At 42.5% G+C, this 222,241-nt stretch overlaps 5 protein-coding genes across 17 annotated transcripts in view; 2 read left to right on the top strand and 3 right to left on the bottom strand.

The window, feature by feature from the left end:
* CAPSL (calcyphosine like) overlaps positions 1-6,894 on the bottom strand; it is a 17,395-nt gene extending 10,501 nt beyond the window's left edge. The window contains exons 1-3 of one of the 4 annotated variants that reach the window (XM_042860204.2): positions 6,761-6,838; positions 2,487-2,623; positions 1,000-1,177 (exon numbers count right to left, since the gene is read on the bottom strand). In XM_042860204.2, coding sequence (XP_042716138.1) covers positions 1,000-1,177; positions 2,487-2,623 — 315 coding nt within the window. In that variant the 5' untranslated portion in view covers positions 6,761-6,838. Of the gene's footprint in view, positions 1-999; positions 1,178-2,486; positions 2,624-6,760 lie in introns of all 4 variants that reach the window. The other 3 variants (XM_042860203.2, XM_005306917.5, XM_005306919.5) reach the window with 3 other exon arrangements.
* A 9,525-nt stretch (positions 6,895-16,419) lies between these two features.
* LOC101936761 (UDP-glucuronosyltransferase 3A1-like) lies at positions 16,420-35,109 on the top strand. Its single transcript, XM_065598866.1, is given in 8 exon segments — positions 16,420-16,613; positions 23,666-23,767; positions 25,339-25,456; positions 27,847-28,381; positions 28,771-28,999; positions 32,926-32,966; positions 32,968-33,146; positions 34,648-35,109. Coding segments are annotated over 8 exon segments (1,605 nt in total). The 5' UTR covers positions 16,420-16,516; the 3' UTR covers positions 34,952-35,109.
* A 23,748-nt stretch (positions 35,110-58,857) lies between these two features.
* On the bottom strand, positions 58,858-108,633 carry LMBRD2 (LMBR1 domain containing 2). Of its 2 annotated transcripts, XM_065598868.1 has the most exons (19): positions 108,359-108,633; positions 98,989-99,007; positions 98,778-98,875; positions 98,117-98,214; positions 93,973-94,068; positions 92,797-92,964; positions 91,783-91,993; positions 89,846-89,920; positions 88,554-88,667; positions 82,178-82,361; positions 80,329-80,510; positions 79,176-79,309; positions 78,811-78,916; positions 74,251-74,348; positions 73,031-73,134; positions 71,912-71,958; positions 70,391-70,496; positions 68,050-68,185; positions 58,858-62,073 (listed from the first exon to the last, which is right to left on the bottom strand). In XM_065598868.1, exons 5-19 carry the CDS (start codon positions 94,020-94,022, stop codon positions 62,013-62,015), a joined length of 1,776 nt encoding a protein of 591 aa, XP_065454940.1. In that variant the 5' UTR covers positions 94,023-94,068; positions 98,117-98,214; positions 98,778-98,875; positions 98,989-99,007; positions 108,359-108,633; the 3' UTR covers positions 58,858-62,012. The 2 variants fall into 2 exon arrangements, with proteins under 2 accessions (XP_065454940.1, XP_005306971.2); XM_005306914.3 differs by having other exon boundaries at positions 98,778-99,007.
* Positions 108,634-108,738: 105 nt separating this feature from the next.
* On the top strand, positions 108,739-132,233 carry SKP2 (S-phase kinase associated protein 2). Its single transcript, XM_005306912.5, has 10 exons — positions 108,739-108,916; positions 110,640-110,899; positions 113,300-113,411; positions 114,302-114,445; positions 115,019-115,153; positions 116,710-116,808; positions 119,639-119,766; positions 121,455-121,506; positions 124,331-124,438; positions 130,247-132,233. Exons 1-10 carry the CDS (start codon positions 108,888-108,890, stop codon positions 130,458-130,460), a joined length of 1,281 nt encoding a protein of 426 aa, XP_005306969.1. The 5' UTR covers positions 108,739-108,887; the 3' UTR covers positions 130,461-132,233.
* A 6,052-nt stretch (positions 132,234-138,285) lies between these two features.
* NADK2 (NAD kinase 2, mitochondrial) lies at positions 138,286-211,171 on the bottom strand. Of its 9 annotated transcripts, none has more exons than XR_010602147.1 (14): positions 211,124-211,171; positions 189,171-189,259; positions 187,215-187,303; positions 185,271-185,352; positions 172,742-172,825; positions 169,231-169,367; positions 163,966-164,044; positions 155,224-155,367; positions 153,152-153,207; positions 153,008-153,061; positions 152,401-152,524; positions 146,338-147,168; positions 139,907-140,464; positions 138,286-138,835 (listed from the first exon to the last, which is right to left on the bottom strand). XR_010602147.1 is itself a non-coding variant. In XM_005306910.4 (12 exons), the coding sequence occupies exons 1-12, from the start codon at positions 210,728-210,730 to the stop codon at positions 147,030-147,032; spliced, it is 1,551 nt and encodes a 516-aa protein (XP_005306967.1). In that variant the 5' UTR covers positions 210,731-210,903; the 3' UTR covers positions 143,916-147,029. The 9 variants fall into 9 exon arrangements, 2 of the variants coding, with proteins under 2 accessions (XP_005306967.1, XP_005306968.1); XR_010602142.1 differs by lacking the exon at positions 211,124-211,171 and adding an exon at positions 210,257-210,873 and having other exon boundaries at positions 155,224-155,319; XR_010602141.1 differs by lacking the exon at positions 211,124-211,171 and adding an exon at positions 210,257-210,873.
* Positions 211,172-222,241: the final 11,070 nt, after the last annotated feature.

Genomic DNA, 222,241 nt, shown 5'->3' on the forward strand with positions numbered 1-222,241 from the left:
AGAGTGTGACTGTCATCCTGTTAGACAAGTGCTTGAGACAGGAAGTGCAATTCACCATTGACTAAATCAGGGGTAGGCTACCTATGGCACGCGTGCCAAAGGCAGCACACGAACTGATTTTCAGTGGCACACTGCCCGGGTCCTGGCCACCGGTCCAGAGGGCGCTGCATTTTAATTTAATTTTAAATGAAGCTTCTTAAACATTTTAAAAACCTTATTTACTTTATAATATATAACTAAACTATTGTTGTATGTAGACTTATAGAAAGAGACCTTCTAAAAACGTTAAAATGTATTACTGGCATGCGAAACCTTAAATCAGAGTGAATAAATGAAGACTCGGCACACCACTTCTGAAAGGTTGCCAACCCCTGGACTAAATAGTGAAACTGACTGTTTTCTGGCAATGGTAGAGGAACAAAGGTAGATCTATCAAAAGGTAGAGAAACAAACTGAAAAACCAGGTTAAAATGTTTTTTAGAAAATCTTTCTGTTCTCTCCATATTAGATGTCACTTGTAACAACAATAGGTATAAGAGAGATCTGTTTTTACATTTGTATTTTAGCAGTATTTACAGGCCCAAACCAAGATAAGGCCCCTGTTGTGTTAGGCACTGTATAAACACATGCAACGAGAAGACTTGCTGCCTTAATGAGTTTACAGCGTAAGCAGACAATCAAGAATTATCATCCCCATTTTACATAGGGAAGTGAGACCTAGAGAGAGTAAGTGATTTTCCCAAGGAAGTCTGTAGTAAAGCCCTGGAACTGAACCCCAGCTCCCAGTCCAGAGACTGACCCACAAGACCACCTTTCCTTTCTCATTTTTAGATGGAAATGAAATTCTTCAAACTGATGTTGTCCCTTCGATATTTCTGTAGATATTGGGATTACTGATAAAACAGAACTGCGTTGACCTATTACTTGACTGTTCGGCTAGTCATGGAACAGGATTTTTCTCATTTAGATAACAAAAAAGCACATTGTTTGGAAACTTACTCTTAAGGTTACAAGAAATTCATCAAAGTCTATTGTTCCGTTGCCATCTTTATCAAAGATATTGAAAAGCTCATGAGCTTCTTCCTTGTCTATCATCACGGCATAATCATTTAATCCTTTCAAGAATTCTTTGAAATCAAGGGTTCTGTTTTGGTTGTCATCCATAATCCGAAATACTCTGTGGAAAAACGTGTGTTTAAAATAAATAAAATGAAGAATGAGAATAGCACAAGAGGCAGAACTTACATAGAAGAATGACAGTTTATTAGGACTAGAAAGGGACACCACCACCTTATTGGGATAACATTTCCTCTTCCTAAAGTCTCTTCAGAGAAAAGGAGGGCTGCAGGTATTGAGGTGGTAATGAGCAATGCCTGTCAATCAGCATTGCTTACCCCACCTAGCCAGTTTGGCAAGGCCTATTTTCCATTCCCTCTCTCTGAACATGAAATGTGACCTTCACAAAACACAAACTACTAAATTCCACATGGAAGATGTTTTACTTTAAACAGGACTGCAGTAAAGGAAGTATACAAGTATTTTTAAAAATCCAACCCCAATATAATAATAATTATTATTGTATTGAAATTGAGCCATCTGGTAAATCATAGCTGTTGGGAATGGTTGAAAGAATTGTCAAACTCAGCTCAGAAGGAGAAAAAACTAGACCAGTGATGAAACAGAAAACTACATTAAAATTGGTGTCACATAGATGCAGTTGTGATACAACATGACTCATATATGATGTAATTACTAAAAAACATTTTCAGATTAAATGACTTGCCCAGGGTCACACAGGAAGTCTGGCCATGCACACAAGTCATTTTAATTTCTCTGTGCCTCACTTCCCCATCTGTAAAATGGGGATAATAATATTTCTTTTGTCTTTCTAATCCACTTACATTGAGAGGTCATTAACTAATATACACATGTAACTAACTAGTGCACACTGATCCTATGGCCGTGCACTTTGGTCTAATGGCCCTACCTCACAGCCAAGCCCTGTCCTGTATCAAAATTTTAAATAGGAAAACCGAGGCTAAATGTGCAAAGCAGGAAGCTTGTGGTCCAGACCATCAGCAGGTACAAATCAGTGTCATTTCACTGAAGAATAATGATTTGGATCTGGCCCTTGTACCTTTACATCCCTTTGTTTTGATGTTGGTGATGCAGATGCTTGCATTAATTTCAACTCCTGGCTCTTTCCGTTGCTTTCTTTTGTTTAATTGGTTAGCTGTGTATTTTTATTGAAAAATCATTGAAGAAAAAAAATAGTACTGGAGTTGCAGTTGCACTTCCCAAATCCAAACACCCCTGAACTCTGGAGCATTTGAAATCCTGGCTCCATGAAAGTCCGTTGGAGTTTTGCCACTGACGTCAATCAATAGCTGATATTTTGCAGCTTAAGCCCATTTTAGCCGCATTGATATAGCATCTTACTACTCAAATTCTTTGGTTTAATAATGTATTTGGGCTTCTTGATTTACCTGCCAAGTCCTTTGATGCCTGCAGACCCCCTTGCTAGACACTGCAGCCGAAGCCTCTCAATTGGGTCTGTGGTTTTGGCCAGGTTTCTTTTGGCCTGGACTGCCATGTCTCGGTCATGCCTCGCTGTACCAGGCATCTAGAACAAGAATTTCCTCCTTTAGCACAGATTCACAGAGCTGAAAAAGGCTTTATCTGATGGGCACTGATTACCAGGTATGGTCTTTAAAACATGGTCTTGAATACTGAAACCCATCTTACTTCCTCAGACTGCACAAATACTTCACTTGTAAGAGCTTTGTGCTCGTTAATGAATTACTAGAAAGACTTTTGTGGCCATTTGATATTATCAGTCAAAAATATCATTGCACAAAACTGGAAATCCAAGCTGCCCTTGGGAGGAAATGAACAGCTAGCAAGAGTCTGATCTATGCTAACCATGTGTAAATGCTAGCTCTCTCTGTGAGACAAACGACAACATAATGTAGCTGTGTGGCATGCTGCAAAAACCTACACAAATGCAGGCCATCCAGATGACCTTAATACTTCCACATGTGAGCAAATGTTTAGCAATAATATTTAGCAACTGTATAGGATTGTATAGGTCTCAGGTTCTAGGACCCTGTGTAAAAATGCAAAATTATTTCTACTAACTCTACCAGGCAGCCAAACCAAATGGACCCTGTTAGTGTTACAAACCATTTCTTGTTCAAGGGATCCATTTCCAACATACCATAACACATACAACATTCATTACAAATGTCACACAATTCATAGATTTCAAGGCCAGAAGGGGCCTTTATAAGCATCTAATCTGACATCCTACATTATACCTCACTCAATAATTTCTGCATCATGTCCAGAATTTCTGTTTTAGCTATAGCATATCTTGGATTAAAGTCTTCAAGTGATGGAGAATCTACCATGTCCCCAGGGAAATTGTTCCAATGGTTAATTACCCTCATAGTAAAAAATGTACACACCCTTATTTCCAGTCTGAATTTGCTTAGCTTCATCTTCCAATCATTGGATCTCATTATGCTTTTTCTGCTAGATTAAAGAGCTGTCTACTATCAGAAATCTCTTTTAAAGATTTTAGACCATGATTAAGTTACTTGTTAACCTTGTCTTGGGTAGGGTAACTAAATAGATTGACATTATTAAGTCTCTCACTAGAAGGCATGTTTTCCAGACCTCAAAACAATCTGTAGCTCTTTTTGGAACCCTTTCCAAGTTTTCAACAATCTTTCTGAAGTGTGGACAGAACTGGACACAGTATTACAGTAATGTTCACCCTAATGCCGTATACGGAGGTAAATCCACCTCCCAGCTCTTAACATTTATAGTTTAAAATGCAAGTAATAGTAATATTTAGCACTTGTAAGGCCTGCATACACTTACATAAACTCAACACCGCAATTATCAACACATTTCATAAGGCTGAATAAATCAATTGTTTGAATTCTATTCACAAAGATATTCTTCTGCATAACTAACACATTACACTGAGAAAACACTTACATCTTGGATATGACTTACGTGTAATATAGGACATTAGAACTATAGTCCTTTCAAAATCTTTACTGCACATTTAATAAACATATATCAAACCATCCTGCAGCATGCATCTAGTAGAGAAGATGATGGTAAAAATGCCTGAACACTGTCTACACTACTGCTTATGCCATTGCTAGGACCAGTGCAGCTTCGTCATGCTGGTATATGGTGTGTAGACAAAGCCCTGAAGTGCAGTAGGAAGTGCACTTTTGTTGCCCTATTGAGGACTGTTGCTCTGCCTTTGGGAACCCATGGACATGTCTTTAAGAAGCCTGATTCAGAATCACTACTAAGACATTAGCATGAGAGGAATTAAACAACTCCTTATCTCCAACAATCAAAATATTGCTTTCAACGTGCACTGCTACCTTCTAAAGCTCCCTTTCCACAGACTCCCAATATGTAGCAAATAAAGCAACCAATCCTGTATTTGTTCAACTTAATGGCAACATTCTGCTTGACCTCAGTGGGAGCAGGATCTAGCACCAGATCTTTGAATGGACAAAGGTTATAGAGCCAAGTCACAGTAAAACAAAAAACCATCATCTTCTGAAAGACATGATTGCAGCAAAGCCAATAGCTGCTGGTTGTTAATGCTGGATTTTCCACTAACTGATACTAAAAAAATATCTTATGTTTGAATGGGTGATGGGTGAAAATCCCCAAAAATAAAATAAGGAATTTCCTCTTGTGACCCATCAAGGGGCATAGCAACAGTCTGATGAGGGGTGAGAGACACCTGAAAGATTTAGGACCACATCATACCATTTTGCAATAAATTATGGTGCTTCCAAAATTAGACTCTCCATGGGGAAAGGAAATTCCAGTCTCTCCCAGAGGCACCCCTCTGCAGACTGCTTGGCCTTGTCCCCCGTGTCAGCATGGCTTCTTCATGAGGCCACTCATATTGTGCTTATGCCACATTCTCCAGGTATACACTGGAGTGAGCATAGAGCAAGAGCTGATTTCGCTCAGGGAATTTCCAAGTGGGATGCATGCAGTGGAGTTGCTGCTTCTGCCCTTCACATTCCCTTCCCCTATTCTGTACCAATTTTCTCCTCTCTGACGGGGTAAGGATAGGGCACCATTAGTCTGCTCCCCAGACCTCTGCGGCACCTTGGGGAGTGCAAAAGCAGGTTTCCACAGACAAGCCAATCCAGTCTGGTGGTTACTGGAAAACCCTTTGCAATCAGTGCCTTTAGACATAACCATCAGTAGAATTACACCAGGGATAAATCTGGCCCTTTTACATTCACAGCAGAAACTGGATTAAAGTAACGTCACAGTAAAAACTGATCAAACGAATAATAAACATGACAATTTAGGCCATGAACCTGCAGTTGGAGACACTGATGTGGACCCTATGTCCATGTGATTCCCACTAAGGTCTATGCAGATGCAGAGTCCATGCTAGTGAATCTGATTGCAGGATCAGGATCTTACACTGTACATCTTGTTTCACTTGTTTTGTTCCATAATAGCATAGAGAAGGATAGAAAAGCCCTTCTCAGTCATAGAGTCCAGACCCTTTCTGAGTCAGAGTTATTCCCTATGGTAGATCTTCCAGTCCCACTCAGTGGTATGACCTCTTTCTGCAGAGGTGATGAATTCACAGCCTTCTAGATATTTCAAAAATCACATGACTGCTGCAATACTGCCTTCCTGATGTAGCACATAGAACAAAAAGGAGTAACAGAGTGGGCAAGGATTTATGGGTGACACATAACTTTATTATCCCAGAGTTCCGAAGGTTAAAAATATGCATGATTACTAAAAGATTTAGTGACTATATACACTTTAGACATGCAGAAAAACAGCTCTACATGTGCCTTATAAACATGCATTAATAGCCATTGATAAAGCAAGGAAAGGTCATTATACTCATCTCATATGTCTTTGCTTCCTATCCCAACTGTACAACATCATCAGCTGTCTCCCATAAGAGAAGGGTGACCTGGTCATTGATTTTTTTAATTCCTTACCATTAAACAGAGTTTTGTATTGAATAATTGTTGAAGTTTTTAGCAATTACAGTTGCCTGAGTTAACTTTTTACTGGCTATGGTGCTTCACATAGGATGGTCAGAGTAAAAATAAATTAAGATTTATTTTTATTGTAAAAATAAAAATGAAATTTCAGGCTGGGTTTTTCAAAGAAACTTTAAGGAGTTAGACACCCAAATCCCATTGAAATATAATGAAAATTGGATGCTTAGCCCCCTTCAAGTCATAGAGTTTAAGACCAAAAGGAACAATTAGATCATTTAGTCTGAAATCCTGCATATCACAGACCATTACTTTTCACCCAGTTACCCCTATATTGAGCCCAACAGAACCTTTTAAGACCCCCTGCCTTATTTCTCTGAAAAACTCTAAAGTGCATGGTATGAAAGGTGAAAACACACATCATTCTTTGGATTATAATAGTGCCCACAAGGTGCTAATTTCTGTCAAAACACAATTACACACCGTCCCTGCCCCAAAGAGTCCCAATCCATGGAGACTTAACAGCTCAAACTCTTGACAATCTCTTTTGTTTTTTGTTTTTTTCCAATAGCACTCCTACAAATAATCTGAACATCAAAACCTCGTAATTGTTTGCCAAGTTTCTTACTCGTCATTTTAAAAGCATGACTTTCTGAAACCACAGACTTTCATATAACTGCAATGTTTGAATTCCCCAGTCCCCTACCTTTAAATTCCTAAATTAAATTCTTTACCTTTAACGTTAATCTGTAACCTGTTACTTCTACCTGAAACTATGGACGCTTTCTTGTTCAGCTTGGAAAACTGGTCCTGTCTCTCTCCCCACCACCTCCTCCTTCTCTCCTCCAGGTCACGCCCCTGTTGCTTTGATTGGATAGCTCATGGTAACTGAAGCAGGGCCATAGAAAGCTCCCAAATTGACTGGAGGGATTCCTTGTCCATCTATCTCATTTTACTTGTTTACATATCCCAGCCCCCACTTTTTCAGGAGCTTGGAGTTTACCGTCCTGTGTTTCCAGGGAGACGTTGGTCGCTGTGACAGGCCAAACCTTCCCTTACTGACTGAGCCACTAGCTAGGAGTAGTTGTGCTGCGCCTGTGTTGTGTGATTAGCAGATTTGTTTGTTTTGTTTTTTCTTTCTGTCTTCTAAATTGCCTCACCCTTCTCCTTTCTGCCCATCTGGCTGTATGCAGATCTTCCTGCAACATATGGATTAACAATGGAGGGTTTGACTCCATTTTCTTTGCCCATCCAAATTCCCTATTTAATAGAAGGGTTATGTAAAGATTACAAGATAGTGCTCTATCTAAACATGCATTTGTAAAAAATTACATCTATTCAAGACTTGATATGATTCCAAAAAACTCACTGCTGTAATTCCTGTGTCCAAATAAGATGAGAGAAAGTAGGGAAGAATTAGTCATTTTGATTCCACAAAAATCAAAGTGCTGACGTACTCTCTGCAGTTGATTATTTCACTATTTCCAAGAATCATTCAAGAAGAATTGGTATAAGGAAATCCTGGGATTTCATTAATCCACTGAAAAAAGAAAATTGAAAAGACAAAATTTGATATGATACAAAATCATCATGCTCTGTTCCGTTTAGACACAATTATTCTATTTACAGAAAGTTACAGTAGAGACCTATTGTTTGTAAAATAAATCAACTCAGTGAACCAGATCAAGCAACGTTATATTCGGGGGCTGATAGACCCCTCTAGTAGCTTCCTGAACACCGCAAAACTTCCACTAAAGGCAATGCAAGCCATTTAAAGTCAATGCAAGTGTGGGATGTGTAAGGAGTGGAGGATCAGACTTTAAGAATGAATTACCAGAGCAGAAAATGATTTAGGCTGCTTGGATAAACACTAGTGTGATGACTTTTGCATCCTGACAGATAGTTTGTCCTTCATCAACATGTACCTCCTGGTACCAAGCTACACGATGTCTAAGACTTAAATATATGCCTTTTTTTTCCACCTGGCAATTGATTTTAAGTTGTTGTGTAGCCAGGAAGCAATGCACATTTAATCATTCACTGCTTAGAAAAGTATTGATTTTAAGTCAATGTAAAACCCTTTTTTAATTTTTAGCCTCCATGAGAGCTCTGGATTTATTTTTATATTTATCTCTGGGAATATGACAGAAGAGAAAACCTCTAAAGGAAGATTCATTTAGCTGTCACAGCACTAGGAATGCCCCCAAATGGCTTCAAGCATGTGCTGCATGTGAATGAAGTATCAAAGCAAAAGTATGAGTTAAAAAATAAATAAAGAGCGAGACTAAGATTTAAGTCCAGATTTTCTGCTGGTAACTATGTATACCGGCAGAGAAAGTGGCCCATAAAATGCAGAGCCTCCGCCTTGGAAAAGCAATTCTTTTGTATGCAAAATTCCCATTCACTTCAATAAGAGTTGCAAGTGTGTTAGGACAGAGGGAACAGACCTTTAAATAGGATGAGGGCAATAAGAGGTGCTAGTTAAATAACAGCTCATACCCCCTCAGTGCACACATACTGCACACATCCACAGCCCCGCTGTTCAATCTACCTTCAGCACATAGTTTGCACATTCCAGGTTTCAAAGCAAAATCCTGATTAATGATTTATGAATTTGGACAGTTACTAAAGTGCTTACATGGAGCTGGCTGTGATATAAAGTACCTCATCATACCTGCCTTGCCATTGTAGGCTCTGTCCATAACAGAGCCAGCTGGAAAATTCCAACTTTTCATCAAAAAAGGGAGAGTTCACCAAAATGTTGGAGATTTTCCTCCTCATTTGCTAACAACCTCTAAACACATATTTACCATTGCACATAAGCGCGAGCAGGCAGAGAACATGAGTGAGCTGCCCTACTTGTCCTCTCTGTGTAACTCCCATTGAGTCAATGGGAGTTCTACATTCAGCAGCCAACAGGATCTGGCTCTCTCAGTTATTAGCCATATATTTTATGTGTGAGACAAGGTGGGGGAGATACTATACTTTATTGGACCAACTTTTTTTGGTGAGAGAGAGAACTGTGTAGGCGTGGAAGCTTGTCTCTCTCTCTCACCAACAGAAGTTGGTTCTCATCCACCTTGTCTCTCTAATATCCTGTGACCAACATGGCTATGACTCTGCACACATATATCTCATGTCATTTTTACTCACAATGAGCAAGTCTCACTACTTTAGGCAGCAACAACCACTCTCCTTAACTTCTACCCTGAAGACTTCAAAGAGCAATCCATGACTGCAGCTAGAATAGAATAGAATTAATGGAGATATCCTATCTCCTAGAACTGGAAGGGACCTTGAAAGATCAGAGTCCAGCCCCCTGCCTTCACTAGCAGGACCAAGTACTGATTTTTGCCCCAGATCCCTAAGTGGCCCCCTCAAGGATTGAACTCACAACCCTGGGTTTAAGCTGTGTTAGTGAGACAGAAAAAACTACAGGATCCCAGTCTTAACCCTTTGTTTAGGCTACTAGGCTTACAGACAACGGCTGCCTGACCAAAGGAGAATATAGTCCCACACAAAATCTTTGTTTAAATTATTTTACAGTGATCAAGAGGCACAGTGTGTTCATAGATGGATTTAAATCTTTCCAAAGTTCACATATGAAATGAGTCTGAAAATCTCATTCTATACCCTGATTGAAATTTGCTTATGTAACAAAGTCACTGCACAGCCGGGAGTCTGTGTTCAGAAGAGGCTCAAGATTCAGAAAGGGATGTGCTGTGATGCACTGACATGTCTATTGGGAAGCTTGCCTACGGCCTGCCCTCTCTATGCCTGGCTGTAAACAGGACTATCCAAAGTACACTATAATGAGCACAAATTCAACCAGATTCCAATGCCTTACTTCATGGGCAAGCTCTATTGCTTTCTACAGAGGTCTACATGAGCATGTTTAATATATTAGGACAGGAGAAAAATTCTCCTTCAATATTTCCCTCAGGAGCTATTATGTGCTCAGATACTAATATGGTGATGGATGCTATTATAAAAAAACTAAGACAGAAAGAACGTTTGTAAACTACAATTACAAGTCTTGATATAAAATCATAGAAGAAAAATACCCCCAGCCTCACAATTTCAGTCATTATTATTATTTATTAGCAGTGGTAATCCATGAAACATTCATACTTGTGCAGCAGTAAGGTTTATAGCCCCTGAAGGCTACAGCAAATAGGAACAATGTCATTGCACATACTTAGAAATGTCAGGGCTGTAGCTTTGTGGTAATATGTAGCCAACAGATAGAGAGATGATCACTCATGTACAAGTCTGCCAGCCAATTACAGTGCTGGTGGTGGCACAGTTCTCTCGGTAACAGGCTTGCCACCTGTGGAATTAATTCCCTGTAGAAATAGGACTCAGCAAGAATTTGTCTAATTTTAGAAAAAGCTCTTTGTCCGGGCCTTCCCAAATGAGTAATCCTGCTCTTCTAGATGCCTGTAAAGCTGCACTCAGTCAGGGAGCATGGCATTTGTTTGATCCCTGTTAGTCAGATGTTGAATGTCTCAGTTTAGCCCAGCAAACAGCCCTGATACCACAATAATGGGACCAAAAAGAAACTTGTAATGAGATAAAATCAATGATAACTACTAGTAAGAATAATCTAGCAGAAGACACATGGGCAGGTAAATGTAACATAATACATAGATGAAATGTCTGAACATTACTGGAAGTGTATATGGTACTTTACAACTGGCATGTGTTAGCAGAGAAAGGTATAACAATCTAATGGGTGGAAGTTGAAGCTAAACAAATTCAGACTGGAAATAAGCTGTACATTTTGAATGGTGAGAGTAATTAATCACTTGAACAATTTACCAAGGATTCTCCGTAACTGACAATTTTAAAATTAAGATTGGATGTTTTTCTAGAAGATCTGCACTAGGAATTATTTTGAGGCGGTTCTATGGCCTGTGTCATGCACAAAATCAGACTAGATGATCACAATGTTCCCTTCTGGCCTTAGAATCTAAGGATCTATGAAAAAGAAGAATAGTATAAAGAATTATTTATGGAGTCTGAGGAGGCCAGTAACTTACCAGTATCTATTGTGTATCATGTACACAGAGAAAATCACTGTTTTAGCCCACTAGCGTGGTTCAAAGTTTTGGTTTCTTGACAAGTTTCAGATGAGGGATGTGAGGAGTTTAAAGCATTTCTGAGAAAAGGGAGAGTCAAGAAATTCCTTCAGAACAACAACAACCCAGGAGCCAGCAACGAGATACAACCCAGGCAAAGCCCTTGTGAGGAGGGCCAACTGCAGGCAGAACTGTGTATCTCTTTCTGGAATGCTGAAATCTGAGACAGGAGGGGGTGGAAAGTTCTAATCACTGTACAGAGAGGAACAGAAAGCAAAAGAACCAGCTTCCATTGTTGTTACAAACTAGTTACATAGGGTAGTGCTGTAAATGTACACAGTGCTTTGCGAATACAGCTACAGAGAAACTCCTAAGTCCACAAAGAGAGAAAAGCTTAATTAATGAAAAGGGTCCGATTCTGTGAGGTTCTGACCACCTTCATCTCTCATTGATAGAGCTCATCTCACCACAGGATCAGGCCCTGGATGTATGTAAAGCATCAAGTAAAATACCAGAGGAAAAACATACCCTAATGGAGGCCCATACGCAGGAGGAAAGTAGCCTTGAGAAGCAATCTCAACATCTCTGACTCAAAGCCTTCCAGGGCAGCCCATCACCTTGGCCTCTGCAAAACAAGACACACTGACCAAACTGTCTGAAGGTAGAGACTTTTTTTTTAAACGCTGTGTAAAACACACTGCATCTAAATGAAAACATATGCAACCCCACTTGGGCCAACTGCAGAGCTTGACTCAGGGACCCCTCAGTTTTAATGTTCATGTGGTGCTATGGCTTGAGCTAAAGGATTCATTTCAATAGCTGTATGCAGCCACAAGTAGTAGACTCAAAAACCTTTTATATGGGCCAGCCCTCAGAGGGGGACTCTTCGTATGAGTGTGGCTCGAGCCAAAGGACGAGCCAGCTTATCAGCCAGTGAACCGGTTGGTAGCTAGCAGCAGCTAGTTGTCCTTTCCATAGCTCCATGGGATGGGGGAGATGGACACATGAACAACAGAGTTCCACAGTCAAAGCCTGTAATGACACAGCACTCAGTTCAACTGTAACCACATCATGGCCCAAGATGGCTTCTCTGCTCCCTCTATTTGTAATACACAAGCAGGGCAGTGAAAGGTAGAGAGGGAGCTGACCAAATGGAATGAGAGCTCCATGGTCCGTGCCACCCACAGTTGGATTCAGACTGTGCTCTGTGGCCAGTCAGTGTCCCATGGAGCCCTTCCTGGTAATTCACAGATTATAGATCCAATTACGGCTGTTCCATTGCAAGAGTCATAACTAAACATTTTGGAAACCAAGCCCAGGAGGAGCAGGTGTTTACAGAAGGTGGTCCATACATAATCATAATGCCCAGCATGATGGAGCTCTTTCCTATAATTAGCTCTGGACAATGATAATGTTGGAGCATCTTTGTTACAATGACTATAAAAACCATTGGTCCAGGGCATTTCCTGGGGATTCATGATTACAATTACTTCAAATAAAAATATAGTTTCCTTTAGGATGTCAAAATTTTAACCCCCCCACACAGGGCCCACAGGTCACAGCAACTGTGACCAGCTGACCCCTTCAGGCTAGGGTGCTACGGCGCCCAGGCAGTGTGGCCACAGCCTGCTCTGTGGGGCCGAGTGGCAGGGCTGCAGCCTGCCAGCCCCGGAGCTGCAGCTGCTTTGGAGGCTGGGGGGAGAGCAGCGTAGCCAGAAGTGGAGAAACTCTGGCCCTGCCTCTTCCCTTCTGTCTCTGCTGGCTGTGCTGCCTCTCCTTGCCCCCTCTGTTGGGGGGAGGGGCTGCGTCCCACCTCTCCCTCTCTATACCCGTTCATAAGCCGACCCCCTTCTCCGGTGCTTCCCTTTTTTACTAAAAAAATTCAGTTTATGAACGAGTATATGCAGTAATCAGGTCAAAAAATAATCTGACAAGCAACTAGCCAAAGACACAAAAACTAACAGCAAAATGTTTTTAAGCACATCAGTGGCACAAAGCCTGCCAAACAATCAGTGGGGCTCCTAGATGATCGATGTTTTAAAGGAGCACTCTGGGAAGACTAGGCCATTGCAGACAAGCTAAATGAATTATTTCCATTGGTCCTCACTGCAAAGGATGTGAGGGAGATTCCCACACCTGAGCCTTTTTTTTAGGTGACAAATCTGAGGAACTGTCCCAGATTGAGGTGTCAATAGAGGAGGTTGTGGAACAAATAGTTCAATTAACCAGTATATGTCACCAGGACCAGATGGTATTCACCCAAGAAAAAAAGAAAATACAATATGAAATTGCAGAACTAATACCTATGCTATATAACCTATTGCTGAAATCAGCCTCTGTACCAGATGACTGGCAGATAGCTAATGTAAATTTTTTAGAAAGGCTCCAGAGGAGATCCTGGCAATTACCGGCCGATAAGCCTAACTTTAGTGCCAGGCACACTGATTGAAACTATAGTAAAGAACGGAATTATCAGATACAAAGATGAAAACTTGTTGGGGGAAGAGTCAACACGACTTCTTTAAAGGAGACTCGTGCATGACCAATCTATTAGATTTCTTTGAAGATGAACAAGGGTGATCCAGTCAATGTGGTGTACTTTGACGTTCAGAAAGCCTTTAACAAAGTCCCACACCAAAGGCACTTAAGCAAAACAACCAGTCATGGGACATGGGGAAAGGTGGTCTCATAAATCATGAACTGATTAAAAGATAGGAAACAAAAAGCCGGAATAAAGGGTCATTTTTCACAATGAAGAGAGGTAAACAGCAGGACCCTCCAAGGATCTGTACTGGGACCAGTACTGTTCAACATATTCATAAATGATCTGGAAAAGGAGTTGAACAGTGAGGTGGAAAAGTTTGCAGATAATCAAAATTACTTAAGATAATTAAGTCCCAAGCTCACCGTGAAGAGTTACAAAGGGTTCTCACTAAACTGAGTGACTGGGCAACAAAATTTCAGATGAAATTCAGTGTTGATAAGTGCAAAGTAATGCTCATGGGATTATGTTTTCCAAACTATAGATACAAAAGGATGGGGTCTACATTAGTTGTTTACCACTCAAGAAAGATCTTGGAGACATTGTGGCTAGTTCTCTGAACACTTCTGCTCTATGTGCAGCAGCAGTCAAAAAAAAAAAAAAAAAAAAAGCTAACAGAATATTAGGAACTATTTGGAAAGGGATAGATAACACAGAAAATATCAAAATGCCACTATATAAATCCATGGTACCCACACTTTGATTAGTATGTGCAGTTCTAGTTGTCCCATCTCAAAAAAGATGTATTAGAATTGGAAAATGTAATAAAAAATGCATCAAAAATGATTAGGGGTATGGAACAGCTTCCATATGAGGAGAGATTAAAAAGACTAGGACTGTTAAGATTCAAAAAGGAATGACTAAGGGGAGCTATAAAATCATGCATGGTGTGGTGAAAGTAAGTGTTATTTACCCCTTCACATAACACAAGAATTAGGGATGATCCAATAAAATTAATACACAGCAGGTTTAAAACTAACCTAAAGAAGTACTTTTTCACACAACACTGTTGTACTTAAAGTACTGCACAGGATCTTTTCAGGGGGAACAAGGCAAAGCGCCACATTTATTGGTAATACATGTATTAATCAACACTGTATCATATGCATATGATATATATTACACTCATGCACTCACATACACACACACAAGCATACTCCGTCTTGTTGTTGTTACAAATTAGTTGCTCCCCTTAACTTTACTGGCCAGGTGAGTTAGCTAGGGGAGGGGTGGAGCCGGGCTTCTGCCGATCCGGATCGATGCTCCCATGTTGACAAGACGAGACCCAGGGTCCTCTGCAAGACACGTCACATTTATAACAGCTTCCCTCTCATGCAAATCTATACCAGATTCAAAATCTGTATCTGTCTGTTGGTCCTTTGTGCTGCTTCTTTCTGGGTGTTGTCCCAATGCTGTTCAAAGAGGGTGTTTTCAAAAGAAGGTGCTTGCTTCTAACCCCCAAGGCCGTCAATATGTCTGCTCTTCTTTAGTGAGCCCACTTGAGAAGTTTTATTGTTCTTGGGTCTGGCTTCCATCCCCTCTCCAACTGTTGCAGCTGTCTGGAGGTGCTTGCCTTCCACGCCTTACTCATTCACACCTCGTTCATTCAATAGGGCAATTGATTAAAAGTATGTGTGGGAGGGGGAGATCCTATTCTACTCCTAGCAAAAAGACATTTTTTTAACATTATACCAAGGCTCAATACAAAGTTTTCTATATAAGGATCTGATACAAAGTTGTATGAAAATAGAGGCATAATACAAAGTCATATGAAAGTTATGTGAAGATGCTTAATGCAGAGATTTATCTGCAACACACAGTTAACCTGTGGAACTCGTTGCCAGGAGATGTTCTGATAGCCAAAAGTATAACTGGGTTCAAAAAAGAATTAGGATAAGTTCATGGAGGATAAAAGTCCATCAATGGCTCTTAGCCAAGATGGTCAGGGATGCAATCCCATGCTTTGGATGCCCCTAAACATGACTGCCAGAAGTTGGGAGGGATGACAGGGGACGGATCACTTGATAAAGGAATTTATACATCCATTCTAAAACAAACTGCAACATGTGCCTTCTGTTCTACATCGTATCACACAATCTATCATTGGTTCGTTTGATTCCCAGAAACTATCTCTATACAAGTATCCGAGGGGTAGCCGTGTTAGTCTGGATCTGTAAAAAGTGACAAAGAGTCCTGTGGCACCTTATAGACTAACAGATGTATTGGAGCATAAGCTTTCGTGGGTGAATACCCACTTCGTCAGATGCATGTGGCATCAGACGAAGTGAGTATTCACCCATGAAAGTTTATGCTCCAATACGTCTGTTAGTCTATAAGGTGCCACAGGACTCTTTGTCAATCTTTATACAGATCACGAGCTGTTCACGCATTGCACATACACTGTCTGTTCCCTACCATCTTTTTTCTAGTCACTACATATTTTACACATTTATAAGGCTACTGTGAATTCATGTTTTGGTGATTGTTTCATGTCCTTGTTCAGAATAAACATACAGAACATTGCTTGCTCTATTTGTTATATTAGTTCTAAGCTTGACTTAAACTGATCTTATTTACAAAGCGTAGTGCGTTGGAACTTTTCTTAGATTTCAGAGCAGGAGCAATTGCTGGGATTTATGCAGACTCCATGTAAAACTAACTCCATGCTGCTTACTGCCCTCCATGTTTTGCAAACCACAAGTGAGATATTGAATGGGTTATGGGCAAGATTGCCTTCTCTCTCTCTCTCTCTCTCTCACACACACACGGCATAATTTACTTCCCTGACTCCAGCATGGCAGTGCAGCATTACGAGTGGTCCAGGGAAGTTTGCCTGTTTGTGTTCTGGAGGTGTGGCTTGCTTCAGGATGATGGCTGGAGGGAGAGGGCCGCTTCTTGCTTTGCTTTTTCTGCGGCATTTCCTACTCACTGAAGCCTTCAAGATCCTGATTCTCTCCTTCATCGGTGAGTGCTCAGGTAGCCAAGGGATAGCACAGCACAAGAGTCTTGCATAATCTTCCAAGCTTTTTAAAGCACATGCATGTTTTCCTCTGACAAGACAAAAGGTACTTTTTTTCTCTTGCACGGGACAGTTTGCAGTGCATGCATTTAAAGGCGTGGTCAAGCTGGGAGACTGTTTTGCTCCGAGACAGAGGAAAGGAAGGCTGAGTAGATAGGAATGGGAAAGAGCAGAAGTGATACTTCAAATGAGCCTCACACTAGCTGGCCAAAAGACACTTATCCAAGGGGAGCCTTATGCGTGGTACATGCCGTGACTCCCGTGAGCTCTGTTTACAGGACATGTATTGCAATGTTCAATGTGCTTTTTTAAATCCATATGACTGCACAGCATTCAGATCTACTCTTGTTCTGGAATGTGAGTGAATGTGTATTTCTTTGTTAACGTTGCCTTTTTTCATTATTTCCTTTGGAATGTCACGGTTGTTTTGTTAGCTGGGAATTTAACCAAGTGAACTCTCTCTGGATTACTTTCCTTGTCATTAGACTTGTTGCCGGGGTAGGAATGTTATTTCTGTAATACAGTAAGGAGGATTGTAAAACTGAGGTTACAGCAAACATTTGTTATGAACAGCAATTTTGGCATCAGCTACTCAGATCCCATGGACCTTCAGCGAATGTCCCTATAACCAGCTGGTTAGACTTGTGAGGAAATATCCCCCGACTATGCCTCACTTCAGCCTCAGGAACAGCAAGCACTCTCTCTGTTACTTCATGTACTAACTAGTGAAAAAGAATGGAGATGATAAAACCAAATTAACCCCTTCACAATCTTCTTTTCCCCCACCCAGACCAACTACAAACACACCAGATCCAGTTGTGAAGTTCTTCGGTGGGAGTTTTGTTTGAGTAAAGACTCAGGGCCTTCCATTCTGCAGCTTGTAGGGGAGTAAAGGAATGGGAATCAGAGGTCTGTCAATGCAGCATGCACCCTCTTCTCTAAACCTGTGTCAAAGCTCAGTGGGTTTTTCAGAGGCCCCGTGAGGGATAGAGCTGAGATGAATCCACACTACAAAACATGAGCCCCTCAGAAACCTATGTTTCTGAGCAGAGTGAAGGATGCTGCTAGGAGTCTCTTCTGCAAATCCACTGAGTTGGAGGAGGAAAGCGTGGATCAGTGTTATCTTCACAGCATATAGGGTGACCAGATAGCAAGGGTGAAAAATTGGAATGGGGGTTGGAGGGTAATAGGCACCTATAGAAGAAAAAGTCCCAAATATCATGACTGTCCCTATAAAATTGGGACATCTGGTCACCCTAACAGTATACAAACAGAAATTAGATTTAAAAAAAACAGGAAATACTCTGTCTGGAAGGCTGCACTACTTTTATTCTTAGAACACAGAACAAGAACACACAGTGAACAAAAACAGACACACACAAAGCAGGCTGCTTTGTACAGCAGAGAGGCACAACTCACCCCACCTTGCTTGAAGCTGTTTTTTTCCAGACTGACTGCTGCTTCCATCCCAGATTGCGTGCTCTACTACAGAGTTCCCTAACCTGCAAGCAAGACCATCCTCCACACACCCCAACTCTCAAAGTGATAAATTGCAATTCCAACACCATCCTCAATATGCCATACTCAGCTCGTAAGTGGGCATGGGACTGGCAGACCAATGCAAAAAAGTAACAGGGGTGGCAGAACCAGGGGGCGGGGAGAGCAGCAGCATGCTAGTGCCCCTGTTTCTATCACCCTTGATATTTTCCATCTCCACTCAGCACTCTTGCAAAAGCAAGAGAAGGACCCCGCTGTGGTTCCCCCCCATACACATGAGATACGAGTGGGACCCAGAGGAAGGGCTGGAGTGGCCACTGCAGCAGAGGAGATGAGGGGCAAGTAAGACTGCCCAGCCTGGGCCCTTTTTCCAGCCACAGTGGGTCCTGGCCAGTGCCGTAACGAGGGCGAAGCTAGTGAGGCACTTGCCTCGGGCACTCAGAGCCGAGGGGCGCAAGTGTCCTTGCCAGACCGCTGCATGCTTCTCAGATGCAGCCCTCCCCGCCCCCGGCACCCACCTGGAGGAGACGCTGAGGGGGCTTCCGGTGGGCAACAGGATCATCGGCAGTGGACCTCACTCACCTGAGCAGCTGCTGGGGCTTTGGTGAGTGTTTGACACTGTGATTCGCACCACCCCAGCCACCACTCCTGCAAACTGGGCAAGGGACAGCCCCATCCCCCACCCCCAGTGAGGGGCAGCAGAGGAGGAAGGCAGCCATATGTGATGGCAGTCCCCTCCCCCCCAGCACCCACCACCCACTCCCAGAGCCCACACCCCCTCTCCCGCCCCCAAACTCTGTCCCAGAGCCTGCACCCAGCCCTCTGCACTCCCTCCCAGAGCCTGCACTCCTCCACCCATCCTGCACCCCACCCCATGCCCCAGCCCGGAGCCTGCATCCAGCACCCAAATTCTGTCCCAGAGCCTGCACCCCAGACTCCATCCCAGAGCCCAACCTCTCAACCGTCCTACACCCCAATCCCCTGTCCCAACCCAAGGCCTACACCCCAGACCTCCTCCCCCCACCCAAACTCCCTCGCAGAGCCTTAGGCAGGTTTGGGGCAGAGTTTCGGGGGGGAGGGAGCTCTGAGTGTTCTGGGCACCACCAACATTTCTACAAACCTGCTGCCCCCATACTTGGAGCGGGGGTGAGGAGGCAAGTCGGTGGATGGAGGAGGGCATCCATTTTCAGTATTTTAATTTTTGGTACTGCATTGATTGACTGGTGTGTGCATTAATATAGTGACCCCCTGGATCTTTGAATGAGGCTTTATACTTGGGGTAGGGAGGGCGAGCAGTGAGTCGGGGGTGAGCGGGTGGGCAAAGAGATGAGCAGTGAACCATCAGGGATTCTAGGCGCGGGCATGGGGATTTAGGGCAGGGGAGGGAGAAGGTGAAAGGAGGTGAGTGGTGAGTGGGGGACTGACTAGGAGGGACTCAGCAAGCCAGCGGGGGGCTAGGGGGTGAAGAGGGGTGTGATGGTGGGGCCGAGCGGGGAGGGGGCAGGTACTATTTTACTGCTGTGATCTGGTCACCCTATGCATGCTGTTTCTTCCCCCACCCACCACCTTCCTTTTTGGCTGTGACGTTATTGACATAATCTGGGACCATATAGAACATAGGTGCAACCAAAGTCCTGTAGTGGCACCAAATCTTGTATAAAGGGGGTCAAATGAGGTGTCTAAGACAAGGTTATGGTTTGATGGTTATGATTATGCTCTTTATGTGTGTATCATTTTTGTAGTTGAAGTTATGAAGGTTGGCTTTATACTGTCTTATTTCAAACTTATGCTATGCTTCTGGGTGACATCTCAGACACGTTGGTGTTAGCTCTGCCTAGCCTGCTTGATGGCCTATTAAGCACCATCAGATATACAATTGATCCATTGAGAGAAGGCAGATACGCCTTGTAACTCAGCAAAGTATGCAGGGACTTGCCCATATGACTCCAGACTCCATTTTGCTGTAATTTTCCACAGTAAGAACAAAGAGGTGTTCTTATACCTGGAAAAGACTATAAAAGGCTGATGCCTCATCTCCATCTTGTCTTCAGTCCTGCTTCTTACCTCTGGAGGGACTTTGCTACAAACTGAAGCTCTGAACAAAGGACTGAATGACCCATCCCAGCTATGGATGTACTCCAGAGACTTGATTTAAACCTGCAGTTTATTCTATCACTGCTACAAGCCTGAACCAAGAACTTTGCCATTACTGTATGGAATTGATTCCATTTAACCAATTCTTGCTCTCATCTATATTTTTTTCCTTTTATGAATAAACCTTTAGATTTTAGATTCTAAAGGATTGGCAATGGAGTGATTTGTGGGTAAGATCTGGTTTGTATATTGGCCTGGGTCTGGGGCTTGGTCCTTTGGGATTGGGAAAACCCTTTTTCTTTTACTGGGGTATTGATTTTCATAACCATTTGTCCCCATAACGAGTGGCACTGGTGGTGATACTGGGAAACTGGAGTTTCTAAGGGAATTGCTTGTGTGACTTGTGGTTAGGCAGTGGGCTGAGACCAAAGTCCTCTTTGTCTGGCTGGTTTGGTTTGTCTTAGAGGTGGGAAACCCCCCGCCTTGGGCTGTAACTGCCCTGTTTTAAGCAATTTGTCCTGAATTGATACTCTCAGTTGGGTCCCACCAGAACCAGCATCGTTACAGTGGCGTAGTCGTGCTAGGATCCACAGAACTGGGTCAATTAAGCTTTGGGTCAGAACCCCACGCTATCCAAATTTGAATTTTGGGATTGAGAGTTTGGTTGGTTAAAGAGCAGTTGCAATGGGTAAGCAAAGAGAATATGAGGGCCTTGACAAAAAAGCCCTGAAAGATTTGTGTTCAGAAAAGAGGATAAGGTTTAGAAAGAAAGCTACAAATCAATAACTGAGAAATCTGTTAAAGGCCAGTAATCAGAAGGCAGGAGCACAGCCCTTACCTGATGCTACAGAAGCTGCAGAAGCAATTGGAATGCAAAAGGCAGCAAGTAAACTGCAACTTGAGCATGAACAAAGACTGGCAGAAATTCAATTGCAGGAACTAGAAGCTAAGGCAAAAGTGGAAAGACTTCAGCACCAAATCAAAAAAAGCAAGGGAAGAACAGCAGAAATTGTATCCTCTTGAAAGTCCAGTTTATAACAATGTTGGTATGTTGTATAATTCTGAGCAGTCAGGGCCGGCTCCAGGCGGCGGGGGGGGCGCGGCGCGGCATTCCGCGGGGAGGGGGGGGCGCTCCGGCGGCCCGGCGCTGGGGGGGCGGGCTCCGGTTGTGTGGGGCTCGGCGAGGGGACGGTGCGGGGCTCGGGGCTCGGCGCGAGTTCTGGCGCGCGCCGCTCGGTGGGGGTGCGGTGCAGGCGCGGCGCTGGCGGGGGGTTCCGGCGGCGCTTTGCAGGGGGCGGGGGCGGGCTCCGGCGGCGCAGCGCTTGGCGTGGGGGGCGGCGTGGGGCTCGGCGCTCGGGGGGGGGTTCCGGCGGCGCTCGGCACGGGGGGGGGTGGGCTCCGGTGCTCGGCGGGGGGGGGTGGCGCTCTGGGGGGGTTCCAGCAGCGCTCGGCTGGGGGGGGGGCGGCGCGGCGCTCGGTGGGGAGGCTGGGGGGCAGCACTTTTTTTTGCTGCTTTGGGCAGCAAAAAAGCTAGAGCCGGCCCTGTGAGCAGTTGTCTGGGTGTAACCAAATGTACCCCAAACACTGCCACCTTTTATGTAAATGCTGTTACTATGTGTTCAGTAGAGGGTGGCTCCATAACTTATGCCAATGCTATGTATGGGAGTGGTCATTAAAAATTCATAGAGTGTGTAAAAGTCAATGGTAAAAGGTGTTTAGGGCAAATTATGGCTTCTAACATCACTCTTATTAAAGCAGATCTTGTCAAAAAGGAAGATTACTTACCAAATCAGAGTGTGAATGTTGTAGTCCTCCATGAGTTTACTGTAAGTGTGCCTGTAGCCAGAATCCACCTTCAATGGAATGGTACTCAGCATGAAGTTATAGCTGGTGTAAGGAAGTTATTGCCTAAGGATCTTTTGATTGGGGAAAATTTTAAAGCTTTGTTCAGTCCAGGTAGCCAGTCACAGGACAGGAATGATCTTAAACCTCTGTCTATTGTGGGCAATGATTTGCCTGGGGCAGGTTTCTCCAAAGGTTTGTCTGAGGAGAAGAGCCATGTCTGTCTAATGTCTCAGAAGTGAATCTGGAGTTAGATCAAGAGCAGAAATATCTCATTGGTCAGGAAAATGTTTCTCAGGAGCAGATTAAAGCGGATGGTCAGGTGAAAGCCCTAACTGAGGAAGAAAAGGGTAGATTTTGGATGGGTGATGGATTGTTGGCTAGTACATCTTGTAAAAGTGAATCTGAAAAGGGTAACTGTGATTTGCTGGAAGTAGCTCAGTGTAGTGAGAAGAGCAGCAGTTTATCTGTTGGGAGTGGCAATGTGCCTGGTAAGGAAAGTCTGAATGCGCCTAGGCAGCCTTGTGAGCTGATGGCTTTATCTAGTCAGCAGTTTGGAAAGGCAAGGATAGTGGAAGATGGGTTTGTTTCCACAGGGTGGGCGGCGCTAGGTGTGTGTGTGTGTGAATGTGTTTTGTGGGGCGGGGGAGGGGGCGCAATTTTATATTCTTGCCTCGGGTGCAAAAAATAGCTAGTTACGTCTCTGGTCCTGGCAGAGACACTGGGACAGGAGCAGGAGCACATGCACCAGCCATCAGGGTGGGGGATGGGACAGAGGGTGTCGGTGAAGAGGGCACCAGCTGCTGAGAAAGGCTGGGGGGAAAACAAGGCACCAGCCGCCCAAGAATGGTAGTAGGACTGCTGGGATGCCCTTTCCCAGCCTGGAGCTGGCTGCCCTACACTTCCCTATCACAAGTCTCAGTAGCTCCTTTTATTCCCCCTCCAATCCCTTTGCACCCCCATCCACAGGTAGCTTCTGCCCCTCTGAGGAACGACAGACCCCCCTTGAGTTCAGTAGTACAGGATCAAGCCCCATGAGCTTAGGGCCTGACACTGTGAAGTGCTGCAGAGCACTCTTAGCTCCCACTTACATTAAGCAGTGCCCGGACATAGTTCCAGGGACACCAGCTAAGGCTCTGGCTTCATATCTTGTCATGTGCCTGTACTGCCCTAGCACAATGGGACCCTGATGCTGATTGGGGTCTTTGGGCACTACTGCAATACAAATAACTCAATGGGCTCTATAGAAAATAGTCAGCTAGATGTTAACAGTATGAGGTCTATAAAATTAGCATTTTACAGTTTGTAAAAGTAAAATTTAAAAAAGCGTAGGGACACATTTGTCTTAAAAACACTGGACACTATTGGACCAATTGTTTTAAATGGAGTTATCACAGGAAAAAAAAATTTAGCCCAATTTAGCTTGTTTACATAGTGAAACTATAAATAAATATCACTGCAAATGTCTCCATTTACTGCGGCTGCTTTTGAAGCCAAACTTTGTCAGCATTATCAACATATTAAAATGGAAATTGCATAATCTGTCATCTTTTTTAATCCATAGGAGGAAGCCATTATTTTATGATGGATGAAATTTCACAAGTCCTTCATAATAGAGGTCATGAAGTCAGAATGTTACTACAGACAGGCGTTCTGATGATCCCAGGTAAAGGCACCTTTCCCAGAAGAGCTTATTACCAAAGTAATATAAATATTATATATAACTAGTAAAAGCGTATGCATAGCAGGTACAAGCTAGGTTCTTTGATCATTCTTACAGTTAGTTCTTGTCATATTTAAGGTCCTTAAGCTTTCACATTATAAATCCATTTTCAATTTCTCATAACTTTTCAAAACATTCAGCTCCTGGGATGAAAGTTTTCTGCCTTCTCAGGTGACTATTTTTGGCAAATGTGAGCAAAAAATGCCTCAGCCATTTAATAAATAAACAAATAAATAAAATCCTGCAAGAACATTTTTTTAAATGACAGCTCTAGCTGTGAAAGTGCTGACTGTAGGGAACAGAATTAGGCAGGGCAGTAGCCCTCGGTGAAGAGAAACATCTAGGAGGGTTCTGGACTACTTTGGGTTTATTAGGGTTTTTAAAACATAGCACACACAAAGTACTTTGGGGACAAGAGTTAGTTGCTTACAGCAATGTTCCGATGAAGAGAGACTGGACATGTATGTCGCTAACTCACTCACACTCATGGTGAATGTTCATGTCTCCAGTGGAACCATGGTGCCAGGTAGCCAGAAGGAGGTGAGGAGTCCTGTAGCTTGAGGAAAAGCACAGGGTCTTTGCATACATATCTCTGGACCTTGGCACTGCATTTCTTGCCCAGGTTGCCTCCCAAGGCGGGCTTCTGCATTCACCTGGCCTCTAGTCTGCAATGTCCGGGCATTCCACCATGCCAGTCCAGTCATAAGATAATCAGTCCCAGACAGTCTGCCCTTTTCAGGGTTGGCAATGAACACAAAAAGAAATGAACATAATAACTGCTCCACTGGTAAGATAAAGCTCTCTTCCATCAGAGGGCTTCTGGTAGGGTGTGGCCCCAGCTGGGCTCACAGGCTAATATACAAGAATTGCCCCACCAATTCTTTCCTTTCCGTTAGGGAGGGTGCAGGGCATCAGGCAACAGTTGCTCAAAGAGCTTTTGCCTTCAGCCAGCCTTTCTCCAGGAGCTGAGGACTCAAGTCTGCACTCCACTCTAGTGTGCCACCAGCTGTGCTGTGCTCTCCCCTTTTAAGCTCCTGCCTCCACCTCGGACATCTCTCACAAGTGTGGCAGGAAAAGGCCGACTGAGCCCACAATCCCTCATTACTCTCAGGTTGCCAAGTGTGGAGCTTGTATAACCCATCATGTCACTTAGCTAATCCTGAGATTCAGATGAATCTTGGAAGATCGGTGGGTTATGTAGGCCAAATCAGTGCCTGTTCCACTGTGGAGGGAACAATTATCAAATGGAACAATTTGGGTAAACTCTATAAGGGTGAGTTCCCAGAGAATTTTCTTCTCCTCCTGCAGGACTTCCTCTGAGACTGGATGATTCCCATCCTTATAAACCTGTGTGGTTAAAAAATAAACTACTTATTAATTTCTCAGTCAGTTTCAATTTTTTAAAAATTGTTAATCTTATTTTCCAAAAAGGCTGTACAAAAAAAAATTAAGGTTGTATTAAATATAGGTGTGCTTAAGGAAAATGTCTATTTTTTAATTATGCGTATTTTTAGGGCGAAAATATGAGCAGCCCAATACCTACCAAATTACAGCTTGGTCTGCTAGCCAGGACTACCTCAAGGAATACGAGAAGTGGTTTGCTGACTACACGGAGGATTTTCTGAAGGGCAGGTATTACTTTATCATCATTGTTATGCACAATTTCTTAAGGAGTTTAAACTGTCTGGAAAAAGCTCTGCCATTCTTGATAGCTAAAAATATCAGATTCCTGTTTATTACAGTTGGGATAATGAAGAGGGCTTTTAAAAATAGTTTTTGAGTGACTGGACTCCATCTCTCTCTCTCAGACCCACACAGTTCAATACAATGTTTATGCCTGGATATACCTGCTGCAAGATAAAATTGCACTGAATTAGGTTATTCATTAAAACCAAGTTCTTGATTTCAAAATCAGACCTACCCTCATGCAGTCTTTACTTTGGGGGAGGGGGACCAAAAAACCCCAGAACTTTTCACGGTGTGGTGCTCAGGCTGGTCATTGTAGTTCTCGATTTATGGCCAAGGTTCAAATATGGGGCTAAGACACAAATGAGGACCAAAACAAAGAAACAGAGGAAGCATGAAATGATATGGAATTAACTACTTCAGTCTGTGTGAAATTTTCTATCCTCTGCTTCAAGGTTCAGAATTTCTGGTTGTTGTGTCCCTGCTTCCCAGAATTCATCCCTGCACAGAGGGCTAGCTCAAGGCCTATGAACCACTTATGTCCCCTGTATTAATGGTCAACACAGCACTGACTAACCTGGGAGAATTCATATCTGTCAGACAACTCGCCTCCTTTGTGATGGCTCCAAATCAGCCAAAACACTCCCACTCACATATGTAGGGCAGGAGCCTCCCTGAAAGGTAAAAAGTCAGCACCAGGATCCCCAAGTCATGGACAAAGGCCCAGAGCTAATCAAATAACTGATTGCAAATAATATTCATGGCAGATTGTGACTTTTTTATTAAATAATTCATAAACAATTTCTTCCATCGTTCAATTAGCTCTACATTTACTGCACTTTAAATAAATTGATAAAGCAGAAGGTTAATCCCAGCTCTCTTTCATAGATGTGAAGTTACTCTGCATTTTTACTAGCCTAATTTAAGAAGCGCAGTGTCAATTTTTCTGCGTGTGATTTCATTGACTGCAGTGGAGTTTCATCCATTGACAATAGCAGAAAATTTGATCCTTGAATGTAACTGACAAACATGGCAACACACTGTCTAACCATTAAGAGCTTGATCCTGCATTGGGGTGGAGGAAAGGAAACTGTGGCCACTGGGACAGTTCAGCAGTGTGAAAATTTGGCTCATTTTGAATCCTGACACATCTGCCCCACCCAGTTCCAGCAGATCTGCGTTGGGTTGCACGATGGATGAACATGATGCAGGAATCTCTGGACTGTGCCAGCACCCAAATGCAGATACAGGTTTTTAACTGAGAGCCTCCACTGAACCCTTGAGCACGCCAGCCAAGAACTGATGCCTCGCCCTCTGCAGGATCAAGCCCCAAAACTGCAGAGTTTGGTGTGATAGTAATAGTAATTTGCTGCAACTTCATCCAGTTTAAGCAGTAGCATAAATCAACCAAAATGAGAAGAGACTCCAATTCTGTGTTTGCACAGTGCTGAGCACAAGGGTACCCAAATTCAGCCACCAGAATACAAATGCCATTAGAATATAAACAACAACAGTTGTTGCATGGGACACAGTTGAGAAAGGATGCTTGAGCTAAAAGTTTATCTGGAACAATGGCTGTAGGTTACTGACCTATTAAATTCCACAACTCTATTCAGAATTATCGTATTAGGAGCTGTCTCCACTTAATGTGCCTGTAACTCCCTTTAGCTTTAAGAAGAGTTCTGTGTATGCATCAGCTGGAAGATATATGGGTGGGATATTCAAAAGAGCTAAGGCCTAGATCCAGATGTTAAGACACCTAACTCCCCTTGAAATCAATGGAAGTTAGGCACCTAAATACATTGGAGGACCTGTGCCCAAGTCTCATTGATTTTTTTGTTTTGTTACTCTTTACATTTCTTTCCCCTGGTGTCAGAGTTTAAGGTCAGAAGGCACCAACAGATCATCTAGTTTGACCTCCCGTATATCACAGGCCACCAAATACTGCCCAGCACCTGCACACTGAACCCAATAATGATGCGTTGTGTTTTGTAGATAGAACACTGGACTGGAGATCTAGGTTCTATTATTGGCTCTGCCACTGGCCTGCTGGCTGATGTTGGGCAAGTCACTTTTTCTCCCTGGGCCTAAGTTTCACCATTTGTAACATGGGGCTAATGATACTGATTTCCTTTGTAAAGGAGATCTACTGATAAAAAGTGATATATAAGAGCTAGATATTATTATATATTTAAATTTGCATGGCAGAGATTTATCAATGACAATAACGTGTGCAGGGATTTACACTCTTAGCCACCAGGTGAATATAGCCCTGTGTAGAAATTAAGGTAGGCTTAAACTAGAATACTTAACTAAATGGTCTTATCTTTCCCCAGAGAGGACCTCAGCCGTTACTTGGATTTTATGAACCACTTGGCCTACCAGTGCCACGTCATACTAAATAAATCAGAGATCCTGAATTCCTTGAAGGATGAAAAGTTTGACATAACAGTAATGGATGGTTGTAATCCCTGCTCCTTCTTGGTTGCAGAGAAACTAGGCCTGCCTTTTGTTGTGGTGTTTCCTGGAACTTTTGCTAATGGACCACAGGTTGGGTTTCCTAGCCCCCTGTCCTATGTCCCAGTATTTTATTCCAACCTAGCTGACCACATGGACTTCTGGGGCCGCGTGAAGAACTGTCTAATGTCTCTTGTTTCAGCCATAGTACAATATCAAGTCCAAACCAAATTTGAAAATATCATCAAGGAGCATTTCCCAGCTGGGTCCAGACCTGTTTTATCTGAGCTCTACTTAAAAGCAGAACTATGGATTTATAACACTGACTTCTCCTTTGAATTTGCACATCCGCTTCTTCCAAATACTGTGTATATTGGAGGTTTACTGGCCAAGCCTGCCAAACCACTTTCTCAAGTGAGTAAACTTGTATTGAAAGATGAAGTCAATGGGCGCTGTGGATACACAGCTCCTTATTAAATCAGGTCCTAGGTTGATCTAAGTAGGATATATAGAATTTAAGGCACCCAAATTAGAGGCCACAGTTGAAAATTTGGACATTAACCTCTTTGTTTTAGATTATTGTTATACCCATTTTTACAGATAGTTACCCTACCTTGGAGGAGCATTTAAATGTGTAATAAAAGTTTGACAAGTGCTTTGAGATTTTTTTGGATGGAAAATGCTATAAAATGATAAATATGATGATCGTAAAATTAGTGAGCGCCATTTAAAGATAGCAGCTACAGTATTTGAATGTAACCGAAGTCATTTTAGAATCTGAAGGTTGTGTCTTGTTTTTGCAGGAGCTTGAAGACTTTATAGCAAACTCAGAAGATGGTTTTATCATTGTGACATTGGGCTCAATGTTATCCTCAATCCCACTCTTGGAAGTACTACAGGAGATGAATACCGCTTTTGCCCACCTGTCCCAAGGAGTGATCTGGAGGTGTCAGCATTCCAAATGGCCCAAAGAGCTGAAATTGGCATCTAATGTGAAAATTGCAGATTGGATCCCTCAGAATGATCTATTAGGTAAGGAACACAGTAGCTGAAATCTAGGAGAAATCCTGACATCAGGTATTGAAATGTGCTTGTGCATTCAGGCAAATTGAAATCCCTGTAAAGGTTTCCAGTGGAATATCCATTGATACAGATAGCCTAATCCTGCTCTATGAAGGCTAAAGGCAAAAGTCCTCTTCAATGAGAGCAGGACCAGACTCATAACTTGTAAGGCTCAGAAGGGCTAAACAGGGAATGAGCAGATCTATGTGTAACCCACACACCTCCTGGGTGTGGTGTTCTCTCCCATCCAGTGGCACCAAGACTTCTTAAAAAGAGAGAGAAAATGACTTTGCTTTACAGCCTTAGCTAACAGCCTGCTGGCTTTTAGCTCATGCAGTAGAGGCTCATGCACTGAGCTCCAAAGGTCCCAGGTTTGATCCCGCCTGCTGACAACTGGGGTCTGTCGAAGTTACATATGCATCATAGAATACGCTGTGATAATCCATCTGAGTGCAGGTTTGGTTGTGCATATACAATTTAAACTGTCTGTTCTCCGCTTGGAACTGTGATTAGGATCTCACCCCCCCTGGGGATAGCAGACAGAAAAGATCTCTGTTGCTCAGTGCTGACAGTTTGGATGATGTAACAAAGGCTAGAAGCCATTGCCTGCTTTACCTACTATCTTCTCAGGATTTGCCTCTCCCTGCAACCTCCCACCACCACCACACACACACACACATTCAGTAGTCGCATTTACACTTTCTATTTGCATAGTTCCCTCATAGAGGTGGTCACTGTGACGGGTTGGATCACAGAAACCCCCTTGGGAGCTGCCACCTGATGTGCCAAGACTACTTCTATCCCTGTTTTCCCTGTCAGCTCAGGACTCCAGCACCGTCTTGCTGAGCCAGACACTCCCGTCTGCTCCAACACAGACTCAGGGTCTGAATTACTTGCCCCAAAGCTGCAGTTTTACCTGAAAACAGCTCAAAGAAGTATGTTTGTCTTTAGCACTCAGATGCCCAACTCCCAATGGGGTCTAAACCCAAATAAATTTGTTTTACCCTGTATAAAGCTTATGCAGGGTAAACTCATATATTGTTCGCCCTCTATAACACTGATAGAGAGATATCCACAGTTGTTTGCTCCCCCAGGAGCATACTCTGAGTTAATTAATAAGTAAACAGTGATTTTATTAAATACAGAAAGTAGGATTTAAATGGTTCCAAGTGGTAACAGACAGAACAAAGTAAGTCACCAAGCAAAATAAAATAAAATGTGCAAATCTATGTCTAATCAAACACTGAATACAGAAGATCCTCACCAGTTCGAGAATGCTCCGTTTTACAGACTAATCTCCTTTTAGCCTGGGTCCAGCAATAACTCACACCCCTTTGTTCCAGTTTCTTCCCAAGTATCCTGGGGGGTGGGGAGGCTCTCTTTAGCCAGCTGAAGACCAAAAGGGAGGGGTCTGCCACGGGTTTAAATAGACTTTCTCTTGTGGGTGGAGACCCCCCTCCTCACTCCTATGCAAAATCCAGCTCCAAGATGGAGTTCTGGAGTCACCTGGGCAAGTCACATGTCCATGTATGACTCATAGTCTTTACAGGCAGAAGCCATTGTCCACATGGTATCTTGTATGTCTCCAGGAAGACTTCTTTTGTGGATTGGAGCATTCCAAGATGCATTGTTCCCCAAATGCTTCCTGATCGGGTACTTAACCTTGCTAATTCCTTCTTAAAGAAGCTGACCAAATGCCTTACAAAGCTTACTTAGAAATCAAACAAGTATACATAACTTTGAACACACAAATGGTGCCTGCATACAACTAGGATGAACATAACCAGTAGATCATAACTTTTACATAGATATGTTACATGGCATATGTAGCAAAACTCTATTCCAGTTATATCATACATACATTTATAAGCACCCCCTCCCCATAAAGCCTTATAGGGTACACTGTCACTCTTGCAGCATATCAGCTCATGTGAAAGTATCTAAGATCTGCTGCAATATCTTTCCCTCTAACTTAGTGCATGTAACAGGATAAAACATCCAGTACAAAGAGCAGCTGTTCTGTTAGATGATCTTCATTATATAAAGCAACCCCCCGAGACTGGTGCTGAAGCACTCAAGTCTCTCCAGTAGCTGAAATCCACCTTCCCCAGAGCTGCACCCACATGGACATTCCAGCTTACAATTTACCCCATTTGGGGACATGTGAGAAGTCAAGCAAGGAACTCAGAGGCTTTGAAAAGTAAGCTCTTAAACATACTCTCACATTTTACTCATGCAAATGCATAGAGACTTACAGATCTATGCAGAAACACAACAAAACCTGCACACAAAAAACATGCCTTCAGTGTCCTCACCTGTCCAAGACCCTTTTGAGTTTTGATCAGTCCTTTTAGGGTCCCAAGACCCTTTTCTCCTCTTTCCTTCCTCCTCCTGAGTCTTGTTTTCTTGTTCTGGTCAGTGAGAGTGTGCACTACTACGGACTTGTCGACACTGGCAATTAACAGCGCTGCAACTTCCTCGCTCAGGAGGGTGAGCGCAGGGGGATGAGCATCTATCACCCCCCTGAGTGCAGCAAGTTGCAGCGCTGTAAAGTGCCAGTGTAAACAGTGCCCCAGCACTGGTAGTTGTGCTCCCAGTGCTGGGAGCCATGCCCCTCATTGAGGTGGCTGCACCACAACCACACAAGGCACATTAAAGCGCTGCCACGGCAGCGCTTTAGCTTTGCCAGTGTAGACTAGCCCTAAGAGTAGTCCTTGTCCTCCTATAACTTTCCTGTCCCTTCTGTCAGGTGACCCTCCTGGTCAGCCTTAAAATCCCATAATGTTACCAAGGTGAACCATCAGGTGATCCATTTTTTGGTTACTTCTCAACTCAAGTCCAGACTGGAAAAATTACTTTATTGCCTTTCAGCTACTCCCTATAGCCAACTCACTGTATGGCCAAGGTAGACCTATTCAAATATTAATGAGCCTGGATGTTCCTGTAACAGCTCTTTATCTGTGGGCGACCCCCAGATTCAATATTCACTGAGGCATAACGATACAAAGTTCATAAAATCTAACTAGAGTTCACAAGTTTTACAGAGACAGATTTCCCAAATGGCCACAGGTATCTATTATAGTTCCTCTATCTGTCCCCTGCCACCATTTGACTGTCTTGTCTATTTAGATAATTAATTCTTCAAGGTAGGGGATTGTCACATACTGTGTTTTTACAGTACCCAGTGTAACCCACACACCTCCTGGGTGTGGTGCTCTGTCCCATCAAGTGGCACGAAGACCACTTAGAGATTAATGAGTCTGCTCTACAGCCTTAGCTAAGGGCCATATGGCTTTTAGCTCAAGCGGGAGGGGCTCATGCACTAAGCTCCAGAAGTCCCAGATTCAATGCCACCCACCGACGACCGGGGTGTATCAGTGTTACACTAGCACAGGGGTCGGCAACCTTTCAGAAGTGGTGTGCCAAGTCTTCATTTATTCACTCTGATTTAAGGTTCCACGTGCCAGTAATACATTCTAACGTTTTAGAAGGTCTCTTTCTATAAGTCTATAATATATAACTAAACTATTATTGTATGTAAAGTAAATAAGGTTTTTAAAATGTTTAAGAAGCTTCATTTAAAGTTAAATTAAAATGCAGAGCCCCCCGGACCGGTGGCCAGGTCCCGGGCAGTGTGAGTGCCACTGAAAATCAGCTTGCATGACACCTTCGGCACATGTGCCATAGATTGCCTACCCCTGCACTAGCACAATAAGGCCCTGATCTTGACTGGGGCCTCTAGCCATTATTATACTGCAAGTAATAGATAATAGTTATAAAGCTACACATTCTATACATTTATGAATAGAAATCAAAAGAATTATTACTTTTAAAACCTGTGCAAACACGGTGAAATTTCATCCGCTGACATAACATGTTTTGTTGGTTTGGGCCAGGACATCCTATGGCTCGTCTGCTTGTTACCCACGGGGGAGCTGAACAGTTTGATGGAATCTATCTATCATGGGGTCCCTGTTGTGGGAATACCCCTTTTTGGAGACCAGCATGACAACATGGTCCAAGTGGAGGCCAAAAATATGGGCATTACTCTCCGAATAGACCAGCTTAAATCTGACAAATTCACTCGCACAATGAAGCAAGTTATAGAAGACAAAAGGTATGTTCCTGTCAGTAGTTCTGTTCTGTTCGCTGTGAAATCAGTGGTATGAGATCTACATTGGCATAGTTTGGATCCACATTTCTCCACTATTGTTAACAAAAGCAGCAGTGTAGTGTCACCATACGGTCTACTCCTACAGGCAGATGTTAAAGTAGATCGAAACAGGATGGGGGAGATCTCACCTCTCCATCCAAGGAGTTGTGGGGAAATACTGCTTCCTCAAATGGAGAAGAAAAGGCAGGAAAACTCCGCTCTCCCAACTCCCCTGTACTTTAATCCTTGCTTCCACCAATGGAGTTGCAGCAAGAGAAAGTTATGGCTCTGAATTTTCCTATTGTATTTAAGGCCTGAAACTGGGAACAGGATGAAGGCTGATTTATGGTCCATTCCCGCTGGCACTGAAGTCAATGCCAAAAGTCAGATATATGTATGGATTTAAGTTTGAGGTTCCGAGCAGCCACAACTCCAGTTGACTTCAATGGGAAGTTGTTGGGAGTCAGTACCTCACAGGATTGGGCCCACAATACACATCTGTAGCTACTGAAGTTATTACGTGTCACATATTTGTTTCTGGAACAATTTAGATGTTCAAAAGCTGTGCCCCAGTTTCAGGGCTTTTAGTTTTGTTTTCATTGCACATATTGGTTATTATTTTCATTGCGCATTATTGGTTATCTATGCCCCTTCAAAACTGGATCATTCAAGGATAGAGTTAAAGACAGCCTCAAAAATTACATGTTTTGAAAGCAAACGTTGTGGGACATGAGGCTAGTGGGTTATTAGATGATGATCCTTTACATCAGATTTTCTATACATGTTTTTAACATTAAAGTTAAAAAGAATAAATATATATATTTTCACAATGATTAAAGTGCCTTGTGCAGGTCTAGATTAAGGCACAGACATTACAAACCTTTGCCTGGGGCCCCACTCCTGGAGTTCCATGATGAGATCAGAATTGCAGCTTTAATTTGTTCATTAAATTATGTTTCTAATGCCGAGGTTACGTCTTCACTAAAAGTGCTGCAGCTCTGCTGCTGTAGCACTTCAGTGTAGACACTCACTACAGCGATGGGAGTGGTTCTTCCAGGAAGACAGAAGAATTCTTCTGTCAACCTAGTGCTGTCTACCCCAAGGATTAGGTTGGCTTAACTAGTCAATCAGGAGCATGAGTTTTTCAGATCTACCTAGCTTTTTAGCATAGACCTGGCCTTATAGATGCAAAGCGAACCTACAAAAAATAACTGCAAACTCAGGCAGGCATGACCCCTTGGTCCAAGAGCTGTGAATTGCCCCATTCATCTGAACTCTGATAGCTGCCACCCCAAGGAGAGCCAGAGCGAGGTCATGAAGGGCCCCGTAAAGGGTATGGCTAGGGCCCCAGGTTACTTTAATTTAACCCTACCCAGGAGCAATAGCTTAGAACTTCATTTGGCCATGCTTTCAACTATGATCATTTAATAACCACAAGTCTCTGCATTTTAATCTCTTCACACAGGTATAAATCTGCAGTAATGTCTCTGAGCACAATTCATCACTCCCACCCGCTCCCGCCAGATCAACGCCTGGGACGATGGCTAGAGCATGTCCTCCAGGCAAGGGGAGGAGCTCACCTCCAGCCTTATGCCTTTCAGCAGTCCTGGTTTCAGCAGTACTTACTGGATGTTTTGTTGTTCTTGTCAGGGTCTGTCCTGGGGGTCATCTACCTTTGTGTTAATCTCGTAAGAACTGCGGTCTTTAGGATCCGCAGTGCAGGGAAACAGAAATTAAAACATAATTTAAAACATTGCATATTTGGTTAACACCATCATTTTAAAAATGAAAAGCAGCTGTTAGTAGACATGACTCACTTGCTTGAAGGAAACTGTGAGGGAAATGATACATTTCCTGGATAATCCAAGCACTCTGTATGACCTAACTTTATGGAATAATGTAATAAACATTTGATGAAAAAACAAAACTAGCTGCATGTTTGTTTGGTTTTAAATTCACTCTCTTATAATTTATGTTCCTTCTTTTAAGGCATCACTTGGGGCTTGATCCTGCAAGGTGCTGAGCACTCTGGCTTTGATCAAAAGAACTTAAAGACTTGCTTAACTTTAATCATGTTGGTATTCTCATTGACTTCAATGGGCCTACTCATCTGGCTTAAAGTGAAGAATGTAAGTAAGTGCTTTGCTGACTGGACCCAGAGTGGACCTTGCAGGATTGAGCCCTTAGGCCTGGTCTACACTAGGAGGTTATGTCTAATTTAGCAGTGTTAAATCGAATTAACCCTGCACCCGTCTACACAACGAAGCTATTTAGTTCGACATAGAGGTCTCTTTAAATCGATTTCTGTACTCCTCCCCGACAAGGGGAGTAGCGCTAAATTCAACATGGCCATGTCGAATTAGGGTAGGTGTGGATGGAATTCGATGCTAATAGCTCTGGGAGCTATCCCACAGTGCACCACTCTGTTGACACTCTGGACAGCAGTCCGAGCTCTGATGCTTTGACCAGCCACACAGGAAAGCCCCGGGAAAATTTGAATTCCTTTTCCTGTCTGGCCAGTTTGAATCTCATTTCCTGTTTGGACATCATGGCAAGCTCAGCAGCACTGGCAACGATGCAGAGCTCTCCAGCAGAGGTGACCATGCCATCACAGAATAGAAAGAGGGCCCCAGCATGGACTGATCGGGAAGTCTTGGATCTGATTGCTGTGTGGGGCGATGAGTCCGTGCTTTCGGAGCTGCGATTGAAAAAACGGAATGCGAAGATCTACGAGAAGATCTCCAAAGCCATGACGGAGAGAGGATAGAGCCGGGATGCAATGCAGTGCTGCATGAAAATCAAGGACCTGAGACAAGGCTACCAGAAGACCAAAGCGGCAAACGGACGCTCCGGATCCCAGCCCCAGACATGCCGTTTCTATGAGGCACCGCATTCCATTCTAGATGCGGCCGCCACCATTACCCCGCCAGTGACCATGGACTCTGACGATGGGGTATTGTCGACGGCCGCTTCCTCGGACATGTTCGCGGACGGGGAAGATGAGGAAGGAGATGAGGAGGACAAGGCAGTCGACAGCGCATACAATGCTGATTTCCCCGACAGCCAGGATCTCTTCATCACCCTCACGGAGATCCCTTACCAACCCTCCCAAGGTGTTAACCCTGACCCTGAATCAGGGGAAGGATCAGTCGGTAAGTGTTTTAAACATGTAAACATTTATTTTGATCAGAACAGGAATGGAATATTAACAATGGGTTTTTCATGATTACTTTGCCCTAGGCGCTTTACTTTTTAGTTCTTGCCAGTGCAGCTACTGGAAAATTGTGTCAATATGTCCGGGGATAGAGCAGAAATCCTCCTGGGACATTCTCCACGAAGCTCTCCTGGAGGTAATTTGAAAGCCTTTGCATTAGGTTCCTGGGGACAGCGGCCTTATTGCGTCCTCCATGGTAGGAAACTTTTCCGCGCCAGGCTATCAGCAAGTACTCCGGGATCAGTGTCTCACACAGCATGGCCGCATATGGCCCCGGTTTTTGCTGGCATTCACGCAGCATGCGGTCTTTCTCTGTGTCAGAGATCCTCATCAGAGTGATATCACTCATGGTGACCTGCTTTAAATTAGGGGAATGTTAGTATTGGGACTGATTGCCTGTTCCTTTCCATAACTGTAACCGGCGGTTTACAGCCACGCGGTGGAGGCGGGACAGGGGCAGCATACAGGGAACTTTCCCGGGGACAGCCGTGAGGGGGGTGGGACAGGGGCAGATTTCATGGTGGCCGGATTGCCGGCAGCAGGAACTGGCCAACACTAGAGGCACTGCTTTGAACGTGAAAGGAAGGAACTGCTATAAATTAAGCTTTCAGTGTTATACCAATAGAATAAAAACCAGCAGGATCTTATTAAGAGGGATAAGGCAAAGATGCCACATTTATTGTAAATATACTGATAAAGCAAAAGATAAAAGTAAACAACGTTGTTTGACTACTTATTTCTTATACATACATACATACATACATACATACATACAGAGAGAGAGAGAGAGAGATTCATTCACACAATCATTCATTCAAGTTCTGTATAGGTGTTATAGTTACCAGCCTAGAAGTTGCTCATGCCAAGTTACTGGCCAGGTATCTTGGTCATGAGGATGGAGCCGAGTCCGTGTCAGGTGCACCTGATGCTCCTGGAGGCTGGCAGCAGAACCAGAGACTCAAAGTCATCAGTCTTTAGAGTCCCTTCTTATAGAAATTAATTCCTATGTTAGTCTATGGGAGCTGTTTCATCCTGCTGTTGCTGACTCAATCAGCAGATGGCACACATTCCTGTCCAAAGTGGCACATTCCTGGTGGCTCCACACTGTCCAAAGTTTGTGTTTCTCATCCTTCCAGGTGATGGGGTGGGTCCCAGTTTACCCTCCGGGGGTTTCTGGTCATCCACTTGACACATTCTTCGGCCGATGGATACTCCTTTTCTAGGCTGGCACCTCCCTAACCATCCATGTATATCAAGCATTCATCAGCATACATTCCATCCCTTAACCATATTTTAATTTACTGTCTCCACCACTTTCAGAGTGTGTGCTAATTCATTTGAGACTCCCGGCCCTTTAATCACAGAGGGTGGGGGTCTGTCCTAGGAGCAGTTGTGAAAGACACTTAACAGCTTATAGTGTTTGTTTACATTGTATAACAAAGTCAGTTAACTTGTTTGTAAGTTTTACATAGTAGTCACAGGATAGATATAATCAATGGTTTCTACAGACAGTAGCTTACAAGTTTTAACAGAAGACCCAAGAGATTTTTGTACTTGGTGAAACTGTTGGATTTTAAAGTGTGGGGGCCAAATTATGAGGGGGTCACTTGTCTCTTGGGGGAATCACTGTTAGTACCTTCTTTAATATCCCTACATAATCCCCCTTTTGACACTACGATATTTATATAATCGTTAGTGTCACTTTCTTTTTAACCTGTTTGAGAGAAGGTACTGTGAGGCAACATGTGTTTGTGATTCCAATTTAGCATACATTCTGTTTATCTGAAAACACATGCCATACATACCAATTATACAAATACAATTTAATATCAAGACTACTATCAAGGGGTGTAGCATTACTGATAGGATGCCAGTGGTAGTCGGGGACCATCCAGAGAATCATTTACCTTCATCTACTGGGGAGGTTGCTAACACTCCCATCCTCCCAAAATACTTCCTCCCATGATTGTCCACTGTACAATACTTTGGTGTCATTATCCAATTCATCCCACATACATGATTCCAATGAAACATCTTTACTACAAGGCTCTGGGGCAACCGGTAAGGTGAGGCATACCCACTTTTGAGGAGTCCATTCGGTACAACCTCTAGTGTCCAATAGTTTTCCTCCCTCCCCAGCCCACTGGCTCGAGGTCCGAGGCAGCCAGAATGATCCCATGTGTAATATGGGGAGTGGGCTAACCTTCCATACCTTTGCCTCCAGAGACTGCTGATGTGCTATTTTTACAATTATTTCCCCAATTAACAAGTCTGGTTTCACAGTGCTGGAAACATACTGCATCCAGTCATATTGGTAAGTATCAAACAGAGATCATTTCCTTTGTTTTAACAAATGCATTAAAACCTTAATATTACCCAAAGTTACCCAAAACATTTTGTGTTCCAAAGTAGATAGGGCAAGTATCTGCATTTCAGTGCATCCCATAGCTATAGCCGTTTGCATACAGATCAGTGCTGCTCCTACAACACTCCGCCCCTTGATCTATGATCATTACAGTACAGTAGTTGTCATTGTAGGGCACAGGTGATCTGTTGTAAACAAACCAAACAATTATAAGCAGGTGAGTATAACTAAAATCATTACAATTGACCAAACACCAGATATAATATAAACAGAAATGCAAACAATTAATTATAATAATTGGGAATACAATAAAACCTAAAACCATTACAATAATTAAGTACATTGACAAATAAAATGAGGTCCAAGTTTGATGCTGCATTAGTCATCAAACAATAAAAGTTACTGAGGTTAGGACCTTTTTAATGCAGAATCCCCTATTTCTAACAGTTGTTCTCAGAGGTTTTTGGGGACCTGAAAGATGGGGCCATACAATTATGGGCCAAGGTCTTACAGGTTATGGGGGCCCAAGAACTACCCTTCAGGGCGTGGGGAACTAGAATACAGAGTGCATAGAGGAAAGTGTGGAATTAATAATAATACAAGCAAATGTAGCTAACAATACAAATGTATTAATAACAAAAATTAACAACAAAATGACTATTAGAGAACCTAACAAAAAATAAACCTGATGCATTGGGGAACCAAAGTTTTTTTTGGACACAAGTGGTGATTGATAAGTTGGATGGAGATGGGGGAAGTAGAGAGAGGAAAAGACATTTACCCTGTCTAATGTAGTATTCCCTCTTTTTCTAGACCCAGTGCTAGCACAGGACACCACTAGAGACAGACACAGAACATGCAACACACAACACTGAACACAGACTTTGTCATGACACTATAACCATGGTCTTTTATAACTCTTCAGCTGGTACCAGCTCTCCTGATGTTCTGGTTCAGAGCCTGAAAGATAGAAGCTTGGAAACAAATTAGCACAGTGCTTTCACCCTGGCAGAACCTGCTTGGTCTCTGCCACAGTGTGTTTGGTATTTGGGGCTGCACAAATGCTAATTAAGTGGTGCATTTCTTGTGAGTGTAAATCCTCCCTTTCTCTCAGTAAAAGGGCATTAACACTCCATCTAGAAAAAAAAATTTCTGTTTTAAAATCTCCAGCCATTTTGCCATGGCCTGGAAATACTTGTCCTGAAGACTGCGGTCTGTATGGGACATGGAGTTTGTGTGAAACCCCTAATGCTTTAAGCAGTAGAGTAAATATGTCTTCCACAAAGGATCCTCCCTTGTCTGAGTCGATAATCTCGGGAGTCCCATATCTGCAAACCACTTCAGAGAATAGTTTCTTAGCGGCTGTGCAGGCGCTATTGTTCCTAGTAGGGAAAGCTTCCACCCAACCTGAAAAGGAATCTGTGATTACAAGTAGATATCGAAATCCTTCTTTACTCCTTGGCAATTTATCAATGAAGTCAATTTGGATTCTATGCCAGGGTCCCAGCCTTCTTTGATGTAGCATCTGAGGCTGGTGTGGAGGACAAGCTTTATCTTTGGCACACTGTATACAATTCCTGACCCATGTATCCGCATCATCTCTCATCCCCTTCCATTCTGCCACTTGCTTTAACCTTCCCAGCATCCCTTCCACTCCTTCATGCATGAACTGATGAGCTATGACCAGTTCCTGCCTTTCAATCCTTCCTGGGACGCGGACTGCTTCTAATACTTTCTTTTCCTGCCTTCGGGTCACCGCTGCTATCCCTTCATAATCTCTGGCTATGGCATCAGCACAGTTATTTCATACTGTTTCAGCTGCAGAGCCTTTTCCATGTGCCTTGACATGTTTGATTTTAAGCTGGTTGGGATGAGAGGTAACCCAGGCATAAATCCATCTCCATTCTCTATATATGCTATTTTTTTCCCATCTGTGGCTTTCCAATTGTTCCTCTGCCAATCAAACATCCAATATTGCACCCCATTTACACAGTAATTGCTGTCAGCATAGATGTATACAGTTTTGGGACAGTTCTCTGTTTCATATTGTTTTAGGACTTTGGATCATGGCTCAGCACAACATGCTGAACTCCATGCCATATACCAATACCCCTTTAGTACCTCTTCTTCTAAATTAATGGCTGCATATCTGATTCTCTTTTTACCATGCACCACCATGGAACTACCATCAGTGTACCAAATATGTCTCTCCTGACCCATGGTATCCAATTCTTCCAGGGGGGGGAGGGGTGCTTGGGCTTGTGCTATCCTCTGTTCTAGTGTGACTGCTGGACATACATTTTATTTCTCTGCTTTTGCAGCAGAGGCTTGTAAATCTTGGTGCAGTTTTTTATTTTTGCATGTAGCCAATTGAAGGAATACCTTGTTACAGGTCTTCCATAGAAGCCAAACTGCAGCTGCTTCCTTTTGTTTTTACAGAGTTTTCATGTACCCTCGTCAAAGTGACAGTCTGATTACACAGAGCCATCTTAAGGCTCAGTGTTTCTAGCAGTGCTTCTTTTTGTTTTGTGCACCTCACCCCTGCTGTTGCTTCAGAGGGGCACTGTTAATTTCTTATTCTTTTACTACAGCTCTCATTTGCTATTTTGTTACACACACAAAAACAACTAAACAAACAAACAAGAAGAATCCAGAATCTTTTCCTATTCTCCTGATTTTGACTGCCCTGCTGCAGTCACAACTTTGGTTTTTATTAAAAACATTTTAAATTTTGTAAAGCACCGAGTTACACCTTAAGGGTTAAATGCCAAATCCCAAAAGCCAGCCAACACTGATTAGCTGTGTCTGGCAAAAAGGTCTGTCAGTTTTGCAACTTTGAATCAAATAGTTAAATGGATTTTTAGTGGCATTATTTAAAACAAAACAAAAGTAATTTATCTTAAACTTACAAAACAGGAGTTTTACAAACCAGATGTGTTGCTTTAGGTTCTTAGAACTTTACATATTTCCACAGACAAATAGATACATACACATTTTCTTTCCCTTAACATCTTTTCTACATTGCTGTTTTTACATAGCTGTACATAGATTATATTCCCTTCATACATTTGGGTCAGTTAAGTTTCAATAGAATCCCGTCATGTTTTTAACAAATTTGACTAAATTGTTCATAGTCAAATTATTTATTTCAAATACCTGGATTATTTACAGACATTCCTTTGGAAAAGGGCCCATTTTTCCTTCAGGATGGCTGTAAAGAAACCAAGAATTCCTTTTCTCTTTAACATGCTACTTTTTAGCATTTTCACAAAGTTTAACTGCTTAATTCTGTTCAGCCTCTGTAGAGTTAACTTTTCAGGGTCTTTCCTTAAATTACTGTTTATCTCCCAAAATGACACCTTTATCAATTAGATTTTACCATTTTAAGTATTGTTCCAGGGATTCATGCCTGCACTTATTGCTTTCTTACTCCTGCCACTATGCCCTTAAGGCTTCCAACCAATTTCTTGCCTGCTTGTCTGGGCCTGATCCTGCTTTTTCCAAAGAACCTTTCCTTTCCATGGGCACAAGCTTTGTTCCACTACCAATTTAGCAAGGAGGGTGGGCTTCTCAACCAGCCCCCACCCTTCCTGGTCCCTTTCCTTAAACATTTCTTTCAATATTGTGAAATGACCACAATATCACTCACAAGAAAAACAAAACAAAGCAAAACAAACAAACAAACATAAACCACACTACACTGCCCAAACTCCTATATTCTTCAGAGTTTGATTTAACAGAACAAGATTTGTATCTTATGATTTTAACCCACTTTGGGCCAGAGGGAGAGACGCTAAACTTCCCTCTGTATTGCTCGGGCTTTTACCACCGAGGGTTCATCCACCAAATATAAAAATCCTTCCCAGGATCAGTGCGAGAAACAGTAAGTTTTCCTCTGTACAGGCTGTTAGGCGGAGGTAGCTGTCATTACAAGCCTCCCACAGCAGCCAGATCCCTGCAGCGTCTCTTTTTGCTGCATTTGGGGGTTTACATATGAGGATATAGTGGGCCAATCTATCCTCCAGGTCTGAAATAGAGCAAGCATCTGCAAGGGCTTGTTCAGTCCAAGGACTGTGCCCATATCTCTGAAGGATTTGTTTAAAGGGTGTTATTTCTTTTACAAAAGGTGAGGTTGGAGCTCCTTCAAACTCCATTCCTGTCTCTGAGACTGTTCTCCCTTGTCTTTTCTTAAACATTTTTAACACGTGTATAGTTTCCTTTGTCACCCCTGAACCCTTGCAGCGAGTGACACAGCCTAAATTATCTTATCCTGCTACCCCTGATCTCGTTCAGCGAGCAGCTTTACCTTGCCCTATAGGCTCTTGTTACCCCTGATTTCTCAGTGAACACTTTGGATAAGATTAATTGTAGCTTAAAGTTTCTATGAGCTCTTTTATGAAGCCTCTACCCACCGGAGGTCAGTAGGCTTTGGTTAACCAAAAATAGAACCGCTCTCTATAGAGCCGGCTGTGTGCACACCAATGTTCACAATAACTGAAGCATTTTACCAATATTCCCCCTTTCGCAATTCTCCACCAAAATGTTATACCAATAGAATAAAAACCAGCAGGATCTTATTAAGAGGGATAAGGCAAAGATGCCACATTTATTGTAAATATACTGATAAAGCAAAAGATAAAAGTAAACAACGTTGTTTGACTACTTATTTCTTATACATACACACATTATATATATATATATATATTATATATATATATATATATATATATATATATATATAGAGAGAGAGAGAGAGAGAGAGAGATATTCATTCACACAATCATTCATTCAAGTTCTGTATAGGTGTTATAGTTACCAGCCTAGAAGTTGCTCATGCCAAGTTACTGGCCAGGTATCTTGGTCATGAGGATGGAGCCGAGTCCGTGTCAGGTGCACCTGATGCTCCTGGAGGCTGGCAGCAGAACCAGAGACTCAAAGTCATCAGTCTTTAGAGTCCCTTCTTATAGAAATTAATTCCTATGTTAGTCTATGGGAGCTGTTTCATCCTGCTGTTGCTGACTCAATCAGCAGATGGCACGCATTCCTGTCCAAAGTGGCACATTCCTGGTGGCTCCACACTGTCCAAAGTTTGTGTTTCTCATCCTTCCAGGTGATGGGGTGGGTCCCAGTTTACCCTCCGGGGGTTTCTGGTCATCCACTTGACACATTCTTCGGCCGATGGATACTCCTTTTCTAGGCTGGCACCTCCCTAACCATCCATGTTTTACATAGTAGTCACAGGATAGATATAATCAATGGTTTCTACAGACAGTAGCTTACAAGTTTTAACAGAAGACCCAAGAGATTTTTGTACTTGGTGAAACTGTTGGATTTTAAAGTGTGGGGGCCAAATTATGAGGGGGTCACTTGTCTCTTGGGGGAATCACTGTTAGTACCTTCTTTAATATCCCTACATCAGCAGCCAAAAGTCTACTGCTTACCATGTCCACCTGCTAGCCGAATTCCGCTGTCCTGCCCTGCTTGTGTGATCTGTACTCCAAGACCCCAGGCACTGAATGCGAAGGCCGAAAGTTCAACCTTGTCCTGAGTGCGCATGTGATAGGTGCTGTGCATGGTCTTGTTCACAGAGAAAGACTATGTTCATTGTTCACAAAAATGTATCTTTGTGAGGAATTCACTCCCTTTTTCCCATCCCACAGCTGCGAGTGTCTCCCGTCCTACCCCGGCATCCCCCTCCCAGAGGCTGGCGCAGATTAGGCACCGAAAGAGAAGGACATGGGACGAGATGTTCTCCAAACTTATGGGCTGCTCCCGAGCCGAGGCGGCACAGCAGACCCAGTGGAGGGAGAACACGTCGCAATACCAGCGATCACACAGCGAACGGGAAGACAGGTGGCATCAGGAAGACCAGCAGGCGACTCAAACGCTCCTTGGACTAATGAGGGAGCAAAAGGACACGCTCCGGCGCCTTGTAGATGTTCTGCAGGACCGGAGGCAGGAGGACAGAGCCCCGCTGCAGTCTCTCTCTAACCGCCCTCCCCCGCCACAAAGTCCCATCCCCCCCTCACCCAAAGTCCCAAAAAGGAGGAGCGGCAGGGGCCGTGAAAACAGTCACTCCACCCCTGCAGACTGCTCAAGTACCAGACGGCTCTCATTCCCAAAGTTTTGATAAGTCCTTTCCTTCACTCCAAAAGCACCTCACCCAAGCCCCCGTCCCAGTGTCATCCCGTAACTGTGTAGTTGTTAATAAAAAATACGTTTCTGTTCATTACTGTTTCCATCATGTTCTTTTAGAGGAGAATGTGTTTGAAGGGGGGGGGGGAAGGGGGTTGGTAATTGGAGAGGACAGTCACCTTTACCAGGGTTCAGACATGGGGGCAGGTTCAGCAGCAGGTCACACACACATTGCAGTCACTAGGCACCCTGGTCAGTCTGGGAGGTGGTTTTCATGTTCTGTGTGGGAGGGGCTATGTGAGTTTGTGGTGGGGGAGGGCGGTTACAGATCTTATGCAGCGGTCCTTAGCCTGGATGACAGAGCAGGGGATCTGTAACCGTCCTCCCCCGCCACAAAGTCACATAGCCCCCATACACAGAGTTCCGAAAAGGAGGGGTGGCAGGTTCCGTTGAAACAAGCAGTCCACCACTGCGGACCGCTCTAGGAGCAGGAGCCTGTCATTCCTCGAGTTTAGAAGCGTCCTTTCCATCACTACACCCACTCCCCACCACAGTCTGCGTCCCAGTTTCAACCCTTTACCACGAAACCCTTAATAAAGAAAACGGTGTTAATGAACAAAGTTCCATTTATTTTATTTTTAAAGGTGTGTTGGAAGGGGGCAATTGGGTGAAGGGGGTATGTAACTGGAGAGGATAGTCAACATTAAGTGGGTAAAGAAACGGGGGCAGGTTCAGCTTCTCTTTAAACAAACATAATAGTCACAGGTTACCCTGCTCACTGTGGAACCTAGCTTTCAAAGCCTCCCGGATGCACAGCGCATCCCGCTGGGCTCTTCTAATCGCCCGGCTGTCTGGCTGGGCGTAATCAGCAGCCAGGCGACATGCCTCAACCTTCCACCCCGCCATAAATGTCTCCCCCTTGCTCTCTCAGAGACTGTGGAGCACACAGCAAGCTGCAATAACAATGGGGATATTGGTTTCGCTGAGATCACAGCGAGTCAGTAAGCTTCTCTAGCTCCCCTTGAGATGTCCAAAAGCACATTCCACCACCATTCTGCACTTGCTCAGCCAGTAGTTGAAGAGTTCTTTTTCAGTGTCCAGGGCGCCAGTATAGGGCTTCATGAGCCAGGGCATTAGCGGGTAGGCTGGGTCCCCGAGGATCACTATAGGCATCTCCACATCCCCAACAGTTATTTTGTGGTCCGGGAAGTAAATACCTTCCTGCAGCCGTCTAAACAGACCAGAGTTCCTGAAAACACAAGCGTCATGAACCTTGCCGGGCCATCCGATGTTGATAAAACGTCCCCTATGATCCACCAGTGCTTGCAGCACCATTGACAAGTAGTCCTTTCTGTTAATGTACTGGCTGGCCTGGTGCTCCGGTCCCAGGATAGGGATGTGAGTTCCATCTATAGCCCCACCGCAGTTTGGGAATCCCATCGCGGCGAAGCCATCTATGATGACCTGCACGTTTCCCAGGGTCACTACCTTTGAGAGCAGTAGCTCAACGACTGCGTTGGCTACTTGCATCACAGCAACCTCCATGGTAGATTTGCCCACGCCAAAGTGGTTCGCGACTGACTGGTAGCTGTCTGGCGTTGCAAGCTTCCAGAGGGCTATGGCCACTCGCTTCTGGACAGTCAGGGCTGCTCGCATCTGGGTGTCCTTGCGCTTCAGGGCAGGGGACAGAAACTCACAAAGTTCCAGGAAAGTTCCCTTACGCATAGAATCATAGAATATCAGAGTTGGAAGGGACCTCAGGAGGTCATCTAGTCCAACCCCCTGCTCAAAGCAGGACCAATTCCCAGCTAAATCATCCCAGCCAGGGCTTTGTCAAGCCGGGCCTTAAAAACCTCCAAGGAAGGAGACTCCACCACCTCCCTAGGTAACGCATTCCAGTGTTTCACCACCCTCCTAGTGAAATAAGAAAGTTTCGCAGCCACTGTGATTCATCCCAGACCTGCAGCACTATGTGGTCTCACCAGTCCGTGCTTGTTTCCCAAGCCCAGAATCGCCATTCCACAGCATCAACATGACCCATTGCCACCATGATGTCCATGGTGCGGGGTCCCATGCTTTGCGAGAGGTCTGTGCCACTCTCAGACTTAATGTCCTGACCGCGCTGCTGTAGCCTCCTCACCCGATTTCTCAGCATCTGCCTCTGAAAAAGGAGGATGATAAGGTGCGAGGTGTTGACAATGGCCATAATTGCAGCGATGGTCGCAGCGGGCTCCATGCTCACAGTGCTGTGGCGTCCGGGCTGTCACTCACCAGAAAAGTGCGCGAACTGATTGCCCGCCAGCGCTTTCAGGGAAGGAGGGCGGGAGTGACGGTTGAATGACGACAGTTAAACAAAACCACCCTCGACACATTTTTTTCCCCAGCAGGCATTGGGGGCTCGACCCAGAATTCCAATGGGCAGCGGGGACTGTGGGATCGCTGCCCACAGTGCACCGCTTCCAATGTCGACACTTGCCCTGTTAGTGTGGACTCACAAAGTCGAATTACTGTTCTTAGTGTGGATACACACGTTCGACTTTGTAATATCGGTTCCACTAATTCGATTTAAGTAAAATCGAACTACTCTCGTAGTGTAGATGTACCCTTCGTGAGGGATGATATTCTCTGGAGCAGCTATTTCTTTGCTAAATGGGATTCTGAAAGTGCATGAGTGATGCTGCATGTCTGGAACCAGAATCCTTCCTATCCCAGATAACTTCTGAGAAGTTAAAAGGGGACATATACATACAGTTGAATGGAGGGTAGCTTCTGAGCCTGCAACTTAAAAATGAGCCAAAATGATTTCAAAACTAATACAGAAAACTGTTCTGAAGTCTCAGTGATTAACAGGCAAGACAGGCAGACTCAACAATGACACACAGTATGAAATAAAGTATTTACCTTGTTTTACTTGCCATGACCTGTGTCCCGATTTTGAGCTTTCCCTGCAGGAGGGGAGTATATCACAATGTTGTAGCACCCTGGTGTTTGTGAACTGATCTCTAAAGTTTGACGCTGGCTATGATGATGAACCTGTCCCTTAGGGCTCAATTGTGAGCTTGGCTGTGCACTACCCACAGCAAACACTGCACAGGAGGAGGGAAAGCAACTGCTTATCATACTCCTATGAAGAAAAGTGGTGCAAAGGAAGAAACAAGCTACACCACAAAAAAGGCTGGCAAAATTGGGGGAGCAGATTGTAATTCCCAGAATCACAATGGGGTCCTTGTCCCATTCCTGAGGCAATGCAGCCAGAAAAGTTGAGTTGCTGGCTCAGTGATTTCTCATCTGAAGATTAACTGCTGCCTGTTGAGATTTCTTTAGGACAGGGACCTTATCTTTGTATGTTTCTATAGCACCGAGTAAAATGGGACCATGATCATGTTTGGGACCTTAGGTTGTGACTACAACATAAACAGTACATAACTCCAGCAGTCTCATTCAGGCAAATCTCCCAAGCCTATGGGAGTTTTGGGTGCACAGGGAATACAGAAGCAGGTCCCAGGGTTGGTGCTGTTTACTTAGGATTATGCTCTTTTTCTAATTTGAGTCAATTATTTGACTTTCAAACTTTGATTAAGTGCAGGGATTGTATTGTATTTAAGCATCTACATTTGAAAGATGGAACAGATGACTGTCCCATGACTTTTACTGTGATAATTTGGCAGAGGATGACCAGGAATTAAATATACAATTGCACAATCAAATGCACAACTAATACAAGGGGAATGACTAATACATGGGGATGGTAGTACTGCCAAAAAGGATCTGAGGAATATAGTGGCTCACCAACTGATTAAGTCATCGTCAATATGATGCAGCTGCAAAAAAGCTAATACAGTTCTGGGGTGTATTAAGAGGAGTCTTGTCTGTAAGACAAGAGGTATTTGTCCTGCTCTACTCATCACTGGCAAGGCCTCAGCTAGAGTACAGTGTCCACTTCTGGACACCACAATTTAGGAAAGATATGGACAAATTGGAGAGAATCCAGAGGACAGCAACAAAAATGATAAAATGTTTAGAAAACCTGATTTATGGAGAAAGGTTAAAGAACTAGGCATGATTACACTTGAGAAGAGATGACTATGGGGGAACCTGGCAACAATCTTCAAATATGTTAAGGGCTGTTATAAAGAGGACGTGATCAATTGTTCTCCATGTTCAGTAAGGCAGGAAAAGTAGTAATGGGCTTAATCTGCAACAAGGGAAATTTAGGTTAGAGATTAGGAAAAACTCCCTAACTCTAAGGCCTGGTCTACACTAGGCGTTTATGTCGAAGTTAGTGCCGTTACATCGAATTAACCCTGCACCCGTCCACACTGCGATGCTATTTAGTTCGACATAGAGGTCTCTTTAATTCGACTTCTGTACTCCTCCCCAACGAGGGGAGTAGCGCTAAATTCGACATGGCCATGTCGAATTAGGCTAGGTGTGGATGGAAATCGACGCTAATAGCTCCGGGAGCTATCCCACAGTGCACCACTCTGTTGACGGTCTGGACAGCAGTGCGAGCTCGGATGCTCTGACCAGCCACACAGGAAAAGCCCCGGGAAAATTTGAATTTGAATTCCTTTTCCTGTCTGGCCAGTTTGAATCTCATTTCCTGTCTGGACATCGTGGCGAGCACAGCAGCACTGGCAACGATGCAGAGCTCTCCAGCAGTGATGGCCGTGCAGTCTGTGAATAGAAAGAGAGCCCCAGCATGGACTGATCGTGAAGTCTTGGATCTCATCGCTGTGTGGGGCGATGAGTCCGTGCTTTCCGAGCTGCGATCCAAAAGAAGGAATGCAAAGATCTACGAGAAGATCTCTAAAGACATGGTAGAGCGAGGATACAGCCGGGATGCAACGCAGTGCCGCGTGAAAATCAAGGAGCTGAGACAAGGCTACCAGAAGACCAAAGAGGCAAACGGACGCTCCGGATCCCATCCCCAGACATCCCGTTTCTACGAGGCACTGCATTCCATCCTCGGTGCGGCCGCCACCACTACCCAACCAGTGACCGTGGACTCTGAGGATGGGATACTGTCCACGGCCGGTTCCTCGGACATGTTAGGGGACGGGGAAGATGAGGAAGGAGATGAGGAGGGCGAGGCAGTCGGCAGCTCTCATAACGCTGATTTCCCCGACAGCCAGGATCTCTTCATCACCCTTACAGAGATCCCCTACGAAGCGTCCCCAGCCGTTACCCCGGACACAGAATCTGGTGAAGGATCAGCCAGTAAGTGTTGTAAACATCTAAACATTTATTTTTAACAAAACAGGAATATTAACAATTAAAAGAATGGGTTGTTCATGATTAGTGTGCCCTAGGCGCTTAACGGTTTAGTAAGGGGCAGTGCAAGTTTTGAAAAGAAATCTAGCAATGTCCGGTTTTCAGTGATTGTCCTGCACAAGCCGCTCTACTGTTTATTCCCTGCTACTGCAGCTACAGTAAAATGCGGTCTATATGTCCGGGGATAGAGCAGTAATCCTCCTGGGACATCTCGATGAAGCTCTCCTGGAGGTAACTTGAAAGCCGTTGCATGAGGTTCTTGGGGAGAGCGGCCTTATTGGGTCCTCCGAAGTACGACACGTTGCCGCGCCACGAGATTATCAAGTACTCGGGGATCATTGCTCTGCACAGCAGGGCGGCATACGGCCCTGGTCTTTGGAGGCTTTCCCGGAGCATTCTCTCTTTGTCGCTCTCGGAGATCCTCATCAGGGTGATGTCGGCCATGGTGACCTGCTTTTAATTAGGTAGGGGAATGTTAGTGTTGGGACTGCTTTCCCGTTCCTTTACAGAACTGTAACCGCTGGTTTGCAGCCACGCGATGGAGGCGGGAGAGGGGCAGCCGAAAGGGATCGTTCCCGGGGACAGCCGCGAGGGGGTGGGACAGGGGCAGAGTTCCCGCTTGCCGGATTGCTGGCAGCAGGGACTGACATTGCTTTAAATGTGAAATGAGGCCAGTGGTAATATAAAAGTTTTAAACTGCCACAAGTGTACGGCTTACCATGTCTGCCTGCAACAGAAATTCCGTTGTGCTGCCTCGCTTCTCAAATTTGCTGTTCAAGACCCCAGGCACTGAATGCGAAGGCCGAGAATTCGATCTTGTGCTGAGTGCGCATGTGAAAGGTGCTGTGCATGGTCTTGTTCACAGAGAAAGACTATGTTCTTTGTTCACAACTACATTTATCTTTCTTAGGAATTCACTCCCTTTTTCCCCATTTCCACAGCCCCGTCTGCGACTGTCTCACAACCTAGCCTGGAATCACACTCCCAGAGGCTAGCGCGGATTAGGCGTAGGAAGAAGAGGACACGGGAGGACATGTTCTCTGAGCTTATGGCCTGTTCCCAAGCCCAGGCAGCACAGCAGACCCAGTGGCGGGAGAACTTGACCCGAATGCACCAAGCCAACATGGATCGGGAGGAGAGGTGGCGGCAGGAAGACCAGCAGGCGACTCAAACGCTGCTTGGACTACTGAGGGAGCAAACGGACACGCTCCGGCGCCTTGTGGATGTTCTGCAGGAACGGAGGCAGGAAGACAGAGCCCCGCTGCAGTCCATCTCTAACCGCCCTCCCCCGCCACCAAGTCCCATACCCACCTCACCCAAAGTGCAAAGAAGGAGAGGCAGCAGAGTCCCTGCTAAGTCTCACTCCACCCCTGCAGAGCGCTCTAGTAGCAGAAGGCTCTCATTTCCCAAAATTTGAAAAGTTCTTTCCTTCCCACCTGACACAAGCCCACGTCCAAGTTTCACCTCCCAATGCCATGTGTAGTTGATAATAAAAAATTTGTTTCTGTTAACTACTGTTTCAATCATTTTCTTTTGGAGGAGGAGGGGAAAGGGGGTTGGTAATTGGACAGGACAGTCTCCTTTGGCAGGGTACATAGTCGGGGGCAGGCACAGCAGCAGGGCACATACACAGTGCAGTGATGCAGTGACTAGTTACCCCGGTTAGTCTGGGAGGTTGTTTTGATGTAATGTTGGGGGGGGGTGGGTTGCTCTGTGACTTTGTGGCGGGGGAGGGCAGTTACAGATCTTAAGCGCCGGTCCTTAGGCAGGATCACAGAGCCACACAGCATGGGATCTGTAACCGTCCTCCCCCTGCCACAAAGTCAAATAGACCCCCCATACACACAGTCCCGATCAGGAGGGGTGACAGGCTCCGTTGAAACAAGCATCCCACCGCAGTGGAGCCTGTCAATCCTTGAGTTTAGAAGCTGCATTCGCGTCACAACACTACACCCACTCCGCACCACAGTCTGCGTCCCAGTTTTAAAAAATTCCCGCGAAAACAGTATTAAAGAAAACGGTGTGCTTTAACAAAGTAGAACTATTTTTATTTTGACACGTGTGTTGGAGGGGGGGGTGAAGGGGGTATGTAACTGGATAGGATAGTCAACATTACCTGGGTAAAGAAACGGGGGCAGGTTTAGCTTCTCAGTACACAAACTTTAAAGTCACAGGTTACCCTGCTCACTCAGGAACTTTGCTTTCAAAGCCTCCCGGATGCACAGCGCTTCCCGCTGGTCTCTTCTAATCGCCCGGCTGTCTGGCTGTGAGTAATCACCAGCCAGGCTATTTTCCTCAACCTCCCACCCCGCCATAAAGGTCTCCCCCTTGCTCTCACAGAGATTGTGGAGCACACAGCAAGCTGCTATAACAATGGGGATATTGGTTTCGCTGAGATCACAGCGAGTCAGTAAGCTTCTCCATCTCCCCTTGAGACGGCCAAAAGCACACTCCACCACCATTCTGCACTTGCTCAGCCGGTAGTTGAAGAGTTCTTTTTCAGTGTCCAGGGTGCCAGTATAGGGCTTCATGAGCCAGGGCATTAGCGGGTAGGCTGGGTCCCCGAGGATGACTATAGGCATCTCCACATCCCCAACAGTTATTTTGTGGTCCGGGAAGTAAATACCTTGTTGCAGCCGTCTAAACAGACCAGAGTTCCTGAAAACACGAGCGTCATGAACCTTGCCCGGCCATCCCACGTAGATGTTGGTAAAACGTCCCCTGTGGTCCACCAGTGCTTGCAGCACCATGGAAAAGTAGCCCTTTCGGTTAATGTACTGGGTGGCCTGGTGGTCCGGTCCCAGGATAGGGATGTGAGTTCCATCTATGGCCCCACCGCAGTTTGGGAATCCCATCGCTGCGAAGCCATCTATGATCGCCTCCACGTTTCCCAGGGTCACTACCTTTGGCAGCAGTACATCAACGATTGCCTTCGCTACTTGCATCACAACAACCCCCACGGTAGATTTGCCCACCCCAAACTGGTTCGCGACTGACCGGTAGCTGTCTGGCGTTGCAAGCTTCCAGAGGGCTATGGCCACTCGCTTCTGTACACTCAGTGCAGCTCGCAACCGGGTGTCACTGCGCTTCAGGGCAGGGGACAGCAACTCACAAAGTTCCAGGAAAGTTCCCTTCCGCATGCGAAAGTTTCGCAGCCACTGGGATTCATCCCAGACCTGCAGCACTATGCGGTCCCACCACTCAGTGCTTGTTTCCCGTGCCCAGAATCGCCGTTCCACGGCATCAACATGACCCATTGCCACTGTGATGTCCTCGGCGCTGGGTCGCCTGCTTTCTGACAGGTCTGTGCTACTCTCAGACTTCAGGACATCACCGCGGTGCCGTAGCCTCCTCGCCTGACTTTTCTGCATCTGCCTCAGGGAAACCTTTATGATAAGCTGCGAGGCGTTGAGAGCGGCCACAACTGCAGCGATGGTCGCAGCGGGCTCCATGCTCGGAGTACAGTGGCGTCCGCGCTGTCAATGACTGGAAAAGCGCACGAACTGATTTCCCGCCGGCGCTTTCAGGGAGGGAGGGCGGGAGTGATGGACGGATGACGACAGTTTCCCAAAAGCACCCTCGACTCATTTTGTTACCCAGAAGGCATTGCCGGCTACACCCAGAATTCCAATGGGCAGAGGGGACTGCGGGAACTGTGGGATAGCTGACCACAGTGCACCGCTTCGAATGTCGACGCTTTCACCGTTAGTGTGGACACACAAAGTCGAATTACTGTCCTTAGTGTGGACACACACGTTCGACTTTGCAATATCGATTACAAAAATTCGATGCAAGTAAAATCGAACTACTCTCGTAGTGTAGACAAGGCCTAAGGGTAGTTAAGTATTGGAATAGGCTTCCAAGGAGGTTTTTAAGAACGGGATGGACAAACACCGGTCAGGAATGGTCTAGATTTACTTAGTAATGCCTTAGTGTAAGAGGCTGGACTTGATTTCTCAAGGTCTCTTCCAGTCCTACATTTCTGTGATCCAATGTGCTCCCCCCCCCAACCCAATAGGTTGACCTCTGTCATGAGTACCTGAGGGTTTGGCGGGTGCATGTTGTAGAAGACACTGCAGCTGTTGAAAAGCAGGTAGTGACCAGGAATACTCTCAGTGGCCAAGGAAGCCTCAAAATCCCTCCTAAAGTTAACCTCCATCTTTCTGTCAGATGTATCTTTAGGAAAGAAATTCTCTTGTGATGGGATCATCATATCCTTTACCACCACCACAGCATCAACATTCAATATTTCTGTGATGGCGTTTTTTGGCTCTTGCATCTTATAGTATCTAAGTGTGCGACTGCTTACACCCTTTCCTTCATCAGGGTATTCCCATTCATCCCTGATTACATCTATAAGGGAAGAGTACAGCACAACTGCCACCTCTAGCTAGCATTAGACTGGCAGGTCTAGGCTTCTCATCCAATATCTCATCTGGTTAGATATATATGGTAGATACCATTTTCCTACACATAGAATCAAATTTGTTGAGGGAGGGGGAGGAAACCTTCATATTTAACTCCTTGACCTGCTCAGAGTCTGAATCAGGAAATTCTCCCTCCTCAATAGAGGAGAGCGTGTACAAATATTTCTTAGATTTTTTATATCTTCTTTCCATTTTTGTGCTTCCAGAGTGTTTTGGCTCTTTTTGCCTGTTTTACAGGGAACCCTGCAATGCTATGGGCATGGCACAGTCTATCGTGATCCTTTTTATTGAGAGCCTTGAGCCTTCTACTTCCTCTGTATACTAACTTTCTGGGTCCCATTTCCACTGCTTGTGAGACAATCGCTTTTTAATAAATTCTGCCAAACATCTAAGGAAGAGATGTTAGGAGTCCTGCTTCTTTCCCCAGGGAGCCGAGGACCCCCATCAGTTCTGGGAGGGACATTGGATCGCTTAAAGGTTTTTTCCCCTTACAGCCCAGGACTTTTGTAGGACTTACTCTCCTAACTGGGATAATAGCATCCTCATCCTTATACTTTCCTCCTGAAAGTCTGGGAAGCTCCTGATTGGGCTTTTCTGCATTGGAGTTGTGGCTCCTCAGGGCAGGTGGGGTATCCAATACACCAGTCTGCTTGAGACCCATGCAGGTGCAATGCAAGTGTTGGCTTGTTGTGAACAGGGAGGGCATAATTTTACTCCTGTAGAACCTGTAAATACTGTTTCACATAGGGAGATCCTGGCACAGTCTATGCAGCTTCCTGCTCGTATGCTCTGCCATTATTTGAGAAGTCCAAGAGAGGAGGTTGCTACAGTGGTGGATCTGGGTGGCTGAAACCATCAGTCTACCAATTAGCTGATCCAGGGAAGAGGAGAAATAAGAGGAACAAGCATTATAAAGTTGTATGTTATTCCTTGAAAAATTAATTGAAAAAGTTGACAAAGGAAATGGTGAGGAGCAAAGCAAACAACCACTCTGCTGCCATGGAGGTAGAAATTCTGGTGAAAAACCAGAAAAAGGGGGCATGGCCAGCAGAGACTACATCACAATGCCTCTGGAACTACAGAGAGGAAGGAAGCAGCCTACTATACATCAGAATCATGGGAGATGCTGCGTTGCAAAAAGCAGAGGTTCAGATCACAAGCTTTAATACCCTGTTTCCCCGAAAATAAGACATCCTCCGAAAATAAGGCCTACTTACAGTTTTGCCTCTCGTTGTAATATAAGGCATCCCCCCGATAATAAGACCTCCCCGATAATAAGGCATCCACCGATAATAAGGCATTTTTCATTTCTGAAAAATAAGACATCCCCTGAAAATAAGACCTAGCGCATCTTTGGGAGCAAAAATTAATATAAGACACTGTCTTATTTTCGGGGAAACAGGGTAGTGCACTTTGGATGAGTTACAAGGGAAGCTTCATGCTTCAGCAGCTTAAAGATCATAGTGTGGAAGATAAAGCTTCCCAATGAAGATGGGAAGTAACACCGTTTATTCCTATGTTTAACCAGTTGGACTGCAGGAAAAAACAAAACAAACCGAATGTATCACTGTTCTTTTTCAGAATACCTCTAAACTATTCCAAGAAGTATCCTTCCCCTCTTAAAATGTGTGATGAGTACATACAAATCCTGTAAGTTTAATATTAGTCTGCTATTTGAAGGAAGTTAAAATCAAAGTAAGGTTAGGAATACTTGTGGCACCTTAGTAAGGTTATACTCTCAATGAAATCAATTCACAATTAATTGGAGAAAAAGTAGAATTATCTGAAAAAGATTAGTAACAAAAGCATTTCTAGAGCAAGTCTGAATGTATAAAGCACATACAAGTAGTATTGAGAAATGCATTTTATTTCATGCAAACAATTTTATTTCACTAGATATTCAAACGGACAATTAAAAAATATATCCAGTACATCAATAATTTAGAACACTACACAAAAACAACTGCAATTCAGTGAGGGTCAAAACAACACAGCATGAAATTATGCACACTTATACTTGTATCATAAAAAGCTAGTCTGTCCATAAGCAGCACTCCTACAGCCTATTCCTGATACACATTTGAAAATGGAATAAGGTCTGCAATTACTCAAGTGGTAGCAACAGAAATAAATTAATTCCCTGCCCTTCCACTTATGTCTATACCAGGGGTTCTCAAACTTCATTGCACCGTGACCCACTTCTGACAACAAAAGTTACTATACGATCCCAGGAGAGGGTGACCGAAGCCTAAGCACACCTGAGCCCCACCGCCCCGGGCAGGAGGGTAAAGCCTGAGCCCCACCGCCCCAAGTGATGGGGCCAAAGCTGAGGCCCAAGAGCTTCAGCCCCTGCCCGGGGGGGCCTATAACTTGAGCTCCGCCGCCCAGGGCTGAAGCCAAAGCCTGAGCCCCGCCACCAGGGCTGAAGCCCTCGGGTTTCAGCCCCAGGTGGTGGGCTCGGGCTTCGGCCCTCAGCCCTGGGGCCCAGCAAGTCTACCGACCCCATTAAAAAGGGGTCACAACCCACTTTGGGGTCCTGACTCACAGTTTGAGAACAGCTGGTCTATAGGAATGAAAGTATTCAAATAAGAGTTTTGAGAGAGAAAAATTCTGAGACACCATTCTCCAGTTACTACATTTCATACGAGTATGTCATCTAATAAGACATAGTCATGAAGTAATAACCAAAAGTTGAAAATTGGCATCGCTTACATGTTACAATCTAGTTAGACACATTAACATGGTGAGGAGCACACCCTATTACATTAGAAGTTTCAAAGAATAATCGCTAATCTTGCTTTATAACAAACAAAAGTTACTGGATGTAATACAGCATAATTCATACCAACAGTTCATTAATACAGTAGAGTGAGGGTTTGGTTCAAGGTGTAACTGTTTTGTTGGTAATGGTTGGTCCATATTAAGGGAATGAAGAAATGTAGGAGTGTCTCAACTTCAGATTAGACTAATCTGCTAGGAGCACAAGTAGTATTGGCATAGTACTGCTGTGAGGCAGTAGATATCCCTCCACAGCACATTAGAGAAAGGGGATTTAAAAATCTCAATCAAAATGTTACAAGCTATTATTTACAAAAAGATATTCTGTAAAAATTGCAATGACTTTCTTGCATTTTAGAGAAATTAAATGCTAGGACACTGAATATACAGAGCATCAAAACTAGTGTTTTTTTGTTAACAGTTAAGATTGATTCATTCATTATAATCAAATGATATATCAATGAAAACTACTTTCATAAGCTTCAGAAAAATCATTACTTCATAAAATGATCTCTAATATTTTAAGTGCACATTAGGTCTCAAGTAATTAACAGTGATAGTGAAAGAAAAGAACAGGAAACCTTCACTTGTTCTCATGGAACAGCTACAATATTCCAGGTTTAATTTAATAAAAGTACAGGTTATAATAATTACACTGAATTGGAGTAGAAAAACACCATTATTACACCTTCAATTGTATAAATAATTGTTAGGGCTGTGTTTTGCAATAGTAAGAACATAAATAGTGAAAAAATAGCAGCTTTTCTCCAGTCCTCTTATTACTGTAATCATAGTTACTTAAATTTACATGTCTATTTGATTAAACAAATGCAGGAGACATTAAGCATTCTCCAGTAGTGTGAATTACAGCAGTATAAGGTTTGTTCCAAAAGGACTTTTTCCTTAGCACTTTAAAATCGTACCTCAGGGATAACATGTTATATCTTCCGAGCCCCAACATTAGATATTGGTATTAATATACAGTAAAAACAAAGTTCTATAGTTCCTCCCCAAATTGTTAAATGATATCCTACATTTAAATGCTACAAGCCAGACCAAATATAAGTAAAGTGCACACAATTCACTTCAGAATGTAGCTATTTCTACACACATTTTTAAACGTCTGATAATACAGATTTGCAAGTCTAGCAAAGACATTAAGTTTAATTAGGTGTAACAGTTTCTCTACCCATACTTTAAAAAAACAAAACAAAACAACACTTCTGGATTATTAGTGTAGTTATGTTGCGCATTCTGATTTTTAAAAAAATTATTCAAAATTTGCATGGGTTTTCTAGTATATCACTGACATGACAGCATCCAAACATAGTTTCTATTTAACTTGCTACTTTTTTGGCATATTTCACAATTATAAATCAAGCAGTGTGAAAAACATGATGCAAGATAGGAAGTGTATATTACTTGTAATTTAATATAATGATATTTTAGTTTATAAGAAAATATGATTTACATACTCTTTAGTTGCATATAAGTATGTTTATGTAGTGGCAGCATAAATACATGTTATTGTTCAATCTCCCAATCATAGTACAGTTTACAATGCCATTATTTTTGGACTTTCTAATTTTGAGTGAGTGGTGCAGGAACATAATATGTACATATTTTTGAGATTTATCAAGTAAAATAAATTACTATATCAGTAAACAGTATGTACTTACATAATTGTGTCCGCTCACAAAATGGTAACACTGATAAATCTTCCAAGTTTACATTCACAGGAAACCATACAGGATTCTTTTTCAAACAGAGTGTAAATTAATTAGTACAAGAATGTTTATTAAAAATCCAACTGTTGGTTTTAAAAGTCAATTCGAGTTTTGCCATTATCTTCAGTGGTATCAGGATCTCACCCCATTCATCTAGCTAACAATCAAAACCTAGGGAAACTCTGAAAGCAACATTTTAATACCAAACATCCTATCAGTGATGCAACTACTCCTGTGCTTTACGGACAATCCCTAGACAATCAGTTAATTGCACCACAAAACTTAAGAAATTCCCACCACAGTTAGGGGGTTAAGAAGTAGACCACAAAACTTAAGAAATTCCCACCACAGTTAGGGGGTTAAAATTCCATGTTGGGATCTGTGTTTTAGTCACTGGAGTCCCATTCACATTAGAATCACCTGGCTAAATGCTTATGCTCCACTTTGAAAATTATCAGTGGGAATCCAGACATGGGGTCTAGTTAATGTTCTTATTATATGGGTCTGACCATGTTCTCACTGAAGTCAAAGAAAACTTCCATTGACTTAAATGATAGCAAGAGCAGCTCTCAGTAGGGCTAGGTTCTACTTGCACAATGCCAACTGGATCAGGCTCTTCATGAGTATCCAGTATTCCTTCTATGAAGTTTATTCTCTCTCTCTCCTTAACAGCAGTGGAACGAAGAACAGATCCCCTTCAATGTGACTTGTAATGCATTAATGAAGAGCTTGTGCTTTTTGGGGATGTTGGGAGGGCTTCTTTATGAAGTTTAAAAACAAGCTTTCAGGTCTTTAGGTATCATTGTTTTTAAAATAAAAAATATAAGAATGCCAAATCTAGTCTCATATGGTTTTGCTGGAAGACTTAAAGGAGGAGGAGAATGTGCCAAAGAGCCTGTGTATTTTCAGTAACCATACTTTGATTGAAGACGAGGGATAGAGAGAATTTAATAAAGATCCTTTCTCCAAAATGTTTGTTATTGGAGTTAAACAGGTGTTAACATAAAGACCGACAAACTTTTAAACAGTCTGAATAAAAATTTCTTTCCTCTCAATTGTTCAGCTTTTAGTCTTTGGTGCTGTCATTAGTTCTCCAATGATCAGTCTTCCAGGGCACACAAGACCTGGATTTCTAAAGTTAAAAAACACACACAAGAGCAGGAACTCCCCAAACTCCAGAACACTTTTTGAAAAAAATTCTCCCAGGCCCACTTTTAAGAGATAATTCATGTGCTTGGATGCAAATGAGGTTCCCACTGATTTCAGTAGGAACGGTACATGTATCTAAAGAAAGGATTCAGAGTTTATCTGCTATTATATGTCTATTTATGTATGTAATGGGTTCTATAGAAGTGGACTAGAATTTCACTATCCTTCAAAATAGTTACTCAAACCATTGTAAATAAGCAGAGAATACACTACAAGTAGCAGTTTCTGAACTTCTGAATTATTATTCATTAAAGCAGGTTAGAATCACAACAACATAGATTTTAGAAAACAGACTATTACTAAATGGAATACCTCATCCATGAAAACCTATTTTTCAGTGTAACCCCATTTCTAGATGCTTTAGGAGTTGCCCATCTTTCAATTATGAAAAAGAAAAATAGTTATGAGATCTAATGCTTCAGCTTTCACCATCATTTTGCAATGAGAAAACTCCTAAATGATTAAAAAATGTCAACTTAAAACCTAACTTTGGCTGAAAATTGCAAACAAAGCAAAATTTAAGTTGAGCATATTTCCCCCCAAAAATCATTTGCATGACAGAATTTTTTCCACTGTTTTTCATTGGCATTTTTGATAGTGTTTATTTGCATGAATAAGCATTTCTTTTTTTTGCAATGAAGAGCCTAATTATTGCAAAATATAGGCACTTTAAAAAACACAGATACCTTACGCAAGGCAGTGCAGTTCGGATGTCAAAAGCATTTTCCAATAATGATTCATGCTACATAGTTCACTTCTTCAAATGGAAAGCTCCAGGAGTTTTACACTGTGCTAGAAGTTTGTGAAAAACTGTAACATTTAAAATTTAAAACTGATAAATTTCACATTAAAATTTCTTACACCAAGATTTTCAACTGCTACTACTGTAAAAAGTCTTCTTAAACAGCCACCAGATGCATTCCTGTCATTGCACACATGCTTGAATGACAGTGATAGCAAAAATAGTTATGTTTATATTTAATCTTAATTACACATGCTACCATTTATCTGCATATAATATTGAAAGAGAAAAAATTCCAAAATTCTATGACTGATGTGTAAGCCTTCCACATTTTATGCCAGCGCATGTATGCAGAATTGCCATTCGATCCATTCTACTCATAAAGGGCCTGATCCAAAGGCCACTGAAGTCAATGGAAGACTTTTCACCTCAGTGGACTCTGATTCAGGCGAAAAATTCAAATCGCAAGATGTTTAATAACAGTATGTAATACAGTAATTCATTTAACTTCACTTCAGGATGACTAAAAACTACATTATATTTCTCAGAGCATCTTTTAAAAAACCATTCCTTCCAAAACTAAAAACAAAACAAAAACCAACAAAAAACCATCCCAAAACCTTAAGTTACAGTTCAATTTGAGCCCTATTTGCATGTACAAAAATTTAGTCTATATTCACCTTTAGCTAACTAAACAAGGGTTTTTTAAATCATTTTATCGCCTCCCCAAGAACAACAAAACAAAACACCCCACCCTGTGTAATACAAGTATACTCTAGCCCATGATAAGTGAGTTATTATACAAGGTGCATTTCTAACTATTATTGTTCCTTTATTTTCCACAATTTTATTATTAAAGAAAAAGGTATTTTTTGGTTCAGAAATGTTACAAACAGTGTTTTCCAAATAATGTGTAGCAGACTTTGATTTCTATTAAGTTTTCATAAGCTATGAAGGGATCAGACATCATCAAATATTCGGCTTCGTGACATTGATAAATACCTTCCACCAGACTGATACCTGTAGGACATACATAAAGAAAATCATAAGAACACAGAGAAGAGGAAAAAAAGAAAACATCAGTAACATATAGAAGCAACATCACATCTAGTGTGTATTAAAAGGAAATCTATTCTGCCCATTTTGCCACATGGAATATCTAAACTGCAGAATAACTTACATTTAGAGTGATTTTCATCCTGAATGATCCCAATGCGCTTTATTCACTTATATATAATAAAATAAATATATTAAAAATCTGTACAATAAAATTACACTAAAATTGAAATTCTAGTAATCTAACAAACACCTGCATAAGAATTTTATACATGGTAGTTATCTATCTGAAATTAAATCTTTTAAATATCATGTGACTAAGAACATTTAAACATATTTGAGGAGGTCTTGTTTCTAAACTACCTTTCTCATTAGCCATGAAGAAACCAAAGACTATTATATTTTTGTTAAATTGGAAGGAAAAACACATTTTTATTGGTATCTGAAAGTTTTCAGGTTGGATGAGCAGCAAAAAAGAGTCTACATAATATCCAGTGAAATAGCACCACCCAAGACCATTAAAATAGGGTTACCATATTGCAGTCCTGGAAAAAAGAGGACACTCCAAGGGCCCCCGGCCCCGCCCCAACTCCGCCCCTTCCCCAGAGTCCCCACCCCAACTCCGCCCCCTCCCCTGAACGCTCCACCCCCTGCTCCTCCCCCTCCCCTGCTTCCCGCGAATCAAATGTTCAGAGAATGGAGTGGTCTCGAGCAGTCAAAGACCCTTCTTCCCCGTCCCCTCCAGTCTATGTCTATCCTATTGCTGTCTAACCCGCCTCAGCTCCTCATCTGATTTCAACTGCCCCCCACTACTGCTCTGGATTCCTTGTCCCAGTTTCCTAGTCCTGTCTCACTCTCCTCTCTCCCGCCCCCATCCCTCAGATGGGATGTTTGTTCCAGATTGGCAAAATTATAAGGCTTCCCAACATTTCAACACTTCCCATTCTAAATTTTCGGTTGCTTAACTATAGGCTAGTTCTGCCTACAACAAAGCATATTCAGAACTTCTGATTAAAGGGATTATAAGTGTAGCAACCTCCATCATAGCTAGTCACCAAAGATTGAACCCGAGCCATCCAGACTTAAAAGCACGAGCTTCTACTACTTGAGTTCAAGATATAACTCCCTTAGCTGGTAGCTATACAGTTATCCTCTAAAAATCACCAGAGGACAAAACGCATGTCGGACAATGAATTACAAAAGTGCCAAATATTATTATTAGATCTGCAATACTTTTCACAGTGAACATTGGGGGGGATAAACTGGGAGTTTAAGAATATTTGGAAAACAATTTTAGAACAACATTCAGTGCTGTGGTTTAAAAGAAAAAAAACCTGTTAAAACTCATTACTTAGCAGCATTCAGTGTTTGGAAAAAAAACAACTTCTAGGAGGGATACAAGTTAAGAATGTTGAAACAGGAAAATGTTATGCTTAGTTACCACTTGGGCAAGGCGACATGCTATGTAATACTTGCAAGATGTCACTGTAATGTTTTACAATATATAGCAGCGCAATGCTGATTCCATTGATATTGTTAAGCAATTCATGCTGATTTTATTTCAGCCCACATCTTAAAAGTTTTGAATACAAGATCACAATTTTCAGCTCAGTTGGTCTGAACATGCAGAGCTTTAAAATTGCTATGCTCTAAACTGTATATTAACTACAATTTTATAAACCTGCATGTCAGAGAACTGTGTGCCACTACTACTAGACAGTGGCACAAGGCAATTCAATGTGAATCACAGAAATGTAGAACTGGAAGGGACATCAACAGGTCATCTAGTCAAAACCCTGCACTGAGGCAGGACTGAGTAATAACAACTAGACCATCCTTGACAGGTGTTTGCCTAACCTTTTAAAAAACTCCAATGACTGCTATTCCATAACTTTTCTAGGTAATTTGTCCAGTGCTTAACTACCTTTACAGTTAGGAAGTTTTTCCTAATGTCTAACCTGAATCTCCCTTGCTACAATTTAAGCCCATTGCTTCTTTTTCATGCATGTCCTGAGTGGGACGGGGGTGGGTCCAGGCAGTGGGATTGGGGGGAGTGAGGTCGAGGGAGTCGGTGGGTGTGTGGGGATGGACCGGGGGAAGCAGGGTGGAGGAACTGAGGGGGACAGGACTCGGACTGTGGGGGGGGGGGGGGGGGACTTAGGGGGATGGGACAGGACTGGGATGGGGGGGGGGGGGAGTAGGGTAGGGGCTGAGGGGAGCATGAATGGGACAGGGTAGAGAGCTGTGTGGGGCAGGGCAGGGGAGACAATGGGGCTGGGCTGGGGAGGGTCGGGGGGTTGGGGAGAGGGACAGGGTCTGGAGGGGATGAGAGAGGGGAGCAGGACTGGAATGGGGGAAGTTGAGGGGATGGGACAGCAGGGGGAGTGATGAGGGTGGGATGACAGGGGAGGCTGAAGAAGAGATTTGGGGTAGGGCAAGGCTGAGGGCAGTGGGTTGGGGGGAGCAGGGGGACTGTGGGGGAGGCTGTTGGAACGGGAGCAGGGACTGAGGGCAGTGGGTTTGGGGTGGGAGGTACAGGGGGAACTGCGGGGGAGGCTGAGGGAACAGGGTCAGGGTGGGGGCTGAGGGCAGTGGGTCGGGTCTACACTGGCACCTCTCAGCATTGCTGTGCCGGGTGGCAGACCTGCACCAGCGCTACCCTGGTGATGGAAGAGTCCTCAGTGGAAATGCAGACTTCATGACACAGACCCTCCTCGTCACTTCAAACCTGGCGCTGCTCTGGTCAGTCGCTAGGCTCTTGTCACTTTCAAACCCATGCAGGGTCTCTCTTTTTCAGTGCTCAGGTTAAGAAAAGCCTCTGCATTTTGTGAGGGCTTTAGTATTCACTTTCCTTCTTTTGGGGGGGAGGGAGGGGAGGTACTGTGGGGGAGGCAGAGGGAACAGGGTCAGGGGGGCTGAGGGCAGTGGATTGAGGGTGGGGGCACAGGGGGGACACTGCGGGGGAGGCTGAGGGAACAGGGTCAGGGTGGGGGCTGAGGGCAGTGGGTCGGGTGAGATGATCAGGGGGAGGGGAGGGACACTGCGAGGAAGGCTGAGGGAATAGGGTCAGGGTGGGGGCTGAGGGCAGTGGGGCTGAGGGGAGCCCCTCCAGAGGGACATGCCAGTGGGCCCAGCAGTACTTACCTGGAGCGGCTCACAGGAAGCACCCAGCAGGCAGGTCCCTCCCAGTCCCTCTGGCTCCTTCCTACGGTTGGGTTGGGTCGAGGGGAGGGGGACAGGGGCAGGGGGTCTCTCTGCCCGAGTCTACAGGCCCTGCCCCGCTGCAGCATGCAGGGGAGTAAGACCTCCTCGCTGCCTCTCTGTGTGCCGGGGCAGGGCTGCGCTCTGCAGGCTCCTGCCGGCCGGGCGGCGGGCCCCCTGGGCTGACACTGCCGGGCCAGGAGCTCTCAGATGCGTGCTGCCCCAGGGAGGAAAGGTGAGTGGCGCCGGCTTGCCGCGGCTCCCCCAGCGCGATTGCCCTGTCAGCACTTTTGGGTCTTTAAATAGCCGTCCGGGGGGAAATCCCGGACATTTTTAGCTTTTTACAAATTCCCCTCGGACGGCTATTTAAAGACCCAAAACCCGGACATATGGTAACCCTAATTAAAAGGTGAATAGCAGCTTTTGAGGGAAAAAGAATATGTTTCCCCAAATTGGTAGCCAAATATATGAAGACTTAAAAACACAAATATATTCAAAAGATCATCACAACTGTGTTTTTCTCTCTGTAATAATCCTGAATAGACCCAAAGCAGGGACCTGCACTGTTCTATATGTTTTAAGATAATTTAAACGGTTGCCATGGAAAAGACATAGGGCTTGATTCTACCCGGACATTGGTTTTAACTAGTGTGGTTTCAATGGAATTACTCCTGATTTTCACTGGTGTGAGAAAAAATTCTTACTGCTTAGACAGAATTGGTTAAGTTTTAAAACAAGTGTGTTAGAGTCTAGTTCATTCTGGCTGCTAGACCCATTGAAAATTACTGAATTTTACAGGTTTGGCAAGTAGGTGAAAACACACATTAAAGAAGCAGAAATAATGCATTATATAATGTCCTGTGTTCATTTGACCAGTGCAGGAATTATGTATGTGTAAATCATATGATGCATGGGTTAGAACAGGGGTTCTCAACTTTTTTCTCTCTGAGGCCCACCCTGACATGCTATAAAAACTCCAGGGCCCAGCGGGGGAGGGGAGCCCTTGAGGCAGGGACCTTGGGCATAGACATAGTTTGACTTCTATTTTGTGGGGGCGGGGGCCAGCGGGGCTCGAGACACCTCCACATGACGGGGTCCAGGGAGGGAGTACCACCTCCATCCCCTGACTCACCTCAGCAGGCCATCCAGCCTGTCTGGGGTGGAAGGGAGGGGCGCACGCAAACAAAAATTATAACTAAAAGGTGGGGGGCTCAGCTCAAAAAGTCTGAGAACAGCTTAGGGTGCAGGGAGGGGTCGTGTGCAGACGGGGGATAGCTCAAGATGCAGGGAGGGGGTACCTTGGGCTGTGCATACAGGGGGTGGCTATGGGTGCAGGGAGAGAGGTACTAGGTGGTGTGTGCGGGCAGGGGTGTAGCTCAGGGTACAGGGAGAGGGGTGCTAGGGGCTGTATGCTGGGAGGACTCCCCTGGGATCCCTGTTCCCAGAGGGGTCTGCCAGCCACGGAGTCGGGTCTCCCCACCCGGGGGGCTCTTACCGGCTGCCTCTGCGGGAGCAAAGGGGGCTTGGAGCTGAGGAGCAGCATTAACCTGGGGAACCAACAGGAGAGGAGGGAACGCTGCCGCTGCCTGCTCCATGGCACCAGCCAGAGCCACAGCTGCCCCGCACTGCCTGGCTCCGGCTTCCCACCTCCGACTTGGTGGGGGTGGGAGGGCAGGGGCGGGGAGAAGGTGTGGAGCTGCCCCCTGGCACTGCTGTGCTCTTGCGTGGCAGTTGGGGGGGGGGGGGGGGGGGAGAGGGGCAATGCCCTCCATGTCCCCAACTCTGCCCATGGGCTCAGGGCTTCTGCTGCACAGGGAGCACCAGGGCTCGCAACTCCTGGATTCAGCCTGGCGCCTCCCGGCTTCAGCCCTGCTGGGGGCACCGGGAACTGGGGCTTCAGCTGGGGGGCCCTGCAGCCGTCTTGAAAGGGCTTGCAGACCCCCAGGGGGCCGTGTTGAGAACCGCTGGGTTAGAGAGTACAAGTTAATGAGTTACTACTCAATAGCATACTTACACGTTATGAGATTTTTGAAAATTTGGCCCTGTGTCTTCTAGCAAGGTGTGGACACAGTTTTGAAAATTTTGGTCACAGGGTTGTAAACAAATTTAGTAACTTACAAGACTATAATTAGGTACCCATTGTGGATGAAATCCTGACCCTGAAAAAATGGGAGTTTTGCCATTGACTTCAATAGTGCCAGAATTTCTCCTCATGTGAACTTATGCAAAGTTGATGCATGTGAACTTAGTAACTATGACTGAACAGCAAAAATGCATGGCTACTTGTTGATTTTCTCCAACACAATCAGTTATCCTTTTTTGCTTCACCATCTGTGAATTACAGATCACCAGCAATGTGGGAAACAATCAGCTGAGCCACAGTCCGCCCATGCAATGTCCTTAATTCTTTACAGGATTTCACAGACACCGACTCCTTCACTTTTGCCTCTATGAAATATATTTTTCACATGTATCCAATATATTTATTTTACGTATAAATCAAAAATATTGACTGAAATAAATAACTTTTACCCATTAGGCATTTGGGAGATGGAGAGGGAATCACCAGCACTTTCAAGTGGTTTCAAATACTGCCCTAGTCATCTTAAGACACAAACACTAGGGAAGATTCTGAATTCGGTTTATCAATGATATGCCTGTGAACTGGATATAGGTGCCATGGATCAAAGAAATAATAAGTCCGAACACTTCATTTAGATAAAACTGAAAATTCCTCACCTTCCTGAGTCAAGAGGATGATCAAGAGGATCATCACTAACTGAATCCGCATTAAAATCCAAAGGTTCTGCATCTTGGAGGAGTTCTATTCTATCCCTTTCAGTCCTGCCATTTGACCTGGTATACTTAGACACGGCTGAATTAAAAAAAAAAAAAAGTATAGAATAAGCAATTATCATTAAACATCTTAACATTTTATGTCTTATAAATGCTCTCTCTCTAAGAAACAAACATAATATGCACATTACTTGTAAGTCATTCAAAAAGTAAGCCTGACTATAGCTAGATTCAATAATTGGCTAATTCTAGTTGGATGCTCACAGTTCCAACCAGTACCCCTGCGAAAAATGCACTCACTCTGATGTACCGCTTGCAGTTTTTCAAAAGGGCCAACCCCTTTGCCAAATATATACCCAGTTTCACCAGAAAACTCCAAGGTACTTTTCAATTAGACCTATTTTGACACAGAGTTTAAAATTATGAGCTTTTGTAATTGGAAAAATATATTCCTCCTACACCATGATTCAAAAGTGGTTAGACAATATTGGTTGAAACTACAAATGCCAAATCAAATCCAAACCAAACATTTGGGTAAAGACCATGCCAGGAAAAAAATAATCAACCCAAAAAGCCAAAGTTTCAAAAAGTTATGAATGACTGGGAACAAGTGTTAAAAGGCAATCTGTTATGCACTCTTCACAATACCAGTTTGTGCGCCTCCTGTTATAATATTGGAACGCTGCATATTATTTGGGTGTCATTAAAATAATTTCAGTTAATCACTATGGGGGAGGGCGGGGGGTGAGAAATGATAACCCACCACATTTCTTGCTCAAAATTTGTAGCTATAATGGTTACATGTAAGATTAGTATAACTGAAAGTAGTTACATAGGGAAATTATTTCTCTCTACTCAATATATTTACTTTATTGATTTAATAGCACTTTGTGCATACTCAGTTTCACTGTATTGATGGGTCAGCTGTATTTCCTGTTTCATGAATTAGCATACCATTATTTGTGTTCAGCTCTGAGAAGCTCATGGGCAAACAGTAAAACATGCAAAAATTCAGAAATATGTAAAAGTGAAAAAAAAAAAAAAAAAGATGGGTAAAACTCTCCAGTAAGCATAAAAACTAATTACCTGGACATTGAAAATTTGACCAATATTTTACTATTTTCCCTCAAGAAATACATAACTTCAAATGATTTAACATATGGTAGTTTCACACATTATAAAAAAATGTAAACTACGAGTTTGTATAATAGGTTATATATTCAGTACATTGAATTAATATTCTGTAAGTCTAATTACTGTGACACCATACATTTGAAAGTTTATCTGGGCAACTAGAAGGGTTACAGATTTTAAAATCTTAGAGTCTGTAAAAAATTGCAAGCATCCCTACCTCTCGGAACACAGTAAAACAATCCACTTTGGGCTGGTCAATACTAAAGCTGTAAGTCAACCTAAGTTACACTATTCCAGTTATGTAACTGAAGCCGACTGAAGTTGACTTAGGTCAACTTAAAGCAGTGTCTATACCAGGGATCGGCAACCTTTCAGAAGTGGTGTGCCGAGTCTTCATTTATTTACTCTAATTTAATGTTTGCGTGCTAGTAATACATTTTAACGTTTTTAGAAGGTCTCTTTCTAGAAGTCTATAATATATAATTAAACTATTGTTGTATGTAAAATAAATAAGGTTTTTAAAATGTTTAAGAAGCTTCATTTAAAATTAAATTAAAATACAGAGGCCCCCGGACCAGTGGTCAGGACCCAGGCAGTGTGAGTGCCACTGAAAATCAGCTCATGTGCCGCTTTCGGCACACATGCCATAGGTTGCCTACCCCTGGTCTATACCATGCTGTGTCGACGGGAGATGCTCTCCCGCCAACTTATCTTACGCTTCTCAGGGAGCTGGCGTACAGATGTCGATGGCAAAGTGCTCTCCCATCGACTTAGCGGGTCAAATCAAAACTATTGCATCTATTGCAGCAGTGCTGATTTAGCCATATGTGTAGCACTTTGTTGTCAATCCCACAGCTGAGAAGAGCTGCTCAAATCATAAGGACTACAGGTCAAATCAGAGTCCAATAACTGACCTAGGAATCTGTGACTACTCTCAGAACCTCCCCCATGGAGTGGAAAGAGGAAATGTCAAAGATTGCCAGCCCCGTGGAGACCTACTGTCCCTCCTGGAGCGAACAGCATGGCTTCATGACACAAGAAGGGGTAAACTCAGCATGCGGAGATGATAAGCAGAAAAGAAATTATTGCTACTTTTATAATTATGGTAGTGAAGGTTTTAAGAAAGTATAGAAAAAAGTGTATTACTTACGTCTGCTTGTGTTGGTCTCTGAGAAACTAGATTCTTTTTGGTCTGGGTGAACATTTCTATTTCTAGTGGAATCTTCTCGGCTGTTTCCATATCGCTCTTTCCATTCCTGATCCAAAAACAAACACAAAAAAATACACCCCATCAGCTATATGAACAAAGTTACTTACTCGGATCATATCTGGAATCCTCTGAAATTCTAGATCCATTGTCTTAAGATATTCACCCTCACACAATAAACTAGAGCAGCAGTAACATAGGTGTTTATACATTAGGTGTTATTGAGTACACGCTGTGAGACTGCGTGCCTGTGTCTTCTTCAATTGACAAAATTTTAATAAATATGTGCCCTTTCATTCTAAAATATATTTTACTAGCAAGTGTTCCCCCCATTAGTTTTTTAAAAGTAAGTATCATAGTTATACTAATTATGTATAAATCTATTTGTACAAAATATGCTCAATATCTCTATAGTCTATGCAGTAGAAATGAGATGTTACTTTTTGGTTCCTTCCTCCACCTGTTGGTAGGATAATACAATAGCCACAGAGTTATATGATGCTTACAGTAAAAGTTCTCGTCACTTTAATATTTTCGTATTAGAGTTTACATCAACGGTTCTCAAACTGTGGGTCGGGACCCCACAGTGGGTGGTGACCCCGTTTTCATGGGGTTGCAAGGCTGGCATTAGACTTTCTGGGGATAAAGCTGAACCCTGAGCACCACCACCTGGGGCCAAAGTCCGAGCCCCACCGCCCAGGGCTGAAGCTGAAGCCTGAGAGCTTCAGCCCTGGGTGGTAGGGCTCAGGTTACAGGCCCCCTGCGTGGGGCTGAAGCCATTGGGCTTTGGTTCCCCCCTCCATTGGTATTTTTGTTGTCAGAAGGGGTTGTGATGCAATGAAGTTTGAGAACCCCTGGTTTATGTAAAAGAGAGGAAGGGTCTGATTCAATTTCTATTAAAACCTATTGGAAACTATTTAATTACATTCAATATGGCTCAAATTCAGCTCAGTGGTTCCAGATCCTGAACTGGTGTAAACTGGCATAATTCCATTGAAGACAATATACCAATTTATAACAGAGCAAGATCTTCAGTTCTAGTCTGCAGAATAAAAACCACCCAACCTTTCTGAACCATTAATTGAAAATGGTCTGGTAAGACCAAAATGTTTCATGTCAATTTAAGTGCAGTGACAATATAACACAAACACATGAAGAGAACATGTAAAATTAAGCGCTGCAGATTTGCAATAAACCAGATTCTATTTTTAATTCATTTTGAATTTAAAAAAGAAAGTATTTGAGTTTGAAAAGCATGCCGGGGTAATAATTTCCTGCAGACTACAATAATGAATTGACTGGAGGGGGATAGACATATTAATTCTGGGATTATGACTTTATATGTCAAATTCCACACCAGTGTTATAATGGAACGAAAACCCAGGTCCTAAAGGAAAGTTGTAATACATACCAACATACAGTACATAGAAAATTAGTATAATACTTTCTAAAATATTCTCATACCCTTCTTCTATTTTCACCTTCTTCCTGCCTTTGCCGTTTTCTTTTTTCTAGAAAAGGAACAATATTTTTATTTAACTAAAGAGTAATAAAAACCATCAGTGATTATAAACAGTTAAAGCAGCAAGGATTAAAAAAGGCACTGGAATAAAATTCTTACCAATACTCTTAAAGGGATTAAATTTAATCAAAACCAATACATTTTTCATGAAGAAGGGGCTACCTGAGGAAAAACATTGAAGTTTTAAATTAACTACTTGCCTACTTTTGATAAATTTGAATGAAGCTTAATATGAACTTTCCCAATATTTAATAACATGGCAGATCAACAGATGGGGCAGGGAAGAAGAATATAATTTTAGAATTATTCAATGATGTGCCAGACGGAAGGATTTCTGTCAAAGAGAAACTAAAATGTTACCTAAAATACACAAGGGTTTTGTTTTTGATTGAAGGTCTGGCAGTTCTAAAAATGAACTAATGGGACAATGACAATATTTAGCTCTGTAAACTTAACGATGGGATGTTTAAGGGTCCTTTCAAAAGAGAGTCTCTGTAAAATGCCTGGTGCCATAATTGCTTAAGGGTGGCGGTGCATGCACCTTTCCAATAAAAATTGAGTACAAATAACTTCATCTTATACTTTATGATTGATGTACACAGTCTTTATGTAACTTATTAAAAACTGATGACACATTATTATAGCACCTTCCATCTGAAGATTTCAGCTTTATAAATCTCAACTAATTAAGAATCACAATGGCCCTGAAATACTCAAAAGGGTATCTCAGATTGGGATCTCATGTGAAAAACTTCACTTCTACACTACCCCTTACCACCAAGTTGGGGCATTAGTTCAGTACTGATTCCAAGAGAAGACTACTGCCTACTGAATCACAAACACTGGTTCCTGCAGCATCTAAGGTTTCCTTAGACTCTTTCACATACTGATGAAGCCCTATAGTGTGCAAATTGAGAGAGGTGAGGGATTTAGACAAATAGCACATTTAGTTTATAAAGTGATCCTTGCAATTTTAGATTTTGGGACTAAGTACTAAAAAGCCATAAACAATATTCAGTTTTATCACAAAATTTTAGATACATTTATTGCACCCCTATTACCTCTTCTGATTAACTCCTTTCCTTCATCAATGAAGTCAGAGGTCATCTCATTGTCTCCCATGAACTGTTGGAACCCCAGCAGATTCAAACAACGAGTTCCTAAGCTGGTAAAAACAAAGGATAAAAGAAAAGTTTTAATTCATAAAAATCATCTGAGACAAACTGCGCTGTAGCATGCAAAGTTAGCTATCCCCAAAATGCAGGGAGAAGAGCTTACCATATTGGCAATCTACATTTTAAAAAGGATATCATTTATTTTGCTGAGTAAGCAAGCTGAAAATTCAGTACACTAAGGAGGTACTTAGACCCAGATTGTGAAGGAAAGGCGTGCAATAGCCCATAAAAGTCCTTTCAATGATGTTAAATCAGGGATGGTCTAGACGGTATTTGGTCCTGCCATGCGGGCAGGGGACTGGACTCGATGACCTCTCTAGGTCCCTTCCAGTCCTAGAATCTATGAAATACAGCAAAATGGAAGCATGCTTACAATTTATTAGAAGCGTTCCCTCCTATCACTACTGCAAATAACTTAAAACAAGAAATGCACCTGCTTGAAGTAATCTCACAAATACTAAAATTATAGCTGTTGTGTCAGATCTTCGATACCACTGTAAAAACATTGAGGATTCCCCTCTATGTAGATGACAAGTCATGAGAATGAGTTACTATAGAGGAGCCTATGTAAACTCACTCCTGGCTTCCAATGCAGGAGTCATGTCCCAGGTATCCTTATGCCACAGTGACCCCTGGCGGCTAACCAGCCTCATGGAGTCATGGGCAACCAGATGAGAAGGCTGCTCTAACTTTTATGGGGGACTGCTCTGACCCTGGAATCAGGAGGCCTGAAACCATCTTTGCGCTCTCTCCATGGTGACAACTGTTCTTTGCTCTGAGAGAGAATCTGGTTGTTTTTAAGTAGATTTAACAGTTTATTCATGGTGTGAAAAACTTTTTAATGTAACTTTTGCACTTTCAGACTGCTGAGCTCTGGTGAATGGTTCAACATTTTACTGAATCATTCAGCTTTTTAGGCATTTAAAAATGTATTGCTATCTAAAAGCTGCAGATTCTAAAATGCTAAACTGAACTACAATCTCATCTTTAATAGTTTGAGTTAATATGATGATGCAGCTGGGGGGCGGGGAGGAGTGTCTTATATTTTGAAATCAGTGCTAAGTAAATAATAAATGCAAAGGATTACAGATCTGTCAATTACTCACCTGAAGTAAGTGGCAATACAGAGAATGACAACCAGCATGGGATAATATATATAAAACCCATCTGCAATGAAAGATAACACTCTCATGGAGCCCATTATCTGAAGAGAAAAATGTTGATTAGTACAAAGATAAGACAGTTGCATCAATTCTTTTTGTTTCTGTTTAGAATTTACCACTGTCTCACCCATAGGGCCCAGTTACAATACAATAAATTATCCATTCTCTGACTATCTACGTAATGAATATCTATGTAATGAATGTTGACAAGTGAAAAGTGAGTTATCAATAATTAACAGTACTGTCGCTCTCCCTGTGTCACATTGCCAAAGCTGCAATCAGCAGGGGGCGCTTGAGCTGGATCCCGCTAATTATAAAAGAGAGGGTGGTCTCTGGGGTCTACAAGACCTTGGAACTTTCACTCTCCCCATCTCTGCACCAAAGAGTCCAAATTTTATCACTTTCTGGTAGGGCTGTCAATGATTAAAAAATTAAATCGCGATTAATCGCACTGTTAAACAATAATAGAACACCATTTATGTAAATATTTTTGGATGTTTTCTACATTTTCAAATATATTGATTTCAGTTACAACACAGAATACAAAGTGTACAGTGCTGACTTTATTATTTTTGAATACAAATATTTGCCCTGTAAAAAAAAGAAATAGTATATTTCAATTCACCTAATACAAGTACTGTAGTGCGACCTCTTTATCATGAAAGTTGAACTTAAAAATGTAGAATTAGGTAGCAAAAAAAACTGCATTCAGAAATAAAACAAATGTAAAACTTTAGAGCCTACAAGTCCACTCCAGCCTACTTCAGCCTATCAAGTTTGATTACAGTTTGCAGGAGATAATGCTGCCCGCTTCTTTTTTACAATGTCACCTGAAAGTGAGAACAGGCACTGTTGTAGCCAGCGTCAAAAGCGTCATGGCACTGTTGTAGCCAGCGTCATGGCACTGTTGTAGCCAGCGTCAAAAGATGTTTACGTGCCAGATGCACTAAACATTCATATGTTCCTTGATGCTTCAACCACCATTCCCAGAGGATATGTATACATTCTGATGACGGGTTCTGCTCGATAACGATCCAAAACACAGCAGACCGACACATGTTCATTTTCATCATCTGAGTCAGATGCCACCAGCAGAAGGTTGATTTTCTTTTTTGGTGGTTCGGGTTCTGTAGTTTCCGCATCGGAATGTTGCTCTTTTAAGACTTCTGAAAGCATGCCCCACATCTCGTCCCCTCAGATTTTGGAAGGCACTTCAGATTCTTAAACCTGGGGTAGAGTGGTGTTGCTATTTTTAGAAATCTCACATTGATACCTTCTTTGCGTTTTGTCAAATCTGCTGCGAAAGTGTTCTTAAAACGAACATGTGCTGGGTCATCATCCGAGACGGCTATAACATGAAATACATTGCAGAATGCAGGTAAAACAGAACAGGAGACATACAATTCTCCCCTAAATTTGAGTTCAGTCACAAATTTAATTAATGCACTATTTTTTTAACGAGCACCATCAGCATGGAAGCATGTCCTCCAGAATGGAGGCTGAAGCATGAAGGGGCATACAAATGTTTAGCATAGCTGGCATATAAATACCTTGCAATGTCAGCTACAAAAGTGCTATGCGAACGCCTGTTCTCAATTTCAGGTGACATCGTAATAAGAAGCAGGCAGCAGTATCTCCCGTAAATGTGAACAAACTTGTTTGTCTTAGTGATTGGCTGAACAAGAAGTAGGACTGAGTGGACTTGTAGGCTCTGATGTTTTACACTGTTTTGTTTTTGAGTGCAATTATGTAACAACAACAAATCTACATTTGTAAATTACTTTCACGATAGAGATTGCACTACAGTACTTGTATGAGGTGAATTGAAAAATATTTCTTTTATAATTTTTACAGTGTAAATATTTGTAATAAAAATAATATAAAGTGAGCACTGTACACTTTTTATTCTGTGTTGTAATAGAAATCAATACATTTGAAAATGTAGAAAAACATCCAAAAATATTGAATAAATTTCAGTTAGTATTCTATTGTTTAACAGTGCGATTAATCACGATTAATTTTTTTAATTGCAGTTAATTTTTGAGTTAATCACGTGAGTTAACTGCAATTAATAGACAGCCCTACTTTCTGGGCATGCTGCAAAAACAAACAAATTAAAAAAGAAAACACCTGTGTGATAAGGTCTCTGGCTAAGCTGAGGGTAGGGGGATCACTGGCTGGCTGAGCTCCTGTGGAACTGATTTTAATGCAGCTGAGATTTAACTGTATTTAGTGTAAGAGTCATTATTTTAGAGCACATACAGCCATGGTTAGAAATATTGTCTTAAATCTAAATCAATAAACAAACTATGCCCACAAGATTATAGTCTACCACCAAAATGATAATTCTACCAATGTCAAACCACTAATTGCTTAACAAAAAACATATTTACTGTCATCAGTCTCAACTTATGTTTGCTACTGATATGTACACATTTGGATTCCATAGGCAAAAACAAATATTACTTGGAAGTTACAAGTTGCACTCATTTAGCTCAGCAAAGCACACACTGTCCAGAGAGTGAAACTGAGTACAAGCCTGCCAGTCATAATGATTAGAAGGAACGAGTATCTTGACCTTGCCAAATGAATAAGACTGGAAAACAGTTTCTATTACTCCTGGGGGAATTCTGTGCCACTGCATGTGCACAGAATTCATGTCCCTCACAGATTTCTTTGCTTCCCCACAGAAAAATGACTTCTGACAGGGAAGCTGCAAAAGTGGTCATACGCCTCTCCCGAGCAGTGCGGGTGCATCATTTTGGGTGCCTAGAGCAGTTGGTGGAGAAGTAAATCACTGTGGGGTACTCCCTGCCCCTGAATCATCCTGAGGAGCCCTCTGTACCCAGATCCCCACCCCACTGAGCCCCAACCCACCAAGCCCCACTCCCCCAGCACCCAGGCCACCTCGATAAGCCACACATACCCAGACCCCTCCCTGCCGCTGAACCCCAACCAACTTGTAAATGTAAAGTAATGCACATTGGAAAAAATAACCCCAACTATACATACAATATGATGGGGGCTAATTTAGCTACAACTAATCAGGAAAGAGATCTTGGAGTCATCGTGGATAGTTCTCTGAAGACATCCACGCAGTGTGCAGCGGCAGTCAAAAAAGCAAACAGGATGTTAGGAATCATTAAAAAAAGGGATACAGAATAAGATAGAGAATATCTTATTGCCCTTATATAAATCCATGGTACGCCCACATCTTGAATACTGCGTACAGATGTGGTCTCCTCATCTCAAAAAAGATATACTGGCATTAGAAAAGGTTCAGAGAAGGGCAACTAAACTGATTAGGGGTTTGGAACGGGTCCCATATGAGGAGAGATTGAAGAGGCTAGGACTTTTCAGCTTGGAAAAGAGGAGACTAAGGGGGGATATGATAGAGGTATATAACATAATGAGTGGTGTGGAGAAAGTGAATAAGGAAAAGTTATTTACTTGTTCCCATAATATAAGAACTAGGGGCCACCAAATAAAATTAATAGGCAGCAGGTTTAAAACAAATAAAAGGAAGTTCTTCTTCACACAGCGCACAGTCAACCTGTGGAACTCCTTGCCTGAGGAGGTTGTGAAAACTAGGACTATAAACAGGGTTTAAAAGAGAACTAGATCAATTCATGGCGGTTAAGTCAATTAATGGCTATTAGTGAGGATGGGTAAGGAATGGTGTCCCTAGCCTCTGTTTGTCAGAGTGTGGAGATGGATGGCAGGAGAGAGAGAGATCACTTGATCATTACCTGTCAGGTTCACTCCCTCTGGGACACCTGGCATTGGCCACTATCGGCAGACAGGATACTGGGCTGGATGGATCTTTGGTCTGACCCAGTATGGCCATTCTTATGTAACTTCAACGGAACCCCCTGCAAAGTCCCATTCCTCCTGCGCCCAGAAACCCCCAATGAATCCCTGTGCATCCAGATTCCCCATGCACCCAGAACCCCCACCAAACTGCCCACACCCAGACTGCCCCACACAGAACCCTCTCACTCCACACCTGGATCCCCCCACCCTAAGCCCTTCCACACTGTGATCCTGCTGGGCTGAGCCTGTCTGCCCCATACGAAAATCGGGGGCCAGGGCTGGGAGTGGAGGCAAGACTCTGTCCCTCTTGCTTGCTATCTTGGTGTGCGTGGCGCAGAGGGGAAGAGCCCCGGAGTGTTTCTGGGGAGGCCCAGCTCTTGCACTGTGTCAGGGTTGGGCGCAGCCTCACCACCAAATCTATGTTGGGAGGTGGGGGGGGGGGAGGGTAAGACTGCAGGGTGTCTCCATATTTATTGACAAATAAAATATGCAGAATTTTAAAATACTGTGCACAGAATTTTATTTTTTTGGCACAGAATTCCCTCAGGAGTAATTAATTCTATCCTGCTTAATACTGAGTAAGCAACAAGATGAAGAAATATGTTTTTACAGTAAACATTTCATTTCATAATTAATGTTTTTCTGACTGTTAAGCCATATTGCATCAAGAGAAATGCTCTCTATACTTACTGATGTATATGCAGTTGCCTGAGTGTTTTTGTGAGAGATTGATGAATCCATGTGAGTCAAACCCAAGAAATTCAGACACAGTGGTGGAGTTAAACGGCAGAATAACCTGTATAAATTTAATAGTTAGCTGCTTTTAAGCAATTTCCCCCTTAATAAAATAAAACGTAAAGAATAATATCACAACTAGATATGAGGTGGCTTTTAAAAGATGAAAGGCTGAATAAGTTGCACCTATCTGATCATCAAGGATTATATCTGAAACACTATTGATTTAAAATTCATTTATTATTTAAGAGGCAATCCCAGAAACAATATATATATACACACATATATACACACACACACAAAACATATGGTGTACTTACATGCCACTGAAAAGGAGACTGTATGCATCAGTCTGATGGTGCGAAGCTAAATAATAATAATTAAATACACGAATCCTGAAGACAGTTGAGTAAACACAGATACTTAAGAAGAAGATGGTAAGGAAGCAAGCCATCTAGAAACAAAATATTCATTTTTTACTATTTCTTTCAAATTTACAATTATATCAAAATAATTGCTGCAATACTAGACTTTAGCAACAAAAGACTTCAGGGCAAAATTGTTTATTTCTATTGTGTCATGGAATTATAATATAACTAATGCATACATTTAGCCTATATAGGGCTATATACAGTGCTGTCAATGTACTGCATACAAGATATACTTAAATAAATACAGCAGTGAAATCATATTTTTGAAAAACAAAACATGTTAGCTCCTCTAAGTTGCAAAAGTATGAAGTGTATTTTTAAACAGCTAAGGAGGATTTAAAAGGGCTATCCTCCTTTCCTATTTCCAGTGTAAAATAAAGCATGTTATAGGCTGATGTTGTTGCAGTTAAAGTGGGTCTAACTACAATTAGAAAATGGTGATGAGTTGAACAAACAAAGAAATGGATGAATAGTAAACTACCATAAGTAGCTTGGGAGCTCTTCCTTGACTTATACGGGACAGTCTAATAATAAAACAGGCGTTTTAAAGTTCCTGTAGTTTTGTCACCATACTTCAAATGTTGGGCTCAGTTCCGACAAGGTATGTGTCTCTTAAGCCATTCACAGCTCCTAAGACTACGGACTTGCTGTTTGGTGGCAGGTTGGTATATTCAGAGCAAATATCGCAGGCGTGAGAACATTGAAAAATAAACTAGCCTAGATGATAAGAGAATGAGGAGTTCCATATACCATGACACCAACCCGTCTACGTAACTAGACCAAGTTACAACATTTTTATGTTCCCACAGATGACTGAATTGGGTCAGACTCCACCATTTGTAATAAAGTGGTGCACAGAAGAGCCACAAAATTAGTCTTAGTACTTGTGTAGGTTAGAGAGCTTGTGTGGTTCAGTAGTCAGAGATTAATTTTTCATAGATAATAGATTACAAGGGCTAAGTTTAATAAACTTGGTCTTCCTCATTACTGTAGGAACTAAAATCTCTACAATAAGATTGTTAAATGAACATTCCAAACTGACCTCTATGTAAATATAGTTGTACGTTCTTTCTGCCAGTTGTATGAAGACAGCAAACAAGGACAGAACAGGTTTAGTGCTGAAAAATGTGCATTCTGACCACACAACAATTACAGAGAATGTGGCCAAAACAATAGCAAGAATTCTGTAAAACCATGGCCGAAGGAGACATTCCCAGTACCATTCTGGAAAAAAAAAAAAAAAAAAAAAACAATAAATAGCAGGATTAATACAAGACATAGGAAGAGATGGAAAATTTTCAAAATAGCATTGTTGAGGCACGATGCCAACTGACATGGCTAGCTGAAAAGAATCCTATCTCGAGCAAATTTGCACTAAGAGTGGAATCTGTGGGGACAGTAACGCTAAGAACAACACATTGATTTTGTGATGCCTGTAACTTTGTCTCAGGCCTGAATTATTATTTCTGAAACAATGCAACAAATATATAGAAAAAGCCAATTTCACATTTAAAAATAAAGTATGCATACATGTATAAACTTCTAATTGGGCTGGTAACAGGAAGAAATACCCCATCCAAAAAATAAACAAAAACAAAATTCTGTGGTTTATATTGCCTATAGGAATTGGAAAACATATTTGGAGCAATGACTGATTTTCAGTGTTTCAATTAAGAGTGTTGAATATTAAATATTTAGCTGTGAAGATACTCTGTGCATCAAGATGTATGCTTCAATATATGTTAACATAATTACAACTAGTGTCTTTGCTATGTTAGACAGTGTTCCCCACAACTCTCAGCCCCAGACTTGGGGAGCCTGTGTCTGGGCCTACAAAGGAAAGAAAACCCTGGGTTCCTTTAATGACTGCAGTGCACTTCACCTTTCTTCTCTTCTCCTCCTCATGGGCTTGGGGAAGTGAAATAAGAGGTGCTCCTTAGATGACTGGCTGATCAGAATGGTGCCAAATAAGACTATTGGCTCCTGCCACCCAAGGAGAGGGCTTATTAACCCTTCCCCTTGCTTGAGGAACTATTCTTCATCCAGGAGCAGAAGGTCCTCCTTTGGTATTAAAGACTGGGTTTTGCCCCTTGCTGTGGGCATCATGCTAGTCACCTTTTTGACAGTAGGAAGACATTTTTCCCAAATTGCCAGATTGGCCTGGTATGGGATTTTTGCCTCTCTTTCCACAACTCAGGGACCTAGAGAATAGGTTAGGTTATTAAATTCATGTTGTTGGGATTTGGCAGGTTTACAGTGCATCATTCTATAGAGGGTTAGTTCCCTGATAAACTGGAAATGGAAGCTGGATTACAAGAAGGCATTTCATCTCCTAAAGAAGGAGCAGAATGGGGCTGGGGCTTCAAGTGTCTGGTACAGCGAGAAAATAACATTTTCTCCATACCCTCAATTCTTCTAGGAGGGGATGGTGGAAGAGTCACAGCAATGGTACTGGGACAACTTAAAGGTATGGAGAGCTGAAGGCACCCCTCTCTAAGGTGTTACGGTTTATGGAAGGCAGGATGACCTGCACTGGATGAGCTATTGCTGGATACTTTTCCAGATGTATTGATTGATACTGTTGCAACTTGTTTTTCTTTCTGTAATGTCCAGGAAAAAGCTTTAGGAATTTCTATGGAGGTGGCCATTATATAGTATATAAGTGCTCTTAATTTGCCTACAAATTAAGTTTATTATCAGAAATATAACTGCTTTTTGGCAACTGGGGGAGGCAGTGTGTCTATTCCATCACGTGAGCACAAGGGAATGTATATTTGCCTACTACTAACTATACATGAATATCACTCACGTAGGAGAAAAGATGCCATGCTCTACAGGAAAGCATGAGTTATAGTCATTTAGATACTCAACATTTGTATGACAACACTTACCAACAGTTGGTGTGTAGAAATATCGGGTAATTCTGTTTTCAGGTTCTTGGAACTGAAAAGTATGAACAAACTGACGAGTTGCACTGGTTTCATTTTTCGCAACATCCTCCAAGTAGAATGCTTGTTCTAAAAGAATTCGCCACTGCACCTGCGTACGACGGTGTCTCTGAACTGAATAAATTACCTATAGTAAACAAACCCCAAAGTTTCAGTTACAGAACGCTTGCTCCAGGAAATGGGAGAAAATTGTTACATTCCACACTGACTGCTCACGTCACATAGGTGTATTTTGAGCCGAATTAAACTATGTTAAGGATTGAGTTAAAACCAATTTGGAGCTGAATGGGTGTGAATGTAAGAGAGCTGTAAGAGACAGTTAAGAGGTCACACCTAAAACAAGGCCTAACAGAGTCTGCCCAGAAACTAGGACCATGTGGGTAGAGGGTTCCAATGGATGTTGTTTTGACTAGGTCTGTCTGTGGGTGTGGAAAAGGCTAACTGGAGGGCAGATAAGAAACTGAGGTCTGATCTACACTAAAAAGTTAAGTTGACCTAAGTCAACTTGCATTAACGTAGTTGTGCATGTCTCTACTCTTATACAGGGAGTCCTCGGACTTACGATGCCCAACTTACGTTGGGCACTACTTACGACACTTTTCAATTGACTGCCCGTTTTGCCCTTATGATGCTCTATTTGCATAAATTTCGCTTGAAATCACTTCCTGGTTGTGTTATACTGGTATGGAGCTGGAAGGTCGTTTCTGATTGGCTTCGAGGCAGCAGGATAGCTTGTTGCTGGGTAGGGTTGCTGCTTGTTTTTGATTGGCTCAGCCAATCAGAAAGCTTGACCAGTGATTGGCTGAGGCTTAGCATGTATGCTGTTCTCCCTGGCTTTCTAAGCCTGTGTTACCGGCATTCTGAGCAGCATATGTAAGTTTATATGTTTATTTGAATGCAAAATACAGTGTACAGTAAATACATTGATATTGCAACATTAGTCATCTATAATTCAAAACTGGGTTATTGTGGTGAAAATAGTGTATCAAGCCTTGGTTCAGGAACCAATCCCCTCTTCATACCATTGATTCCTATGGGAAAGCAGTTTCAACTTGCAACGTTTTGACTTACAATGCAATTCTGAGGAACGAATTGTGTTGCAAGTCCGAGGACTCCCAAGGTCTCCTGCAACCATATGCACCCCATTACAGCAACATAACATCACCTCCCCGAACTATGCAGAGGCATGGCTGACCTATTTAGGTCAAGGCACTGTATATGTAGATATTGCATCAACTGTGTTAACCCTAATAATCCTCCAGCAGTTGTCCCACGATGCCCCTACCTCTGCAACAGTGGCCAATCCAGTCACAATTTTGAACTCCACTGCCCAAGGTCACAGAGACCGGAAGCCACATCCGCCCCTTTAAAGTCCCTAGTCTTTCTGAAATGCCTTTTCCTGATTGACTAACTTGATGAGCACACCCACTAGCTCACCTTTGCAAGCATCTGACCATGCTGGCCCCAATGACACACAAACTACCAGATGCACTCCTGCCTGAAGCAGGAAACAAGTCATGGAGCATCTCAGCATGTGAGAAGAGAGTGTGCAAGCACAGCTAAGGAAAAGCCGAAGAAATACATACATCTATGTGCAGATTGCATAGGGGATGCTGAAACGGGGGCAGAACACAGATGGAAGTGGTGTCATGGGAAAGTGAAGGAACTTCTACAGGCATACCAGAAGGCAAGGTATGCAAACAACAAATCTGATACTGCCCCACAGACCTGTTTCTTCTATGATGAACAACATGCTATAGTTGGAGGGCAGTCCACTAGCCTCCTGCCTATGACTGGACACTTTGTGGGACCAAGGCAGAGCCCCCCGATGCACATGGCAAAATCGAGGGATGGTGGCAGCGATGAGGAGGGGGGTGGGCTGAAACCATGCAGTGAGTCAGGAGCTATCAAACTCCACTGAACTTAAGCCAGTCCCACGTGGTGAGTGCAGGTGAGCCCTGGTAAGCATGAACATACATTATTCCTTGTAAGAATTTTTTACTTTTTCATTTCCCAAAATCTCATCTCCCTTCCTCCCTTGGCTGCCCACCTGCCCTTCTTCCCCATTTAAAAATGGTGCCCATCCCATCTACAAGTATAAAGAACAAATGCATTGACTTTTGATTGCTTACTTGTAATATGTTAGAAAGTAAAATGTTAGAGAATAATTTTTTTAAAAAGTAGCATTATAGTCTAAATACACAATCCACATCCGATCATTGCTCCTCTACCTCTAGCTGAGCACAGGACAAGGCAGAGGTGGTGTCTGCACTTCCATTCTTTGGTTTGTTGGGCTAGACAGGGGACCACATGGAATACTTTGTTTATCTGAACAAGAATTTCCCTTTTATCCTCGAGCCCTGATGAAACTTTCATGGAAATACTCTAGAATATTCTCTCAAAAATGTCAAGGCATTGTAGTTTCTTGTTTCTTCCCCCACAATAGGACACTTTCCCACACCATTCTGCGATGAGTTCCGCTGCCACCATTACAGTAAATAGGCTAGCAGCATATGGGCCTGGGCTGGCTTCAGAACACCAGTAGAAGCTAGTTTCTCTGTGTATTGGTCACCCCCAGGAGGGAGATATCAGCCAAAATCACCACTGCCTGTAAAGATATTGGCAATATTCACCACACTTTCCCTATAGGAATACCAGGGGCACCTAGCATCTAAACTTTCTATGCAACAGTACGCCCTCCTCCTTTCATGGTAAACCAGGGCCTGCTCACCATGGTTTGACCTGCAGAGTGGTGCTGTAATGAGGCACTCCAAAGCTACAGTGACAATTGGCATTTCTTTCTAAAGGTATTTAGAGGAATAATATAAGGGAATTTTGAGACTTATCTTTCCCTTTCTGTTGTGACTAAATCTTAAAGGTACCTGTTTTTATCAGCAACCTCTGGTGTGATGGCTTGAGAGGTGCCCCCTCCACACCCGCTGAACATCTGACCTTATCAAGAGGAGAAAGAAGTGGACTAGGAGGATATGTTCTGTGAGATCCCCCAGTTCTCTATGACTACTGGCAATGAACAAAGGGGTTAGAAGGGGCCATATGGCCATGATCATGGAGAAGGACCAAGAATGAAGAGATCAGTTCCTTCAAGAGAGGCAAAGGGTCAGAAAGGTGCATTGAGAAGTGCACCAGGATATCAAGGCCTTGCTAAGGCAACTCAGATGTTGCAGAGCATTATCAACCTACATGTCCAAAGACCCCAGACTCAGCAGCCTTTCTAATCCATGGTCACTACTCCACACATATCCCTCCCCCACCCTCCACACACATCATAACAGATTGCAGCATGGTATGAACTCTTACCGCTACCATTCTATGCCAGAGGAAAAACAAGGAGAATCATAACTATACATACACCAACCTGTGAAAACCACAAGATCAGCCACAATGCACTACATATTTCGTAACATGACAAACATACATTTTTAATACGCACATGTAAATGTTTGTTTATTTGGATTTTTACAGTACTGGTTACTCTGTTACAATGCTGCTACCATGTCTTTACCTTGTGTTTTTGCACTTTAATTTTGTTTCCTGTTTCTTTGCAAATAAGGTTCTATTTTTGGAAACTCAATATATTTGTTAACTTCCACCAAGCACAACTGCTGCATTACAGAATTCATAGCGGGAGTCTGTAACTCACCATACACACAAAGGCACACTAGTTCATAAAACTATCACATAACACTGCTGTGGCTAACTGCTAAAATAGTCTGAAAGCCTCCCTGAGCTGTATCACTCCATGGTTGGCACTTCTAATAGCTCTTGTGTCTGGCTGTTCAAATTCAGCAGACAACCAGCCCACCTCAACCCTCCACCCTTCCGGCAGACTTATTTCCTTTGCCTCTCAAACATCATGCAGTACACAACAACAACACGCAGCTATAATGATGGGTACTTTTGCCTCACTGATAACCAAGCTAGTGAGTAAACAGCACCAGTGACACTTCAATCTACCAAAAGTCATCCTGCTGAGCTACTAGTTGAATCTCTCTTTGGTGACGTCTAGGTAGCCAGTGTATGATTTCACGAGCCCCAGCGGGGCACAACGAGTAGGCTGGGTCCCACAGAATCACTACAGGCATTTCAGTATCGCCAACGGCAATGTGCTGGTCAAGAAAGAATGCCCCTTCTTATAGCTTTTGGAAAAGTCCTGTGTTCTTAAAGATGCGAGTTTCATGCACCTTCCCTGACCAGCGCATGGTGATATCAGTGAAGTGTCTGCAGTGATCCACTAGCACTTGCATAACAAACAAAGGGATGCTTTTCTACATATCCACTAGCAAGGTGAGGTGATGCCAGAACAGGGATACATGCCCTATTGCTGCAAATCCACTCTGATTTCCTGCATATTGCCAGTAGTCATAGTCTTATGCAGCAGGAAATGCTTAGTGGCCTTGCACACTTGGATGACAACAGCCCCACTGTGGATTTTCCAACTCCAAACTGATTGGTCACTGACTGACAGCAATCTGGCATTGCAAACCCACAGAGCTTGATGGCCACTTGCTTCTCCACTGTCAATGCAGCTCTCATTCTGGTGTCCTGCACTTGAAGTCTGAAGCAAGATCAGCACACAGATCCAGGGACGTGGTCTTTCGCATCTGAAAGTTCTGCAGCCACTGCTCATCATCCCAAACCTGCATTACAATGTGATCCCATCAATCACTGCTCGTTTCTCAGGCCCAGACGTGGCAAACCACTGTGGGCAACTAGTCCATGAATGCCAGCAGCAACCTGGCATTTTTATTTACTGTGCCCAGCACCCAGTTATTGTGATATTCCTCATCTCTTTTTCCTCATCACATCCCCACTTGTAGTAATACTCATTCAAGTTTCACAAAGGAGAATAATACATCCTGTATTAGCAATAGTCATTAAAATTTTGATGAGCTCTACAGGGTCCATACTTCTGTCAGGCAGATGGCAGAGACTGAAAAGTAGCATGGAGGACTGTGGGAATTTTAAAAAAACAATGCAAAAGTTATGAGATGGAACAAGCATTATGGGATGGGACTTGGACCTTTAGTTCCCAGAAATCCCTGGGCAAATTGCTGCTATCCCACAAAGCACTGCAAAAATGTTTAACAAAGCATTGAGCTGGATGGCGGTGCAGGGAATGCTGGGATATTACCTATGGCATATCACATTTTCCATTGATGCAACCATTTGGAGTGAGAAGGCACAGCAACGACAAACAGCCAAGCGTACACGAACTCGAGTGATATACAAAAGCCGGCAGCAGTATGCCAACGTAACTTGTGTCAAATGAACTCTGTAGTGTAGATTTGGCCTGAGAGGGACTTAGGGTATGTCTATACTGCAAATGGGAGGTGTGACTGTAGCAGATGTATACATACCCAGGCTAGCTTTCATCTAGTTAAATCAAAGCTCGCTTGAGTAACAACAGCAGTGTAGTTGTGGCACCATGGGATAGCTACTCATATATGGTTCCTGGGTGGAGCTGTACTTGCAGTATACCTACACAAGTTACAATCACACCTCCTAGTTGCAATGTAGACTTAGCCTCAGAAAGAGAGCAAGAAAGTCAAGCACCAGTCTGTAAGCCCTTGGAAAAGCCTAGAGAGAGGTTCTGAGTCAGGAGTGCTGACTGAAAGAGGTTTAGGCCTGTTAACTAAGAAACTACTACTTCTGTTTTTAGTTTCTCCTGCATTTGGAGAAGCAGGACTTTGTACGTTCCCTGTAAACAGACAAAACTGCACCGAATAAGATTCCATCATCAATTTCTACTCCCAACTGGAACAACTTACAAGGCCCTGAACAAACTAGCTGCTAAAGTTGAAAAGGAGCAACAGGTACAAAGATTACTTCTGCCTATTTTTTTATGGTGTGTATTTAATTCTATTTATAAAAAAAAGAGATGTGAAAGGAGTATTTCAAAACTGAGCATTTCTTTCCCCCACCATTTTCTTTCTCTATCTCCCCAATGTGTTTTGTGTGCTTTCACTACAATATCTGTTTGAGATTCTTCATTACAGCACACACATAGGTGTGATTAGGCATAGCACGATTTACAACAAGCTACAACATATCACGGGATAAGCAATTTTTATTCCTCTAGATATTCCTTTTGAATTTCACACATTAATACACGTTTTGTTCCACTTTCAGAAATAGAACAAACAGGTACGGTTTTACAAGCAGAATAAAAAAATATATATATCATGCAAATTAAAGATCTCAGTTTATTCTAAATGTCAACTAATTTAGAACAAACAATGGTCTTAAATGAATACATTAGCAGGAGAAGTGATGTTGCAATAGAAACTTATCGAGTTACCTGTTTGTGAAGTTTGACCAGACTTTTCTCACTTGGATAGTTGTTTTGCCTGTCATCAAAATCTTCATAGTCATCCATGTTTCTACCCATTCTTTCCTGGTATTCAGAAGGACACTGGTAGGAAAAGGAAAATAATTGAAATACTTCATTTATGGAAGCAGAGCATACATTACCAGTAGGATATGGTCTTTTATTGAAGTCTTAAAATATTTTTTGGACAGTGGATGCAACTGAAATGCATTTCACTTAAAATATTCAATTTCTTTCCCCTCCGACACTGCAAAAGATTTACTTGTAAAAGTGGAGTCTGCATTTCCCTGTATGTATATGATCACATTCTAAGAATATAAAGAAAGACATCTTGTTAAAGAAAAATGTATTTTATTCAAGTTTGTATGAATAAATTCAGAATAGGCTACAGCACATAGAAGTAGAAAGAATATTTATCTTTTTCAGTTATCCTTTGCAACGTAATTTTAATGCTTGATATGGAAACAAATATATATCAGCCACCGAAGAATAGCTCAAACTATATTTATAGAAGACAAGCAATTATATACACCAGGGGTCAGCACCCTTTCAGAAGTGGTGTGCTGAGTCTTCATTTAATCACTCTAATTTAAGGTTTCGCGTGCCAGTAATACATTTTAACTTTTTTAGAAAGTCTCTTTCTATAAGTCTACAATAATAGTTTAGTTATATATTATATGTAAAGTAAAATATTTAAGAAGCTTCATTTAAAATTAAATTAAAATGCAGAGCCCCCCGGACCAGTGGCCAGGACCTGGGCAGTGTGAGTGCCACTGAAAATCAGCTCGCGTGCCGCCTTTGGCACACGTGCCATAGGTTTCCTACCCCGATACACACCATACTATACAGATGTCATTGCATAGAGAGGTTGACTCTTATGAACAAGAAATTATAAATTATAACTCAAGTGTTAGGTCAGCAGATCATCAAGATAAAAATCTTTTTTTTAAAAGTTACCTTATGTTCAAAAATGGTGTGTGCTTGCTTTCCATATTCTAGAAAAAGTCCTAATACTATAAACAGAATCCCAATTTAATAATTTCACCTTTCATAACAACATAATTAGGACTGCTGGTGTTCAACTGAGCTTTTAAGAATAACAGCTTTCAAAAGGTTTTCATTTATTGAAACAAAATATACCACAAGAAAAGAAATTCTAACATTGGATGAGAATCTTAAAGGGGCTAAAAAGTCAGGTTTTGATATGTTCAGGAACTTACAAAAGAGCAAGAATCTCTAAAATGGTAGAATTCATTAATTACCTTTTTCAATATTGTATCAACACATTTTCTCAAAGGGTGATTATACTTGATACTCTCATTCACTTTACGGACTTCCTGTTTTAAAAACAAAAACAACAGAACCCACAAACATTACATGTCATTTCAGTGTATAAAGTGGCTAAAAGCTCTTAAGAGGAAATTTTATGTGACCCACTAGAGGTCCTTGCCAACCCAAATGATTCATTGGTAAGAAGTTTCAAAATTTTTAAAGAATGTTGCTGACCTACAAACGCTACTGATGGTCTGTTTTGAAGCAGGCACATTAAACAAAATGCATTTTCCCCTCAATTATTGTGGTGACTCACGTGGGAAGTAAACTTGGAAGTGGCAGAAAGTGACTCATCAAAGGTTCCTTCAGAGAATCCCCTTGTTGCCATTAAGGATTTTTTGAATATCCTGTAATCCCTCTGCCTAGGTATTGCCCTCTCATCTCTGGTTGCCACATTTCAGAGAACATTTGACAAGCATCAATAATAGCTGAGTATATGGAAGATGCTGCCTATCACACAGGCAAGTTTTGTCACAGCTGTTTCCAGCCAAGAACTCAGTGATGCACCAGTCTTGGACAGGTCAAAGAGATGGGGGAGAATCAGGTATCTTCCTCCATCCTGTTGGAAATGCAGGAGATAACTATTTTATGAGAGTTTACTCAAGGATCTGGGTGTTTTCTGTGCTCTTACAGGAAGACTAAAATCTACAGTTCTTCTGGTGTGTAAGTGACAAGTTTATCTGGAGATTTATAGTTGAATTCTTTGAGATGGTGTCAGCACTGTTTGAGGTCACAGTTATTACTGCCCTTGAGAATTTCACCTATGTCAAAGAACGTATATCATGTGAATCTCAAATTTCAAAGGCATAGTGCATTCACTTTCAGAATAAGTTCATAAAATTTCAAACCTTAAAATCACAACAAGCTTTCAGATAATAGACATTTTAGCACTGGTTTTACTTTCTAGAACTAATGATACCCTGAGTGTTGTAGTCCTTGTGGGTTGCAGATACTGGACCTCAAAATCTGTCAGCAATCCCTCCAGCCAGGAGTGCTTTTTAGGCCATAGACTATGATTGAATATAGGAAGTTCTAAAGACTCAGAGAGTGTAATTTTCAGTTCATAAATCTGCAAAATTGTCAGTATCTCTGTCACCAAAACATCCCCAGAATAAGGAGATGAAGTTTCTGCTGCCATTTAATCATACCCCGTATATATGTAGGAAGAGTTACCATACCATACAAATCCCCACAAGTGTCGAATGCATAATTTTATGGTCATGGGCACTAGAACAGGACAGTAAATACTAGTTGTTGAATTTGTTTGATTCACACTTTGTTCTTAATAGAAGATTTGATTCTATTGCTCAGTGGCAAATCATAGGAATGAAGAATTATGGTAGTGCATTTCTCAGGAGAATCTCTTTGGAAAACAAATATACCTTCTGTTCACTCGTCAAAAAGAAGTATAAATAGAACCAAGAAACAGATCCTGAATCTCTTATTACAAGATAGATTTTTAAGAATGAACGTTTAAGTAGTGCACAGAAGTGTTAACAGTGTAAGCTGCATGAGCATTAATGGAGTCTGTGCACTAAGTGTTCATGCATGCACCCCTTATTGATCAGCATTGTTCCAAGAGTCAACACTTGAGGATTGCTGTTCTCATTGCTGACATACCATATCAAATTACCACCATGTAGCAGTTTGTAAGCTCTTCAGATCAGATACTGTTTTTACTTCTGATTTTATACAATACCTAGCACCCCGACTGGGGATTTCTGGGCACTTCCATAATTTCATGACAGTAGCTTTCTAAAGCAGGTTCACGTTACTTAAGATGTTCCTCCTTTTGAGGAGGAGGAATTGAAGATGAATAATTAAACCTTCACTACTTTATACTTCTTAATTAAATTAGCTAGTTCACCTCCATAATATCCTCTAAGTTCTCCTCTGCATCTGCTTTTTCAGTCATCAGTTTGGCAACCTTGAAATAAGTCTTCATAAGAAGGTATCCCCTTTTTGCTCCATTCCAGTGAGAACGTGGAATTTCCACCAAACCATACCCCAACAACAATACAAGAAGGAAAAGACCCCAGGTGTTGGCAGCTGCTATCCCAATTGTCTGAAGCTGGTTCCTAAAACAGAAGAGTGACCACAAGTAATTACGTTTTCACAGACACAGAAAAAGCCACCAAGAAACCTCTGCTTTTAAGGAGCAACCTGAATGCTGTTCACCAGGTGTACCCATACAGAGTGCTGACAGGCAGACAATACTGGGAAAAACAACATACAAGAGCCACCTCTTTCCTGCCTCTGAAGCTTAGGGGGCGGGGGCATGCAGGGGGCAAAGAATATATCAGAAAACCCAGCAGCAAACCTGCTGGAGCAATAGACTACCATGCCAGAGACGATGGTAGAGGTTTATATTAATTTGTACTATTTTCCATATATTCAAATGTCTTTTTTAATGCTAGCAAGTTTCTTTGTAAATACTACATTCCAGGATTTGAAAAGACATTTATTGATTGGAGTCTTCCATTTCAAAGTTAACTGCAGATAAAGTCCCAGATAAAAATTTAAATGTGATCCCAGAAATGTTTAAACAGACAATACTACCACAAGCCTTTCTAATGACAGTCTTCCTAAAAATACCTGACCAATAAAAGTTTTTCCAGAAATGCCATCTGAAAAGCAAGTGCTAGAGAGAAAACATTGGAAATCAGACTAAACCATATACAAATTACACACACACACACACACACACACACACTTTTCCCGAAAAATCAATAGAAATAGTAGTATATTCAGGGAAAATCTAGAGCAAATCAGAATTCTAGGTTAGAGTCGTACTGCCCAACTTCTCCATTGCAGGGATATTGTGAGAAATACAAACATTTTAAAGAACAAAGACAAATACTAACAATAGTATTACTCTTACCATTGTAGATTGAAATTTGGATTTACAGCCACATATATTAAAAATGCTCCAAAAATCAGCAAGTAAGTGCCATAATAGATTGCATTCTCAATCAATGCAGTTTTAATCTTTCCAGTAATGGAGAACCCTCCTGATCTAGCATACGACTGCATGAAAGGTAAGAGTATCCTAGAACCAAACAAAAATACATTAATGATGTAAGATTTTTCCATCTTACCTTATTTGCCAATTTTCACTTGCAGAGTTCTCCTAGCAAAACCTGTTACCTATTACATTTGTGTTCTCTTTAGATATGTCTAGTTGACAGTAAACCTTGAAATAACTTGTGTTTAGATTAATATTTATAGACAGCTTTAGTATGAAGAACGACCACTTATGAGAGCACTACAGGCTTTGCTCCTCTTGGTCATAGTTTCACATTAATACACTACCCAATGTATCTAAAACAAGGCATATACATATTGTTTTCCCTTTAAAACATATTTGTCGCAGCTACTGCAGGCATGTGCCTTCTCTTATGTAGCTTTCAAGTTCCCCAAGTCCTTTTTATAGCCTCTCATAATGATGAAATGTAGGATTTGTTCTTTACACACATTTCTTGGAAGAATTCACCCTAAAAAAAAAAAAGACCACTGCTGAACAGAGACCTTGTAACATTTTGCTCTTGGGCAGTAATGGTTTTGTTTGTTTGCTTGTTTTGTTCTGTGCTAAGATTATCTCTCTGACTCAGATTATTAGATATAGATTGTGGAGCTTGCTCCCTCAAGAGTATACAGAAACAACAACAACAACAACAGAGAATGAAAGAACATTTTTATGAGCATCAGAGTGGTCAGTGTAAGGAACATTCTGTTTGCTAAACCAAAACTCTTTAATTTTGGACTTAATACAAGACAAATATACTTAACTAAGTTTTACTATCGGTGCTTTGGTTTTTAATTGGATATATTCCTCATTAAATCCCCAATAGTTAATGGGAGTTAAACATGTTTAAATGCTTTACTGAAACGATAATGTTGTAAGGTATTTGATTTCAAAACAATTTTCTTTTGCCAGACCATCAGATGACAATGTAAAAATCTTTGAGAATGAAATCTTAAAAGGTCTTGTAAATACTAGTAACTTTTATTTTCACAATATATATTGTGGTCTTTGCCATCTATTTGCCTCACTTACCAGGTTAAGAACTGTGATGTCCAGTATACTACACGCCAGAAGATTGGCATAATTCCATCAGGGATATAACTCCATGGTATGAAACACTTACGTTTTCTGTAAAAAAGTCAGAGAGCCACATGTTAATTGTAAAATCTAAATATCATGATATTCATCACTTCTAACCAGAAACTATTTTCAGTTTTGCCACTGAAGAATACTGTTTTAATTCAATGTTTTTGCATGACTAACATATTTCGTAAGAGATTTAGTTTATAGCCCACTTTAAAATTATGCTGATAAATACTGGCACTACAAAGAGCACGTATCTGGACAGGACAATTTCTCTTAAGGGGGGAAAAAAAAAAAAAAAAGGGGGTAGTCCTGACTGGCATTCTATCAGAGACTCACCAGAAGTCAACTAGTAATGCAATTTTTTTGGTTGTGTTCAGTAAAGCATGTTCATATTTTTCTTACATAGAATGTTTCTTTTTCAGAGAACAGGATCTTAGAAAAGAAAGAGCCAAACTGAAAAAAAGTAAATGGTTGTTTTCCCTTCTATGTATTATATAATTATGTCAGGGGGCGGGATTTTCAAAAACACCTAAAGGTGAAAGCGTCTAACTCCCATTAACTTTCAATGGAAGTTGGGTGCATAACTTCCTTAGAAGCTTTTGAAAATTCTACCCAGAGCAGTTAGTAATAACAGTGCAGTTACCTAAGTATTTCCATTATAACTCAGTTTGAGAGTCACTCATCTTTACAAAAAAACTTTCACTCAATGGGCTGATTCCAAATCAAGTCTTTGCCAGAGAAAGCTGGGAAGTTTGAGCAAAACCACACAAGCTGCTGAGTACAAGGAGTGTGAAAAACAAATGCTTCTAATCACCAACACATTCCTCATTACAGAATAACTTTATCTGCTTGTGTATCAAAGCAGTAGGAACAGAAGGGATAAGAAAGTTACTATTTGACAGAGATAGTTATTGAGAAGTGTTTTGGAGTGTTCCAGTGAAAAGTTGGTTTTGATTTGCCAGTTATGAGCAATTTGCACATGTAGAGTAGTTTAATCAGAGATATATTTAATGATCTGCCAATGTCTCAAACTAAGGTAGGCTGAATGACTAACATGATTGCACACTAAAACAAGTTATATTTAGTTAACTTCTGTGTTTTGTGCAAAAAGAATTTGAAGGAAAGCTAGCCAAAGACTCAAAAAGGAAAAGCAAAATTTTTTTAAGTATATATCAGAAGCAGGAAGCCTGCTAAACAACCAGTGGGGCCACTGGACAATTGAGATGCTAAAGGAACACTCAGTGAAGATAAGGCCATTGAGGAGAAACCAAATGAATTCTTTGCATTGGTCTTCATGGCTGAGAATAAGAGGGAGATTCCCAAACCTGAGCCATTCTTTTCAGGTGACAAATCTGAGGAGCTATCCAAGATTGAGGTATCATTAGAGGAGCTTTTGTAACAAATTGATAAATTAAACAGTAATAAGTCACCAAGACCAGATGGTATTCACCCAAGAATTCTGAAGGAACTCAAATGTGAAATTGCAGAACTACTAACCATGGTATGTAACTTATCATTTAAATCAGCTTCTGTACCAAATGACTCGAGGATGCCAATTTTTAAAAAAGGTTCCATAGGTGACCCTGGCAATTACAGGCCAGTAAGCTTAACTTCAGTACCAGACAAATTGGTTGAAACTATAGTAAACAGAATTATCAGACATATAGATGAACATGATTTGTTGGGGGAAGAGTCAACAGGTTTTCTGTAAAGGGAAATCATGCCTCACCAATCAACTAGAATTTCTTGAGGGGGTCAACAAGCATGTGGAAAAGGGTGATCCAGTGGATACAGTGAGCTTAGATTTTCAGAAAGCCTTTGACACGATCCCTCACCAAAGGCTCTTAAGCAAAGTAAGCTGTCATGGGATAAGAGGGAAGGTTCTCTCAGAGATCAGTAACTGGTTAAAAGATAGTAAACAAAGAGTAGGAATAAATGGCCAGTTTTCAGAATGGAGAGAGGTAAATAGTGGTGTCCCCCAGGGGACTATACTGGGACCAGTACTATTCAATATATTCAGAAATTATCTGGAAAAAGGGGTAAACAGTAGGTGGAAAAATTCGCAGATGATACCAAACTACTCAAGAAAATTAAGTCCAATGCTGACTGCAAACAGTTCCAAAGGGATCTCACAAAACTGGGTGATTAGGCAACAAAATGGCAGATGAAATTCAATGTTGATAAATGTAAAGTAATGCACACTGGAAAACATAATCCCAATTATACATGTAAAATGATGGGGTCTAAATTAGCTGTTACCACTCACGAAAGAGATCTTGGAGTCAATGTGGATAGTTCTCTGAAAAGATCCACTCAATGTGCAGAGGCAGTCAAAAATGCTAACAGAATGTTGGGAATCGTTAGGAAAGGGAGAGATAAGACGACAGAAAATATCATATGGCCTCTGTATAAATCCATAGTATGCCCACATATTAAATACTGCTTGCAGATCTGGTCGCCTCATCTCAAAAAAGATATATTGGAATTGGAAAAGGTACAGAAAAGGGCAACAAAAATGATTAGGGGTAGGGAACAGCTTCCATATGAGGAGAATTTAATAAGACTTGGACTTTTCAGATTGGAAAAGACACAACTAAGGGGGGATATGATTGGAGGTCTATAAAATCATGACTGGTGTGGAGAAATAAAGAAATGTTATTTATTCCTTCTCATAACACAAGAGCTAGGGGTCACCAAATTAAATTAATAGGAAGCAGCAGGTTTAACAAACAAACAGAAGTATTTCTCCACACAACGCAGAGTCAACCTGTGGAACTCTTTGCCAGAAGATGTTGTGAGAGCAAAGACTATAACAGGGTTCAAAAAAGAACTAGATAAGTTCATGGAGATTAGATCCATCAATGGCTTTTAGCCAGGATAGGCAGGGATGCAATACCATGCTCTAAAGTGTCCCTAATCTCTGTTTGCCAGAAGCTGGGAATGGGTGACAGGGGATGGATCACTTGATGATTATGTATCCTGTTCGTTCCCTCTGGAGCACCTGGCATTGGCCACTGTCGGAACACAGGATACTGGACTATATGGACCATTGGTCTGACCCAGTAGGGCCGTTCTTATGTACAGTGCACTACAGTAAAAAGATGCGATAGTGGTTTATTTAAAGTTGTAGAAGAGATCGTAGGATAATGCATTATTTGAGAAATAGAAAGTCTTATAATTTAAGACTGTTGAGCAATGCATACCCATCAAGGGGAAAAGAGTTGTGCATGCCACCTTAATGCTGGTATTTCCTGACTTTTCGGTGTTAAACATCCTTAATATTCTCCACTTTGGGGTGATGAAATAATAAAAATTTTGCACATACACATCAATTTGCATCCTAGAATCTCAAAACAGCTTACTGACAATTAACTAAGCCTCACGTCTCTGTGAGATAAGTAAGAGTATTACATTATTTTTTCCAACATGGATATAAAACACAAAGGTTAAGAAATTTGTTTATGGTCAAATAGGGAAAAAGCTAGAAAGAGATCCGGATTTTATAATTTCAGTGCTCCTATCATCATACTACAACTCAGACATCTGAGTGTGATTTCTTCTCTGCCAGCAGACAGATATAGAGCACCTGAGATAATTTTTGAGTTGTTTGAAATTTACAGAGGTTTACAGTCTTGGAGATAACTAATACATATACTAACGAAAGACTGTGTCCCTGAAGCACCCTCTCATGGTCAAAAACTGTAATAAGCATTAGGTCTGTGGAATAAAGAAAAATTCACAAAAGCACCTCTCTTGGCATATTCAAAATTCCTTCTAAAAACCTCAGTTCTCTTGTCTTGCCTATGACAAAGTAGAAGAGGAAAGATAACAAAATTAAAAACAATTAAAAATAAACAAAAATGGAAGCACTGAGAGCTGCAGATACCTTAATCACAAGATCTTATGGTCATATGTTCCTCACGACATTGTCTGTTAACAGCTTTCAATCACCATGTCATGTTCAATTTAGAGTGCACTCTCTCCGGCACAGGTACTAGTTCTTTATTTGCACATTTTTGCTTACTTAAATTAAAAAGTATGCTAATGCTTTTAATATTTTGATGCAGAAAAATAAGATTGTTCTTAGTACCTTGGAGCGGAAGTAGGGTAAGATCCATTGACGTTGTTGCTGCTGCTGCTTTCTGGTGGGCTGGAGTTAACAGCAAGTTTGCATCGATTGTATATAGTCTAGAAGACAATGAAATAATCATGTAAAAAACTATTAGAACAAGGTGAAATAGTTATTGAAGAAAAACAAGAATAGGGATACAAATCAAATTTGGCACCAAAGTTCAATGCTAATGTTTCCATGGCTTGTCACCCTTAATTCTAGTAAGGCACGTTTAAAAAAAATAAAAATAAAAAAATCCCTACAGTACTTGCATCCCAGCACTTAACTAGTGCATAAAAAAATTAAGATTGAAAATGATGAAAAACTGACTAGAAAAAATAGAATGAACTAAATTAGTTCATTGTTCAAGCTGAGAGAAATACTAAAAGTAACAGCATAAATAGTGAATTTTAAAATTAAATTCACTTATTTTTAAATATGATTTTTAACTTGACAGAGCTAACAGCACATTTTATTCAATTTTACAATTTTTAAAAGATCCCTTTAAGTGAAAATTTTGTCTTATAAAGATATTTTCTACTGATTTACATAACTGTATTCTTAGTATGTAGTGTATTTTGTGATTTTCTTTTTAATAGAGCAATAACATATTAAACTTTACAAAAAGGGAAAATCTTACCGTACTAACATCCAGAGGCAATATAAATACTATAAGAAAGCAGAGATACCAAGCCAGCAGTGTTGCTATGATCACAAGTCTATGTTGTTTCTTGAAGTCTCCATACCGATGAAGTATGAATAAAGCCAGAAAAAAGACAAATATTATCTCGATACCCAAAGCTGCTCCACTCATTATTATATATTCACTCCAACCAGCCAATGCAACTCACTTATGAAAGTGGATCATAACTGTAAGACAAAAAACACATTTCATTACATTAAAACAGAGGTCCTCAAACTGTGGGGCATGCCCCCCTAGTGGGTAGCGGAGTGGTCAGCCAGCCCCCACAGGGGGAGGGGAAGGAGCGCCACCTAGCCCCACTCCACTCCCAGCTCTGCTCCGGCCCCACGCTCAACCTGGGCCACGGCTCCATTCCTGGTCCCTTTACCCTATTTCACGCCATGCCCCCACCCCAAGCCATGGCCCTGCTCCTGGCTCCAGGGAGGAGGGGGAGTGTGGCCAAGGGTAAGAGGATGCAACCCTGAAAATTTGGGGACCACTGCATTAAAACCTCTGGAAGATACGTATGAAATAAATGAGCACTGAATGCTCAAAATGTGTTTCTGTGGAAGCTTACTGACACACTCTTTTTAAGTTTATATACGAACAGCTTAGATGATTCATCTGACTTTCAGAAGGGTCCTGTTTTTCACTTAATTTTCCATATAGTTTTACTGAGGCAGGTGACCAAGTCATCTGTCCAAAAAATTACATGGTGAGTCAATGGCACAATTGGTACCGGACACTAAGATCCGCCTGGCTCACAGTCCTTTACTATAATCACAAGTCAACACATTGTCCCACAGTTCTGTTAGCAAAAAATAATGCATTCCTCCAGTCACATTTTGTAATATATTTATAAGGCTCCCCCTCCTCTACCTTCGTGGTCTCAAGTACTTGATATCAGATAGCATGAGTGACAACTTCCTGTTTACTGGATGAGCATATAGCCCTAACTTTTCAATTCAATCAACAGCAGTAACAATCCAATATGAAATTATTCTCTTATTTCTAACAGTAAAACATACTATTTTACCATTATTTATTTCTTCCATAAGAAACTAGATAGCTTGAACAAAGAAAAAAAAAAGATTTGGTAAGATACCAATTTAATTTTCAGCAAGATATTGAGAATTTTATTTAATTAATGATATATACCTTGATTGCGTATTTAGTTATTTACTAGCGAGACAAGGTGGGTGAGGTAATATCTCTTATTGGACCAACTTTTGTTGACGAGAAAGAGAAGTTTTGAGCTTACACAGAGCTCTTCTTCAGGTCTGGGAAACGTACTCAGTGCTTGTCTACATTTATAATGCTGCCGGAGTGCAGCTGCACTGATACAGCTGTGCTGCTGTAGCGCTTCAGTGAAGCCACTACCTACGCCAATGGGAGAACTGCTCCCATCAGTGTAGGTACTCCACCTCCCCAAAAGGTGGTAGCCATATTGACGGGAGAAGCCTTCCCATCAACATAGCGCTGTCTACTCCGGGGTGGGATGGGGGGGTGTTAGGTTGGTGTGACTACGTCACTCATGGGTGTGAATTTTCCATACCCCTGAGCGACAGTTATACCAACATATGTTTGTAGTGTAGACCCGCATTTTTCAAACTTCGGGTCGCGACCCAGTACTGGGTCACAGCATGTCAGGCACTGGGTCACTTTGGTCAGCACCACCGACTGGGACATTAAAACACTGTCGGCAGTGATGCCCAGCTAAGGCATGCTAGTGCCTATCTTTTCCGACACTGCGCTGTGCCCCAGAAGCGGCCAGCTACGGGTCTGGCTTCTAGGCAGGGGAGCCACGGGACTCCGCGCGCTGCCCCTGCCCCGAGCACTGCAAGAACTAGGGGGGTTGAAATTAATAGGAAGCAGGTTTAAAACAAACAAATGGAAGTATTTCTCCACACAACGCACAGTCAACCTGTGGAACTCTTTGCCAGAAGATGTTGAGAAAGCAAAGACTATAACAGGGTTCAAAAAAGAACTAGATAAGTTCATGGAGGATAGGTCCATCAATGGCTATTAGCCACGATAAGCAGGGATGCAAAACCATGCTCTAAAGTGTCCCTAGTCTCTGTTTGCCAGAAGCTGGGAATGGGCGACAGGGGATGGATCACTTGATTATCTGTCCTGTTCATTCCCTCTGGGGCACCTGGCATTGGCCACTGTCGGAACAAAGGATACTGGACTATATGGATCATTGGTCTGACCCAGGAGGGCCGTTCTTATGTACAGTGTACTAAAGTAAAAAGATGTGATAGTGATTTATTTGAAGTTGTAGAAGAGATAGTAAGATAATGGGAAGGGGGAGAAGAAAGGGGGAGTCTAGGAGCCGGACCAGCTGCTGGCCGCTTCCGAGGTGCAGCGAGGTCTGCGGTGCCAAGATGGGTGGGACGCCTGCCTCTGCACCTGGGCTACGCCGCTCACCGGGAGCCGCTGGAGATAAGTCCACGCCCCAACCCCGTGCCCCCCGTCCCCAAACCTGGAATCCTCATCCCCAGCCCCATCTCAGAGCCTGCACCACCATCCCAGGGCCCTGACCCCCTCCCACACTCCCCAACCCCCTGCCCCAGCCCTCAGCCCCTCCCACACCCCAAATCCCTCATCCCCAGCTCCGTTGGGTCACAGACATCAACAATTTTCTTCAACTGGGTCCCCAGAAAAAAAGTTTGAAAACCACAGGTGTAGGCCACGGTTCAGAGTGTTATAGCTAAACACAAGGTGGAACAGATTGTTTAGCATAACTATTTAACACATATTTCAAGGGACCAATCAAGGTGAAGCGGCCCGTTAACATCCCTTCAGTCAAAGAAAAGGAAAGGGGGGGGGGGAAATGGATGTGGGAGTTGTTAGTGGGTTATAGATTGTTGTAATAAGCGATAAATCTACTGTTTATATTTAGTCCAGGATTTTTTTGTGTCTAGCAAAGTCACGAATTTAAGTTCCCAGGCTCTTCTTTTGAAAGTGTTGTGCAAGTTTCCTTTGGGGATGAGGACAGATATGTCAGATATAGAGCGGTGACTTTGGGAAGTGTTCACCCTTAGGTGATGCGGTGTTTTTGTCTTTTATCGTTTTCCTGTACGAGTTCATTCGAGAGCACAGTGATGGTCTTGTTTCACCCACATAGTTACTAGTGGGGAATTTAGTGCTCTGGATGAGGTACACCACACGTTGTGATAGGCATGTATAGGACCCATGGATCTTGAAAGGTGTGTTCTGGGGGTGTTAATCATTGTAGCAGTGGAGATACATCTCCAGGTTTTGTATCTTGTTCTGGCAGGGCCTGGTGCCACTTTGAGTTGGTGTGTGCTGGTCTCTGGGGAACTTACTTCTGGGATGAACTTGGGGTGGGGTGTGGGAGGGGTTGTCTGAAGGCCAGAAGAGCAGATTCAGGAAAGATTTATTTCAGGATGGAGTTCCTATCAAGTATGGGTTGTAGTAGTTTGACGATACCCTCTATGGGTTCCAAGTGGGGTGATAGGTAACACTAGGGGTGTGCAGTCATAGTGTTTCCCGCCCTCCCCCCATATTGAAGCAGGTCCTCTCAGGGTATTTAATCTAATTTAATGGAGTAGCATTACTTTTTACCAATATCTGTGTATTCTCACTGATGCTTATGGGTTTTAATACAATGGAAAAATCTACTATGTTCATCATATGTAATTTCAGGACAAGAAAAAAAAAGCAACATGATAGCACTTAAAATTTAAAATCCTTCCTTCTCTATGATGCTCTTCTACCCTGTCTTCAAACACAACTGTCCCTTAAGAACATAAGAACAGCCATACTGGGTCAGACCAAAGGTTCATCTAGCCCAGTATCCTGTCTTCTGACAGTGGCCAATGACAGTGCCCCAGAGGGAATGAACAGAACAGGTAATCAAGTGATGCATCCCCTGTCGCCCATTCCCAGCTTCTGGCAAACAGAGGCTAGGGCAGGGGTGGGCAAACTACAGCCTGCATCCGGCTGGTCAGACGTTTTAATCTGGCCTTCAAGCTCCTGCTGGAGAATGGAGTCAGGGGCTTGGGAAGCAGCCGGCATGTCCCTCCTCCAGCTCCTACGCGTAGGGGCAGCCAGGGGGCTCCACACACTGCTCCCACCCCAAGCCCCACCTCCGCAGCTCCCATTGGCTGGAAATCATGGCCAATAGGAGCCGCACCTGCGGACAGGGTAGCATGCAGAGCTGCTTGGCCATGCCTCTGTGTAGGAGCTGGAGGGGGAACATGCCGCTGCTTCTGGGAGCTGCTTGAGGTAAGTGCCGCCAGAAACCTTCACCCCTGAGCCCCCCCCCACCCTCAACCCCCTGCCCCATCCCGCCCTACGAACCCCTCAATCCCAGGCCTGAGCCCCCTCGTGTACCCCAACCCCACCCAGAGCCCGCACCCTCAGCCCTCATCCCCTTCCCCTACCCCAGCCATGAGCCCCCTCCCGCACCCTGAACTCCTCATTTCTGGCCCCACCACAGAGCCCGCAGCCCCAGCCGGAGCCCTCACCCCCTCCCGCTTCCCTACTCCCAATTTAGAGAGCATTCTTGTCCCATCATACAATTTCCATACTCAGATGTGGCACTCAGGCCAAAAAATTTGCCCACCCTTAGGCTAGGGACACCATCCCTGTCCATCCTGGCTAATAGCCATTGATAGACCTATCCTCTATGAACTTATCTAGTTCTTTTTTGAATGCTTTTATAGTCTTGGCCTTCACAACATCCTAGGCCAAGAAGTTCCACAGATTGACAGTGGTTGTGTGAAAAAAATACTTCCTTCTGTTTGTTTTAAATCTGCTGCCTATTAATTTCATTTGGTGACCCCTAGTTCTTGTGTTATGAGAAGGAGTAAATAACACTTCCTTATTTACTTTCTCCACACCAATCATGATTTTATAGACCTCTATTATATCCCCATTAGTCGTCTCTTTTCCAAGCTGAAAAGTCCCAATCTTATTAATCTTGTCTCATGTGGCAGCTGCTCTGTACCCCTAATCATTTTTGTTGTCCTTTTCTGAACCTTTTCCAATTCCAGTATATCTTTTTTGAGATGAGGCGACCACAACCACATGCAGTATACAAGATGCGGGTGTACCTGGATTTATATGATATTTTCTGTCATCTTATCTATCCCTTTCCTAACGATTCCCAACATTCTGTTCCCTTTTTTGGCTGCTGCTGCACACTGACTGAACTATCCACAATGACTCCAAGATCTCTCTCGAGTGGTAAAGGCTAATGTAGACCCCATCATTTTATATGTATAGTTGGGATTATGTTTTCCAATGTGCATTATTTTGCATTTATCAACATTGAATTTCATCTACCATTTTGTTGCCCAGTCACCCAGTTTTGAGAGATCCTTTTGTAGCTCTACACAATCTGCTTGGGACTTAACTATATTGAGTAATTTTGTCCCTTACATTCATTTATCTTTTTTTTGCTGCACTCTTTTCCCAATTACTTATTCTACGTTAAAGGAAGGCATCAATATGATACCATATGATGGAAGTTGTTTTTACAGTTTTTTTTTTTAAATCTAGAATGTTACACACACAAAACCTACAATAAAAGAACACTGAGGTTGCAAAGACAAAAGTTACTCAAAGGTTATGAAATGCAGAATTAAGATTCTATGGAACCTTAATTTGGCCCTTTATACATATGCATTATGACAGTTTTTAATTACATTATCACATACTACTTTGAGACAGGACTCCTGTCTCATTTACTGAACATAGGGTACTCACTATTCAATATTTTGTTTTCTCCTTGTTCAATTTGTGGCTCACGCCTTACTGCACATTATTCAATGCTGCTTTGAAGACATAATTATTGATTTCTTCATAGGCTTTTCTAAGGCACTCATCACTACATTATCTGAGTGCTTCACACACATTAAGTTGTTTTCATAACACTCTTGTGAGATGCCTGGGTATTATTATCTCACTTTACCAACGTGGGAGGCAGAGGCAGATTAAAGTCAAAAGTGTCAACACAAGCCACCCAGCCTGTCTAGGTTAATCAGAAGATCAGGGTTAGAAGGGACCTCAGGAGGTCCCTCAAGGCAGGACCAATCCTTTTAGTATAGCCCTGTTCTTGGTTTCTCATTTAAGAGGCATCGGTCACTGTTCAGAGAAACTGCAGCAGTATTTCTCCTCAGTGGTACAGCAAAGGCCACCCACTCTCAGGCTTCCAGTTACTCAGCCATTGCACTTTTGGGTAAAGACCCACATCTCACTCCCTTCTGATTGGGGTATTACCAGACAGCACAGTTCCCTGCCTTCACTGTGTTATTCCCAGCAGAGACAGTCTGCCCAAGCACAGTGCGACTGCCCATAGTTATTGATGTCACACACTCTTTTTATGCAAGCCTCTTGTATTATTAGGCTAAAAGCACTAGAGAGAACACATTAAAAACAATAGAAGAAGCTACACATATGCTAATAAGCTTACCAGACATCACCTGATCTCTAATAGGTTCTGGCAGGAGCAGCAGTCTTTCAACACCCCACCCAAGGGGTTTACTTTATGGTCACAAATTCATCTCAGTTTCAGCTCATCACAAGCACTCCATTTTATGGGGCCTTAGTAGACCAAGTCCTTCCAATCCTAGGCCTTGGCTACACTTGCAGCTGTACAGCGCTGTGAGGTAAACCTGTCTTCGTACAGCTGAGTAGGGAAAGTGCTGTCCACACTCTCAGCTGCCAGCGCAGTGGCATGGCCACACTTGCAACATTTGCAGCTGTGTTGGGAGCGGTGCATTATGGGCAGCATTCATGTGGCTGCAACGTGCTTTTCAAAACAGGGGTGGTGGAGTGTGACAGGGAGTGTGGGGGAAGAGAGAGTGTGCTTTTTGGAGCGTGTCAGCACTCTATTTTGCAAGTTCCGAACTCCTGGCCCCCTGCTCATCCATTCACTCACTCAAAGCAAACAGCAAACAGTTTGCTTTTTCTCTGTGGTACGAGCTTTGAAACCAGCACTTGCGCATTCCTGCAGCCGGTCACAACAATGGAGAGGATTGGCCACTTGACAAGGTGATCAGTACAGAGCTGCAGGTTGATTCCTGGTACACACTCACAGGGGAGCGTCGTAGCCACTCTGCTGTATCTCTTATGCTTCTCGGGGAGGTGGAGTACCTGCAGCAGTGTACCCAGGGAGATATAGCGCTGCAAGTGCCCTGCCAGTGTGTTATAGCACTGGGGGAGGCTTTACAGCGCAGTAACTCGCAAGTGTAGCCAAGGCCCTACTCTAAGGGCTTGTCTACACCATGCAGCTTTTAGCGATAAGGCTGTGTCGTCACTAAAGGTCAATGTGTGTAAATGCTCTTTGTCAGTACTTCCATCCCCGTAAGCTGCATTAGCTTTGTCGACAGGAGAGCTCTCCTGCCAATAAAGCCACGTTCACACTGCCACTTGCATCGGCAAAACTTTTGTCTTGTCTTTCGTGGGGGTGGGGGGAGCACATACCCTAAGAACTGGGGCCCTCCATGATCATCAGAGTCCTGTCCATTTGCTGAATCAAGAAGAAGGCTCTGAGCCAATTTAAACCAGGCTATTTATCCAAAAATCCTTTCTTTGTCCGTTGATCCCTGGAGAATCCAGTTTGAACTACTATATGCATACCTCTCCAGGGTGGCTTGAAAGGGCTGATAAAGTTAGCATCCCCTCCTGCTAGAGAACATACATACAAAGCCACAACAACACAATGTATATCAAATGTATTAACCGTAATTCAATAAGGTTTAACTAAATTCAATAAAGTTTAACTTAAGTCCATAAGGTTTGTTGGGGTATTACAGGATATTGTCAGACTGTCACAAGTTAATTATAAACTACAGGAAAGAATAATTACACATTAGTCTGGAGAAACTTTTTTTTAAAAATCCTCAAAGAGTTCAAATCTTAATGTCTGAAGCAAGTTAAAAAGTAAATAAAAAACCACAATCTATTTCCTTATTGCATACTGCTTTATTTCCACAGAGGCAAACGAATAGTAAATCTTTATAAGTGGGAATTAGACAGATGGGAAATAGGAAAAGCTCCTTTACCCTTCCACATAAAATTCATAGTTTGGAGGGATAAGTTGGTAATTACTTGCACAAGTTTACAACTGTTATCTTACTGTGCAATGAGATTTAACATGAACTGGACAGAGCCAACAGTTCCACATAGTTCTGTTCTTTTATGAGCTTATTAATTTTTTCTACATAATCAATCAGCCATTATAAAATGAATCCAGTAAGCAATTGATCCAACTGGATACAATTTGTTGACTGGGAGAGAAATTGCCAAAAAATATTCAAATCGGAGTCATTTCCCCCTTCATTACCAATATTAAAACATATTGTTAGGACAAACATGAAGAAAAATTGCATTACTGAAATGAAAATCTCATGAAACTCCACAAAAGGTTTTATTATGAAGGTTTTAGTAAGAACCTTGAACAAAGCCTGAATGGATGTGATTAACAATCCAATTAAAACACTTGGGTGGAGTAGCTGAGCTCTAGGAAGGTGCTTTAGAACTGCTTCTGAAAAAGCAGAAAAGCCTTTCAAAGGGAAACAGGAAAAATCCTTCTGTCAGCACTGTGCCAGACTTCCTGAACCACAAACCCTCAATTTCTTGCCTGTGCTTCCCCACACAAATATTGCTAAAGCAGACTTCTGTAGATTTTATAAATAATTAGCTATACAAAATATGCTAAACTTGACTAGTCAATCACATTGCCAGTACATTGGAGAAGAACCTAGTAATCTGTAATATGACTAGCACAATGACTCTTTCTCTTTGGGAATGAGAAGTTGACAGTAAAGCAGAAAAGAATCTGACTGTAAGCTCCTTGGGGCAGGGATCTGTCTATTTGTCTTTAAGCATCTAACACACGTTGGGGTACAAAAATAATAAATATGTTATTCAGCAATTGTGGGTCTTGAAAAGATAAGGAAAATTGCTTGAGGACAGCAGCATAAACACACTTATTTCTTACCTCCTAAAAAACCCTCCAAACCTATTCTGAGAGCAGACACAGCTCAGTTTTTAATGTCGCATCTGAAGAGTGCCTATTATTCAGAGTACCAGCCATTCTGAACTGTATAGGTGCGTCTTCCTTTCTAAACCCACTTTGTGGGGCCCTACCTGGAAAAGAGGCCTGTCCTCTGAGCCCACAAATCACCCGGGGGGGGGGGGGGGGAGAGAGAGAGAAGATATCGCCGTATCCCGGCAGCCCCCGTACACCCCCGTGTACCCTCCCCCTACAGCCGTGCCGCCTCCGTACACTCCCTACGCCCCCTTACACCCTTCACCGCCCCCGTGAACCCCCCAAGGCCCCTCCTCTACCGCCGTGCTGCCCCGTACACCCTCTACGCCCCCCGCTATCATGCTCCCCTGTGCCCTCTTCCCGCCCTAGTGACACAAAACTGGCCCCTCTCTCCCAAGGCCGCCCCGCACCCCTGCCCATGGCTGCTCTCTGGCCACAGCGGGACAAAGGGAGCAGCTGGGGCGGCGGTGTCGGGAGCGATCCCTCAGGCCAAGCCACCCCGCTGACTCACCTGGGGCTGAGCCACTCTCTCAGCACCGGGGCCTCCGCCAGACTCTGCCCGTCTCCATCCTCCCCCGGCTGCGGCGGCTGCCCCGGGCGCCTGGCTCAGCGACCGATGGCCCAGGTCCGAAGCGGGGTTTCAAACTGCGCCACAACAACCGGCGACAATTCCCTTGAGGCCCGGCTTCCTCCGTGTCACCGCGACTGGGACAGCCGGTTCCCCAGCTGCTGACATTTCCCTTTGGCCAATCGCTCGCCGTCCAACAACGTCATCGACCGACGCCCAGCCGGGCCGCACGGGCTTCTGGGTAGGCCGACTCCGGCGCCGCTGAACTACATATCCCAGGAGGCATTGCGGCTGCCTCTGCCCCAGCTGCTATCCCTACTTCCGTTAGGAGTAGCGCGCGCGCGTTGGGAAATGGAACGTTACCCCAGCCGCGCTCAGTTCGGTGGTACTGCTGCTGCGCAGAGAGGAGGCGCGGGAAGGGACGGTCGCTCCTGCTGCGGGTTAGTGCGGGGACCAAGGCTCCCAGCTTCTAATGCCTCTGCGCCAGGCCACCATGCACAGGTAACGCGGCGGCCGGGGGCAGCTGGCATGCAAGGGGTGGGCTGCACTGGGTGTTGCAGAGGGAAGGAGTGAGTGGTGGTAGTTGCCGCCCAAAGCATAGGCTGCTGCTGTGTTGCACTGGGCTTTGTTATCCATTTGTCTACGCGATGTTAGATCCCTAACGCTGGGGAAACCGCATCTGCATCCCCCAAGGCTACGGGTAGTTAATAGCAGGTAGCCATGTGATTTTGGCGGAAATCTGAGCGGGGCTGAGTTATGGGGGCCAATAGCCTGGATGGTGGTGACTTGGAGAGGTGTGTATGTGTGTAGTATTGTCCAAAATACAGTGATCCTGTAACAAACCCGTGTTCACAGAGGATTTTGCAGTTTTTACTGTGCTGCACGTTGTGACCATTTGGAACTTTATAGCAGTAGTGCAGCTAGATCCCCTCTGCTTCGAAGACACAGGCCCTACTGATTGAGCTAAAACAGAATCTCCATTAGTGGATAGCAGTGTGGACATAACTGAGTAGTTCTGATTATCTACACAGTGTAGGGCAGAGATCTACAGCTATTGGCCAGTTCATTATAGTTTCCTCTATAAATGAAACATATTTTCAAGCATCTGAGGTTAAGTGAGTTCATACTCATTGTTGACGGTTGTGTCTTTGGCCCTCTGGGTCTTCACAGATGTCACTTTGCATCACACTATGGCTACTTAGAACTTCATGGTGATAATAGGACCAAAATGGAGAATAAATGCCTATCATTTGTGCTAACCGAAAGTCTCTGTTAGCAGTACAAGGCCTGTGATACACACTTTGAGCAGTGCTAACTCCATACAGTAAGTGATAAGGGTACATCTACGCACTAACTAGTTCACTGCAGTATTTCAAAGTGCTGTACAAACACTGTAATCTTTAATTCCCCTGGGAGGTAGATAAGTAATCGCTATTCTATAGGTGAGGAAATTGAAGCAAAAGAGCTTAAAAGCAGATGTCTATTTCAGAGGCAGGATTAGAATTAAATTTCTTGACTCAGTTCTTTATTCAAATCACCAGATCACACACTTGACTATAGATTGTAAACTGCACAGAGTTCACGTAGGTGGATGAAGCTATTCTGGCAATGAAAGATGGTGAAGTCTTGTTAGATCATTCATTGTCACCCCAGCCATTTCTTCCAGTTATTTGTGCAGTCCCATTGTAATAGACCCAAACAAATGGATTTCCTATTCTGAAGCATGATAATAATGTGCAGTATTCTAACTCACCACAGAGGCAATATCTCTGCTTTGTTGCTGTTGACTAGATTCCCATCCCTTTGTGATGACACTGTTCAAAATTGTAATATTCTTTTTTTTTGCAACCATATCGTGCTGCAAAGTCATTTTCTGATTTACTCGTCACCCTAAGTGGGTCCATTTCAGCATTTCTGCTTCCCAGGTTACTTCTTTCCATTAAATATGTGTGTTTCAGACTATTTCCCCCACAGAGTATCACATAAATCTGTTCAGTTTGATCCTTATATGTATCCCAGGTCTGGAGATGTTGTAAAGCCCTATAGGATTTTTGAATGCTATAGAAGTACAAAGCATTGTTATTGATTTTTCACTGAATTGTATTGCTTATCGTAGGGGATGTAGGTGCAGCCACCTGTGCCATTTTGTGTTGTCTTTCTACATACTTCTAATTCCGACATTTGGTGTTGGGGTGGATGAGCGTAACTTGTGCTGTTCCTGCAGGAGACATCTCCAGGAAATCCCAGCTTCAGACAGCAATGTTTCCACAAGCTTCACATGGTCATGGGACCCCACCAAGACATCAGAGCTACTTTCAGGCATGGGAGTGTCTGTCCTTAAGAAAGAGAAGCTGGGCAGTGAGAACACCCCTCAGGAGCTGCTAGTGTCTCTTTATCCTCCTCAGAAACGACAGAAAGTGAAAGAGAAGGACAAGGACTTTGTGATTGCACGCAGGCCTAGGCTTCTCCGAGAGACCGAGTCAGGTAGAGTAACAGCAGCCCAGGCTTGTGTCGGCTTGTAACAATGATAATGACTGAGGTCAGATACTGCAAATCACTAATAGTTTAGTTGCTTCTTACAAAGTTTGATGTCTCGGAGCAGACTCTAGTCCAGGGATCGGCAAACTTTTGGGCTCGAAGGCCACATTGGGGTTGCAAAACTGTATGGAGGGCCGAGAACGGAAAGCTGTGCCTCCCTAAACAGCCTTGCCCCCGCCCCCCTCTGACCTCTACCACTTCCCATCCCCTGACTGCTCCCCTCAGAACCCCCGACCCATCCAACCCCCCTGCTCCTTGTCCCCTAACCCCCGGCCCCTAACTGTCCCCCGGGACACCACCCCCTATCCTACCTTCCCTGTCCCCTGACTGCCCCAACCCCTATCCACACTCCTGACCCCGACAGGCCCCCTGTGACTCCCTCGCTTATCCAATCCCCCGTCCCCCTACTGCTCCTCCACCCCATCCAATTGCCCCCGGGACCCCCTGCCTCTTATCCAACTCCCCGGCCCCCTTACCATGCTGTTTAGAGCAGCATGTCTGGCCGCCGTGCCACCCGGCCGGAGCCAAACACGCTGCCATGCTGCCCTGCAGGAGTGCGCTGCCTGTGCAGCGGTGTAGCTACAGGGGAGGGTTGCACAGCTGGGGAGGGACTGGGGGCTAGCCTCCCCGGCTGGGAGCTCAAGGGCTGGGCATGATGGTCCCGTGGGCTGGATGTGGCCCATGGGCCATAGTTTGCCCACCTCTGCTCTAGTCCCTGGATCTAGTGAATTATGGGAGGTAAAAAAGAAAGAGACTTGAAAGAAACACACACAAGTTTGACTTTCCCCTCCCACATCGAGAGGAGCCTGTATGCCCTCAAGAGAGAGTTACTGTTAGGAAGTGGTTGATGGGGAAGGATAGCTCAGTGGTTTGAGCATTGGCCTGCTAAACCCAGGGTTGTGAGTTCAATCCTTGAGGGGGCCATTTAGGGATCTGGGACAAAAATCTGTATGGGGATTGGTCCTGCTTTGAGCAGGGGGTTGGACTAGATGACCTCCTGAGGTCTCTTCCAATCCTAATATTCTATTACTCTATTGCTTCCTTAAAGGAGACCTGTGAATGGATAGTATTTTATCATATCTGGAGAAAATATTTCCCATGGGTCATAGAGACTGATAGCTACTATGTAGCCCATCATTTCTTCTAATCTGTTTTCTTCAATAAGGATTAAATAGGATTTTGGATTTCGCCCATTTCCCAGATCTGTAGTTACAGCAGTTTTGGCCAACAGAGGGTGGATTAAAAAGAGATCAACTCAGATAGATTCAGAAACATCTTTCCAGCAACAGATTATACTATCTGAAGACCTCTGATCTAAACGTCACAAGAGATGAATATTCTCAGGGCCTTCATAAGATCTCAGTTTGAGTCTCCTCCTTACCATCTAGTAACTTACTAATGCTTATGACTTTCTTTATGGTATTCTGGTGAGTTTACACGGGCTGTTTTTTGAACTGCCACTCTTCTCATTTATGCCCAACCTGACAAATATTTCTTTTCAGATAAAGTTGTGATCTGGGAAGTGCTGGCTGGGGTTCCTATCTAAAATGTACAGTCTCCCATCCCATTTAGGGAATCCCTTCTTCCTTTGTTCCACAGACCTCTTTGGAGCAGTAACAGCATTTTCTAGATGTACGTAGTTCCTTGAAAATGTCCTTGCTTAAGAAAAGAATGTTTGGATATTAGGAAGGTGAAATAACTCAAAAAAGCAATATCACAATATGTATTAGGGGCTGTAGTCAGGAAAGTCATGAATTTTAAGAAGGGCTAATTGCACAAGGGAAAGATTCTGGTTTTGGAACCCTTCACACACTTTCTCAGAACACGATGGGTTGGACAAACAGGCTTCAGAAGATAAATGTGGGACAGTGCTGTTGGCAGCTATTTTTGCACCTACGCACACAGCACCTTTCCACTTTCCTTAAGGAAATGTAAGTACCGAAGTAGTGGACTAGTGTATCCATAGATCAACAAGGAAATGAAGTGGTGATGGTAGGGCAGGGAATTTTTCTGTTGTCTTTAAGATTTTTGTTTAACGGCAAAACTGTTGAAATGTCTAATCCAGTGGTCTCCAAACTTCTTTGATTGCGCACCCCTATCAGTAAAAAAATTTTGAGCACACACCCGCTGCCACGCCGACTCTACCATTTTTGCCGAAGCAAAAAAAAAAAGCCGCTCAGACTCCTACCCGAACTGAAGATGAAGCAAAAAAAAAAAAAAAGCGCTCCTCCTGCCGCGCACCCCCAAGGATCCTCTGGCGTGCACCGCACTTTGGAGACCACTGATCTAATCAGTGGACAAAAATGAATCCGATCTATGTAAAACCTGTTAACTGTTTTCTTAAAGGTATTTCTTGGGATGCACTACCAGATGAATTGCTATTGGGGATCTTTGCATACTTACCCCTAGCTGACCTGCTAAAAGTTTCCCAGATTTGCAAGAGGTGGCAACGCCTAGCGTGAGTATTGCTTTTTACTTGTAGGTGTTGAGAACGGTGTTGCTTTTTAAAGGTTGTTAAATGGTCTCATTCGCATCTTGATGCATTTGGGCTGTGCCCATAGCTAATTTAAAGCCTCTGCTCTCTTCCAGCCCTCCCAATAATGAAACCTGGGGTCATGATCACTTTCTCTCTCTCTCTGAGCTCTTCTATCATGCACCCACCTGTTCCATTCATTAATTCCAGACTCCTATCTTCCCCCAAATTCCTTACATCTTGCTTCCCACTAAACAAATAATGCCCCCTTTCCCACAGAGTTCCAGTACTTGCCGGAGACTACAGCCTCCCAGCCACACTTCTCCACGTGGACCCTCTACTCCTTGCTTCCCTTCTCTGGGAAAAGCAGCAAAAGTTCCAACTTCCCTGCTGTCCTGTTCCCTCTTCTTGGGACCAATGGAGCCCCAATTCAGTTGAGCAAAATTTCTGCTCTCTTTGGGTCTTCAATCCCTGTCAAATATTGCAGAGAGTTTCATACAGTATCTTGGCTCTTCATATTCAGGAATACAAATGTGCTTTGCAGTCAGATCAGTGAGAAATCTCAGTAATGTTTGTAAAAAGAACAGGAGTACTTGTGGCACCTTAGAGACTAACAGATTTACAAACAAATAAGCTTATGCTCAAATAAATTTATTAGTCTCTAAGGTGCCACAAGTACTCCTGTTCTTTTTGCGTTTACAGACTAACACGGCTGCTACTCTGAAACCGGTCAGTAATGTTTGTATAAGTAAATCCTTGCTGAGTTGATTTCCTTGTTTTGCACATTCATTTATAATATTAAAAGCTGTTGATGGCAGTGTCCTTTGCTTTGGCCTTCGATTACTTACTAACAATCAAACTCCTTTCCTCCTTAGGTTTGATGAATCGCTCTGGCAGACACTTGATCTGACTGGTAAAAATCTGCTGCCAGGAGTGATTGGACAGTTGCTCCCTGTGGGTGTAACTGTATTCCGTTGTCCAAGATCCTGTATTGGGAAACCACTGTTTAAAAACAACCGGTAAGGCTGTCACCATCTCTTGGTGCCCTGGAACAAAGTCTCCCTTTCAGTTTTTCATATAGTTCAACCAATCTCTTTGATTTAGCATCTCTGGTTGTCACACTTGTGGCATCTATAAATTTTAGAATGGCAGCATCATGGAGCAGGGAATAAGGCACTGGGCTGAATATCAGGGGAAGTGCATTCTGTTCTTACTTGATTCAGAATTGTTCAAGAACTGATTAACACAATCTTGAGAAGTATAGTCTACTACCATTATTCAGTAAAAAAAATTTTTTTTTTTTAGAACCAAGAACTACTGACCACTGAAGTATATTTCTATGCAAAGTTAAAGGAAATATGATTTAACTCTAGCATAAACAGATATTATTATGAGTCTTAAAGATTTGTATGCCTCATAGTAAATAGAATTTTGCAGTTTTGGTAACCAGCTTAGTAATATTGATGGATCAGACATGCATTAAAGCATATATATTTTATGCATTCATTTGTGGTATACAAATGCAGTATACTATCTCAATTTTAGAAAAGCGTTAAAATCCATTTTGTATTGTCTGCCTTTCTCCTCTTTAGACCTCTTAGAGTGCAACATATGGACATGTCCAACTGCACAATAAATGTTGCAGATCTCCATACTGTTCTTTGTCGTTGTGATCGACTACAGAACCTCAGCTTGGAAGGACTGGTGCTTTCTGATGATATCATTAGGTGAGTGGGCATGTTCAGAAGTGTAAGGTTCCTGCATCTCAGGACTACGGGCACCCCCTTTGGTGGCATCAGGGAATCAGTGCTCATGCCTGGTTAGTCTATCAGGCATCCTAGTTGCGGCTGAGCAAGTAGCAGCTTAGGCCTCCTGAATGAGGGCCGAGCAAGTCAACAGTCAGTGGCTCTGGCCTTCTGACCTAAGGGATAGCACTCATCCAGCCCAAAGTGGGGGGTTGGAGGCAGGGGAACCCGGCCCCACCCTGCTCCACCAGGTCCTAGCCTAGGACGCTAGAAATGACAGGTGATTCCATTGTGGGGTTGCCGGGAGTACATGGGGTCAATGTCTCTGTTCCTTCGGCTACTTCCTACCAGCATCTTGTGGGGCTGCTCCATGGCCACCAGGGCCTGGTTCCCCCTCTCCTTGTCAGACGGTCCACTTTCCACTCCCTAGTTTGGTTTCTCAGTCTTCCAGGGTAGCAGTTTGCCTTCCCTCCAAGCTGGCTCTGGAGGGTCATCACTTGCCACAGCCAGTTGTGGGCTCTGCTAACTATTTGGCTCCCTGGGACAGACGTCTTGCTCCTTCCCTGGTCTTGCTCTAAGTGAGCTGCTGGGCCTTGTTCTTATACTACATGTCCCGCCCCCACACTTTCTGCGAGAGAGAGACGGGACGGGGTGAGTTAACCTCCTCTGTGCTGGAATGAGGCCACTCCGCCTCATTGCAAGAAGTATTCAATAATAACTTTTATTGATATGCTTTCTTGTATGCAGAAGGCTCCCCAGGCAACTTACAAATGTAGGCTCTCGTCTTGTAAATAGCTAGACTAACACAGACTTCAGCAAGGACACACTTGTGCCTATGCAGACCCTTGAACCTATCTATTTACAGGATTGAGGCTTATTTTACAAATGGGATAATTCCTTTATCCGTCACAAAAATGCAGCCACCTCTGTGGTGAAACATGGCAGCTGTTTAACAGCGCATAGTAACAGGAAGAGTAGAGGAACATTAAAACTAAAAAAAAAACATTCAATTAGGCAGAATGTAAATATCCAAATAGGAATTTGGCCAGGACCTTAGGGGTTATAGCCCTCTTCAAGTGTATGATTTATCCAGTACACTAATGCAGCAGGTAAACAGTTACAGAACATCTATTTAACTGTTAAATTGAAAACCTAGGGTTCACTAGGCCAGTGGTTCTCAAACTTTTGTACTGGTGACCCCTTTCACATAGCAAGCCTCTGAGTGCAACCCCCCTTATAAATTAAAAACACTTCAAAATATATTTAACACCATTATAAATGCTGGCTGCAAAGCAGGATTTGGGATGGAGGCTGACAGCTCGCGACTCCCTCTCCCCCCATGTAATAACCTTGTGACCCCCTGAGGGGTCCCGACCCCCAGTTTGAGAACCCCTGCACTAGGCAAAGATTGTACAAATGTATCTTTACTAAATTAAGGCCATCCTGAGCCTGGAACTTTAAATTATGAAAACAAATTATAAAATTGATACCAGGAGAGATGTGAAAGCATTCTGACTCTCCATCTGTGGTCTTTACAGAAGCATCGCTCAGAATTCCAGTTTGGTGCGATTAAATCTCTCTGGATGTTCTGAATTTTCTGCAGAAGCATTGGAGATAATGTTGATCAGCTGTTCTGGGTAAGACCGAATTAATTTATGCACTTGTTGATATTCCTGGGAGAAATGATCATCTGAGCACCCCACTGGCATGGGTGTATAACTTTTATGAACTATAATTTGTGTTCTTGAACATCTAAATAGGGTATTTTTCTTTGCTGAAGATTCAGATAATTCATGTTTTTGTTAAACTTCTCTTCCTTAAAGAAGGGTACATTTATCTGAAAAGAAAAAAAAAAGTTTGCATGAGGATATTCAAAACAGACACATTAAAGTTGATTTCCTTATTGAAAGAGCAACAAGTCAAACTCTGTCAACGTGAAAGTGTTTTTTTAAAAATTGTGAAATGGCATCTGATGAGCCCCCTTTACACATAGTGTGCAGCTTTGATAGTAGAAAAGATCACGTGATGTTAAAAGATGTTAAAATAATCCTTCAAACACATAGAGACGTTCTAATGCTGATGTAGTACCGTTATAAAAATTTGACAGCTTGTGGAGATTAAGTCCTGTGATCTGCCAACGTGAAGAAGGATGGTCTGTTCTTAAGGCACTGAACTGGGACTTGGGAGATCTGTGGCAGAAAATGAATCCAGAGTTCTTGTGTAATGTTGGCGAAACTACTTAATGCAAAGGCAAGCTTAAAATGTACTGTGGGTTTAAACATACTTCCTCAGTTATACCGTGCAAGTTGTGTAAATAAAACCTTAATCTCTATGCCACAATTTGCAATCTGTAAAATGGGAATATTTTCTTTGTTTTATAGATTGTCCCTGTTTAGGACCGTGACTGTCTGTTTACTACACGTATATGCACTGCTTAGCAGAATGAGGTCCTGATCTTGGTTGGGACCTCTAGGCCAGTGGTTCTCAATCTTTTTGGGCTCAGGACCCAATTGTAAATGTTTATGGCCTGTCATGACCCAGTAAATAGTCTGGGGATGAAGCCCCCAGGGGAGGCTTCAGTCAGATCCTGCACCCTGGGAGGGAGAGGGGGGGGGAAGCTTGGTTCTGCCTGGCACTCACTCCATAGTGGCAGCTCCTACAGCTGCTGTGCTGTGGGTCTGGCTGGGCTTGGCTCTGCATTCTAGGCATTGCAACCTCCGGAGTTGCAGCGCCGCTCAGGTTTGGCCACGCCTCCCTGACTAGACCAAATTTGTGTGAGTAGAGTTGTGACCTGGCTCATGGGGTTTCAGTGCCACTCACTCAAATTTGGCCTTCTCAGACTCCCGTCATCATGACGACTGGGCCAAATCTTAGTGGCACTGGGACCCCAGAGGTTGCAGTGCCTGGAGCCAAGGTGGTGAGCCCGGCCAGCCCCAGGGGACAGGAGCTGCCACGGGACCCTTTGAAACATTCTGATGAGCCAATTTTGGGTCCCGATCCACAGGTTGAGGAAACGCTGCTTTAGGTGGTGCTATATTTTGATAGTAAGTAACAGGACTGGTGCCACACAGCATGTCACGGAGGGTTGGTGTGTTAAGTGGGAGCTGCCCCTGTTTGCCCAGTGTGGGGTTGACACACCCACTCACAAGGTTGTCGAGATTCCTTGTTGTGCCAAATGATCACGATCAAGGGCTCCAGGGCCCCTGTTGAGGCAGAGCAAACAAGCAGTCTGTAGCGCCTGGTTTTCCTGGCTGAGGCAAACACAAGCAGTTGGGACTGTGATCCTTTGGGTAGGGCAGAGCAAACAATCAGTTTATATTGGAAGACCATGGTAGCCACATCTAGTGGCAAGTGTGGGGCAGGAGGACCCAGGCCTACCCTACTTCACCGGGTTCCGACCAAGGGCCCTGTGAAGCTGGTAAACTCTCTATACAGGGTTCAAGTATCCGCTCCTAACAGATTCCCTGGGTCTCTTCCTACCATAAAGCCCATCTTGGGCATCTCCTCGACTGGCAGCAGCTCGGTGTCTCTGCAGTCAGCTGGTCATCCACAGCATAGTCCAGATCCATGGAGAGTCAATGGTTCCTCTGCAGGAGCCTGCAGCACACATCCTTCCTCTTCTTCCACCAACACCGATTGAGCTGAGCTGCCTTCTTTTATCTGTCCCCTCCACCTGGACCATGGGCAGCAGAGGTGAGGGGTTGTGGTCTCCTGGGCCCATAATGCTTGGTCAGTCCCTGTTGGCCCCGTGCGGGGTTGATACATCGTGTACGTTTCTTTGCCTCGCCAATATGTTTTTAACTCTGTCCTAAGTCACCGTAGGATGAGAGGGTGACTCATTTCTTTGACCTACGTTGAGACAATAAAAAAAAATGGTCAGGAGTAGTGGTTATTTATTTGCAATCTGGTAGCACCCACAATGTACAAAACATTGTCCACACAAAGGAGTACACAGTCCCTGCCCCAAGGAGCTTACGGTCTAAGACAAGCAACTTGTGAAGAGTTGAAGAGGGTTGTAGTCAAAACATGTATGATATTTCTGTACATTATGAAAAATAGACACAAACTAAATCAGATGGCCAATTAATAATAGATGGGTTAAGGAGCAAATAGCTGTATTTTTCTTCTTTAAAGGTGGACTCTTATCCGTTAGGAACCAGACTATGGTAGATAGCCCACTTCACAGCAACAACAAATGATGATTACTTTGCCATTGCTGGCTTGATGCATTTTGACAACCAAGATGCTCTTTATTCCATTATTATTCCTCTGTGCCATCTATTTAATCTGATCTCTTGAAATTTGGTGTCATTAATGAAGAAACTTGATGGTATATATCTCATGTACAGTACTATCTATATATTTATTTATTTATTTATTGGTATTTGAATAGTACGTGGATGATTTTAAGGCCAAACCTATGTTTCTGCAGTGCTTCCAAATGGATGTATTTTTATTTGTGCATAGATTAGAAGAGCTAAACTTGTCCTGGTGTGACTTCACAACTGATCACATTAAAGCAGCGGTCAACCACATTTCTGCAAATGTAACCCAACTAAATTTTAGCGGATACAGACAAAGTCTACAGATATCAGGTAAATAGCAGCACTGAGAACTGGGGTTCTAGTGGAATGATATGTGGAACCTTAATTAAGTGTAGCTGTGATTGTTTAACTGTTTGCATCTTCTCTTGGTCTGTCAGACCCAGAGTATTGATTTCAAATGCAATGGTGCTTTTGCCCCCATGAGGGTGTGCTTTATGTTGTACAATTCATAAAACAAAACATTAACCCTAAAACTTAACCTGCGTTATTGCTAATGTTTGTCCATGAGCTCTGAAACACTGATAACCACTTTATTATATTATTATTAATGCTTAACGGCACTTAGACGCCACAATCAGGAATCTGAGCCCCACTGGGCTCATTGCTGTACACACATAATGAAAAGGTGGTCCCTGTTTTACAGAGCTTACAATTAAAGGCGATCAAACAATACAATTTTCAGTCATGAGGAAAGAACTTAGAAATTACAAAACTTCGATTTACACAGGAAAAACTTCAGGTATCCAAAAAACCCAGTCGCTACAAAGATGAGTGTGTTCTACATGATGGAAATTGTGTAGTGGTTTTCAGTTGCCTGAATGAGTTTTGGCGTGCCTCAGAATGCCTGTAAACCTAGTACATTTCTCCTATTAAGAGAACAGTGACTAAATGCAAATGTTTTTCTGGCTGGTACATTAAAAGCTCTTTTATCTGGCACTTCACCAACCGGCAAACTATAAACCGGCATTTCTGATCTGCACTGAAAGTCCGGTTTATAGTGCGGGGCTGGCAGAGGACGGGCGTGGGATGTGCTGTGGGATGCACTCTGGGACGGGGTTTGGGGCAGGGGAGGGGGCTCAGGATGTTGGATGGGGGGGTGCTCACCTCCAGCGGCTCCATACAAGCAGATCCCCATCCCTGCTGTTGCTGGCCGAGGTGCGTCCAGACGGCTCTGCAGGCATGCTACCTCTGTCCCTGCTCTCGAGTCCCCGAGCGTGGACTCCATGGCGCCCAGCCCATTGCCTGGGAACCACGGCCAATGGGAGCTGTGGGGGGGCGGCACCCGCAGACTGAGGCAATGTGCCTGCTTGCAGAGCTGTCTGGCCATGCTTCCGCCAGGAGCAGCAGGGACAAGGAGCCGCTGGAGGTGCGTGCCCCCCCCATCTGGCACCCCGAGCCCCCTCTCACGCCCCAACCCCGTTCCAAGCTCCCTCACGGACCCAAGCTCCCTCCTAGAGCCTGTGTCCCGCAGCTCCTCCCACGCCCCTGCCCTGCACCCGCCCTGCACTCCAAAACCCTCCCTCTGAGTTAACCGGCATTTTTAATTTACCGGCATCCCCCATTCCCCCAGCATGCCGGTTAAAAAAGCTTTTACTGTATATTGATAGAGCAAATGGCATTTCAGGGGCACTTTTTTTTTTTTTTTTTTGACAAAGCTAAGACAATTTAAATCCTTTAAGGATCTACACTGAACAACAGTAGGTGAAAAAGATTTGGTATATGTTTCAAGTGCAATACAAATGTTCTTTAAAACAAGTGCAACCTTTTGTCAAGAACTCACGTTGGTAGAAAACATGGAACTTACTCCATGTTAGCAGTGAATGATTAGCGGTGAATAATTCAAACCACATGCAACTTTAAAAGGTAGCTTTTACTGGTCAGGAGAAGCTGTAATATTGCTGGGAAAAAATGCCTGGCTGATTTATGTACATTTGTTTTGGTTTTTTTCCCCCTTCCAGATATCAAGACATTGGTGACAAGATGCCCTTATCTCATCCAGTTAGATTTAAGGTAAAAAACTGTATCAGAAACTCTTCAGCAGCCCTGAATCCAAACAGTATAAAGACATCTTTGCCCCTACTCCATTCAGGGTGCAACTTCTGTCTCTCTGGGGCCACAGCACAGAATCTGCCCCTGTGCATCTGGGTTTGTGCTAGCAGAAGCCAGAGGAACCTGTGAGTGATCGATATCTACATACATTTTCACCAGGCTCATCTCTGTTGTTTCTGAGCACCTTCAGGCAAGATCTTCTCTCTCTTTCCCCCTCTTCTCCCCCCCAAACCTAGCACAGATGTCACTCCTTGGAAGATTTATTTCTTTGCTAAATTTCAGGCTTCATCTGGATCTGTTCTGATCAGGTTCTTAAACTGTGCCCATAGTTTCCTGTTTGCTGTAGTACTGACTATCACAATATGCTGGGATTTTCTTAATGGTAGTTCTTGCCCCCTCTTTGCCTCCCCAATCACATTGAGGCCGGCTCCAACATTTTGAAGGTATTCTGCTCAAACTTTACCCCCCAAAAAATTCCTTGAGACAGAAATTGTTCCCAGAAAGTTTCTGAAACTCACCTTTTGGGCTGAGAGTTCTGACTGTGAAAACGGAAACCAGTTTGTGATGTTACTATAGAGTTTGCTTACTTTGATACTGAGCAAGTTCAATAATAAAGGGGGGAAAAATACATAGCATTTAGTACAAGATCACATCTAAAACTTGTTTTAACATAGGTGAATTTATTTGAGAATTGGTTATGCACCTCCCTCTCTTCCCTTTACCGCCTCCAGCTGTCTGATCAGTTTTGCTATAACCTTTAGGCTAGGTTCACTCATAGGTCCCTGTAGCTTTTGCTGGCAGAAATCTAGATGCATAGGCGGCAGATTCTGTGCTGGAGCCCCCCAAGAAGATAGAAATTGCAGCCTGAACGGGGTAGAGGCAAAGGTATCTTAAGCTGCCTTTGTACTACTTGGGTTCAGGGCTCTTCTCACTTGGGGCAGCTGCCAATGAGCTGCACCGCTACCGAGACTCCCTGTAGTGCTGTGGGCACATGTTGTATGCCAGGGTTGACTGTCAAGAGAAATGCTATGAAGTCTTGAAGTTAATAGCGGACTTAAGGTACAATAACTTCCAGATGAGAAAATGGTGGCCTTATATATCAGATCTCAGTGTATTAAGTGCTGCTGACTGTAAGTCACAGGGGGTATACAGCTTGACAGTACCTTCATGGGTAATATGCTAGTTACTGAGACAGGAAAAAATACTTTTCTGGAAGGGATAAGCTAAACGCATTTACCCCCAGGGGAATTCTGCACCACTGCACGCAGAATTCATGTCCCCACTGGCAGAAAATGAGGGGGAAGCAAAGGGAAGCTGCGTGGGGGCAGTGGTGGAGATGCCCAGGGGAGAGGCAAAGCATGGGGGGCACACGGTGTCACATGCCACTGGCCCCCCGCTCCCAATTGCTGAGAGCACAGAGCTGTCCAGCTGAAGGAGAGTGCTGTTCAGCTCTGCTGACTCGGCAGCTAGACACCACCTCCTAGGTCCTAGTGCTGGTCATGCCCCCCTTCTGCATGCTGGAGAACCATCCTGTTTTCTGTAGAACAGTGAAGGCCCGCAGTGGGGCAGGGTAAGGAGGGTGGTGGAAATAGGGGAAGGGTGGTGGGGTAGGGAGAAGAGGCAGTAGGGAAGGAGGGGGTGGGTGGGAAGGACAATGGGATGGGGAAGAGAAGGGTGGTAAGTGGGAGCCAAGCATGTGGCATCCCCCCAGTAGCAGCTCAGGCTCCCCAGTTAAGTAGGCCCAGCGACCCCTACCTCAGATTCCCCAACCAGCTGCATACAGACCTCCACCCCACCAAGCCCCATTTCCCCCAGGATCTGGACCCCACTGAGCCCCCATTTCCCCCCCCCCCCAACCTAACCTCTTTCACCTGGACCCCCTGCAGAGTCCCTTTACCCCTGTACCCAGAACCCCCCAACAAGCCCTTGAGCATCCATCTCCCCCGTTCCCTCCCCCCCCATACTGGATTCCCCCGCTGAGCCATCTGCATCGAGATTGCCCCACACAGAACCCTCTCACCCCACATACCCACATTAAGCCCTTCCATGCTTGGATTGCACCAGGCTGAGCCTGCTTGCCCCACACCTAGATCGGAGACCAGGGCTGGGTGTGCATGTGAGAGACTGTTCCTCTCTTTTGCTATCTTGGTGCACCTGATATGGAGAGAGAGGGCCTTGGTGTGTCAGGGTCGGGTGCAGCCTTACTGCTGACTCCATGTCCAGGTGGGACTGCAGGGTGATCTCCCACCTCCATGCAGCCCGTCGCCTCTGCTCCCCACTGGAGCCTGCACATTTATTTGACCAATAAAATATACAGAATTTTGCAAACATTTAAAATAGAGTGCAGAATTTTTATTTTTTTGGTGCAGAATTCCCTCAGGAGTAATATACCTGTCATGCATTTGTAACATGATTATAAAATGTCAGTGTAATTTGATTTTTGCCATATCAACTAAACACTGGTTAGAACTCTTGACATGTAGAGCAATTTCCTTTTGTGACCTAAGTTCCTGTGCCAAAACAGCTTCCTGCAAAACAAGCTACTGCTTCCCCCCCCCGCCCCCCAAAAGATAGAAATTCATCACCAATTTCTAATATGTAAGGAAGAAAACATGTTAAATTTGAAAATAATTAATAAGCTGGTAAAAATTTTTGAAGGCAGATAAGTGTTTAATGTGTACAAAACTTTTCTCCCTGAATTTCAGAAACACTTGAAACTTTGCTTCTATTGTGTTCTTGAAAAGGAATGTTTTAATCCTACTTTTGTATATCACCTTTATTACAGTGACAGTGCAATGTTGAAGCCTGAATGTTTTCAATATTTTCATCAGCTCATCTGCCTACAGCATTTGTCTCTTAGTAGATGTTATCAGATATCTCCTGCTGACTTACTGTGAGTAATGTCTTACACCCATTATAGTTGTTTACTATTAAAACTGAATTAAAAGGTGATCTGAAATACTTAATAAAAACTGCTCAAGATCCTGAACTTCTGTATAGACTTAAACTGCAAATAATATCTTTAAAAACAAGAGGAAGACTGGAATGAAGAGGCAGAACAGAGCTGATGATTACTGGGTCTCTGCTGGGGTCAGCAAAAATCTATGATGTGTCTGTCTCATTTCCCTCTAGTGCTGGTGCATGCACATGACAACCTACTACTGCGATCAGTGAATGCATTAGCTCAAGTGCCATAGGTCTGTGCTGTGGATTTAAAGGTTCCAGCTCTGCTGGTTGAACCATGTGGGTGTAAATATGATTCTAATGGAGTTCCTGGGTGTGTTTTTTCCTTCCAAGTTCACCTTTTATACTGAGGAAGTTAAAAGAATATTAAGGTTCAAAGTAAAAAACTCAGTTAGGAATTGCCCAAATTAAGATTGCCTATATAACCTTAATTTGCCTTCCTTGTGTGTATATGCATTGATGGAATCTAATTACGTGTACTGTGTTTTCCAGAGGACCCCTGTCTCATTGAGTGCACAGCATGGATGGTACTCTGAGCAACTAATCACTATTTTGTTTTATTCTCTTTGTGGCCCTATGCCTTACTTAATGCACATCATTCAAACACTGCTCTGAATATAAAATTCATTTTCTTACAGGCTTTTCTATGATGCTCATTACTACACTATTTGAATGTTTCACAAACTATGAATTTATTTGCACAAAACCTCTGAAAGGTATGAGGGTATTATCCTCATTTTACAGATGGATAACTCAGGCATAGAGGGACAGAGTTAAAAATATTTAGCTGCCTAACACTCATTGAAAATTTCACTGGACACCTAAATATCTTTAAAAATCTGGCCCCAAAAGATTAAGGTCAGAAGTGTCCACTAATGGGTGCCAAATCTGACACTTAAGACCTGATTTTTTTTTTCTTCAGAGTACTTAACATTATATATCTTTTTACATGGTCAAATCACTGCGCTCATTGACTTGGTTACAGCTGTGAGTGCATAGCATTTTTGCAAAGCAGACACCAGAGTCTCACATTGGGCACTCAGAAAATGACACCGGTGACCACCTGTGAAAAGTTTGGTTTCAGTGACTTACTCAGCATCCCATAGAAACTCTGTTGCAGAGGCAGAGATAGAATCCAGTTCTCCAGGGCAGCATTCAACTGCCTGAACCACGAGACCATTTTTTCTTTTTGCAGTACCCTTCCTCATTCACTACACACCTTCAAAAACTTCTGAGGCCACAGCCTCGTTCACTACACAACCCTGATTCTTCCCTCAGACCAGGAACATCCTGTGAACTGAATGAGGCAAGTGTCATGGAGAAAAGTAGTATGCAGTCATCTAATTAAAGACTGTCATAATGCATGAATTAAAGTTGCATAGGCAACCTTAACTTTGGCATTTCCTAACTTTTGAGTGCTTGATTTTGCAACCTGAACATATTTTAACTTAGTTTTTTGTGTAATACAAAATTACGGTTGTCAAACTGACCAAAACCAAAAAATCAGCATGGTTCTGACATCAGTGGAGCTATCCTAGTTCCATTTACACCATCTGAGGATCTGCCCCATAAAGTTAACTACAGGTGAAACTTGTTGTTTTGCCCTATAATTCTAAAGCATTTTGGGTTTTAGTTCAAATATATGATGTGCCATATTGGTGTTCTTAGATGGGTATTAAAGGAAGTTATGCTTTGAGTGTTTAAAAACTCCATATTAAATCAGAAGCTGTTCATGCTAACACAACTTTGCTGTGTGACCTTGGGCAAATCAATTAGCTGTACTTCCTCTGTCCATAAAATGGGAACATCTGTCTCATGGTGGTCCGTGAGGATTTTTAGCAAAGGGAGCAGTTTTCAAAGGTGCCAAGTGCAGTTTGGCATCTTACTCTTAATGACTTTCAGTAGGAGTTGGGTGCCTGTCATTTAAAAATCTCTTCCCAAGACATGTTATTCTCTGGTGGAAGACCTTATAGAAGTGCAAGGATCAGATTACACTGATCTGAGATTCCTTCAGTACTTTTATATATAATGGAGACACTTAAGGATGACTGGTGAAACATTTTACTCTTTCAGTCTTGCATAATGAAAGGTTTCAGAGTAGCAGCCGTGTTAGTCTGTATCCGCAAAAAGAAGAACAGGAGGACTTGTGGCACCTTAGAGACTAACAAATTTATTAGAGCATAAGCTTTCGTGGACTACAGCCCACTTCTTCGGATGCATATAGAATGGAACATATATTGAGGAGATATATATACACACATACAGAGAGCATAAATAGGTGGGAGTTGTCTTACCACCTCTGAGAGGCCAATTAATTAAGAGAAAAAAAAAAAAACTTTTGAAGTGATAATCAAGCTAGCCGAGTACAGACAGACAGTTAGATAACAAGTGTGAGAGATTCAATGTTTGTAATGGCTCAACCATTCCCAGTCCTTATTTAAACCGGAGTTGATTGTGTCTAGTTTGCATATCAATTCTAGCTCAGCAGTTTCTCGTTGGAGTCTGTTTTTGAAGTTTTTCTGTTGTAATATAGCCACCCGCAGGTCTGTCACTGAATGACCAGACAGGTTAAAGTGTTCTCCCACTGGTTTTTGAGTATTTTGATTCCTGATGTCAGATTTGTGTCCATTAATTCTTTTGCGTAGAGACTGTCCGGTTTGGCCAATGTACATGGCAGAGGGGCATTGCTGGCACATGATGGCATATATCACATTGGTAGATGTGCAGGTGAACGAGCCCCTGATGGTATGGCTGATGTGATTAGGTCCTATGATGATGTCACTGGAATAGATATGTGGACAGAGTTGACATCGGGGTTTGTTACAAGGATAGGTTCCTGGGTTAGTGGTTTTGTTCAGTGATGTGTGGTTGCTGGTGAGTATTTGCTTTAGGTTGGGGGGTTGTCTGTAAGCGAGGACAGGTCTGTCTCCCAAGATCTGTGAGAGTAAAGGATCATCTTTCAGGATAGGTTGTAGATCTCTGATGATGCGCTGGAGAGGTTTTAGTTGGGGGCTGAAGGTGACAGCTAGTGGTGTTCTGTTATTTTCTTTGTTGGGCCTGTCTTGTAGGAGGTGACTTCTGGGTACTCGTCTGGCTCTGTCACATAAATACCACCCTATACCGGAAACCTACTGACCGCTACACTTACCTACATGCCTCCAGCTTCCATCCAGGACACACCACACGATCCATTGTCTACAGCCAAGCTCTAAGATATAACCGCATTTGCTCCAATCCCTCGGATAGAGACAAGCACCTACAAGATCTCTATCAAGCATTCTTAAAACTACAATACCCACCTGCTGAAGTGAAAAAACAGATTGACAGAGCCAGACGAGTACCCAGAAGTCACCTCCTACAAGACAGGCCCAACAAAGAAAATAACAGAACACCACTAGCTGTCACCTTCAGCCCCCAACTAAAACCTCTCCAGCGCATCATCAGAGATCTACAACCTATCCTGAAAGATGATCCTTTACTCTCACAGATCTTGGGAGACAGACCTGTCCTCGCTTACAGACAACCCCCCAACCTAAAGCAAATACTCACCAGCAACCACACATCACTGAACAAAACCACTAACCCAGGAACCTATCCTTGTAACAAACCCCGATGTCAACTCTGTCCACATATCTATTCCAGTGACATCATCATAGGACCTAATCACATCAGCCATACCATCAGGGGCTCGTTCACCTGCACATCTACCAATGTGATATATGCCATCATGTGCCAGCAATGCCCCTCTGCCATGTACATTGGCCAAACCGGACAGTCTCTACGCAAAAGAATTAATGGACACAAATCTGACATCAGGAATCAAAATACTCAAAAACCAGTGGGAGAACACTTTAACCTGTCTGGTCATTCAGTGACAGACCTGCGGGTGGCTATATTACAACAGAAAAACTTCAAAAACAGACTCCAACGAGAAACTGCTGAGCTAGAATTGATATGCAAACTAGACACAATCAACTCCGGTTTAAATAAGGACTGGGAATGGTTGAGCCATTACAAACATTGAATCTCTCACACTTGTTATCTAACTGTCTGTCTGTACTCGGCTAGCTTGATTATCACTTCAAAAGTTTTTTTTTTTTTTTTTTTTTTTTTCTCTTAATTAATTGGCCTCTCAGAGGTGGTAAGACAACTCCCACCTATTTATGCTCTCTGTATGTGTGTATATATATCTCCTCAATATATGTTCCATTCTATATGCATCCGAAGAAGTGGGCTGTAGTCCACGAAAGCTTATGCTCTAATAAATTTGTTAGTCTCTAAGGTGCCACAAGTCCTCCTGTTCTTCTTCTTTCAGTCTGTTACTGGGTCAGCTATGTCAACGTTAGTGTCACTTTTCTCAGTAGTAGTGAGAAGGGACTAAGTGTGAAAGCTTATCACAGACTAATAGCTCTGTAACTATTTACATATCCCTTTTAAGAGGATTAGGTGGCTCAGCTGAACAAATTTTAAAACTCAGATTATTTGCTCAGTAGTACAGAGCTTACTGCAGCCTCTGTCTAGGAAGGGGCTGTTGAAGTAGAATATCCTTATGGAAATTATTCATTAAGCCATTTCTATTTTCTAAACAACAAGATAGATTCCCTCCTTACCTAGGGCCCACAAAAAATTGTGAACAATAATATTTAGTAAAACAAAACATTAAATGATTGGATGCATATTAATATAAAACTTGTTGAAACAATGTATTTACAATAAAATTCTGTTTGACAAAGTTTAAAAATGAGAACTTGCAATGGATCTATATCGATTCCTAAACCTAGGCTGTTAAAATGGGAGTTGGAAGACCTGTAACATTGGTAGAGTGGTGTGGCTATGGGATAACTCTCTAGTGTTTGTTCCTTCTCATGAATCCATCTGTCCCTGACTGTACTTGCAAATACACATTTAAATGATAGCTGGGCAAACACAAGGAACTTTGTCTGCATGACCAGTTCAGACATTACCACAAATTCCATTCTGCTGATCCCTTGTCCAGACTGTAATCTCAACCCTGTTACTGCCACTACCACTTTATCTGGCCTGTTGCCATAACCCTTCAATCCTTTCAAAACACCACCACAAAAATCACATACCTTGTCCACCCCAGAGTCTGGTTATCTTTTGCCCTGTGTTATCAGGATTAAGCTCCTTATCCTGTTCTTCCTGGGCATTCACAGTTTGATTCTTGTCTATCTCTGTTCTCACTTGTAAAGGACTTAGCACACCATTGACGATAAATAAGAGAATATTCCATACTGTGAAAAATAGGTAATCATTAACTAAGATTATTAAAAGTATTTAAGGAGGTGACTGATGTGTAGGATTTACCATTTTGGCACAATTTGCTCCACTTATTCTGAATGTTGATTTTAATAGTCCATTGCTATTGCAGAGACACTAAATAAACAAACCAACCATGTCCTGCAATAACCTAGCATGTGTGAGGCTCATAGGTTATGAATAAAGTTACTGACATTTCATTGCACTTAAATTCCTATTTCTCTATTCAAGCTGGTTTGGCAATTGAATTTCTTACTGAATGACCAGAACAGAGCATAAAGTTTCAATTAAGTATATTTAAAATCAGGGATTTTTTTTTTAAGATAGGAACAAACATTTATCCAAAATACTATTTTCCAGACTTTTCATGAAAGAAATTGTACTATTCAGTTTGGGTAAAAGGTTTAAGGCATTTTTGCAGCCTACTGATCTGCTTGTTTTGTTTCTCCCCTTTTAGTGAGCTTGGTGAAATTCCCACACTAAAGACTCTTCAAGTTTTTGGAATAGTGACTGACAATTCCCTACAGCTCCTAAAAGAAACGCTTCCCCACATAAAGATCAATTGTTCGCATTTTACAACCATTGCACGGCCAACTGTTGGCAGCAAAAAGAACCAGGAGATCTGGGGCATCAAATGCAGACTGACACTGAGAAATCCTAGTGGTTTGTGATGCAGCGTTTGCTGGATATTTCCTTTTGTTGTCACCAAGCGTGGTGTGTTTCATCAAGAAACCCAACACTGGAGCATCACTCTAGTTGTTCTTGTAAAAAGTGTTTTAACTTGGTCTTGTGCTATAACTTACTTTCATAAGTATATTTTTATATTGTCCTTCTCTTACTGTGTCCAGAAATCCAATCAGGTATGAGTAATTGTAAGCATTTTAAAAGTCAATCTTGCTTTTGCAAAAATCTTTCTAAAAGCAAGTGACTCTTGCAATTGTGCTAAACATGATTAAGTTAGAAAGTTTGGTAATAAATAGTGCAGCTGGTCTAGTTATTTGGCAATGTACTTAATTCTGCAGTCTGTGATGTTGCTTTATTGGAAGTGTGAGGGTCCAAAGGTGCTTCTGTAATATTTTTCCAAATACATAGCTTTGCGTAAGGCCCTTGCAAAGTAGAGATGTTGTGTCATCAGGGAACTGTTTTACTTCATTACAACTCAGTACATTCCTGACAGTTTCAGATTTTAGAGCTCAGAATGAGTAAGGGCATTAAGTCTATTTAAACTCTTAGCACCAAATATTCCATCTTGTTCAGTTATCTGCTTTTTTCAGGGGGGAAGGAGGGAGAAATAAACCATGGCGTTGGACACTAAATTCACTGAACCCGCTTAATGCAATAGGAGCCGTGAGAGCCATACAAAAGGAGCTATGAGAAAGCTGAATCGGATACTAGTTACAAGGCAGTAGAACAGAGCTATAGTGCATTTTTTCCAACAATTACAGAAGTGTGACTCTGTGTTTCAAAATGACCATGCTGAGGAGTTTAAAACTTGAAAACCCTTTGCAAGTTTGTGAAACCAAGGATCTCACCTGTCAGGGTGAAGTTTTCATTAGGTATTTTAGTCTGACTTACATTCCAGTTCTATGCCACTTAATCAGCATTTTTCTTCTGATTTGTGATTTCAACAGTTTCTAAAGATGCATTATTAATGCAAGAATCTCTTCATAGGTAAGCTTCGTAGGTTTCTGTTTATATAGCCCTGTATTCACATCCCTTGAGACTCTGCAGGGCTAAGGAGCAGTAAAGAGGGAAATACACAGAACTCCAGAGCTCTTCAGGGCAAGTAACGTAAGGGGTCACTGGGATTTAAATGGACATCAAGCGTTCCACAGTACAGAAGCAGCAGTATTGCAGATATGCTTGTTATAGCCGAGGGAGATATAAGTCACCACAGATTCCCTTAGCTTCTACAATGCAGAAAATGTGGCAAACTAAGTTTCTAGGCTCTCTTGTCCCAGTTCTTGTATTTTAAAGAAACCTGCCCAAAACTTAGCAACTTTGATGGTAGTTCAGAAGAGAAAAATATGAAAGTATAGAAATGAACAACTAGATAACTATTCAAGCCTATAAAAGGGGAAAGGATAGATAGGTGGCTAAGGCATGGGAGTAAGCCTTAGATCTGGTTCTTTGTGCCTCTGTTCACCATCTGTAAAATGGCTGTAGTACATCCCTATGTTTGAGGTGCTGAGAATAAGTTTATTCATGACTGAGGTGGTTAGACAGAAAGGTGCCAAGGCCATAAGGTTACCTACAGAAAAATGTATGTACAGTAGACCATAAGTTACAAACTGACTGGTCAACTACACACCTCATTTGGAACAGCAAGTACGCAATCAGGCAGTAGCAGAGATGGAAAAAGTACAGTGCTGTGTTAAAACTTTCCCTTTTTATTTTAGTGGGTTTTTTTGTTTGTTTTTTATTAAAGATTTGAGGTAAGAAAACTTGTGCTCTTCATTTAAGTTAAAATTAGCATTTTTGTTTTGCATAATGCAGTTTCAAAGTTATATTAAATCAAAGTTCAGTTGTAAACTTTTGAAAGAACTACTATAATGTTTTGTTCAGATTTATGAACAACCTCTAGTCCCAAGATGTTTGTAACTGAGATTCTACTGTATAACCATAAAGTAGTTTCAGTAATAGAACATGTGCTGATAACAGGGAAAGAGGACCTGAGTTTTTCCTTTTCCCCCACCCTTGTTCCCTTGGGGGGTGGAGCAGCTGACAAATTTCCAGCAGGTTTAAACATTTATGTAGCAATTCACATATCCTGGGTATCATTAACTGTGCTGGCACTTTAAGCAGCTAGCAGACATCGAGCCCAATCTAAGTCTTCCTGGATACTCATTTCTATATCCCACCAATCTGGTAATAGATTCACCATAGTTTGTCAGCCTTTTGCTGTAACGCTCAATTAAGTCTCACTTCTGAATTTATACTTGCAACCAGTGTGACACGATATGGCACTCAACACCTATCTGTGCCTGGCCCCAGTAGGGAGTTTAAAAAAACAACAACCACCCTCTCCAGGGTGTTGGAGCAACAGAACCCTACCTCACAGGACCATCCAGGCTATTAGAGATGGCTATTGCTAATCAGTTTTACATGGAAGGTGATCAAGTGCTATAGTGAGGGGCAGAAGTATAAAACATTAAGGGTACATCTACACTTAACACTACAGCTGCACTGCTGTAACACCTATGCTGACAGGAGGGATTCTCCTATTGGTGTAGATAATCCACCTCCCCAAGAGGCCATAGCTACATCAATGGAAGAATTCTTCTGTCAACCTAGTGCTACACCAGCTTAACTACACCACTCAGGGGCTTTTTCACACCTCTGAGTGATATAGTTATGCCAATCTAATTTTCTAGTGTAGACCAGGCCTAAAATATGCTCTCTCTCATCTGATGACTCTTAACCCATTCAAAAGTCATTAAATATCTCCAGCTGGAGGTGAATCACTTATTTAGGTATGGAATTAGACCCTTTATTATCACATATAACGGTTTGGGGTAGTGTTGACTGGAAGTAATAGTGCCAATCTGTTGCTTTCATTCAGACTATTTCTCCCACTTGACATCTTGCTCTGAGTTTACTGAGGACAGCCCTGTTATTACATATCTAAGCAGCCTGACATTTTTTAAATACCTTGCATGAATAAGGTCTTCATAGCATGGGATCCTAAAGACTTAACTTATAATTAATTATAAAGACAAAGGCATTAAGGGGTGAAGTGTTCTCTGCATAACTTGATACATTTAAAAAACCTCCTCTTAGGTTCAGCACAGTTGCATATGTTTCATAGTTTAGGAAACTACAACAAAACTAAAGTTGATAAGTAGTAAATCTAGATCAAGTGAAAGTCTTTAAGCTTGGAATACAGAAGAGTATTGTAACTTGTATTTCTCTCCATAAATATTGTAATAGCAAAAGCTACAGCATTTCACTGTTGTACTCCAATAAACTAATTTTTAAAAAATTATCAAACCTCTTGCTGTGGTGACAGGAAAGTAACTTGAAAAATATCACTTGTGGAATGGGAAATGTTTATATGCACTTGAAGTGCACTAAAAGCTACAGCTATGGATGAGTGTGCTTGGACTACACTCTTACTCTAGGACTGTCTTATTTGAAGACTTTCACAACATGCTACTGTGTTCACCAAGATCAGGACGGTGCAAATCTGTCATCCAGGTAAGATGCAAAAACCTACTTTAACTGAGCTTTTCCACACCATCACCAAGGGACGGGGGGGAAATGGAACATGCGAGAAAAACTGAAGTCCATACAGGTTGAAGTGAGGTACAAGTCTGTACACTAAAATTAAACTCCTAGCACAGTGATGGAATAGAAAATGCTTTAAATCCTGTCCAAATTAAATATTTAAGATGAATAAGATATGTTTGGAAGAGTCGACATGAGTATTGTAAAAGGAAATCATGCCTCACCCATTAGAATTCTTTAAGGGTATCAAGCATGTGGACAAGGGTAATCTAGTGTACTTCAACTTTCAGAAGGCCTTCACTGAGGTCCCACCTCAAAGGCTCTTAAGCAAAAACAAGTAGTCCTGGGATAGAGGGAAGGTCCTTATGGATCAGTAAGGATCTGTACTGTTCAACATATTCATAAATGATCTGGAAAAGGGTGTAAACAGTAAGGTGTCAAAGTTTAGACCATACAAAATTACTCAAGATAGTCAAGTCAAAAGCAGACTTCAAAAAGTTAAAGGGATCCCACAAAACTGGGTCACAAAAAGGCAGATGAAATTCAGTGTTGATAAAAACAAAGTAATTCATGTTGGAAAACAGACTGCATTTTTGTATATATAGTTGGGATTAATTTAGCACTTACCACTCAAGAAAGATCCTGGATATCATGGGCAAGTTCCCTGAAAACATCCACTCAACGTGCAGTAGCAGTCACAAAAGCTAACGTTAGGAACTATTAGGAAAGGGATAGACAACACAGTAAATATAAGCCACTATATAAATCCATGGTATGCCCACACATTGAATACTGTGTGCAGTTCTAGTCAACTCATCTCATAAAAGATATTAGAATTGAAAAAGGTGCAGAGAAGTTCAACAATGATTAAAAAGGCTTGGGACAGCTTCCATAAGGAGAGATTAAAAAAAAACTAATACTGTTCAGCTTAGAAAAGAAATGACTGTGGGGGGGGGGCGGGGGGAGGCGGTCAAGAAATGTCTATAAAATCATGAATGCTGTGGAGACAGTGAATAGGGAATTTATCCCTTCATATAAACACAAGAACAAGGGGGTCAGCCAATTAAATTAATAGCCAGCAGGTTTAAAACAAACATAAGGAAGTACTTCTTCACACAACAGACAATCAACCTGTGAGACTCGTTGTCAGGATGGTATGAAGGCCAAAAGTATAACTGGATTAAAAAAGAATCAGATAAGTACATGGAGGATAGATCCATTAATGGCTATTAGCCAAGATGGTCAGGGACACAACTCCATGCTCTGGCTATCCCTAAACTTCTGACTGCCAGAATCTGGGCCTGGACAATAAGGGATGGATCATTCAGTAATTGCCTGGTACTGTTCATTCTCTCTGAGGCACCTGGCACTGCCCACTGTCAAAGACAGTATACTGGGCTAGATGGACCACTGGTCTGACCCAAGATGGCCATTCATATGTCAACAACAAATCTAGCTCTCATTATATAGACAAGTGTGTAAAGATAGTTTTAATTGTTTGGGGGAAAAAAGATTCAGTCCTATTAATTAGGTAGATATAAATCAAGCAAAGCTTGCTGTAACCATAGTAGTAGCTTACAGGAAATCCTGAAACATTTATAACAAGGAGTCCTTGTGGCACCTTAGAGACTAACAAATTTATTTGGGCATAAGCTTTCGTGGGCTAGAACCCACTTCATCAGATGCATGGAGTGGAAAATACAGTAGCAGGTATATATATACACACCTAGTACATGAAAAGATGGGAGTTGCTTTCCCAAGTGTGTGTGTGTGTGTGTGGGGGGGGGGGGGGCGATCAGTCTAATGAGACAATTCAATTAACAGTAGAATACCAAGGGAGGAAAAATCACTTTTGTAGTGTCACAGCAAACCTGGTGGCTGAACTTTGTGACTTTGTCCTCACCCACAACTATTTCAGATTTGGGGACAATTTATACCTTCAAGTCAGCAGGACTGCTATGGGTACCCGCATAGCCCCACAGTATGCCAACATTTTTATGGTTAACTTAGAACAACCCTTCCTCAGCTCTCATCCCCTAACGCCCCTACTCTGCTTGCGCTACATTGATGATAGCTTCATCATCTGGACTCGGGGGAAGGAGGCTCTTGAGGAATTCCACCAGGATTTCAACAATTTCCACCCCACCATCAACCTCAGCCTGGACCAGTCCACACAAGAGATCCACCTCCTAGACATAGCTAATAAGCGATGGTCACATAAACACCACCCTATTCCGGAAACCTACTGACCGCTATACTTGCCTACATGCCTCCTGCTTTCATCGAGACCACATCACACGATCCATTGTCTACAGTCAACCTCTAAGGGTATGTCTACACTACGAAATTACTCTGATTTTACAGAAGTCGATTTTTGGGAACAGATTGTATAAAGTCGAGTGCATGTGTCCACACTAAGCACATTAATTCGGTGGTGTGTGTCCATAGTACTGTGGCAAGCGTCGACATTCCAAGCGGTGCACTGTGGTAGCTATCTCACAGTTCCCGCAGTCCCTGCTGCCCATTGGAATTCTGGGTTGAGCTCCCAATGCCTGATGGGGCCAAAAATTTGTCGCGGGTGGTTATTGGTAAATGTCTTCAGTCAACCCTCCCTCTGCCAAGCAATGACAGACAATCATTTTGCACCTTTTTCCCTGGATTGCCCGAGCAGATGCCATAGCACAGCAACCATGGAGCCCGTTCAGCTCGCAGCAGCAATGAGCATTGTAAACACCTCGCGCATTATCGTACAGTTTATGCAGAACCAGAAGCTGAAAAACCAGGCGAGGAGGTGACGGCAGCGCAGTGACGAGAATGATGAGGACATGGACGCAGACTTCTCTCAAAGCACGGGCCCCGGCAATGTGGACATCATGGTGTTAATAGGGCAAGTTCATGCCGTGGAACGCAGATTCTGGGCCCGGTAAACAAGCACAGACTGGTGGGATCGCATAGTGTTGCAGGTCTGGGATGATTCCCAGTGGCTCCGAAACTTTCGCATGAGAAAGGGCACTTTCATGGAACTTTGTGACTTGCTTTCCCCGCCCTGAACTGCAAGAATACCAAGATGAGAGCAGCCCTCACAGTTCACTAGTGAGTGGCGATAGCCCTCTGGAAGCTTGCAACACCAGACAGCTACCGGTCAGTCGGGAATCAATTTGGAGTGGGCAAATCTACTGTGGGGGTTGCTGCCATGCAAGTAGCCAACGCAATCACTGAGCTGCTGCTATCAAAGGTAGTGACTCTGGGAAATGTGCTTTGCTGCAATGGGATTCCATAACTGTGGTGGGACGATAGACGGAACCCATATCCCTATCTTGGGACCGGACCACCAAGGCAGCCAGTACATAAACCACAAACCATAAACCAGGGGGATGAGCATTGGCCTGCTAAACCCAGGATTGAGAGTTCAATCCTTGAGGGGGCCACTTAGGGATCTGAGGCAAAATCAGTACTTGGTCCTACTAGTGAAGGCAGGGGGGTGGACTCAATGACCTTTCAAGGTCCCTTCCAGTTCTAGGAGATAGGATATCTCCATTAATTAATTAATTAATTATATTTACAAGGGGTACTTTTCAATGGTGCTGCAAGCACTGGTGGATCACAAGGGACGTTTCACCAACATCAATATGGGATGGCCGGGAAAGGTTCATGACGCTCACGTCTTCAGGAACTCTGGTCTGTTTAAACAGCAGCAGGAAGGGATTTACCTCCCAGACCAGAAAATAACTGTTGGGGATGTTGAAATGCCTATAGTTATCCTTGGGGACCCAGCCTACCCCTTAATGCCATGGCTCAAGAAGCCATACACAGGCACTCTGGACAGTAGTAAGGAGCTGTTCAACTATAGGCTGCGCAAGTGCAGAATGGTGGTAGAGTGTGCATTTGGATGTGTGAAGGGTCGCTGGTGCAGTTAACTGACTCGCTTAGACCTCAGCGAAACCAATATCCCCATTGTTATTGCTGCTTGCTGTGTGCTCCAGAATCTCAGAGTAAGGGGAAGACGTTTATGGTGGGGTGGGAGGTTGAGGCAAATCGCCTGGCTGCTGATTACGTGCAGCCAAACACCAGGGCGATTAGAAGAGCACATCAGGAAGCACTGTGCATCAGAGAAGCTTTGAAAACCAGTTTCATGACTGGCCACGGTACCATGTGACAGTTCTATTTGTTTCTCCTTGATGAAAACCCGTCCCCTTGGTTGACTCGAATTCCCTGTAAGCCAACCGCCCTCCCCCCTTCAATCACAGCTTGGAAATAAAGTCACTATCGTTTAAAAACCATGTATTCTTTATTAATTGATTATAAAAATAGGGAGATAACTCACAAGGTAGCCCAGGTGGGGTGTGGGAGGAGGGAAGGAAAAGGCCACTTCAATACTTGTTGAATGACAGTCTTCTGTCCACTGGGGTGGAGTGGTTGGGTGCCCAGAGCCTCCCCCAACCCTTTCTTGGGCACCTGGGTGAGGAGGTGGCTATGGAACTTGGGAAGGAGGGAGGGCGGTTAAACAGGGGCTGCAGCGGCAGTCTCTCCAGCTGACGTTCCTGAACCTCCACCAGACGCCGGATCATGTTTGTTTGTTCCCGCAGTAGCCCCAGCGTTGCATCCTGTCTCCTCTGATCTTCCTGCCACCACCTCTCCTCACGTTCACTGGCCACTTTACTGTCCTGTGCTATTGTGTCCCTCCACACTTTCGGCTGAGCTCTTTCAGGGTGGGATGCCTGAATGAGCTGAGAGAACATTTCATCGTGCGTGCGTTTTTTTCGCCGTCTTATCTGAGATAGCCTTTGGGACGGAGGAGGGAGGCTTGAAACATTTGCAGCTGCGGGAGGAATAAAAGGGAGAGAAGTATTTAAAAAGATACATTTTACAGAACAATGGGTATACTCTTTCACGGTGAACACTATTCACATTATATAACACGTGATTTCAGTACAAGGTCATTTTTTGCATCTTATATTGAGTGCCTGCGGCTTTGGTGTTAGCGATCAAACACACCGGGCAACAGAATTCGGATTGCAGGCGGCCATCATAAGCCATAGTCTTTCGGCTTCTGCAACCTTCATAACAGCAACGCCCTCCTTTCCAATACCAAGCAAAGCCCGTTGAGTTGTCCATTTAGGGCTGCGTTTTTCATGTTAACATGCAGCAGCAGAAACCAAACTACCCCAGCCTCCATCCTTTTCTCTGGGATAACCGCTTTAACCCTCCCCCCACCGCACCGCTCCCTGCTAGCCAAACGTGAACAGCTCAGCGTGAAGCCCCCCCCCCATCCTTTTCTCTGCGATGATCGCTTTAACCCTTCCCCAATCGCGTGGCTGGCATCAGGGAAGATCCCTGCTAGCCAAATGCGAACAGCTCAGCACCAATACTCCCCCTCTCCCGCCACCGCTTGGCTAACTGCAGAGAGGATTTCTTTTCAGCCACAGGCAAACAGCCCAGTAGAAACGGCCACCTATGAATGTCCCCTTAATTAAATTCCCATATTTCAACCAGGTTACCATGAATGATATCATTCTCATGAGGATAACACAGAGAGATAAAGAACGGATGTTGCTTGAATGCCAGCAAACACCGGGACCATACGCTGCCAGGCTTTGTCATGCAATGATACCAGATTACTTGCTACTAGCATGCAGTGGTAAAGTGTCTTACCATGGAGGACGGAATAAGGCTGCTCTACCCAGAAACCTTCTGCAAAGGCTTTTAGAGTACCTCCAGGAGAGCTTCATGGAGATGTCCCTGGAGGATTTCCGCTCCATCCCCAGACACGTTAACAGACTTTTCCAGTAGCTGTACTGGCCACGAATGCATCCCAAGTCCTCAGGGCAAATTAATCATTAACGAACGCTTGCTTTTAAACCATGTTTTATATTTACAAAGGTACACTCACCAGATGTCCTTTCTACAGCTCCTTGGTCTGGGATACCGCCTTGGGAGGGTATTTCAGTCAGGGTGAGAAAAAGATCCTGGCTGCCGGGGAGAACGGTGTGCTGTGTGCTTTCCTCAACCTCCTCCTTCTCCTCATCTTCCCTGTCTGCAAAATCCTCAGGCATGGCGACTGAGAGTACTCCATCATCAGAGTCCATGGACGGGGTGGGGTAGTGGTGGTGGCACCTGCTAGAATTGCCTGCAGCTCAGCGTAGAAGCGGCATGTCTGCGGCTCTGTCCCGGAGCGTCCATTTGATTCTTTGGCTTTCTGGTACGCTTGTCTCAGCTCCTTAAATTTCACGCAGCACTGTGTTGAGTCCCTGTTGTGACCTCTGTCCATCATGGCCTTGGAGATTTTTTTCAAATGTTTTGGCATTCCAGCTTTTGGAACGGAGTTCTGATAGCACAGAATTTGTCTCCCCATACAACGATCAGATCCAGTACCTCCCGTATGGTCCATGCTGGAGCTCTTTTTCAATTCTGGGACTGCATGGTCACCTGTGCTGATGAGCTCTCCACGCTGGGCAAACAGAAAATGAAATTCAACAGTTCGCGGGGCTTTTCCTGTCTACCTGGCCAGTGCATCGAGTTCAGATTGCTGTCCAGAGCGGTCACAATGGGGCACTGTGGGATAGCTCCTGGAGGCCAATACCGTCAAATTGCATCCACACTAACCCTAATTCGAACTGGCAATGTCGATTTCAGCGCTACTCCTCTCATCGGGGAGGAGTACAGAAATCGATTTTAAGAGCCCTTAAAAAAGGGTTAATTCGATTTAACGCTGCTAAATTCAACCTGAACTCGTAGTGTAGACCAGGCCTAAAATACAACTGCATTTGCTCCAATCCCTCAGACAAAGACAAACACCTACAGGATCGCTATCAAGAGTTCTTAAAACTACAATACCCACCTGGTGAAGCTAAGAAACAGATTGACAGAGCTAGAAGGGTACCCAGAAGTCACCTAAAAGACAGGCCCAACGAAGTAAGTAACAGAACACCACTAGCCGTCACCTAAAGCCCCCAACTAAAACATCTCCAGCGCATCATCAAGGATCTACAATCTATCCTGAAGGACGATCCCTTACTCTCACAGCCCTTGGGAGACAGGCCAGTTCTCGCTTACAGACAGCCCCCCAACCTGAAGCAAATACTCACCAACAACTACACGCCACACAATAAAAACACTAACCCAGGAACCAAACCCTGCAACAAACCCCGGTGCCAACTCTGTCCGCATATCTATTCAAGGGACAACATCATAGGACCTAACCACATCAACCACACAATCAGGGGCTCATTCACATCTGCACATCTACCAATGTGATATATGCCATCACGTGCCAGCAATGCCCCTCTGCCATGTACATTGGCCAAACTGGACAGTCTCTATGCAAAAGAATAAATGGACACAAATCTAACATCAGGAATTATAACACTCAAAAACCAGCAGGGGAACACTTCAACCTCCCTGGTCACTCAATAACAGACTTAAAAGTGGCAATTCTTCAACAACAAAAACTTAAAAAACAGATTCCAACATGAAACTGCAGAACTGGAATTAATTTGCAAACTGGACACCATCAAATTAGGCCTGAATAAAGACTGGGAGTGGATGGGTCATTACAAAAACTAATTTTGCCATACTAATTTCCCCCTGCTGTTACTCACACCTTCTTGTCAACTGTTTGAAATGGGCCACCCTCATTACCATTACAAAAGTGATTTTTCCTCCCTTGGTATTCTACTGTTAATTGAATTGTCTCGTTAGACTGACCCCCCCCCCACTCGGTAAGGCAACTCCCATCTTTTCGTGTTCTCTCTCTCTCTCTCTCATATATATATATATATATATATATATATATATATATATACACACACACACACACACACACACACACACACTCACACCTGCTTCCACTCCATGCATCTGATGAAGTGGGTTTTAGCCCACGAAAGCTTATACACAAATAAATTTATTAGTCTCTAAGGAGCCACAAGGACTCCTCATTGTTTTTGCTGATTCAGACTAACATGGCTACCACTCTGAAACCTGAAACATTTATAATCACCATATTGGATTGAGCTATCTTATGCAGGTCTTTCAATGTTTTGATTTAGTAAAATTGTACCTTAATTTCTTGGTTTGCCAGTCGTTCCAGTCAGTGACCCCTAAAAGTTCATGCTGACTGGCAGAGGGCACTGGTATGCATAAGGGTTACAGGGATCCCCTGGGTCAGGTATGTACATTCTAGTTCACTGAGTACAAACCTGTTTACCACAAGCTGTGTTCACACTGGTCTTCAGTCTTTCTGACATGTATATGCAGATAACATGTAAGGAAATACACACACACACTATATCTATATCTATATATAAAATGAAATTATGTTCTTAAGGCCTTATAGTTAAAGGCAGGTCATTCAGAGGTAGTGTGCATTGAGACAGACTCCACAATATAGGTTTAATAGGGTAACCACTAATATCTAACACAGTAGTTGCTGACCACTACACAACTCGTAGCAGGAAGAAAATTACCAGAAGGCTGTCCCAGTACAGCTTGCCCACACAACTACTATGCTGGGACATCATCAGTTTAGCACAGAGTGCAACATACATAAAACCAAAACAACGCTTCTGCAGGTTTCTGAACTAACCTGGCCTTAAACTGCTTGGCTTGAGAACTTACCGAATCAGAGTACAATGTTCTATGTCTGCAACTAGAACGGAGGAGTCCTGGACCTTCTGAGTATATTCATGTTCAAGCTGCAGTGCTCATTACCTGAACCTCCACTATCAGAGGCTTCCACTTTATATTTATTGCATTAAACTTGAGACAAAAACCTTCAATCTAAAGGTGTCTCTGGCACCCTAAACACAAGCAATGCAAGTTTTTCCCTGGTTCAGGTTTGTCATTTTCAAATTTTAAATTAGAAAAAAGATCATGTTGGCTAACTATATCCAAATGGTTCAAGAGCAAAGAACGTTGAATATTAAACTAGAAGTTGTGTAATTGGCTAAAACATTCACAAGAAATTAGGAAGTCTCACCACAGGGATAAATTTGGGACACATTTAAGTGGCAAGTTTCCCTTTTAAGTTCTGTGTAGGTCCTCTTAAGCAGGGGTGGGGACCTATGGCCCGTGGACCAGTTCTGGCCCCTGCTTAATTTCATGAGGCCCACGGCAAGTCTCCATGCCACGGTTTGGAAGCCCCAAGCCTCGGTGCCTCCCCCCTCCTTTCCCCACTGAGGAGGGAAGCTAGGATTGGCAGGCTGTTAAAAGTCTAGTCAGCTCCGCACAGCTACCGAAAGCGACCGCATGTCCCTGCAGCCCCCAGGCACAGGGGCGATCAGGGAAGTTGCGCCCGCCCCCAGCGCCAGCTCCGTAGCTCCCATTGGCCAGGAACCGGAGCCAATGGGAGCTGCGGGGGGCAGGCAGCGCACATCATGCAGAGCCACCTGGCGCCTCCACCTAGGGGCCGGACATGGCAGTTGCTTCTAGGAGCGGCACAGAGCCAGGGCAGGTAGGGAGCCTGCTTTAGCCGACTGGGAGCCACCTGAGATAAGTGCTGCCCGGCCAGACCCTGCAAATCCCCTGCCCCAGGTCATAACCCCCTCCTTCACCCCAACCCCCTTCCCCAGCCTGGAGCCCCCTCTCCTGCACCCTAACTCCTTCCCAGACCTTGCAGCCCCACTACCTTCCCCAGCCCAGAGTCCCCTCCCACCACCCTGAACCCCTCATTTCTGGCCCCACCCCGGAGCCTAGGGGAAGCCCACAAGCGTCAGCTCACCCCGCTGTGGGGGGAAGCCCCGAGCCTCCACACCCCCCGCGGGGCTGTGTGTAGCCCACGACTGATTTTTTCTGTGGATCAGTGGCCCGACTGAAAAAAGGTTCCCCACTCCTGCTCTAAAGAAATGTTTCCTGCTTAGCCAAATACCAACAAACATCAGAAAAACTGCATAGCAAGTCAAAAGATTTCAATAAATATTTAAAAGAGCACTTTCAACACAAAAGATACAGATAAGTACAAGGCGTGAAACAGTTTCATGTATCTCTCCAGATTTCATTTATTACATGTATGTATCAACATACCACTGTTTCTTTTTAAAAGCAAAGAATGTCAAATTTTAGTTTAGCAAAATGTTAAGTGGTGTTAACTATTTCTTAACTGAAATGTTCTGGATTGAGCAGGCTGCTGAAATAGCTTTGTTTTTTGGAGTTAATACCAGTTTGGATGGACAAAGCAGTTAGATTGTGTTGACTTCTGTCATAAAGGTATCCTAGACTCTCAGATAAGTTGCTTATATTACATCCCTTTATAAACACTAGAATTTACCAAATTTTAAAAGGATTTTACACTTAATTTATATAATAGGCATGAGCTCTTCCTACTGATTTGTCCAATATGGATTTTTGACCCCATGCTAGTATTTCTAATGAGCACAAACTAACAGTTCCATCTCATTACTTTGGTTTGTGCACCAGCACCAAGAGCAGCAGAAATACAGTAAGTGATTAACTTCAGCTACAAAGCCAGTAGAGGGCACAAAAGAGCGGTTCAGGTCCACAAACTCATTTTGTGATTTTTTTTAATACTTATGAATCCAACTGATATTTCATACCAAATCTTAAAAGCAGGTTAAAGACTGGAACTATACTACTTGGCAGTGTTGCTTTTAAGACACAGCATTCTCAATTTAAGGGTCTGAAACTCAAAAGCAAAAAAAAAAACATGTTGTTTAATCGATCCCTGTTCTAAATATTACAGCACATGATAACTATCCTCATTTGTTTGGAGAGTCTTCACAATTTTTGCTGAGTGGAAGATGTAGTTTTTGTCCTACCTTTTAGTGTCCTTAAGTTAAATCATATTATTTGATTAACTTTAGTTTAAATACCATACAAATAAAGTGTTCTTAAATGGTATTTAAATACTTAAAAGGCCTATTTTGGGGTTAGCACATTTAAAGTGCATATTTACATGGAGGAGAATGCAAAAACTACCGTTGAAAGGTGGATTATTTTTTACATAACAATGAATTGACTGGAATACTCTGGTTCCTGCACAGTACATCTCTCTGTTAAAAAAAAAAAAGGGATTAATCTACAATGTGGACTAACATTCACTTTTAGAACAAATTTGCAGGTTTTTTGCAATAGACATGTAGAGGAGCATCAGTTTGGTAACAGTAAAACCCAATAGTTTCAAAAGAGCTTAATGGGCTATTTTGATTTCACCTTCCCACTTGCAGCCCAAAGAGCTTTCAAGTGGACATTTATGCCACATTTCAGTCTACAGCAATTTTTTTTTTTTAAGAAAAGATTATATCTAAAGTGTGCATAAACTTGTAACTATAACTGATCTTATTACAATGGCTTCATTGGTTTAACCATCTCAGGGCTCTTCCTCTTAACATTTAACTGGAGTTTAACTTTTCATGCGGAGTACAGAGAAAATAAGGCTGTTTAAACTACTTATTTGATAAGGGTAAAATCATTCATCTACTTGCTCCACCTGTAAAGTAAGAGTTTATCATTTCAAAATCTAAACAATAAACACATTGACTGCCATTAGAACTTCTGAGTAAATCTGCCGTATAAATATCTTCAAACAAGTATCATTTGAAGAATAATGTCGCAAATGAAAGTTCATTCTACAGTAGAAACAAGCCCTTTTTGTTGCTATTAAGTCACATGCATAAAATTCAAACTGTTATCTTAGTTTTGCCCAGTTCTGCCCTGCAATCCACTCAGCACACCACCTTTCCCGAGATTATCATAAAGTTGCTTACAGTTTCTGTGGATAACAATGGGCTTTTCTCTTTTGCAGACACGTTGTGCTTAAATACTTATCTGCATAAAGGAGTTGTGTGTGCGGGACCAAAAGCATAAATTGGTCACAGTCAGTTGAGAGTGTCAGCAGAATAATTTAGCACTTACATAAGGCTCTTTATCCATAAATATCAAAGTATTTAATTTCCCTTCAAAATGCTAGCTCCATTCTACAAATGGGGAAAAGAGGTATAGAAGTTAATCCTGGGCCCCATCCATTAGACCCTAATGTCTCCCATACATGTTTGCTATACAAAAAGAATGGTATGTGATTTCTCTGCATCTTCAGAAGTATAGTTATGAAGCAGATCAAGTACTCAATTTAAAACCAAGTCATTTTACTTACTAACTCCAAATATCGCTTTTTTTAAAACCCAAAACTATATAATTCTATACCATTCTCTTCAACTGTCTGATTGACAGAACACTTGCTGGCTAGTTAATGTATTAATTGAAGCAGCATAATTTATTGTAGTTAAAATAATTTGTATTAAAAAGTAGATTTATAGCAGGCAACAACAACAAAAATCTAGATTTCAGATGAAACATAGGAAGAGTTACCTCACTCAAAATAAATGAGTTTTTCTAGTCACCGGAACAAACATTTTCCCCCCCAAAAAAAGTCCTGAAGTAGATACCAAAAGAGTAGAAAATCATTGGAAGAGCGGAAAGATCTACCACAAACCATACCACAAAGTAGCGTTGTAAAAGTTTGAAGAGGGTACAAAAAAAATCTCCATTTCAGTTAGGCCAACATCAAGATTTATTTTCCAAAGTCTATTCTTTATACTTGCATCAACTCAATGAATCTTAGCATACTTTTCTGTAAAAGTATAATATGTATGCAGGGTTGAAGTGTTTGGTTCATTCAGTTCCAGACTGCTATGAAAAAACTGTACAGTTGAATATTCAAGGCTAACCACTTTATTTCATTTGAACCCACCTACCTAATTTTTAAAAAAAGTGTTCTGTCACATTCATCTTAAAAGGTTAAAAAAATCACATTTTACTGAAGTTAGATACATTTCCTTTGTGTCAGGTGCAATAAAGCTCAAAAAACAGTTTTTTCCAAAATTTCCCCATCCCAGGAATGGGAAATGATTTCAGGTCTCTTCTCAATATTCTTGCATCAAGAGAAGAAAATTTTCCAACTTAAAATAATGCAGCATTCTGATGTACTGTCTATCTCTGCAGTGATTCCCTTTTCCGGGTGCAGGATTTAGTAGGATTTCAACAGACTGTATTAAATTTCTTCATTCTTCTAGCAAAACAGTGCGCAATGCATCTTCTGTATTGATCAATATTGAAGCTATTGCCCCATCATTAAACTCAAAAGAAGTTCCTCCATCTACCACCATACAGGCATCCCAACAACGTGACCGGACACAAACCCTGCAAAAAGAAAAGACACGTGATCAAGTGTCTTGAACAAGTGTTACACTCAGATTTCCAATAAAATTGTTAGAAAATACACTACTTCCCTATACTACAGTTTTGGACAAGGGGTTAGTTCTCATAGACTGAACAGCCCCTTTTCTTTTGTGTGTTAGTAAATCAGAAAAAACATCCCAAACCAGGATGGATAAAAATAGATTTTTAAAAATTTAAATTAAATACATTTATTTTAAAATAATCAAAGTTTGTTTTTTTTTAAAAAATAAACCTATTTAAAATTACACTTGAAACTGACAACCTACTTTAAGGCCTAAACTTACTATAATTTAGTAAAATAATTTAAATTAAATAAAAAATATTAAGCAGTATACGTTTGCTGGCAAGTTTTAAACAAAGTCAAAGCACTGAACTGGTGGAAGTAACTGGGTCAGGAGAAGGAATCAGAAATTGTTGAACTGCAGAACTAGCTTTTGACAGCAGCAGCTTCTTCTGTACTTACAGAAAGAATATTTTCTTTATTTCAGTTTATTCAACTAGTTCAATTAAATGACTACCTAATCTAATGTTGAGACACTAATTGGGAGTTAGAAAAGCAGGAAAGCGTGCTTTCCTCTTCCAATCTACAAATAAAAACTAGATGAGTGGATGAAATCTACCAGTTCTAAAATCTTGAAGGACATAGTGACCAGAAACAATCTGTTCAATTCACTTCATAGAATATCAGGGTTGGAAGGGACCTCAGGAGGTCATCTAGTCCAACCCCCTGCTCAAAGCAGGACCAACCCCCAACTAAATCATCCCACCCAGGGCTTTGTCAAGCCTGACCTTAAACACCTCTAAGGAAGGAGATTCCACCACCTCCCGAGGTAACCCATTCCAGTGCTTCACCACACTCCTAGTGAAAAAGTTTTTCTTAATAGACAACCTAAACCTCCCCCACTGTAACTTGAGACCATTGCCTCTTGTTCTGTCATCTGGTACCACTGAGAACAGTCTAGATCCATCCTCTTTGGAACCCCCTTTCAGGTAGTTGAAAGCAGCTATCAAATCCCCCCTCATTCTTCTCTTCTGCAGACTAAACAATCCCAGTTCCCTCAGCCTCTCCTGAGTCATGTGCTCCAGACCCCCTAATCATTTTTGTTGCCCTCCGCTGGACTCTTTCCAATTTTTCCACATCCTTCTTGTAGTGTGGGGCCCAAAACTGGACACAGTACTCCAGATGAGGCCTCACCAATGTCGAATAGAGGGGAACGATCACGTCCCTCGATCTGCTGACAATGCCCCTACTTATACAGCCCAAAATGCCATTAGCCTTCTTGGCAACAAGGGCACACTGTCGACTCATATCCAGCGTCTCATCCACTGTAACCTCCAGGTCCTTTTCTGCAGAACTGCTGCCTAGCCATTCGGTCCCTAGTCTGTAGCAGTGCATGGAATTCTTCTGTCCTAAGTGCAGGACTCTGCACTTGTCCTTGTTGAACCTCATCAGGTTTCTTTTGGCCCAATCCTCTAATTTGTCTAGGTCCCTCTGTATCCTATCCCTACCCTCCAGCATATCTACCACTCCTCCCAGTTTAGTGTCATCTGCAAACTTGCAGAGAGTGCAGTCCACACCATCCTCCAGATCATTAATGAAGATATTGAACAAAACCGGCCCCAGAACCGACCCTTGGGGCACTCCGCTTGATACCGGCTGCCAACTAGACACAGAGCCATTGATTACTACCCGCTGCGCCCGACGATCTAGCCAGCTTTCTATCCACCTTATAGTCCATTCATCCAGCCCATACAGATGATACTTGTTTTAATAAATCAGTTTTAAATGCAAAACATGTTTTGATAAGAAAAAAGTTTATCATAAAATGTATGTATCTAGCACATTTAAAGTAGTTTTATTTAACTAATAAAATCATTTTACAATGTTTGTGTTTGTACATTAATTGAATTTGAATTTCCATCCAAATAGATGGCACAAATCACAAGTAAAATAATTAACCATCTAGTACAGTGTTTTTCAACCTTTTTTCATTTGCAGACGCTTACATTGCCTTACTATGCCGCTTCAGACCCCTTTGGAAATCTTAGACATCCTTTGCAGACCCCCAGAGGTCTGCGAACCACAGGTTGAAAACCACTGATTTAGTAAATAAGAAACGTATCAATCATTTTGCAATGTAATTAAAAAATTGAAAATGAATAATCCTAATAAGTGTCAAATAAGCTATATAAAAAGGTATACAGATATAACATTTGTTCCTAGTTAGCAAAAAGAAATACTAAATTTAGTGTAAAGACTGTATTTAATTGCAAACCAACCACTAAGAATCAACCGCACTTGAGGAAAATAAGTACAAATGTAAAACAAGGTTAAAAATCAATTATTTAAATCAATCCACCCTGTCCCCATCCATATAGAATCCCACTGAAAGAATGCACTATTCTTCAACCATCTTTTCAAACGAACTTCAAACTGTACTATACAGTAAAAAATATACAGCAGTAGCACTTTGCTTAGGAGAGGGAAGGAATCTACATGAAGGATGAAAGTAGCCATCCAAATGCCATCCAGCCAGAATTACACTGTCTGCTAGAAAAGAAAGATAGCCCACATAGTGCGACTGTTCAAATAATGAGAATGCCATAGCTCAGTTAAGTTTTGAAAGGAAGCTACAATTAAACCCATTTAATACTGACTTGCTTAATGGAAGATTTCTTACAAAACTCCATGGAACATGAGCCAGTTCAGCACAATGCTACCTATTTGATGTCCAATTAAAGTCATGAACATCAATTTGTCATTGCATACAGCACAAGCAATTTCAGTATTTCTAATTAGCAGCACTAATGATTTTCAAACAAGGTGAAAGGTTTACACATTCTTCATTGTATGCGAAACAGATATGGGCAGATGGGCATGATTTTGCCTTTTACCGCTAAGGAAGTGCAAGCTTGAAGGTGATATTGCTTATTAGAAAATCCCTTATGTAGAACTGGCTGATTACGGTCAATATTAAATGAGTTTGACTACACGTATTTTAAGCTAAAACTTTACCTATAAATTTTCTAGAAGCAGCCTCTTCTAATACTGAACAAAACACCAACAGACATTGCCACTATCATATTCTTCCAGTCAACTTACCTTTAAAATGAAAAGGAATTCAACTGTGGGGGTTTATCCTTCAGAACGTGTAGAAAGTGAGAGTGGTATTAATAAAAAATAAGTTTTCAAAAATGTCACACTGACCAAAAATGGGACAGCAATTAAAGCAAGAAGAATCCTAAAGCCATAAATCTACACTTACACATGTGGGGACTTCTGTGAGCAGGGATGGATTAAGGCATAGATGGGCACTATAGTGCCAAACCCTGGTTCCAGATCCAACATATTCAAGTCAGAACGTAAATGTTCATTTAAAATAAAAAGTAAAGTTTCTATCCTTATGGTCACAAAGAAAAGCTTGAAAATGTGACAAGCCAGAGAATGCAGAAAGTCTGAAACAATAGTTCTGAGACGTGTGAACTGGCCTATGTATCACCCCAGAAATTGGGGTGAGTGTGAGACAGAAGAATGCAGTAGGTCCAGCCCACACACCCATGTAGATTCACCCCCACTGCTAAGTAAGTACTGGCCCTTACCCATGCTGCTCCCAGAGAGAGGGAGGCTCCTGCTGCCACTCCTGGGGGATGTTAATGGGGCCACTGCCACAGCCTCTCCATCACCATCACTTCAGATGGGGGCGGGGGGAGGGGACAGGACCACAATAAGAAAAGAGGGCTTCAGGGGGCCTTGTGTTGGGGTAGAACTAGCACCCCCAATTGTCTTAATCTTGTTTTGCCTCCCCATGAGCAATCCACATGTAGTAAGAACTATTTTGAAACACTGCTCTACTGTACATTATCTAGAACTCAGCACTTTCCGTAACCTATCTGTAATAAGAAGTACAATGCAACCATTTAGAAGAATGATATTCAATCAATGAATGTCATTAAATTCTATTTATCACAGCTCATATCTTATAACAAATATACTCAAGTATTAAAATAGCTCAGTATAACCTACAACTCCAGGCCAAAAGCCTTCAGAAACAGACACCTTCTTCCAACCATGCTTAAACTAGGAAAAAAGCTCCAGTGAGGCCAAAGACCAATCCTTAAAAAACAGATCCCCGAGCAACAACAGTTTTACCAACGAATGGACAGCTCTCTACTGTCGATAAACAGCAGCGGCACAGCTGTGCTGCTGTAAGCTGTGCTGCTGTAAGCTGTGCAGTGTAGACGTAGCCTTAGTCTGGACGGCTTGAGGAAGACCTGTCAAATTAAAAGCTTCAATATTTTCATAGGGATGAGGAGGACATTTTATAGACCCTTATGCTCCCGCTACCACCCATGCGTTTTCTGCAAGCAAAGTCTCATTTTACTACAAACTTCCTATGAGGCAAGGGTTCTGTCAGACTTCCTAAGAAAAGGAGTTTCTATCCAGCCCACAGAAAGAGAGGATCAGCAATTCCTTTGCAAGGGAGCATTGATGTGCAGAGAGGAAAAGGAGGTGGCAGAATTGGTTTAAAGGCTATATGAATGGTGTCCATTGCTGGGAGAAAGGAAACAGTGACTCACCTCCTTTATTGAGGGTGACTATCTTTCCAAAAGTCACATCACAATTTCATAGAAACAAAGCAATCTTACTTTGGGGAAAGTGGAGGGTGGAATTTCAAGGCTTAATCTATTGAATCGGAATGAGATTATTCGGCATTTTACCTCTCCACTATCCACCTTTAACTTTGTACCAAACAAACCTAGTGTAAATTTATACTCAAACAGAATGTCTCCAATACAGAATAAGCAAATGGTGGTGAACATTAATTGTTAAGAACTCATCCTATATCAAAAGCTTCCTGCTTTAATAGTTTTCCTCTACTACTATTTCTGGGGGGCCTCGATCACATTTAGACCTCAGCATGTTGAGTAAACTCCCTAGTTTTGTTCAGTTTAATATTGTTTATATTTTTGCCCATCTCATGTGATCTATTCAGGTGAAGTGAAATTCTTTCCTTGGTCTGCTCAATTAGTCCTGAAAGCATCTAAGAGAAAGGAGGACACTTGATGCCGACTCAGTATGGACACAGAAACTGGAGTATCAAGCACATTTAAGTCAAGCTCTCAGGCTACCTATTTTATTTTACATATTAGTTAAACATTAAGTGTTCAATTATATGTATAGGCAATACTTACTTTGAAAAGAATCCACGCTGCAGACTACTTGAAAAAACCCGGTTTGCAATAGGCTCTCGAATACTGAAAAACATCTTTGGTTCTTCTGGACTATACAGCAGGGAGTCATTATATTCATTTGTTACTGTAAGTACAAAAATTGGATCATCACTTTCTCTAGAGGAGTTAGTAATTCTCAAGGCTGTACATTCCAAGCAGCGGAACAGTTCCACTATCAAACTGTTTAGACAGCATTTATGATTTTTAGAAGTGCCCAGTTAGAATGAAAAAGATACATCTTTACAGGAGGAGTCATTACAGTTCCATTGAATGACTAACCACTGAGTGGCACTCTCAATTCAGAACCATTATTCAAAGTATCAGTTCTCAATTGTAAGGAGCTGAAATTCTCTAACAAAATATTTATGCCCATTATACATTAAAGATTCTTGAACTGCAGATCATATGGTACATTATATTTAATTAAATGTGCTTCCTCTTAAGGAAAAACTGTTTAGTGTAACAAAGCACTTTTAAGTGCTGTAATTGTTAAAGAATAGAATACAATCAATATGAATTATTAAAAAAATGCTATAAAACTACTGAAAAAGTTGTCATTTTCACTAACCTTTCTGTATTAGTTCCCTGCTCAAAGGAAGATTCAAGCTCTCATGCTTTTTAGCTGTTAAACCAAAGGAAGAAAAGGACCCAATTAGACAGGATCATCTTCAGATAAAATTAACAGGTATTGCTGTGTGTGCTGTCAACTCACCAATCTTAAGGATCTCTTCAACAGCCTGGGTTGCCACCTTGTTAATATTATAGGACCTAAACATGGAAGTAAAGATAGTGTTTGGTAAGTAACATGTGCTGACAAAATCTCTTCTATAAAGATTTCAAAATTATCCAGGAGAAAAAAATGTTTGTAATCAGGGTTGAGTAAAGATAACCATTTCAGAAAATGCCTTAACAACTGTTAGATTAAAAATCATCTACATTTTGGAAAGCATAGTGATCCAAAATTGAAGTTTCACTTAAATAATTAAAAGATTTGAATCACACAAGTAAAGTTATACAAATAATCTTAATTCTGCCTCTGTCACTATCCTTAGATCCACCAAGCAATAGCTGGCAATTGTTTTCTTTATATCTAAAAGAAAATCAACTCAAAACCTGCAAATTGAACAGTCTGTGCGCATATCTCTCTTGCCCTCATTCTTCCACCTACTTATTGGACCTAGGGTTGCCAACCCTCCAGAATTGTCCTGGAATCTCCAGGAACAAAAGATTAATCTTTAATTAGAGACTGTTGTGATGAAATCTCCAGGAATATGTCCAGCCAAAACTGGCAACACTAATTGAACCTGATTCTCATTTACAAAGACTCCTTTCCATTACTTTGGCAGTGTAAAAGGGACTTAAAATGGAGCATATTTATGCTTGAGTAGCGTAAAGGTGCCTGAGCGTAAATTAGAATCAGGCCCATTAGGTCTTCTAATTTAATAGAAGACCTAATGGGTCTGATTCTCATTAAGGCAGGCTTTACACCACTCAAACACATATATATTTATGCTTTAAGGCCCCTTTATACCACCAGTGTAATGTAAAGAGTCTTGGTGTAAATGAAAATCAGGCCCATTAGGTTTTGTATTAAATTAGATTAGAAGGCTCTTTGAGACGGGGACTGTCTTTTACTATGTTTTTACACAGTACAGTAGCACAAGGCCTTGATCCTGTATTAATTTCCTGTGCAAAGGAAGAATCAAGTTCTCTTGCTTTTTAGCTGTTGAACCAAAGGAAGAAAAAAGCCCAGTTAGACAGGATTTAAGCACTACTGGAACAAAAGCAACAGAATCTGCTATAAACTTCAACCTTTGCCATCTTGTGCTCCAGATTCATTTTAAAAGTTGCTGTTTCTAACACTTAAAATTGTGAAGATAATCATGAAAATAGGAATAGTGAAGTGTTGTCTTTTTGTGTGCAGGAAGCATCCATGTGATCTGCCCCATTCATCTCACTGGATTTTTAATTTTGAAACTGAGTCGTCTTTCAGTGACTTAACTATTGTATTGTTATCCATCAGGCATCATCCATCCGGAATCGTCTGCCTAATGTACATTCCCAGCTGCCAAACACTGCAGCAGCTCACCCTACTCAGCTGCTAAGCCCTCCATGCTCATCCTCAACAACTACTACCTGAAATTATGTATTTTCCAATACAAAATTCTGCAGTACAATGAAAATTGAAAAAATGTGTGGACAGTATGAAACAACAATTTATTATAAAAAACACCGGGGCTACATTGAATTGAGTGACACGAAATTTGGTGAACTCTGCAAATCCAAAAGAGGCTGGCTCCTTCCCCCTTCCCAGCCACCTCTCATCTACAGGTGGCTTCTCCCTCACATTCTCCTGACCAAACCCTGTGTCCCCAATGTAGTTTTCAGTCTCCCGATCCTCCAAGATTTTCCCTTTCCATCATGTGCTTGTCTGTCTGCCACTCACTCTATGCATCCAAAGAAGTGAGGTTTTAACTCACGAAAGCTTAAATAAATCTGTTAGTCTTTAAGGTGCCACCAGACTCCTTGTTGTTTATGATAGGCAGAAAAACTGAGCACATATTGGTCAATGATTTTTCTTTTAAATTATGCATTAGTTATTCATCAGATAGAAATTTGGTTTGTGGCAACTCATATATTGCCTAAAATAATTGGCCTGATGTGTTAGAAGCTAAAGAAAATGAGCATATCAGAGAACAGTTTTAGAAACTTCAAGTCATTCAAAATTTGTTTCAGATGAGAAACATTTAGTACTTTAATATTAAAATAGTGACACTAACTTACCAGGCTTTTGATCCTGTTCCAGTGCATACATTGAGCCCTGAACTCTTCTGCTTTTCCCATGGACCATCATCAACTGATACCTCATAGTAGGAGGCCCTATGAAGCGAGAATTTAAAACTGGGTTTGCAGGACTTATAGTTCACCCTGAATAAGACAGAACACATAGCCCTATATCAGGCATATATAAATCCAGAAGGACCAGTTTCAAATATGGCTGACAATTTCACAACAGAGTTTTGTACAGTTAACTTTTGATATGGAGGTAAGTATTGCTTTACTTAAAAAAAAAACCACTCATGAGACAGCAAACTACTTTGCTAGCATAAATATTAATTTGCATTGTTACACCTGCAGAAAATCAAAGTTAAACTATTTTGGTAGATTTTTCAAAGTTGTCCAATCAACACTAAATGTTAAATTTGAAAATTGTGTTTCTACTACAAAATAGCTTCCATCTACTACAAAATAGCTTATGACATGTTTTGAAGATTCTAGTATTTTCCACATTTCAACATGAGCTTTGCTAAAGAGATTCTTCAACTGTTGATACCATTCATATTGCATTCCATACAGGTGAGGAACTCTTTATAGTTTACATAGTGGTCACAACTTTGTGTACAGCTGGGATTTCTGTACTTTCTGAAATGGAATTACATATGCAACTATCTCCACTTGTACAGTTATTGAACTACTGCATAAACTATGCTAATGCCGTCATTTGGTCCCATGTTACCAGATTACATCAGAAAACTCAAACTGGTTGGTAAATTCCAGTGAACAGAAAAATTCTAATGCCAGTAAGAGCAAAACTTCAAACTTGAATTTGTGATCACTTCAATAGCAAGTTATAAATACAGCTGGATTCTTCAAATAGCTTTGACTTAATTAAAATCACCAAGATTTGTTTTTGCTCTATACAAATTCCTTTTGAACTATAAATGTAGTAAAGTAGTCGTCTTGTTACATGACTGTCTTGGAAAGCAATCACTTTTCTGTGCAATGCATTATGGTACATCTGCTAAGCTACACTGAGAGTGGCATTTTTCTTTAAGTCTCAAAACTTCCCTGGGCTAGAGCTACTGAAATATGAGAATTAGTTCTGTTTATAAAATCCAGTCTAGATCATGAAATCTAGCTTCCTGATAAACACAGTATGTCAGCAGCACACATTCATTAGTAACATTTGAGTCACACTTCAAAAGCTCTTCTTAGAAAGTGAGCTGTATGGATGATGAAAACGCTTATCCGGATAGGCTGGGAAGACTACACCTTGAAACCTGGTCCTAACTGGTTTCATTTTTGTACATGAACCCAGAGTTTTAGATGAGCACATTTTTAAAGAACTCAACATAGAAAGATGGAGGAAACTGAAACCAAGTTATTAAGAAATGGAGCACAGATAAAGTAGACTAACCTGTCAAAGATACGACAAGCACCCTCAAAGCAAGTTCAGAATAGACAGTAGTTATTCCAGTATCATTACTCATTTTCTTTACTGACCTGCTCAGTAAGCTCTTGTAGGGAACTTTAAAGCCTTTCCTAGTAGGTTCTTTCCACTGTTACTGGGACAAAAGAGAGGGGGAAGGAGGGAAGGTCGTGGAATGGACACGTGCAACACACCTACAAGAATAGTTAGAGAAAGGTAGGTAACTGGTTTTTCTTCAAGTGCTTGAACGTGTCCTTTCCACTGTAAGTCACACATGAGCAGACAAATACGGTGGTGGGCTCAGATTCTACTTGAATAGTGACTGAAGGACAACTCATCCAAAACGGCATTATCCTGCACTGACGGAAAATAGCATAATAAGAAGCGAAAGTGTGGATTGATGACCAGTTGCAGCTTTGCAAATGTCTAAGATTGGCATGAGAGCCAAAAAAGCTGCCTTCGTTGCCTGTGTTCTAGAAGAACACGCTGTGATGCTGTCTGGTAGGTCGCCAGCTCAGACCACAGCAGCAGGCTAACAGAAATCAAAGGAGTGTCAAAAGACATGGTAATGTGTGTTGGCACAATTCAAAGGAAATGTGATGGTATTGTCTTCATTTATCTGTAATCTGCTGAATGTTATTACATTACAATGTGCATTATATACACACACACACACATATATACACACACACACCTGTACTTAATTAGCCCTAAATCAAAGGATGTATTAGTGTTTAGATGAGATTTACTCAATGTGTAGAACCGCATGAAAACTAATGGACTGTCTGGATGTCTGTAATTAAATGTATTATGTATGTCTATGTAACTGAATTGCCCATTAACGAGGACTGAATCCTTAGAACTACAAATGAGAAGCACGCTAACTTCAAAGCATGGGTTGTTGCGTTCAACATCGGGAAATCTACAGACTCATGGTGTGCTGGGAACACTGTGCCAGACAGCTTTTTAGGGGAGACAGCTATAAGAATGAACCCTGGAAGCGACCCTATATCTCTGGACTCTGAGTCTGACGGGGAATTCTGAGCAATTGGACAGAGATCTCCAAAGGCATTTTGGGTAATCCTGAGAGACTTATGAAAAACCAGATTACTACATCTCTGCTACCATTTGGACTGAAATTCTGATTCACCAGTAATGTGTTTTACCTGCTTTAACCTCTCAAAAACACATTTCTTTTCTTAGCTAATAAATCTTAGTTTACCAGAGAAATTGGCTACAGCATTGTCTTTGGTGTGAGATCAAGAGTATCCGTTGACCTGGGATAAGGGGCTGGCCCTTTGGGGTTGGGAGTGACTTAATGTGTGGTGAATTTTGGTTTTAATAACCTTTCATCACTTAGTCCAGTTTGCCTGGGTGGCAAGATGCACTGGAGAGCCTAATGGGGACTGTTTGTGACTCCACAATAAGACTAATATAGCAATTCAGAAGTGCACAGTTACCACCGGCTTGGTGAAATCTAAGTATAGAATATACCACCAGTTTGGGGCGTCTGCCCTGTTCTTTGACAGTTTGACCTGAGATTGGCACTCTCAGATGTGAGCTATTCCAGACAGCGCAACACATACCAATAACTCTAGCTGGTGGAGATACCTTGGCTAGCTGGTAACAAATGAATGCACAATGAGATCCAGGATGAGATTCTGAGTGGAAGTGGAGACTTGTTGGTCCTTAACCCTGTCTGCAACTGCAACAAACAACCATGTGGAGGATCTAAAGGATTTAGTTCTGTCCATATAGAAAGCTAAATCACTTCTTGCATCCAATGAATGAAGCCTCTCCTCATCTCTGTAGACATGAGGTCTGGGGAAGAATATCAGGAAATAGACTGCCTGGTTAATATGGAAATTAGAGACTACCTTGGAGAGAAATTTTGGGTGAGGGTGAAGACAAACTTTGTACCTGTGCAAAACTGTACAGGAAACAAGACACTGGGGCTCTTAATTTGTCCACCCTTTTGGCTGAGGTAGTGGCCACTGTATGCTACTTTCATACAGAGGTGAAGCAGAGAGCAACTTGCAGAGAGTTCACATAGTGGTCCCATTAACTTAGGACCCAGTTCAGATCCCAAGGGGAGAGGGGAGGGAACAGGATCTTGGAGATGTGGGTACTACTTGGACAAGCCCTTTGGGAACTTGGTAATGACTGGGTTGGGGAAAAGGATCTACCATCCACGGAGGTCTGAAACTGAGATGGAAGCCAGGTGTATCCTTACAGAGCTAGTCACTAAACTCTGATGTTTCAGGTTAAGAAGACAGTACAAAATGAGGCTCAGGGGAGCATGCTCTGGGGGTACAACTTTCTGCTGGGTCCAAACAGAGCAGCACTTCCGTTTAGCTAGATACATGCCTCTAGTTGTGTTAACCATGAAGCATCCACGCTTTTAAGTAAGGTCTTGTAGGTTGGGATGCTCAGAGTCTTGACTTTGCACAAGACCCTGAGCAGCAAGGGAACTGGAGAGAAGGTGTACAGAAGAGTCTTTCCAAGGAAGTAGAAACCCATCTGCCAAAGAGCCGAAGCTGAGACCTCCCCAGGAGCAAAACCAATAACATTTTCTGTTGGTCTTTGTTGCAAATAGGTCCTTTGGAGAGCTTCCCTCTCCCCCATGCAAAAGATTGACCCAGCAATGTCTGGACATAGAGACCATTCGTGGCCATCGGAGAAGGTCCTGCTCAGTCTATCTGCCAACATGTTCTGTTTCCCTGGAAGGTAAGCTGCTTTGAGATTAATTGAATTGGTTCTGAAAAAATTCCAGAGGCGCACTGCCTTCTGGCATACCTGGATCAACTGAGCCCTTCCCTGTCTACATAAACAATAGTCGCAAAGTTGTCTGTTAGAAACCGCAAACTCCTTTCCACATATGCAGAAAAAAGGCTGAGTAGGCTAGTCTCACAGCTCTTAACTCTGATGTTTATGAATCAATAGATCCTGAGGTGGCCAGAGACCTTGAGTTTGCTGGAACCGCCATATGAGCTCCACAACCCAGAGCTGATGTGTCTGACTAAAGTGAGGGCTGGTAGTAGGGAAGTGACAGGGGCCCACACACAGTGAATCAGAGGGTCTATCCACCAAACCAGGGATGACAAATCTGACACTGGCACTGAACCACCTTCTCCAGGTGATGTCAACTTGGAGTATACACAGACGCTAGCCATGCCTGAAGCCTTATGAGGTGTAGCCTGGCGGGCTGAACCACATACATACAACCTGCCATGTAACCCAGGATGCAGATACAGCTGTACATTGTGGTGGAGAGGGTATGCTTTCAGTTGCAGCACAAGGCTCCATTGTCTCGAACCTGGATTGCGGCAGCAAAGTCTTGATAAAGTCTAAGACTGCTCCCAATATAATCTATCCTTTGTACAGGTTTGTGAATTGATTTTTCTCAATTCACTAGGAGCGTCAGTGGGTCGAACGTGGACAAGACTGTGGATATACTGGATAACACCTGAGTCTCAGACCGACCTCTGATCAACCAGTCGTCCAGGAACATGTGAGCTCCTGATTTTTGAAGATGTGCTGCCAGTACCGTCATGCATTTCGTGAACACCTGAGGAGTAGCTAAGAGACTGAACAGGAGAACCGTGAACTGATAATGGGACCCTTTATGGGAAACTTACAATGGTCATGTCATATCACAACATGGAAATTAGCATCCTTTAAATTGAGGGCAGCACACCATGTCTCCAGGGAGGAATAATCTAGGCTAGGTTAACCATGCGGAACTTAATCTTCAGGAATTTGTTTAATTCTTAGATACAAAATAGGCCTGAGACCCTCTTTTTGCTTTGGGAATCAGAACGTACTGGAAATAGATGCCTTTCCCCTGACTCCCAGTGGAACTTCCTCTATGGCCCCTGCTTGAAGTAGTGACGGGATCTCCTGCTGAAGGATGATCTTGTGGCATTGGTCCTTGAAGGAGGATGGAGAAGGGTTGTGGGAGGAGGGGTAGAAATGAACTGGAGGGCACATCTCAGGTCTACCATGCTTAACATCCACTGATCTGATGTTATGTGGGCCCAAGCACTTGGGAAGTGGGATAAGTGGTTGGAAAACAAAAGGAGGGAAATCAATAGAACTACAGTAACTATGCCCTCGACCAATGCATCACAGTGTTTGTTTGGAATGAGGTGGATGGACAGGATGAACCCACTGATGCTGAAGTGGAGGGCAGTGGAAGACACCTCCTCTAACTCCTGCCCTTTCTCCTCAGTGGCTCTTGAGACTGGGGAAGAAGTCTGTATGACTGCTGAAGATGGAACTGTTTCCCTCTCTTTAACAGTAGTAATTCCAAGAGATTTTAATGTTGCCCCAGTACCTTTTAGGCTATGAAGCCTATCGTCTGTCTTATTTGAAAACAAAGAGGGACCTTTGAAAAAGTGGTCCTGAATGGTCTGCTGGACTTTCGGGGGGAGACCAGAGAACTGTAACCATTAACATCTTCCCATGGTAATAGCTGATGTCATGATTCGAGCTGTCACACCTGCACCATATAAACTGTCCTGGAGAGCAGTTCTGGAAATCAGATTGCCCTCGTCCACCATTACTGCAAACTCCTACTTACAGTCCTTTGGCAGTTTGTCTTTAAATTTTATAATATTCTCCCAGAGGGTAAAGTCAGCAGCTCAGGAGTGCCTGTTGGTTTGCAATCCTGAGTTGTAAACTCCCTGTAAAATAAAGCTTGTGTCCAAACAAGTCCAGCCTATTCACTTCTTTCAGCATCGACACTTGGTGACCATACCTCTCCCATTCATTAGCAGCTGCCAAGGAACCCAGGGGACGGTAGGACTACAAATATTCATATCCCTTAGAGGGGACATAGTACCTCCTTTCAGCTCGCTTTGCTACAGGAGGTAAGGAAAAAAGCATCTGCTATAGCACCTTGACTAGCTTCATAATGGCTTCCTTAGTTGGCAGAGTCACCCTGGCAAGGGTCACCACTATCAAGATGTCCACCCACTTGTGGGAGCTTTCACACACCTCCATCTGAATATCGAGAACAGAGGCCACACTTCTTGCTAGGTCTTGGTGAGCTCTGTGGTGGTGGTGGTGAATCACTTGCTGGCTGAAATGCTTCATCTGGTAATGAGGAAACAGGACTCTGATGTAGTAGCTGCTCCATGGCTTATGGTGGGGAAGCAGCCCGAGTTGGTTCTGGGTGTTTGGTAGCAATTTCAGTACCGGAGAATGATGTTCTTAGTGTCAATGTCCCTGGAGAAGTCTCAGTGACCCAGACTGAAGGCTACAGGGAAGACCTAGTGGGAGGGGGAATGTCCGACGGTGTCCAGAATGGCCACTGATAAGGGCCTCGGGCCCCAGCCTTGACAGCATCATTGCCTCTTGAAAGGAGGATCAGGCCAGTGTTGAGACAGCTGCACTGCCCACGGTGCCCACATCTGTGATGGAGTTTATGTCCTCTTCCTTGTATGGGACACAGACAAATGTACCTTCGAGTCCCAAGATAAAGAGTCTGAACTGTTTGGTGCGAGGGTGTGCAGAATCTGTTGGTATTGGGGACAGGCACTGGAAAGAGGTATCAGGAAAATCATCACAGGCTTGGTAGGCCATGGTACCATGAGTTCCTGACAGTGAGGTGGGTGCTGCAGGTGCACATTGTGGATCTTTTGCATTGCCAGGGATACTGGTATTAAGAGGCTAAGTAGGTCTCTTGTGGCTGCGTACACCTCCAGAATGCCTGGGAGAAGAAGTGGCTGATGGCTCTGTCTCAGACACCTTTCAGGGGATGCCCTCAATGGATCTGGCACAGACTCTAGAAGTAGCAATCCCTTCTTTAAAGCTGAAGGTTGCTCCTGCAAAAGACTCTTCACAGAATGTTTCTTAGAGTGTCTGCCTTTACTAGGCTTAGGCACCAAAACGACAGAGCACAGTACTCAATCGGAGGAAGGTCTAATTCTTTTCTTCAGTACCAATGAGTGGGACTGAGGAGCCACAGACATCTCTGGTGCATGCCACACCAAGGCCGACAGGTTCAGGGCACTCCCCATGCAATGAGTCTGATCTGGGCTGAAGCGCTGCCTCCGTGAGTAGACACTTGAACCTCGCCACTCTGTCCTTGAGGAGAGCTTAAATACCTTAAAGGTGTGACATCTGTCACTGAGAGGAGATTCTCCCAAACACTCTAAACAGGCCAGGTGTGGGTAACTGACTGACGGGGTTTAGCGCAAGTATGGCAGGACAATCCCTTGTGAGCAAAGCATTGTTCTGGCACCCAACCCAGTACCGAAAAATGAAAAAACGTAGTCCAAAAGACCGATCAGTAAAAACAGCTAAAACTAACTTAACTAATTCCTAACAATAAGAGGATGTATCTATACAAAGGAGCGAGGAAAGCATTTATGATAACTAGCGTAAGATTGCTCTGGTAACGGTCACTGGTGGTAAGAAGGAACTGAGGGGAGTCAGGACAGCTCCAACCTCTTATACCAGCATGCAGTGGTGTGAGGCAGGCGAGGGCGCTCGAGTCACCCCGACAGGTACAGCTGAGGGGAAAAAGTTCTCTGATATGGTACACGAGGCAAGCATTCACACCTACAGTGGAATGGACATGTGCAAGCATTCAAAGAATAGAAATGGGAGATAAAGGCCTGAAACCAGAATTTTAAACCTAGGGACAAAAAAGTAATCAGATATCTTGGAGCAAGCAGCACCAAGCTTTGGATACTGATTGTCTGAATTTTCACTCCCTTCCCCTACAAAACCATTCTCCTAGGACACAAACGCTTGAATGACAGGGAGAATGGTAATGTTGCTAGTGGTGGAGATTGTGGAAATAAAGGTCGGAAGTCTGGTTTTGGCCATGTTAAGCTTAACGTTGTGACAAGACATCTAGGAGAAGAGATGCTGGACAGATCTCTATCCAGTCTCATATCTCAGTAAGTTAGGGATAGACAGGTAGATCTCCAAGTCATCATAAAGATGGCAATTGAAGCCAGGTGAGAACACGAAACTACCAAAAGGAAAGGTGTAAAGCAACAAGGGAACCCAGGACAAAGCCCTGTGGGACTCCACAGGCACAAGGAGAGGAAGAACAGATCTGAAGGAATGGCTAGAGAAGTAGGACGACAATCAGGAATAGAGGTATGTCACTCAACTGTTCTACCACATCTTAGTAAATATCTATTTTTGTAACCTATGAAAGTCTGATATTCATGGGCTGAAAAGAAATATGGCAGCAAACACAAAGACTACCTGCTGAATTTTTATAAAACTGATATTTAAACAAAAACAAATTTAGACTGTCACATCTCAATGTTTAACAATGCAGAAGTTAACTGTACCTGGATGAGAGAGACTCTCCAATGAAGACTTCATTTAATGCTCTCACGGGCAAAAGATGTGGTCCAGAAACTTCAGATCCTGCAGGTATTGGGCAAATGGATCATTACTAAAACATGAATTATTGTGGCGAGTTTTAAATTACATTTCTAAAAACTGAATTCTCAAAATTTTCTTAATCCATTAAAAATAGCAGTAACTGATTATAATTAAGAGTGCATAAGTTCACAATCTTAATATCTAATTTTCAGTTTTTCATATAGTTTTCCTGAAGAGTTCATTTTTCTGACAAACTTTTCAGGCTTGGTCTCTACCCAAACAGACTTCTTCCAGGAAAGTTGAGAAAAAACAGTTTGGATATATGAATCTGAGAAGAACGAAAAAAGTAAGTTTTGATTGTGTCTTGCCAAAAGACAAGTGGATGACCAGACAAGCTGAATTCTTCTCTTCATGGTGAGGGTAATTAACCACTGGAATAATTTATCTAGGGTTGGGATGAATTCTTCATCACTGGCAATTTTTAAATCAAGACTGGATGTTTTCCTAAAAGATATGTTCTATTTCAAATTGGAATTATTTCAGGGAAATTCTATGGAGTGTCATGTAGGAGGTCAGACTAGATGATCACAATGGTCCCTTCCAGCCTTAGAATCTATGAATAGGTAGAGCTATACTGGATTATAGCAGTGGTCCATCTAGCCAAGTTTCCAGTGACCATTATCAGGCTATCAGAGGAAGTTACAAGAAATTCTACAAGAAATAGTTATGACAATCTGCTCACAAGGAAAGTTTTCTCCTAAACACCATTGTTAGAAGCTGACTTATGCCCTGAGGCATGAGGGTTTAATCATTTCCAAAATTCTTTTTAATCTTTACTGTTATAAGTCTCAGAGTGGTAACCGTGTTAGTCTGTATCAGCAAAAACAACGAGGAGTCCTTCTGGCACCTTAGAGACTAACAAATTTATTTGGGCATAAGCTTTTATGGGCTAGAGCCAATGAAACCTTATGCCCAAATAAATTCGTTAGTCTCTAAGGTGCCACAAGGACTCCTCATTGTTTTTGCTATAAGTCTGTATATTTGTTATCCATACAAATGTTCAATCTCTTCTGAATCCTGATAAACACTTAGCCTTAATACTTTATAAAAATCACTTCCCACAGGCTAATTATGCATTGAGTAAATAAGTATTTATTAGTTTTAAGATTTACCACTCTTCAACTTCATTGAACGTCCAATCCTTTGTTTTTGTATTATGAGAAAGGATGAACATTCCACCTTCTCTACACCGTTATTCTTTATACTGTACTTTTATCATGTCCTCTCTTATTTGTCTCCACCAGTCCTGATCTTTTCAGTCTCTTGATAGTTTTTCTATGCCTTTCATCATTCTTGTCACCTATTTCTGAACCCCTCTAATTGTATTCCAGGTGAGGGTTTACCATTGATCAATATAATGGCATTTTGCTATTTTCAGTATTAATTCCTTATTTGATCTTTTAAAAAAATTACTATTGCAAACTGAGCAGGGGCAGAATATGAATGTTTTACAGAAGAACGGACCACTGGGAAATTTGCTGAGAGGAAATTGTGAAACTAGAAGAAACTACTCTCTTAATCACTGGAATTAAGGATGCAGCTGAAAACCTCCAGGACCTCATAAATCACCATCTGAGGGAACATCAGATCCACCTGCAAGGATATTTTACTGATGTTTAACAGAGAAGAAAGAGGCGACCAGCAACTCTTTTCATCCTGCTGATCCACAAGCACTGACTGGGCTATTGTATCACAAATTATTATGAGGTCTGTCAAGACCCTGCAATTAATATTTTTCAGGCAGGAATTAATCAGATTTTTGTCTGACTCCAGAGAAGTCCCCAACTTTCCGAGGTGTCTGCAGCTAAAATTCTCGTTCAGATTTCATCCTTCTATTTCCAGTTACTCTCATGGTAGTGATAAAAAAGAAGAGCAATCACTTTCCTCAGTTCAACCTCATGAGATCTTTTTCTGCCAGCATGGCTGGCGCATCCCTTATACTAAACTATGATTTAAGATTAATTAAAAGGAGATGATCAAAGTTTCCTCTTCAAAAAAGTTTATAATTATTTCTGGTATGATGATGATTACATTTGGCCTGCTCAAGATTAGGGTTATAGCTCGAAGAAGGGTTTACAAAAAGAAGTTATTTACCTTACTATAACTGTGATTCTTCAAGAGGCTGTAGTATGTGGAAAACCCACTGTTAACATGTTTGAACACAATCCACGTGAGATCTGAATTTTTGAATATCAGTGTCCATTGAGGCCACACGTGCCCTGTGCCTCCACACGTTCCCATAAAAAACATAAAAGGCAGGAGGTGATTGCGGTTTTCTCTGGGTTCCCTTGCAATTCTATGATCATGATGCTAAGGACTCCAAAATATAACATCTTGCTCTCTATTCCTGTAATCAGTGTGGAACTCACATATCAAAGAACCCAAATAAATGTACGGTAAGTAACCATACTGTAGGCTAAGTAAGCATTCTATTTCCTCTGAGTATGCATCAGTGTGGATCCCTCTGTATAGGGGGCTCTGATTGTGAACATTCAGTCCAGACAGATCAATATCATTTATGGCAGTAAATCAGGAGAGTTCAGAATGTTACAAAAAGAGCTTGAGAAGATTTATCCAAAGCTAAGATTCTGGCTCGCTGCCACGGGTGGTAAGAAGGAACTGAGGGAGGGTCATAGACACCCCGCCTCACCCTCTGTGCCCCTGTACGGAAGCACAGGGTGCACACATGGCCCAAGACACTGCCATTCAAGACTCCAATCTCACACTCCTAAAGCAGGGTTCACACTGCCACATATTGGAAAAACACTGCTTTGTCTAGAGGGGAGTCGTCAGCTTTGAAAGTTTGGGAAACCATATACAGTATCTCCAACTTAACATCGTCCCAGTTAACGTTGTTACGTCGCTGATCTATTAGAGAACATGCTTGTATAAAGTTGTGCAATGCTCCTTTATAATGTTGTTTTGCAGCCGCCTGCTTTGTCCACTGCTTGCAAGAAGAGCAGCCCGTTGGAGCTAGCTGGTGGGGGCTTGGAACCAGGGTGGGCCGGCAGCCCCCCCATCACCTCCCCTAAGTTCCCTGTGCAGCTGATGCCCAGCTTGCCGGGGGGTTCGTGTGTTCTCCCCGCCCACTGCCGTGTGCTGCTCCTGCCCTCTGCCTTGGAGCTGTTCCCGGGAGCCTCCTGGTTGCTGTGCGGGGGAAGATAGGGGCAGAGGGGTGCTGATGTCAGGGTGTCCCCCTTCCCCCACTCCTGTACCCCATCTCCACAGACTATGGGGGAGACACACCACAGGGCTCAGGATGGAGGGAGCTTGCTGATCTACTTAAAAAGGAGGTGTACTTAAAAGTGGGGTCAGCATAGTTAAAGGGGCAATGCACGTCTCTCTCTCAGCCCCCCCCCCCCCCGTGTGTCTGTCTCACACACATATGCACCCTTCCTCCCTACACTTTGGAAAGTGGAGGGAGCGGTGCACTCCATTGGGATAGCGTGGGTTCATCATCATGTTCAGTTTCCGCAGGGAATGTTTTCAGCCACTGCCGGGAGTGTCTCCTCCCTCCATTTGTGCTGCCTTGTAGAGTGTGAGGCTACATTAACGTGTTAACCCTTGATGAACTAGCACTCGGCTGAGCTGTCAATTAGCAGCAAGGCATTCCCTGGGAAATATCCCACCCTCTTACTCCACCACCTCCACCAAGCCTCACAATCATTATTGTTGTGTACAGTATTAAACTGTTTGTTTAAAACTTATACTCTGTGTGTCTGTGTCATTATATATATATATATATATATATATATATATACACACATACATATACATACACATACACACACACACATACATATATACATATACACACACACGTCTCTACCCTGATATAACACTGTCCTCGGGAGCCAAAAAAATCTTACCGCATTATAGGTGAAACTATGTTATATCGAACTTGCTTTGATCCGCCGGAGGGCGCAGCCCCATCCCCTCGGAGCGCTGTTTAACCGCGTTATATCTGAATTCGTGTTATATTGGGTCGCGTTATATCGGGGTAGAGGTGTATTTATATTTATTCTTCCCTGGAACCTAACCCCCCCCCCCCCCATTTACATTAATTCTTATGGGGAAATTGGATTCGCTTAACATCGTTTTGCTTAAAGTAGCATTTTTCAGGAACATAACTACAACATTAAGCGAGAAGTTACTGTAGTAGATCCTATGGCCTGTTGATGCTCATCTCCCAGGGTTGATCAGTCAATCTCTTCCCCATTCTTCCTAAAACCCCAACATTCTTACAGTTATTATTAACTATTTAGGAGGAAGGAAGGCTTTCATGTCTGTAATAAAACATCCAAACTATTACCCTATCATAGAAAGCGCAAATACTGGGAACTGTAAAACAGGCTCTTTTTTCTATTTGAGTTTAAACTGTAGTGTATAAAAAAAGTAGTGTGTTCTTTTTAGGAATAATTTCATCTTAAAAAGAGTTCCAATAGCAAAATACAAGGAACACCATTTAAGAAGCTTAAGTCTTGCTACAGGCTATGGCAGATGAAATTTTTAAAATAGATAGTCAACTAATATATATGAACAATTTTAGAAGTTAACATGTATATAGTGTCAGGAAGACATATTTCAACACTCAAGACAGAGTCCCTGCTCCACTCAAGACAGAGTCCCTGCTCCAAGAATGGGTCCTGATCTAATGGATCAACCGCACTTTCCGTGAGCTTGCGCTACTACATTTATGACAATTTTACAAGCTTATAACTACTACGTCCCCAATAAAAAAATTTATTAAAGCTAATGTTAAAATTATATAATATACAGGTTGAGAAAAGTGTGTTTGTACATCTGGGTATAGTGCTTAGATTATCCACAAATACAAGGTTTGTTTTTAAAGTTATAAGATACAGATAGTGCATAATCGGCAATAACCCAAATTTAGGTGAATGAATTTAAGAATACAGTTTAGATATTTAGCATTCAAGTACACTATCCATGAAAAAAGTTATACAGAGAGTTGGTGGCGGAAAGCAAAATATATCAATGAATGAAGATTGTCCCTCAGTAACTGAGAATTTAGGATAGGTTGTCCATTTAGAAAAAACAGTCCATTAGGAAAGTATTTGAGTTATTTTATTACACAACCAACTGACCATTCAAGTGAGCACTGCTAAGTTTTGTTGATTACATTCATAATACCAGCTTCAACCTACTTTGATCATGGAATCTTCCATTAACGTGGGCCCTGCTGTGCTGCTCCTGGCTTAACTGCTGTTCATGCAAATCTACAGGGGTAGGGTTAATACCAGTTCCTTCAAGATACATCCGGATTCGCTGCCGCCACTGCCACCTTAGAAAAGGAAAAAAGATTGGTACCAGTGTTGGAGCAGTCAAAACATTCATCAGATAAGGCCTTCATTTCACTCAGTCACTGGATACAATGATTTTATTTGATAAAATCATACTCAAAAAGTAACTAGATAGAGCAATTTTTTTTTTTTTTTAAATGCAGGAGAGGTCCAAATTCATAAGTCAGTTTAAAAAGCTTACCAACTTTGACCACCAAATCTATCAATTATAATTCAAATTAATTACAGAACTGATACAAACATGTATTTCACATCCATTTCTGTTTTGTTAAATGCTGATTGACAAATTCTCTGCGTCTGGGCATATCCACAGTGGAATAGACACAGGGACCAGCACTCAAAGAAGAATGGTACTTACATGTCCTTCCCTTTTCTCTCCAAATTGTTGCAACATTCTGTCTATTTCCCAGAGTAGAAAAGAAACAATTCCTCCTCACTTTTTTTCCTATTTTACCTGGAAGAAACTACAGCAGTTTCTTCTCTAGTTTTGAGTAGCAAGCCTGAATATCTGAAGCAGTTACAAACAGATAATTGAAACACAGTGCCACCCACTTGGTGTTGATGAGAATTAAGGATGGTAATTAGCAGCAAACGATTTGCTTATCAAATCACAACATCCCTCTCTCAGAAGGCTCTACGGATAGCCTAAAAAAAGAGACTAGATTGAAATAAAATCCTTTATTGTTTTATTTTGTTCCTCAAACAAGTTGAGCAGTCTCAACTTTATACAAACCCATACATGAAAAAATACATGACAGCACATGAGTGCTAATGGAACCTTTATATCATCTCACCGCACTATGTATTATTGTAGGTGGGGCTGGTGATACCACACTATTAAGGGTGCCCCACACTTCCCATTACAAGATGCTTATAATTTTTCTAAACTGATCATCGGTCTGCCTCCGGTAGAATTTTTGGGGAAACTTCCAGCCAAAATTGTTCAGAGGTTTCTGAGCGAGAGACTGGGGGAAAATATGTTTTGCCCACATTAAAAAATTCTGGTAACCTTTTCTTTGAGCCATTCTAGTGCCCCCAGGTTTTGGAGAAGGAACTTTGAATTTGTTATGTGGTATCCTTTTCTGTCATGGATGTGCCTTCTGCTGTCCCCATGAAAATCCATGCAAATTTTGCCAACTTATAAGCTTCTGAAAAACTGCAAGTCACATGCTCAGTGGAGACTTGTTATACTTTAGCACCTAAAATCCCTAAAGATTCCATCCTCACTGAATGTGCTTGAACCTCTCACAGCTCCTAGCTCTGATCAGACTGAACATGCTCCCTCCAGCCCACAGCTAGAAAGACAAAGCCAGACTTTCCCTGTCTTTAAAGGCAGCTGTGGGCCAGGGCCATACACTGGAAGGGACAGCAGGGAGCCTCTCTTCTGTGTCGTTCCCAACCCCGGTGATATCTAGGCAGCATGAAACCTGATTCGAATGCAGACAGAATAGAAGCCAGACCGCGGGGAGGGAAAGGAATTGATTGAGTCACGAAGTCTGGTGGGACTGGCACTGGGGAAAAGAAACTAGGACTGGGAGCCAAGGGATGTGGTAAGGGGAAGCTGGGACTAGTTGACCAAGGAGATTAAAAAAGTGGGTGGGGAATTGGTCTGGCTGGGTAAGGAGACAGACTAGGTGGGGAGGGGGGGGACAGGAGAGATTGGGAATCTTACTGGCACTATTCCACTTGTAAAGACACGTGTTTAAGTTACCATGAGTCCAACAGGTACAGGACTCAGATAAAGAAAATTAAAAAAAATAAATGTAAGCCACCTCCTGAAGTGATCCAAAATAGCTTTTTCGATATTAAAAGCTAAACTGGACTCCAGTAATCACTTGTATTTTTAGATTGATAATTCAAGAATCCCTTGTACCATTTCCTTCAGAACTGATAGAAAACTTCTCTCTTAGACAAGACCTAGTATAACAACTTGGAGGATTTTAGACTGGAGTACGGGGCAAAATTGGGTTTATAACAAAAGCCAAGCTGGAATCTTACCTGTGGAGAGGCTAAAGCCTTCATCATAATAGATTTAGTTCCAGAGGTATTAACAACACCAGAGCACTAGCATACAAGTCTACAAGCTGCAATAGCTTTTTAACACCATGTCATCTAACATTGCTGTGACCAGGTCTGATCAATTGTTACAGCAGCATGAAGGCCAGCCACACCAGGACTCCAATATTAACACCAGTAGAACCACCACTTAAAATGGTGCAAAGTTTAGAAAGCTTCCTTACTATAGACCAGGTCAGAATACTACTGGAATTACCAGTGTTGAAGTGATACTCCATTTACCCATGCAGATTGAATCATCTAGTTATTCATACGTAGTCTTGATAAACTGACCATATTGGTTTGTTTCAGTCATGATGCGGCATGGCAGAGTTGACATGCCATAAATCCAGTTTATGTTATAATCTGACTACAAACTGAATTTGCCTGTGACAGTAAAAAAAAAAAAAAAAAAAAAAAAAGACACCAAATATTAACATGTAAGGTTCCTAGCACAAAAGGGTCTATGTCTGGCCCTCCGAGGCATTACAATAATACACTGCAATTATGAGATTTATTTTCATGACTAGTACAATTTCTTGAGCAAAAATGTTAACATACAAATTATGTTTTAGGGTATATTAAAATTCCACAAATATTTTTTCCCTTTCAATAAAGGTCTCAAATTTGGTATGTACAGGGGAACAATTCTTAGCCTGTTTCATAGCATTGTTTGTTCCACAGTTAGAGCTTGCCCTCTAATTCAAACTGCATTAAGATCATGCTTAGTTCTAGTTACCTGCTCATCAGTTCTTGTACAAATGTCTAGTAGCTACAGCTAACAAGCAAGCATTAGCACCAAAATGCTTCCCTTGTTTTACTTCATGCCTAAGCCACTCTATTAACAATTGCAAGACCCTCACATTAGCAGTGATTAACTATGCAATTTGTATAATGTCAGAATAAGTTACCCTTCTATCCCTCTAGATAATGATATGGCCCTATTGCTGCACTAAGTGCCTCACAAGCATTCATTAATTTATTTTCACAACAATCCTGTGAGGGAAGTATTATTTTACAAATGGGGAACCAAGACAGGGAGTTTGTGTCATTTGCCCAAGAGCACATCATTAGTTTCTGGTAGAATTAGAAACTGAACCTAGGTCTCCCAAACCCCAATTCAATGTCTTAACCACAAAGGCTCAAGGTCATCCTTCAAGGTGTTAAGCCTCAAAATTCAGTTCATGATTTAATGCACTTATTTTATTAATGTTCTTCTCTTGTTTGTACAACTGCCCATCATTACACATGCTCTCCTCAGGAAATATATTTTGTAAAAACAAAGATGATAGAATCCTACCTGAACTCACCACGATAAAACTTCTGTAATGCTTCTGGAAAGGAGTGTGTATATCGTACAGGCAAACACAAATGGCCCTCAGATCTAAAAGTGAAAAGACAGAACAATAGAGGTGGCAGTCAAGAGAATAGGACCCTTTTGGGAACACCCTGCTAGCTACATCAAAACAAAATTCGATTTTCATTTCCTGTGCTTGTGATCTCTCTCACTGGGAAGTCAGGCATTATTCAGTGGCAATGGGTTATAGAGTCCTTCACCTGTAGGTAGAGGAGTCAAATCCAGACAAGGATGCTACTGGCAGTTACTGCTACCAGGTGGCTATTTGGTAGCCTATGTGAAAACAGAATATGACTCATCTCAATGGACAAGTTATATACATTCAAAATCACAACTAATATACCTAGGCAATCTTGCTGGCAATTCTTGCAAAGAGGCAAACAATTACACAGCACAGACCTACGCTGTTATCCCTAAAGGACAGGACTAAGGCTCAATGAAGAAGTGTGGGCAAACTTGCACTGCCTGTTATGTACCTTTTCTGTGGCTACAAGACTTCAGTCTCCAGGGTTGTCAAACCACTTTTCACCAGTACTATATTCAAACATGTCTTTTAAAAACTGGCAGCTAAGCAGTATTTTTCTGCCCTCAATCTGAACTGGCATATGAAAGGTATTTGTTTGGTTTTTGTTTTTTTGCCATGGCAGCTCTGACTAATAGGATGCAAAAGAGCAGAATGCCTTAGGCTACCAAATATTTCATGTGAAATGAGGAAATGGATTTACTTACACAAGCTTACTATGACCATAGGCAAGTCACTTGATCTGTGTTTCTGTAAATGGAGAGACTGTTTTCCTACTCATAGTGGTTGTTGTAATTAAAGTGTTTGTGAGGCATTCTGATACTATGCAGATAGGGGGCCACATGAGTACATATATAACAGGGGTGGCCAACCTGAGCTTGAGAAAGAGCCAGAATTTACCAATGTACATTGTCAAAGAGCCAAAGTAATATATAATGATTGTATGCGTATATCTGTCTGTGTGTATATATCTATATATGCACACAATCATATACTTTAATAATGTATATTAATAAATATACATTATGCATTTATAATGTATAGTTAACAATAACAATTTGTCTTAACCTTTTACTTAGCGGGACTTCTGGCAATCTTTGCTTTCAACAATTCCCTTGAAGTTTGGTTTGTATTCAGTTGTGCTCACACGCAGCAGTTCTCTTAAGTGGCTGTCTTTCAAAATGGATCAGTGCTTGGATTTCACATTTGAGTGTTGAGAAAAAAGACGCACAAAGACAGGTCAAGGCAAACATCGAGATTAATTTTAGGGCTGCACCTCTGATGTTGGGGTATTTATCCTTTGGTACAGATTTCCAGAAAGTAAGTGTCCCCTCTGTCTTCTGAACAGTTTTCAATCTGTCATCTTCCAGAAGTTCTATTATTTCCATCTGGGATGCTGCTTCATCAGTGACTAAAGGGGGATTCAGACGATTTGTTTCAGCACTAAAAGGGTCAATCAAAAATCTGATTTGAGCTCTCTTCCACTGCAAATCTTGGAATCTTTCCTCAAAAGTGTCCTTAAGATCTTTAATCATGCTCGTATATCTAGTTGTGCTCCCTTTTAGGGGTTCTGCTGCATCTTCTTTTGATCTGGCTTGAAGTTGTGACATTGAAGGAAAGTGTGTCACCTCTCCCTCAAGCATTTGTCCGTGAAACATCTGCAGTTTGTTCATGAACACAAATACACTTTGCACTAGATCAGACAGCAACTGGAATTTTCCTTCTAAGTCTACGCTGAGTTTATCCAAATGCAGCAGCATGTCTGCAAGAAATACCAAATCTAGAACCCACTCAGGATCTGTAAGCTCAGGGTGTTTTCTGTGCTTCTCCTCCATAAACAATTTTACTGGTTTCAGGAGCTCTAAAAAACAGGAAATAACTTTACCTCTCAAGAGCCATCGAACTGCGCAGTGAAATGGCAAATCGGCAGGGAAGTAGTCTTCATCCAGTTCTTCGATTAGATTTTGAAATTGTCTGTGATTGAGTGCATTTGAGCGAATGAAATTCATAATGTGCAAGACAGGTTTCATGACATGATCAAATTTGAAATTTTTAGATACCAGTTGCTCCCAATGAATAATACAGTGAAATGTCCAAAATTCGGGAAAGCTCTCAGACTTACAAAACTCTACTAATACATTCACAGATCCCCAAATGGACAGAGCCCCATCCATTGTAATGGCAGTGAGCTTCTGTAAAGAGAAGTGGTGTTTCGCAACTATCAACATCAATGCCTCCTTTAGATCTCGTCCATAAGTTCCGTCCTTTAGTGACAAGATATCAAGGATTTCTTCCCTTACAACACAGTCGTCAGACACAGTCCGGACAAATACCGATAACTGAGGTTTATCCTGTACATCACATGACTCATCCAAAGTGATGCTCAAATACTCACACTGCTGAAGTTGCAAGTGCAGTTGCGATTTAATGTCACCGTTCAGGTTGGAGAGTCTGCGTTCTATTGTGTGGAGGAAAAGCTGCAGGCCAGAAATTTCCTTTTGCAGATTCTCATTCTCTGGTGACAGGATTAAAATCATATCAGTGAGGCACGTTTTTATAAACTCGCCTTCAGAGTAGGGCTTTTTTGCACAGGCTGTGCGCCAGCCACATAATAGGAGGCCAATTTTACAGTCTACAATCAGTTGGTAAATCTGGTGAAGAAATGGGATTCTACATGTTTTTGTTTATTCAAAGTTTTCAGTTTTAAAGTGCGGAGTTCAGAACCTTGTGGGAATTCTTGATCCATATGTGTATGGCTAGAAGTGAAATGACGCTGCAAGTTTGAAGATTTGAACTGAGATGCACGTCTGGCAAAGACGACACATGGTCTTACCATTACGTTAAATGAAAAAGTACTTATTCTCCCACTCCTGTTGGAAGCCTCGATTTTCATCTGTGAATTTTCTTTTCCATTTGCACTTGCCTTCCATTGTTAGATGGTGTAAGAAAAATTTGGATTAAAAATTTCCACACCAGCTAATCACCGTGTGCTTTATTCAAGGAGACACAGGCATGGGCCAAGGGCTGCTGGACGCCTGGCTCTGCCCCAGGCCCCGCCTCCCACTCCTCCCCTCCACCAAATCCCTATCCCCACCCCACCTCTTCTTGCCCCATCTCTGCCCCACCTCTTTCTGCCCCATTCCACCCCTTCCCCCAAGTGAGCCACGTCCTGTCTCCTCCCCTTCCCAGAGCCTCCTACTGGCCGCGAAACAGCTGATCGTGGTGGGCAGGAGGCAAGGGGAGGGAAGAGGCGGCGCTGGGGGAGGCAGAGGGGTTGGGTGCTGCGTCCTCACTCCTCCCCTCCCCAGAGCCTCCTGCTAGCTGCGAAACAGCTGATTGCGGTAGGCAGAGGCACAGGAAGGGAGTGGGAGGTGCTGCGCTGAGATGCAGGGCTGCCAGCTGGCAGGAGACGCTTGGGGGGGATGGAGGGAGAGGGGGGTTGATAGAGCTGCCGGTGGGTGCTGAGCACCCACCATTTTTTCCCCCAGAGTCAGCTCCTGGCAGGAGCTGCATATTATCTTCTGAAGAGCCGCAAGCAGCTCTGGAGCCGCCGGTTGGCTACCCCGATATATAGCATACTAATAGCCCTACTAATTGGGCAGGTACTTTTTGGGAGTCTGTTGATAGCAGACCAAACAGAGCTTTTTAACCTCTTCTTTCTTTCTGGGACTTGAACAGATCTCCAGTGCTGTCTGTACACTACAGCAGGTATGAACCTCATCAGTTTCACTGTTTGGCATATGCGCACTTTTAAACAGACCATAGAAGAAGAGGTTAACTCACCTTGTGCAGTAACTGGAATTCTTTGAGATGTGTCCCCCTCTAGGTGCTTCACTTCAGATGTGCATGCACCCATGCAATTTTGATTGGAGATTTTCGGTAGCAGTGCATGTGCTTGCTGTACACAGCCTCATGGCCGGCACTGAGGCGATATAGGGCTGCGCAGGCGAACCACCCTCAGTTCCTTCTCCATTACAAAGTCCCTAGAGGGGACTCCAAAATAGAGGGGAAGGAGCACTGGTGGTGAAGCATCCATAGGGACACACATCTCGAAGAACTCCAATTAGCAAATGAGGTAAATAATCTCCCCTTCTTTGAGTACTGCCCTTTGGGTGCTTAACTTCACGTGACTACCGAGCAGTACCCTCAGCCAGAGGTGGGAGCTTCGGAACTGATTCCAAGATCGAAGACAAGACTGCATTTCCAAGGGCGGTTTCTGATCTAGAAGAATGGACCACCATGTAATGATTGGCGAAGATGTGTATCAAAGTCCAAGTTGCAGCCTTGCAAATCTCCACAATAGGAACATGTTTGAGTAATGCCAGAGAGAGAGAGAGATTTTGTGGAATGGGCTATATACTCTAGGAGGAGATTGTATATCAGGAGATTCATAACAAGAAATAATGCATCCAAAAATCCACCTGGAGCGTCTCTGAGTGGAAACCGTGATCCCTTTGGCTCTGTCAACAATTGATACAAACACGATGGGAGATTTCCAAAACAGCTTGGTTCTGTCCAGACAGAAGGCTAACCCCCTTCCAGTGTCCTCCCTGGTGTGATGTGGTTTCAGAAAAAAGACTAGGAGATGGATGACCAGGCTGATATGAAATTCAGAGAATACCTTAAGAATTTAAAATGTGGATGTAACAAAACCTCATACTTGAAAAATACTGTAAATGGGGAGGGGTGCACACCATTACACCCCCTATTCCCTGACTCTTTGGGCAGAGGTGATGGCCTTTTTGGTGACTATATTTGTGGAAAGGTTAAAGAGGTAATAGGAAGCTATTGGTTCAAAGGAGGTCTCATAGGACACCTAAAGTACCAAGTTTAGATCCAATACAGGAATGGATTCTTTAATCTGAGAGAAATGGTTCCTCAATCTCTTGATAAACTTCAATGTCATGGGATGAGTGAATACAGAAAATTGCTCAACTGAGCTATAACAGCTTTTCATTCCCACCCAGTGGGCTCTGATAAAACTCAGATAATCCTGACTTTCAATTTCAGAAGGTAGTCAAGAAAAGCCAAGAGGGAAGAATGAATGGAGGAAAGGCAATACTGGTCACACACCAATGGTTCAATCTCTTCCACTTTTGGAGCTAAATATTTCACATGGATCCTTTCCTACTGTTTAACAACACCTGTTGTACCTCTGTGGAACAGGAAGTCTTTATTCCTACAAACCATGGAGTAGCCAAGCCCTGAAGAATTCCTAAGTTGGGGTGGAAGGTCTGACCAGCATCTTGAAAGAGGAGATGAGGAATGGTCGGAAGACACACTACTTGACAAACGGCCAGGTGAATGAGGTAAGGATACTAGAACGGTCTTGGGCACGTTGGAACTATTTGTATGATCTTGCCCTGCTTGATTTTGTTCATCACTTCTAATACTAGATGCATTGGGGGAAATGCATACAGAAGTCTCCTCATCCATGGAATGAGTAAAGATTTTCCCAGTGAATGAAGGCCGAGACCCCCTCTTGAACAAACCTATCTCAACTTCGTGTTGGTGGCAGTGGCAAAAAGGCTCAACTCCAGAAACACCAAGGCCAGAAAGATGTGATTGAGAGTTCAAGAATCCAACTCTCACTTGTAATCTTGGGAAAAGTGTCTGCTGAGAGCATCTACTGTGTTGTTTTGTATGCCTGGAAGATACATCACCATAATGAGGATGTGACTGACTATACACCAGTTCCATAGTTTTATTGCTTCGGCACAAAGAGACGAGGATCTTACTCCCCCTTGTTGATTGATGTAAAACATGCAAGCTATGTTATCTGTCATGATCTCGATAGATTTGTCTCTGATAACTGGGAGAAAGTTAATAAGGCATTCCTAGCTGGCCTCAGCTCCAGAAGGTTGATGTACAAATGCACTTTTTGAGTAGACCATCTGCCCTGAGTGGTATGTGTCCTTAGATGCGCCCTCCTTCCAAAGATGCATCTGTCATTATGGTAATTGTTGGATAAAGGGGACACACACGTTATGAGGATCCTTCCATCAAGTGAGGACGTCTCATACTTGATGGGGGATTGACATCACTCTGTCCAGACTCTTTGTTCCATGAATAAACTGTTCTGAGTCACCCCTGGAAGCAGCAATGGTGTAACCTTGCATGATGTGTTACAATGGTACAAGCTCCCATATGTCCCAAGAGTTGGGGACAATTTCTTGCCCAAGTCCGCTGGCTTATCTGAATCTTTGCAATGAGGTACGATAGTCATGAGTCTTTCTGTGGCGATGTAAAATCTTGCTGGTACTGCATATAAGGATGCCCCTAAGGCATGTACAGGGGATCAGGGTGCACTTTTTGATGATGAGCTGGAGACCTAGCCTGAGGAAAAAGGCTAAGGCTATCTTTACGGCAAAAAGAACCTTGTAAGACTGGTCCTTGATAGCCCACTGCCAGAACCTTTGAGAATACTTTCAGAGCAGAGGAAAGTCTGAATAGGAGTACCCGATATTGGAAGTGGTCCTGGCTGACCAGAAAGCAAAGGAATCTCTTGTGAGGTGAGTGAATTGCAATGTGAAAATATGCATCCTGAAGATCAAGGTCCGAAAACCAATCCCCTGGACCCAATGATTAAATTATTCCTACAAGAGGCATCCCGAACTTCTGTGCTTTCACAAAGTTGTTTAAAAGTCTTAGATCTAAAATAGGTCTCCATCCCCTCTTTTCTTTTTTTGGGACCAGAAAGTACTTGGTCCTCCTGTGCTGAGCAGGAACTGGTTCTATGGCTCCTAAACATAGCAGGGACTCGATCTCCTCTCTCAGCAAGTGCTTGTGAGAGGAGTCCCTGAAAAGGGATGGGAGAGACGTAAAAATGGATGGAGTAACTCAACTTTCTGACCTACAATGCCCATCTGTACTCTTTTCCCATGCTAGCTGAAAGCAAGGGAAATGGTCCACATAGGGAGGGAGGTGGATAAATTGATGCACACAACATTCATTCATAAGACTGGGTTAACTACAGTGCGTTGGTGACAGAGAGATGCAAATTTATACTCCAGATTACTCTATATGATTTACAAGAGACAGAGACCAAGATTTTCAAATTTAGGATACAAATTAAGATCCCAAATAAAACTGTTACTTACCTGTAGAGTAACTGTTGTTCTTTGAAATGCATTGTGCACAAATACATTCCACTACAGGTATAAGTGTGACCAATGCACTTGAGTTGGAGACTTTTGCCAGCAGTACCACTGGACAACTAGTCCTATCACGCGAGGGCATAAAAGGGGCATGGCTGCCGCCTCCCTCTCTGTTCCTTCACACCGCTGTATGTAATGTCCAAAGTAGGTGAGAGGATCATGGAATGTATATGTGCACAACAGCTCTTGAAGAATAGTTACTGTACAGGCAAATGTTTTTTAATCCTTCAAGTGATTGTGCACATGTACCAGGAATAGAAGCCTTTTCCTCTGTGTTGGTGAGGAACTTCTATCACTCCCAATTCTAGAAGAGATCTGAGTTCTTGAAGTAATACAGTCTCGTGAGAAGTGTCCCTGAAAAGGGATAGGGGGGTGGAGAAAGGGAGGGAGGTAAATTGGATAATATATCCCTCCTTCGCTGTACTGAGCACCCACTTGTCTGACATGATCCTTTCCCAAGCACAGTGAAAGAAGGGCAGGCATGATCCAAAGGGAGCAAATATAGTCGGTGTGTTGTCCTTGAGTCAAAATGACTGGTTGGAAGATAACAAGGAGTCCGGTGGCACCTTAAAGACTAACAGATTTATTTGGGCATAAGCTTTCGTGGGTAAAAAACCCTCACTTCTTCAGAGGTTTTTTACCCACGAAACCTTATGCCCAAATAAATCTGTTAGTCTTTAAGGTGCCACCGGACTCCTTGTTGTTTTTGTGGATACAGACTAACATGGCTACCCCCTGATGCTTGGAAGATGAAACTGTCTGATAAGAAGGGCCTCCTTCCGATGAAGATGGATGGAGACAGAGAGACCTTGACTCTCTCTTAGGCTGGGTCTACACTACCCGCCTGAATCGGCGGGTAGAAATCGACCTCTCGGGCATCGATTTATCGCATCCCATCGGGACGCGACAATCGATCCCCGAATCGACGCTCTTACTCCACCAGCGGAGGTGGGAGTAAGCGCCGTTGACAGGAAGCTGCAGAGGTCGATTTTGCCGCCGTCCCTACTGCGGGGTAAGTCGGCTGCGATACGTCGAATTCAGCTACGCTATTCGCATAGCTGAATTTGCGTATCTTAAATCGACCCCCCCCCGTAGTGTAGATGTAGCCCTAGAGGCATATTGTGACTTCTATTGGAAATAGGTTTTGGAGTAAGACTGGGGCCTAAACGATTTCCTCTTTGTAACTGGATTATAAACTCTTAACGAACAAAGTATTATGCAAGAGTCCCTCAGTGTGCACACAGCGTCATCTGATTCAGCAGAAAACAGTACAGAACCCGCCAAAGGTAAGTCCTCTATTGTGCCCTGAAGCTCCCCTGGAATGTCAGAAGGCCACAGCCAGGAAGAATGCTGCATGATGACTGCAGTGGCTACAGAACACGAAGCTGTATCAGTGGCATAGCTGCCTGAGGGATGTACAAGCCATAAGATGCTCCTCAGAAATCAGAGCTAGAAACTTTTCTTTATATTCCTCTGGCAACCTGTCAGCAAATTTGGAAATCGCAGAGTAATTAATAAAATAATATTTTGACAAAAGAGCCCAATAGTCAGTGAGGTTCATTTGAAGAGTGATGGTGGAATAAATCATTTGTATGTATAACTCCAGCTTCTTAATTTTCTTATCCTTGGGAGCAACCTTAGGATGAGATTGACTGGAATAGTCATTAGCAGCTGTGATTACCAAAGACTCATCAACTGAATGAATAAAGAAACAGTCAAAATCAGGAGGGATTCTATCATCTGTTCACTTGTTTTGCCAAAGGAGGTATAAAGGCCAGAGTCTGCCAAAGAGTTTTCACTAACTGAAGTAAGGCTTCAGTAATGGGACAACTCTTCCTGGTGCAGGAGACTGTAAAATATCTAGGAGAATATGTGGATTCTCTTGCACAGGTTCTGCCTGCATCCCTAAAGAAGAGGCCACCTTCTTCATGAGGTCCCAAAAGACTGAAGTCCTCCAGGAAGAGATGGGGGGGAGGGTAGGACTCTGAAGTGATTGCCTTATCTGGTGAAGATGGAGAAACATGGGGAGGAAGATCTAAGGGCTCCTCCGTTAATTCCTCCTACTCCTCCACAGGTCCAGCTCAATGGATTGAAGGATAGTAGCAGGATACCGAGCAGAAGTTTCCCTCAGTGAGAAAGTAGGAGACTTCCTCCTAGAGTGTGACTATGAAGCCCAAGACCAGTAAGTCCTGGAGGATACTGCACAAGCTAAGCCATCCATAGTGGGAAACCCCATGTTAGGATTTCCTTATAGGAAGATCAGTGCTGACCTTGGGGTCTTGTAGTGGTAAAAGACCTGTAAGATGATCTAAACAACCTTGAAGGTGTGACAGGCTCCTCTTTCAGAGTTGGAAGAAGAAACAAACATCCTCAGAGTATGGAGGAGCAAGTTCCCCTTGATGTTCTACATGACCCAAGTATAGACACACATTAAGGTCCAAAGGAAGCAAGGGTTGGGGTGGATGGAATGCAGACAAAATGATCGGTGCCAGCCTAATTGGTTGGATAGCTGACTAACAGATGGAGCCAAGGGTGCCAGGTGCATAAGGGAGCTGACACTGATTGCACCAAAGGACAGTCTAGTAGGGAAAACAAAGAAGGACTCACACACACACACACCCCGAGAAGATAAGATGGCCTGCACCATGGAAGGCACCTTAGGTAAGCATGTCAGTGGAGCAGATGGTACAGATGGGGAGCCAAGGAAGACTGAAATGGGTGAAAGGAGGGCTAAGAATCCAGCACAGGTAAAAATATGGGGCCTCAACAGCCCTGAAGATCCCAAGTCAGAAGTGATGCCTCAGACAGGACCAGTGTACCTCAAACTGGTACCAGAGGACTTACCAGAAATTTTCTGGGGAAGTCCAAGGCTTCAAGCTCATCAGCATCAGAATGCCTGCATTGTTTTGAGAAAGCTGACAGGAAAGATGAAGCATGACATTTGTCACTAGACTTGCATTTTGAATCAGAAGGAGTTGGAGGGGCACTTCTGTTTGATTCTGAGTCCCCTGCCTCACAATAAGAGCTCAATTCTAATGCTCGGACACATCACCTCTTTCATGAGGTGAACCCTCTATTTTTCGGTTGTGGTGGGGAAGGAGGTACAATAAAGCATCTGTCCCTCACACGGCCCTCCCCAAGACAAATCAAGCAGCAATTCCGCCTATCTCTGACAAGGATGACAGCCCTGCATGTGGCATACAGCTTAAAACCTGGGAATTTTTTCCCACACTAAAGTCCTCCAGGCTAGCTATAAAAACTGCAACTTTCTAACTAACTATACCACTAACCACTGCTAACTATATACTATAAGTTTTCGAGACACTGGTTAACTGAAGCAAATGCTACAGGGGCTCCACCTCTCATCACAGGCATGGGAAGGAGCTGAGAGGTAGGTGGCAGACACACACTCTTTATGCCCTCACCTGAGAGCAGAAAGAGAACTGAGACACATAGTCGACGTAGTTGTACGGCTGGCAAAAGTCTCCAACTTGAGTGCATTGGATGCGCACACATCTGCAGTGGAATGCAGATGTGCATAGTCATTCTAAGGAAAACTATGTTTAAGCACCTGCCAGATTTTCAACAGGAACTATTGGGTGCTTGGCATTTTTGGAAAAAAAAAAAAAAAATCAGACAAGTGTCTAAACACAGATTTAAATGCCTAACTTTAGGCTCCTATTTTTGAAGATTTTGGTCTTCAACTTTAACTGCATATGGCCTTGTCTAGACTAGAGATTTTGGTCTGGTCCCGCTGTTAATCTACTCCTGGGGGAATTCTGCACCACTGCACACGTGCAGAATTCATGTCTCCCCCCCCCCGAAAATACATTCTGCTGGAGATGCGCTGCAATTACACCTTTCGCCCACCACGGGCTGCTGTGGTGCCAGAAGAGAGGGCAGCTGGCTCAGGGCTAGAGCAACCAGCTGTGGAGAGAGAGAAGGAGAAGCTGCTTTCCTCACAGCACCCTGCCCGCGGGGCCAGGTGAGGAGGCACAGGATATGGGGAGGATAGACTGAGTGGGGCACATGGGGCTCCTGGAGGGGGTCACAGGAGCTAGTGGGGTGACAGCATTGAGCCAGCGGCTGAGTGGGAGAGGGGTGCAGGGCTACATGAAGATGGGGGTGGAGGATGGCTGACTGGGAGTGCAGGCCACATGGGAATATGGAGAAGAAGGGTAGCTGACTGGGGGTGTAGGGACACACAGGAACAGGGACAAATGTGTCTGACTGCATGAGGGAGGCTCCCCAACAATCCCTCCCCTCTCCCCCCTCCCCCCCAAAAAAAAAAACACACCACCCTATTCCATACTTCTCCCACTGACACCCAACAGCCCTCCAGGTTCACTCCCAGGCTCCTTCCCAGCAATTACTTGCCTCTCCTTCAGCTCCTCCATTACCTCTGATCCCCAGAAACCTTTGCACTGTTTCTGAGGGGTGCGGGAAATACATTTCTTTATTGTAGTTTAAATTAATTACTACTCAAAGTTCTTTATTCATATGCCTAGTAAGGAATCTGTCAAAAAACATTTCCTGAATCTTTTTTGTTGTCTTTATTACTACAGACATATCTGCTGACAGGTATTTTGAAATAAATTACCAAAATAATTGAAAATGGCGTGACTATATGGTGTTATTTTGACAAATAAAATATGCAGAATTTTAAAATATTGTGAACAGAATTTTTATTTTTTTTTAAACACAGAATTCCCCCAGTGGTAGTTAATTGACACAGTTAACTTGAGTTTACATGATTGCATGTGCAAATCTAGACACTGTAAACATTTTTTCATGGACAAATATTTGTTCCTGGTTCCATGGCTGGGAACAAACTTGTGACCTCTGGAAAAGCATTTGTGGAGTGTTTAGATCATGTACAATTCTATTAGCTTGAGTCGCCTGTCAATTAACTCGCATTACAAAAAGACCAACAACTCTAGCCTAGGAAAAGCCCAACAGCAGTCAAGAGACTTTCAGGAAGCAAGAAACATTCTCACCTTGAAACAACAGTAGTTAATCTCCATTCATCAAGTGTATACTTGCTTTTTGCTGTGGAGCCAGAATGGGATTCAAATGATATTAGGCTCACATGAACATGGATGGAAAGAGCTACTGACTATGGCTATAAGTAAAAACATATCTGCTTGATAATACTGTTCACCTTAATAATGGCAGCAGTTTAATCTGATAACTAAAACTGCACACTGAGTAATAATTGTACTCTATGTAGTATGTATAGTACTGTGGTTTACGTTAAGTAGAGAGACTGCTTTCCCAAATGTGGTGTTCTTACCTTTCCGGATCAGTATTTACTCCAATAACTGGTTTAAATCTGTCAAAGACTTTACTAGCTGCCAGCAACATTGTGCCATCACCTAAAGAAAAACAGCATAAAGAACAGCTGATTACTTTTACTTAAGAATTAAAGTATTCCAAACTAAACTGAGTGTCATATACAAACATTAACGTTGCAATAGTATTTTTAATGTTTTTATATAGGCAGTAGGTTAAATAGGTTGCACAAAAATAAAACAATGAGTTGTTATTCTGCACTGAAAACATCTGTCTGGCCTTCAAACTGAATGTTGGGTACTGCCAAGATATTAAATGAATTCAAAATTACAGTGAAAATCCAAGGTTTATAAGAAGTACAATGGAGCAGCACTGAAAGCACCACTTATCTGATGCTTGGACAACATATTTTGCATTGGAAAATCTTAGATTAGCATCTGTGGAGGTTTTTATAAGTTAATGAAAACTGGAATTTAAGAAAAGCCAAACTTCTAGGCTACCTTTTCTAAGAAAAAAGGGGCTGTTAATTATTTTTTTTATCAGAACTACAACTAATACGAGAGGGGAATAAGATACATCTGTAATACATCATGCACTTCAGAAATAGCATTTGGGTTTTAGTTCTGCTTCAACTGTACGTGATGTTCTCTTTTTAAATTATGGCTTCCAGTTGTTTATTATCCAACAGAGGTCTTAGATGTTTTCCTAATAACGGGGCTTTAAAAATCCACCACTCAGGTCAAGTAGGAATCTTTCCCATGTATGTACCATCAACTTCTTTAAATTTTAAGCTCTCCTTTGAAAATACATATTAAATTTCTAGCCCTCATGTTTGCAAAGAGGATCTTCCAAACGTGAGCAAGTGTGAACTAATATAGACCCAAGAATACACTGCAAACAGCTCCAGTATCTCTCCTAATAATTATAGTTTTTCCAACAAAGTAAAAAACAGAATTCCATCAGTTTTCACTGCTGTTATTCAGAACTGCCTATGCAGCTTTGAAACTGACAAGAATCAGGTCAATTTCTCTGTTGCTACTTTAGAAAGCAATAAGCAGCAGCAGGGATGGGTAGTGGAGCTATCACTGGGGAGGACCACCAAAAGTCAGAGGCTAAGGGAAGGAGAAAAAGTAATAGACATTCCCTCAAAAGCAGCAACCAGGAAAGAGGTAGAGCAGCAGAGACCAGAGCCCCCTTGCAGCAGCAAAGAAATATTGTATGAATGAAGAAGAGAGACTGTTCTTCCCAACTTGCAGGAGAGGGGATTTGGAGGCCTTCGAATTTGTCAAACACCTACTATCCAAAGGCTAACACTAAAGATGAAACCCATAAGAAGCGTCTAGGGACAACTACCTGGAAAGAATCCCAACAGCTGACAGGGTATATGTTTTGCACTGGGACACTGGGATCCCCCTCTTTATGAGCAGTCTTTGAATTAGTAGGTTTAGTCTTCTGGCTATTATTTTAGTTCAATGAACAAGCTAACTGGATGAATGAGAGTGAGCAAGAGATTTGGTTTAGGGGGCAAAGCGAAAGTAGTGGGAGAAAAATAAATTGCTCATCTTTATTACCACAGACACCTAAGCATGACAGGGTCTCTAGCAGAACATACTGTTTGTTTTTTTACACAAGTTGAGCATTTATTCAATTTTACAATTTACATATTTCATGCTGTATCACACAAACTTCCCCAAAGCCACTAAGCATTTGTGTTCACTTCCTAAAACTCTAAAATTAAAGCAAGAGGGAAAAGGGGGTAAGTGGGACAAGTCATTTAATTATGCCCCGATTTACTTTTGCCAAATTAATTATAGCAGATATACTTTCAATATAAATGGGCATACTTTCTAATGAGTGAAGCATTTTAATTCTTCATACTGCTTCAAACACATCTACTAAAATTTACTTAAATCCAAGACCCCTTTTCCCAGGAACAAGTTAATACCTCCTGCTGATATAACAGCATCTGCCCATCGAACTGTCTCTTCATCATATTCTCGGCGTTTAACAAGACGGACCTCGATCTGCTCATTCCTAAAAGATACAGAGATAGTTTGACAAGGAACCACATAGCATACTAATTCAAGCTTTCAGGGGAATATGAATGTTAGGGGGCTTATTCCTTCACCCTCTCACTTCCCTGGTCCTTCTCGCATGAACAGAGAGCAACAATACCCGAAGTCCGAAGGTGCAAACAATTCCATGTTTTTTGGGATGAACTTCCAGCAAGCATGATTCCAGTTTCCTTCCTCAGTGTCCCCCTTCCAAGCTCTGACACCACAGAGCCTTGCCTGTGTCCCTGTTCCCATCCCCCATCCCCCCAGCCAAACATGATTCCAATTCCTCCACCCCCATTCCCTGTTCCCATTTCCCCCTTACTTCCTGATTGACTGCAGACTATATAGTAAAACTTGAATTCTGCTTAGCTATACCTTAACTAATCATTTTACTGAAATTTAACTAACCAATCCTAACACATTGTAACATTATTTAACCAATTATATCCCACCACCTTAATTGGTTTACACCCAACAAAATTAATTATACAGCAGACAGAAACAATCACAGAACCAGACAGATTATACAGACAAACAAATAGGGAAGTGGATACTAGAGTGATAGAACAATACAGAAATGAGGATTTCACATCCCAGCTATTGTTAAGTGAGTTCTTGCCAGACAGGATGCTATTAAACTTAAGTTTTCTTTAAATCTTTTAGGCTCTTCCCTTTGTCTGGAGGTGATAGATCGGATCACCTTTCTAACAGCCCCAGATTGCCTTATTTCAATGTGACTAGTTTGGAATGTGAGGATGTGACCGTTCACTTCCCAGCTTATGGCTACCTCTGCTGCTTAGCCAAAGGCCTTACTTAGCCTGAGAACAGGGCCTCAGACCGTCACAGTAAGAGAAGGCCCTTACATCGGCAGACAGTGATTTTGATTCTCTCTTTTATACTTCTATAACTAGCTAAGTAATAAGAATACACCTAAATTCTTAAAGTATAGGCCTTTGCAGACAGGCCTGAATATTTATATCCTAACAATGAAGTGCAGTGCAATTATATTTAGTTTATGGATATTGTTGGTCAATGTACTCTGACATGCTCTAAATAATATGAACTAGTACCACACATTTAATATAATGAGTTAGCGATTATCCTGGGGGGGAGTAAGTATAAAATAGTTAAAAGACTTAAAATGCCCTGTGTATGAAAGGCTAGGTACGCAACATTTTAATTAAATCAGTTTTGTGAAAGGTATTTCGCTAAGTTGTTCCACTGTGTACACAATCACTAACATTTATGTCATTTGTTTGCTCTAGCCAGAAACTTCATGCACTAGATACACTTGGTCTAACCAGAAATCACCACCTTCTTTATTCAAACTCTTCCTTAAAAAACCCTCACTTCAGCCTTCAGTTTTAAAAGGGATTATCTGCATTTACTACAATTTGACTTCTGATCAACCAATGTACTGTACATTTAAAGTGTTATCTTATTTACTTTACAGCTCCTGGGGCCAGGCTGCACTATACACTGTACACCTGTGATCTATTTACATCATAATCTCAGTCTAATTACTCCATATAGAGTAACAGATCAAGTTAATAAAGATTCTAAAGAAACAGATCTCATGGGTAGAGCAGGGAGGGGACAACATGCTACAGACCTAGTAGGAATGGTCTTTGAAACCAATGTGACAAGGCAGCCAGCCAGTCAACATCAAATAGCTTGAGTGAGCAAGGGTTTGTGATATAGGATGCGAGTTCTTGTAAAATAATCCAGTATAGACCTTGAAAACAGACATTCCCAGACTTCAGGGACATTTGGTCACCCCAGATATATTTAGTGAAAAATTATTTTAGTCTGTCACAGACCATCACTAATCTGTATGCTCTTACCGTAAACTGTCTACAACATGCTCCACATTTTTTGTATGAATATAATGTCGCTCCAGTAGTCCACCGTAGTTAGATCCCTTCAATGCAAGCTGTAGAAGACAAAGTAACTTTGAAGCAGCCAACCAATATAGAGAACGCTATTAGATGAAGTAAACAGAAAATGAACACATGCTGATTTAAAGTACTAGTTTAAGACTAACAAGCCAGAATGCATTTGAGAATTAGGATTATGATTATCAGTTAAACCTGAAAAGAGTTCAAATTAATATTGTGCTATAAAACCTGTCTGCAGAACAGGAGGAACGGGCAAAAAAAAGAAAAACTCTGAAACAATCCTGTTCTATACAGCTGATAATTATATTATTTTTGGCATGGCTAGCCAAAAGGAGATAATATTCTTCAAGCTATGTTTGAGATTAGAACAAAGTTGCCTAACAGAATTATAAACAACATTCTCTCCTGTATAAAAATGTAGTCTTAAAAAATAAACAGCTTTTGAAATTTGTCCCTGGGACCCATAACAGATTTTCTAAACAATCTATACCAAACAAGATAAAGTAAATAGTTAACAGTTCATTATAGCATCACTCCTTGAAAAGCAGCTAAGGGATTTATTAAGGATCATCTCTTTTCAGTACCGTTTGAAGAACTGTTCAGATATTTAATACTACAGAGGAATGCATCCAGCTGCAAGGAAGGGTGGTCTTATGATGAAGAACCAGGATTCAAGACATCCAAGTTCAATTCCTAGCTTTGTCACAGACTTCCCATGTGATCTTGGTGTGACGCTCTGTACCTCGGGGGAACACCCTGCACCCCCATGTTCATCCTTATGATTGTGTGGTATCCAACGCAAAGTTTGTCATGTCGGGTGCCTTCGAAAGACTCAGGATGCACTGAGCATTGTTGTTATAGGTTGTAATTTCATGTATATAGTTATGAGGCTGAAAATGTGTCCTCGTGGCTTAAAATAAGCCCAGGTAAAACTCTCCAGGAGCAGTTCACACCTCATCAGGGCATGTATGGGACAAACCCAGCCCAGCCTCAGAGGAACAAAGGACACTGGCCTTGGCAGCAACAAAGGATCTGTTGGACTCTCAAATGAGTCACCCCCCTTCCCTTGGTCAGTTTGGGACTACAATGAGATAATGCTCACCTGACTCTGAAGGGGGGGGGGGGGGCAAAGCCAAGAGGGAAGAAAGAACATGATAAAAGGGAGAGACGTTTGCCATGCTCTCTATCTTCCACCTCCATCTACAGACACCAGCACCAAGCGACTGAAGCGCTGAGCCAAGGGGAGAGCCTGGCTGAAGGGCAACCAGCCAGCCTGTGGTGAGAAGCATCTAAGTTTGTAAAGGCACAGGAGTGTTACCATCAGCTTAGAATGCGTTTGCTTTTATTTCATTTGTCCAAATCTGACTTGCTGTGCTTTGACTTATAATCACTTAAAATCTATCTTTTGTAGTTAATAAATGTGTTTGTTTATTCTACCTGAAGCAGTGCGTTTGGTTTGAAGCATGCCAGAGACTCCCCTTGGGATAACATGCCTGGTACATATCAATTTTTTTCTTAAATTGACAAACTCATATAAGCTTGCAGGTTCCAGCGGGCATATTTGGACATTGCAAGATGGAGGTTCCTAGGGTTGTGTCTGGGACCAGAGATATTGGCTAGTATCATTCGGTTGCACAATCCAAGCAGCGGCTGGCCAAAAGTGCTCACTCACGGAGCTGGGAGCAGCTTACATGCTAGAGGCTGTGTGTGAACAGTCCAAGAGTGGGGGTTCTCACAGCAGAGCAGGTTAAGGCTGGCTCCCAGAGTCGAGGATTAAAGTGACCTAGCAGATCACCAGTCCAGATAACACCAGGAGAACGTCTCACTTGGGCAAATCAGTTCATCTGTCTCTCTGTTTTTCCAACTGTAAAATGAATATACCACAATTTTTCCCTTCACCCTTTATCTTACTTCTTTAGACTGCATGGTCTTTGTGGCAGGGCCTGTCACTGTGTGTTAGTGCAGTCTCTAGCACAATCGGACCCAAAAATCCAGACTGGTGCCTCTAGGCACTATCATAAAAATTAATAGTAATTTCTGTCAAGACCCAATATGGTGCCTGTCATTCACTGTCTCCCTACACATTTGATGGCTACTGAACTCAACATACACTTCACCATGTGGTATGATATTCCTTACCTCCCCTATGAAAGGGCATCTGAAGACCCACTGCATAGTTAAAGCAGCCAATTACTACAGAATGTAATATTTTATAAATGCAAAAGTGTCAAACAGTAATTTGGTGGCATTACTCTAAATAATTACCTTTCTGTCTAAAAATTAATCAAGCGGAAACTAATATTGTGACATGTACACTTGTGATCTATTTACATCATAATCTCAGTCTAATTACTCCATGCAGTTTAACAGCTCAAGTTAATAAAGAATCTAAAGAAACAGGAAGCTAGGCCAAGTATCTAAAGATTTTTCAACACATCCTAAAGGGCACTGAATAGGTGTCTTCAGACATTATACAAAAACTATTCTCAATAAAACTCACATGAAATAAAATAAACAGAAGGGGATCCAATACAAGAATAGGACTTTTCCTTTTAAAAAGAAAATTACGTGATCCCCTACCTGTGATTTGGACTGCTGGCCTTCCTTCCCTAAGGACAAAGAATTCCCTTTGTATCTGTATTAATCTGCCATGCGGCCCTCTGAAAGTGAGCTGGGAAATCAAGACCTGATTTTATTTCTATCTCCTTGGGGAGTTTGTCCTCATAATCCTGGGAAGCAAAATAAGGCTCAGATATTGCTCCAAAACTATGTCAAGTGGCTAGTGATTTCCCTGCCCCAAAGGAAGCTGGTCTTATTGTCTTCTCTTCACAACAGCGGCCCCTTCTGGGCCTCTTTAGGCTACTGGGGTTCAAGAATGGACTCTCCTGAGGTTCTACCGCCATCCACTGTATGGGATTTACAGTAGGCCAGAAGGGTCTGTGTTTCTCCTGGGAGACCTGTTACAGAGGTGGTATGAGGGGGAGGGAGCAGAGCCTGAAAGCCCTTTACAACATCCTTGCATTTGCAGTGTTTGTGCTGTGTCCAGTATCCTCCATCCACGACCCAAGAGAAGGCAAAGACTGCTGAACTCTGCAGTCAGGGGCACTGACTGCTGGTGTGGTTTCCAGAGAATTCCATGATTTTCCATCTGGAACACTGTCCTTCCAGCATTGTTTCCCAAGGGGACAGGGAGCTTCTTGCCGTGAAACCAACTATTCCAATCCTCTGTCCTTTCCTACTCAAGGGAAAGCAGCTGATGTGACCTCACACAGACTGGACTACGGGGGTTGAGGGGATTACGTGTTGATCACAGAGCCATTGGAGGTCTCTAACCAGATGCTAGTGAGGATGAAGCAGGGGACACAGACCTTTCCTTTTGTCTTTGGCTTTCTCAAACCAGCTCTCTCCATGAAGGCTGCTGGTTTTCAGCTGTTGCAAATACCTCAGAGGGGAAGCAGAGCTGAGGGGACAATCTTCCTAAAAGGCAATCGCAGCCCTGGGACATGGTTGGAAGTCAAACAAACACATTGAGCCAAATGGTTAATCAGAAATTTGAAATAAGTTTGGAATTTCCCTTAGAAAAGCTCTTCAGGTGGGAAATCTGTCTGTCCCTGCAGAGGCAGATTAAACCGGAGAGAACTTTAGGGGCCAGGCCATTTCCCAGCTGCCAGATCTACTTCTGCCCCCAAGCCGCAAAAAGCAAGCTGAAGTACCCATTTTACAACTGATTTATGTATCTTAGTACAATGTAGAGCGGGTTAGGGACTGGGTGAAGGTATATGGCAACAGTTCTCTCAAATGTAGTATAAGCATTAGTGCTTTTTAAAAAGTAGGAATTGGTGTCAGAGGAAATGAATTTCACACATATTACAGAAAAAAATATGACTGTGTGCCAGTCTATAACAACAGTAGTGCAACAGCACAGAAACTAGGATGAAGCTCAACAATACTAATATAAAGTACTACTGCCTTGCATTAAGCTTTTCTGTATCTTCTTAGAGGTATAGCTTAAAGAATAGTGTTGCACTGAAAATTCTTTAATTTTTAAAAAGCATTTGGTCAAGACTATTACATAGGTTCAAGCCTGGAGCACGTAAAAATGTGCTCTTTACTAGGCAACTTCAGTGCACATCAGGCTATTTAAACATGAACCAAAATGCTCTGTAAACGTATTTTAATTATTTTACAAACCCAGAGAAAGTCGTGTCATTTAAAACCTGAGTTCAGCATTCTCTCTCTCTTCTACAGAGCTGGTAATTTCAAACACTTTGATGCAAAAGAAAACCTTGAATTTAGGTCATTAGGAAAAATGAAGGAATATTTTGCCCATCTGGTATTATTAGACCGCTTAACCGGAATAGCCAGTATTTATATTGCAACGGAGAGATGCAAATGAAGTTTAACAGAAGGGTGGAGGGTCCCAAAGCTCAGGCTCCAGCCCTAACCCAAATGTCTGCACAGTAATCTTTAGCCCTGGAGCCCAAGCCCCACGAAGCCGAGTTAGCTGCTGCAGGACAATCATAGGCATGCGGAGTCTTTTATCCCTGTGTAGACATATCCTGAGTGACCTGTATTGTGGAACTTCATGTGATCAAGTACTGGGATCTACTTCATTGTTTCTGGTACCTCCAAATCTGTGGGAATATAGAGGTCTAGGGAAAACCCCCTCAAACTGATAAAAAAATGTGTCTACAGAAGTCTGGTATAAACAAGACTGGGTGATTAATAAGGGGTACCTATGATTTAATTATGTTCCGTGATTGATAATCATGGGAAAGCAATTTTCCCTCCAAAAGGGAGGTTTTTTGCCTCTCACCATATAAAAGTAAATTCGGGGAGTGCAAACTGCTGGCTTCCCACCAGTTACATAAGAGAGACACAGAGGCCAGCTCTTTACCTTACATCAAGGTTGGTAATATAGCTATATCTATTCTTTTCTGTACTCTCTATAGTGCTGTACTAACCTCAGGTTGTCAAATAACAGGCGTGAATGGAAACTTCAAGCACAAATGTGCTTACTCAATTTAATATGAGGAAGAAATGTGCTTTTAGACAAAGCAAGACAGAGACTTGAGATCTCTATTCCAGTCACAGCTTTGCCATGAACCTCCCAAGAACTTGGGCAAATCACTTGCTCTCACTCTTTTGACAATGTGCAGAAAGCTACGGAGGTGGTGGAGGAATTAAAAGGCATATTGGAAATATGTACTCTTCTTAGTAGGCTTATGTATCATCCAGGGTGTAACAGTCTTCATGCTGTCCTAAAGCTTGCCTTTGGGGAAGCATAGGGGGCTGATGCCTGAACACATTTTTTTCTGGTTGTTTTTGTATGAGTAATACATTCTTTTAAATAATTAGCAGAAAGCAAGACTCCTGACAGGAAGTACAAGATGACAGGTCTGGATGTGAATAACCTCACAGGAAAAAAAATCCTGATGGAAAGCTAACAGCTAGAAAATAAAGAGGCTGACTACTAGTCAACTGCCCTATTTCCTAACAGAAAGAGGAATCAAGCAATTGGTGATGGAAGTAAGCTGTTCAAATACAGAAGCAGTTACTGTACCTGGAGCCCATATATTGTGATTTAAATAGAAGTTTTTTAAACTGAAGAGAAACAAAAATGTTAATGTTCAAGATACTGACAAGCTAAAGTTACCTATAATCAGTGTTACTGTAAAATAGAAACATTTAGAAAAGAAAATAGTGCTGTATCATCTGAAAAGTTCTACTCACTGTTCTTGCTAGATCAAATATGTTTCCATTGTATTGCAATTATTAATTTTGCTGGGTATAGATCCTATTTCAAACACTAATTATTTTGATGGGCCAATAGAGCACAAGAATTTTTATTCCTTTTCCAGAACAATCGAACAGTCTGGTGAATGAGGTTTTGACTAATGCTTCTCCGAATGCTTGTATTACTTGCTGATAAGAACTTTTAAATTAATAATGGTCTTATTTTAGACAGACCTGTTAGAACAGGAATTCTAAATATCTTAACAATACTTAGATTATGCAGTGATGATAAGTATATTAGAAATCCTTAGGCAGACTATACAAGTTCTATTTAAAGCCTTTTAATTATTTTTGGTACACAATATTCAATTAAGTCCGTTCGGTCAGATCATTCCTTGCTGGTCAGAGAAACTAACGTATGAGGTTTCTGTTGATTCTTCTGATCAGTATTTAGGTCTCCAGGCCTTACCTTTAGTATTCCTATTTTTTATGTCTACGTGGAATTTGCAATCCGTATAATTAGTTCTTTGTTTTTATTTCTCCAGTCAGAGTTCTGTTCATTTGTACTAACACCATTTTAAGCAGAGGGCTTCATTTCCAGTCCAAGGTAGGTATGGATCATCATGCATTCCATCAAGTATACGTGCCGATTCATAGATTCTAGGACTGGAAGGGACCTCGAGAGGTCATCGAGTCCAGTCCCCTGCCCTCATGGCAGGACTAGACCATCCCGGATAGACATTTATCTAACCTACTCTTAAATATCTCCAGAGATGGAGATTCCACAACCTCCCTAGGCAATTTATTTCAGTGTTTAACCACCCTGACAGTTAGGAACTTTTTTCTAATGTCCAACCTAAACCTCCCTTGCTGCAGTTTAAGCCCACTGCTTCTTGTTCTATCCTTAGAGGCTAAGGTGAACAAGTTTTCTCCCTCCTCCTTATGACACCCTTTTAGATACCTGAAAACTGCTATCATGTCCCCTCTCAGTCTTCTCTTTTCCAAACTAAACAAACCCAATTCTTTCAGCCTTCCTTTATAGGTCATGTTCTCAAGACCTTTAATCATTCTTGTTGCTCTTCTCTGGACCCTCTCCAATTTCTCCACATCTTTCTTGAAATGCGGTGCCCAGAACTGGACACAATACTACAGTTGAGGCCTAACCAGCGCAGAGTACAGCGGAAGAATGACTTCTCACGTCTTGCTCACAACACACCTGTTAATGCATCCCAGAATCATGTTTGCTTTTTTAGCAACAGCATCACACTGTTGACTCATATTTAGCTTGTGGTCCACTATAACCCCTAGATCCCTTTCTGCTGTACTCCTTCCTAGACAGTCTCTTCCCATTCTGTATGTGTGAAACTGATTGTTCCTTCCTAAGTGAAGCACTTCGCATTTGTCTTTGTTAAACTTCATCCTGTTTACCTCAGACCATTTCTCCAATTTGTCCAGATCATTTTGAATTGTGACCCTATCCCTATGTGGGAACTGGAAAGAAGTCCCTGAACTACAATAGCTGGTATAATCAAAGCTTTTTTATACTAAGATATAACTTGAAAAAGTATGTCATTTAGCACCAAAAAAAATCAACACTACTTACATGACCTCAGTCCCCTACCTGATCAGTGCCTACTCCATAATTGTGGAGAAACTGAACATAAGTCAATGGTACTCATTGCATCTGCAGCATACTGCATGTTACACAGAAACTAGCGATCTGGGATGTGTAATGGGAACTGGAGGTCCTAAAAACAGGTATGCTTAAAATCAATTATGTGCCGAATACCCCCCATCAGCCTTGATTTCTGAGAGAGAGAGAGAGAAACATCTGAAAATAATACATTAAAAGCATGTTTAGATCACAAAGTCAAGCATTCAAAAATTAGGAAATGCCCAAATTATTAAATTGGCACCTTTATCATAACGCTTATGCAGAGGGGCCAAGTTACAATCGTCAACGACACAGTCAAATTTTATTTTTTTCCACAGAACCCTGCCTCATTCAGTGCACAGAACAGATGGCACTATGGGAATGAATCAGGGTTGTGTAATGAAGAAGGATGTTGTCTGCAGTACCTCTGCATCATTTGTTGCAAAAGTTGGAAAGTGAAGGAGAAGATGGGGATACTCTCTCCTTAATGGTTTAGGGAATTTACTGCCCTCCTGGAGAATTGGTTTTAATTCCTCCCTCTGCCACAGAGTTTTTATGTGAAGCTGGATATGACTTGTAAACATACATTTTCACAGCAGGTCTCTGAATTCCTCATTTTCTGGGTACTGAACATGAGACACGTGGGGTCTATTGCAGAAAGTGCTGAACTGCAACTAAGATCAATGCAAGCTCTGCTCCGAACATATGAAGTGCTATAAAATACTAAGCACTCCAAAAAAAAAAAAAAAATCAGCTCCGAGGCTTCTCAAATCAGGCAACGAAAATCAGTTGACACTTCTTTGTAAAATGGAGCATAGCAATACCACTTCCTAGGAGCATTGTGAAGGTAAATTCATCAATCTTTGTAAAGAACAAAAACTACAAAAGAACACCGTAGAAAAGCCTGGAGAGAAATTAACAACAGTAGAGTTTGGATAATGTGTAGTAGACACATGGGGACACACGTGGATTAAAAAATACTGAATAGTGATCCTGAGCACCATTCATCCTCTGCACAGAATGAGGCATGGGCTCTGTGCAAAAATGTGATTGTGTAATTGATGACTACATTATTACAGATGCACAAGGAAGATGGATTAAAGCTGCACAGACAACCTTAATTATGGCATTTCCTAACTTTTGAATGCCTGACTTTGCAACCTTAATGTTCTTTTAATATAGGAAATCGCATCCAAAAAAACTAAAAAAAAAATAAATTGTTTAAAAATTGAAAAAACAAAAATTTCATCATGTGGAACCATAATGACCCTCATCTCTGTAGGAGAATGTGGTCTACTGATTAGACTCTTCTGGTCCTGTTCCCTCAGTCTATCTCCTTCTTTCTACTGCACCTGCCCTGTCCCTTCCCTGCTGCTATCCCTCCAGCTCCTGCCCAACATCCCCATCTCTTGTTCCTTTCCCCTCACACCTCTACATTAGTCAGGATGCCGCCTCCTCGCTGCCTGGGCATCAGCTCCGGGACCAATGAGAATACTGAAGAATCTGCCTGCTCTTGGTTCCAGTACTGGCACCACAATGGTCCCCAACTGTTGAGAGAAGTTACAGGGAAAGCCCCAGCAGCCCTGGGCTGGAGCATGCTCAGTAACTCTGAGGTAATGGCACATGCAGTCTGTTTGTCACATGGGAGCTCTGAGGGAATGGTACCTTCACAATTTAGCAGCGGAACCAACAAACCTTTGATCATGTGCAAACAGATTTTTCAGAGGCTTATAACTTAGCCAAATCTGAGCAATTCTTCTACAGGAATATCAAGAAGCACATCCCTACCACAAACACCAGCACCCCTTGCCAAATATCAAGTCCCTTCTCCAAAACATAGGCACTAAAGCTTTTCAGTGAAACAGATGTAAGATTTGTAAAATGGATAAGCAAGTATTTTTCCCTAATCTTATTCTCAGAAATGGATGAACCATTTTACCTGAAACTTTCCAGAAACATTCAGCCTGAGTCAGACGCCTGGCACTGAAAATTTCAGCCCAAACAGTTTAAATTTGGCAGTTATAAGTAACTGAAAACAGGGTCTTATAACGGTAAATGTCAGGCAAACTTAACTACATATGTTGCTACCTGCACCACCTAGAACTAAGGTTAAGATTTTGTCATGGGTATTTTTAGTAAAAGTCACAGGCAGATCATGGGCAATAAACAATACATCATGGAAGCCTGAGCCCCACCACCGCCCATGGCTGACAGCCTGAGCCCAAGCCCTGCTGGGGCTGAAGTCGCAGAGGTCACTTAAAATCATGGAATCCGTGACCAACTTGTAACCTTACCTATAATACGTACATGTACATGGTGGTGGGAGGGGAAGAGGTTGTTTCTGTTAGCTTAGTACTCAGTGTTACCAGCACTTAGGCGTCAAGAAATAAAAATAAGCTATTTACAGGATCCACAGTGCACTGCACCTTTAACTAGACAAGCAGAAAGATATCTAAACAGTTCTTCCTCCAGATTTTGATTGCCTTTAAAATCGTACCAGCTAAAATCCCAGGCCTTTTAAGTTCAGAACAAAAAAGAGAAACAGTTTATTTATCTAGTATCTGTCTCAAAGATGGCTTCTATTAGAAAGCAAACGTAGAAAGTATTTTAAGTCTGTAAAAGCTGGCCAATTCTGGGTAACAAGTTTTAAAAACATAAGGGCATATTGGATTCTATAACCTGGGTAATCTGTGGATTTCATTAAATCCAAAAAGATCATTCAATCCAGATCAGATACAATATTTTAAATCCATCTTTTTACAGGAAAATCAAAGTACTGCATAGATATATCTATTTTTAAAAAGTTAGTGATGGAGCATATTAACTACTGAATGTTTTGGGTCTATCAAGGTGAACAGTACAAAGACAAGAGTAAAGACCAGAATGTTCAAATGCTTTAAAATGCTTGGCTGTTCAAATGGGCTGAATACTACACATACAGAATATTTACGATAGCATACTGAAATAATATTATAAATAAAAACTATGGTTCACAGAGCACCCGTAGGCACCCACAAAGAGCTGGCTGATCACTGTACTAGATTTCAGCCTTGTTCCAGAAGTGTACATTACAAGGACCTTAAAGACCTATTGAGCAGCTGGAAGTAAGCCAGCCTAGGTGCTTCTAGTATGGGCCGATGCCATATAAGAGGAAGAGAAGAAAACAGCAAGAGGAGCATCTAAAGGACAAGGAAACCATCAGTCAACATATCCAAGGGAGAGGGAGACATACAAAGAGTAAGGAAAATGAATGGGGAAAGGGACCAGATCATAGAATCATAGAATATCAGGGTTGGAAGGGACCTCAAGAGGTCATCTAGTCCAACCCCCTGCTCAAAGCAGGACCAATTCCCAACTAAATCATCCCAGCCAGGGCTTTGTCAAGCCGGGCCTTAAAAACCTCCAAGGAAGGAGACTCCACCACCTCCCTAGGTAACGCATTCCAGAGACACAGTCCCAAAACCCAGACTGAGTAGCTAGGTCAGGTCAGCACTGGGCAGATGGAGAAGAAATCCTCTCTCCCAATGTCAAAGAACTGCTCCTTGAAGACTACTTCAGCCTACAGGGTCAGTCTTGGAAGATGCACATAGAATCTGCCCAGCCCTGTCCCAACCCAATCCAGAGATGCTCCACCTATCTCACATGTGTGTTGCTGTGCAGACAGCCTGTGCAGAGCGATTCACATCATCCCATACCTTATATTCATGGAGAACAGAATTAGTCTTGGCCCTTATTGCAGCCAGACATTTATAACACACTTTTTTAACCACAGGATCTAGGTAGCACCACTGTTCTAAGTGTGGCCATTGTGAACATGAGAACGTGCTACAAAAGCATTAGGAACAGCCAAAAGTCACCATGCAAGTAAAAAGAAAAAGTCACCAAATATACTGCAGACTAAATTACTCAAGATATTATAAAAAGCAACAAAGAGTCCTGTGGCACCCCATAGACCAACAGATATATTGGAGCATAAGCTTTCGTGGGTGAATACCCACTTCGTCAGACGCATGCGAAAGCTTATGCTCCAATACATCTACTAATCTATAAGGCGCCACAGGACACTCTGCTGCCCTTTACAGATCCAGATTAACACGACTACCCCTCTGATTCAAGATATTATATATCTTAATTACTCTGAGAAAAAATAATAATCCAGAAATCAAGCCCAAGAGACTTTCACATTTTCAGGAGGCACCAATTTGAAGGAACTATAACTAATTTAGATTTCTTTTTTGTTTCTTTTTCATGTTACTCTTTGCTACTCTGTAATAAAGAAGTAGAACACATGGAAGGGGGAGATGGAGAAGAGTGAACAAACTGATTAATGCAATAAATATATCCTCTTTGAAAAAAAGTTCATAGTTTTCCACATAAGTAATTGTAGTAACTGCCCCGAGGATGTTATGATTGCAATTGTAACACTATGAAAAACACAAGAACTCTTGCTCTAATAGCCCAAAATATCTAATGGTTTATGCTCAAATATGAGAATGGCTAACTGCTTGCTGGGGTCAGTGGGTAATTTGAGCTTCTTCAGAATCAACTATGGGACACCAATGAAGACAGAATATCTGACTAGATGGACCAACAATCTGGTCCACTGATAGTTGGCATTTATTTAGCACTTTTCAGGGGACCTCAAAGCACTTTAACAATTAACTGATTCTCAGAGAACCCATGTAAGGCAGGCATCATTTATCCCCTATTTCACAGGCACAGAAGTAATTTACTCAAAATTACAGTACTGGTTGGAGTAAAGAAATTTAAGTCCTGTGCTTTAGCTACAGAACTATTCTTCTCTTTGACAGCTGCTAATGTAAATCGTTCCTAATGTCTCATTGCCAGAAATGTCTGTAGCCAGTCAACAAAATTAAGCCAGACAAAGCCTTTTACATAATGCTCTTACTGAGCAAATCTTAACAGATTAACTTTTTAAGAAAATGTTACAGGTCAAATACAAAAATTATGAAGGTCCTGTAAAAAGGTTTGGCACTTGTTAAAAAAAAAATGCAGTAGTTTTATTAACTACAGCAAAACAATCCCAGGTAGACCGAGATTAGTCCTAATTTTCATGTTATGTCCCAAGAGTGTCTGTTTTAATTTTGGCAGTTTTAATTTTTTCGAGTAACTCTCTAAACGCTGAATCAAAGCAATGTATTTTTTCTAAAATTGACAAAAATTATTATTAAAATGTAATGGTATTTTAACATTTTTTAACATTTTGCTAATTCTTTACTTCCTTCCCAACTTATTGTCTTTAATTATTAAAGTGCACGTTAATACTTGTTTCTTTAGTTTCCTAATTGTTATAATTTTAGATTTTCCATAGTTTTTCACTATGAAATTTCACGTCAAAAATTGAATTTGATATTAAATTTCCACAAGTCAAGAAAGCTGAAATGTTCCGCCAAGGTACACTCCTCCATCAGGATTTGCAGTTTGAAGTCATTAGAACTTGTGCTCCAAAGTTACTTGATAATTTTAGCAAGTGTATAAAAAAATTCACAATAACTGTGAAGCATTAAAAAGCTAAATAAAATTATTACTAACACTGAAACAATTTTGTTTTTAATTTACAAAGATTTTATGCCATTAAGTTTAATTAAAATGTTATTTTAACCGCTGGTGTTGCACACACTTATGCACATGCTTAAAGCTAAGCACGAGTAGTCCAACTGAAGACAGCAGGACTATTCATGCAACTAAAATTACACACCTGCTTAAGTGGTTGCAGAATCAGGACCTTAAATATTCCATATTTTTGTCTATAGCACTTTTGTAAAATTCGAATAAGATACTCTACGAGTCGTGGCATTTAAAAAGAGGCCAGCATTTATAATTTAGTTCATTATAAAAGCTGATCTGAATTGCAGTAGCACAAATTTTCAAATCAATTTTGCTAAGCTTCAGAGTGACTGGGATTGCTCCATTCTGATTTTTAAAATATGGCATTATGGTAAGTTTTCAGATTTTGATAGTTAGTGCGAAGTGGGAATAATTCTTCAAACTATCTTAAAGTCTATAACTGCTACAGTTGCCTCTTTCCAGGAAGCATTGCAGTGTTGCCCTATTAACTTAAATTTCTAGCCAGAAGCCGTTTGTAAGAAAGGAAAGTTACTGAATAGGAATGTGTCTTAGGAATCCAAGCATATTGCCTTTATCTGGAGTGCCTGTTTTGGTGTCATGAGCCCCCAGGATCCCTCTAGAAGGCAATTGTTAGAGCCATCCACACACACAGTAGATCCTCAGAGTTATGAACATCAGACTTATGAACTGACCAGTCAACCACATACATTTGGAACCGCAAGTACACAATCAGGCAGCAGAGACACACATACACACACACACCCAAAAAAACCCAGCAGCAAATACTATACACTACAGTACAGAACTGTGTTAAATGTAAACTATTAAAAAAAAGGGAAGTTTAAAAAAAGATTTGACAAGGAAACTTTCTGTGCTTGTTTCATTTAAATTAAAATGGTCAAAAGCAGCATTATTCTTCTTCGTAGCAAAATTTCAAAGCTATATTAAGTCAATGTTCAGTAGTAAACTTTTGAAAGAACAACCATAACATTTTGTTCAGTTACTAACTCCGAAATGTTTGTAACAACCTCTATTCCCAGTGTTCATAATTCTGAGGTTCTACTGTACGCTCTTTAAGGTTGTGTACACACTACCACTAACGTCATTATAAATTATGTCACTCAGGGGTGTGAATACCCCCCCGTGAAGCAAGTCAAACCAACCTAAGCACCGGTGTGGACAGCGCTTTACTGCCACTTGTGGGGGCTGGAGTAATTCAGTCAATAGGAGAACTCTCTCCCGTCGTCTTAGAGCATCTGCACTATCAGCTCTACAGCACCCTACTCCTGTAAGCTGTGTGTGTAGCCATAGCTTTAGACCCAAATGTCTGGTGCAAGCAGATGAGTGACTGCATTACCAATTACCTGCAGTTCCTTTCCAAAGAAAAATACCATTTGATGACTGAAGAAGCACAGTGAGGATTTGCATAGGCTTGGGGAACTCAAGTGACAGGCAAGTAGCCTTTTCTCCTCCAATGTGAATTGTTCAAGTGGATCTCCATTCTTGGCAGTGACCACAGAAAGCACGTGAAGAGCATTTAAAGGCTGAAGTACTGTACTTCCCAAGAGGATTAGACTTCACTTCTAAATCGAGAAAGCAGTGTTAAGTGAAGGACAACTGTAGTTCCTCATGAAAACTTTAAGAACTTCATTCACAGTCAGGTGAAGAGGCGCACACATGCATAGAGCCCTGATAGCCAAAAGCTTCAGTTTATAACTGAACCACAAGGCTGCATTTGTACTTCTTAGGTGAGCTAACACGTCTGCCAGGCATTTGGTATAGTCTCAGAAAGCCATTAGCAAAGCCAAACAGAAATACCTTGTATTGGTAAGTAATCATTCCCTATTCATAATCTGAGGTACTTCCTGTGTGAAGCTTAACTTAAAGAGGATTCTCAGGTAAACAACCCTAAACCAGTCCTTTGAACTCAATAAGAGATAGCAGTAGCAATTATGTGACATTTGAACCTCAGAATGGATTTGCTCAGCTTTCTTTAGTCTAATAGAGAGACAGACCTTTTATCTTTAAAATTAGAAGAACTCAGAGTAAGTATTTCCCCTGATACTGGTGCAGGATTTCAGTTTCTCCTACTTTGTTTAGAAAAGAAACTTTCACCTCAGTATTTTCAAATCGGAGTAGGATAGGAAACTATACAAATGGAACAAAAATCAAGTACTTTTATTTTCATTTTCAACACCCAATTCAAATTAATTCAACTACATACAGATAGGAAAAGCAAAAGATTGTCCCTGAAAAGGTAGATTTAGTCTGATCTACTTCAGGGTTCTGGGCTCACCATCAAAATTATTATCCAGCAGCAGATGCTGCAGGTAGGCACAGCCAAAGGACAGTCTTTCTTGGAAGCTCCTGCAATGTTCTCCTGATTGTGATTGGAAGGACTACTGATGCCCTTCATATAATAAAGACTGCCCCACTGACATTAAAGAGAACAGAATGATTAAATCCCATGGAATGCTTTGAGAAGCGTACATAGTTCTAAAAACCCTATAATGCCGAGAAAGAGTTAGTTACTACTTTGTATACAGATACCACAGTTTATACATCCCCTGCAACAGAGCCCCTAGCCACTATATACGGTTCTTGAATATTGGATAAAACTGATACCAATCCAAGTTTATAATTAGACACAATGAAGAGCTAGAACAGGAAGCTTAAAGTCTAGTGTCTTTATTTTTGCTCATTCGTGTCAAACCCTTATCTCAGTGAAGGCAGTTCAATTCTCTAGTGCAAATGAAGCCTTGGCAACCAAAAAGGTAAAGACAACTAGCCCAAAACAGAGCCTAAAAAGAGGCTGTATTTCTATTTATGGAGCAAGGCGCTTTTGTATTCATCCCACTTGTTAGGGAAGTAGGAAAGCAATACTGTTGTAACAGTTAAATACTTCATATTTTCAAAATGCATTACAAAGGCTATGGCTACCCTAGAGAGTTTACAGTGGAGCAGCTTCACTGATGGAGCTGCGCTGCTCTAAACTCTCTAGTGTAGCCGCTCTAAGCCAACCGGAGGGAAGGGGGGAAGAGGGTTAATTACTCCAGCCCATCAGCGGTAGTTGTGTCAGCAGGAGAAGCTCTCCCACTGACATAGCATACCCACATTGGTGCGTAAATTGACATAAATTAGGTTGCTCGGGGAGGTGGCTAATTCACACCCCTGAGCGACAATGTATGTCAACTTAAGCTGTAGCGTAGCTATAGCCAAAGTTCTTTCTTGAACATCAACAGTGACTTCTGAAATGCTAATATTAACAATTCTGCTCTCTGGACAAGAAAAATGGAAGAGACAGGTTATAAAGTTGTTGCAGTTAGGCATATAGGATTTCCATGCCAGACAACTAGGAAAGAGAACTTTTCCCGTGTAAGTACTTCCCCCATCCAGAATTCTGCACTTCCATCTCACTCAGCTATACAGACAGGAAGTAGTAAACTGTCTCTTGAACTGATCCACGTAGACCATTTCTCAATTAAAAAAAAATGTTCTATCCAAAAGGTGAACCTTGTATATTCAGTCAGAACATTAAACATGTATAAAAAACAACAGTAAGCTTTTCAAGGCAGAAAGGAGTGTAAACAAAAGTACTATGCCCGAGGAAGTGATGTCCTTGCATACTTCAAAGAGGTCATATCTGAAAAAGGAAACAGTAATGATTAAGTCCTAAACTACATTACTCCATGTTCATACCCTACCCCCTACTCAGCAGATTTACTGAGGTTTCTGTTTACTTGCTCAGGTTTAAGAAAAAACATGCAGAGCCAATCATAAGTAGAACCTGACAACTTGAGCAAAGCAAACAGAAAATTCTACAAACAGAAGAAAATTCAAGGAATGGGAACATCCAAAATTAGAAGCCTGGGGCACAAGGTAAGAGGAACTTTCAGTATCTTAGCGCACAAGCCCCTTTTAACACATACATGTACATAGCAAAGTCTTAAATCAACCTTGAAAATCCTAACTAAGCCCTTACTTGCCCTGTCTACTGGGGGAATTTCTCAGCTGGAATTATACAGCTATACTAATGTGTATGCTCTTATCCTGGCACAAGAGTGCCTTTTTCCAGTTTAGTTTATGATGTAACAAGCTAAACCAGAAAAAGGCACTTATTCCAGAATAAGAACATCCACAAAGAATGCTATAGCAGTATTATATTGCTATAGTTACATCAGTGAATTTCCCATACAGACAAATCCTAAGTTTAGTGTGTCACCTCCATGAGTGGACACATACAGTCTGGATTGTTAGATTAGCCTTCACAATTGTCATGAAAATGTAAGTGGAGAGAGGTCTGCCTTAAATTATTATTAGTTTAAGATAGCACCTATAAACATAAGCACCTTCAAAACATTTGAGATGGTATGTATTCTACACCAAAGAGCTCACAGTCTATGGAGAAGTAGAAAAGTGATTAGGGAATGGCAAAAAAAAAAGTTGTTTTTTTTAAATATATACACAAGTCAATTAGATTCGCTGTAGGAAGCACAACAAGAATAGGGTCTTTAAAATGGACTTAAATGTTCCAAGAGTAGAGGTCTTATGGATGATCTCAGGAAGGTCAAACCACGCTCAGGGACCAGTTGGAAGAAGGCATGGTGACAAATGACTGCGACAGTGACGACCGGGTGGATGAGGGTAGTAGCACTGGCAGAGAAGGGAATTTAAGTAGGGAAGAGAAGAGTTCTATAACGCACTGAATGTGCTAACAAAAAGCTATATTAGATACTATATATAGCACATGGGGTTTCAAAGATGGATTCAAAGAAAGTGAGAATAGACAGGAAAAGTTACTTTTAACAACTAACTGCATTTTGTATGTACTCAACTGACAACAGTAGGCTTCTGTGAGGCCTAAGGGGAGGATTTTGTAGTAGTTGGGGTGGGACAGAACCACCTAATGAGAGATCTGGCTGAGGGCTGGGGAAAAAAAGGAAATGACACATTTGGGAAATAGCTGTGATAGTGACAGGAGAGGGAGAAGTCAAAAACAGCCCCCATAAGTCTAAAAATAAGGTTAGAAACCCAGAGCTAAGGACACAATGGAATCCCTTTCTCTGATTGAGCTTAATCATACATACAGCCTGTATCACCACACAAACAAGGCAAATATTAGGACAATTCTCTGTAGCTCATTAGTAGTTCTTGGAACGTCTCACCCAAAACGTAACTAATTTACATTAGTAATTTACATGAGGCCTTCAAATTACCATATCATAGTATTATTGGACAGACTAACCTTGTCAATTCCATCTACCACAGAAGGTATAATTTAAAAACACACAAGAAACAAAAAGTGTTTAACAACAGACTTATGTTCTTCTAATGGCACTCTTTATAAAGAGGGAAGACATAAAAGGTGTATGAGTTAAATCTGTTGCTGCTCTTAGTTTGTGAAAAAGATGCGGAATAGACCTAACAGACTAAGGGTATGTCTTCACTAGCAATGTTAAAGCGCTGCCACAACGTGGCTGTGTAGTCACGGCACTGAGCTCTCCCAGTGCTGTAAAAAAAAACACCCTCAGGAGGGGAGCATAGCTCAGCACTAGAAGCACGACTCAGCACTTGTGCACTGTCTACACTGCCACTTTACAGCGCTGAAATTTGCAGCGCTCAGGGGTGTTTTTCACATCCCTGAGCAAGAAAGTTGCAGCGCTGTAAAGTGGCAGATTCAAACACATAATAAATGGGAACCAGGCACCTAGTTCAATGCATATGCTCATGAATGAACTAGATAGGCCAATGCTTAGAATACTAGGGGTTAGGAACCGCTTGTATGATGGAGCTGGCCCCAATAATCTCAAACTTTAAGAACAAGTGCACAAAGATTGTACTGTGTGCATGGCTGTGACGCTGCTGCCAGCAAATCAGTTTCTACTTTGACACCAAGCGAATAAAAATCCATGATTTAAAAAAAAAAATTTTTTGTTTAAATTGGATTTTTTTTATAAAATGCTTTTTGAGGAAAAGACCTACTGAAAGATAGTTTTAATTAAGATACATTATAGCTCAAAGAGATCTCATCATGGAATAGGGATTATAAATTCTAATTCTATAGTATGAGACAATATATTCATGTAATGTTTAAGAAAAGTTTTGTAAATTGAGTTCCAATAGTTCATAGATTAGGGACCCAATCTTATGGGGCTCCAGGGACTTCTGTATAGATTATTTAGGTTAATCTTTCTATCTACCCAGTGGGACTCAGTGCTCAGTCTAGAAAATACCATCAGAGATGCTTAGTTTTGCAGTTCTCAGACTGTGGATTTGTGTCTCCAGAGATAACATGCTTGTTAACAGAAAAAATGGTTTTAAATAAATAATATATAGAGGTGAGAAATAAGAGACCTCAACCCTATTATCAGTCTGCAGATTTGTGTACACAGAGTCAATCCCTTACCTCTCTCTAAAAGTGCAAAGTTTTCAAAAAGTTCAATGAATAAAAATTGTTGGGGGGCGGAATAGATCTGGACAAGGAGAAGAAGTCTGGAGATAAATGTGAGAAGGGAGGGACAGGCAGTTGAAACAAAGGTGACACTGTTTGAGCAGCATATTCCAGAGGCCTTGAGGTCTTTCTGAGTGTAGCCTTCATTGATTTGAGATCTACCATACCATTCTCTCACTAGAAGGGAAAACCTATAATGGCAGCAGGCCGTAAAAGAGACCCAGTTTGGGAATATTTTAATGAAGTTCCTCTTCCTGTGAAGAATATGTATTAAGGTTGTAACAACCAACAAGAATACACTTTTATGTCTAAATCCATGATTAAATTGAGTCTTCCTGACTAGTGATTTAAATCAAATCCACCCTGCTTTGACATATCTCCCTTTCTGTTACCAATTATGGTCAGTTCAAGTATCAGGGGGTAGCCGTGTTAGTCTGTATCTACAAAAACAAGGAGTCTGGTGGCACCTTAAAGACTAACAGATTTATTTGGGCATAAAAACAGGTGAGTCTCTTCTTACGCGGGGGTTCCGTTCCACGGTTAGCGCGTAAAGCGAAAACCACGTATAGTCAAAATTACATTGAGTTGAATGGCAGGCGGAATCGCCCACACTACAGGTATAGTATTAAAATTGTTATTTTTCTCTCTCTTTTTTTTTTTTTTGGCCAACCGCATAAAGCTGAAATCGTGCATGTTAAATGCATGTAAGATGCGACAGACCTGTATTCAACTTCCTACTATCAGGACACTTTCACACAGTCTAGATTTTGCTGAGATGTTACATAATTTGTTTTCATTAACCCAATTAGTAACACTGGTGTTTAAATCTAAACTGGTCACCTGCCATATTTGTAACCCAAGCTTCACAGCCCTGTTCTAATGTCTGAAAACAGTGTGTGAAACTGCATGGTTGTTTGTAGTGTTGCTGTAGCACAGCTGGTGCCAGGAAATGAGAAAGATAAGGTGGGTGTGGTAGCAACTTGTATTGGACCAAATTCTGCTGGTGAAACAGGCAAGCTTTTGAGCTTCACAGAGATAGAAACCTTGCCTCTTTCACAAACAGAATTTGGTCCAATAAAAGATAGCTATATCTCCATATATTAGTATATCTCATAGAGCTGGAAGGGACCCTGAAAGGTCATCGAGTCCAGCCCCCTGCCTTCACTAGCAGGACCAAGTACTGATTTTGCCCCAGATCCCTAGGTGGCCCCCTCTAGGATTGAACTCACAACCCTGGGTTTAGCAGGCCAATGCTCAAACCACTGAGCTATCCTCTTCCCATTACCTCATGGTATTTTGTTTCTCTCAAACTGAAGGGTAACAGTGCACCTCCCTACCCTCTATTCTACCCTACAGGGTTGGAGCCAAGGTAATACTGAGAGTTTATCCAGTACAGTTATTTGACTCTAGGTGCCTATAGACTTGCCTATGCCCCCTGAAAAGTGAGCTTTATCAGGAGCTAATCTGGCCTGTTTCCCTGAACAGGTGAAGCTGGAGCAGGTGGCAGTGGCTGAGATTACCGTAGATGAGCATCGTGCCCGCTGAGAACCGTAGGGGCGAGGGTACCAGCCTGGCTGGGGTAATGAGCCGTGCCGCACTCACCAGCTGTTTGAGATCCTCCTCCGAGAGCTCCGCGTAGCGGTACCGCTGCTGCTCGAACTCGTATCTGGTGGTCTTGGCCACCACCACGACCCGGGTGGGGCGGAACCCACTGCCACAGGGGAGCCCCGCGCTACCCGCGCTCCTCCCCCGCCGCTGATCCAGCCGCGACAGGGCGAACCCAGAAGAGCTCTGCTGGCCCAGCGCGAAGGGTCCTGGTCCAGGCGAGCCTGAGCTCTCTTGCTGGAGGAGGCGCTGGGGTGGGAACCCGGCGGCGGCGAAGGAGGGGAGCAACGACTCGGCCGGGCTCAGTCGGCTGCGCGTGAGGAGGCGCCGCTGCAGCCCGCCGGACAGCGGCAGCCCGGCCAGGAGCGAGGAAGCCGCAGCCGCTGCTTGGTATTTCAGCAGGGAGCGCAGGGCGGCCGCCCGGCTGGCTGCGCAGCGGCAGCCGCATAGGAAGCCCGGGTAGCAGGTCATAGCCCGGGCTCCGCTACCCCCGGGGCCGTAATGGCCGGGAGCGTGCGGCAGGAACAGCCCACCCCTGGCCGCGCCAACCGCGCAGCTCTTCGACGGGGGCGGAGACAGAACCGGCAAACCAGAGCCCGCCGCCTCCCAAACGCTAAACACACATGGTACGTGCGCGCCAGCCTGCAGATGCGCACGCGCTCAACACAGGGGCTAGGGAAGAGAAACACCCACCCACCGGAACACAATATGGACTGCGCATGCGCCCTACTCAATCAAACCAATAGGGGGAAACTCTCCCCGCCTGCTGACAGGACCAACAGCGCATTTCAACCAATGAGGCGGAGGAGGAGAACGCCAAACCGAGGAAGGGCGGGAGGAAAAGGCCGTGGGGTGTTTATCTACCTCAGTCCGTACGGAATGTCTCGCCATGCTGGGATTACTGAGGGGTGCGCATGCGCTTCCCCCTCCGTGCACCAGCCTTTTCTGTATCTCCACGGGTTTGGGGAGGGGTCAAGAGACAGCGATTGGATTCGAACTGAGGAGTTGGGTGCGCGAGCTGCAGAGCAACTGTCATCACAGAGCCAGTTAGAACCGGCTCGGAGGGGGCGGGGCGCTCCCTCAGGGGAGTTGTTGACGGTAGGCAGGGGACGCTGGGCTGTCAAACTGCCACCTGACCAGGGCAGCCTCCGTGTCTTCGAGCCATGAGGCAGAGTTAGGGTGACCAGATGTCCCGATTTTATAGGGTCTTTTTCTTGTATAGGTTCCTATTACCCCCCAACCCCTGTCCCGATTTTTCACACTTGCTGTGTGGTCACCTTAGGCAGAGTACACAGACAGCACCGTGTCACTCCCAGCCACAGTGTCGTGTTACGGGCAGGCTCTGACTAGCACTAGCTAAAAACCCATATATAGACCCCCTCTGATGAATCCCCGTGCACGCCACGAACCCCCATGTTCACCCCACCTTGCCCTACTGTGTCACAACACACACCCGTATCCCCGTTGAAACCTTGCTCTGTGCTGTGACACCCTCCCCCCCCCCCGAGTATCCCAGGCTGCCCACTGTTATGCCACGACTCCCATTGTGTACCGTAAACTGCCCTGAGGGCCATGACCCCCTCTGTGCCCCAGGCTGCTCCTGGCCTGTGCCACGACCCCCCCACCATTGTGCTCTTGGCTGAACACCACTACCTCCGGTCTTGCCACAGCTCACCCCCCACACACACACAAAACCCAGACTGACCCCTCCCATCTTGCCACGACCCCATCCAAAAAGCCCAGACTGAGCCCCCAGGTCTTGCCACACCCACAACCCTGTCCGCAAAGCCCAGGCTGCCTCCCCTGGCCTGTGCCACAACCATAGGCAGCTCAGCACCCACCGGCAGCCCTACCGATCAGCTCCTCCCCATCCCTCCCAGTGCCTTCCATCCCCTGCAGATCACTGTTTAGCAGCATGTGGGAGGAGTGAGTGCAGGGTGCTCTCAGGGGAGGGGACAGAATGGGGTGGAGCAGGGGTGGGAAGGGGTGGAGTGGGGGCAGGACCTGGGGTGGAGCAGGGGCTCGAGCACACCCCAGCAACTCATAAAGACACTGCCTATGGCCACAGCCCCCCATTGTGCCTCAGTCAGTCCTCCCCCTCCCAGGACCAGGCCACAACATCCCTCACACTGTGCCCCAGTTACACCCCCGGGACTGTGCCACAATCCCACCCTGCTGTGCCCCACCCAGTCTGTCCTCCCCACCCCCACTGTGCCCCAGGCTACCCCTGTTTCCCACACTATTTAGGGCTCTCACCCACCTATCCTCTCTTTTGTGTACTCAGGAAGTAAGGGACCCAACTTTAACCCGCCGTGGGCTCCGGGATAACACCCATTTCTGGTGGGCTCACGGCTTTACGATCTGCAGGGCCTTTTCCCAGTGAAAGAGCCTTGTACAATAATATCCTTAACTTATATTTATTAACACTTGATCTACAGAATACACATGCTAAACATACAGTGCTCACCTCTCCCAATAAGGCAAACAAACTTTTCCTGGTGGCCAGTCAGGATTAGGTAGTCCAGGACTCCAGCTTCTGAACAGTATATAGTTGGCAGGGCGTGATGATTTTGGCAGCTTTGATGTTGGGCTGTGTTCTGGAGTTAGGTTCTTCTTCCATTTCTTCTTGGACCCAAATTTTTATAGTGAACTTGAGTCCTGACTATTTGTATGTTAGCCAATTATTTTTATTAAAGTATTACGAAATAATTCTTTAACCAGTCCTAACATATTGTGAAACACTTCTTTACCAATCATGCCCCACCACCTTAGTTGGTTCCAAGCTTGCAAAATTAGTTATGCAACAGACAGAATCAATTAAATAATCAGACAGAGACCATACAGATAAACAATAGAGAAATCGGGGCCATAAAGGCAAAACAATAGAGAAGTATAGATTTTACTGTCATAACTTGATAAGTGGTTTCTTGCCAGACAGAATGCTATCAAGCAACATTTTCTTTAAACATCTCAAAATCTGTTTTTTTATCTGGTGATGGTGGGTACTATTAGGACAGGACTACCTTCTTAACAGCCTGATATTACATTGTTTTGGTGCAATTTAGATGTAAACTGAGGATGTGATTTTCTGCAACTTAGCTCAGGGCTGCTGATTTTACTGCAGAAGAAGGTCTCAGACCTTACACCCCATGCCTTGCCACAACCTTCCCCCTGCTGTACCCTAGGTTACCCCCAAGCCATGCCATGACCCCCTCTATGTAGCCTGGGCTGCCTCCCCCCCTCGGGTCATGCCAGTAACACTGAATGGATAGGAGCAGGACAAGACTGCATTTGTCAAGCCAGAAAAAAACATCTTGCAGTAATCAAGACGTGAGCTTCCTTTACATCTTACAAAGAGAGCTAAGACGTTTCCCCATTCTAAGAGCACCCCCAGGGAATCTTTACATACATTTTTATTAGAGAGACAAGGTGAGTGAGATAATATTTTTTATTGGACCAACTGGATAAAAGAGTGGTAATGAACAGGTGTGACGTTATTGACATGAACTGTGACCGTATAAATCATTGTTGCAACCAAGGTCCTATAGTTACACCAAATCGTGTAGAAAGGAGGTCAAGTAAGGTGTCTATGAAAAGGTTGTAATTTGCTGGTTATGATTATGCTGTCTGTATGTGTGTATCATTTTTGTATTTGAAGTTATGAATATTGGCTATGTACTTGTATCTCAATGTGTTTGATTAAGTAGCATTAGTGAAGCATTTGGTCAGCTTTTTGAAAAAGGAATTTTCAGATTAAGTTCCTAATCAAGAAACACTTAACTGACACTGGACCTTGGGATACTCCAATTCACATCTGAGGAGCCTTCCTGGGAACGTTCAAGGTAGCATGTGAGCAATGACTGCTCTACCTATAAAGAACTGAGTCATGCATGGACATGTGACTTGCCCATGTGACTCCAAACTCCACCTTGCTGCTGTGATTTCCATGGTAAGAACATGAGGGTGACCTTTCACATAGCAGAGGATATAAGAGGCCCTGGAAACTCCTCCATTTGGTCTTCAATCCTGCTTCTTACCTCTGGAAGAACTTTGCTACAAACTGAAGCTCTGAACAATGGACTGAATGATCCATCCAAATCTTTGGATGTACTCCAGAGACTTGATTTGAGCCTGCAGTTTATGCCATTACTGCTACAAGCCTGAACCAAGAACTTTGCCATTACTGTATGTAATTGATTCCTTTAACCAATTTTAGCTCTCGTCTATATTTCTTTTTATGAATAAACCTTTAGATTTTAGATTCTAAAGGATTGGCAACAGCATGATTTGTGGGTGAGATCTAATTTGTATATTGATCTGGGTCTGGGGCTTGGTCCTTTGGGATCGGAAGAACCTTTTTTCTTTTGCTGGGGTTTTCATAACCATTCATCCCCATAAGGTGCTGGGAACTGGAATATCTGAGGGAATCGCTTGTATGACTTCTGGTTAGCCAGTGGGGTAAAACTGAAGTCCTCTCTGTCTGGCTGGTTTGGTGTGCCTTAGTAATAAAGGACCCCCAGCCTTGGGCTGTGAGTGCTCTGCTCTAAGCAATTAGTCCTGAATTGATACTCTCAGTAGTGTCCCGCCAGAGGCCGCTTCATTACAACAAGTAAGATATTTTATGGTTCTTTTCCGAATGGTACCTCCTTTATGATCCTTTGTGACATTTGATTTGTTATTCCTGTAGGACTTGATGCTTCACATAATGTTACATAGTCCTTTTGGACTATTTTCAACTTGTTTGGTCATGCTTTCCCTACTGCTGACTTAAGCCATTGTTGCGGATGTATGCTTGTGTATAATGGGCCTTATTTATTTATTTATTTATTTATTTATTTATTTGAGTCATGGGAAGTATTCCAGAGCTAGAAAATCAAGTATTGGGCCCTTTGAATTTATAGTAATAATAATATTACTTTGCACTTATACAAACTTTAATAAATTTAAACATTTTCAAAACACATTTCTAAATTAAAACTCAGAACTGTGACATTATTCCCATTTTACATGGGAAACAGGTACAGAGTTAAATGGCTTGCCCAACATCACCGAGGAAATCTACAGCAGAAGAAGGAATGAAACTCAGAACTGCTGACTCAATTCTATGTTTGGCTGAAAGGCCAAACTTTCTCTGATTCATAGGATTTAGCCACTCTGTCCCCAGCTCTGCTCCTGGCTGCAGCCCCACTCCCAACCATGGCCCCAGCTGCAGCCGTGGCTCCGCTCCTAGCCATGGCCCCCAGCTCCTGGCCCCAATCGTGGGCCCACTCCCAGCTGTGGCCTCCGACTTCCAGCCCTGACCTCAACCCCTGGCTTCCAGCCCCAACCGCGGCCCCAGCTGCGGCCCTGGCCCTGACTGTGGCCCCACTCCCAGCCACAGTTCCGCTTCCGGCTCCACTCCGGGCCACAGCCCCACTCCTGGCGCCGGTTTCCCACCAAGGCTCCCAACCATGGCTCTGGGGGGCATGGACCAGGTAAGGGAACCTGAGCAAAAAGGTTTGGGGATCACTAGCTTAGGTCCTTCAAAGTGGATGTCTTCAACAGTATTCTGTACCTCCAGGAAGTCCAGAAGACTAGCCAAGATGCTCACTGCATGACCACAGCAGTGGCTAGGGATCTAGAAGCTGTCAGTGGCATCAAGAGCTGCCTTCAGAGAAACTTTCACTATTAACTGATCCTCCAAAATTAGGGCTTGAAATTGTTCCTCTTGGTCTTGTGGGAGGTATTCAATAAAGTGTGTGAACTTTGAATAATTGGTGAAATCATATTTGATCATCAATGCCTGGTAATTTGCAACTTGAAATTAAAGAGCCACCAATGGGTAACTCTTCTTACCCAGGAGGTCTAAATGTTTGGACTCCTTGTCAGAAGGAGAGGGTCTGGAATAAACTTGGCGATTTCTTTCATTAATCACATCTACAACCAGGAAATTGGGGGCAGGATGGGAAAAGAAGTACTTGGTTGGAATATGATATTTTTTATCTGCCATTGCACATGGATAGAATAGTGGCAGGTGTTTGCCATAAAGTACGTGTAGGCGATAACAGAGTCTCATTAATTGGTAAAATTATTTTATCCTGAGAGCTGATATTGAAAATGTCCACCAGGGAGTGTTGAGATTCCTGAACTTCTAATGGGATTTGGAGGGATTCCACTATGAGTTTCATTAGGATCTGAAAGGTCCTGAAGTCATCAGCATAAGATGGTGGTGGTGGCATTACTGCTTCATCTGGGGAGAAGGGGGACTTGGCTGATAGGGGTGAGCTTTCCTTAGTTCATGGCTCTTGTTCATCTTGTATCTCTTCTGGTACCAAGGTGGTATACAGTACCAGAGGATGGTCTGTTGGTGCTTGTGAATGATGCATTACGAGGAGCTGTTGGGTTTTCTTTCTGGCTGGTACCCTATAAAACTGCTTGCTGAGGTGTCGCTTGGGGTTCCAGTAAGAACACTGAGGAGGTGTATATGGGGAAGGCTTGCTAAGAGTATTCATAGTAATAATGAGGACTAGGGCATCTAGTGGTCTCTAGGTGTTTCTCTTCAGTATGTAGGCTCAGATAAGTATGATGGTATGGTACCAAAGCAGAGCCTTGTACCGAGACCTCAGAGTCAGAAGAATAAGTATTCTCCTCTGGGCTAAAATGGAGGTATCGGTGCTGGTACTGAGGGTGGAGTTTCTAATCTTGGTTCGATGCGGAGGGTTCAGGCTGCGGAGGGTTCAGGCTGCAGTGGTACTGTTGAAGGGGCTTCTGTGGAGCTCTTTAGGAGAGGGCACTCCAGTTCCTCTGATATAAGAAGGTCCTCCAGAAGAGAAATCTGAGGAGTGCTGGAGGACTATGATAGTCTGAAGCAGAATCCTGAGTTGATACTGGAGCCTGGCACAGGAATCGGCACACATCTGGAGATACTGCATGTAGGAATGGAGAGACCGACTGGATGACATCTCTGAGCTCAGAATGTGATGAAGATGATAGTACTGAAGAGGAAGTCCAGTGCCAGTTTGGATGATATTTATGGCTCTGAGATGGGGACAGTATGGAGGCAAGTGTAGAAGCACTGGATGGAACTTGGTGCCTCAACGTATTAGGTGGTACCATGGTAGGTGCTTCTTTGTGCTGCCTGGTAGACTTCTCTGATTGAGGCTTCTTAGGCGACACTGATCCCTTGGTACCAATTTTAGCCAGAGCCTCAGTAGTATTCCTTACAGAATGCAAGGACTCGCCAACTCAGATTTATGGGATGATCTACCCCTTTGCTTAGATTCCTTTGTAGGAGAAAGAGGCTTCTTTCTTTTCATTATCTTCATTTGTGGAGCTGCTGCTGCAGTTCCAACGTCCACCAGAGCAGCCTGAGATATTGAGGCCAAGATAGGGGGGAGACCAGACCTTGCTGGAGCTAGAGAGGGTTCCATTAAGAGGAGTGTCATGGGGGCTCCTGCCTCTGCTTCTGTTGAGCAGCGCACCCCAGTTTGTCCAGTGCAGGGTTGATACTCCTTGCCACATGGTTATCTGGATTCCTTGTTGGGTCAAACAATCACAATCAGGGTATCTCAGGACCCCTAATAGGGCAGAGCATCCAAGCAGACCATAGCTCCTAGGGTGCGGCAAAGCAAGGCAAATACTCACTATAGGGCCCCAGTTCAGGACCCGGCTCCTAACACATGCCCTGGGTCACTTTCTACCAAAAAGCCCATCTTGGACATCTCCTCAGCTGGCAGTGGCTTGGCATCCCAGTCAGTCTCTGTGGTTGGCTGGTTGTCCACAGCATAGTCTGGGTCCGTGGTCTCTACAGCCTGGAGAGTTGATGGTTCCTTGGCAGAAGCCTGCAACTAATGTCCTTCCCCCTCCTCCGCCAGCCCCAACTGAGTGGGGCTGCCTCCTTTTATTAGCCCCCGTTTGCCCAGTGCAGGGTTGATACATTCTGTCACAAGGAGCTTCAACCTAGCCTCTCTGTCCCTTCAAGACCTGCCTTTGGACCCCTTGCAGACTTTGTATTTTGACGAGACATGGGTGTCTCTGAAACACTGGAAGCAGCTAGAATTGCTGTCACTATGGGGAAAGGACTTTGCAGGTCTGTTGGGGATTAAATACCAAGGTCTTCAGTGTAACCTGGAGTGCCTGAGAGCTAAACCAAAGGTCCAGCAAAAGAAACATTGGCAGGGAACCCCTCTTTTTGAAGCACAACTGTCTGAAAAATAGGAAAATAATAAACTAAATAACTAGAGAAAGAAAAGGAAAAATAATAACTACATTTATATAAGTGAAAGGAGGGAAGCTGTGAAACAGTGGACATCAAATTCTCTGTCCCTGTGTTAGTCAGTTAGTTTTTTTGCCTTCACTATTCCGCTTGGAAGGCTGTTCCCAAACTTCACTCCTCTGATGGTTAGAAACTTCTGTCTAATTTCAAGCCTAAACTTATTGACATCCAGTTTATATCCATTTATTCTTGTGTCAACATTACTTTAAATAGCTCATCTCCTTCCCTGGTGTTTATTCCTCTGATGTATCTATAGAGAACAGTCATCTATCTCCTCAGCCTTCATTTGTTTAAACTAAACAAGCCAAGTTCCTTATGGCTCCTCTCATAAGGTTGGTTCTTCCTCTGATCATCCTAGTAGCCCTTCTCTGCACCTGTTCCAGTTTCAATTCATTTTCTTAAACAGAACTGTACACAGTATTCCAAATGAAGTCGCACCAGTGCCTTGTATAATGGTAATAACACCTTCCCATCTCTACAGGAAATACCTCATCTGATCCATCCTAGGATTGCATTAACCTTTTTCACAACCACATAACATTGGCGGCTCATAGTCCTCTTGTGACTGACCAATACACCCAGGTCTTTCTCCCACGCTGTCGTTTCCAACTAAAACATCTCAAGCTTATAGCAAAAATTCTTGTTTAATCCCTACATGCATGATATTGCACCCTGCACTATTAAATTTCATCCTATTTCTATTACTGCAATATTCAAGGTCATTCAAACCACAGAAATTTTTCAATTTACTACCATAATAATCTTGAAGGAGCTCCAGACTCACATTAGAAACCCCTGTCTAGAAAGCAAAGTCCTATGCTCTGTCCCCACTAATTGCCATAGCTAGGAATTGAATTCTTTCAGCCAAATTCTGCCCTGATTTACATTACATGCAATTCCAGTGAAGTCCGTGTGGCTACATGAGTTGAAAATTGGGGCAGAAATTGACCCACAGAGAGTACTTCACAGATTCCAAAGAAGGTTGGTTAGTCATAAAACAAAGAGCATGCAGAAGGCCAAAACTTTAATATGAAGAAAAAAAATATTGAGAGCGTGAAGCCCTCCGAGAGATGGCAAGTCCAGATTTCCTCTGGAGCAAGTCTTATTTTAGTTTAATTAACTTCTTCAGAGCCCAGGTCTGTTTTCTCTCCTTGGCAATCTATGCTTATACATACAAGGGAAATGTCTTCAGCATGAAGGTCGATTAACTTAACTGACTACAAATTTAAAAGTAACATAGATACATTTAAATAGTTAGTTAATTTTTCAAGTGACTGTAGTGTTTGTGAAAGATAACATAGCTCTGAAGTCCGCATTTTTAGCAAAAGAACTGGTACAGGAGAGGGAGTAGCAGTCCAAACTTTCCCAAACTTCCCTGCCAATATGCCTCAATTTTAAGTCACAGAAAAACTACCTCAAGGGGAAGTGGGATTCAGTCCCCATACGTTTTCAGACATTGGCCATTCTGCATAGATTGCCAGTAGCAGTGAAAAATTAGTGACTAATGCAATGGTGGTTTGGTGATGTAGACTCCTGTTCACTAGGAAGTGTGCCGAACTATAAACTCATTTTAAATAGGTCACTGAAAGATATAAAATGGTAACAAGATTGAGGTAAGGATTTAGCCTGCTTACTTGAAGGTGAAAGGCTCTAAATTCCATTACTAATCACTTGGGCCACACTGTGCATCAATCTATCAGATAATCTTTAAAGTTGACTACTCAGATATTTGTTCTTTTTCCAGGAAATGTTAGTTACATTGTTAGTTTCAAAAGAAGCTGGAAGCTGAGTTCATGATTAAGGGTCTGATTCTGCATTCCTTGTATGTTCAAATCTTTCATTGGCTTCAATGGAAGTTTTGTCCGCACAAGCTATACGCTGACTTTTTTCACAATTGAAATAAATTGGCCCCTATTGACCCTGAATAAAAAAATAAAAGGGACAGCTTTTCTTTTAAAAAAAAATATTTATTTTTATTTAGAGCTATATTTGGGACACTGAAGAAGACATCTAATTAGACTGAAAATGCAAGTTATCTGTAAATTGTTTGACTATAATATTGTTTTATTATATGCTGCAATAAACTCAAATACTTTCTCAATACTGAGTTAAAGTATTTCATAGTAATATGTTACTTTTAAAAGCTATGTATTGCAACAATACTAAAATAGCACAAATAATTTAATGTAAAAAGATGTCAAAATTAAAAACTCACACCATGAATATGTTTTTAATTCTACCTATGTATTTATATGGCCCCTATCACCATTATATCTGAACACCTCCAAAGTAGTTAAAAATAGAAACATCACCTCTGTCTTCCTTCCCCGTTCAAAGGAGCTATAGCTCAATTAGTTATTAAGTGTGTGTGTGCATGTGGGTGTGTAGACTTTCAGGGGTCATAAAGCAAACTCACAAGAGATAGGTTATTCATTTAATTCTGAATGATCACAAACTTCACTTCATCTTCTGGGAACGTGTCTTGGGCCAGCTTCTATGAAAGTTCTGTATCTACTCCTGAGCTTTCCTTTGTTGACTGTTTTGTGATTGTAAAAGAACATAGTTGTTGTGGGAAGTCATGGCTGCAAATCTTTGAGATAGTCAAAACTCCCCCCAGAACAGTAGCTAGCTATCAGGATAGATCTTGAATCAAACTCTGCCTTCAATGGAAAACCAGTTCAGAGAGTGGCGTGCCTGGCCAACATTCTTCCATGACCTGTTGCTAAGTACATGGGCTGCTGCCTTTTATAACAGTTGAATTTTTTTCAGAATGTGTAGCTTTCTTCCTAGATATGAGTTGCAATAATAAAATTTGGAAGTCAGTAATGCAGGGATCTCCATTGACAGGTGTGAAACTGATCAGCAGGCTTACAGTCAGTCACAGATAAAAGAGAGCATTTTTTGTTTTTATGGCTATTTGACATCAATAAAATTGGATCCAAAAGGATCCCAAAGCAGTGGCCTATCTTAATTTGAGGGCAGATGCTCTTACAGTGGCATTTCCCTTTTCCTATTAGCATCACCTGAGCCTTGCCCAGATTCAGTTTTAGCCAACCGCTCTTCATGCAGGTGCTAATTTTGGTGAGGTATTGAGAATTCTGGGAGATGGTGCTGTTTATGATTTTAAAATAAATGTTGTGGAGCTGAATGTTCATGGTGTGCTGGCATCTAAACCCATGTTTCACAACTTCTCCCAACAACTTCATATAGGTGTTTAATGAAACAGGAGGACTGAGCCTTGGGTGGACTCTGCAGGTGACATCTTTTGAGATGGAGAAGCCATAATAAACCTCGGGGTTTAGTCTAAAAGAAGAGACTTAAGCCATTTCAGGGCATTTTCTTCATCTGCAGCCATTGGTGGTAGGAAACAAATATGATGTAATCCATCTAATAAATGCTGTAGCGAGGTTCAGAAAGATGAATATGAGTATTTCCTTTCTCTGTTGGCAAGAAGAGCAGAGAGCACTTATGCATCAAATGCTGTCTTTTTAACATGCAGTGGCCTGAGAGGGATCCAGTATTCTTCTAGTTTTTCAATCAGCTTAGTTAGAAAAGAGGTTAGACAATGGGCAGTAGTTGGTAGGGTCGCTACCATCACGTGATGGTTCCCTTAATACTGGTTGGATTATTGTATGGGTTAGGATGGCTGGAAGACTTCCATCATCAAAGGAAACAGTGTTCAGGAATACCAATACTTAATAATAATGTTATTATATTTAACTGTAGTT

Source organism: Chrysemys picta, chromosome 6 (genome assembly GCF_011386835.1).
Source record: "Chrysemys picta bellii isolate R12L10 chromosome 6, ASM1138683v2, whole genome shotgun sequence".
Taxonomy (NCBI): domain Eukaryota; kingdom Metazoa; phylum Chordata; order Testudines; family Emydidae; genus Chrysemys; species Chrysemys picta.

Excerpts from the sequence above, each read along its gene's own strand:
- LMBRD2 (XM_005306914.3), bottom strand. The coding sequence starts at position 98,951 with ATGAGTGGAGCAGCTTTGGGTATCGAGATAATATTTGTCTTTTTTCTG. Across the intron at positions 89,921-91,782 it reads ACTTAGAGGATATTATGGAG|GAAGTCCGTAAAGTGAATGA; the intron begins GTGAACTAGCTA and ends TTTTTAAAACAG. Across the intron at positions 74,349-78,810 it reads AGGCAACTGCATATACATCA|ATAATGGGCTCCATGAGAGT; the intron begins GTAAGTATAGAG and ends TTTTCTCTTCAG.
- SKP2 (XM_005306912.5), top strand. The coding sequence starts at position 108,888 with ATGCCTCTGCGCCAGGCCACCATGCACAG. Across the intron at positions 113,412-114,301 it reads AAGAGGTGGCAACGCCTAGC|GTTTGATGAATCGCTCTGGC; the intron begins GTGAGTATTGCT and ends TTTCCTCCTTAG. Across the intron at positions 114,446-115,018 it reads CCACTGTTTAAAAACAACCG|ACCTCTTAGAGTGCAACATA; the intron begins GTAAGGCTGTCA and ends TCTCCTCTTTAG.
- NADK2 (XM_005306910.4), bottom strand. The coding sequence starts at position 210,730 with ATGACCTGCTACCCGGGCTTCCTATGCGGCTGCCGCTGCGCAGCCAGC. Across the intron at positions 169,368-172,741 it reads TTTTATCGTGGTGAGTTCAG|GTGGCAGTGGCGGCAGCGAA; the intron begins GTAGGATTCTAT and ends TCCTTTTCTAAG. Across the intron at positions 153,208-155,223 it reads GGAACAGGATCAAAAGCCTG|GTCCTATAATATTAACAAGG; the intron begins GTAAGTTAGTGT and ends TTCCATGTTTAG.